The 210786-nt window shown below is 36.3% G+C and overlaps 6 protein-coding genes across 8 annotated transcripts; 5 read left to right on the top strand and 1 right to left on the bottom strand.

Moving 5' to 3' along the window:
* The first annotated feature begins 902 nt into the window (after positions 1-902).
* Positions 903-133116, top strand: fam189a1 (family with sequence similarity 189 member A1). The gene is given in 13 exon segments (XM_051115546.1): positions 903-1732; positions 57796-57852; positions 105565-105675; positions 110726-110857; positions 117851-117958; positions 122871-122990; positions 122992-123032; positions 123804-123939; positions 126493-126571; positions 128705-129382; positions 131346-131411; positions 131511-131833; positions 131948-133116. Coding segments are annotated over 13 exon segments (2292 nt in total). The 5' UTR covers positions 903-1507; the 3' UTR covers positions 132164-133116.
* A 161-nt stretch (positions 133117-133277) lies between these two features.
* On the top strand, positions 133278-148011 carry golm2 (golgi membrane protein 2). 2 transcript variants are annotated; one of them, XM_051115524.1, is made up of 10 exons: positions 133278-134639; positions 141323-141377; positions 141927-142029; positions 142157-142247; positions 142326-142467; positions 142562-142645; positions 142775-143089; positions 143661-143789; positions 145870-146037; positions 147378-148011. In XM_051115524.1, exons 1-10 carry the CDS (start codon positions 134313-134315, stop codon positions 147452-147454), a joined length of 1491 nt encoding a protein of 496 aa, XP_050971481.1. In that variant the 5' UTR covers positions 133278-134312; the 3' UTR covers positions 147455-148011. The 2 variants fall into 2 exon arrangements, with proteins under 2 accessions (XP_050971481.1, XP_050971482.1); XM_051115525.1 differs by lacking the exon at positions 145870-146037.
* A 152-nt stretch (positions 148012-148163) lies between these two features.
* On the top strand, positions 148164-164609 carry ctdspl2b (CTD (carboxy-terminal domain, RNA polymerase II, polypeptide A) small phosphatase like 2b). 2 transcript variants are annotated; one of them, XM_051115526.1, is made up of 13 exons: positions 148164-149664; positions 153897-154081; positions 155659-155788; positions 157122-157271; positions 157466-157690; positions 157990-158083; positions 159500-159611; positions 159702-159788; positions 160025-160087; positions 160242-160321; positions 160718-160844; positions 161416-161511; positions 161677-164609. In XM_051115526.1, the coding sequence occupies exons 2-13, from the start codon at positions 153920-153922 to the stop codon at positions 161740-161742; spliced, it is 1392 nt and encodes a 463-aa protein (XP_050971483.1). In that variant the 5' UTR covers positions 148164-149664; positions 153897-153919; the 3' UTR covers positions 161743-164609. The 2 variants fall into 2 exon arrangements, 1 of the variants encoding a protein (XP_050971483.1); XR_007828119.1 differs by lacking the exon at positions 161677-164609 and having other exon boundaries at positions 160242-160316.
* Positions 164610-167431: 2822 nt separating this feature from the next.
* On the top strand, positions 167432-187085 carry strc1 (stereocilin 1). Its single transcript, XM_051113681.1, has 27 exons — positions 167432-167848; positions 167962-167986; positions 169076-171143; positions 172889-172951; positions 173047-173157; positions 173252-173406; positions 174451-174637; positions 175143-175258; positions 175390-175519; positions 175653-175835; positions 177422-177460; positions 178447-178599; positions 178958-179098; positions 180873-180934; positions 181051-181186; positions 181428-181516; positions 181609-181744; positions 181934-182130; positions 182224-182314; positions 182426-182588; positions 182733-182908; positions 183102-183257; positions 183929-184071; positions 184168-184316; positions 185462-185559; positions 186114-186264; positions 186450-187085. Exons 1-27 carry the CDS (start codon positions 167563-167565, stop codon positions 186533-186535), a joined length of 5490 nt encoding a protein of 1829 aa, XP_050969638.1. The 5' UTR covers positions 167432-167562; the 3' UTR covers positions 186536-187085.
* A 161-nt stretch (positions 187086-187246) lies between these two features.
* On the top strand, positions 187247-192478 carry eif3jb (eukaryotic translation initiation factor 3, subunit Jb). Its single transcript, XM_051115120.1, has 8 exons — positions 187247-187407; positions 187496-187587; positions 190076-190142; positions 190276-190364; positions 190541-190655; positions 190747-190947; positions 191076-191149; positions 191296-192478. The coding sequence occupies exons 1-8, from the start codon at positions 187386-187388 to the stop codon at positions 191428-191430; spliced, it is 795 nt and encodes a 264-aa protein (XP_050971077.1). The 5' UTR covers positions 187247-187385; the 3' UTR covers positions 191431-192478.
* A 280-nt stretch (positions 192479-192758) lies between these two features.
* cilp (cartilage intermediate layer protein, nucleotide pyrophosphohydrolase) lies at positions 192759-200729 on the bottom strand. Its single transcript, XM_051115119.1, is given in 9 exon segments — positions 192759-195371; positions 196146-196303; positions 196598-196706; positions 197445-197664; positions 197666-197760; positions 197883-198059; positions 198294-198563; positions 199567-199730; positions 200525-200729. Coding segments are annotated over 8 exon segments (3453 nt in total). The 5' UTR covers positions 199634-199730; positions 200525-200729; the 3' UTR covers positions 192759-193014.
* Between the last annotated feature and the right edge of the window lie 10057 nt (positions 200730-210786).

Here is a 210786-nt window from a genome sequence, read left to right as displayed (position 1 = left end):
AAAATAAGGAGAACAATAACATACAGTAAAACAGTTTGCACAACAAATCTGTGTTCATAATCAGGATCATACATTAAAATTATATGGTAAGGCACACCAATTTGCAAAATCAGCTGCTGTTTGACAGCTAAAAATAGCTGGTCGCGAGAAGCAAATGAGACCGGAAACCAGACCCATAAAATGTACAAATGGCCACGCCCACTCTGACGGGAAGAAAAAAGTGGATAGCTTCGCTTCTCTGTCTTTCTGAGTATTTGAATATGTTTGTTTTTTTTTAATCTATAACGCGTTTTTTAAAAGTTAAATCGTTGGCATTTTTCTCGCTTTGTGATGGCTCTGAACGGGTTTCTCTCTCTAGCGAAAATAGAAAACCCGGAATGGAATTTTATTGGAATCTATACGGAACACCTCGATTTAGAACGTGAAATCTGAGTCGCTCCGTTCCATTCACATACTCTGTTCCAGACCTGCTTTCAGTGTGTGCGTTGCTTGGTGGCACAAGAAGCTTGAAGATTTCTGTTTTCGTAGAGAATAATTTCTTAACTAGTCAGTTTTGGTCTTAAACGTAAGTTTACGAATTCTAGTTACTAATTTAACTTGTATAAAACCATCATGACAATCAAAATGGAGCAGTAGCGCTGAAAATCTGATGAGAGCCTTGGTGATATTAAGTACAGCAGCACTCTTTCTTTCGTGACTAAATGTCATATTAACCGAACGCAAAGGCTCAGTCTTAAAGCGATTTAAATGAAAAGTAACAATATGAATAATAAGTAAGATTGAGTAGGCTCATTATATCCATTCACGGACTCTGGTTTTTATGGCTCCACGAGTTCATTGCCCGCATCAATCTATCTGAATCTACATATGGCTGCACGTCAGTCCATCTCCTCCTCAACCCAAGCACCTGCTCACACATCCAACTACACATGACAGACCTCTAACGCGCGGCTGCGGCTGCGGCTGTTCAGGATTCGAGCGAACATTGTTACACTGGAGTCGAACGTTGGAAACGCGTCGTGGAACCTCGAAGCGCGTCATACGCCGCTCGTACAAACGCGCGATAGATGTGAAGTTCGTTCCTCCGAATACGAGCTTTATTATTTAGACGTTCTCTGTTCAGAGCCGTGAGAGATTTCATTAGCGGACTGTCACGGCTGTGAACGGATTTGATGGATCACCTATCCCGTGTGTTTCCTCGAAGCGGGCGACCATACAGCGCGCGTTTACGCAAAGCTTACCTCATTGTCTTGCTGAAATGATTTTGGATAAGGCTAGTTGAAACACCTGCTTGAAAACAGCGCACTTCTACTCAGAACACTGAGAGCAGGACATCGATGAGGTTCCTCGTGTAACGGGATGATGGTCTGCGCGTCTTGCCAGCACGCTATGAATTGGTTTTTACGTTGTGTATGTCGGAGCGACTGAACCCAGAGGTGTCCTGTGAACCCGAAGGCTGCTGATTTGACTCAAGTTCTGGTTTCATTTAAACTGTTTAGTCGTGACCATGCCTGTCAGTGCAATGCCGAGGGGTCGGTCTCTGAGCCCGGTATCTCTGTCCCGCAGCCTCTCGCGGCTGAGGGAGTTTCGAACCCGGACTCGCATCATGCTTTCTCTGGGAGTTTCACAGATGGTGCTCGGGAGTCTCATTTTGGCTGTCAGTTTCGCCGCTTTGGCTCTTACTACATCTCCGAGGGTGAGACATTCGTGTCCCTTTTGGGCTGGGTTCTCGGTAAGTTGCATTTATTGTTGAACGATGATGTATTTTTGCGAGTTTCCCCTAAACAGAAGGGTGATATTACGCGCCATTTGTGACCCCCAGCAGCAACTGCGGAGTCAGCAATCACATCATCCGCGCCTCGTTCTTAGTTTATAATTCAATTCTCCAGCTCATCATCGAGAGCCAGCGGTAGAGGTATTCACCAAATGCGAAATTAAGTAGCCTATAAATAATTTCGGGGGCAGAGGGACTCTTTGAAGCTGCTTTATTGCTTGGGCTCAGGTGAGCTCACCTATAAGGCTGTGTGCTCGGTTGGTGAATTGCCTCATATAGTGCAGCAGAATGAAACCAAATGCTTAGAGAAGATTAGACACGTTCATTTGCACCTCATTTGTGCCTGTTGATGTTCTGTGTGAAAGTGTTTCAACAGGCTGTTAGTTTCTGGCTAGTATTGATTAATGCATCCTTGTTAGATTTTCAGACAGGAATGATTCTGTTCATTAATCACAATAAGAGCACGTCTTTTCCACAGCGTCCGAGTCACAGTACACACTTTAAAAATGGCTGTGCATCTTTAATTCTTTTAGTTTTATTGTTTTATGTAAATATAAATGTTGAATTTTGTATAACTGCAATGTTGCGTATATTTTATTAATGTTTGTTGTTATATCCTGCTGCTTTTTGCACTGCATTTTAAAGAGACTGACATGCTTTATTTTTAGACTTAGATCAGTCAAAAACAAAGGAACAGTGAGGTTTTTAATGTTTTTTAAAGAATTATCTTCTGCTCATCAAGCCTGCATTGATTTGATCCAACATACAGCAAAACAGTAATATTGTAAAATATTTTTACTATTTAAAATAACTGCTTTCTATTTGAATATATTTTAAAATATAATTTATTCCTGTGATCAAAGCTACATTTTCAGTATCAGTGTCACATGATCTTTCTGAAGTCATTCTAATATGGTGATTTGCTGATATTTTTTATTATGAATATTTAAAACAGTTGGGTACATTTTTTTTTTTTAGGATTCTCTGATGAATAGAAAGGACCAAAGATCAGCATTTATCTGAAATTAAAAAAAAAAAAAAAAAAGCTTTTGTAACATTATACACAATACCATTCAAAAGCTTGGAGTCAGTATAATTGTTTTGGGGGGGAAGAAATTATAGAAATTAATATTTTTATTTAGCAAGGATACTTTAAATTGATCAAAAGTAATGATAAAGACATTTGTAATGTTACAAAAGATTTCTATTTCAGATAATTGCTGTTCTTCTGAATTTTCTATTCATCAAAGAAACCTGAAAAAAAGCTGTTTTCAACATATTAATAATAACAATAAATGTTTTTGAGCAGAAAATCAGAATATTAGGATGATTTCCGAAGGCTCATGTGACTGGAGAAATGATGCTAAAATTAAGGTTTTTAATCACAGAAGTAAATTACATTTTAATATATTCAAATAGAGAGCAGTTATTTCAAACAGCAAAAAATTGTACTGTTTTTGTTGTACTTTAGATCAAATAAATGCAGGCTTGGTGAGCAGAAGAAACTTATTTAAAAGCATTAAAAATCTTACTGTTCAAAAACCTTTGACTGGTGTGTGTGTGTGTGTGTGTGTGTGTGTATATATATACACACGCCATGTAGCTCAAAAGCACAACCCTCTGATTCATCTTTACAAGACACTGTACAAGGAACTTTTGTAGGACAGTATTTTCAACACCTTAAAATTTAATGCCGTACTGTAAATATTTATGAAGGCACACACTCTTGGTTTCTTCCCGTAGATGGTGTATGTAAAAGCTCAGTGGTGTTAATTATGGTTGTGAAAATGTAATATAGATGGGACGGGGACATGTGTGGTGGCGAAGATAACCAGTCTTGGGGTCAGAGGTCAAACAACTGGGCTCACTGATCATTCTCCAGACGCTGAATGTATTGCATGTAGCAGATAAGGAAAATGTGGCTGTGAGAAAGCTCAGCTGCTTCTTGTATCAGTATGGTTTCGTGGATTTTTATGTAGATGTATTCTGTAGGTGCAGGGGATTAGCTGGTTTTAAATGTCTAATAGGGTGTTGGGATAGATTTTGCGCCTCTGGGTTGTGGTGGGGAAGATCGCCGTGTCCAGGCCTGAGGTCATAGCGGCAGAGAGCTGGTGAACATGCTGTGCTCCTCACTGGAATGGGCTGAGCGGCTGGGGCATAATGGAGCTCTGAATTACTTACCAATCAAAGTCTGGATTAATGGTGTGGTCTTGAGCGAGCGGAGCAGGGGAATGAACAGCATGTGTGCTTGTCCTTGTGCAGGGGGGAAATGTAATGATTTAAAGTGTTCAAAATGTATCTATGCCGGCATTTCTTTACATCATCTACCTACAAGAACCATTTTGGGTTGTGCAGAGAGAACCTTTTAGTAAATGGTTCCTAAAGAACCATTTTTTTCATAGTGTGAAGAACATTTAAATGATTTAAGGAATATTTTTCCACTATAAAGAAACTTTTGTGCATTGTTTGATGGATAGAACCATAGAAGACAGAAAACCTATCCAATGTTATCAGTAGTTCCTTTTTTTTCTGTTTATCTGCAATTATTAATTCACACTAACCTGTTTAGGATGCCCAGTATATTGGTATATTAGCTGTATTTTAGGATTATATTTTGTATATTTTGGATGCCCAGCATATTGACGATATTTGTTTATTTTTTACCAATATTCTTTTTCTTTCTTTTTCTTTCTTTCTTTCTTTCTTTCTTTCTTTCTTTCTTTCTTTCTTTCTTTCTTTCTTTCTTTCTTGTATTTTTATTTCAAACAAAAAATAATATAAAACAAAATATGCATAGATATTTTTAGACTTTTTTGTATATTAACGATATTTGTTTATTTTTACCAATATTCTTTTTCTTTTTCTTTCTTTCTTTCTTTCTTTTTTCTTTTATTTAAATAATATAAATTATATAAAACAATAATATAAAACAAAATATGCAAACACAATAAATGTGTTGCAAATTTCTTTGCGAGCAAATTTCAAAATACATATCCATCTTTTGTAATGTTGTTATGCCTAAACTCACTTGTTTCATACAAATTGTTTAATTTTATAATTTAGGTTTTAACAAAGTTGAATGCAATGCTTTTAAATTATTTTATCGGCAAATCAGTTTTCAAAATGACTGATACCGATAACCTTAAAAATGCCTAATATTGGCACGATAATTGGCCAAGCCGACCCCTAGTTAAAAATTATTTACTTTAAAAAAAAAAAAAAAAAAAACTTTCTTTTTTTTTTTTTCATAATTTATAATCACCTTTCTGGTTGTTTACATTTCCCCTTAAATAATTTGAGGTCTTTTAAATGAATTAAACACAATTATTCCATGTTTCTATAGGAATATAAAATCCTAAATTACATGTGTATTTATTTATATAAAACTATTAGTAATGTTCTTTCATTTTAGGTGGAGTATAGAATGTTAAACTGTAGGATATTGCTGTCACTGCTTAAAATGGCATGAAAACACGCTGCCAGAAAAAAAAAGTACAGTAGCTGTACAGCTCCCTGTTGTCACTAGGGAGTACCCTTACAGTAATTTTTTGTACCCCAAAAGGGTGCATATTAGTATCTTACAGGTACACACTAGTACCTTTATGGGTAGATAAGGTACAAAGGTGTACCTTGAGTATACTGCCCCGTTGACTAGCAAAGGTACAGCTGTACTTTTTTGAAAACTGAACAGAGCCTGGGAAACGAGGGGCAGAAAAGATAAAAAAAAAAAGAAACATCACGCTTTTTCTTTTTCTGGTAAGACTTAAGGTTAACAGTTAAGGTCATGTTAAGATCCCCTACATCTTTTCTCTCAGCTTTCTGCTCCTCATGTTCCCTACCTCCCCCCTCATCTCTCATCCCTCTTTCTTTCTGTGTAACATCAGACAGACACAGAGAGCCTGCATCAAGTCTCTGACCACAGCAGGGAAGCCTGATCAGCAGGAGAACTCTGAATTTGTGTATGTGTGCACAGAAGTATTTTGTTAATCCACCTTCATGTGAGAATTTAACTTGTGCTTCTCCTTTTTTTCTGCTATGCAACAAGCCGTTTTGTTATTCTGTTCAAACACAGATCCTTTCGTTCAAGCCTCATCACATTCTGCAGGAGAGAGTCTTCAGTGTTGGTAGGAATATGACAGAGGGGTGTTGGAACTTTGACAGCCATAAACAGACATGTCACCCGGGTATCAAAACAAGCCCTGACAGGCTCGTATGAAATGACCCTCTGTCATATCACATTCCATGCAGACCTGAACTGTTTCCTGCTGAATCTAGCAACACTGGAACTGAAAAAAAATGACCAGAACTGTTTTGTGTATGTGTGTGAGTGTGAATGATGCAATATGTCCACATGTGCTTTAGAAGTTTGATTTCAGTCATACTAAACTTTCTTCTCCCCAAACCAAAATCAAAATCTACCTATTTTCCTTAATGCACATTACTTGTCTCATTGTGAACAATTAATCCGTGCAATAATATGATTTAATATTTAGTCAAAATTAAAAACTTGCTCTTCCTGTGAAATGACTGCTGGCTTGTGCCAAAATATGCTGCAGATATGCCAGTCTCATTTGCCATTCTGGTATGAAACTGGTCTTTTTGGTATTGTTCACAATCTAATCATCAAACCATGAATAAAAACAAGCACCACCTCACTTTTTTTTTCTTGTTTGAAAGCCATTTTACTCAGAAGTATGTCACAATATGGTTGCGAAGTCTGTCGTGACTTCAACTTCATGATGACTTTACGTTCTTTAGTTCAACTGAAATGTTATCAGTCTGTTTGTTTTTTTTTTTTTGGAACACGATTAACGTACCTTGATAATGTTATTGTAGCTCAGCTGTGTGCAGCATGTACACTACTATTCAAGTTTGGGGTCAGTAAAATTCTTTTTTTTAAATACCAAATTCTGTTTTCCATTAATTTTCTAGATTCCATTTTAATGGTTTAATTAAATTTTAATAATAAAAAATCATATTTAATTAATTGATTTTTATTTTTAAAAAATATAATTATTTTATTTATTCATTTTTCAGAAATAGTTTGTGACATTTTCTGCTAAATAAACTCTGGTAAATCTTTTTTGTTTTTTCTAGTAAATGTTCCTTAATAATGTTTTAATAATAATTGTACTATCATTACCTTACGTAATATATTCCTGTCATAATTTTTTCAAGTTAAACCAAACTTTTATTTTGACAAGTTGCTGTGAAGACTTTTAAGTTTCTATTTGTATACATGACTGTAGTTTTCTCAAAAGAAACAGTAAAATGCCCATAAAGCAGTTCTAGATATTATGTTTGTGTTCATGTACTCATATATTGAGAGGGCAGAGGCTAAAAACACCATGAGCGTCATGTGTAGTAAACAAAACTGTGCATCTGCGCCATTCATTCTAACAGAGACACGCAGAACATGCAGGATTCATATTTAAATAGCATTTTTGTGGTTTAACATTCATAGACACTACATTGTAAAAAATAAAAAACACAATTTGTTAAGTCAGCTTAAAATAATTTGTTACCCTGCTGCCTTAAAATTTTAAGTTCAGTCAACTCAGATAAGTTTAGTCAACTTGAAATGTTACGTTGTACTAAGTAACAACTTAGATATTTGTTTGCTAAACTTAACAGATGGGTAAATAACCCAGCTGCCTTAAAATTTTAAGTTGATTCAGTTCAAATATCTAAATTGTCACTTAGTATAATTTATCATTTTAAGTTGAATAAACTTTTTTTGAGTTGACTGAACTTAAAATTTTAAGGCAGCCAGATTACAAATTATTTTAGGTTGACTCAACAAATTGTTTTTTACAGTGTAGTCTATCACATTTTGATTTAAGAGTACTGACCTACTCTTGATTTATTCCATGACATTCCGTGTTATACAGTAAATTCCATTTTTGTGACTTGATTCCGCGATTCCATCCGCATTTTCCACAACAGGGAAATCATAGAGCCCTATGTATGCTATATGTTTGAATGTATGTAGTTTGCAATGTTTCCAACAGCGTTTAGTGAATTTCCAGCAAAGCATCCCACAAAACCTTCCCTCACTTTCTGTATAAACCCTGAGTCAGTTAGCAGCTTAGAGGAAATCCTGTTGCAGCGCTATCCGGAAGTGCCCTTTTTCCCATTATCCCCCACAGTGAGGAGGCAATCTGAAGTAGCCCTGCTGCTCTGGATGGCCACTCTGGGATGAAATTCATTGCAGTGCTCCATTTGGAGAGGGAGTTAGCAACAAGGGCAAACCTGACTGACAGTTACACACCGCATACGGTTCAGGATGAACACTCTCAAGGGGTGCACCGTGGTGTAAACAGATGTACTATTGTTTGGCAAAGGTTGGTTGCAGTAGTCTGTTAATGTGTCCTCTGAATGCACCTACGTTGTTTTCATGTGCCCTGCATCACTGAGAGCTTTTAGATTTGAGTCCTTCACAAGGCATTACAGGAGAAGGTTGAGAAAAAGGATGACGTGTGTATTGATTCAGAATTTTGTTTTATTCAACTGCCTCCTCACAAACACCCACAGAGCTCGTGAGTGAGACGGAAGAGCAAGTGTTCAAACATCACATCAGCTGTTGATTCATGAAACGTTTGTTCGTACATTTGGTTGTTCGTTTATTTATTAATTTGTGTAATACGTTCACATACAAGTGACAGACAGGGTTTCACGAACCCCTGGGGCTTTACAAAGGAACTGCAACTTATAAATAATTAAATCATTAAAGGAGATCTATTATGCCCTTTTTTACAATACGTAACAGTGTTTCCCCTGCCATTATATTGGGGGGCAGCCCTAATATATCAGAAAAATTAAAACACACAAGAATTTTTATTGTTCAAAATAAATGTTTAAATAAATGTTAAATAAATAAATGTTTTTGTTTTACACAGAGAGTAATGTAAAAAAAAAAGTACCGTTGGTAAGGCTTACCAACGCAAAGTTACTGGGTTGTTCTTTTTCACATTTCCTGGGTTGGTAGGTGCACTTAAACATGGAAAAAGTCTGATCTTCATGATATGTCATCATTAAAAAACAAAAAAAAAAAAAAAAAGAAACGCTAAAATAAAGATTTGTTTGTGACCATGAACCAAAATCAGTGAATTAATTACTTAAATAATTACTTGGTATTGGTAAATAAGTATTGGTTTATCAACCAAAAATATGTAGTTCAGTATCTGTGCATCCCTATAAGACTATGTAGGGCTCTGTAAAGATTAGGGCTGTGACTAACGTTTATTTTGGTAATCGAGTAATCTGTCAATTATTCTGACGATTAATCGAATAATTGTATTTAAAAAAAAAAAAAAGACCTAAGTGAACAGTAGCTTTTTAACGGACTTAAAATGCATATTAATGAGGCAATAATAATTAGTTCAAATAAAGTAACAAAATCAAGTAATCACACTGTTTTATTAAACAAAAATGTTAAAATACATAATGTATTAAAAAAAAAAGAGGGCTAATGTACATTACGCATTATAAAAATTGACTGCTGATGTGATGATTGTTTTTACACTTTATTGCACGATCTAATCCTTGTTTAATATTGACTAAACAATATTTAAAACAAATGTCCACTTAAACATCAATATTTGGCCATTTCTTTATGGTAGAAAAGTTACAGCCACTGTAATTTCTTGAATATGTGGACATCAAAACATGTAAATTCAGAGTGAGGGTTTAAACTTTTCGCATATTGCGAAAGAAAATAATATTCTCCTGTGTTTATGTAGGTTTCTAAATGATTTACCTTACAAATCTGATAAAATAGTGCACGTTGGGCTATTTTATTACAATATACATTTATTATAATAAATCCAAACTCACAACAACATGCAGAGATGGAGTTTGGGATGCTCCATGTGTAAATGATAACAGTTTGTGTAGCAGCATTTACTGTGAACAGAGACGCTCTGAGATGCACGTACATAACCTACACACATGTAAATAATTAAAGCGTTTATATTTAACCTGCATCGCATATATTTATTTAATTGAAACGTAGTGTTTGTGAATTCTTAATTGCATTATGCTTTATTAGGATTTTTAAATGGGTGTAATAAGTGGAACGCGCCAGTATTTTGCCAATTACTTAACACGGGCAAAATGCAATTGAGGATTTTTTCAAATCAAATACCTGAATAGAATCAAGAAATCGTTGCAGCCCTAGTACAGATGTTCACATTTTTATTAATTGATACCACATTCAGAAATGTATGATGTCAGCTTCTCATCCGGCTGAGTTTGTGCTTCTGTAGAGACGCTCTGCAGCTGGGCTGCACATTAGTCAAGCAACCAACTGACTCGTGTAACACAACCGTAGAGACTTGGAACAGGAGGAAAACATCAAACTCCAGGCCTCCTGCTTTTAGAAAACACTGCTCATAATTTGAAGTTCTGTTTTCAAACATTTAGCTTTCCTTTACCATGTTAGTATATGTGTGACCAGTAAGTATGCAGCAGTCCTTGTGTGGCCATCATGCGGTTTCACACGCGAGGCACTAAAACAATGTGGTCTACATTAGACTGTTAATCATGATGGGTGGGAGGGCTTACTGTATGTGTTTAGTATGTCTGTTTGCGATAATGTGAGTGTTGGATAATGAGTGCGAGACTGGGTTTATTTCCAGAAGTCCCAAATGAGTGAACTCTCCCATCCCAGCTCTGAACTTCAACCCCTCCTTTCAGCTCCTCTAATCCATCCCTGTCTTTCCCCTTCCTCTTCATGCCAGCATACCCGCAAATAAAAACACTGTCAGTTCTCCCAAGCTCAGTTTAATCAGCTCATTTCATTGTGGTCACCACTGTTTTCTCTATCCCAGAATTCATCTCATACTTTGCAGAGGAGGAGCCTCTGTTGTCTCCACTCAGTATGTTGGATCCTTGCCCATGCATTGCATTCAATACATTATACTTATTGTCTTGTTTTCATCGAGACTTTGTGAAGTGTGATAGAGAAGCATCATTAGAACATTGTAATAAGAAGAGGTGGACGAAAAATGTATATTATTTTATTTAATTTTATTTCACTTAATTTTTCCCAGATAGGTCTGTAGAAGATTTTAAGCAGTTACATTACTTCAAGATGGCATTTTCTGCCTTAACTGAAAAATATTTCACTGCTCTTTTGTCTAGACAGATAAAAAAAAAACAAGGGAGGTTTTGATAATGCAAGGGCAATTCTGCTGTTTTTCCATTCACGAGGATCTACCGTTAAAAGACTATAATTCCCACAGCAGAACCTTGTGTACATATTTAAGTGTCTGTCTCTGCGTCATTAAAAGCTTTGATTAGTGATTAATGGTTCAGACATGGAGTTAAAGAGGAAAAATCGCCTTTGTGGTTTGTGTGTGGAGCTGGCAGAATTAAAATCTCTTTGCATACTAATTGGTAAATTACAAGTTTGCCTGAGAGAAAAGGCCTGGATGGGAGTTGTTCATTTCCTGGGTTGGCTAAATTGCCTTGCGTAATTGTTTCTGAATATGAAACATGATTAAAGACTGAGGAGGTGGGATGGATCTCATTTAATGAAACTTCTCAGGCGCAGGTGGCCATATTTAGACGAGATTTCCATGAGCAGTCCATGTGTAATCCATAATTCCTGCAAATGGCAGGCCATTAAAGGAAGTGCAATAACCGACACCTTGAAAGAATAATGCTTCTTAGCTCACATGTCTACCAACACATCAGTAATTCTCACTGTAGAAGGCTACATCTAACACTAAATAGATAGTTCACACAGCGACTGTATCTATGATCACTTTTGGTCTGGTTCACTTTTAGTGTAAATTCCAACTTAGACAGTAAGAGAACACTGTAAAAAAAAAAAAATCTGTTAAATTTACTGTAAAAAAAACAGCAGCTGTGGTTGCCAGAATTTTACCGTAAAAAATATAGTAGCAGCGTTTTAGGTTTAGTTTGAACTTAAATGTACATTTGAATACCGTAATTTCATTAACTGATATAATGTTAATATGCCCACCTATTGAAGTACTGAAATCTGTTTTGTAACTGTAAAATACACCGATCACCTCGAAATGCAGGTGGTGATGCAAAAGTCACATGATGAACCAAAGCCCATCACAAGCAGCTTATAAATACTAACATTTATAGAAGGTGCACAGTGTCATTCACACAAACACTAAACACCATCATGGTAACACACATGAAACTGAAACAATGCAATAAACATTCATGTAACAACATTAGATGTAACGTACAACCCTAGTGTACAAAACTGATGGAAAAAACCAAGAAACCAAGAAGAAAACTGTTATCAAATTTGAAATGTAACGCAGGGAATTTTGGAAATGCCAATTTATGGTTATTAACTGTAAATTCTACCTTCTTTTTCACTTCCGTATACTACCGTAAAATTACATGCAATGTCCAGTACTGTTTTTCACTGTAAATAGTAGGGGAACTTACAGTTAACCATTTAACAGGTTTTTACTGTAGCATTTTTAGTCTTTTACCATAAATTCATGGTCATTTTTTACAGTGAACGTATGACTGATGTGTAACATGAGTCAGCACAGTTCATTTTGTCTTTATGTGATTTTTAAGGAAAATAATGTTGTTATATCTAGAGTCCTATGAAATCTGTTGTATTTTTTCCCAAATTCCATTTTATTTTATTTTATTTTTTCAAATTCATTTTTTCCTGTTTCAGTTTTCCTGGATACTGTTTTTTTCCACTTAAATTTTTCTAGACTCTGTCTTATTGGTAATTTAATTTATTTTGTTTTAATGATAATTTATTATTAGAAGTATTACTATCTATAGATTACGTAATATATTTCTGTCACAGTTTCTTCAAGTTCCATAACAACCAAACTTTTATTTTTACGGGTTGCTGTGAAGACCTTTAAGTTTTTGTTTCAGAGCAGTTATAGAGATTAGATTTATGTGTTTATGTACTTATATACTAGTATACTATATGTTAGTATATGGGGTGGGGGGAAGGGGGTACTTTTTTTGGTACTTTACTCTCTGTATAATAACAAAAACATTTATTTCAGTGTAAAAAGAGAGCCCAAAACTCTCAATTTTAACATTTTGAACAAAGGGCCCTACAATTTTTTTTTTTTTTTTTTTTTTTTTTCAAAAGCGTTTGTGTTTTCATTTTTCTGATAATCAAATTAAGGCATTAAACCATTTATTTTTAATCTAGTGAAAATTAAACCTTTTTATTTTTGGGGAAACAAACAGAGGTTTACTGTTAAAATTAATATATGGAAGAAGATTTGTGTGAATATTCTGTTAAAATTGTAAAATTCTGTAAAATTGTAATAATAATTGTAGAATTTTTCTACAATTAAGTGGTTAGTCTGGTTGTAATATTTATTTTTATCATTTAATTGTTTTATTTAAATTAGCCAGAAATATAAATACACAAAGACGTACATTATACTGTGTAAAAGAAATACAAGAGTAATATATTTCTGTTACATATGCACGTTAAACCGTACTTTTATTTTCACAGGTTGCCTTGGAGTTTCTCTGTGTGTGCACTATGATATGATGCTAGTTTTCTCACATGAAATGGTAAAATTCACAAAAATGTCTCTCACAGCAGCTCTGGAGATGAAGTTTATGTGTTCATGTCGTCATATAATGAGACACAGAGGCTAAAAATCACCGCAAGCCTCACGTGTGCTTCAGTATTTGTGAGGTAAACAAACCCGTGTTTCCACCATTCCTAGATACAGAGCCAAGCAGAACATGCAGGATTCATATCTAAACCATCTTTTTGCGTTTTATTATTCACAGACATTAGTCAATATCGCGATTCGAATTAAGTGACAGACCCCATTTTGATTTATTCATCTAAAAATGGATATAGTGTCTGTGATGTTACCCGTAGGTTTCTAAAGAGCATTTTTGAAGCTCATAGTGGGCGGAGCCGGTAGTCGCCATCTTGGATGCATGTCACTGCGCGACACGCCCGGATAATCGAAATTGGGTAAAGAGGTGGGTGGAGCCGGTTGCTAAAACCACGCCCGCCTAGCGCAACAGTGGTGACAGCAGCAGTAATCCACCTGTCATTCAAGTGGGCATGCTCTTAATTATGCAGAACTTTAAGGCTTAATAAAATTTAAATGGATGAAAAAAAAAAAAAAAAGTAAAATAAAAATTCACTCCCCTTACATTTGCCATGAAAGGCAAAATCAGCTATATAGACCAAAACCACTTTTTGTACCAGGCTGTAAACATTTTTTCTGCTGTAAAGTTAGGCAGTTTAACATTGGGCGGGCTATGAGATTAACTTTTGGAGCCAGTCTCTAGCGGCCGGTCAGTGAATTGCAGTTTAAGTCACTTCCGTGTTGATTTCAAGAGAGAGACCGGGAGGTTGCTGCTTGTTGATGACACATTTTGATTGTCTACACTTTACACACTTCATCGTGAACAAAAATAATGTTGGAGTACTAAGATTTGTTTTGTTTGAAATTACAAAAGATTGCTTGCAAGAACTTGACTATAACTTTTGTTAATTATTCAAGAACACCACAATCTCAACAGCATAATGACTTCAGTTATGCAGTCACTATTCCGGAATTTAACTTTATTTTTGGTTTCGTAGTTCAGGCTAAATGAAACCTTAATTTTTGTTTTTATATTTTAATGCGTCATTACTAACATTTTTTGTCACCACCCCGTTGACACCTTGTTTGCATGCTGTCTGAGACTAGTTGCAGGCTCAAGTGAAATTTCAATCTCATTCTGTAAACATTGAAAAAAATGCTGTGTCAGGTAACCTAAAAATGAGCTTGAAGTAAAAAATATTGAGTAGTTAAATTTGATTCAATCAACCAGAATGCCAACAAATCTGCCGGTTAGTGCCATAAACCTGTTTTCTTTGGGTGGATGAGATGGTTTTGCTAGTTAGTTTGTGTGTGTGAAAGCATTTTTGGTTTCAGGGAAAGGATGACTTAATCGAGGAGTTCAAGGGTCTGTGCCAGTTGTTCTCATCTCTACACTCAATGGACACTCTTCGGATCAATCACTCTCCTCTGGAGACTCCATTACTAAATTTGCTCTCACGTCACTCACAGTTAAATCACCCATCTTTGACAAAGCGTGCTAGATCAGTTAATTAGATGGATTCCGATCAATGATTCGATTTGCATGTTTTTCCCGCCTGGTTATTTTGTTTGAGTGTATCGCGCAGCTTTGTAATGTCTGCCTTAGTCATTAATCTTTTGCGGTGACCTCATTTTTTGTGCACTCCCAGAAATCACTGCACGTTACGAGCTCCCCTGTGAGCCTGCAAGCTGTTCAGGTGTCGGCGGTCAGTAGTAATTCATTTTCATTGTGCAATTCTTTATTATAAGTAGGCTCATTTTTTCTATCATTTGAGCGTCTCATCTCCAGGGACTCAGACTATCCTTGCAACACTAATATTCTTCTCATTGCTCATCTGCTACTGGTACTTTTTTTTCGATCACTTAAAGTAACATAGACTGTCCATCCCATCATGACTTTTGCCCCTAACTGTCAGACACTCCTTCACAGTGTAATACTATTCAATAAGGATCAATTAGTTAACTTTAGTAACCTAAAAGTAAACCAAAATTGTTGTTACAGAATACAGAATTTATTTGGTACTTTTTTTTAATCTGTACTGTTCATTAGTAATCCATATATATATATATATATATATATATACACAATTAGTAATATTAATAATAACAACTAATGTTAGTATATACAACTTTAGATTTAAAGGATTGTTTTTCCAAAAATTAAAACATGGTCATTATTTAGTCACTCTCATGTTCCAAACTAGTATGACTCTTTTCCATGGAACATAAAGGGTTATTGAGGGTTAAAAAAATATATATTTAATGAAAGTAATTGAAATCTGATAACATGCACAATTTTGAAGAGTTAAACAGAAGGATCACCCAAAAATGAAAAGTACCCCATGAAAAATATCCATATTTGAAACGTTGTAAACTGTAATCTATAGCTTCCGCTAACTCTCGTACCGTATACGTGTTCATGAGAGAGAGGCGTTCCAGCTGATGTAAGCTCCAGTAAGACATGACGAACTAGTGATGGGAGAAACAAACCTTTTCAAAGCTTCAAATCAACTGAATCAGTTGCTTTGCAAAATGATTCACTGTTTCGAAGTGCTCTACACCCCACTCTAGTGACGCCGGCTGGTCAAAATGTAAACTCAGGCTAAAACATGGATAAAAACAGCTTTTAAAAACCCACTGCAAAAGTTTTATTGAACATATAAAACATTAAATGCAATAAAAATAACAAAATACAATTAAATATGAAGTTTCTGTATAATATGTGGTTTTTAAAGTACTTTATATTCATTTGCAGGACTAGTTTTTATGGAGAGGTTGTATATACAGGCCAGTAAGAGATTATTAACTACTTCTCATTCTTTTAATTACACAAATGCCCCATTTAACATGTCTGCAAGTTGATGAAACTGATCCGAGATCAGGTAAAAACCATAGACAGCAAACCACAGAAATTTCAAAACGTTTCAAAACAGTTATGATGTAATGAAGCCTAAACTATAGTTTACTGAAATCATATGACTTTGGCAGTTTGATACAGGCTCCGAACCACTGTTTCGAAACAACTGATTCACAAAAGTTTCGAAGCTTCAAAAAGCAGTGCTTCGGAAGTGCCTATCAGTATGACGAACACTAAGCACAGTGGAGAGAGCAAAACAAAACACCAGTCACGAATTAGAAGTACAAAACAAGGATTTGTAAAGAAAAATGTCAGAGGACTTGAGATTTTGATATGAGCCACGAGGAGACTGGTTTTCCTTTGCTGTAAACAAAACTTGGATCTCACGAGGCTAGCATATTCTTACTGGAGCTTATGTTACCCTTACGTGAACACGCATATGATTACTGTTAGATTACTGTTTAGAAAGCGTAAATATGGATATTTTTCTTACACAAACACATCGATTCGCTTCAGAAGGCCTTTATTAACTCTCTTGAGTCATTTCTAATGGATAGATATACTTTTCAAAAGAGCCATTCGCTGCCATTATAAAACTTGGAAAAGCCAGGACTTTTTTAAAAAATATAACTCAGATTGTATTCGTCTGAAAGAAGAAAGTCATGTACAACTAGGCTGGCCTGATGGTGAGTAAATCATGTGGTAATTTTCATTTTTGGGTGAACTATCTCTTTAAAATTCTTCAAAATGTTTTGCTTTATGTTCCAAAGTAGAAAGAAAGTCACACAGGTTTGGAATTACATTTGTTACTAATTTGTAGATAATATCATTTAGAACCTAGATTAATAACTGTTGTAAAAGTATTATTCATTGTTAGTTTATTGAACCTCATTGTGACGAGACTTCTAAGGAAGCAAGCCTCAATTATATATTGAACGAATTTCTAACAAACAGCAAAAGATCATTTTATGCAAAGAATCCTGCAGGCAAAAAGGGGATTAACAATTTTACAAGCTTCCCACCTTGCTCTGTAAACCATATAAGACATATTGATCCCAAATAAGAGATATATAGTACGCTGATCTACGCCGAAGGGCATGAATATAAATCTAATGAGCTTTAGCATAAAAAAAAAGCTTGAGCTCCAGCCAAGGCGTAACCGAGAAGTTGGCATAATAAGATCAACTCGTACGGTTAGCCTTACTCCGGAGGTATTAGCTTCCATTTGGTGGGCTGTCCGTCAAAAAAGCAGGCCAAGGGCTAGGATCTGCCGCTCGCCACCGTCTGCAGTGGGCGCTTTAGATGCCTGCGCCTTGGATAGTACACCTCAGATCTCTTTGCAGACGCCTACTGCCTCTCAGATCTGAGTTAAAGGATTGCATTCAGCGTCTGCTGTCAAAGTGATCTGCTCCCGGGGCTGTCGGGCATCATTAAGACGTGTTTGGATCTGGCTAGCGTACCTGCGCTGGGGTTCTGATGATCAAACGCAACATACAGCACACTCAACCTTGTACATCACCGGTGACTTTGAATATTGACCCTGAGTGACGTGATGAAAGATACTACTTGTAATTAGTGTGGAAATCTGTTCTACACACACACACTCAGACTTTTATTAGGGATAACTGAGTGTTTGAAGACAGAGAAATATTGCTTTCAGATACCAATACAGACACATTTTTCTGTTGTTGTGGAAATCTATTTCAAACTTTTGTTGCTCCCAGTGCAGTTAAAGATTGAAGCTAAGCATCTAAAGAGTTGTGTATTGTGTCTGTGTGTGAGCTCAGGGGATGAGTCAGAGCTGTTATGAGGCAGTAGTTTTAACAGCAGCCTGTGGTGCGCTGCAGCTTCGGTGTGATAAATCTCGTAGGCTATAAAAGACATTTTCCCGTCGTGGACTGCAGATGTGTTAATGAGTACACTCCCCTTTCTCCTGCTCCTTAAACCCCACAGATGCATACAACGCGGACCTCACACATACAGACTTGCAGACGTTTGTGCTTCTGAACGATTTGTGTGTTTGAAGTCTAGGATGACCTATCGTGTTCACCCTCTTGTGTGTGGTGGTCTCTTACACTTCCTGTGGCTGGTAAAAATGGAGCAGTGATTTGTGAATGCGTGTGTATGTGCTAGTCTGAGTCAGTATTGATCGTGTGTGTTTGAGATTTTTTATAACAAAGAATATTTTAAATCAACTTATTGTTGACAGTGTAATACTTAGATATGGATTACAGTCTAATACAGGCAGGATGAAATATCGTTCAAAAGTCTGGGGTTGGTAAGAATTTTTTTTTACTGTTTCTGAAAGTATGTTTCTCTTATGCTCACCAAGGCTGCATTTGAAAAAAAAATTACTACAGTTTTCAAATGACTGTTTTCTATTTTAATGTTTTAAAATGTAATTTATTCCTGTGATAGTAAAGTTGGATTTCAGTAGCCATTACTCCAGTTTTAAGTGTCACATGATCCTTCAGAAATCAGCCTAATATGCTGATTATAATATTTTATTATTATCAGTGTTCAAATCAGTTGTGATGCTTAATATTTTTGTGATATTCTTTGATTTAAAAATATATACTACCAGTCAAACGTTTTTGAACAGTAAGATTTTTAATGTTTTTTAAAGTCTCTTCTGCTCACCAAGCCTTTTTTGCATTTATTTGATCCAAAATACAGCAAAAGCAGTAATATTGTGAAATATTTTTACTATTTAAAATAATTTTTTATTTGAATATATTTTAAAATGTAATTTATTCCTGTGATCAAAGCTACATTTTCAGCATCATTACTCCAGTCTTCAGTGTCACATGATCCTACAGAAATCATTCTAATATGCTGATTTGCTGTTCAAGAAACATTTTTTTTTATTTACATTTAATTATTATTATTATTATTATTATTTAAAACAGCTGAGTACATTTTTTTTCAGGATTCTTTGATGAATGGAAAAATCCAAAGATCAGCATTTATCGGAAATACAAAGCTTTTGTAATATTATACACTATACCATTCTCAAGCTTGGAGTAAGTATACTTTTTAGAATTTATGGGGGAAAAAATGTATAGATATTATTATTTATTTATTGTATTTTTTTTTAACAAGGGTGCTTTAAATTGATCAAAAGTGCTGATAAAGACATTTGTTACAAGAACATTTTATTTCAGTTAAATGCTGTTCTTCTGAGCTTTCTATTCATAAAACCTGAAAAAAAAAATCTACTCAGCTGTTTTCAACATAATAATGTAAATAAACGTTTTTTTGAGCAGCAAATCAAAATATTAGAATGATTTCTGAAATATTGTGTGACTGGAGCAATGGTGCTAAAAATTCACCTTTGAAATCAATGGAATAAATAACGTTTTAAAATATATTAAAATAGAAAACTGTTATTTTGAATAGTATAAATATTTCTAAATTTTACAGGTTTTGCTGTGCTTTGGATCAAATAAATGTAGTCTTGGTGCACAGAAGAGACCTCTTTAAAAACATCAAAAAACTTACTGTTCAGAAACTTTTGACTGATAGTGGTATTTAAAATAAAAACATTTGATTAATGACTACATTTATATTTTTCACATTTGCATTCATTTCTTTTAAAAAATCTACCCTAATGTTTGAGCGGTAGTGTACCTACATACACATTTATTTATCTGCAGTGCAACCACTGTTGTTCTCAAAGACAACCATGTGGTGTTTTGTATTTTTCCAAATGAAAAGGAAATTTAAGTGCAGTTGAGCGTATGAGCAATAGGGAAACAAATGTTCACGAAATGTCAGAATGACTGCGTGTATGTCAGAGAATTTTTACACACCATTAGCTCTAACGCTAGAGAAAAGGTGCCATGAAGTTTTATAAAAATCTGATGGAGTGTTATGTTGTTCCTCTGTTTGTTCAAGCTTAACAGAAAAGATGAACCTCTTTCTCTCGTTTGTGTAAAGAAATAGTTCACACCAAACTAAAAAAAATATTGTCAAAATTTACTCAGCTTTATGTTGCGCAGACAACATTTGTTTTTCTGTGAAACAGAAACAGAGATACAAAAGTGGATCTAAGCTCAAAAGTAAGTAACAATATGTGTTATGCACTATATTCCAGATCTTCCTATGCCAAACCATAGTTTAGTGTGAGAGTTTAATTCATTGTGACTTCTGCAAGGAGATCTTGTCCACCAAGGCTTTCAAATCTCATTCACACTTGTGCATATTCAAAGATGGCACCATTGTTGACATCCTTCGCACAATTAAGGTCAAATTGGCCTCGTCTGCTCTTACGTAAAAAATAAGGTGGATAGATTTGTGTGGTCTTGTATAAGGTCACATCACAGCACGTTTAAATATCTAAATGAGATCTAAGACTACAGAAACAGGAAGGTAGTACTTTTCCTCACATAAAGCTGTCTTATAGTTTAGAAGACTGTAGTGCATGAGTCATACAGCTATGGAATATTTTTATGATACTTTCGTGATGCTCTTTTGTTCTTTTCGGAACTTGACAGTTCTTGTTCACTATGCTTTCAGTATATGAACACTTCACTGCACAATGCTCTTCACAATATCTGACTAAACCGGGTCAATAGGTCAGTGCTGTGTGCAGCCGTAACCTACGCCACATAAACGGACTATCCCGGGTCAGGTGGTGTTCTGCATTCATCCCAAATGAGTGAACAATCAGATTTGCTTCCACATGCTGCCACCAAACTTTCACTTCACTTCCTTCTGACACAAAGAGGCTTTATGTGCCAAGCGTGGTCCTTTACAAAGGCAGATCAATGGCACGCTGGATGTATGCCGCTCTTTTGTGCTCTGATTAGTAAAGTCGGCTTGTTGGGGAAGGGTGTGACCTGTGATCTGAATACCAGCAGTGCACTGAGGTATGGCCGTGTCAGAACAATGATGGTGAAAATGATTAAGTAAAGACACAATACAAAGCTGTTCATTTTTTGTGAGTCAACGTTTTAGGAAAGCGTCACATTTGTAAGGTGTTTGCTTGAGGTTTTATTTCTAAAAAAAAATTCAAATTCTGGCCAGCTAGTCAAGCTTAGCCATTCAAAGATTGCTGTTATAAAAGAGATGGAGAAAGATTGTCAGGTAGGGGGGAGTGATTGTAAACATTGATGCATACTAGCCCTGAAGGCCGAGAAGATACATACTGTGGGTCAAGAGGTCAAACGGTTATCCATTAGTGATACAGAGGACGGGGGGGTCAATGGCCATGATGGCTCTTCAATTATTCTAAAGAACTTGAGGTTATTGACGGTGTTTACATCACAAGACATCAAAACTGGCCAGATATTACACATATATGTTAACCAGGTCCACAAAAGCCGTCATAAGGGTACATTTTTTTGAAAGTGATACAAAGCTTTCCACTGATGTGTGATTTGTTAGGATAGGACAATATTTGACCGAGATACATTCATTTGAAAATCTGCAATCTGAGGGTGCAAAAAAATCTAAATATTGAGAAAATCACCTTTAAAGTTGTCCAAATTAAGTACTTAATAAAGCATATTACTAATCAAAAATTAAGTTTTGATATATTTACGGAAGGAAATTTACAGAATATATTCATGGAACATTATCCTTAGTTAATATCCTAGTGATTTTTGGCATAAAAGAAAAAATCGATAATTTTGACCCATACAATGTATTTTTGGCTATTGCTACAAATATACCTGTGTGACCTGTGTGGTTTTGTGGTCCAGGGACACATATATGGTCAGCACTCATGACTGCTGCCATCATGTGTACTCTGTTGATTTTTATGTTAAAGCATTAAACTGAAAGGTACTTGTGGAGAAACACTGAGCCTCAGTTTCTTATAATTATGTACAATGCATAGCAAGATTTAATTTAATTTAATTTAATTTAATTTAATTTAATTTAATTTTAATAGCTACTCAGAAAAAAATTAATGCTTCTGCTTAATATTTTTGGAAACATTTTAAGGATTACTTTTTAATGTGTTACTGAATAAAAGTATTAATTTCTGTAAAAAAACAAACAAACAAACAAAAAAAAAAACTTACTGGCCCCAAACATCTAAGCGATAGTTTTTTAGATGGATAAATGAATGAATTAAATAAACAAACACACAAACCTTTTAAATAGAAAGTTTTGTAGTGAACTCAGTTTAGGCAGCCCATGTTTCTTGAATTTCTCTAAACAGGAGATTAGCTCCAGGGTGGGAAGAGCGGAAGGAAATGATGTGACGAGCTAAGATGGATGTCCCATTAAAGGCTCCGTGTGGCATCGGCATGGGGTGGGAGGAACAGACCGGACACATTATTGCTTCCTAATAAGAAAAAGGTCCCAGGTCAGAGCTGTGGTCTAGCGCTTAGCATACGTGCTCCACATGTTAAGCATCAGGCTTCATGTCTATCCCAGTCACATCCTCCCTCTCTCTCTCTTCCATCACTTCTTTACTCTCTTTTCAATGTGGTAAAAACATTACATTTAAAAAAAAAAAGGTCACCAGGGAATCCTCAGCATACCCTCATCAGCTTTTTTTCTTTGAGATTATGCATCCGCCTCACTGCCCTTCTCACCTTTCTCTTTTTTTTCCTCATTTCGCCTGTAAATTTGGCTTGTCAGGGAGATGGGCAGCTATATTAGAGTTAGCGTGATTCAAGTGTGCTTTCTGGAATAGTGTGTAATTAATCAGACTGACATGGCAATAGGTGTTTATACATTTTTTCGAGGCCTTCCTTTTCACATCTCACGCTCGCACGAAAATCAAAGAAGCCTCGTCTTTATGCCAGCATCAAAGCTCTGGCAAAGAAAATTAAATGTTACAATGCGCAAGTGACAGAAGACGAGATGCTAAATAATGAGAAAAGTTCTCCTTAAAACGTTTTGTTGCTTTTACCATTTTTTTTTTCCAAATGTATTTATTGCTTATAGAAAACAAACAAAAAAACAAGCTTCCAGATGTAATTTTCATGAAATTGAGGCTTTTCAGCATAGTGTTATTTTAGTATCATTGATGTACTATTATATTATATTTTTGGTTAATATTCTGAATTAGATTTTGTGTTTTCATCATTTTATTAGTTTTTTTTTAAGGTTATTAGGTTTTTTTATACTTTTTTTTTTTTTTAACATCTTGTTTTTAGTTTATTTAGTTTTATTTATTTTAACACTTCAACTTAATCTAAAAAAAGAGAACTGTTGTCTTGTCAACTAGCTGAAATAAAATAAGGTTAAGGTATTTTATGTTTGATTTTTTTTTCATATTTGATTTTATTTCAAGTAGTAATTTTTTTTAATGGTTTTAGTTTTAATTAATGATAATAAATGTGCTTGATCCTGCCAATATGGAAACCTGTTTCTGCCACTGAATTAAAAAAACTTTTTTTCTCTCAAAATTCATATTTTTTTTCTCACAATTGCAATTTTTACATCTCACAATTCTGACTTTTTTTTCTCATAATTAAATGATACAAACTTGCAATTCTGACTTTTTTTCTAAGAATTATGAGATATAAACTCGCAATTCTGAAAAAAAAAAAAAAAAATAAAGAAAATATCTTGCAATTTGACTTTTTTTCTCAGAATTGCGTGATAACTTTTTGCAAGTTTATATCTTGTAGTTTGGACAGTTTTTCTCAAAATTGCATGATACAGACTTGCAATTCTGACTTTTTTTCTAAGAATTATGAGATATAAACTCGCAATTCTGAAAAAAAAAAAAAAAGAAAATATCTTGCAATTTGACTTTTTTTCTCAGAATTACGTGATAACTTTTTGCAAGTTTATATCTTGTAGTTTGGACAGTTTTTCTCAAAATTGCATGATACAAACTTGCAATTCTGACTTTTTTTATGTTTCTCACAATTCTGAGAAAAATAGTCAGAATTGCAAGATATAAACTCACAATTGCGAGTTATAAAGTCAAAATTGCGTGATACAAGTGATACAGACTTTTTCCTTCAGAATTGTGTGATACGAACTCGAAATTTTGAGTTATAAAGTAAGAATTGCGTGACAAACTCACAATTCTGAGAAATAGTCACAATTCTGTCAGAATCTCAGAAATTTGCAATTCTAAGAACATATCAGTCTTTTTTCCCCCTCCTGGACTTTGCAACTTTGTAACTTGCAATTGTAAGGTTTATATCTAAATTCTGAGAAAAAGACAGAATTGTGAGGAAAAAAAGTAAAATTAAATAAAAAAAAAATAAATTGCTTTATTTCTCAGAAATGCAAGTTTATGTCACACAATTCTGACTTTATAACTCGAGTTTGTATCACGCAATTCTGAGAATTCAGAATTGCGAGGTATAAACATAATTGTGAGAAAGATCAGAAAGTCAAAATTGTAAGATAAAAAGTTGTAAATTCATTTTTTATTCAGTGGCAGAAATGGCCTTCCATATGCCAGTACACTTTGTACCTAAAAAAAAAAAAGTCCATCACTGTAATGATGCCTTAGGATCTCCATTTCACAGTCATAATGGACATCACTCTTTAAATTCATAAAAAAAGCAGAGAGATCTTAAATAAAGAAGTTAAGTAAAAGATTAATCATGAAAGAGAAGAAAACATATGATACAGAGTAGCTGGTACCTGGCAGTAGTGTTATGAACTACAGAGAGATGCTGTTGGTCTTTGTCTCTTGGCTGAAAACACGGACGTGCAGTACTGCCAGGACCTAGAAGAGAGGGAAGCAGCTCTGCAGGAGCGACTGTCCTCACCGGCCCTGACCTTTTACAGCACCAACCACCTGGCCAAAACCTTTCCTGTCCAAACCACCAGTGGGAAACTGCTGAGGGTGTCTGATGAATGATGAGGAGGAAAGATTAAGATAGATGAGGGCGGAAGGAGACTGAGATGAGTGTGTGAGAGAGAGAGATAGAATAGGAACAGGAGCAAAAGTGGGAGAGGAAGGCGTTTAAAAGGACACATTTTCTATTACCTTATATATGACAACATCCCTCACAAGCAGGCCCACACGGCATCTGTGCCAAAAAAAAGAGAAAGCTCAGCAGATTTCTGCAGAATTGAAATTGGCCTGTCATTCGCAAGGTTCTGCACATCAGCCGCCCATCACAGATTTGTTTATGAAGTATTTTGACTAATTTGATAATGATTCCAGCTGCCAATAATTATATCGTTCCTTCAAAACCAGTACAGATGTTGCAGACACTGTCTGGGCCTCCCCATGAGTAAATTTAGCATAAAACACTTTTTTTATTCGCCTGTAACTTGCGTGACCCTTCTCCCTCCCAGTCTCTCTGGTGTCAGGTCATGTGTCTACTCTGATGTCTGCATGTCTCTCTCACCTGCTTTTCCTAACCCGAGGCTGAGCAGCATGTAGCTCACATTCTTGAGCTCTCACACTGTCTGACCTGAGAAGACGAGGCTGATGGTGCTGCTGCTTCTAATGTCAGGCAAGCAGTGCTTCAGTCGAGTCAGGAGTACGCACAACTGTGAATGTTAATGGAGGACTCACCCTGTCAGTCAGAAGATGAATATTGGGTACTTTTTGCTTGGTTAATTTATTAGTTGAATCCTACAGTTACACATGGCATCTTTTTCTAGTGATGTGCCCAAATCCAAATACCGTGTTCGAAAAGGAACTGACTTGTACTACAGAACCCCAAAAGGGAATAAATACGAGATGTGAGGGGAAAAAAATACTTCAGTGCTTTCTCTTGTAATTATATCATTGGGTAATTATACTGTATATAAATTGCGAGCATCAGGGAGCCGCTATTAATATGTAGGCCATTGAAATCGCTTTTGAATGCACGTTCGCTTTTTACTTTCACTTTCGAGATTTGTGCTCACACATAATCTGTGTATACTATGCAGAGGCAGTACTTACCACACATTTTACAAGATTAGATGTTTGTCAGTGGTGATCAGGACTTGCAAAGCATTCACCATCGTCCTATTAGTCATCTCTCCTTACTCTGTTTATGTGGAAGTGAAATTTTATGTACTGTGATGTAACAACTATTCAGCTAGCTAAACATGTTTATTTTTGCATCATATGTACAGTACAGTTTCAGATACAGTAGGATATGTTTGGGTTCAGTAAGATTCAATTTAAGATTGAAGAAGTCTCTTATTCTCACCAAGACTGCATTTTTTGAATCAAAAATACAATAAAAACAGGCATTGTAAAATATGTTTACTGTTTCAAATAACATGTTACTATGTTACTATATGTTAAAGTGTAATTTATACCTGTGATGGCAAACTGAATTTTTAGCTGCCATCACTCCATTACTCTAATAAGCTGATTTAGTGTTTAGGTAACATTTTTATTATTCATTTGGAAACAGCAGTGCTGCGTATTTTTGTGGAAACTGTGATATTTTTTATTTAGTACTGCCCTTGAATGAGATATTGTACATAAAATATGTAAAATGACCACATTCAAAAATTTACATACACTTGATTATTAATACTGTGTTGTTACCTGATTGATCCATAGTTCTGTGTTGCTTTTGTTTGTTTGTTTGTTTAGTGATTTGGGTTTGTTCATGAGTCTCTTGTTTGTCCTGAACAGTTAAACTGCTCGCTGTTTTTCAGAAAATCCTTAAGATCCCACAAATTTTTTGGTTTTTCAGCATTTTTGTGTATTTGAACCCTTTCCAACAATGACTATGATTTTGAGATCTATCTTTTCACACTGAGGACAACTGAAGGACTCATATGTAGCTATTACAGAAGGTTCAAATGTTCACTGATGCTTCAGAAGGAAACACAATGCATTAAGAGCTGGGGGGTGAACACCTTTGAGCAGAATTTTTTTTTTTTTTTTTCATTTAGTACTGCCCTTCAGAGGCTACAGAAGATACTTACATGTTTCCCAGAAAACAAAATAAGTTGCATTTGCTCTGATCTTCAAAAAAAAAAAAAAAAAAATGTTCACGCCTAGGCTCCTAATGCATTGTGTTTACTTCTGAAGCATCAGTGAGCGTTGAACCTTCTGTAATAGTTGCATATGAGTCGCTCAGTTGTCCTCAGTTTGATCTTAATCATACAGTCATTGTTGGAAAGGGTTCAAATACACAAAAATGCTGAAAAACCAATGATTTGTGGAACCTGAAGGGACTCATGAACAACTATCACTAAACAAAGAAACACAGCTGTGGATCATTCAGGTAGCAACAAAGTATTAAGAAGCGTATGAAAACTTTTGAACAGGATCATTTTTATAAATTCAACTACTATTTTCTCTTGTGGACTATATGTAAACATCTTTTATGTGAAGTATCTTATTTAGGTCTGTACTAAATAAAAAATATCATGCATTTTGTATGATCCCTCCTATTTTGGTAAAATTATTAACAATTTGCAGATTCTGCAAGGTGTATGTTAACTTTTGACTTTAACTGTACATAGTAGGCAGTCGAGTGTAAATGCAAGACTTTTACAATTACTGCTAATATTGCAGACTAATGTTTTTTTCTCATTTGAAAGATTAAGCTTTTTTTATTATTAATCATTTTTAGAATAGAAAATTAAATTATGTGAAATACAGTTTTTCTACTTCCAAAAAGAAATTAGGCCCTCAGGCCTATGGATATTTGATTATCATTTTCTACACAAAAATAACTTTGCAAACTGAGAAGGGCTATAACATGGATCCCTATCCCCCCAAAATAATCTTTTTTTTAATCTTTTTTTCCCCAAGATGTTTATGTCATTATACTCTTGTGGGTTGTGTTTTGTTCTCTCGCTGACTCACCCAGAGTCTAATTGTAATTCTTCCGAGGAGCGGCCCGCTTCAGCACTCGTGACGTGCGTCATTCAGCTGTTACTCATATGCTCCCTGACAGCTGCTGGTTTGAAAATGGGGAAATGCCTGGATCCCTGCGCTTTTAGCACAGGACTCGCTGCGGATCAGCGCAGAGGTCCGGGGGGACCCTGAGATGCCAAATAACTGTGAAAGCAGAGAGTGTAGCATTCAGATACGGTGGAGAAGAGAGGACGGCTGCACAGAAAGGAAAGGGGGGGAAAAACTGGATTACTGACACACACACACAAATGCACAGGTGCACATAAGCACACAGATTCAGCTGCATCCTAGCACTAATTATTTTTTATATTTCCAGACGCCATCATGTCCTTTTCATTAGCGGCGATGCGGCCACCGTAACGGCTTCCTGAAGACTGCTGTAATTCTGTTAGCATGGATAGCAAGATTCATTTATATCTTGATTTGAAATCCCCCAAGGAGGCCTGACTTCAAAAAAGCCATTTTTAGTCATCATCAATTACGCAGTCTAGACAATATAAAGTGTGAGCACTGTCTGCTATCGTGATGCAACACTCACCGCCGACTCTCCATCTTCTTTTTTTTTTTTTTCAATCTCGCAGTGAGATATCCCTGTTATCTCATGTGTTTTTTGGCGTTAGAGGGTGTGCAACTAAACTGTCCTCAGCAACACAGTGTTGCTGATCACATCCGCTGCTATTTCTTTTGATGTGAGGTACATAGCATCAAAACACATCAAAGCTTCCCTTGAAGCATCTTCTGAAGGGACACCAGAGGTACAGCGGTTTTATACAAGCTGGAGGGAGTGGATGAGTTGGGATGGTGCGTTTTGCCTTTGATGGGCTCCCCTAAACGTATCTATATAAAGAATGAGGGGAAAAAAACAGCGTTTGTTGTTGTAGCACAACGTACGGTAAGAGTCGCATGTCCTAAAGTAGCACCAGATATATGAGGTCCACAGGAGCCGTGTGATGATGGATACCTCAATATTGTGCCTTTGTTGGAGCCTGCATCCATCCTCCTGTCATTTATTCTGTTCTGGGGAGGAAAAAGGTTTGTCCTAGTGTTCACATTCACCCCAGTGCACACCTATTATATGTATGTCCTTCTGCCACTTTCTCTATTGTATTTTTCTCCTGAGATGTATCTCTCCTTGCTTGTCATTGGCAGGGTAAAGCTATGTGGTGAAACTGCGCAAATGATCCCTCTCATCTCAGCTTTAGAGTCCACAGATGTGGCCACTGTAGAAACTCTTCTTACATTCTCTGTATATGCACCTAGTGCTACCCATTTATGCTTTTTTGGTGAAGTACACACTGGGCTTTTGCGGTCCTTCATGGCTCAGCTGTAGCAAGCACATTTGTGTTCTCTTGTTGGAGTAAGATCATGTCTGCGTGATTAAAAAAAAGAAGTAGGGTTTGGATTTTTTGCAGATGGGCTGCCTGGCACATGCTCCAATTGATCCTGGTGAGCACCAGTAGTTTTCTTCTCTGTTTCGTAATTAATTCACTTGACATTGCATAAAATATTAAAGGGATAGTTCACCTAAAAATTAAAATTACCCCTTGCTTTAATCACCCTCAAGCCATCTTAGGTGTATATGACTTTCTTCGAATACAATCAGAGTTGTATTATAAAATATCCTGGCTCTTCCAACTTTTATAATGGCAGTGAATGGCTGTTGAGATTTTGAAGTCCAATAAAGTGCATCCATCCATCATAAAAAGCACTCCACACAGCTCTGGGGGGTTAATAAAGGCCTTCTGAATTAATTGGTGCATTTGTGCAAATAAATATCTATATTTACAACTTTATAAACCATAACCTCTAGCTTCCGCTAACTGTTGAATTAGCGGAATCTGACAAATTGGAAGTGCAAAAAAGGATTTGTAAAGAAAAATGTTGAAGGATTTTGATATAAGCCACAAGGAGACTGGTTTTTCTTTGCTGTAAGCAAAACTTGGTTCTCACAAGACTACTGTAGCATATTCTTACTGGAGCTTGTGCTATGCCTACGTCCTACAGTATGTCATCCGCTGGAAACGACACTCTCTCATGAACACGTGTACAACAGTTAGCGAAAGCTAGAGATTATGGTTTCTGAAGTTTTAAATATGGATATTTTTCTTACACAAACACATCGATTCACCTTAGAAGGCCTTTATTAATCCCCTTTTTATGAAGGATTGTTGCACTTTATTTGACTTAAAAAACATTTTTTTTTAATGTAACTCTGATTATATTCATCTGAAAGAAGAAAGTCATATACACCTAGGATGACTTGAGGGTAAGTAATTCATTGGGTAATTTAAATTATTGGGTAAACTACACATTTAGTGCTTGCTCAGAGAATATGTCCCAAATTAGGTTTATTTTCCTGATTGTGTTTTCTCGTTTTTAGCGTAACTAAAAAATAATACGGTTTAAGCAAAAAAAAAAGAAGAAGAAAAATTGCCAGTGGGATAACAAATACATTTGATACAAGATAAATTTTTTTGAAAACAAATCTTATCTTTTTTTTAAGCACAATCTGTCTTTCTTTAATGATATTTAGATATTTTTGGCAAGGCAAACTCAGTATAAAAATACTAATTAAGAAAACGTTTGTAGTTTAGTTCTCCCCACAAATGAAAAATGAAAAAAAGTCTGTAGTAGTAAACTTCAAGATATTAGCGAAAACAATCCTTACTATCTTCTAAACCACAATTTTACTTCTTAATTAAATCTATCTTGTTTTAATGATGTTTTAGCTATTTTTTCATTGTCGCAAGAAAAGATCAAGAAAAATTTACATTTTTTGCTATTTAGTGCTTCCCCACATGTGGAGCCAAGATGATAATGGTGGATGGCTGGTTCTGAGATAAATGGAGATGTTTTATACCACTGCTTGATTGCCATATTTTTGTTCTTACATGACAGTAAGGAAGGCTTCTATTCAAAGACTTTCAGGCCTTTATAGCGTTCTCTCTCTGTGCTGACAGACATGATACAGTGTATCTATTTTGAAGTGCAGTATATATAGTTCATTCTACCCTTAGTTGCAAACCTGACATATCTATATCTTCAAAATGCTTCAATAATTCTGCAGTACTGCAAAATCTCTTTGATAAATGGCCAACTAAAGTAATGCGGTGTGTGTATAATTACAGTATATTTCACCCAGAGCAGGGTGTTAAGTGAGGTGTCAGACTGCCAGGTTGAAGTACAGTCTCCTTGCGTATTATGAAAAAGAGTCTAATAACGTCGTACTCTTTGAATGTCTTTTAATCTCTTCAAATAGGCCTGTTTGTGTGAAAATGTCTCTGTACGGTGTGAAGGTCCTTGATGGATGGTTTTGGGGGTCTTCGCATCATTAACGTGCTGTTTTTGGAACTGACTGTCATAGTTTTGACGTTGCTCTTCCTCACAGAAAGTGTCTGCTCTGTGAAATCTTTAGCACCCACGGTGCAGCAGCGATGAAGACCAGCTGATATCCAGAAGTGCTCAGGGCATTAGAGAAAAGCAGAATGAGTAGAAGTTGACAGTTGATTACACATGCAGTGTTAACAAATGTAGTAATGGATTCTTAATGCTATAATAACAGTAAACATCATTTGTAAATGTAGCCATTGATTAATGGCGGTGACAATGAGGAGTTTCAACTTGACATGACTATTTTTATGCTCCCTCATCCTCCCGCTAAATGAAGGTGCTAGAGAGTGTCATTGGCATCCATCCAGGAAAGCAGTTTGGCTCAATAGCGAAATGTAATATTGCTTGTCATATATCCTACATTCACTGTGAATAAATTACAGAACGGTGAAAAATATTCAGTATGTATCATCCGAATGGCTCTTTAAGAATCCTTTGTGGAAACAAAAGCTTCCATAGTGTAGTCTAGCTCAGTTTTGTTTGCTTTTTAATTGCCTTTGTTTTACTTAAACCAGTTCAGTTGTAGACTTTTTAAAACACATATAGTTGAGGTCAAATGTTTGCAGAATCTACAAAATGTTAATTATTTTACCAAAATAAGCAGGATCATACAAAATACATGTTATTTTTCATTTAGTACTGACCTAAATAAGGTATTTCACATAAAACATGTGAAATAATCCACAAGAAAAAACTATAGTTGAATTTATAAAAATGACCCTGTTCAGAAGTTTACATATGTTTGATTCTTAATACTGTGTTGATACCTGAATGATTCATACCTGTGCTTTTTTCGTTTTGTTTTGTTTAGTGATAGTTGTTCATGAGTGCCTTGTTTGTCCTGAACAGTTAAACTGCCCACTGTTCTTCAGAAAAATCCTTCAGGTCCCACAAATTATTTTTTTTTAGCATTTTAGTGTATTTTAACCCTTTCCAACAATGACTGTATGATTTTGAAATCCATCTTTTCACACTGAGGACAACTGAGGGACTCATATGTAACTATTACAGAATGTTCAATCACTCACTGATGCTCCAGAAGGAAAAACAATGCATTAAGAGCCTTTTGAACAGAATGAAGATGTGTTCATTTTTCTTATTTTCCCTAAGCTACATAAGATACTTACATGTTTCTCAGAAGACAAAATAAGTTAAATTGACCCTGATCTTCGAATTCAAAAAAGTTTTTACCCTCCGGCTCTTAATGCATCGTTTTTCCTTCTGAAGCATCAGTGAACGTTTGAACCTTATGTAATAGTTGCATATGAGTCCCTCAGTTGTCCTCAATGTGAAAAGATGGATCTCAAAATCATACAGTCGTTGTTGGAAAGGGTTCAAATACACAAAAATGCTGATTACCAAAAGAATTTGTGGGACCTAAAAGATTTTTCTGAAGAACAGCGACAGTTTAACAGTTCAGGATAAGGTGACTCATCAACAGCAATCATTCTACAAAAGAAACACAGCTGTGGATCATTTAGGTAACAACACAGTATTAAGAATCAAGTGTATGTAAACTTTTGAACAGGATCATTTTTATAAATTAATCTTAATTTATATTAATAAATTATAAGAAATATCTTATTCAGGTCAGTACTAAATAAACAATAACATGCATTTTGAATGATCCCTTTTATTTTGCTAAAACAATTTACATTTTGCAGATTCTGCAAGGTGCATGAAAACTCTTGACCTCAACTGTATAAACAGAAACTTGTTTAATTAAAAACTGACGTCTTTTATCATACCAGTTTCACAAAGCGAATAAGCTACAAGAGGCTGTAGTAGCCTAATTGTAGTGGTTTAATTTCTTTATAGTATTTATTTATTTGACTGTAGTTAAGAGGGTTTTAGGCACTCCGCTTTGTGCCTGAAACACGTGTCAGCGTCTGTCTTGTGGCTTTTTGCATTATTATAAGATAAATCCACACTTTGTAATGACTTGGAATTACTTCAGTTGATCTTTTAGTTATCTCATCCCTTTTGACTGAGATAATATTAATGCCGTTCTGTCACTTTCTTACTCGTGAGTCAAGAAATGATTCGTAATGCAGCATTTCATGGCAAGCTGCCTCTTTAAAGGTCTTTAAAGTGGCTTAGAGAGGATTGAAAGAGTGCTCACTCACTCAGTTTGTGTGCTGACGTATGCATACTCCTCCTTTGATCTGTGAAATTAGGGGTCATGTGTCCCATTACAGGCAAGTAATTGAACTCAACTTCGCAAAACGGAACCTGCAGATTTTTTTTATGTGGTCAGCTGGGGGAAAAAGTGTGCATGGCTGACACCCCACATTTTCTTGTGGACTTTTGAACCATTGAACAAAATTTATTTATTTATTTTTCTCCAGGCCAGTGTAATCCACAGCTTGTTTCCGCCACATATAAATTAGATTTCTTTTTTTAAGTTTGTGTCACATGGTTCATTATTACTGGAAAGAAAATGTATGCTTATTTAGAATTAATGAACGCAAGTTCATTTGCTGGTGAATTTCATTTTGATGTTTCATTATAGGCAAAATGAATAATAAACTCTAAATGAATTATGTAGATAATTAACTTAAATTGAAATGCTGACCCTTAATTAAAACATTTTCTCTATGTTTTCTAGTGATGGGTCGTTCTTGAACCATTCAGTCATTTTGAACAGATCTTTAATGTGACTCGGGAAGAACGAATCGTCTCGGAGAGTGATTCGTTCAGTCATGCATGCACAACATCCTATTAGGTTCTGTACTGGAATTAGTTCACCTGTTTCGAGTCTTTGGGTTTTTCGAGTCGTTCGTTCATCTTATGGGGCTGTCATGTGATGAACGAACGACTCGAACCCGAAGACTCGAGAGATGAACTAATCAATTCTCTTTCTGGCTCAGACTGCATAGGTTTAGCTTTCGGGGCTGTCACGTGATGAACAAACGACTCGAACTTGAAAACTTGTCAGATAAGAGGTGAGGTGAGCTAATCATAGACTAAAGACCCAGAATTAATCTTTTCTGTTTCTTATAGCATTACAGTTTTATCTTGTTTGTAGTGTGATCAGTGTTTGTGTAAGCAGTAGATGTGTTAGGGAAGTAACACATAACATTTTAATTATATTTTCTAAAATGAACGAAATGACTCGAAAAAAGATTCGTTCATTTTGCTGAACGAGACTCAAAGGTCCGAGTCGGTAAAATGATCCAAACTTCCCATCACTAGTGTTTTTATGGCATGTTTTCCAATCATGATATTTCCAAACCAGTTCAGATCAAACCCCGTCGTAGTTGGGGGGTTAAAAAACACACATTCCTTTATTTATTAATAACAAATTTCTACAAATGATCATCTGGAAAATCATCTAGACATATGTTCTGTTTTTGAAAAAGAGTCAGTTGGCAGTGTTTCACTGTAAACTTGCTTCTAGATTATTTCCAATGTCTCCAGAATCCTGATTGACAGACAAAATTACAGCTGTATCCCAAAAGAGCAATCATGGCCTCTTTTTTTTTTTTTTTTAAATTAAAATCTGTCGTCTTACCAGTATTGTTTTATGGAATCTAATCTCTATTGATTTGTGGTGCACTTTTATAAATTAAGAGGGTTAGTAAGGCTTTATGTGGGAGCAGGTGTTTTATATGTGTTTTTGGGCTTGTGTAAGTCTCTGTGTACAAGATCAACGGATCTATTTGTTGTGCTCACACTCAGCTTCTGAAGTGGTGTGGCTTTCTTAATCATTATCTTCTTTTCTGCTTTCTCTTTAGGAAGTCATATTTTTATTTTTATTATATGGAAATAGAAGTAAATCACTCAAAGTTTATTAAAATGTGTTTAGTAGAATGCAGTGTATTTGACATTATCACCCAAAAATGTGCTTGATTCTTAAAGGGATAGTTCAACCAAAAATTAAAATTCTGTTATTAATTACTCATCTACATGTCGTTCCAAACCTGTAAGACCTTCGTTCATCTTTGGAATACAAATAAAGATATTTTTGATGAAATCAAAACCTGCAAAGCAACTGACACGTTCAAGGCCCAGAAAGGTAGTAAGGACTTTGTTAAAATAGTCCATGTGACATCAGTGGTTCAACCTTAATTTTATGAAGCTACGAGAATACTTTCTGTGCACAAAGAAAATAAAAATGTAAGAGATCTATACAGTTGAAGTCAAAAGTTTACATAGAGCCGGGGGGTGAAAACTTTTGAACAGAATGAAGATGTGCACATTTTTCTCATTTTGCCTAAATATTTTTTTTTTTTTTTTTCATTTCGTACTGCCCTTCAGAAGCTACAGAAGATACTTACATGTTTCCCAGAAGACAAAATAAGTTAAATTTACCCTAATGTTCAAATTCAAAAAGTATTCACCCCCTGGCTCTTAACTTTTGAATGGGGTCATTTTTATAAATTCAGCTACTATTTTCTCTTGTGGACTATATGTAAACATATTTTATGTGAAATGTCATGTTCAGGTCAGTACTGAATGAAAAATAACATGCATTTTGTATGATCCCTCTTATTTTGGTAAAATAGTTCACATTTTGCACATTCTGCATGGTGTATGTAAACTCTGACTTCAACTGTATATATCTTTCCATATCTTTCCACACACATTATGTACAAATACTGCTCCATTATTGCATTTGCACGTCTAGGCTTTATCTTGTTATACATATGCTGAAGTAATAACTGCCTGTTTGCTGTTGGTTGCTTTGGTCAGGAAGTGTCTGCCAATAAACTAAATGGAAAGCCACTTCAATGCAGACGCATTTCTTACTGATTTTTGATGTGTGTAATCATGCATTTGTGTATGTAACACATGTTGGCTGGTAGATTAACAGCAGGGAGGGAGGTGGGTTGTTATAGATCTATTAATAATCCTCTGGGGAGAGAGAGGTGAAATATGGCCCTTAGTGCTACTGCCAGATGAACACTCATAAAGCCCACACTTCTTCTCTGTGTTACTCCTGTTCTTCTTGCAGTCTCACACATATATAGCCTTTGTAAAGGGGAGCAAGTTTAAGTTAAGAAACTCATAGATTTGATGATGTGCAGTGAAAGAGCCTCATAAAATAATAACCAGATCTAGCCCAGGAGCAAAGATGAATTGACAATATCTTCTCATTATTTCCGTACTAGTTAAGAGTCAAAATTTCAAATTCAGATATCCACTATATTATACACTGACCTCCATTACTTGAAAAGAATAAATATCGCAAAATTAAAAATGAATTTTTCATCAAGTATTACACAGTTTTCATTACAGACTAAAACAATTATTTTTGTGTTTGAGTTTGATCAACCAGAAGTTTACACTGGTAGATAAACCAAGTTTGCATGAACATAATTGGACTTTTTCTACTAATTACCTGCTTATCTGCCTCTGCTATAGACTCTCTTGATTTAGCATTATAAATGATACATCATTAGCAGGATTAGATGCTCTGTGTGTATGGGTCATTACTCCTCTACATCAGTCTGTAGTTGGAGTGTCAGAGATGGATTTGCTATAGAGCCACTGATGACAGGAAGAATGCATTCGTTTCTTCATGCTGTTCTTGATTTTCTTGAGTTCTTCTGAGATTTATACACGTAAGCATATTGGATTCAAAATATTATAGTTACTGATAAAAGATGGACATGTTTGAATATATACCGTCAGACTGTAGATGTTTATCTGTTCAAAGATAAACTCCAGCAAAATTGGATTTGTTTTTCCTCCTTTTCTGTGTACCTACTTGAACATATTTTGAGGACACATTTGTACCCAGAGGCTAGACAAAACTGACAAAACCCGCACATGCACTGTTTTATGTCCTCATTAGTAAAAACAGCATAAAATAAAGCTTTTTAAATTTTTATTTTTAAAAATGCAGAACGTTTTCTATTAGGGTGTTGGTGTGGGTTAGGTTGTGGTATTTATAAGGAAAGGAAAGGATGTGACATGTGGCCAAGTATGGTGACCCATACTCAGAATCTGTGCTCTGCATTTAACCCATCCAAGTGCACACACACAATAGTGAGTAGTGAACAAACACACACACACACACCCAGAACAGTGGGCAGCCATATTGCTATCACAGTTGGGGGTTTGGTGACTCACCTCAGTCATGTATTGGGGGGTGGAGAGACCGCTGGTTATTCACTCCCCCCACCTTCAATCCCTGCCGGACCTGGGACTCAAACCCACAACCTTTTGGTTACAAGCCTGACTCCCTAACCATTAGGCCACGACTGCCCCTCTAACCTTATAACTAGCCTAGTGAAAAATTAACATACTAAAATTATATTAATAAATACAATTTTTTTACTTAATGCACTTTAATTGTTTGGAAGCAGTGCAGAAGTCCACCTAAAGATATACTTAAGTATATTTGATTGTGCTAAAGCTGAACTATTGCAAGTATACTTTAGGTACGTTTTACATATTTTGCATTTAAAGACCGATATTATTTAAAGATCATACAGTTTTCATCAATAGTGACATTAAAACATATTTTAGGCTTATTTTTACTAGGGTAGCTATATATAAAGATAAGTAAACATCTGTTAACATAAACATCATCTTGTGTTTGTGTGTCTGATATTCGCTGCACAAAGATAGGAATGCCGGTAATTTTGACCTTTAGATCACTTTTTTTGTTTTTATATTTTAATCTGCACAAGTGGCGCAAAAAACATCTCGAGTGAGTAACGTGATGCATTACAGGAGAAGTCCACTTCCAAAACAAGTGGACTTGTCCCTCAAAAGACACAAAACAAATTATGTTTTTTAAGGGAAAACATTTCTGCATTTTTCACCATATAATGGACTGGTATGGTGCCCTGATTTTGAACTTCCAAAATGCAGTTTAAATGTCGCTTCAAATGATCCCAAATGCGGTTGTAAACGATCCCAGCATAAAACATAATTTCTTTACGACTGAAGAAAGAAAGACATGAACATCTTGGATGACAAGGGGGTGAGTACATTATTTGTAAATTGTTGTGGAAATGGTTTTCCTTTAAAGGGTTAGTTCACCCAAAAATGAAAATTCTGTTATTAATTACTCACCCTCATGTCGTTCCGAACCCTTGAGACCTTCATCCACGTGACATCAGTGGTTTAACCGTAATTTGGTGAAGCTTCGGAAATACTTCAAGTTCTTATTTTTGTTTTCTTTGCGCACAAAAAATATTCTCATAGCTTCGTAAAATTACGGTTGGACCACTAATGTCACATGGACCATTTTAATGATGTCCTTACTACCTTTCTGTGCCTTGACCGTGGTAGGACCCTTGCTCAAAAATATCTTAATTTGTGTTCGGAAGATAAATGAAGGTCTTACAGGTTTGGAACGACACAAGGGTAAGTAATTAATGACAGAATTTTAATTTTTTAACTCTTTCACATTCATTTTCTAAACCCTAACCCTATGCATTCACCCCACTGCATCTAATATAGTAAAGCCATTATGAGTTAGCGAAATGTGTGTGTGTTTGTGAGCAGACATTAGTGTTCTGCTTTATCTCAGATGGGTTCTGTAGCCTGTGGGTGACTGGGGCTGTCTGTTCCTCTCCAGTCTCTGATGCAGAAGGCCCTGTTCTCTCTCACCACACTCCCAGCCATCCAACCTGAAGTGTAAGTGAGAATATAGCCCTCATATTACTGATTACTTCCCTTCACTAATGCTCTTCTCACTAGAACAATTCCCAGATTAACATTTGGATTGTTTTTTTTCTTAGAAGATACTTTGCTATTGAACAGACTGCCAAGAAAATGTGTACATTTTATTATGTGCAGCAGATAGCCAGAGTGTGCATACCAATCACGTGCCAAGACAACCACAAAATGCCAATAAAAACACAATGCCAGAACAGTCCTGGTTCAATCAGAATACTTTGGCACAGGAGCTGTTCACACACAAATTTATGTTTGGGTTTAATAACCAGTCTGTAGGACATACAGTTACTAGTCATTACACACTGAATATCACATATTTAACTGAATTGGTTTTCCAAAATGCTAGCTGTGGGGTAAGTTGAGCCAACACTTTAACTTACCCCACCATAAGGCATTGAAGTTAAATCTCTGAAGTGTAAACTGGCATTTTAATGTGATATTACACAACTGTTTATCATGTTTAACAGTTTATCATATATATACATATTATTTGTAGTTTATCTGATACGAGTGCACCAAATCCTTCTCTGAGAACCAGAAGATGCTTTTCATCACATTATAATCAAATGTATCTTTCCACCTATAGTCCCTAATGGTCTGTTCGACATTGCAGAAAAGCAACCATGCCAAGAATCTTTTGCCTAAAATGTTTATTGGTTTCAGTGACATTTACGCCTTCATTCTAATTCAGTTTTTTTATTTATTTTACTCAACAAACTTTCTGTTTAGTCCGTTTTTGGGAAGGTTTAAACTTTGGTGTTGAACATATTGTTTCAGAAATACAAACAATTAAAGACTGAAAATTAAACTACATTTGATTGATTTTTTCCCAGATGGTTCATCTTTCCCACTGACTTGGGTCAACTTACCCCTAACCTGGGGCAAATTGAGCCGCAGGAACACTTGTTTTTATAAGAAGCCATTATTTTAGAACCCTTTGTCATAGATACATTCAGATCATTTAAAATGTTAGGAAACATCCCGAAATTACTTTAGATACTTTCATTGTATACTTCTGCCTCATTTTTTTCCTTATCTTGAGAACCACATAAGTAAAAAATGGCTCGTCTTACCCCACTCTCCCCTACTGTAGCTATGTGACAGGTTTGAAAACATTAGTGTTTTTTTGTTTTATTTCACTCAAAGCAGTGTAGTCACTGTGTACTTCTTTGGTGATACATTTAGAGCTGTGTTTTTTACAGTTTCAGGTTTGTGCTTGAGAGACTTTAAAAATGAAGTATCTCAATGAATTTTTGCAGTTGTAGCTCTTTTTTCTGTATTGATTTTCAAATAGGATTTACACTTATTCAGTCTTACAACAATCAGCAATGGTATTTTATTGCCATTGATCTAACCAGCCTGCAGGGAGTCTTACTGGCTCCTGTGATTCTGCCTCTGTTGTGCGTGTGTGTGTGGATAAGCTGGGCCAATATTCTCTGAATGGCTACCAGTGTATGAATTAAAGCCTGGCGCATCAACTTCAATTGTAGCCATGCACGTTTCTGGTTGCCAGCTGTGATGGGGAAACTTGCATGTGTGTTCTGTGCCATGAAAGCATCCTGCCCTGTAAATGCTCAAACAAACACACACACTTTGATATCTTTTGCTCAGTAAGTAATCATCTTTGTAGACTGAGTCCAATAAATTGCCCTACAACACAGTGATATAGTAGAGCATCATTGTCACAGCTAAAAGGATACTGTTGTTGAACAGTGCTTAGATGTCTTTACATGTACATTATATTGTGCTGATGAAGCCTGCTGCCATTTCAAGATAATTACCTTATGGAAGCACTTAAGCCCTAATTGCAGTTGCACATTTTTTATTTTATTTATTTATTTATTTTTAAAGGGGTCATCGGATGCAAAGTTCACTTTTACATGTTGTTTGAACATTAATGTGTGTTGTATAGTGCATGTACACATCTACCCTATAATGATAAAAATCCATGCAGTGGTTTTTAATTAATCTGTAAAAATAATATTCCCTTTTTCACATCAAGCCATTCTCAGATGCCTCCATTGTTTCGATGCCGGAGGAGGGATGTAAGTTAGACAAGAATATTTCCAGTTGAGGTGTTGTGTTGCTGAGTGTAATAATGAACATAGTGGTCGTCATTTACTCCCGACATCTGAGCCGCTGAAGATGCACTAGATTACGTTTGTTTGTGAAGGGAATGCACCTCCCGATCTACATATATCCGTCTATGTTCGTGCGAATCATTCGTGATCCAGCTTCACTTACAGCAGAAGTGAGTATAGGCTGTGTTTTATGAATCTTTGTGCCTTTCCTTATAACGTGCCTGTTAGCAAGTTTAGCGGCTAAACATGGCTAAAGTAAACAGGCTCGTCACTCCACAGAGAGAAAAGAGGGGCGGGGCAAGCACAGCTCATTAACATTTAAAGCAACCTCGACCAGAACAGGGTGATTTTTGCAGAGCTCATTTTGGCAAGGTAAAAAAGGTGTTATTTACACTACCATTGAGAAATTTTAACCAAAGCATGTTATAGACTTTTCATTAAGACCCTAAAGAATCATATCAACTTGTGGAAAATGGGCACCCGATGACCCCTTTAAAGCACCCTGGAATAATGAAGTGTTGTAGGAAAGAAAAGAGTGATTTTTCACAATGATTTCACACTGATTTCCTCAGTGTGAAATCATTGTGAGATGTGGCTGTCTATGCCAATGACACGTTTTACTTTTAAGTTTTCGCTAGCTGTCATTTGAATCAAACATTGACTGCTTTTTGGGGGGAAACACTGAGGCTGTAAGGGGCTTTTGGGACTGAAAATGGCACTTCTGCGCATCAGCACTTTCAGCCTTGGCAATACAACATGAATCAAATTGTAATTTAAATTTACATAGAGATTGTTTGTCATGGCCTCCTTTCAAGAGGCTGCAATAATCCATCTTATTAGTCGAAAACGAATAAAGTGGGAAAGCCAGCTTCAGCTGTTTTAGGAGAGCGATCGGCAGGAGTGCTTACAGCACGCTCCATCTCCTATTTGATTTTGCTTTTTTAATTTCAACTAAATTCAATTTAGAAGTCATTAGTGATTAAACTGGCTAAAGTCATCTCTAAAGCACAAAATGTATGAGACAGAGAGAGGGGGGGGGGAATAGTTCCCGCAGTGAGAGTCTCTTCTTTTCACATCTGGCCTCTCTGCCCACTACAATCCATCTCAATTACTGAGGAAAAGTCCCTGCTGCACAGGATTTCTATCTCTCTCGCTCCGTCTTTCTCTCTTCCCCTTTAACTTCCCTAATTAGTCTTTGTTTGTCATCTTTCTCGTTCTCCTCCTCACGCCCTCCATCATCATCAGCATCATGATCCATATTTCTCCTAGCATGTAAAAAGGATTGGTGGCTGTGCTTTGAATGTAAGGCAGTGCGCTGATGAAAAGCTCTTTTTCTCTCTTAATGCCGCTGTAGTCCGCTGCACGTCACTGTGTAGTTTTGACTGTTTCGCTGTAATAGTTTGAGACGGGAGTAATGGGGGATGCCTCGGCTGGCTTTGTTTATCTAATGCTGTCTCAATTTCTGTTGCTCTGCAATTATTCAAAGAGCTGGAAAAGAGAGGCCTTTTAGAGGAGGGACAGTGCTGTCCACTGAGAGAACATCACCAAAAAATGTCCCACTGCTTAGCAGTTTGTATGTGTATAATGTACACACACTGTCGTGTGTTGTTGAAATATTACAATCACCTCTTTCTACTCTTTTAAAGCTTTTAAAGCACATTTCTCTACAGATTGACCATTTGGAAGATCTGTCTATTTGGATTGTTTTAAATACGTTTAGAGAAATGATCCAAAAATAATGATAAAATGTTTTATAAAACTGTAAAGCTGCTTGTAATTGTGGCTTTTGTTTTTTTAAGTTGATTGTGATGACAATTTGTCTTGATTCTCTGTAATTTGAGTCTCTGTAATTTATTTTCTTTTCTTTTTTTTTTTTTTTAAGAAAAGGTAATAAAAAATAATTCCAACCAATGTAAAAACAATATCCTTTATGAGATTTTGCTTTTAGAATTTTTTTTGTTCACAGAAATCTTCTGGTCCCTATGATTTGTGGAAAACGCAGGCATTTTTTTGAAGGAATATTTACCAGAAAAATTACTTACCAGAATTTATTTACCAGGAAAATTTAAATGCACAACACAGTATTTCTGAAAGGAAAATAAATAAATAGCATAAAATATGTTTTTTTTTTTTTATATAATATCAGTTAATTAGTTTTTTTTTTTTTTTAAGAAAAATAAGAAAAAACAAATCCAGCCAATGTACAAACAATATCCTTTATGAAATTTTGCTTTTTTACATTTTTTATTTAATTTTAATTTAATTTTTTTTTTACAGAAATCTTCTGAACATAGGGGCCCCATGATATGTGGAAAACACAGATGTTTTTTTTAAGGGAATATTTACCAGAAAAATGTTTTACCACAATTTATTTACCAGAAAAATTTAAATACAAGTATTTCTAAAAGGAAAAATAAATATAAATAAATAAATAAATATTTTTATATAAAAGAAATTAATTAGAGATGCTTTAAAATAATAAAATTTAAAGAACCCATTAAAATGGAATCCAAAAAAATAAAAGTAAATTTGAGGGGAAAAAACTATTTCATATATTTAATAATATATTTTTTGTTAAACTTTTTATAAATTGCTGTTAAATTGTGTACATTTCATGCTTTCAATTAATTAGACATGCTTTTTGATTTTTATCTATTAAAACAGAGTCTAGAAAAATGTAAATGGAAAAAACAGAATTTGGGAAAAAAAGAAGTTGTTAAACAAATGGATTTCATATCTGCAAATTTTTGCTGGTAAATTTTTATTTTTTTTTTAATTTATTTACATTTTTATGATTTTCCCTATTGTTTTCAGTTATCATTCTTTCTTTCTTTATGTAAAATATAATAGATTTTTTTCCCCTTGTGATTTTGGGGTGAAATGTGACCTGGACATGGTTTAGTGAGATTCACCTACGAATTAGTTGTTAAAGATGATTGGTGGTCAGAACAGAGACTCCAACCAGTTTCTGTGGTTATTGCGGTGTTGTAGTTATCAGAGGAGCTCTATGTGTGCATACTGGCAGGGTCTCCAGAGGGGATCTGTGTGCAGAAAGTGGATGAACGGGAATAACAGCGTGAAAGAGAGAGAGAGGGAAAGAATGATTGAGATGCCCAACCCCCAGTAACACCAGGGAACCTGCTGTTGTCCCACTGTTTCCATGGCGATGAGGATGAGCTGTTTGTTCTAAGCTCAGAACCGTGTGAGATGTTAGACAGGGAATAATGATTTGTGGAATGAGAGAACGTGAGGAAGAAGAGGTGATTGACGGAGATAGAGAGACTAGACGAGAGCGACCAAGAGTCTATGTGGATTGCATTTTCAAATTCTCAGCCGATCGCAGTGGCCTTGACCTTCTCCTGTGAGGTCCATTGTATTAGCGCTGGAATAAACTGCAGCTTTAGAGCTGTTTGAGGGTGGCAGAGTCTAATTTTGAGAGAAGCTCTCATCTGTGTCTCAAGAGCCTAAAAAGATCTGAAGCCAACGTGATGGAGAGGTCATGGTGTAAACACAAGCGCTCTCTCTCCGTCTTATGCATACAGGCGCATTCGCAACCCAGCCAACAAAAAAATCCCCTGCTCTAGTTTTCTCTTTTCACATTTTGAATCCAAAAACTGTATTTCAGCGCTGCTGACTCTTGACTCTAATTAATTCAAGCAATGTTCTGCAGTTGGCACGGGACCGTATGTACAGGTACGGCTTTATTCATTTGCGAGGTGCGCCTGCGACAGCAGAATGCAATTTCTAAATTAAACACGGCAGTCATGTGATCTGGTTGCTTTGAAACGAGCCAGAAGGATTTCTCGCCTGCCAGTTTTCCATGTGATATATCTGGAGTTACCGAATGTCACCGTCTTCAGGAGCGGATTTACACTGACACTCTTTTAATCCCCGGATTGTTCAATTTAATTAAGAAAGAGCACACGTTTCTCCCTGATGTGTCCCAAAGTTGGATGAGCATTCTCCATAAACACTCACGTTTAGATTTGTAGACTGCTGTTCTAGGGATCGATACTAAAAGAGTTTAGGGAAAAGCACTGTTGTGAAACATTACTACTGTATTTTCTCAAAAAAAAACTGCTATTCCTATGAGAAGAGTTGGTTAGAATTGCATTAGAGAGAAAAAAAAGAGCTGTGGGTACACTACGGTTCAATTTTTTTTTTTTTGCTCAGCAAAGCTGCATTTAATTGATCAAACATACAATAAAAGAGTAATATTCTGAAATATTATTACAGTTTAAAATAGCAGATTTACATTTAAAATGTAATTTATTCCTGTAATTGCAAAGCTGAATTTCCAGCGGTCGTTACTCCAGTCTGCAGTGTCACATGACCCTTCAGAAATGTTTCTAATATGCTGTTTTGATGATGCTTAGAAATGGATGTGCTGAAAAATGCCATAGTGTCTTTTTCAGGCTTTTTTTTGATGAACAACCTTTGAGTAAACAGAATTTCTTTGTAATTGTTTTGTAATATTACAAATGTCTTTGCTGTCATTTTGTGGTCAATTTAATGCATCTGTACTGATTAAAAGAATGAATTTACTTAGAATCTTTACTGACTTTAAACTTTAGAACAGTATATAAATTATAGACATCCATGGACGCCCGTTAAGGTAATTGTGACTTTTCATCTCGCAATTCTGACTTTTTTCCCTCAGATTTGTGAGATATAAGCTTCCAGTTGCATGTTGTAAAGTCAGAATTGGGAGATATAAACTTGCAATTCTGACTTTTTCCTCAATTGCAAATTTATCTCTCACAGTTCTGACTTTGTAACATGCAGTTGGGAGTTATTAAGTCAGAATTGTAATAAACTCAATTTTTTCAGACTTTTCAGACTTTTTCACAGAATTGCTATATAATTGCTATAGATATAAAATCGCAATTCTGACTTTATAACATGCAATTGGGAATTGTGAATTTAGAATTGAGAGATATAAAATTGCAATTCTGAGAACGTATCAGACTTTTTTCCCCTCAAAATTGGCCCTTTATAACTCGGAATTGCAAGTTTATATCTCACAATTCAGAACTGCGAGAAACGTCAGAATTGTGAGATAAGGAAGTACGTATTGATATACCCAGTTCTATTTCTGTACAATGTATCCTCTAAGCTGTGTGCATTTTTTGCAATGCAGTTGGTTTCATACAAATGATGTGGGCTGTAGAAATCGAATACTTTAATGATTGCGGATGAAAAGCTCAGCAAAAGAGACGCAGTGACATTTGAAATATCGTCATTATGTTTTAAAAATAAGTGGCTTGATTAAGTGGTGGAAATAACGGATGATGGGCACAGAGTGGTAACAAAACTCCAAGACATTTACAATCACACACAGGCATAACAAGTGCAAACTCGACTACATGGGGATGTTTTTAACTGTAAAATATTTACATTTACATCTATTCATTTAGCAGACGCTTTTATCCAAACTGACTTACAAGTGGGGAATACATCAAGCGATTTATCCTAAAGAGGCAAACAACTTAGGAAGTGCTCATAATACCATATAACAGGCATAATACCATATGTGACCCTGGACCACAAAACCAGTCTTAAGTCGCTGGGGTATATTTGTAGCAATAGCCAAAAATACATAGTATGGGTCAAAATTATTGATTTTTATTTTATGCCAAAAATCATTAGGAAATTAAGTAAAGATCATGTTCCATGAAAATATTTTGTAAATTTCCTACTGTAAATCTATCAAAACTTATACGTAATATGCATTGTTAAGAACTTCATTTGGACAACTTTTAACTTGTATCTCGGCCAAATATTTTCCTATCATAACAAACCATACATCAATGGAAAGCTTATTTATTTAGCTTTCAGGTCATGTATTAATCTTAATTTTAAAAAATGGACCCTTAGGACTGGTTTTGTGGTCCAGGGTCACATATAACAGGCAATATTTCACACATTCACATTTTTTTAAATTATGTATTATATTATATTATATTATATTATATTATATTATATTATATTATATTATATTATATTATATTATATTATATTAAATTATCCTACCTGGTCTCATGATGAAAACGTACCACTGGGAACTTTTTCACAAGACGCAAAATACATACCAGTAATTACATATCACTGCAGTTTCCAACAGAAATGAACACTACAGGCGGTAAAACAGCCTTTTTTGTACACATTTATGTTTACAGCTCCATATGATGAATTTAAGTTCTTAACAATGCATATTACTAATCAAAAATTAAGTTTTGGTATATTTATGGTAGGAAATGTACAAAATATTACATTACATTATATTGTTTTGTATTGTATTATATTATATAATTTTTTTTTTATGTTTATCTCTCTCAATTCTGATTTTTTTTGTGTGAGTGTATGCAAGTATATGCTACTGCCATGTATGTTTAGAACGTTTCGAAACAAACATGGCAGTAGAATTTGGCATCTTGTGAAAAAGTATCCAGAGGTACGTTTTCGACATGAGACCAGGTTGATATTTTATTGTATTATATTATATTATATTATATTATATTATATTATGTAAGAATTGAACTGTTCTGTGTAAGATTTTTTTTTTAAACGCGAGCTACATTTAGTTACACTGAGGGTCAAATCAAAAAGAAATTGCACGTTAAAAGTTACACTGTTTTTTTTTTGTGTTTGCACTATACTGGTCTGGTATAAAGAATGTTTTTCCTCAGGTGCCTGAAATGTCCACCTAATAGGGAAACGTTTTGCTCAGCAAGAAAAAAAAAATAGATGAAACATTGCTTATGTGTACCAGAAACATTCACAATATTCCTCACTCACCCACACATGCAGACACACGACCCTGAGTCGAGTTCCCTGTAACCTGCACAAAGACGCCTTTTTAGGACATGTTTTAGCTGTTCCAGAAAGATGTGTTCAATCTGATAAGAGTGCCCTCCTAACACGATTACAGCTATGACAAGGACAGTGATGGTTCTGTAATTTTATTAGACAGAAGCGAATCTGCAGCAAGGTGCAGGTCATCACTTTAAAGGGGAAACAGCACAAGCTGCCCAAGAGTTCAGCGTCTGAATACCATCTGGAGCTCAATGATACCGTCACTGGCTGACTTCAGTTTTCTGCTGCTAGAGTGAGTGTGAGCAGAATCAATTTACTACACATCCGCCACGTTCAAGAATGAATGGGGAAATTTCTCCCGTGAAAACTGCGAAGCTAGCATTTTTTTTTTTTTGACATCACATGGTTCTTATGTCGTATGATTATACGTGTGTTCGTATGAGTATCTACAGGGGTTCTCGGTGAGGCTCAGTTCAGCATAGTGTGTGTTGCATGTTGATATTGAAGGAGTCACTTCGCTCTCTTCCTCTCTGAGGGGTAAATGGGAAATCATTACAAAGCTTGGAAAGTGTCCAGAAAGGGGTTTCCACGGCAACAGAACCACCGTTCCCATCCGTCCCTCTCCGTCTCTCTCTTTCTTCCCTCCCTTTTAGGGAGTGATGTGTAAGTGTGTCGTGTCCTCATTCCAGGACCTTCGTTTAGTCACTCGCGTAGCCTTGATGATCATCATCACGTTTATGGATACATCCAAATGTTTTACGTATCAAACTCAGTTCAAGCCTTATGGTATAAAGGTGATGAGCCATAAACCTTCATTGGTGTGCATGTGAATATGAATGACGCTTTATGCTTTCATAAGTATGCACGCACCTTATAAATATGTATGTAAATCAAGATGATAGGCCACACACCTGCATTAGTATGTGTGTGAGGGAAGCTACGCTTGAGAAATATGCCTTCAAGTCATTTGCAGGCATTGCAGCGGGCAGTGGGAGTATGCATGCTATTTATATCTAATAGCATATATATGTAATCACAGTTTCCTTTTTAATTGAGGCAGTTGGACCCCATGTTCCTCATGATGATGTCAGGAGAACATTTGTGCTTATCATACAAACCAGCAGGGGAGAATGCGAAATCTTGGACTCTCTCCAAACACACAACATGGACATCAGTTGAGCCACATATGAGCCTGGTTGAAATCTTCTCACTTACTTGACCATCCCGCTGTCGTCACCAGAGGCCTGCTGATGTCCTTACTGCAGCCGGAATAATAGAAGCAAGCAGCAGCTGTCTAAACAGATGTGTGTAGTGGAGTCTGTTGAGTAGAAGTGATTTGACAGATTGTGGTGCATGTTCTTATGTTCTCTGATTTTGATTTGATCATTTTTGGCCTTCTGTCTTCTCTTGTGCTCGATGCTCAGCTTCTGAATAGTTTCGTTTTACCCTTGGGGGATCACATAAAAAAGGAAAACATCAGTCTGAGAGAATATAAAATCATGCAGATTATCGGTAAAGAGCAGAGACTAGAATATCATCCGCATATCATTGCATTAGCTAGTTTTGCTTGTTCAGTCTTTCCGGCAAGTGCATGTTGAACATTGTAGCGTTTTTATTGCTGTTTGAATTTGGGTGTATTTAATGATTCTTATGTGTGTCTGTGTATTTATTTACATATTTATTTACTCACAAGTTTTTTTTTTGTTTTTTTTAACAAAGTCTCTTCTACTCACAAAGGCTGCATTTATTTAATCAGAAATTACTGTTTTTTCTTTTCTTTTTATTTCTACATTGCACAAAAGTGTGCTGCTTAAAGGTGCTGTATGTAATTTTTTTTGACTGCGCTAAAGCATAAAAATACATAAATATGTTTGGAGGTATTTTGGAAACACGTGAAGTTCACATAATTGTTTCTCTAACAACCAAGCTACAGCCAGTTAATCTACTTTGAAATTTGCATTCTGTGTCGGAATGTCTGTTTTTGTTTTTGTGTGATTCCGCCCACTGCCGCTTTACCCAATAGTATACCCCAGGTTGCCAGTCAGTAAAAAACACAACGTATTACAGCTGAGGAAGTCAGCAAATGAACTGGGATCAGAGACATAAAACATAAAAGCTCTATATTCAAACGCCAATAAATCAACTCATTAACTTACAGCTTAATTTAGTTTTAAATTGTCATTTGCAATCGTTCCTGTTTCATGTCTCATTCTGGCAACCCATGTGAGCGTTAAAGTTTGTTGATGAATAAAGTATTTGAAATAGAAATCTTTTGTAACGTTTCAAATTTTTACTGTCACTTTTTATCAATTTTATGCATCCATGCTGAATAAAAGTATTATTTTTAGTGGTGTCAAAATTAGCGTGTTAACGCAGGCGATTAATTTTTTTGTTTTTCATTTTAACGCATTAAAAATATTTAACGCAATTAACGCAGGGCCAGGGATATGTTTGGCCACCCCATATAACGAGCACATCAAACGGGAGACTTTTCAGACACGCTCCAACGTCATGTGAAAACGGATCAGTAAACTGCGGTTAGATGAGATGTTGTCTGTTCATATGTCAGTAAAAACAAATTTTCCTGTCTTGTCAGCCGTTATTCTGTGCCGGCGCGCGCTGTATTATTCAAACCCAAATGAAACTATGAGTATGTAGTTGGTCGTAGTTATGTCATCAGTTAAGTCATGAAGTTACAAAAAAGCAAACTAAAGCTGTCTTAAAACTGTGCGTGTAAGTGTTTATTATTTAAGAGTCACATTTAAAGCAGTGTCAGATCCGCTTCAAGTTCATCAGCGGTAGCTTTTAAAGTAACAGCAGCTAAAATATCCTAATAACCAAGCTGCTGTGATGTCTGTTAATCAAAGAACAAAATTAAAAAAGAGAATGTCAGTACTTGCCTTCAGTCATAAAAAAGATAGCATTAAACAAATATCGAAAATATACTTCCTTTATGTTGTTTCTACTTTAATTTGAAGATTGAATGTGAAATTATTGCAATATAAAGTATTGCAATAATTATAGTATAAATAAAGTATAATTAAAAATTGCGTTTAATTGTGATTAATTTCAGAAAAATGTGTGATTAATTAGTTATTTTTTTTTAATTGATTGACACCACTAATTATTTATTTATTTATTTTTTAAAATCATACTGACCCCAGAATCTTGAACTGTACTGTACCTCAAGTAAATACAGTTCAGTTTGGTTAGTTCTTGCGTTTACATTTTTCTTCTACCAATGCTAAAATACTGTGATATTGTTTCCTGCCCTGCAGTGCAATGGGATTCCAACACTGCTACTAAATCTGTAGTGCAACTCCTGAACGAATGACTCTTGTGAGACAAGATTCAAGACCATACAGTACAACAAATCTAGTTTGACTCCTGAATGGAAGTCACAATGAGACTCCTTTGTGACTCCTTTGTGTATTAGAACCATACAGCATAACCTATAGTTCAACCCATTCTAAACCAATTACTCTTACTTTATGAGTCTATTCTTTTTAATGATCCAAACAATAGAGCGTGACCAGTGTTCTGTAGTCTGATTCCCAATTGATTGAGTTGTGAAATAGTTCATTTTACTAAATCAAAACCATACAGTGCAACCTGTGTAGTCCAATTAATTCCCAAACAAATGACGCTTACGAAACAGTTGTTTTCTTTTTGTTTGTTTGGCCGTGGAACTGCATTTATTTTTTCCATATATTTCTTCCTCGAAATAACAAAAAATAATTAATAGACCATTAATGATTTCATCCATTTATTCATTCTTTGTTCCCCACATTTGTTTGTTTATTTGTTTGTTTCACACAGCCATGCATATTATTATTTGTTGTTTTAGGACATTTTCCCCTCAACTACTAATTCTCTCTCACCTAAAATCAGAATCAGAAAGAGCTTTATTTAAGGAATTTGTCTTGGTGACAGAAGCTTCCAGTGCACAGACAGGATCACAAGTGACAAGACACAGATAACAAAAATAAACAAGTGATTAGAATAAATATATGAAAAGACACAAACAATAGACAAATAAACAAGTGATTAGAATAAATATGTGAAAGGCAACATACATAAAAGGGAACATTCCCATATTTTTGCCTGTTTTTTACAAGCTGTACAAATTTTAGGACAAAGTGATGTTTCTGGAACATTCTTACAACTTAATTCTTATTTTAAATGTGAGTAAAAAGTTCTGAGATCAACATTCTCAGAACATCCTTATGATGTTATTTGTACTTTATGAACATTCTAAGAAATGTTTTTGTAGGCTTTACATAATATTCTAATCACAACAAGAAATCTGGACATTTTAACATTTTTAGAATATAAAAAAAAAACATTTAAATAACATTATTCTGTGTAACAAAATAAAGCAGAATGCTGTAAGAAACATTTTTGTAACTTAAGTAATAGTATAATCACAACAAGAACACTGGATATTTCAATGTTTTAGAAACATTTCAAAACAATATTTTATGAATTGCGAGTTTATTTCATGCAATTCTGAGAAAAAAATTCGGGCTGTCATTTTTTTTGGTAATCGAGTAATCTGTCGATTATTCTGACGATTATAAATAATTCATTTTTGTAGGAATAATACATATTAATATATATATATATATATATATATAATAGCAACAACATTTCTCATTATTATCTCTTTTGAAAATGTGTGCTTCTTAAATGTGCTGTATGTAATTTTTTTTTGACTGTACTAAAGCCTAAAAATACATAAATTTATTTGCAGATATTGCGGAAACATGCGAAGTTCACATAATTGTTTCTCTACAAAAAAAAAAAAAAAAAATTACAGCCAGTTATTCTACTTTGAAATTTGTGTTCCGTGTCGGAATGTCTGTTTTTGTTTTGGTCCGTGTGACTCCGTCCGTTGCCGGTTTACCCAGTAGTATTTCGACACCCCAGGTTGCCAGTTAGCAAAAAATATATAGCGTATTACAGCCGAGGAAGTCAGCAAGCTAGATGGGGTCAGAGAACGCAGATTCTACCCAATTTAAAACTGAGCAACTGATTCTAAATCAATTACTCTTACTTTAAGAGTCTATTCTTTTTAATGATCCAAACAATAGAGCGTGACCAGTGTTCTGTAGTCTGATTCCTGACTGAATGAATTGTGAAATGGTTCATTTGAGTAAATCAAAACCATACAGTGTGACCTGTGTAGTCCAATTAATTCCCAAACAAGTGACAGTTGTTTTCTTTTTGTTTGTGTGGCCGTGGAACTGCATTTATTTTTTCCCAATATTTATTTCTCAAAATAACAAAAAAATAATTAATAGACCATTAAGTATTTCTTTCGTTTATTCTTTCTTTTTTCCCCACATTTGTTTGTTTGTTTGTATTTGTTGTTTTAGGATATTTTCCCAGCTCTCTCCCAGCTAAAAAGGAGTGTTCCCACATTTTTTCACCTGTTTTTAAAAAGTTATACAAATTTTAGGACAAAGTAAAATTCTTACAACTTAATTCCTATTTGATATGTTCTCATAACGGTGAGTAAAAAGTTCTGAGATCAACATTCTCAGAACGTCCTTATGATGTTTTTTGTACTGTATGTACATTCTAAGAAATGTTTTTGTAAGCTTTACATAATGTACTAATCACAACAAGAAATCTGGGCATTTTAACGTTCTTAGAATATTAAAAATAAACATTCAAATAACATTATTCTGTGTAAAAATAAAGCAGAATGCTGTAAGAAACATTTTCGAATCTTAAGTAATATTATAATCACAAGAAGAAAACTGGACATTTCGATGTTTTAGAAACATTTTAAATCAACATTTTATAAGCTAAATTTGTTACCTGGACCTGTTTTCAGTTTAAATGCTGTATCTTTCACTCTCTCAGCCTCTTTCTTTCTGTGTTTGGTGAGGGGGGGTTGCTGTATATCACTGCTGTGCAAACAGTTGACTGTGATTAAAGAGCGTTCCCCAGGCAGCCAGTCGTCCGCTGCACCCTCACACTCTGCAGACCACACTCACAACACACTCAATATGCAAACCGCTACAAGTTTAGTCTTGATTTTGACAGCTAAGAGCAATTTTTAAACCGCACTGTGTTTGATCCAGCACTGTTTGACAGTTTGTGTTCCCTCAGATTTCTCCTAATAGTCCAGTTTCAGCAGACTGGACTAAAGCTGACTCCGGTCCTCGTAGTCAAGTTGTCATTTGTGGTGTTTGCGATATGGGCTGTATGACATGCACATATATTAGTCGGGGCAGCTGTACCCTGGTAATTGACTGAAGGGCTCTCTCTCCTCTCATAGCGCTGCTGACTGAGCTAAAAGGCTTTAGTGGCTAATGTCAGTGAGTGGTGCGTCTTAATCCTGTTGAGAGCGCAGCCGAGGGTGAAATCCTTCTTTGATTATTGCTTGCTATCGTTGCCTCTTTCCAGAAAACAATTTCTTCAGACTCAACCGCACAGGCAGGAAATCACCAGCAAGACTTCCCACCCAGGGCATAATATGTGCTCTACTGCACCTCTGGAGAAGTAGGGAATATGGGATTGAAGGTTGGAGATGTTTTATGACTGTATTTTAACACACATATCCTCACAATAAAGCCAGTTTAAGCTGCATAACTTTTATCCTAAACTATATCCTCATGCATTATCCAACAAATATGTGGAGTATTAATAGTTTGACCCTCTGCAGTCCAACTCGCTCTACAGCATGTTATTAACCTGCTCTCCAGATGTGCTATAAATGTACTGAGAGCCAATAGGGAGCTCTAATTCAGGCACAGTTAAGAATAATAAAGGGTAGTTGTCATTGAGGGATTCATACATTGTGGAGGGTTCAAACGGTAGCAGGTGTTAATGTATGCATTGTACATGAGTGAGTGAGAGTGAGTGTGTTTCTGACAGTATCTGTGGCATGCTGTCATTTACCACAGACAAACAGTCTGACTCATCCCTCGGTACATAAATTTACATTTTTATAAACCCAGAGTCAGATAAAGGTAAACATATTTGGGTATCTGACTTTTTTTCTCACAATTGTAAGTTTACATCTCGCAATTCAGACTTTTTTTCTCAGAATTGTGAGATATTCTTGCAACTGTGAGTTATAAAGTCAGAATTGTGATATAAACTTTCAGTTCTGAGCAATCAAGTCAGAATTGTGATATGAATTGTGAGTTATAAAGTCAGAATTGAGAGACATAAACTCGCAATTCTGAGAAATAAAGTCAGAAGAGATGTCAATTGTGACTCATAATTGTGAATTATTAAGTCAGAGTTGTGAGATATAAACTCAATTTTGAGAATGTGTCAGTCTTTTTCTCTCCTCAAAATTGGAGATACAAACTCTCATTTGCAAGGAAAAAGTTTTATCTCCCAGTTCTGACTTTATTTTTCACAAAATAGTGAGTTTTATCTCTCAATTCTGACTTAACTCACAATTACGAGTACTTAACCCCCTCTGTGGGACGCCTAAGTTTGCTTCACCAATTTACAAATAAATCCTAATCTAACCATGACAAACTATATATCGTTGGGAGGGTCTAAGACTCCTAAATAAATATTTTACCACTCTTTCGTGTTACAAATTATGTAGGAAAAGTAATAGATTAATTTATGACAAGAGTGCACCTCAAAAATCTACATCATAACAGGAGTTCTGACCTCTGTCACAAAAACACTTTCTTCGTTGCCTTTTTACGTATCACGCAATATATCAACTGAAAACTTAAAATTTCAAAATTCATCCTTTGACAACCATTTTAAAATCAGACATTGCATTACCATGGAAATTGTACATCAAAATCATATTACAAAATATTTTCATTCATGAATTATAAAAAATTAACTTCGGATAGTGCATTTTTATGTCTGTTTAAGATAGGGAGTGACAGTTAAAGGGTTAATAACTAGCAATTACGAGCTTATATCATCCAAATCTGCTAAGAAAAAAAAAGTCTAGGGCTGTCACTATCGATTATTTTGATAATCGAGTAATCTGTTGATTATTCTGATGATTAATCAGAATTGGATAATTATAAAGATGATAAAGATTTATTTTTTTGCTTCCGCACTTTTCTACACTGTTATCAAAAAAGAAAATAATTGTAGGGTGGTGGCTTGGTTTTATCAGTTGGTTGTTGATTGGATGGCGGCAGGGCGAAGTTAAAGGAATATATGATTGAAAAAGTCTGGCATGCAGTCCATCATCAAGAGAAGTCTGTTATTTCGCCCGAACATCGTATTATGACGTTTTGATTAAAAACTTAAAGATTAAATAAATAAATAAATACAAGCAATATTTGTACATATGTTCATAAAAGATATGCATTTATAAAATAGATACCAAAAAAGGAAACAAATTCATTGATAAATTGTTCACAATAAGTTCATTTAAAATGCATTTGTAAAATAGACAGGGCGAATTTAAATTTACCGTGTCTTCAAGTCTATATACATCAGCAGGTAATATTGTTTAATTTCAATCTGACACTGAATAGAATACCCCCAATAGAATCCTTTAGGTGCCCAAAGGGGGATGTGATTTTGCCATGGAATAGGATTTTGCACAACGCCTGAATATTCCTTTCAGTGAGCTCTTTTGTACTGCTGATCTTTCCATACATACACCTGCCAGGTCTTTCCTCTTTTTCAATCTTATCTTGAACTGACTCTTTCTCTGCATCTTTTTTTCCACCTCACTCTTAGTTTAGTTTTCTCCCTCTCTTTCTCCCTCTCAATTGCTACTGAAAGAGGATCAATAATTCAAGAGAGCAAATACAATGTTAACCGTCTCTCACATCATCCCTCTGAACATCTGTCATACACACTGTCTCTCTCATAAAACGTAATCTCATGTCATACTTGTTACAGAAATGTATTTGTGTTGAGGAAATGTCTTGATAATGGCCCTCGAATAATTTCTGGAAATACGGTCTGTTTTATGTATGTAGTGTGTTTTGTTTTGCTATTGTTTCCGTGCGCTAATATAATGTTGTTTTTGTTGTTTTTTTGAGATCCGGCCAAACCAATTAGCAGACCAATTCATGCTTAACAAGAGTTTTTTTTATTTATTTTCTTTCTGAATTACACATTGATCAGATTTCTTTGTTTTTCTGCACTTTTCCTTTATGTTGGTGGCTGTTAATCCCATAGTTGTGTGTGATTGCACACGATGGCATAATCCTCTAATCTTCAGATCGATCGACTCCACAGTCTCACTGATCTCTTTTTCTCTTTTGCCAGCAAACACATTTCAGTGACTGAGAATAAGTCAGCATGCACACTACTCAGCATTCACCTCCTACATATGAAGCACTATATATACCTAAGCGTTTAAAATTTCATCTGTAGCATTATTCATAACCTGAATTTACATTCTAAACTGCTGACAGCATCAGCTTTAATGGTGACGCTTCGTTCCCATTGCATATTGCATTTAATGCTCTGCTCCTGTTGGTTTATGCAAAATGGCACTGTGAATGTAGCGCAGCATCGAGGTCCCGTGGGTAAAAAGTGTGAATGAGGTAGAGTGGCCTGCTGGACTTGAGAGGTTAAAGGGTGAAGGAGCATGAGAGAGAGAGACTGCCTCGGTGTGGAGTGCTGCTGGTTAATGAAGGGTGAAGGAGAAAAAGACAGAGAACAAAAAGAAAGAACAAGTACTGCGGAGGATATAAAAGTGTTCATGTTATCGCAGGATTTTTTGAACATCTCCATATCAGCAGAATTCCCCCTGCCATCCTGATGACCATATCACTCCCTGCACATGAAATATTGATAACGTCACCTTTGATGGAGCACTCTTCCATGCTCAAGATGTGATTTTTGCTTGGCAGAAACGTGCTCTTTGATACGTGCAGCTCAGTTCTTTTTTTTTAGTCTCAAAAACTGTTTTCTTCTCGTTTCAGGTGCTTTTGTCTGGACTGATTGGAGTGGTGTCATGGAAAAGGCCTCTTTCTTTGGTGGTAAGAAGTGAAGTTTAACATACTAATAAGCTAGCGGTGTTTATGTGGATGTGCGCACGTCCCTACAGTTTTTACTATTATTGCTCAACTGATAATGGGATTTTCAATGCTCATTTTACCCATGCACAATATTAAAATTCAGATTAAGCCAATAATTACACCAATAATTACACTAAAAGTCAAAAGTTTTTTTTTCTTTTTGTTTTTTTAAGTTTTAAAAGAAGACTTGCCCAACAAGGTTGCATTTATTTGATCAAAAATACAGTTAAAACGCTAGTATTCCCTAGTAAAAGAGTAATAGATTTGAAATGCATTTATTTTATACTAAGTATAGTTCAAGTCTATTAACATATATTGCTTGGGATTTACTGATATAAAAATTGTAATTAAACTTTATTTGGAGATCTTTAAATAATATCGGTCTATAAATGCTAAATATTTGAAGTGTACCTAAAGTATACTTGCAATAGTTCCAATTTAGCAGAATCAAATATACTTAAGTATATACTTAGCTGGACTTCAGCACTACGTCCGCACAAAGTGCATTAAGTACAAAATTCGTTGTTCCAATTTAGCAGACGAGTTAAATATACCAGTTTAGTATACTAAAAGTACAGTTGCAGGTTATTTTTATTAAATACATAAAATGTAAATGTATTTGTATACTTAGCATGAAATAAATGGTATTTTAAATACATTTTAGTATATTTATTTTTCACTAGGGTTGTGATGAATTTTCTCTAATTTAATATATTTTATAATGCAGTTTATTGCTGTGGTGGTAAAGCTGAATTTTCAGCAGCCATTATGCATGTTTTCAGTGTCACATGATCCTTCAGAAATCATTTTAATATTTGTTAAAAGAGATTATATCCAAGATTATATCTCACAATTCTGATAAGAACAATCAATTTGTTCTCTCTTTACTCCTCGGCTCAGAATGTTCAGAATGCTCAGAGTTTATATACCTCATTTTTGGCTTTTGTTATAAGTTCGCTATTGTTGTAAGTTCAAACTAGGAGACATGAACTTGCATTTATGAGTGGAAAACGTCAAAATTGTCAGATAAAATAAGTAAATGTTACGTAAAATATTATACTGTAGGTTTAAATAGTATTTCATGCTGTAACTGTAGGGCTAATACAATATGTCTACTATGAAATGCATATGTGAATATTATGTAGAAATATTGTTGAAATCAAATTTATACTTTAATAGTAGAGTAGTCATAGCCGGTTTCATCCATAGTCTGTCCATTTAAACACCTGCATATAGCTTCAAATGGCGTCTTCGATAACATTATTCTATAAAAATGATTTGCATTCCAATTGTGACATCCAAAGGCACAATACCTTTTTTCTCTTATTCTGTGAATTTTACCCATTTCCCTCCACTTGTTACCAGTGTTTTTTATTATTTTAACAAAATAAGAGGGATCATGAAAGTTGCATGATTTCTTTTTTTATTTAGTACTGTCCTGAATAGACTATTTTACATTATATACAGATGTTTATATATACTTCACATGACAAAATAATAACTGAATTTATAAAAGTGATCCCATTCAAAAGTTTACATACCCTTGAAGTCATTTCCTGGATGATCCATGACTGTTCTTATATTTTGTGATAGTTATTTGACGCCTTTCCAACAGTGACTGTATGATTTTGAGAGCCATCTTTTCACACCGAGGACAACTCAGGGACTCGTGCAATGTTCGATCGGTGCAATAGGTGTTTGTGCAATTAAAGGTACACAGACCTTATCAGAGTTGGGTGAAAAAACAATGAACTGGCTATCGCTTTACTGAACTAGCCAAACATAAAACTCTTAAAGGGGAAAACACCCCACCACAGCCAATGAAGAGGAAACATAAACATTGTATGTGAATTCTGTCACATCTTTAAGTGCTGCCACAAACTATTACAAAGGTGAAAACATATACTGATGCTCAAGACGGCAACACAAGCATGATCAGGATAAATTGTCCTTATCTTGACTTCTGGGAAACGTGCAAGTATTTATAGCTTCTAAGATATAGTGCTGTACTAAATAAAAACATATGATCTTTAAACAAAATAAGATAAATTTAGGCATCACCATTATGTTCAAAAGTTTATAACCTCTCGCCAAAAAATGTGCGGGACCTGGAGGATTTTTTTGAAGAACAGCAGGCAGTTGAACTGGTTGTGAATATATATCGTTACCTTTGGGGACTCATAAACCATTTCTATGTTCAGTTTTATTCTCAAAGGCACAAAGCCTTTAGCGATTTGTTTCTTCCAATCATAACATACCGTTACCAGTACGTGACATGCACGTATATGTCAGACTCACAGAGGCTAATTTTCCTCTTTGCCCTCTGCCCTGTCTGAATTTTGCAGCGGATTTGTTCGGTTGTGTGATGCTAAGACATTATCACAGCGAGCACTATCAGGAAGGAGCTGGAGGGCTTCTGATTGCCTGTCATGTAGTGCTCTGTAGACAGTGTGAACGTCTGAGCTGAGCATGCACAGATCCAGCCTGGCAGTCAGTGGAATGGGAATGGGATGTAAAGTATATGCATTGGCTTTTGCTCTGTTCAGCCAGCCGTTCTGCTCATGCATAATTGCGGCAGGGATTGGGCACGCTGGCTGAATTTTTCATGCCTCTTGTTCTGTGGGATCGGCTGGCTCCGGAGGGAGCATTAACGGAGAATGTACAAGTTTACACATTGCAAAATGGGTGGGATGTTGTTAAATCCATACCCTGACACAAAATCACACACGTAAGACAAATGCATACACGTACAGACAATTGCTCTCAGCGGTTCACGCAATGGCAGTCAAAGCTCTGTAGTTAAAGGGATAGTTCAGCCAAAAATAATCCTTCTGTCGTCATTAACTCACCCACATGTTGTTATAAATGATTTTCTGTCCTCTATAGACCACAAAAGAAGACGTTAATCAGAGTGTTTACACTGCTGTTTTCCATTCAATGAAAGTGAATGGTGACCAAGGGCTGTCAAGCCCCAAAAAAACAAAAACAAAAAAACACACATAATAACGTAATATTTTTAAGTCATCATTTTCCCTTCTATTGTAGATCTTAAATGTGACCCTGGAACACAAAACCAGTCTTCAGCAGCACAGGTATATTTGTAGCAGTAGCCAAAAATACACTGTATGGGTCAAAATTATTGATTTTTCAAAAAATTATTGATTTTTCTACAAATAATTTTTTGTAAATTTCCCACTGTAAATATATCAAAACTTAAATTTTTATTAGTAATATGCATTGCTAAGAACTTCATTTGGACAACTTTAAAGGTGATTTTTCTCAATACTGATTTTTTTTTTTTTTTTTTGGCACCCTCAGATACCAGATTTTCAAAGTTGTATCTCAGACAAATTTTGTCCTGTCCTAACAAACCATACATCAATGGAAAGCTTGTTTATTCCAGCTTTTAGAGGATGTATAAATCTCAATTTAAAAAATGTCATTGACAGGTTCTCATTGTATAGAAACGTACAGCATGAGCAATATACTATAAACATCTCATTGGCACAAGATCACTTTTTATTGTATGTAAAAAGAAAGAGTCAAACAGGTTTGAAACTACATGAGGGGATAATAATGATAGAGGTTTATTTTTTGGTAAACTATCCCTTTAACTAAACTTAGCACAATTTTTCACCATTTCAATAGTACTGCCAACACTTGTATCGCTGAAGTGTTTACAAAGGGTTGGAGCGATGTTAACTCTGCTCAGATGTGATGCATTATATTACTTTGAACCATCTGAGATTTGGCAAAAACACTTAAGCTGAAAATATACCAGTGTTGATGGTTTTGCATGTTTTGCTGTTGTGCCGACTTGTTCTTCTAAGTCTGATTTATATGTTAGCTTATTTCAGCTTATTTCCTCTGGTGCCGTTTGTATTATTTGTATAGTGGTCACATAATGTCATATTTCTATTCATGTATGGAGATCAAGATCTCATTAGATGATTATCTTTCTCTCTCGCTATCTGTCTCTCACTCTGTCAGCGTCCTTTTCTCTCTTTCTCTGTATGATCCCCTTTATATCTCTGGCTCTCTCTCTCTTAGATGTATTACACAAGTCTAGATCAAAGAATGAGATGAGTTACAGCGTGAGATGTCTCTCTGTGGGATTCAGGTAAACACTGCATTTTGTGGCCGAGATGAAGTTCTGTGGTTCAGCAGCAGACCCCAGACTCCAGCACAAGGGAATGGACACCTGAGTAGTTTGTTGTGTATCTGCACAAATGATTTCCTCTGCGTGCATGGAGTCCTCTGGAAATCATCCTCAGAATTTCTCAAATGCCTTGCCTTTTGACTAAATTGCCTCTGCTGTTAATATACCAAAACACTTTGCACACATACGCTATCTTGCAGTCCAGGAAATGTAGAAGTGCTTTGAAGGACAGGTCTTGTAAAGGGATCAAGACTGGCTGACATCCAGAGGAATCCCTCCCAGCTGTAGCCTATTACAGCATCGAAAGCAAAGAAGTGTACAGGACTGACAAGTGTGCCATCCGGAGTGTTTTCTCTTGACTTCAGGGACTGTCATTGACCTGGCTCTGCAGATCTCAGGGGATCGCCGATCGGCCGGCGAATTCCACGGCAAGCGTCCCCATTCACATGGGCCAGCGATGATGATTGAGTTATCAATAGGGCTCTGTCCGTTCAGTCCTGTAACACAGGAAAACGTGGCACAGTTGAACGCTGTCAAGGTAGAGAAAGATTGATGAGGCTCTCCTCCTGCGTTTCTAGCGGAGGGGGGAATTAATCAGCCTTTAAAGGTGTCTGACAGAGAGGGAGGGAGCAGGTGAGTAGCCACATTAATTTATTGCAGAAATGAAAATGGCAGGAGAACACCGTATTCCCATTGACTTAGGTTTAATAAACAGTATGGCTGAACGGGACAGTAGCTAGCCAGACATTTCTCACACCTATGAAAAGATGACCTTGAATGAATAACAAGATGAATGAACTTGAAAGAACATTGATTGACATTCATTCTCATGCAGCCCTGTAGATGTAGTGCTATTGACAAGCCTGTTATCTGAAAGAGTATTTAAGATATAGAGGCATTACACCAGTATTTTGTTAAGAATAAACAGAGAAAAGCCAGCTAAAAAGCCATGAAAACAGCAAAGCAGCCCTTTAATGAATCTATGCTTTTCACAGATGTGTGACAGTAATGATCGCCATAAACTGTGGTTAAAGTGAACCCGGATCCCGGTTCATGAATTATTAAAGCTTGTTTGTGTCCTGTTCGTCTGAATTGATTTAGATTCATTTTGTGTGTTTGGAGGATAAGAATGACGCACTAGTGGGACTGAAAGCATGTAGAGAGGCCCAGCTCTGCTCCTCATCAATTATTAGTTTTCATTAGGGGTGTAAATATGTGCTTTTTCCTTAAATGTCTTGATGAATAGTGAAATTTGATCACAGTTAGATTAGATTTGATTCCATTAGTACGGTTTTTCAAAATATCCTGAACACACCAAAGTAATTTCATTTCAGGGCATTCCATTTCATTTCTGGGCATTCCATTTCATTTCCGGCATTCCATTTAATTTTATTTAATTTCATTTGATTTCATTTCATTTAGGGTCATTTCATTTTATTTCGGAACATTCCGTTTCATTTTGTTTCATTTCAGGTCATTTCATTTCTAGGGATTCCATTTCATTTCATTTCATTTCATTTAGGGGCATTTCATTTCATTTCTGGGCATTCCATGTCATTTTATTTCATTCCAGGGCTTTTCATTTCATTTTATTTTGGAGCATTCCATTTCATTTTATTTCGGGGCATTCCATTTCATTTTATTTCATTTCGGGGCATTTCATTTCTTTTCATTTCATTTCTGGGCATTCCATTTCATTTTATTTCATTTCAGGGTTTTTCATTTCATTTTATTTTGGGGCATTCCATTTCATTTCGGAGCATTCCATTTTATTTTATTTCATTTCAGGGCATTTCATTTAATTTTGGGGCATTTCATTTCATTCCATTTGTTTTAATTACATTTCATGGCATTTCATTTTATTTCATTTCGGGGCATTCCATTTAATTTCAGGGCACTTCAATTAATTTCATTTCGGGGAATTCCATTTCATTTCATTTTGGGGCATCCCATTTCATTTTATTTCATTTTGGGGCATCCCATTTCATTTTATTTCATTTTGGGGCATCCCATTTCATTTTATTTCATTTCATTTCAGTGCATTCCATTTCATTTTGTTTCATTTAACATCGGGGGCATTTCATTTCATTTTATTTAATTTCACTTCCTTTCAGGGCATTTCATTTCATTTCGGGGCATCCCATTTCATTTTATTTCATTTTGGGGCATTTCATTTCATTTCAGGGCATTTCATTTAATTTCATTTAGGGGCATCCCATTTCATTTTATTTCATTTCATTTCATTCCAGCCCGGGCATTCCATTTCATTTCATTTTATTTCGGGGCATTCATGAAGTAATGCTCTTAAAAAGCTGAATCACAGGGGTTTTGTGAAGAGTCAAAACTAATGTATAAATCATCCTTGTGCTTGCTAGTAAGAGAATATAAGCAGGTACATACAAATGTGCTTTAGAGAATTCAAAGCATGAATTTCCTAACGTAGGATTACAGGAAGTAATATATCCAGTCTTCTTTTGATGCAGTGCAGTATAAACTGATGTTTTCAAGAAGCCATGAAAAATCATGTGAAGCCAGTTATGTTTTATATGAGGTCAATGATATTGAATGTATGTATGTATATAGACCTATACACTGACTGCTGGGAGGAACATGGAACTTGCATGTTGTGAAATGCCTTTTCGTTGCTGTTTTTTCCATGTTCCTCTCCACTTTTGCATTCATTAACCTTTCCACTGACAGATTCCAGACACATACGTGCGTCTCTCCGAGTACCATGTGATTAATCTGATGCCTATGGGCCGCTCTGAGACTGCAATGATATTACTTTCGGAACGGCCTCCGTCGCTGTCAACTCCTCGTGACCCTTATGATATTTACCCTGCTCCACACATATGCTATACTCCTAAACAATCCTGTAATATTTCCCACAGTCTTTCTCAAGGGCACGCGCAGAGTTTTAGCGGCCTTCCTCCTGCTGGTCCAGTTGACTAGGTTGAAAATTGTTTGCTTTTTCTAACTGTTAATCTGGGTTCCTGTCTTTTGTTTGGAGAATTTTACCTGTCAGTGTGAGACTTGGGGATTCAATAACCTCTTTTATATTTCAGTCTGATATTGTTTCAGATGTTTTGAGAACCTAACCTGAGGTCCTGGATTAATATTTTATAGTGTTTGGGGTTGTTGTAAGGATGAGTTCTATGGAGCGCTGCCAGAGAGAGTGTGTTTTGTTTGCGTATATATCCCAGGAGTGCTGTGTTTCCTGGTAGAGTGAGTTTGTTCAGTTTCTGAGCTGCACTTTCTCAGGCTTCTCCACTCTCTTTCTGTCTGTCGGAGTATTGCTGGAGTTCAGGATTACATTATCCTGAGGGAGGAGTACGAGTGCCCTAAAGAGTATGCCATTATTGACTGTGTACAACAGTAGCTTTCTAACTATTGCAACATAACCCTAGAAATGTACTTTTTTTAAAAAAAGAATGTTATTCAAATTCATAACTAATTTGCATTACCAAATAAATCTTTCATGCTAAAACAGGCTGCATTTATTTAATAAAAATACAATAAAATCTATAGTATTATTAAATATTATTACACTTTAAAAGAATCGTTTACTATTTGCATATCAGCAGCCATTACTGCAGTCTTTCAGATGATAATTCAGACCTCATTCTAATATGCTGATTTGGTCCAAATTAAAATCATGTATTATCAGTGAAAACTGTTGTCTGTTGCTTTCTTTCTTACTTTATTGATTGATTGGTTGTGGAAACCATGATACATTTTATTTCAAGATTCTATTATGAACAGAAAGTTCAAAAGAGCTTTAGAATAGGGTACACTTATTCACTATTAATTATGGCTTTTCCCTCAATAAACTCCTAATTTGCTGCTTATTAATAGTTAGTAAGGTAGTTGTTAAGTTTAGGTATTGGGTAGGATTAGGTATGTAGAATAAGGTCATGTATAATAAGGCATTAATATATGCTTAATTAGTATTAATAAATGGCTAATATTCTAGTAATATGCATGCTAATAAGCAACTAGTTAAGAGACCGTAAAATAAAGTGTTACCAAATTTTTATATAAATATTTGTAACATTTATATATTACTGTCAATTTTGATCAAGTTAATGTGTCTTTGCAAAAAAACAAAACAAAAAAACTTTATTTTATTTTTTTAATATAGTTAAATATATATATATATATATATATATATATATATATTTAAATTTTGAATATTTTATTATAAATAAATTTATGTGATGATAAATGCAAAATGATTTGTGAATTGGATTACAAAACCTCCAAATATTACTATGGTGTATGTATTGAGTTTTAGGTTTTTTTTCTCGTATCTGTAAAAGGCCTATCATGGGACTTTTGAGGCTCTTGCAGCAGCATGATTTATCTCAACTATAGGAAAATTGATATGTAATACAAAATATAGTATTATGTGTAACTCACAAGCTTGCGCTCAAAGAGATTGCTGTTTGCCCAGTGCTGAAAACATATTGAGTGAACGTTGGTAAATAGGTGGTATAGTATTTGGGTATTCTGTTAAGTTTTTTTTTTTTTTTTTTTTTTTTTTCACCCAGCAATTCAGATTCACTGCTTTACATTGTTTTACATTTTACTCTAATGTCTTTCTCAGTACTGTTCTGTAGTTTAAACAATGATGTTTTACCACAGTTCTGGGCTTAATGGAAAGCAGCAGTGCTGGAATCTGCCAACATATTTCCTGTTCTTTGTTTATTCCTCTTAACCAGGAATTAAGTGCCTCTCTTTTTCCACCCCATTCAAACAAGTGCCACACGTGATCATAAGAGTGTCAAGTGAAACAATTTAGTTGTTTCTTTTTTTCTGCTTCAGAGGGAGCATTTGAATATCTCTGTGTGCCCAGTGCAGATTTGTCCTCGTCTCCAAGGCAACCCTGCGGCAGGAAGTCAAGAGCATTCATAATGTAGAGTCCAGCTGGAGGCAAGAGCTTATTGGGCTTTAGCGTATCTTCGCCTCTCTATCGGTCAAGCTGGCAGCTGGGATTCAGAAGCAGCTGAAAAATGCCTCAAAATTGTGATTGTGAGATAAATGCTCTGAGCATCGTCTATCGCGCTAGCGTGTGAAGCTTCGTCATGGTTGGTTTAGCACAGGAGCACCTCAGGGGCCTTTTAGGACGCAGTGACCAGTGGAAGGACAGGGGATAATGTGGAGAGGTGAGGAGGGTGTGATAACCAGGCCAAGTGAAGGATCTGACCTGAGCCTCCATTAACGTTGATGTTAGAATGAGATTCTCTTATCACACTTTGAAAGCAGTGTGAATGTATGAACATTTACCATGGCCTTCTATTGTAATGGTGTTAATCCGGCACCTGGTGCTAATTTCTTTAACCCTTTCACACCTACGATCACACCATTGTGATCATTCTTTGCTGGTCCCTGAAGCGTACGATCACACCGGTGTGATTTGAACGTTCAGCGCATCACGTGATCAACTGCTGAATTCAAATCTGCTTTGGCACTTTGGCTGGCGCTGAGCCAGATCAGACTTGTCATATTATCGCAACTATTCCGTGTTTTCAACCATATAATGCTTATTTTAGGTTCCAGACATTTAAATACACATAAATCCTAGTAAAGCGATGCATTTATAGTTAGCAAAATACACGCCAATGTCTATGGAAGCGGCAATAATGACCCTTACAAAGGTTACCTGACAACGTTTTATTGATATCATATACACATTGTGTAGGTAACTATAAAGTTTACTCTGCTCTTCTCCAAGCTCAGGAGAGGATGAATTTGCATTTTGTAAATCCCACAGCTCGGATTCAGCGCGAACTAACATGGCGGCGCCCATCACTAGGCATAGATCAACTAACACGCTCATAATGAAAGTGTTTAAACCTCCAAATACATTTACTTGCACATATTTCAGAATCGGAATATCCGATATTTCATAATACAGTGAGCACGTTTGTGAATATTAATGACAAAAAGGGGAAAACGATGTAAAAGTGATACATGTGTCATACAGCGCTATTGTGTCACGTGACAAACATGACGCGTCGCCATGGAAACAATAAGGCTATACGTTCTAAATAATGGATATATTTTTTTTAGAATATTTTAAACTCACGTGTGATTATATGACAAACACTGTTTAACTGGCAGTATTCCTCCACTTTTCACTGAGATTGCAAGATGCGGGCTGAGGTGCATCTAAGCTCTAAGGTGACTAAGTTGAAACACTGCGACAGTAGGTTGTCCAGATGAAGTCCAAAGGGATTTACCCTTTCAGCCAATGCAAGAGAAGTTGGTCAATCCGTATCTGTGATTTCTTGAATATTGCAGCTTTACATTGACACTAATTTATTCAAGTCCCTCAAAAAGGCTGGTCGTCCATGTAAGACAAATGAATGAGAAGAAAGCACAATGCAGAGATCCTCAGTAGGGAATTGGTTCAACACTGCAGCTGGAATTGCTTGCCAGTTCAACGCTGAATGGGGTATATATACAGTTGAGGTCAAAAGTTTACATACACCTTGCAGAATCTGCAAAATGTTCATTATTTTACCAAAATAAGAGGGATCATAAAAAAGGCATGTTATTTTTATTTCGTACTGACCTGAATAAGATATTTCACATTAAAGACGTTTACATATAGGCCACAAGAGAAAATAATAGTTGAATTTATAAAACTGAGCCTGTACTATAGTTTACATACACTTGATTCTTTATTCTGTGTTGTTACCTGAATGATCCACAGCTGTTTTTTTAGTGATAGTTCATGAGCCCCTTGTTCTTAATAGTTTAACTTCCTGCTGTTCTTTATAAAAATCCTTCAGGTCCCACAAGTTCTTTGGTTTTCCCTTTCCAACAATGACTGTATGATTTTGAGATCCATCTTTTCACACTGAGGACAACTGAGGGACTCATATGCAACTATTACAGAAGGTTCAAACACTCACTGATGCTCCAGAAGGAAACACGATGCATTAAGAGCCAGGGGTGTAAACTTTTGAACACAATGAAGATGTGTTGTACATTTTTATTATTTTGCCTAAATAATTTTTTTTTTCATTTAGTACTGCCCTTCAGAAGCTACAGTAGTAACTTACATGTTTCTGGGAAGACAAAATAAAGTAAATTTACCCCTCAAATTCAAAAAGTCCCCCCCCGCCCTCCATTGTGTTTCCTTCTGGAGCATCAGTGAGTGTTTGAACCTTCCGCAATAGTTGCATATGAGTCCCTCAGTTGTCTTCAGTGTGAAAATATGTGTCTCAAAATCAAAAGAGTCATTGTTGAAAAAGGGTTCAAATACACAAAAATGCTGAAAAACCAAAGAATTTGAGCAACCTGAAGGATTTTTCTGAAGAAAGGCAGATTTAACTTCAGAACAAACAAGGGACTCATGAACAATTATCACTGAAAAACAACGAACAAACAAACAAACAAAAAATTGGGGTAACAACACAGTATTAAGAATCAAGCGTATATAAACTTTTGAATGGGGTAATTTTTATAAATTCAACTATTATTTTCTCTTGTGGACTATATGTAAACTTCTTTTATGTGAAATATCTTATTCAGGTCAGTACTAAATAAAAAAATAACATGCATTTTGTATGATCCCTCTTATTTTGGTAAACATTTAAACATTTAGCGGACTGCAAGGTGTATGTAAATTTTTGACCTCAACTGAATATATATATGCAAGCAATTCCAGCTGCAGTGTTGAACCAATTCCCTATGAAGATTCTCTGCATTGTGGATATTAGTATCTAAGGTGTAAATATTAATACCTAAATTTACATAGTACCTAAATAGTACAGATCTTTTGAAAGGGTAATGCCCCAGATGAGAATGTACTCAAAATGATTCTTTGTGACAATTTCCAAATTGTCAACTGTCCCAAAATTTACTTTTTTTTTTTTTTTTTATCAGTCTTGTACACTACAATGAAACTGTTTAAAAATTTTCGTATTTGGAACCGTCCTAAAACACTATTTATATTATATGTGGGGCTCCAGATACTTGTCACTGACTTAAAACTGTGATACTCAAAAACCTTAAAGCAGCTGTTTTTGTATCCATCGCTGATATGGGATATCTGTTTTATTGTAGCATTCTGAATAGCAGCATTTTTGCAGCCCCCTCTCAGTTCAGTCTTTTGCAGCATTGTTGTAATTCTCACCTCTTTATAGATACAAGACAGATGAGGAGGCGAGTATGTATTTCCTGAATTATTTAAGACATCTGACTCACAATGGGGTCCAATTTTGATCATTTAACAGTCAATTACCCCGGATCTTACCACTGTGTATGAGTAAAAAGCACATCGCTGGCATTCTGCTCTGCTTCAATCACAGTCTTCCCCCGTCTTTTACAGCCGGCAGCTGTCTTCCTGTCTCTGTAACGTGTGGTTTCCGGAAGCCCTGACACTAGTCTTAAATGCCTATTTTAATCAGCTAATTACTAGTAAAATGAGGTAATTAGCAGTTTGAGCCAGCAGTACAGATGCCAGTCACAGAGGCCTCTCTCTCCCCCAGCTGCCATGGCTGCGGGAAGAACCTCTCGGACACGTGGGGAGGAGTTCGGCTGGAAGATTGACAGGTGAATAGTGCTGGGTGTTTCCTGTTGGAATTGAAGTGTAATCTGTGTTTCACTGTTCTCATTAGATTTATTGTGTCATAACTCCAGGACTTTTGGCTAGCTGTGCCTGTGGGTAGTGTATTAGACCTGTCTCAGTGTGGCGGCACAGTAGGGTGGCCTTGTTCTGCAGTCAAGCAAAGTGTCTGTAAGCTAAGCTGCATTCATTAGCTTTTGTTTGCTTCAGCTCCCATATAAAACAGGAAACCTCAGACCTTGGACTTTAGACCGCTTGGCTATTTATTAAATCTAATATGCTTATTAAATGGCTGAAAATGGATCCCTTTTAAGAGACAGATGAAATTGCACTAGCATTGATTTAATTATTGTTCTTTGTGTTTTTCCCTGAAGGTGGAGGGTTACATCTGGTGTTTTCTTTCAGTCAAAGAACAAAGCTTGGATGTTTTGTTTTTTTTTGATTAACAAATGACATTGTCACTGAGAGGCATGTGTGTCTGATTGTCTACAGAGAACAGCAGTGATGGCTGCAGTAAATGAGTGTGTCAGCTGTATTTACAGTACAGCGGTGTAACCTCGGTCCTCCTCTCTGGTTCTGGTGTCTCAGGAGAGCCCCGGACCAGATGGGACTCACCGCAGCCGTGAATCTTCCAACCGCAGAATCTTACTTCAGATTCATTACGATCTCAATCGGTTTTATGGTCTACTACAGCAAACACACACACTTAAAGCTTTTGAACATTTTCAAACTTCTGCCATTTTGCTAACCACACCCTTGGTTTAACACAAGATGTTTATCAACTAATGTCAGCAAACTTGGATGCACAAAATGATTTAGAGCCAGAGAGTCTTTCTAAATGTCTAAAACATGTCTTCCATTATTTTATGTATTTTAAATGTATTTTTTTATTTTATTTTTTAGTTATTTTTAAAATTGCTTTGAAACAATTTGTTGAAAAATACTAAAAGCTAACAAACTAAGTCTTTCCAAATGACTAAAACGTATCCCTTTTATTTTATTTTATTTTATTTTATTTTTAATTGATTTAAAACAATTAGTTAAAAAATGTAAACTAAAAGCTAACAAACTAAAAGTCTCATCAAATGAGTAAAACATCTTGCCCAGTATTTAATTTTATTTAATTTAATTATGTATTTTAAATTTATTTTTTATTTTATTATTATTTTTTTTATTTATATAAAATGCTTTGAAAAAAAATTGTTGAAAAATAAAACTAAAAGTTAACAAATTAAGTCTTTCCAAATGACTAGAACATGTCTCCCATTTTATTTTATTTTATTTTGTTTTATTTTATTTTATATATATATATATATATATATATATATATTTTTTTTTTTTTTTTTTTTTGTTATTTTTAAAATTGCTTTTAAACAATTTGTTAAAACATGTTTCCCATTTATTTTATTTTATGTTTTATTTATTTTTTAATTGCTTATTTGCTTTTAAATTGCTTTTAAAGCAATTTAAAATGCATTTTAAAAATAAAACTAACAAACTAAGTCTTTCCAAATTACTAAAACATGTCTCCCTTTTATTATTTTATTTTATTTCTTATTTTATTTTATTTTATTGTTTTAATTTTTTTAAATTGATTTGAAACAATTTGTTAAAAAATATAAACTAAAAGCTAACAAACTAAAAGTCTTATCACATGAATAAAACATGTCTCCCATTATTTTATTTTATTTTTTTATTTATTAATTTATTATTATTAATTTGTTATAAATAAAACTGACAAACTAAAAGTCTTTCCAAATGACTAAAACATGTCTCCCATTTATTTTATTTTATTGTTTTATTTTTTACTTGATTTGAAACTATTTTATTTTATTTTATTGTTTGAATTTTTTTAATTGATATGAAACAATGTTTAAAAGTTACACCTAAAAGCTAACACACCAAAAGTCTTTTCAAATGAGTAAAAAATGTCTCCCTTTAATTTAGTTTAATTTTATTTTATTTATCATTTTATTTATAATATGAAATAAATATAATATTACCTTTTTTAATGCCTATTTTAGTGTCTCTTACACTTGCAAAGCGTCTTGCGTAGACTGATCATCAGCTTGAAGCACCTGGAAAAACACTGTCCTGAATGTGTGCGTGTTCTCCTCAGCTCACTGAAAATGAATGTTTGGATATCTAGGGCAGCTTCGAAGCCTCAATCACAGCTCGACTGTGACAAAGTTTGACACACGTGTCACAGCCTCATTCTGACTCCTTCATTTTTTTTCCCTTTTCCTTCTCTCTCTCACGCTCCACCTCAACCCGTCACTCCTTTCACTCCTTCACAAACAAACTGGCAGGAAGCCCTCTGATCCGCATCTGATTACAGTGTGCATGGCACGCCGGTAAACGTTTCTGACATGACAAAGAGAAGTTATTTGTGTCTCTGTGTGTTCATGCACACACGTGCTTGTGTGTGTATGTACATATGCCTCTATGAATTAATTCAAATGCATCTGATTGAAGTGTGAATACATCTGTGGCGTAAACAACACAAAACAATAAGAGGAAGTGTGACCGTATAGATATTTACAGACCTCAGGTGTCTCTCAGGTGGGCATGTTTGGATTTGTACTGTCGAATATCTTTGTCAAAAATCTCTCTCTTTTGCTCCATGTGACAGCAGCTAGCAGACACTCATAACTGTTAACAAAAACAGCAGACTCCTTTGGATAATTACCCAAACACCCACACACTGTGTTACAGCTCATCCTAAGCCTTCTGGGAATACTGTCTCATTTATGCTCGTTTCCTCCGCCTCCTGGAATCCCTCTTCAAATTATGACTTTTATAAATGAGAATAACAGATGATGGTTCGCGTATGCTGTTAAAAACTCTGCTTTTCTGCTTCTCTCTGCTTATGTATTCATAGTTGGTTACTGAACACTAAACTAGTCGAATAAATTGTTACCAGTTGTAATAATTTGTTTGTGAATACTGCAGTAATGAATCTTTATTTGTTAGTGATGGGAGGTTCATTCATCTTTTTGTTCTACTAAACAAGAGCAGATAACAGAGAGGTTTTTCGGCTCTCCTCTCTCACCTGTCCGCCTGGTGTGGAATGATGTGATCTTCATGCAGCAGGTGGCCCTTCCACACTGTGCTTTGACACTTGTCACGAATGGAGTAGCACGCTGACAGCAGGGTGTTTGTAAGTCGTCCACTTGCATGAAGGCTTTTCTGTCTCCATGCTGCTACCTGAGTCATATGCCCCAGAGAGGCAAAAAAGAGAAAAGGATAAAGCAAAGAGATTCAGGACAGACTGGTATTAGCATCTTATGTTTAAATTGCTTTTGCATTTTAATTTATATATATATATATATATATATATATATATATGTGTGTGTGTGTGTGTGTGTGTATGTAACTTGCTGCTTAATACTATTTTTGTTTAGGATTTTTTGATAAATACAAAACATTTGAGTGAACAGCATTTATTTGAAGTAGAAATCTTTTGTAACAATCTTAATGTTATTACATTGTCATTTTTGATTAATTTAGTGCATCCAAGTTGTATAAAATATTAATTTCTTATTTTAAAAAATCTTACTGAGCCTATATATGTATATTTATATATGTGTGCATCTACACTACCAGTCAAAAGCTTTTAAACAGTAAGATTTTTAACGTTTTTTAAAGTCTCTTCTGCTCACCAAGCTTGCAGTTATTTGATCCAAAGTACAGCAAAAACAGTACATTTTTTTAAAGTATTTTTGCTATTTAAAATAACTGTTCTCTTTTTGAATATATTTTAAAATTAATTTATTCCTTTGATCAAAGCTACATTTTCAGCATCATTACTCCAGTCTTCAGTGTCACATGATCCTTCAGAAATCATTCTAATATGCTGATCTGCTGTTCAAGAAACATTTTTATTATTATTATTATTATTATTATTATTATCAATATTTAAAACAGATGAGTACATTTTTTTCCAGGAGTCTTTGATGAAGATTGAGTTTTTTTGTAACATTATACACTATACCATTCAAAAGCTTGGAGTCAGTGTGTGTATATGTATATGTATATGTATATGTATATGTATATGTATATATGTGTGTGTGTGTGTGTGTGTATGTATGTATGTGTGTGTATATGTATATGTATATATATGTGTGTGTGTGTGTGTGTATGTATGTGTGTGTGTGTGTGTATATATATATATATATATATATATATATATATGTGTGTGTGTGTGTGTGTGTGTGTGTGTGTGTATATATATAATATATATACACTACTGTTCAAAAGTTTGGGGTCAGTACATTTTTATTGTTTCTTTTTTTTTTTTTAAGAAATTAATACTCTTATTCACCAAGGATGTATTAAGTTAATAATTAAAAGTTTATTAAAAGTTAATAATAAATAATTTACATTGTTATAAAATATTTATATTTTGAATAAACACTGTACTTTTTAAACTTGTTATTCATGAAAGAATCCTGAAAAAAAAAAAAAAAATCACAGGTTCCAAAAAATATTTGGCAGCACAACTGTTGATATTATCCAACATTGATCATTCTAATAATAAATCCGCATATTAGAATGATTTCTGAAGGATTATGTGACACTTAAGACCGGAGTAACAGCTGATAAAAAATCAGCTTTTCATCACAGGAATAAATTCTATTGTAAAGTATGTTAAAATAAAAAACATTATTTTATATTGTAAAAACATTTTGCAATATTACTGTTTTTTTTTTCTATATTTTTAATCAAATAAATGCAGCCTTGATGAGCATAAGAGACTTCTTTAAAGACTATTACAAGTCTTACTGACCCCAAACTTTTGAATGGTAGTGTATATATATACGCACACACACACACACACACACGTGTGTATATATATATATATATTGTTTTTGTTTTAAGAAATTAATATTTTTATTTAACAAGGATGCTTTAAATTGATTAAAACTGATGAACATTATACACTACACTTATCAAAAGCTTGGAGTCAGCAAATCAGAATATTAGAATGATTTTCTGAAGGATCATGTGGCTGGAGTAATGATGATAAAATTTCAGCCTTGAAATCACAGGAATAAATTACATTTTTTAAATGTACTCAAATATCAAAAATCAAAAATGTATTAAATATTTATATTTATTCCGAAATAATAACTCATGGCAATAACAATTTAAACAATATATTTTATTTATGAACTTATGCTCAACTATTTCTTTTTAAATTTAAATTTTCTCTTTAAATTTCAGCAAGCTGATTACTCACTAAAAACTACTGGCACAGGTCATGTTTTCATATCATTTTAAGTCTTATTTTGATATAACAAAGAGGTTATATCTAAGTATGTGAGTTGTTTACTCACTTTTTTAAATTAGTCTTCCCATTAATGCCATTATATTATTCATTCAGAGTGATTCGCGAACACAAGAGGTGGGATTTTTTTGCATGAACCAATCAGAGCTGATCACAACCAGTCATATTCAGTCATATCAAGATGGAGGCATTGCCTCCACTTACATGACTTTCCCCCCATTCATTCTTAATTACTCATGGCATGTTTTAGGGGGTCTGTTAAAACTCAATAAGCTCAGGGGAGGCGAGAGAGACACAGACTCTCACTGTAACATCACCTCCTGGTGTCACTATTAGACAATGTTACTTAAGAAAAACAAGTGATTTATACAGTTTTTAATGTTATATTTTGTAATATTGGCGATAGATAGATAGATAGATAGATAGATAGATAGACAGATAGATAGATAGACAGACAGATAGAAACATTGCTTGAAAAACATTTTGGAATCAGACTGAATGTACTGCGCCGTCTGAGATAGTTTTCAGTGGCTTAATGATATTCGTTATTGGATAAACAGTACATTTATGGCCTATGATCTTTTGAGATGTGCATTCTGCAAATTAAATTAGTAACATGAAACATTTCACAGACTCTGTGTCTCTCCTACTCATTTCTCCTGTATGCACACACACAGAAAGTGATGGCTCACCTATGGCACACAGCTATTTTCTGAAGTCGCTGTCTTAAGTGCCAAGAAAATTAATTAGAACACTCAGAGAGAGAAATAAAACCCTGAAGGGCTTCAGATCCTCCTCAAGTTTCCTCTCTGGAATACAGCCCTGTACTATCCGCTCACTGTCTCACATCCAGCATAACCGCTGCAATTAGTATCTGGTCCACTCTGATTACATGCAAGGTGAATAAAGCTTTATTTCCCTGCAGCTCAGTGGACCGCTTGTGTGTGAAGGCCGTGATAGCACGATGGTCCGCGTATGTCACCGTGACCGAAAGGTGTCCAGTGTGCCGGAGGGAGTGGGCGGTAGTTTTTTTTTTTTTGGGGCCACAGCAGGATGTTGATTATGATCTAGCTAATCTGGGCTGGGTCAGATTGATTAAGCGGAGGGAGGTGGAGGAGGGCAGCCTGGCGGTTCTGATTACAGCGGCTGTGTTAAAGCGTTATAATCACACAGAGTCAAAGGCAAACAGCCGAGAGGACGATCAGCATTCACAACGTGATTTCTTATAGGATTAGAACCTTGCACTGCAAGACACCCGTAGGCTAGATAATACAGCGCTGTGTTTTAAATACAACTTGCACGTAACCTCTAGATTGTCCTTCTGATAAGTTACTCATTGGAGTTTTTTTAGTTCAATTTCTTTTTCAGCTAAAGATAAAATGATAAGACAATTTTATTTAACTGTGAAAGAATTAATGGCTCTCTTGAAATCTGGCTAACATTCGTTTTCTGTGATCAGATTCAGCACAGCAGAAACATGCACTGGAGCCCATTGAAATACACAGTCTTTACTGTTATATCGATCATTATGAACACCCAGAAAAGCCTTTGGTCAATATAATCAAAGCATGTTTATGTCAAAATCAGACATAAACCTCTCTTCTTGTTCTCAGACACATGCTGGTAAGGAAAGACAGGTCGAAGGAAGTGAAGTCCTAAACAGTGCATATTGATCTCACAGGCAGTCATGAAGACATGGACCAGATTGATGTATTGATCATAGCAGGGACCCCTGAACTAAATCTGTTTTGGGGTCAAAAGGTGGGTCGTGACAGTTCACTGACTCATTACTTCAAGTGAGCACTGAGAGAATGAGTGAGGGAGCTGGAAAGTAGGTGAATGAGTAAGTGAAGTGCATTGAAATGCATGGTAAAACTGTAATAAATCTAATGAAACATTTCATGTAACTTTGAAGTAGTTTCTGGAAGTGAAAAGAACCAGACATTTTGTAATTTCCATTCAACAGCCAATTAATTGATGTTGCCAGAATTCTTTGTGTGCCACTTCACATTTCATGTTTTTTCATTAAAACAGCTGTGTCTTATGTTTTTCTCTTATGCACATAGGGTTTTATCTTTTGTTGTTAAATGAATGTTTTTGCATTGTTTTACCATGATGTTTTATTCAGTATATAGAGTATTAGTATTTATCTCAGCTTGTAGAAAAGCTACTTGTGTGAGCTTTGATTCATCATGTGACTTACCACATGTGCTTTTTGGTGGCTGTCAATCTATTATAAAGCTACAAAAGAAATTTTAGTACTTCAGTTGGTATTATATACAGCATGATGTACAACATTGCCCTCAGCCAAAACTATTTGCTCTGGAACAGTTAATGAAACCAAAGACTGCCCGATATATATATATTCAGTCAAACCAAAAATTATTCAGACACAGATATAATTTTTGATATTTTTTTACTAGTGGGTACAAGACACTATAGTTCATTTATGTAAGTGAGGATAGCAAAATAAAGTAAACTGTGACATATCATACCCACAAATTCTTCGCACAGTGGACTACCATTAAAACTGATAAAAATTTGGGACCTACAATAATTCAGACACGTTGATCTGACCATGTTTTGTTTAAGTGTTTTTTCTTTAATCGTTAATACAATCTTTTAGACAATAGACTGAACAAAATTAAGCACTGCTTGGTAAATGGTCAACAAAGTATTGATAGTAAATACTGTAATACTAACAGTTGTCTGAATTTTTAGTTGATTGTACTCCATTACATACATTTATATCAAAGTTATCTGACATTATCAAGATAAATTTGTTCTGACATAGTTTAAACTTTGACTTCTTGTGATATTTTATTACCGTTTTCTAAACTATAGAGAATAAACTGTGAAATTGTGAGAAATGTTGAAGGTGTCTGAATATATATATATATATATATATATATATAGACATACAGCATGATATACAGCATTAACTGAAACAATTAATGAAATCAAAGCCTATATATATCTCATATCTCTATAGAGACATCAGAGCCAGGGGCAAATTTTAGAAGATCTAGCTGAGGTAAGGCTGCTCTCAGCAGGTTCATGAGTGCTGAACACCCCACTGAAGCCCTGGGGCTTATATCTCCAAAAATGTCAAAGCAAATTTTCAAATAGACGATGTCTAACAAACGGCATATTTAAAGTCTAAACAAGTACATTCTCGCCTAAAAAACTTTTAAAACTACATTCCGTGACACAAAAACTGTATTATTTATAACATTATAGTGGATTTGGCCATCCGCCATGACACTCGCTGTGAGAAATACCACAAGCAGAGTGATACAAACAGTGAATCGGTTGGAGCTCTGCTATCACTAGAATATTGCACTCCTTTCAACCAATCAGATTCGAACACCAGAAAGAACTGTTGTATATAGACTCATACTTGATGGTTATATACTCATCAAATGCATCACACTTTAGTCATTTTTAATAAAACTCATTTAATTAGAGGCACATTTAAAGAGCAGGTCATGTGGTATTTTAAAGTGTCCTAATATTGTGTTGGAGTCTCCTACAACAGGTTTAAGTGCATCTAAGGTCAGAAAACATGTACTCACCCCTTGTCATCCAAGATGTTCAAGTCTTTCTTTCTTCAGCTGTAAATATTTTTTTTTTTTTTTTAAGAAAACGTTTTAGGATTTTTCTCCATATAATGGAGTGCTATGGTGCCCCGAGTTTGAACTTCCAAAATGCAGTTTAAATGCGGCCTCAAATGATCCCAAATGCGGTGATAAACGATCCCAGCCGAGGAAGAAGGGTCTTATCTAGCGAAACGATCGGTTATTTGCATAAAAAAATAATACAGCTTATATGCTTTTTAATGTCAAATGCTCATTTTGTCTCGCTCTGCCCGAACTGTTGTTTTTTTTTTTTTTCGGTTCATGACAGTCGAAAAATTCCCATCTCATGTTCTCCCTCAACTTCAAAATCGCCATATATCGCTGTTTTACCTTTTTTGTTAAGGGTGTTTGATCTTCTTTGCATGTTCTCTTTGTAAGGACTGGGTTGGTACTTCTGCAGAATGATTTTGAAATGATTTTTTAAGTTGAGGGAGAAAATACGAGTTTTTCGACATTCCCTAACTGTCTTGAGCCAGAATACACAGAGTTCAGGCAGAGCAAGACAAGATGAGCGTTTGAGATTAAAGATTGCATTTTTTAATGAAAATAACAGATCATTTCACTAGATAAGACTCTTCTTCCTTCTTCCACAACTACATTTGGGATTGTTTGAAGCCGCATTTAAACTGCATTTTGGAAGTTCAAACTCGGGGCACCATATCAGTCCATTATATGGAGAAAAATCCTAAAATGTTTCCCTCAAAAAACACAATTTCTTTACGACTGAAAACAGAAAGACATGAACATCTTGGATGACAAGGTGGTGAGTACATTATTTGTAAATTTTTGTTCTGGAAATGGACTTCTCCTTTAAGGCGGTACAGAGTTAACTTTTTTTTTTTTTTTTTTTTCCAGAGACAGTATCTTTTTTTGATTAATATCTTTACAGATTTTTTACATTGAAGAATAGCTACATTACAACTGCAAAAAATATATTTTTCGAAAACCCATATGACCTGCTCTTTAAAACAGCCCAAAACAGCATTTGTGAGGTATTTAAGGGACCTAATTTTATACATCAGAATTTGATTTGATTTTTTTCCCCCTACTTATGTTGCCTTAGATTCATTAACAGACAAGAAGTCATTTCAGAGGCTCAGAAAGTTGTTTTGTTTATTAAAAACTTTTTTCCCTGCTAACAAAGAATGTTGCATCACACACATTAAGACCAGGGATATTTGATTAAGAAAGTAAATCAAGCTAGTTCTCATTCCGTTGTTATGACTCAGACTCTGTTATGTCATTCAGTAGAGCATGTCTCTGAAATACCAGCTGTATTGTTGATTACGATTTGAAATATTAATGTTCCAACACCCTGCTGTTTATAACCCAGCTGACTTCTGTTACTCATCATTATAAGATGGACAGGGATGAGGCATAGACATGTTTCTCACATGGATTCACTGACAGTGAGCCATACATTACTTAAGTGCGTGAATCTCCTCAACATAAACATTTAGCTCTGTGTTCAAGGATCAGTATATAAATACAGTCAGAAAACAGAGAAGCACTCATTTCAGTGTGGCTATTTTCTGTCTTTTTTTCTGACTCTGACTCAAGCTGAGTGCGGTCTCATTGATGGTGTTTATTCTACCGGAGGTTCATTTCAAACAAAGCAGTGAGCCTTTAAAGGGTGTAGTTATTTGGAATCCATTTTAGTCTGTACTTAAAGCTTAATGCTGCCACCACACTGGCACACAACCCCAGGATCCTTAAAAACTGAGGCTCATGCTGAACGTCTTCATGTCATTAACTGTAGTCTCCACAGTGTTTTCATGTCATGTTGCGTGTCATTATATACTTGGCAGATGGTCCAGTGCTGCTTTCACTGCTGTTTTGCGGTACATTGTCAATCATGGATTTGCGCATGTGTGTGTAACTGTGTGAATGCCCTCTATAATGGGTTGCCCCCTTTCTTTCTCAGACAGAATCTCATGGGAGGAATCCTGGCACACTTGTAATGCTGACTGTATTATTTAGTGCAGTTACTTCTCAGTTGGTTTAGCTTCAGAACCCAGTTTTTATATTGTACATAATGAGGTAAATTAATGTTTATCCTCACATTTCTTTTACCTTGTGTGGCTTTTCTTGATAGTTTCTGAGAATGACTTCATGTCCATATTGGCATCTGCCTTACTTAGCAATTTCTACCAATTTTCAGATGAATTTGTGCTGATGTACTATATTTTAACTGGATGCATGTTTTCTCCTCCCTTGTATAACCTATATCAGGGGTAGGCAAGTTTAGTCCTAGAGAGCTGCAGTCCTGCAGAGTTCACCTTCAACCCTAAACAAACACATCTGAACAATATAATCAATGTCTTTAGGATTACTAAGGCTATAAGCAGGTGAGTTGTTTTTTTTTTCAGGGTTGGAGGTGAACTCTGCAGGACTGTGGCTCATTGGACCAAACTTGCCTACCCCTGACCTATATAGAACCATAAAGAGAACCCTGGGTATTAAGACTTGTATGGATTAATATAACGTAAATGATGTCTCTTACTGAAATATGTAGTAGAAAACCCGTGAAAAATCTAAATCGTTTTATACATACTTACACTCCAAATTTACACATAGAAGAGCCTTTTTGGTCTAAATGGTTCCATAAAGAACCTTTAACATCTGAAGAACCTTTTGTTTCACAAAAGGTTCTTTGTGGTGAAAGAAGGTTCTTCAGATTATAAAAAGGTAAGAAAGAGATGGTTCTTTAAAGAACCTTTGACTGAATGGTTTTTTGTGGAACCAAAAATGGTTCTTCTATGGCCTCGCTGTGAAGAACCTTTTAAAGCACCTTTATTTTTTAAGAGTGAATGGGGGGGCGCCATTATTTCAATGGCTTAAAATGGTTGCACTCGGCGAGCTACTGGTGCAACTTATTTTTACCGCAACACAACTAATGAAATAAAATACTGATGCCACATTGTGTGGCTTATGGTTTTTAAGTTGAAGTTCAACAACAGAAGCAATGTAAGTCTTCACTGTTTTTTTAGTGATAAGAAGAGGAGGAAAAGCGGGAAGATGCCCGTAGACAAATAAAACATTCTAAAGAACAATGCCTTTGTTCTCTCCACTTTAGTCCTGATGCCTTTGAGGCTATTAGTAGACCACAGCTACTGAAAGAGCTTACAAACGGCAGAGACAAGAAATGTCGCTGCAGCCAATGAAGGAGTTTCTCAGTGCGGATTTCACTCAGTATCTGGGGTGTTTAGACTCCTTGTGGGAAAAAATCAATGGTATGACATTTGGTTTAAAGGAGACGTTTACTTCCAGAACAAAAATTTATAGATAATTTACTCACCCCCTTGTCATCCAAGATGTTCATGTCTTTCTTTCTTCAGTCGTTCACTGTACAGGGCAGATTTTACAGCGTGTATGGCGTCGTGTGGGTGAGCGGTTTGCTGATGTCAACGTTGTGGATTGAATGGCCCATGGTGGCGGTGGGGTTATGGTATGGGCAGGCGTATGTTATGGACAATGAACACAGATGCCTTTCATTGATGGCATTTCGAATGCACAGAGATACTGTGATGAGATCCTGAGGCTCATTGCTGTGCCATTCATCCACGACCATCACCTCATGTTGCAGCATGATAATGCACGGCCCCAGGATCTGTACACATTTCCTGGAAGCTGAAAACATCCCAGTTCTTGCATGACCAGCATACTCAACGGACATGTCACCCACTGAGCATGTTTGGGATGCTCTGGAATAGCATATATATGACAGCGTGTTTCGGTACCTGCCAATATCGAGCAACTTCGCACAGCCATTGAAGAGGAGTGGACCAACATCCCACAGGCCACAATCAACAACCTGATCAACTCTATGCGAAGGAGATGTGTTGTACTGCATGAGGCAAATGGTGATCACACCAGATACTCACTGGTTTTTGGACCCCACCCCCACCCCCCGGACCCCCCCAATACAGTAAAACTGCACATTTTAGAGTGGCCTTTTATTGTGGCCAGCCTAAGGCACACCTGTGCAATAATCATGCTGTCTAATCAGCATCTTGATACCTGTGAGGTGGATGGATTATCTCTGCAAAGGAGAAGTGCTCACTAACACAGATTTAGACAGATTTATAAACAATATTTGAGAGAAATAGGCCTTTTGTGTACATAGAAAAAGTCTTAGATCTTTGAGTTCAGCTCATGAAAAATGGGGGCAAAAACAAAAGTGTTGCGTTTATAATTTTGGTCAGTGTATATATAATACAAATACTGTAATGATCTGAAACATGAAAACATGACCTCACAGTTTAATCGCAAGCTCTGCTGCTTTTTATCAGCATGTCCTTGGAAAGCCGACCACACACTTAAATTAGTCTCCATGTTCATATGTTTTGTTCTGACTCAAAGGAACCATTATGTAGGGTTACTTAACGTATTCCTACAGGCTCGCATTTGTTTCTGCTCGTGAAGTACAGTCATAGTAATGGATCTGTTCATCCATTCTGACAAAGGGGATTGTGGGAGCTCGAGTGAATGGGGAGAGCTGCTGTTTCAGAGGCATTTGGGGTATTAGAATCCTGTAAATAATGCTGCCACTCTCTGTCATTTTCATTAATGAAAGAGCTGTGAAAGGAGCTATTTATTATGCCTCAGAGCTCTTGTCTTACAGGTTTTATAATGTCATGAGTCCAACAAATGACTCTGTTCTTCACTCACGCGCTCACTTTTTCTCGTTCTCTTTCACTGCGCTCTCTCTTTTTCTCGGACTACAGCTCACCCTCTTCTCCAGCACACACATACATCTGTCTTTTTGACAGCTCTGGTGTTTTGGGGCTACACTAGTGTCCTACACTTTCCCCACCCTTTTCCTCTATTAAACAGTGTTATTGTTTGGAGCGAAGCCGTTCGGAGAGACAGAAGAGTGTCCTGCCACTCTCCTCAGACTGGAGATGAATCTCTGAGGGGTCGCTGTCAAGAGGAGAAGGAGACGGGGAAAACAGTCCACTGTGATCAGCTGAATCAGACTGAAGCACGTAGCGATCCCTGAGTGGTTTAAGAGTACAGGAGAACTAAGTGAAATATAGGACACAAGAAATCACTTGTACTGTTTCGAGCATATTACATCTGATGTTGTTTTTATCTTCCGTAATTGACTGATTTTGTCCGTTGGGCATCTTAATTTGGCCTGTGTAACCTTAATGTTTAAATAAATCTCTGCTGCATTGACATCCTGACATCTAAATAAGCCGATGTTGATGTGTCAGCCTGGCTGAGATGCTCAAATAAGAGCAATATTTTGACTGTGTTTACTCTACTTTTAGGATGAATCATACATAGATTTTGCTACAGTTCAGCTGTGAAAAGCAAAAAGTGCTGTCACCTTACAAGATGACCTTTGAATACCTATAAAAGTACTGAAAGTGACAACAAACACCAGAATTAGCATATATAAAATCAGCAATCAGTTAAACAATAAACAGTAACAGTAATCTGCATAATTTATTCATGTTGTGGTGCAATGCTGGGAAACATCTGTTGACTTGCACTTACACGAAGGCCTTATTTCATATATTTATTTCATTTATACAGTGCTTTATTTATTGGTTGCATTTTGCTATGTCTGAATTCCTTGATTTTTTTTTTTAAACTTTTGAAGCAGTTTTACTTACCTTAAACATGGCAGTTGAGCACAGTTTATTATAGCCTTCAGTGTCTGGTCAAGTTACAATATCATGTTATTGTTGGAATTATGCAAACATTATTTCTGAATGCCTAAAGTGTATGTGTGACCACAGTCAAGTCACAATGAGAGCATCGAAACTTCACTTGAAATAGAAATGAAATATAGTTAAATGTAACAATGTGATTAAAGCAGCAAATGGACCAGAAACAGATTTTGAAATGTTTATGACAGACCTTGGCTTCACAAAGATTGGCTGCCACCAGGGTTTTTTCGCCTCTCATTTGCGAATTCAGCACTTCTCAATTTTTGTGACGCTCTCACTGCTTGCTTTGTTCCGCTGTCAATCCCAGAGTCCCCGGTGCAAGCCTGCCACTCAACTCCCATAAAAAATGAACTGGAATTGTTTGCTCGAGCTCCACTCACTGCGTGCCAGTGGACATGTACGGTTTAAAAGAAACCACGTATCCTGTTGCAGCGGTTCTGTGGACATTTTTACGTTATGACACTTTTTACACTGACGGGGCCCCACAAACCCACAGGCTGGCCCTGTTTACTTTTCATTGTATGTAAATGTTTGTGTCAAAGTTTCCAGTTTGTATTCCAGGGTGTATTATCCCAACATCAGTCAGTAGAGCTCTTACTGTTCCTGTGGTTTATTTCACTGCAAAATAAGCACAGACAAAGTGATCCGTGTTTATAATCTCTGCATAAACCCAGAGGTTCCTCTGCCTTTAATCTTCAAGACACTCTAAGATCCTCTAAGTGGGCCTGGAATGAAATCACTTATACGTCAGAGCTGAACTTAGCATGTTCTGATCTCTGAGCATATGTCAAGTTAGCTTTATCTGTGTTAGAGGCAAGGCTGGGGTTGTAGAATAAGTTGTAATTATATTGAATACAGAACATTTCATATGTTTTTTTAGCTTAGCTTAACCTCATAAAACCAAAGAGGCAACATCAGTTTTATGTTGTATGTTGTGAGGAGCTTTGGTTTTGCAAATGTTGCGTTGATGAAGTCAACTCTTGAAAAAAAAATTGGTTGTTTCATGTTCAGTTTCAGTTGCACTGTAAAAAGCAAATGTGTGGTTTGAACCTTAAAGAGCTATTTCTTTTTGATTTCATTCAGTCATATGAAATCATGTTTTTGAGTTGAATAAAATCGGTTTATTTAGATGTATTAAAAAGAAGCAACAAAACCAAACATTTTTACAGTCTGTTCCTTGAGCATCAACAACAGTGTTTTCTGCCAGTTTCATCAGCCCCCACAGCAGACAGAACGCTGTCATCCGCGGTCAACCAAACGATTCCATGGCAACATTTTTGAGATGACTTTTTGGTGAGATGTAGCTATAGGACCTACAGGAGTTTGGATGTTACCAGATTACCAGTTTATTGTTTGTTTTAAAATTGAATCCATGGCCTAGTAGCACACATGAAAGAAATGCTGTAATTTGTGTGAAGTCACCTGACCTTGTAATCACTCCCTGACATAATTTAGTACAGTTCCCTGTAGTTTAGTACAGTTTACTACAGTTCGGGATCAGTAATTATTTTTAATGAATAGTTTTATTCAGAAAAATTGAGCAAAAGACTTTTACACTGTTGCAAAAGATTTCCATTTCTAATAAATGCAGATCTTTTGAACTTTCAATGAATCAAAATGTATCACAATTTTTAAAACAATATTAAGCAGCACAGTTGTTTTCAACTTTGATAATGATAAGAAATGTATGGAAGCCGTTTCCGACTTGAAAAATAGGTAATTGCGAGTTTTTATCTCACAGTTCTGACTTTTTTCTTAGTATTGTGTGACATAAGCTTGCAGTTGTGAGTTATAAAGTCAGTACTGTGTGATATAAACTCGCAATTGTGAGAAAAATATCACTTTCTCAGACCGAACTGCGTAATACAAACTCTTCAAACAATTATGATAAATTAAGTCTTGAGTTTGTAATGAACACTTGAGTTTGTATTTTGCAATTTTTACTTTTTTTTCCCTACAGTTCGGCTTTTTTCTCAGAATTGAGAGACAAAAACTGAGGGTGAAAAAAAGACTTGTGTTCTCAGAATTGTGAGTTCTGTTCTAATCTCACAATTCTGAATTAATAACTGGCAATTGCAAAATTATATCGCACAGTTTTGAGAAAAAAAGTCAGAATTGCACATTTGTATCAAGCAATTCCAGGAAAAAAAGTCAGAATTGCGAGATGAAAACTCAAACTTGCGAGAAAAAAAGTCAGAAAAAGGTTTATACCTCATAATTCTTATTTTATAACTTGCAATTGTGAGTTTATAACTCAGAATTGTGAGATATAAACTCGCAAATCTGAGTAAAAAAACGTCACAATTGTAAGATATGAGCTTGCAATTCTGAGAAAAAAGTCACAATTTTGTCTTCATATAGAGTTTAAATCACACAATTCTGACTTTATAACTCACAATTGCAAAATTATATCGCACAGTTCTGAGAAAAAAAGTCAGAATTGCACTTTTCTATCAAGCAATTCCAGGAAAAAAGTCAGAAATTGCGAGAAAAAAAATCAGAAAAAAGTTTATATTTCATAATTCTTATTTTATAACTCACAATTCTGAGGAAAAAAATCAGAATTGCGCATTTATATCAAGCAATTCCAAGAAAAAAGTCAGAATTGCGAAATGAAAACTCAAAATTGTGAGAAAAAAAGTCAGAATTGTAAGATATTAACTTGCAAATCTGAGAAAAAAAAGTCACAATTGTGAGATATAAACTAGTCACAGTTTTGTCTTAATATCGAGTTTAAATCACACAATTCTGACTTTATAACTCGCAATTGCTTATATCTCTGAGAAAAAAAGTCAGAAGTGAGCATTTGTATCAAGCAATTCCAGGAAAAAAGTCAGAATTGCGAGATGAAAACTTGACAAACATTAAAAAATCTTAACAAATCCTAAAATTTGAAACATTAGTGTACCCTTATAGGCAATAGAACCTCCAAACCAGTATGTTGGTTGTAGACCTCTAGATAATGTGTGACATTTTCCTGTCAATGATGAATTTGTTACAAAAGTGTTTGTAGAAAATAATATGAAACATATATGAAAGACAGCAGCAAATTTAGAAAAGGGAGGTCAAAAGAGCTTATGATGTGCTTTTATCCATCATTAACACTTATTGTTGGAACTTTTTCCCCAGAGTGTCTTTTTTTAGGGCTGTGCGTGTGTGTGCATGCAAGAGAAAGCAACGCAAGAAAGAACAAGTGAAAGAGAGATGGAAAGTAATATTCCATAGGGATGATGCATTGGATATTTCCCCATTTTCAGATAAGGCTGATGAGCAGTGCCCTCCCTTTAGAGACCCTCTGAGTCTCGGCTATGCTTCCATATTAATTAGAATATGAATTATACTGCTTATCTGATGCCTCACGATGATTTGTACTCAAGGTCTCTTTGCCAATTGTGAAGCTAATGTCAAACAATATTAAGCAACTATTTTCAGCCTGCTGTTTTCTCCTCATTTCCTTGAGAGAGAAAGAATGTCCTCTTTCCGCCGGCCTCTGCCCCGGGTTCAAGAGCAGAGCCATCAGACTGGCTCAGGCAGACACTTTATTCGCTCACAGTAACTGTCAGAGCAGAATGAGAGGCATCCATCATGTGCAAGTAAACTCTTTCTCTTGCTCATTTCATTCAGTAGCTGGCTTATATTATAGTGTGTGTCCTTTTAGTGTTTGACATCTTAGTGTGTTCTGAGCAATTGTAAAGAACAAGCTTAACTGAAGCCCCTATAAAAGTCATGATGTGTTAATGGCGGTGCAATATATCTTACAGCCTTGAATCACATCATCCTTTCCTGTACGGAGCCATGCAATGGCAGGCAAAGCTCAACCTAGACTATGTCGTTTGCGCTTGCTGTCTCTGATATGGGTGGATTAATTACTTGACGTGATGCAGTTGTGGGTGAGAGAAAAAAAAAGCTCTTGTAGGTGTTCTCTAGCCCTAATGGCCGTCATGAGCAGGCATCAGCGCAGTGGGTCCTCTGATGGCCATTACAGAGCCACCTGATTGAAATGCTGGAACAAAGGATGCTCTGATATCCTCTGTCATGTGATGGCTTCTACCTTGCTGTACCTTTCTCTTTCTCTCTCTCTCAAGCCTAGATGTCAGCATCATGGTGCACATCTACACATCTAGAAAAAAGGCATAATAGTGAAACCTCATTACAGGCTGCTCTGCTGGAGCTCCATCCAAGGGCCTTTTGTTTTGGTCTGTAGAGGTCAGGATCTGATTAAAAGTTGAAAAGTGTGGGTTAATCACTGACTGACCCCCTGGGAGCTGTTGTGGCCCTCAGTCTATTTTAATCAATGCGTCTTTAAGATGGTGCGGTAGACTGCTCCTCCCACAGTGCAGACACCTCCCTGCCTGATTCACAGCGTGTTTTGTTTGGTTGGTTTTTTGTATTGTTTTGTGGAGCTTTCTAGTGTTTCATGTTGTAGTGTTGTGTTGCAATCAAGACTGCAAATTACTGATAATTTAGAAAATGTAACAGTAATTTGTTATGATAAAATGCCCAATGCATGCATAGTCTTTTTTGTAGTTTTTGTAGTATTTTGATGTAATGCATACTTAAAAAAATTACAATCTACAAACAGAATAATTAATAATGATAGTTTGATAAAATATTTAATACAGTGAGCAGTAGTGTTTTGAATTGTAATGCTTTGTTGTAATGCAGTCTTGTGTTTTGTAGCTTTTGTGGTATTTGGTTGTAATGCAGCCTATTAAAAACAGTCTGTAATTTGCAAGATATATCAGTTATTATCATTTATGATAGTATATGTAATACTTAATGCATGCCTGGTCAGTAATGTTTTCTGGTGTTTTATAGTGTTGTATTTTATTTTGTAGTGCATGTTTTCAAGAGTGTTGCTGTAAAAAATTGTAATGCAGTTAGTAACCCAGGTAAAAATAAAGTATACTTGAATGCACCAAAAATATTTATATACAAGCAAGTACATTTTTTGTGCTAATTAAAATTGAGTAACACTTTACAATAAGGTTTATTAGTTAACATTAGTTAACTACATTAGTTAGCATGAACTAAGAATGAACAACAATTCTACAGCTTTCATTATTCCTAGTTAATGTTAATTTCAGCATTTATTAATACATTATTAAAATCACAAGTTGTGTTTGTTAATATTAGTTAATGCACTGTAAACTAACATTAACAAAGATTAATAAAATAGTGTAATAAATGTATTCTTCATTGCTAGTTTATGTTAGTTAATACATTTGCTAATGTTAACAAATGACACCTTATTGTAAAGTGTTACCTAAAATTGTAAATGGGATACACTATAAATACACTAATTAAAAGTATATTTCTACTTTAGTAGTGCTTCAGTCTACTTGTATAATAAGTATACTAAATACCACTGATACTCAAATTTTTATTACATTGAAGTAATACAATACTACCGTAAAAATATATACTATTAATATATACTATCTGTTAGTTTTATTAGTGTATTTCTTAAAGGAGAACTCCACTTCCAGAACAACAATTTACAAATAATTTGCTCACCCCTTTGTCATCCAAGTTGTTCATGTCATGTTCATGAAATTACGGTTTTTGAAGAAAACATTTCAGGATTTTTCTCTATATAATGGACTTCATTGATGCCCCGATTTTGAACTTCCAAAATGTAGTTTAAATGCAGCTTCAAAGGGCTCTAAACAATCCCAGCCAAGGAAGAAGGGTCTTATCTAGTGAAACGATCTGTCATTTTTTTGTAAAAATTTTTTTATACTTTTTAAGCACAAAAGCTTGTGTAGCACTAACTCTGGGATGCGTGTCCACGACACTACGTACTATTGAATCACATCGAAAGGTCATGCGGAATGTAGGTGGAACTACAGACCCAGTGTTTAGAAAGCAAACACGCAAAGACTAAGGAAGTGCAAGTAAGTCAAACGCTGTTTACAAACAAAAAGGTACAATGATGTTGGATGATTCTGAAGTTTTTCACCATACTCTACCTTCTTGAGTGCACAGACGATGAACTTAGATGTGATTCGTAGTGTCGTGGACACACAGAGCCTGTGCTACACAAGCTTTTGTGCTTAAAAAGTATACAATTTAAAAAAAAAAAAGACAGATCATTTCGCTAGATAAGACCCTTCTTCCTCGGCTGGGGTCGTTTAGAGCCCTTTGAAGCTGCGTTTAAACTACATTTTGGAAGTTCAAAATCGGGGCACCAATGAAGTCCAATATATGATGAAAAATCCTGAAAAGTTTTCTTCAAAACCCAGAATTTCTTTACGACTGAAGAAAGAAAGACATGAACGTCTTGGATGACAAGGAGGTGAGTAAATTATTTGTAAATTGTTGTTCTGGAAGTGGACTTCTCCTTTAAAAGTGTGTTTGAATGCTTTAAATATTAGTTCAATCTTAGTAGACTTTTTATATATTAATCTATTACTAATGTACTAGTTCTAAGTACATTTTTTCCAACTTTGGTACTGAAGTACTCTTAATATAAATGTACTAATTAGCACTTAAATTGATTGTAAGTGTAATCAGATAAAGTAAACCAAATATACAAAAGTGTTTTATAAGTGCATTATTAAAAGTGTGCTATGAACACTTCACACACAATTTTATATAGTATTTATAAAGAATAATTATTAATATATTAAGTACAAAATTTGTGCATGAAAATAGAGCGCTTTATGTACATTACGGAGGTGTACTAAGTGTACTAAAATAAAGTCTATTTAGTGCACTGTTTTTTCACCTGGGAATTCTATTCTACAATTTTGTGTTGAAGGCTTTTATAAATGAGTTTTTCAGAAACAAAAAGGGCTAATTATTTTGATTTTACCCAGAAACAGCTGCTGGGTTTGCTTTGTGACTTATTGGAAACTCTCTAATTGGCCTTTCTTTGTCTTGCGTCTCTGACAGGAACCTTGCCTGCCCTCAGCAGTCGAGGCCTATAGATCAGTGTGTTTATCATGACCCTCTCAGGGATTAGCAGCTAACAGTAATAAATGAACGTGTAAGTGATACCCACTCCTGGTGTTTAAGAAATTTTCCCCCTGAACAGATCCACCGGCTGTGAATAACAGAACACAGGGATTGCCGTGACTGCCTCTGCCCTTGGAGCCTCAACAATAACACCTCAAGGGTTTGTTTGGATGGTGCGAGCTAAGCGTCTGGTCGGGGTGGAGAAGTCACTTATGAGATATTTGCGCAGAGACAGGACAAATGGGCGCTGTACGGCTTTAATCAGATACGGCTGTGGCTGTGCATATTGTACTGGCTGACAGGAAAGGCTTTTCTTCTGATACGTAAATCACCCTCTGTGGTCCGTAGATCCCCCTGTTAATCTCCCGGCTGTAAAGCAACCTCTAACCTTCCTCTTTTTTGTTTATCAAAACGGCTTGGAGAAAAGAGCAGAAAGTCAAGACTCAAAATACAAAACAAACACCATGTTTTTGTTTCACTGAAGGCTTACAAACCCAGACTGAATGTTAATTCCGTTGTGCGTTTATGGGCTTTCATTGGGCAATCGTCCTGTCGTTTTCACTTTTAGTTTAACAAGCCATAAAAATGCCATGAGGCAGAATGCAAGAGAGAAAATGAGGAAGACAGTAGAGGTCCAGACCTTTTTCCTTCCGAGCGTGGAAACACTGACAGAAATGGTGATGCAAAATAGAGATAACGTTTGAGAAAGAAGAGAGAGATAGAAAGGTAAATGAATCCACCTTAGACTGCTGGTAGATTGATGTTTCTCTGCCCTTAAGGTGAGTATTCCAGGACGTGGGCAAGTGATGTGGCAGGAACCAAAGCAAAATGGATGTCCTAGAAGTAAACAAACTCTAAGGAAGACAGAGAGAAAGACCGCATCAAAACAACGCTGTCCCGATCTCATCCGGGCAGAGATAATTGAAAATAAATGATGTGTTGTCGCAGAGGTGCTGCAGACTAAATACTAATTTGTGCCGCAGAGGCGGGCAGGATGCTAAACCAGCATGTCAGCAATGTGAACAGGCTCTAACCTCTCGCCTTCTCTGAGTTGCCCGTCTAATCTTTTTTTATCCATTAATTCAGCGAGGCCAATTTAGATGTTTGCGGATTTCACAGGTTAAGCTAGCTCAGAGTCCATACGTGTTAGCTCTGCCAATAATTGCTTATTCATCTTTTTTCCTTCCTCTTATCCAAAAGTCACAAGTCAAATGGAGGTTATTTGAGTCGGTGTAGGGTCAGAACAAAATAAGAGAGATCATACAAAATGCATGTTTTTTTTTATTTAGTACTGTCCTGAGTAAGATATTTTACATAAAAGATGTTTACATATAGTCCACAAAACCAAAAAAATAGCTGAAATTATTAAAATAACCCTCTTTAAAAGTTTGGGAACCTGTGGTTTTTAATACAGTTTTTTTGTTTTGTGATGGTTGTTCATGAGTCCCTTGTTTGTTCTGAACAGTTAAACTGAGCACTGTTCTTCAGAAAAATCTTCCAGGTCCTGCAGATTCTTCAGTTTTCCAGCATATTTTGCATATTTGAACCCTTTCCAGGGTTCACTGAAAGGGATTCAACGTTCACTGATGCGCCAGAAGGAAACATGATGCATTAAGAGCCGGAGGGTGAAAACTTTTTGAATTTGAAGATCAAGGTAAATTGTACTTAATTTGTCTTCCGGGAAACATGCAAGTATCTTCTGTTGCTTCCGAAGGGCAGTACTAAATGGAAAAAAAAAAGATATTTCAACAAAATAAGAAACATTTGGACATCTTCATCCTGTTCAAAAGTTTTCACCACCTGCACCTTAATGCATCGTGTTTCCTTCTGGAGCATCAGTGAATGTTTGAACCTTTTTTAATAGTTGAGTTTGAGTCCTCAGTGTGAAAAGATGGATCTCAAAACCATACAGTCACTGCTGGAAAGGGTTCAAATATGCAAAATATGCTGGAAAACTGAAGAATCTGCAGGACCTGGAGGATTTTTCTGAAGAGCAGTGTTCAGTTTAACTGTTCAGAACAAACAAGGGACTCATAAACAACCATCACAAAGCAAAAAAACAGTCGTAGATAATCCAAGTAACAACACACAGTATTAAGAACCAAGGGTTCCCAAACTTTTGAAGGGGGTTATTTTAATAATTTCAGCTATTTTTTTGTCTCGTGGACATCTTTTATGTATCTCTCATGTAAACATCTTTTATGTAAAATATATTACTGAGGACCGTGCTAAATAAAAAAAAAAACACGCACTTTGTATGATCTCTCTTATTTTGTTACAATTATTCACATTTTCACAGATTCTGCAAGAGGTTCCAAACTTTAGCAGATTATACTTGGTCCATGCTAACTAACAGGGCTGGGTAAAAAAATATATAGATTTCTCTATTTTATTCGATTCTCATTTTTACAAAATGATATTGATTCTTAAATACCAAGAATCGATTAGTCTAGCCTGTTTCCAGTTAATGAACGAAACATTGTAGCACACTTCCCATCCAGAAATGCAATAAGCTTTGTGCTTTGTTACTTTTGATATGAAACAAAGTCTCAGATTATAAATTCTGTCCATTTTATTACAGTATTCAAACAATAAATTCTGTTTTGGCTCTGTTTAATGTGGAGTGAAAGATCATTGTAAAGAAGTGGCAACGCAAACCACACATGAACTGGTCATCTCCTCCACTTTTATACCTGTTACAGCACAATATAAACAGGAATGAACATCCAAAGGTATGCTATAAGAAAGAGTACAACTTACTGAATCCTTACTGAAACTTACTGACTTATTTAGTCTTATGTAATCGCTCAATCAGTGTTTCAACCGTGCAAAGATGTCAGTATAACAATATGTTTTGTGCTGTCACATTTACCACAGAAAAAACATATTTGGTGAGCAAAACCTTGTTAGTCGGCTAGAAAAATTAATTCTATAGAGGAGAATTTTGCTAAACATATGCACCTGTTCTTTAATGTTTAATTTTAGTTTGAATAAATTCATCAAGTTTTTATGACAGCCACCATTTAAATGTTTATATTTCAAAAAACGAATTGGAGTGGAAATATAATAATGCAGCTGTAACTTTATTGTTATAAAAAGTGTACTTTAAGCGTTTGTATAAAAATCTGTTAATTTTAACCTTCAAAATTATAGTAATAGCAACTAACTCTCATGTATATTTTACAGCATTAGTTGGAAGACTTTTTTTTTCTTAAGAAATTTGGGATGTAATGTACCTGGTATATATCCAAAAGAATCGATACTGAATTGAATCAAATCAGAATAGAATTGAATTGTGAAATTTGTGTCAAAACCGAGCCCTACAAACTAGCTAACCTTGACTGCTTGATGTTAATGACATACCTGCAATATTTAGTATAAACCTAAAAAATCAATTTCACAGATATCTTACACAGCAGATACCCATCCAATCTCCTTCACGCACCCAGCGTACACAGACTGTGACGGACACGTTCACATTTTCTTTGGTGTTCAGTGATGTACTCTTGATGCTAGACGCTCCCTCACCCACCATAGCTAATGAGTGTAATGAGGAGCCGGATGGGTAAAGACAGATGATTGGTACGATGAAAGGTAATCCTCCATCAGCAGGGCAATTAGCAGTCAACATTAGACTGAGCTGAGAGCAGTGACGGGGTCTGAGACCTGCCCGACATCCCTGTTTATCAAACAGAGAGGCAGAGATGTGCTTAGTGTGAGTCATCACCCTGTCTGCAGATTGATTAGGGTGAGATTTTTTTTTCTTTCGTAGGTATTTGACATTGATAAATTGAGTCGTGTGGCTGAGAGGTAGCTAAGAACCCAATATGTTTACAGTTTGGTGAAGCATGTGGATTTTGTTTAGGAATGTGTCTCTTGGGGCTTTGTTCAGACACCTTTGAAGTCACTGATGAAGGGTTTCTGTTTTGCTAAATGTCCCTGCTTCTAGCTGGTGATGTTAGCTTTGTAGTCATGACAGAGTAGGTTGGGTTTTAAAGGGATAGTTTGCCCAAAAATGAAAATTCTGTCATTAATTACTCACCTTCATGTCGTTCCAAACTTGTTAGACCTTCATTCATCTTCAGAACACAAATGAAGATATTTTAGATGAAATCTGAGAGCTTTCTGACTCTGCATAGACACGTTCAAGGTCCAGAAAGGTACCAAGATCATAGACATAATAGTGCATGTGACATCAGTGGTTCAATCGTAATTTTATGAATGCTTTTTGTTGCACAGAAAACTCCTCCGCATCACCCTAGCCGCATTGTTTCCACAATGCATGCATTGTTTAAGTGAATATCAAAGCAGTCACATGCGTCTCCAGAATGGTGCTAGCGTGATGCGGAGGAGAAGAATTGTTGAATAAAGTTATTTTAGTTTTTTTTGCGCAACAAAAAGTATTCTCATACCTTCAGAAAATTACAGTTGAACCACTGATGTCACATGGATTATTCTGACAGGGTCCTACGAAGTCTTATGAGTTTGTAACGGCATGAGGGTGAGTAATAAATGACAGAATACTCATTTTTAAATGGAACTATTCCTTTAAATGTAGGGACATTTTATTCAGTATTCAGGAGAACAAATACATACACTCATACAGTATTATAAATCTCTTCTTCTCCAGAACACAAAAGAAAGTATTCTTAAAATGTCTTCAACACACTAAAACTCAGTGGGGTTCAATGTTGTTTGGTTCCCACTGTCCTTCGAAATAAACTTGGGGCCAGTTTTACTAACAGATTGTGCCAGCGCAAACCGTCTTGACCTTACTGATTTGTGCATTTGTACGAATTTCCCTTTCAGACGCAAAATTTATGGGAGGAGTTTTACTAACATTTGCACTCGTCAAATTACTGGCATTTGTGCCATTATTTAACGCCTAAAAAAACATGTCTTGAACTGTTTTGCGCTTGAAATGGCTGCAATTGTTGTTGCTAGGAGGAGGCACCGCAGAGAACAGAGAGCGCGTGGTAGAAGGAAAAAGGATTTTTTCCACATGTATTAATTTATTTGGAATGCCAGAAGAACACATTATTTGAACATATCGTTTGCCAAGCCATGTTATTTTTAATTTGCTTCAGGAAATAAAAGACGGTTTGAAACCCTCAACTAGGAGTCACGCAATACCAGGTCTATCAAAACTTTTTTGGCCTCCGGTTATTTTTAACATACTGTGGCTTCTTTAGTTAAGCACACTAATTTGTGCTGCGCTTAGTATATTGCGTTGGTCGATATGTAAATGAGATGTTGCGTCTGTGTTCTTTAATTTGTGCATTGTTAGTAAATCACCTGCAGAAATTTCCCCTCTCATCTCACACTAATTTGCCCTGTTTAGTAAAACTGGCCCTTGGTTGTCACTTCACCAACCATAGAAATGTAAAATGTGTGGTAATTTTGCTGAAATTCCCACTGTAAGAAACATCTAATCATGTTCTTCTAATACTGCAGGTTATGATTTGGTTTCCTTTTTGATGTCATAATATAAAAATGATGTCATAAGAACACATTAGCAAAACACAGGCTTCTGTTCAAAATTCAAACAGCATTTTACTCATTTCCTTATTTACACATCACAAATTTGCCTAACACAATTACACAGTACCCACTCATCTATGTAAAATAACCAAACAAACATCTCTACTGCTTATCAGCTGTTCATGTCTGGAATGAGTGTTTATTTACAGTAAATATATTTGACTACTACCTTTTGTGCACAAAATAAAAATATCCAAACAAATACACTGAAGTTTGGTGAATGTATATAAAAAATAAATTACAGTATAACATTTTTAAGGCGTTTTGATTTTATCTAAGGTGTGCAGTGTTTTATGTCAGTCATGAATGAAGCTCATACAGTGTCCCTACACTTTTAACTGTTAATTTATTTTGTAGAGGGAAATACAGTATGCTAATTATGCACTTCACTGTTTAATAATTATATTACATTCAGTCACGATTTAATCTTGGTAGGAATTGTTCAGTAGTCTGTAAGCCTTCAAACCCAAATCTATACACATGGAGTAAAGTTAATAGTGTTTTGAATTTAAATTGTTGCCCTGATAAATGTTGCTTTTTAAAAGTTTAATACATTTAAAAGGTCCCATTTCCCCTGAGGAGAAATAGCGCACTGTTAAATGGGTTGAGTGTAAGTTTGTCTTATTTGCGAGATTGCATCAACCTATTGTTCAAGGGAGCTGAACTATCAGGAGCTTATTGAACGGTTGATGCTTGACTGCGCTGCTTCTGAACAGTGAGCTGGATAATCTTAAAGGAGAAGTCCACTTCCAAAGCAAAGATTCACAGATAATGTACTCACCCCATTGTCATCCAAGATGTTCATGTCTTTCTTTCTTCAGTCGTAAAGAAAATATGTTTTTTGAGGAAAACATTTCAGCATTTTTCTCCATATAAAGGACTGGTATGGTGCCCCGATTTTGAACTTTCAAAATGCAGTTGTTGATCCCAAATGCGGTTGTAAACAAGTGTCTTATCTAGCATAACGATCGGTTATTTTCATAAAAATAATACAATTTATATACTTTTTAATGTCAAACGTTCGTCTTGTCTTACTGTCACTGAACTCACTTCATGACAGTTAGTGTATGTCGAAAAACTCCCATCTCATGTTCTCCCTCAACTTCAAAATCATCCTATATTGCTGTTTTACCTTGTTTTGTCAAGGGTGTTTGGTCTTCTTTGCATGTCGGTACTTCTGCAGCGATGTCGGATGATTTTGAAATGATTTTTGAATCTGAGGAAGAAAATACGATTGGAGTTTTTTGACATACCCTAACTGTCTTGAGTCAGAATACACAGAGTTCATGGAGAAAAAGGCAAGACTTTTTTTAATTTTAAATTGTATTTTTTAATGAAAATAATCAATTGTTTCGTTAGATAAGACCCTTCTTCCTCAGCTGGGATCGTTTATAATCTTATTTGGGATCGTTTGAAGCTGCATTTAAACTGCATTTTGGAAGTTCAAAATCGGGGCACCAAAGCAGTCCATTATATGGAGAAAAATGCAGAAATGTTTTCCTCTAAAAACATCATTTCTTTACAACTGAAGAAAGAAAGACATGAACACCTTGGATGACAAGGGGGTGAGTATATTATATGTAAATCTTTGTTTTAGAAGTGGATTTCTCCTTTAACTGATCCTGAAATAGAGAACTTGTGTGCTATATTAGGATTCACACTCTTTCTACCTGTTTTCAACCTGTAAGAAATACATTTTCACACCACATATGGAGATGTCCAATGAAGATGATAGTGATACATCTCAGATTGTTTATATCACTATAGTGTATGTTCTAAGAAAAACTTAAGGTTGTAAAAGTCATCCAGGGAGTGAAGGAAGGGCATGTGCAAATGGGAAAATACTGCTTCTGTCAATTAGAAAAGGCCGTCTGATGATGTTGCTCAGTTTTTGTCCAATTTACGTAATAAAATGCGTCCCAGGATACACAATGCTGACGGTGACGACAACAAACTATAATAAGCACCGGCTATATCTCATCACAATCTGCCATGATATTCTGTTTTTATGCTCCTCCTCTTGTTCACACCATATTTCTTTGGCTCCCAGGCTGCATGTGAGCTGCTGATATGAGGGGCGGGTGGTGTTGATTGGATGGTAGGTGGTTCTTTTGTCGCTGTGGGCACAATCGTCCGTGTGTTTGTATCTCCACCAGGTGGTCAGAGAACATTGACAAATATGTCTGCAGTTACTCAGCCCACATTGTAGCTCCAGATTTATTCCCTGTAAAATCTCTAAATGAAATGTCGCTCATTTTCTTACTGTGGTCTTTCCAGTAGTTCATCTCAATGGGCAACCTGTCAACCATTAATGCCAAACCTAAATGCCAGTACACAGCAATATTGACAGGTGTGAATTGTTTCATGGCTGATGCTCGTTCGTGCCCAGCGCTGGCACCGGTGAGTGGCACGTGCCAGGCGACTCATCGTACTGCTTGGCATGCAGGTAGCAGATGGACTGTAATTAATGAAAACCTGTTAAACAGTGATATGTGATCCCACACGGTAATTAGAAAACAGCAGCATGGAGCCAGGCGGAGTAATTAGTCCGTCAGGGCCGGGGCTCTCAGGAGTCAACCATCCTAAAGGAGATTTTAGCCAAATAGAGACAACTAACATACAGCATGCTTATTTAGATTATTGAGTGACGCAACAATTTTTAATTGTAACACTTTACAATAGACCTTAGGAAGAACTTGGGGATGAAAACGAGGTTGTAAGGGATGGATTTAAAGGAGAAGTTCACTCCCAGAACAAAAATGAACAGATAATTTACTCACCCCGGCTTGTCATCCAATATGTTCACGTCTTTCTTTCTTCAGTCATAAAGAAATTGTGTTTTTTGAGGAAAACATTTTAGCATTTCTCTCCACATAGTGGACTTCAATGGTGCCCGTGATTTTGAACTTCAGTTTAAATGCAGCTTCAAAGGGCTCTAAACAATCCCAGCTGAGGAAGAAGGGTCTTATCTAGCGAAACACTGGGTTGGTTCTTCTGCAGCGATGTAGGGCGATTTTGAAGTTGGAGGAGAAAATAAGATTGGATTTTTTCAACCTACCCTAAGTAATTTGTCTTGAACCGGAATACACAGTTCACACAGAGCTAGACAAGATGAGCATTTGAGGTTAAAAAGAATATAAATTGTTTTTTTAGAGACTAATCGGTCGTTTCGCTGGATAAGATCCTTTTTCCTCGGCTAGGATCGTCCTCTCGGCAGAGCCCTTTGAAGCTGCATATAAACTGCATTTTTGAAGTTCAAACTAACGGGCACCATAAAAGTCCTCTATATCCTGAAATGTTTTCCTCAAACAACAAGATTTCTTTACGACTGGAGAAAGAAAGACACAAACATCTTGGATGACAAGGGGGTGAGTACATTATCTGTACATTTTTGGAAGTGAACTTCTCTTTGTACCTTTACAATGGCACACACTGTATAATTGAGAATGAATGAACAAAATGATTGGTGATTGGTTTGTGAGATAAATCCAGCCTCTAGTGTTCTTGTGCTTTGAAGAAAGAAAGAAAGAAAAAATAGAAAACTTTGAGGACATTGCCTCCTTATTTCGGATTTATTTATTATTATTATTATTAAACCTTTTTTAATGTTTTAAGCACTACATTCAAATGTTTGGGGTACAATGAAAACCGTAATATTGTGAAATACTTTGTTTTCTATTATAATGTATTTTAAAATGCAATTTTAGAATTCAGAATTTCAGGATACTTTAATGATTCTTATGTCACTTTTGATCAGTTTTAGGATCATAGCTGAATAAAAGTATTAATTTCTTTAAAAGAAAAATGTACTGACCCTAAACCTTTTAAGTGTAGTACTTATAATATTTATTGAAGTTAAGTATGAAGTTAATATTAACCAGGAACACAAAACCAGTCACAAGGGTCTTTTTTTAAAATTTTATTATTAAGATTTATTATTATATAATTACATATTTATAATTATTAGAATCTGAAAGCTGAATAAAGAAGCTTTCCATTGAAGTATGGTTTGTTAAGACAGGACAATTTTTGGCCGAGATACAACTATTTGAAAATCTTGAAAATTGTCATATTAAGTTCTTAGCAATGCATATTACTAACCAAAAATTAAGTTTTGATATATTTATGGTAGGTATGATGATAAATTTACAAAATATCTTCAAAAGAAAAATCAATAAAGTGCATTTTTGGCTATTGCTACAAATATATTCATGCTACTTAAGACTAGTGTTGTGGTTCGAGTCACAAGTGCTGTAAAAATTGTTCATTTTTGAAAGCAAATTGGGTGCAGATTTCATGTTTATACAGTTGTAGAAATTTACTGCTAAAACAAAAGCCCTACAGACAAGCTTTTTGAACCAATTGGAGAAGACAGCGTGCTGCAATTAAAGTTAAAGATTGAATTTGAGCAGCAGTAGTAGATTTGAAGCAGAGCAACTGAATTTGTCTTTTGATATTGCTCACTGCAAACTATAAAGCATTTGCTGAAAGGGACCATTTTCCCTCCTCTGTACTACCAGCAGAGTAAATTAGAGATAGACAGGAATCGTGTGTTTCATTGGCTACGCTCAGCTTGCATTGAAAGGACAGCTGAAGAGTGGCCCATTAAGCTTTCCCTTATCACTCGTGTTCTGAATAACATCTTTTCAATTTTTGCTTTACAAAATCAGACTCATTATTGCCTGCGTTTTAACCTGGTCCTCAGCCATCATTTGTGCTGTAATGTGTTTTCTCTCTGTAAAGTGATGGAAGTGTCATCTCTCTGCCTGAAGCTCGGGTTCGGCTTCGTATTTGTCATCCAGCACAAGAAAAACATTCTGACATGAATGTTGTTGTCAGTGATTAATTATGAAAATCGGAGAAGTGTGCTTCCCACAGCAAGCAACAACAAATGTGATGCTCTGTTCAAATCATGCCATCTTTGAGTCATAGATTCACATCATTTCCTCTCTGCGATCGTAACCTTTCGGTGTCCTTTGGTGCACAAGACAGAACACAACCTAGTTCAGTCATTCAGCTGCAATGGATCACCACTGTCATCTCTACAGTGTCCGCACTTTATTAAGTATGGAGGAAATCAAGCGTGAGGTTTTCTGTGCGCCTGAGCCAAGGACCCTCACAGCCCCAGGATGCTTGTGAACCTCCTCGTACATCAGCCTCTTAATCTTCCCGTTTGTTGGTAGCCTGAAAAACACTTATCACATTCACATCTCCCAGCGTCCCTCACAGCAGCCCTCCCGCATATCATAAGTGTCAATCTGTGTGTGTGTGTGTGTGATAGAGTTGAAATGACTGTCCAACTTTCACTTTCAGCTCCGATCACTCTCTCTTTGCTGACATGTCTGGTCTCGCAAGGTTAATATCCCGTCAGGTAGAGGGTCTCATTAGTAAATCACCGTGTTGTGGAGGTAAGGCCACTGTTGATTTACAGCTCAGCGCCCTAGCCTGTAATCTACCCGGGTTGGACCTGACAGCTTTAAACTCATTCTCTCACACACAAACTCTGATTTAAAGTGGCCAGAATGTTTAACGTATTTCATCCTTCAAGACTGAAATCCCAGAAGTGTCAGCTTAGAAATAAAGAGAATTGTTTTTAATAGCCAGTTGGGGGAGAAGAACCAGAAGTTGTGGTTCTGCCAGAGGTGCAAAAAGAGAAAAAATGAGCACGCTTGAGATCTATCAAGCTGCACGGGGCCACGTTGATAGGATGTGGGGCGGGGGAATTACGCAAAGATTGGTTTCTCTAGCTGACCATATGTCACTGGCCATGTATCAGCATGGTCTACCGAGGAATTGTGGGAGAGGTGGTATATCAACACCAGGAGAGGAATAGCCCAATGCTCTGAAGTGCACTTGTGTTATTCATTTATTCATGTGAGCTGTTAGGGGCCGTCTCTCACAGTAACGAGTCGGAGCTCAGATGGTGAGATCAACGTTAATTGTTTTGGTTGAAGTCATTGATTATTGAGTGCTTTAATTATTAGTCACATCTGTTCCTTTCGCTTTCCCTATGGATGAATGGTTCTGATCAATCACGTTCGATCTTTCACGCTCTGAAGTCAAGTCCCGTAAACCACAATTGGTTTATTTTTTGGTCTGATAAAACTAAACACACTCGGCTAATGATTATTCCATTCTGCTTAATTGCTACATTTGGGGAAAAAAAAGACTTTGTAAAATGTCTTACAAATAAACTAGATAGCAAGATTAGAAAGATAGTCTAAACACAGAAAAAAGAAGACTGCATGTAAAAGAGAGAAAGAGAGATTTTACACAGATGTCTAGTGTACATGGAAAAATATACGGGATTTTTGCAAAAAAGTAGAGAATTATTATTTTCCACACATGATATACAATATTTGTTGGGGTTAATACGGTACGTTTTTTTCCTTTTGTATTACATAACATTTATTACAACGTTTAATTAGAAAGGATGCGTTAAATTGTTCAAAAAGTTACAGCAAGGACATTTATTTTAGACAAAAGACAATTAAAACAATAAAAAGAAAAATTAAAAGAAATTTTACAAATAAAAAAGGTAATTGCAATTTTTACATCACAATTCTGACTTTTTTTTTTACATCTCGCACTTTTTTTTCTGAGAATTGCGAGGCCTAAACTGGCAATTGCGAGAAATAAAGCCAAAATTGCGAGATCGCAATTCTGACTTTTTCTCACAGTTCCGAGTTTATATTTGTTTATATCTGCCTTTTTTTCAGAATTGCATGCTATAAATGAACAATTGTGAATTGTCAGAATAGCAAGACCGCTATTCTTAATTTGTATCTCACAATTCTGACTTTTTTCTCACAATTCCGAGTTTATATTTGTTTATATCTGACTTTTTTCTCAGAATCGTGAGATATGAACTCACAATTGTGAGTTATAAAGTTCAGAATTGCGAGTTTATGCCTCGTAATTCTGACTTTATGACTCACAGTTGTTTTTTTCTCCGAATTGCGTGCTATAAATTAACAATTGTGAGTTAAGTCAGAATAGCAAGTTCGCTATTCTTACTTTTTTCTCACAATTCAAAGTTTTTTTTCTCACAATTCGGAGTTTATATTTCTTTATATCTGACTTTATTTTCTCAGAATTGTGAGATATAAACTCGCAATTGTGAGTTATAAATTCTGAGGGCGAAAAAAGATGGCTATTTTCTCAGAATTGCGAGTCTACATTTAACAATTCTCACTTAATAACTTACAACTGTCTGTAATAAAGTCAGAATTCTGAGGAAAAAAAGTCACAATTGTGAGATGTAAACTCGCAATTCTGAGAAAAAAAGTCACAATTGTGAGTTTATACAGGTATCTCGTGAGTTTATTCCAATTTTTTCTTGCAATTGAGAGTTTATATCATGCAATACTGACTTGATAACTTTCAACTGTGAGTGTGTATCACGTAATCTGAGAAAAAAGGTCAGATCTTCGAGTTTATATTTCACAATTCTGACTTTATAACTCACAGTTGCGAGTTTATATAAAAAAGTCAGAATTGAAAGTTTGTATCATACAATTCTGAGAAAAAAAAAGTCAGAACTATGAGATCAAAAAGTCACAAATACCTTTTCTATTTTTTTATTCAGTGGCTGAAACAGGCTTCCATACTATTCATCAAAGAATCCTAAAAAAAAAATCACAGTTTCCACAAAATATAAAAATGTTGTTGGCCAAAATATGTGGGACCCCGGTATGTGGACTCTTTCTGCAATGCCTGTTTAATGAGATGAGAAAGTGTATCCTACTGTTTTTTGTTTATTAGTAGTCTTAATATACCACCACAACCTCTGAAACTGACAGTCTGTTCTATTCATTTCTCCACAGATAACTTTCTTCATGCTGCTGTCTGCCGTGTGTGTGATGCTGAACCTCGCAGGAGCCATCCTTTCCTGTCAGAATGCCCAGTTGGTCAACTCTCTGGAGGACTGTCAGCTGGTGAGAGAACCATGTCCTCGAACACATGCCTGAAATCACTTCTTTGTTGTGAAGTAAACATTAAATAGATTGTTATGTCCTGAAAATAGCTCAGTCCTAAACCTGTGTCATTTTATCATCCACTCAAAACTAGCCTGTCACTAAAGAATCAATCCATTGAGCAATTATAGCTCCCCAGAGCATCATTCATTAACACAATGCCCTTGTCAAGATCTCAGTAAAATTAGCTCAGCAACCAGTCGCCAAGGCCGAGAGAATGAGAAAGTCTGCCGGGACCCATTTTTTACGTCCTGTAATATTCTGTTGGAGCAGAAATAAATATTAACATCCACCACCTTTGTCCTCATTAAAATGCCTGCCTGATCGGCTACCGAAGCTCACAGGGCTTTTTATAAAAAAAAAAAAAATCATAATCATCAATTGTCAGGGGAGAGATTCTCTCCTGCTGTGATTGAAAGTGAATGGGAGTGGGTGAGCATCACAGTGGAAGTCAGTTCACGTGCATTAGCCATGCTAGTGCTAAATGCGAGCATGAGAACGCTTTGCCTTTGCTAGAGAGGAACAAATTCTTGAGAAGTTCTTAGAATGTGAGAATACATTATAAATGCACTAAGTTTATTCTGTTCTTACTGTAGTACAGTTGTCAATAAAAGCCAGTTTCTCTTATTTTTTTATGGCAAGTCATAATACCTCTAAATTGTTGTTTTTGATACTGAAGGATATCCTCAATGAATGCCACAGTATGTTTGTGTGCTGCCCATTGTGTTCTTTGAATGAAGGCTTATAAAGGAGATTAATACAGCAGTCAGTCTTTGTTGTGCTTTCTATTGAGGTCGATTTATCAGCTCTTCAGTGGGTCCAGTGCTGGCCCGGCACAGCATAACAGCTCAGCACGGCTTCCCACATTTCTGTTATCCAGAACTGGACACCCCTCTCGGGCTCTAAAACCATTTATCCGCCTGGTGTGGAAGCAATAAATAACTAAATGATCCAATGAGTTATAGTTTTCAAAATTGGTGGCTAATGAACATACTATGTGTGTGTTCTTAGGATTTTCTTTTAAATAAAATAGCACTAGATCCACTGTATATGAAAAAAAGTGCTGGAGTTTTGGAAGATCTTACGGTTATTAATTATTCCGCATCCATATCTGTGCATACATTAATCACCAGGTAATTCTTATTTGTTTGTTTCAAACACAATTAAATGCATGACTGGTTTTCAGTTTACGGATGGAGGCTTTAAATTCATTTTAGCTTCATTCTAGTATCAGTGATGTGTTATGTTTGTGGTTTGCATTTTCAACACAAGCTTCTGTTTTAACTTTCATAAAGTAAAAATTACCATTTTTTTCTTTTGAGATATCTGTTATGTATTTGCAGAATTTAAACTGAACATAGCAGTCTGTTTATATTAAAACATGAAAGTACAGCTTAATGGCAAAGCTATTTTATACTTTTGATTCAACAGTTAAGTTAAATAATGGTCATTCAGTTCAGTGGTAATTAGAAACTGAAAGAAACTGTCTTTTGTAGTGGGCAGTCAGTTGAAACACACTTTGATGATTAAAAAAACGTGTTTTTGATGTTTTTGAGATGAGTGCGTAGTGAAAGTGTTGATGGCTCTTTGAAATGGAACCTGAAAATCCTTTAATGATTCATTTTAGAAAAAATTGAACGCACATCATTACGTGGCATGAGCTCAATAGATTGAATGTGTCATACAGATGAAATATTAAGTTGATTTAATTTTTACTACTGTGAAGAACTCACTGTAGTTGATGTAAGGTTATACATTTATATAATCAAGTATAAATGATCACACTTTTTCTTCTAGTAATTTTTCTTCTAGAAGCTTAATTTGTGACATTTTCTGGAATGTGAAATTAGGGAAATTGTCCAATTTTTATCCAATTATTATTATTATTATTTTTATTTTTTTAAAGAAGTTTCTTATGCTCATCAAGACTGCATTTATTTGATAAAAAATCCAGAAAAAAACAGTAATATTGTGAAACATTATTTCAATGTAAAATGACATTTTTTTTATGTGAATGTATTTTCATATGTAATGTATTCCTGTGATGCAATGCTGAATGTTCAGCGGTCATCACTCCAGTCTTCAGTGTCACATAATCCTTCAGAAATCATTTTAATATGCTGATTTATTATCAATGTTGAAAACAGTTGTGTTGCTTAAAATTTTTTTAGAATGTGTGATACTTTTTTCAAATAGAAATCTTTTGTAATAATATAAACTACCGTTTAAAAGTTTGTGGTCAGTACATTTTTACTCTTTATTTTTTATTTATTTATTTGAAATTAATACTTTTACTCACAGAGGATGTGTTAAATTAAATAAATGAAATAAAAAGTGATAGCAAAGACTTATATTGTTAGAAAAGATTTCTATTTTGAATAAATGCTGTTTTTTTTAATAAATGCTGCTTATGAACTTTTTATTTCTCAAAGAATCGTGAAAAAAGTATCACAGGTTTTTAAAAAAAAAAATTAAGCAGAACAACTGTTTCCAACATTGATAATAAAAGTAATAAATCAGCATATAAATCGGGATTATGTGACACTGAAGACACTGAAGAGTAGTGGCAATGAAAATTCAGCTTTGCATAACAGTATTAAATTATATTTTAAAATATATTAAATTAGAAAACCATTATTTTAAACTGTAATAATATTTCACAATATTACTGTTTTTTTTTTGTATTTTTGATCAAGTAAATGCAGCCTTGATGAGCATAAGAGCATTCATTAAAAAACATTTAAAATCCCAATTTTTGATCCCAAACATTTGAATGGCAGTGTATGTGTGTATATATATATAATATGTATATATATATATATATATTACACACATTTTTATATATTTTCTTTTCCTTTTCTTTTCTTTTTCAGCAAGCAGAAACAAATGGTTATTACATAACACCAGACATTTGAATTTTCACTCAATCTACAGTGGGGAGTTTTTTCTCATAAGATAGTCATTTAAAAAATTTATAAGTATTAATAACATGGTGATCATTCTATTGTCCTCTCCTTAAACAGGCCCTTCATAATCCTCCAGTAATTCTCCATAACTGAACAGAAACAAAACACTGTCTTAATCACCTGTCGTCATGGAAACATGACATTGAGAACCCAGTGGCAGTTCTCACCTGGTGCTGTTGTGCAAAAACAGGTCAGGTAATTATCCTTCCCTTTGTCTACAGGTTCAGACCAAACCTAAAGACAGACTTGTGTCTCCATCAGTCCCTACTCAACCTGATTTAGGGATTAGCATGTTGGATTAAGCATCTCTCCTCTCTGCCTACTGAACGCACGCCTCCTCAGAGACACGATCCTGCCATGACTGAAATATTAATGAAGTTGTTTCCCCGATTCAATTAACCCCTGCTTGCAAAGTTCACACATTGCTTTTGTGCAATATAGGTCAAATGGCGACTTTGTTTCAGTCTAACACAAAAAAAGAATTTGTAATGCTGGACCACCATGTATGGGATTTATTAAGATATTCTTAAAAAACGTGTGACTGGGCTGATGCTGTTACGTTTAAAAATACTGTATACAGGACTTATTAATGTGGAAGACTTGATTAATTTCTCTTCCTTTAAAGGAGAAGTCCACTTCCAAAACAAAGAGTCACATATAATGTACTCACCAACTTGTCATCCAAGATGTTCATGTCTTTCTTTCTTCAGTCGTAAAGAAATTATGTTTTTTGAGGAAAATATTTCAGCATTTTTCTTCATGTAATGGACTGATATGGTGCCCCAATTTTGAACTTCCAAAATGCAGTTTAAATGCGGCTTCAAACGATCCCAAATGCGGTTGTAAACAATCCCAGCTGAGAAAGAAGGGTCTTATCTAGCAAAACAATTATTTTCGTGAGAATAATACAATTTATATACTTTATAATGTCGAACACTCGTCTTGTCTCACTCTGCCTGGACTGTTTTTGTTCCGGTTCATGAAAGTTAGGGTATGTCGAAAAACTCATGTTCTCATGTTCTCCCTCAACTTCAAAATCGTCGTATATCGCTGTTTAACCTTTTTTGTTAAGGGTGTTTGATCTTCTTTGCATGTTCACTTTGCAAAGACTGTGTTGGTGCTTCTGCAGCGATGTAGGATGATTTTGAAATGATTTTTGAAGTTGAGGGAAAAAATACGATTGGATTTTTCGACATACCCTAACTTTCTTGAGCCAGAATACACAGAGTTCAGGCAGAACAAGACAAGACGAGCGTTTGAGATTAAGAGGTATTTAATGAAAATAACCAATCGTTTCGCTAGATAGAACCCTTCTTCTTCGGCTGGACTCATTTACAACCGAATTTGGGATCATTTGAAGCTGCATTTAAACTGCACTTTGGAAGTTTAAAATTGGGGCACCATATCAGCCCATTATATGGAGAAAAATGCAGAAATGTTTTCCTCAAAAAACATAATTTCTTTACGACTGAAGAAAGAAAGACATGAACATCTTGGATGACAAGGGGGCGAGTACATTATATGTGAATCTTTGTTTTGGAAGTAGATTTCTCCTTTTTAAGCTTCCAGAAATATGCAGCTACTGTTTGTGTATGGGACTGTAAAACCATTAAAAAAAAAGTTTTCACATTAAAAAAAGATTTGAATTTAATTTGTGTATTTTATAAATATGACACTGTCTGCTAGCTGCCAGCTACAGTATTAATATCAGTCATTTATGATGAAGTTTAACTATCAAGTTTAAATTCAGTGACATCAATTCTTGGACGTACTTTAAAAATGAGTTTTTGTTGACAATTTCTTAAGGGGTAATATGATCCTGGTTCTTCCAGGCAGACAGGGAACTCTATTTCACGTCTGCTGAACAACACTGTAGCGCGCTTGTGATGGAAGGAATTTAAGTGTGTTACAATTGTCAATGGCCTGCCTGGTTTACATTTTTTGTTTTCACCTTGAGCAGTCACACAATTTATTGTCCACTTTATGCAGAAATAAACATTTGACGTGCATGAAACTGAAACCAGTTTGTTTCTGTCCTTCTGCAGATCAAATTTGACAGTGACGGTGTGTGTGTCTGCTGTGAGCTCGAGCACCTGAGATCCACCTGTAATAATCTGGGAGATACGCTTAAACTCAACCCGCTGAGGGACTGCAACACCATACGTCTCCGTCTGAAGGTATCATAGTGAGTGTGTGTGTGTGTGTGTGTGTGTGTGTGGTTCAGGTGCACCCTACGTTATGGGGACAAAATGTCTTCACAAAAATGGCAATATCCAAAATCTTTGTTCTTGTTATGGAGACATTTTTTGATCCCCATGAGGAAATAAACTTCTAAATCATACATAATGACGTTTTTTGAAAATCTAAAAGTGCAGAAAGTTTTCTGTGAGGGGTAGGTTTAGGGGATAGAAAATACAGTTGGTACAATATAAAAACCATTACACCTATGGAATGTCCCCATAAAACACATGTGTGTACATGTTGGTGTTTGTAACATCCTGGTAAATTTGTACATTTTATGAGATCTGATGTTTGGAATTGATTTTCAGAACATCATCAAACTAATTTTAGCTAATTTTCTTTACATTCTTTAATAGCCTCTTCTGTTAATTGAATATTACAGTATTATGATTTTTTTTTTAAATAATTCTAATTAGAGTTTTTTTCTAATTTGCCTCAGTTAATGATAATTTGATTAGACAAGTACATGAGGACAATTAAATACATTAGACATGTAAATGATGATTATTTTATCCTTTTGATGATACACAGTGTTTAGCATTTTTATTAAATTTGAAAGCATGCATATATTGTTTAAAAATCTCTAATCTTATTTAATTAACCAGATTAAAAACTCGCATTATTAATAAAAAGTCTGTAAGAGTAAATCAAATGGTAGTGTCACTAGAGAAAACAGTGTAGTACCTTTCAGCTATATTTATGTAGTTTATGAAGTTTATGTAGACGTCTTTCCAATTAAAGGGCCTTTTTAGGGACAGCACTGTATATTACCGTTCAAAAGGTTGGGGTAAGTAATTTTTTTTAAAAGAATTTATGTGCTCAAAATATGTTAAAAACAGTAATACTGTGAAATATTGTCACAATTTTAATAACTGTTTCCTATTTTAAAATTGAATGTATTACTGTGATGGAAAAGCTGAATTTTCAGCAGCCGTTACTCCAGTCTTCAGTCTCATGTGATCCTTGTGATATTAATATGCTAATTTCGTGCTCAAGGAATTATTTCTTATTAACATCAATGATGAAAACAATTAAGCTGATTAATATTTTTGTTGAAACCAGGCTACATTTTTTTCAGAATTGCTTTATGAATAGAAAGTTCCAAAGAACAACATTTTTTGTAACATTATACAGTTGAGGTTATAAGTTTATATATATACCTTGCAGAATCTGCAAAATGTTTATTATTTTACCAAAATAAGAGGGATCATACAAAATGCATGGCATTTTTTGTTTAGTACTGTCCTGAATAAGATATTTCACATAAAAGATGTTTAAAGGATGTTTCCTCAAGAGAAAATAATTCATAAAAATGTCCCTGTTCAAAAGTTTAAATACACTTGATTCTTAATACTGTGTTGTTACCTGAATGATCCACAGCTGTGTTTTGTTTTTTGTTTTGTTTTGTTTGTTTAGTGATGGTTGTTCATGAGTCTCTTGTTTGTCCTGAACAGCGAAACTGCCTGCTGTTCTTCCTTCAGGTCCCACAAATTCTTTGGTTTTTCAATATTTTTGTGTATTTGAACCCTTTCCGACATTGTATGATTTTGAGATCCATCTTCTGGGAAACATGTCAGTATATTCTGTAGCTTTTGAAGGGCAGTTCTAAATGAAAAAAAATATATATGATGTTTAGGCAAAATAATAAGAATCTTCATTCTGATCAAAAGTTTTCACCCCCGGCTCTTAATGCAGTTATTCCTTCTGGAGCAACAGTGAGTGTTTGAACCTTCTGTAATAGTTGTATATGAGTCCCTCAGTTGTCCTCAGTGTAAAAAAGATGGATCTCAAAATCATACAGTCATTGTTGGAAAATACACAAAAATGTTGAAAAACCAAAGAATCTGTGGGACCTGAAGGATTTTTCTGAAGAACAGCAGGCATTTTAGCACAAACAAGGGACTCATGAACAACTATTACTAAAGAAAAAAAACACACACAGGTATGGATCATTCAGGTCACAACACAGTATTAAGAATCAAGTGTATGTAAACTTTTGAACAGGGCCATTTTTTATAAATTCAGCTATGATTTTCTCTTGTGGACTATATGTAAACGTCTTTTATGCAAAATATCTTATTCAGGTCAGTAACATGCATTTTGTATGATCCCTCTTATTTAGGTACAGTGATTAACATTTTGCAGATTCTGCAAAGGCGTATGTAAACTTTTGACCTCAGCTGTACGTGTCTTTATTGTCACAATTGATCAGTTTAATACAAAAAAGTATTTTCTGACTGACCCCAAGTGTTTGAACGGTAGTGCACTGTACATAATTAAGGATTGTATGCACAGTCTGAATAAGAGAGAGTAGAAATTGAATGGATTGCACTGTGGAGTAATAACAGAGATTTGAGTATGGAGTACTGGTAATCTGTGTTTATAGTAAAAATCTGCAGGTTCAGAACCAGGTAGGGATGATGTAGAACTACAAGAGGTCTTGAGATCTCAGTCTATTCTGGCACCATTATACCTGTAGGCAAGCACTTAACCCCAAGTCACTCCAAGGGTATTGTCCCTGCAGGAATGGCACTGTAAGTCACCTTGGATGAAAAGTGCCTTGTAATGTTAATTTAGTAAATTAACATGGTTCGCATTGCGATCCTGCAGTTTTTGATGTTATGTTTGGGATTCGGATATGCTTATAGTAAATACAGAGACATTTTAATGGTTTTGATTTATACTCTTCTTCTTTTTTTTCAGTTTTAAATGTTGTTTTTGGGCACCAAGAATTTTCACATTATATTTTTCAGAAATACATTTGTAAAATATCACACTTATAGCCTGGAGAAGTATTTTTGGCTGTGCTCCCATGCACATTTGCTGGGTTCCTCCAGGGATTTCTCCATTTTCAAACACTTTTTCGTTTGACTTTTAGAGAGCATTTGAACCATTTAGCAGAGCAAGAATTACACGCTATTCCCAAAAACGTCTGCCTTATTGGACACGTCTCTTCATGTTGCACCGTGGGTCTCTCCCTCTAATATGCAGATGAGACTCAGTCATCATTAGTTATGCATCTTCAATTAGCGCTCGCCGCTGGTTCCCTTTCCAGTGTCTAAGCAATTCACTCATGCTAGCCATGATCTCGGCGCATTTGGCAGCTTTTGAAACGGGTTGTGGTAATGTGAGGCTTCCACAAATTTGCTTGTACAAAGCAATTGCCACTCTTTATAAAATCAAGAAAAACACTCGCTTGTAAACACTTGGTTAGAAATGCTTCTTTACATGTTTTCATCATTTTAAACTTAGAAAAAGTCTACTTTCTCTATAGAGACTGTGTATAAGTCTTTGTGTATTTATGCCTTACTCAGATGGAGTTATGAAGCATCAATAAGATTTATACATTTTAATGCTTTTATTGATGTCTGAAAGTTTCATGTCTTTTCATGGCCAGTCGGGTCAACTGAGATGCCTATAAATACCCTCAGGTCAATTAATGTTATGACTCATTGGCATATCACACTGTGTGGGTCCCTTATTGTAAGGGCCATTATATCCCACTGGTGTGCTTTATAATGACACAGGGCTCATTTGAGGTATAATACCTTAAGGTGTTTGTCAATGACATATCAGTCCTGTAATTTCAGAAACTACTGAGATTACTGGATTAGACCTTCATCAACATTAAGTGAATTCAAGAAAAGGTTCCATGTCCCATCAGCTTTAAGAACTGAATGAGTGTATTATCAGAATGAAAGTAGTGTGGTACAGGCATGCACTTTCATCACTCTTTTTTGTTCCGCTTGTCGTCAGGGAGACAAGTGCTAGCTCTCCTGGCTCAAAATGAGAAGAGCAGGTGTTTCTCAGTGGATCTGACCAGTACCACTGTTAGATTTGCTGGAACACAACCGCACTAGTTCTGGATCCTGCTAGAGTTAGTCCAGTCATAATATTAGCTTGTTGTCTAAGTGCACAGGTATTGTCTTGATCTGTTTGATCACTTCTTTTGCCACTGCTGCTGAGTCTACAGCACAACAACAGAAATCATATTTTACCCAGTGTGTGTTTAATGTCTGAACAGAATATGATGAGATAAAAACACAGTGTATTGGAAAACAAAGGCTAGAAAGCACATCTCTTTATTGAGTAGTACTCACAGGGCTTTTGATGAACAAATGACTCTTCGTTTTGAGTCAGTACTGAATCAACATCTGTACTCACTGAACTGCAAGTTATCATTACTTTATCATCAGTGATGTCTGATTTGAAATGCAGCACGTTTTGTTTACAGATGTAGTGTGTTATTTTAAAAATGGATATAAAAAAGATTCAAATTAGACCAAAAAAAACAAAAATGCCTCATCTTTCCAGAGCTTTTTTGTGTGCATTTGTATAAACACATCCTCCACCCCCCAAAGAGGAGGTCTTGGCCTTTTCGGGGGGGTTAGATGATTGTACAGTCATGTAGAAGTGCTTAGGCCTGTCCAGTCGTCTTAGGATGGGCTCCTTTCACCGAAAGGGCTTGTGCATGTTTAGGAATTCAGCATTTTTCTTGAGGACATCACTGGGTCACATACATTCCATCTTGTCACAACGAGCGCTCAGACAGGGCTCTGATAGCAGGTGTGCGTGATGAGCTGTCGTATATACTGAATGTACTCAGTCCGGTAGAATTTCAAAACAATGCTTGTGATTTCCTTTTGTTTTTTTCTTTCAGTGATCTCTTTCTCCTGATGACTCATTATCTACACTGGCTACATGCTGAATTCTGAAATTGTAAATTCTGTTCCATTAATGGTTAATGGTATATGGTTTTCTTGCAATACTTCTTGCAATTCTGTGTGGACTCCACACAATATCAAATCACAAGCAGTGTAGTCTGATTCATGAACAAATTACTTTTTTATGTGGTATATATTATATATTGGTGGATGTATAAAAGTTATTTTTTTGTGGGAGTTGATCAGGCTTCTGGTTCATTATCCGCTATAGGGGATAATAACAATGTGCAGTAAACGGTAAAACTGTTTGCACTACAAAATAGTGTGTTTGTAAGATAAATACATTAAAATGATATGGTAAGAGACACCAATTTGCAATATCAAGCAGCAAAATTAATTGTTTTGTACAGCTAAAAATAGCTGGATGTGGATGAGACAGGAAGCCAGACCCATAAAATTTACAAATGGCCATGCCCACTCTTACAGGAAAAATAAGGTGGATAAGTAAAGTGTTTATAAGGGTTTTTTTTTTTTTCACTTGTATCTGTCTGGTTGAAATATGGACAAACCCAGCAACTGGGTTGGTTTAACCCAGCAGTTGGGTTATATGTTTAACCCAACCTTCTGGGTAGTTTTATTTAACTCAAATATTCTTTAAAAAATACTATATGGCTGTCTTAAAATGATTCAAAAATAGGATGTAAAGTAAAATCAGACACACAATTACTAGAGACATTAGCAATAATCAAAAAGTGAACATTTATTAATAAGCAGTTTTAAAAATGTTTATTAGGGGTTCAAGCACGTAGCACTGAAACCCCGTTGTAATTGTTAGAAAGGCCAAGGATCAGCAATTTCCATGTAAAACTGATTGTGCAGACCAAACCGTAAGTTGTAGAGACTTGAAACTTGGAGGAATGGTAGTTCTCACACTGTCTACAACGTCATCAAGGCTCGCCCAAATCGGCCTGACAGGGGCGCTACAGCGATTAAAAGTACGAAAACGCTCATAAACGCCTCGTCACAGGCTCAAGTGTCTTATGTCGTTGGAATCCTTGGGTCACCCCGGACAAAACACATGCATTTTGGGTTTTTTGAAAAATCTACTTTTGCAAACTAGTCCTAGGTTTTCCACCCGATTGGAACCAAACCAGTGCAGGAGGATTCTCTGGAGAGTGAATATTAATAATTATCAAAAAAACAGTTGAACTTTCTACTCTCTGCCACAAGGGGACACCAAAACATTTGAAAGGGTCATGGCTGCTTTTACTAAAATGGCTATAACTATTGAACGGATTGAGGTATCTTCACCAAACTCACTGAGGTCACATGAAAAAAAGTCGTAGAGCTCAGCCACTTGGTGGTGCTATAAGAAGGAAAAAGCCCATAAAGCCTAAACAAAAACTCAAAACTTCACAAAACCTGGTGATAGGTGATTCTAAACAAGCATGCAAAGTTTCAGGGAGATAGGACCACAGCTGCCGCTATAATAGCCATAAAGATTAAAAAATATCATATATCCATATATCAGGATATGTCAAAAATGCTATTTTAATGATTGATTAGGTGGTTATAGACTTGGTAAATAATATGTAATGTCTTTTTTCATATGTGCTTAAATGTCAAAGTGCTTGAACCTTGGCAATTGCTGCTTGCAGCTGTGTTTATTTAATTATTATTTATTAAATTTATCAATAAATGTTAATTTATTGAACATATTAATAAACATTAATTTCAACCTATTTGGGGTTCATTTTAAGCAAGAAATATAGTAATTTTTTTAAGCAAAAGTTGAGTTTATTAATAAGCAATTTAAACTCTGCAGGACACCGGGTCCAAGTTTGGGCACCCCTGGGTCAAAACAACCCAGTCGCTGGGTTTGTCCATATTTCACCAAGTGCTGGGTTGTATTTAACCCAGTATTTTTTAAAGTTTACTATTAAAATGTATATTTTTTTACTTTTGCAGAATGATAATGCCATGCAAAAGTTCCACTTTGGTGACACCATTATCCCTCTTATCCATTATGCCATAGCCACTTTCTCTCTTCCCCACATTTGTTCTTTCGTGAATGCCGTTTTTCCGTGGCTTTCTCGCTCTGACAAACAGAACATTAAATGTTCGTGCCAGGTTGAGGTTTTTGCAACAAACAATTGCCACTCTTGACTCTCCTTCTGTCCCTCTGTGTCTCTTTCTCTTTAATTCACACCTTCTTGTCCTCTCCCTTCTTATCCCTGTCTCTCCATTTCTCTCTCTGTCTCCCAGGAGCTGCTTTTCAGCGTGTGTGCACTGAATGTTATCTCCACCATTGTGTGTGCTCTGGCCACTGCCGTGTGCTGTATGCAAATGGTTTCTACTGATTTACTACAGATGGTAAGTGTGATCCATACCGCAATGTGTGTGCGTCCTTCTGAGTGTCTTAATGCACATTACGTTTTTCCATTACATCATGGAGAAAAGATCAGACGATCAAGACAAGTGAAAATGTAATAGTATAATTAGCGAAATGCCACAGAAATAGTCTATAGTATATACTCATAACCATCAAAAGAAAAGCCAATTGAATCAGATTTCATCTTCTGTTGACCTAAATAATGTTTTTCAATAAGCACAATTTAGAGCAATATGAACAAACCATTAAATATATCCTGTGACTTAGTATCCAGAAATGCATTGCAAATGGATTGTCATAGTCTTTCCCAAGAGAAATCTGATTTCCTTTTGGATCAAAGAAATAATCAGCTTAGAAATGAATGCTGATTTTTTGGATCTTCCTGTGCTTTTTGCTCTCAAACCGTGGTCATAAGAGGGTTTCCCTTTGACTTCCATTGTACTTTTTGTCCATATAATGGAAGTTGCTGTCTGTGCTGGATCAGAAAGCTCTCAGATTTCTTAAAAAATATCTTAATTTGTGTACCGAAGATGAACAAAGGTCTTACGGGTTTAGAACAACATGAATTTGAATTTTTGGGTAAACTAACCCTTTAAGTATACGTATTTTCCTATTTTTAATGGACAAAGTTTATTTACTCATCCTTACATTATGTTTTTCTTCATTAAGTAAAGTCATTTAAATTTTTCATTGGTCTGATACTTACTGTATAAACCTGGATATGACATTACACAAAATCCACCAAACTCAGCCCAGCTCTTCAGACTGATCTGACTCGGGTTGCTATATCTTTTCTAACTGATCCGACTTACAGTTTTCATAAAATTAAAGATTAAAAATCATAAAAATCCCATAGACTTACATTGATGGAATGTTCAAATGAGCAAACACTATTCAAACCTCAGCTGTCAAAATTCAAACTTAAACTCCCAGAATCCCTTGAGACTACATCAAGACTTTCCTTCTATATACTATTTCTAATCAATTCAAACGTCCATTTTATCTAATTTTTCTAATTTATTTATCTGTCTAGCCAAGCCTAGCAACTAGAATCATGCTAGTAACTTGCTAATCATGCTTGAAACATGCTAGCGACATGTTATTAACTTGCGAATCATGCTAGCAACATGCTATTAATGTGCTAATCATGCTAGAATCATGCTAGAAACCTGCTAATCATGCCAGAAACATGCTAGCAACTTGGTAATCATGCTAGAAACATGTTAACAACTTGCTAATGATGGTAGAAACATATTAGCAACCTGCTAATCATGCAAAAAACATGCTAAAATCATGAAACATGCTAATTATGCCAGAAACATGTTAGCAACCTGCTAATCATGGTAAAAACATGCTACATGCTAATCATGCAAAAAACATGCTAAAATCATGAAACATGCTAATTATGCCAGAAACATGCTAGCAACTTGGTAATCATGCTAGAAACATGTTAGCAACCTGCTAATCATGCTAAAAACATGCTAGCAGCTTGCTAATCATGCTAAACTATGCTAGCAGCTTGCTAATCATGCTAGCAACATGTTAACAACTTGCTAATCATGCTAGAAACATGCTAACAACCTGCTAATCATGCTAGAAACATGCTAACAACATGCTAACAACTTGCTAATCATGCTAGCAACATAGTAGGAACTTGCTAATCAAGCTAGAAATATGCTAGAAAACTGGTAAGCTTGCTAGAAACGTGTTAGCAAATTGCTAATCATGCAAGAAACATGCTAGCAACATGTTAACAACTTGCTAATCATGTTAGAAACATGCTAGCAACTTGTTAATCATGCTAGCAACATGTTAACAACTTGGTAATCAGGGTAGAAACATGCTAGCACCTTGCTAATCATGTTAGAAACATGCTAGCAAAGTGCTAACAACTTTCTAATCATGTTAGAAATATGCTAGCAACATGCTAACAACTTGCTAATTATGCTAAAAACATGTTAACAACTTGCTAATCATGCTAGTTACATGCTAATCATGCTAGAAACAGACTAGCAACATGCTAACAACTTGCTAATCATGCTAGAAACAGACTAGCAACATGCTAGTAACTTGCTAATCATTTTAAAACATGCTAACAACATGTTAGTAGCTTGCTAATAATGTTAGAATCATACTAACAACATGTTAATTATCTATCTATCGATCTGAAAGACTGCATTCAAACTTTAACCCTTTAAAACTACTTTAAACTTTAAACTATTTCAAACTGAAAACCATCAAACTTAAAACATTTTCAAACTTTCTGGTCCGACTTTCTCAAGCCAACTTAAAGTTTGTCTTGACAAACTTTTTTATCTAGTCACATTTATTCTCAATCTAAAGAGTTGTATTCAGCTCTTCTCTTATCCAGAATAAAACAGCTTTCTCTAAGCCATTAGTGTTATGACAAGAGTCTTCATGTCATCTGGTTGTACTTGAAGCATATAGTTTAGAAGTACTATTCGTTTCTTAAGCATAAGATTACATGAGGATGAGACCACAGACGTTACAATGCTCAGTGGGAGAGAACCGTGGATCTGTCATCGCTCCCTTTTAGTGGATCTCTCTTTTTCAGCCAGCCTGTTTTATGTGAGAGAAAATAAACTTGTGGGACATAAAGTTTTAATATTCTTTAAGAGTGGGCTTTGTGCAGTTTATGGGCGCTGCAGTAAATTGCACAGGCTCATGGTATGGCTGCAGCAGAGGCATGGGCACAGGGAGATGAATTGAGATGAGTTATATTAGCATGGCTGCGGTTCTGTGAATCGCTGGAGCAGTTGTGGGATTAGTTTCAACTCGGGGCACAGAGTGGCAAAGCGAGAAATCACCACTGTTACCAGCTGCACAGACCGTGCACAAAGACAACAGGGGCCCGAGGGCAAGGATGAGGTGAAGCGCTGCATGGAGCTTTTCCCTTTGCAACTGTATTAAGTGATTTCGCCACAGCCTGATCGTTTGTGTCTTATCTCTGTCTATATTGTTATTTTGAATCATGGCTTCGTGGTGTAATGCCTTTATATTGCTAGCTGTACTTATCTATCATTTACAGTCATTGCCTCAGGATCAGATTGATCTTTTCAAGAATGATTTCAGTGTCTTCTGATTGATGAGCCTTCACATATTCTAATATGACATCAAAAGGAAAGTGCATTGTCATCATAAAAACGCTCTAAACCTATCCTTGAACTCACAAGAATGGCACAAAATGAGTTAGTCTTCCCACCTGAACTTTTCACCGACTGATTCATGGACAGACATTTAAAGGCAATTTTAAAGAGATACTTCATCCACATATTAAAATTCAGTCATTTATTCACACTCATGTCATCCCAAATTGGATTTTTTTTTTTCTTCTGTGGAACTTAAAAGAAGATATTTGTGGTTTGGTTGCCAACATTCTTCAAAATATCCTCTTTTGTGTTCTGAAAAGAAAAAAAATGTGTACAAGTTTGGAATGATATTAGGCAAAGTAGATTATGACAGAATTTTCATTTGCAGGTAAACTGTCTCTCACACAATGATGTTCCATGCAAATCTTATGCAAATGATAACCTTTGACGCTTCCTCATCATTCTACAGTATATGACTCTTCTTAATGTCTCTTTCTATTTCTGATAGCCTAAATTCCACATGTCGGATGAAAGTGATAATGACCATTATGTAACTCTCTCAATACATCAAGAAATAGAAGGAAAAAGAAGATTTGGAATGATTATATGCTTTGCTTTGAAGTAAAATCCTTCTTTCCCTTTAATAATTCATGCATCAGAGGGTTAAATTGCATAAATGAAACTCTTTAGCCAAGGGGTCTCGGTAGGGTGAGAAAGGGCCCTAACTATCCTCACTGTACTCATATCCTTGCAAAATATTCAGACTTACTTATGTCTTTTTGTAAAAATATTATTACCCAACTGACATCCTACTTTCTTCAGTGTTTTAGACACAATATTTTGTGTGGTTTAGCTTATTTGAACACAATGAATGACTTCAAAGAACAGAATTATAGGTAAATGGTTTCATCATTAGAGGGTCATCAAATACAATACAATAGGTCAGTAGGATTTTTTTTTAATTAAAGGGTTAGTTCACCCAGAAAATGAAAATTCTATCATGAATTACTCAACCTTGTTGTTCCAAACCCACAGGACATTTGTTCGTCTTCGGAACACAAATTAAGGTATTTTTTGCTAAAATCTAAGAGCTCTCTAACCTACCATAGACAGCAAGGGTCTTACCACATTCAAGGCCTAGAAAGGTACCAATAACATTGACAAAATAGTCCGTGAGACATCAGTGTTTCAACCGTAATTTTATGAAGGTTTGGAACAACATGAGCGTGAGTAATTAATGACAGAATTTTCATTTTTGGGTAAACTAACCCTTTAATACTTAAGCAAGAACACACTGAATTGATCAAAAGGGACAGTAAATGAATTCTGTTCTTTTGAACTTATTATTCATCAAATTATTATTCATCAGTTCTTAAAAAAAAGTTATTCTATCCTGAAAATCACAGACTGCACAAAAAATAGTAAGCAGCACAACTGTTGATAATTGCTAATAATAAAAAATACTTCTTGAACACCAAATCAGCAAATTAGAATTATTTCTAAAGGATCATGTGACAATGATAACTGAAGTAATGGCTGCTGAAAATCAGCTTTGCATCACAGGAATAAATTACATTTTAAAATATATTAAGGTAGAAAACAGTTATTTTAAATTGTAATAATATTTCATAATATTACTGTATTTACTGTATTTTTGTTAAATAACAATGCATCCTGGTGAGCATACGAGCAAAAAATCCTAAATAAATTTTAAAAATTGGTTGTTTATGTTCTATTTTTTTTTTTTTTTTTAAAACTCACTTTTTAAAATCCTTTTCATCAGTTCATGCCACACAGAGCACGTGCCTTGAGCACGGACTGTATGACCCCTCACGGTACCATCTTACACCAGACGCTGGATTTCGACGAGTTCATCCCACCTATCCCCCCTCCTCCCTACTACCCCCCCAGAGTATACCTGTACACCTGTGATGGAGGGCCAGAGGTAAACTCACACATACAGACACACACAGCTCACATCCCAGCTGACATGAAATAACCTAATATTTGCACTATATCTGAAAAACATTTTGATCGCAGATTGCTTTGTTGTAAATCCTGTACTCTGAGAGAGAGGTCTGTGCATTTGTGAATACATTGATTCACAAAGATTTATGAAATTGCCCCATGGAATGATTATGCAAAACATCCATTCTTTTTCTTTTTTTATGGGAATTCAGACCTACCCACTGCCATGTTGTGTAAATGCAGGTCTTAATGCAAACTGCTCTGACAATCCATATTATAGAGCGCCAGTGTCCATGGCCTGGTGTAAATCCACCATTGATTTCTCTGTCTTGCACTGTGAGACACTCTGCCCACCATCCCATCATAAAAAACGTGCTGATGAGGCTGTTTAGCCCGCGGCCACACTAATGTGTCAACAAAGCAGTAAATACATAGAGAGCAAGAGCAGCCCAACATACACACTGGCTGCTTCAGAGCATAGTCAATGTCAGGATGTGGTAATACACAAAGAAATGTATGAAAAAACACAGATTCCTCCTCTCCTGTGTGACAGAGGGTGTCTGGATAATTAAAAGAATGGGATATATAACTCGCTGCGATAAAGAGAAAATGGTTCCATTTCCCACAGTTCCTAAATGGCCTCACATATTTTTCGCAGCTATCATCCCCACCAACATAATACAGCCGAATTTGTTGAAGCATTGATCTTGTGTTGTAATCATGTTTTACTATCATCTCTGTCCATTAGAGGGTTGCATCTGGACTTTCCACACTCTCCCTTCAGCGCTATTTATGGGGTGCCTATTAACAGCCCTGGCGCTCTATATCCATCTGAGCTGCCACCACCCTATGAATCTGTCGTGGGACAAACACCTGCCAGCCAGGTAGGACCTGACACCTTTTCTACATACTACTGCAATGTTGCGTGATGATTTGGCTATGTAGTGTCCAGTAGACTGAGTTAGATGACGATTTAATTGTTTTAATTTAAAACAATATCAGTTTTTAAATGCCTAAAATGAGCATGTTTAAAGAATAGGGCTGAATAAAAAAATATAGATTTCTCGATTTTAATCGATTCTTATTTTTGCGAAACGATGGTGTAGCCTGTTTTCAGTTAAAGAACGGAAGATTGTAGCACATCTCAAAGTCTCTGATTTTAAATTCTGTTTTATTACAATATTCAAACAATAAACCCCACTGCATATGAGTCCCTCAGAAACGATGGACCTCAAAATCATACATTGTTGGAAAGGATTCAGATATACAAAAATGCTGAAAAACCCAAAGAATTTGTGGGACCTGAAGGATTTTTTCTGAAGAATAGCGGGAAATTTAACTGTTCAGGACAAACAGGGGACTCATGAACAACTATTATAAACAACAACAACAAAAAAAACGCAGCTGTGGATCATTCAGGTAACAACACAGTATTAAGAATCAAGTGTGTGTAAACTTTTGAACAGAGTCATTTTTATAAATTCAGCTGTTGTTTTCTCTAGTAGACTATATGTAAACGTCTTTTATGTGAAATATATTCAGGTCAGTACAAAATAAAAAACATAACATGCATTTTGTATGATCCCTCTTATTTTGATAAAATAATTTACATTTGGTGTATGTAAACTTTTGACCTCAACTGTATAAAAAAATTGAGTAAAATTTAAAGGAGAAGTCCACTTCCAGAACAACAATTTACATATAATGTACTCACCCCCTTGTCATCCAAGATGTTCATGTCTTTCTTTCTTCAGTCGTAAAGTAATTATGTTTTTTGAGGAAAACATTTCTGCGTTTTTCTCCATATAATGGACTGGTATGGTGCCCCGAGTTTGAACTTCCAAAATGCAGTTTAAATGTGGCCCAAATGCAGTTGTAAACGAGGGGTCTTATCTAGCAAAACGATTGGTTATTTTCATTAAAGAAATGCCATTTAATTTAATGCCATTTTTAAGCTCAAAACGCTCGTCTTGTCTTGCTCTCCCTGAACTCAAGACAGTTAGGGTATCGTATTTTCCCCCTCAACTTCAAAAATCATTTCAAAATCATCCTACATCACTGCAAAAGTGATCAATAGTAAATTAAAATCAAATCTTATTGCAAGCTTGTGAATCACACCACATGACATTTTACAGTCTAAATGAACCAAAAATAAACAAAATTAGAATCAGAAATTTAAACATGCTCATCATAAATTAAGTGTATTTAAGTAAATGAATGTGTATGCGGTTTAGGTATTTTTGAATAAATGAATAGATGAGCACCACATCATTGATCCTTTTACTGTTTTATTACAGTTCTTAGATTCTTGTAGATTGCAGGTATTTCAGTCTTAAAGTAATGCAGAATCTATGTGTTAGCATACCACCAATTCAGCAGTGTTCCTCCTCTTCAGTTACACTCATTTGTCTGTGTAAATCTCGTCAGTCAAAAGGTCCTTCGGTGCACTTGGGGGCCTGAAAGAAATTAATACAAGTGCCTTTGTATAATGGATTCTAATTTTCTCTGGAACACATCAGGAATATAGGCGGGAATTTCATTCCATTTAAAAGAAATGGGCTTTCGTACAGTAAGAGCAGGGCCTGTTTTTGAACAATGATTTTCCATCAAATTTCTCTTCTTCACCTGATGAAAAGGAACAAGAGCTCTCCTCTTAGCAAAGAGATGCACAAAGATCCACCCAAACCTTTCAAATCCTGCGACCGAGCCCGTGATTATGTGTTATTTTGAAGATTTGTTTGCTACCTAAAGGAGTCTGTGATTAAAAAACGATAAAATCCCAAGAGGTTTCCTTGATTTTAGACCTTTCTCATGTGAAGCTATTGATAACCATCTACAAACAAAGCAGCTAGGGCATTTCAATCAGTAGAGCCATTTTCTACCTGAAGCAGAGGCCTGGGAAGCTTTGAAAAAGGCAATACTAGAAAGAAACAGGAAGAAATATTTTTAAATTGATATAGTCAGCTGTATTTATAGCTACTGACCATAGCCTGCAGCTTATCTTCCACATTTTTATAAAGTCGATCTGAGCTGTGAAATAAGATTTCTGTATACAGGATAAATTCTCTGTATAGACATGTATGTGTTTTGAATCAATCATGTTATGTGGATTTTTTTTATGGAAACCGCACAATGTGCAGTCATAATAATGCAGAAGTTTGAAGGGCAAATGTGATCTTAGAGAGCCCCCTGCAGGTCACAAGATGGTATAGTTGTTTTAAAGTACTACTGTGGTGCCAGATGTCAGGCTGCAGCAGACTTGTCAGTGCCAGATGTTCTGATGTCTGATTCTCCGCCTTTTGCAGTTGTCTGTTATCATCCTCAGGTGTAAAACCGTTTTCAGTCAGCATCCTCTGCAGAAAGTTACACTCAGAGTGTTTTGATTAATCCACTTGTTGGAAATATAATTCAAATGTGTTTTTTTCTCTCTCATCTAGCTCACCACCAGTCTTGAGCAACAGGTCACAGAGTCCAGTCTGTGTGAAAGGAACACCACAGCTGGCCTTAGCACTCAGGGTGAGGAGGATGCAAATCATATTTGTTAACAAATACAAAGTCAGAGGTTTTTCCTTTCTGTAGTGTATATACAGTATGTGGGCTGTTTAATTTGAAAGACTTCCATCCGTTCCACATTAGCATAATGTATCTGAAATGTTTTATGGAATAATAGTTGTCAGGTTGTTTTGCTTCAAGACCTAAATTTTGTGACAGAGATAGATTTTACCCAATGACCCATAGTGTTCTTCAAAAGTTTGCGGTCAGTAGGATGTTTTAATGTCTTTGAAAGAAGCCTCTTATGCTCACCAAGACTGTTTATTTGTGACCCTGAACCAGTCCACAAAACCAGTCATAAATAGCACTGGTATATTTGTCGCAATAGCCAACAGTGCATTGTAAGGGTCAAAATGATCATTTTTTCTTTTATGACAAAAATCATTAGGATATTAAGTAAAGATTTTTTGCAAATTATCGTAATTTTTAGTAACATGCATTGCTAAGAACTTAATTTGGAAAAATTTAAAGGCAATTTTCTAAATATTTTTTGCACCCTCAGATTCCAGATTTTCAAATAGTTGTATCTCAGCCAAATATTGTCCTGTTCTAACAAACCATACATCAGTTATGGAAAGCTTATTTATTCAGATGTATAAATCTCAATTTCAACAATATTTGGCCATTTTCAAGGTTTTCGGCATCTTTTTCGAATCCAGTTAACCAATGGATAATGTACTGTTCCTCATACATTTCTGTGAATTGAATGAATATTGCAAAAAAAACATGTTCATTTAGCAAATGCATAAAGTGCCAATGTCATTATGTTGAACTGACCATCGACCACTGTTATATAATGTTTATATAATAATGCATTTGCTAAATGAACTAAACGAATAAGTTATATAATTTATTCGGCTTTTAGTTGATGTATACAACTCAATTTTCAAAAAATGGATTGGTTTTGTGGTCCAAGGTCACATTTGATTAAAAAACCAACAACAACATAAAAACATCATAATTTGAAAAATATTTTCTATTACTTGCTATTGTAATGTATTTTAAATTGCAATTTATTCCTGTGATGGCAAAGCCGAATTTTCAGCAGCCATTACTCCAATCTTCAGTTTCACATGATCCTTCAGAAATCATTACTGACCCCAAATGTTTTGAACAGTTTATTTTACTAAAGTGGTGACCCAACATAGTACCCAAATGATTCCGCCAAACAAAAAATAAACCAAAATGCCCCTAAAATCAAACATCGCAGTGCATTAATGATATCATGAACTGCACCCAAAAATGAAAATTACCTCATGATTTACCATCATGGGTGTATATCATTCTTTCAGATGAATACAATCGGAGTTATATTAAAAATGTCCTGGCTCTTCCAAGCTTTATAATGGCAATGAATGGCTGTTGACTTTATAAACCGTAATCTCTAGCTTCCACTAACTGTCGTACACGCGCTTACGAGAGAGTGGCATTCCAGTGGATGACGTAGGATGTAAATATAGAGTAAGCTCTGGTGAGAATATGCTAGTCCCCCGAGAACCAAGTTTTGTTTACAGCAAAGGAAAACCAGTCTCCTCTTTGCTTATACCAAAATCCTCCAACATTTTTCTTCACAAATCCTCGTTTTGTACTTCTAATTCATGACTGGTGTTTTAATTTGCTCTCTCCTCTGCGCTTCCATGTTCTTCACTGCTTTCGCCCACATTCTACGTCATCTGCCTGAACGCCACTCTCTCGTGAACCCAAGTACAACAGCTAATGGACGCTTACAGTTTATAAAGTTATAAATATGGATATTTTTCTTACAAAAATGCTTCATTTAATTCAAGAGGCTTTTATTAACCCCTGGAGCTGTGTGGACCACTTTTTATGATGGATGGACTCACTTTATTTTGCTTTAAAATTGTAAGAATATTTCACAACATTACTGTATTTATGATCAAATAAAAGCATATTTGGTGAGCAAAGGAAGCTTCTTTAAAAAACATTAAAATCTGACAGACTGCAAACTTTTGAACAGTACTGTCGTTGTATACATATTCTATACATTACATTTACAGACAAAACGCTCATTTTAAACATTCAACAGCCTTCAGTCACTGACTGTATATAACGATAATACGGTCTCTGTTCCCACAGCCTCTGTTGATAGCGCTTCCCTTATGGTGTCCGAGACTGCAGACATCCCTGATCACAGCTGTTCCTCTGAAGACCTGTGTTCTCTAGAAGTACAAGGCTCTGATTCCTCTCCGTATGGCACTTTGCGCATCGTACCAACTGATGGTAGCTGCACAAGTCTGGATCACAGCGCGCACTCTTCCCTGAGGCGGCAGACCTCTGCTCGATTGGACCACAGCGAGTCCCCTGTCGCGCAGGATTCGAAGCCCCACTCTCCCCAGTTGTCACCCGATGCTGTTAACGTGCCTGAGAAGGAGGAGATTACAGCCGTTAAACCTATGTCTCGCACACAGCACAGAGAACGAACCAATAAGAAGCTTACCCTTCTTTTCCCTCCAAGCACACCATCTCAATGTGCTTCCAACTCAGCAGTGACCTCCACTGCCGCCGCAGCTTCTGCTCTGACCCCCTCAGCTTGCACCTCCCCGTCACCCACTGCTCAGCTGCGGGGAACCCGGCTATGCTTTAGCATCTGGTCCCCATCCTCCTCTTCTTCACAGCCCCATGCTACCTCTGCCCTCAGCAACCCCAGTCAACGTGAACGGCCCCGCACGCTCCGTGCCACCAAAGGGTATCGGAAGCTGGCGAGGATCGTGCGTTCCACTAGTGAACCCATATCCTGTACTTCCATATCTAGAAGTACGTGAATCGTTTTTCTCTCTGTGGGTGTACAGTTTTTTTCAAAGTGTTAAAGGGATAGTTTACCCAAAAAGACCTATGTTCATCTTTGGAACACAAATTAAGATATTTTTGATGAAATCTAAAAGCTTTCTGACCCTGCATAGACAGCAGTGCAGCGATCACATTCAAGGCTCAGAAAGGTAGTAAGGACATCGATAAAATAGTCCATGTGACACCAGTGGTTCAACCGTAATTTCATGAAGCTACAAGAATACTTTTTGTGTGCAAATTAAAAAAAAAAAAAAAAGAATTTATTCAACAATTTCTTCTCTTCTGTAATAGTCTTCCACACGTGTTCACGTGCTGTCTTGTAGGTTTTTTTCTCAGATTTTGTTAAAAATATCTTAATTTGTTTTCGTATAAGGTCGTATTGGCTTGGAACAAACAATGACAGAATTATAGAATTCTGAATTATAGAAATTAATACTTTTATTCAGCAAGGATGTTTTAAATTGATCAAAAGTGATGATAAACACATTTATAATGTTACAGAACATTTCTATATCAGATAAATGCTGTTCTTCTGAACTTTCTATTCATCAAAGAAACCTAAAAAAATCCTACTCAGCTGTGTTCAACATAATAATAAATGTTTTTTCTTTATAAAAAAACAAAAACTTTTATGACTGGATTTAATAAACTGGTCAAAAGTGACAATAAAGACATTTATATTACAAAAGATTTCTATTTCAAATAAATGCTGTTATTTTGAACTTTTCTGAAGTATTTATCAAAGAATCCTGAAAGAAATGTATCACACTTTCCACAAAAATATTAAGCAGCACAACTATTTTCAACATTAATAATAATACGAAATGTTTTTTGAGCACCAAATCTCTATATTTTAAAATTATTTCTGAAAGATCATGCGACACTGAAGAGTTGAGTAATGGCTGCTCAAAAAACGTTGCCAACACAGGAATAAGAGTACTTATTTTAAATGATAATATTTTATAATATTACTGTTTTTGCTGTATTTTTGATCAAAATTTTGAATATCAGTGTATTCCTGACTATATTTGTCCTATATAGACTTTTTGGACCACTTATCCTTTTTACCTCAATTGATTTGTTCTGTCACTGTTTGACATTTTGATTTTTTCCTCAAATGCTGAAACAAAATGCAATACCTAAAACTGGCTGTGACTAAACAAGTACATAAATATTTAATAAGGCAAGTGCTATTCAGTTTATTATCGATTATACTGGCCATTACATTCTTACACTGTATCGTTTCACACTGTACACCTTTTGCAGACTTGACTCCACAAATGTAGGACAGAAGCTTTTTCAGTGGAGGGTACAAGTAATGTTGTTTTATCTGGGATTTTAAAAGACAGTAAATTGCGTTAAGCTCGTTATAAAAACCACATGACCCTGGACCACAAAACCAGTCATATGTAGCACAGGTATATTTGTAGCAATAGCCAACAATACATTGTATGGGTCAAAATTATTGAAAGAAATTATTGATTTTTCTTTTCATTAGGACCAAAAATCATTAGGATATTAAGTAAAGATCATGTTCCATGAAGATGTTTTGTAAATTTTCCTACCATAAATATATAAAAACTTAATTTTTGATTAGTAGTATGTATCGCTAAGAACCACAAATTTAAAGGTGATTTTCTCAGTATTTAGATTTTTTTGCACCCTCAGATCCCAGATTTTCAAATAGTTGTATCTCTGCAAAATATTGTCCTATACTGACAAACCATACTTACATGATGTATAAATCTCAATTCCAACAAAATTGACCCTTATGACTGGTTTTGTGGTCCTGGGTCACATATGTGTAACTTGTTGAGTTTATGCAATCACTGCTTTGTTGTAGGTAGAGGAAAATATATGATAGCAACATATTAAGACATTAATAACCCATGAGCAATCTGGAGAACTGAGCATGTGACTTGACTTGCAGGTGACCGTTGTGCTCCTGCTTCTAACCAACCACCTGAGGACTCCCCACAGACTCCCTGTGATCAAGGTTGCACTGTTTTCTGTTTTCAATGTAACACCGTATTCAAAAGATACAGTTATTCATCTCAAGTAAACTATACACATACTAATGCACTGCTTTTAACAGCATGTATGGAGCTCTCTGACAGCACCCGACACCCCTCTGCTAAACAAGGCAGCCAAGTGGGGAAGAAGCAGAAGGATGGCGGAAAGGTGGACATCCAACTCAAACCTCACATCCCTCACTCAATGTCTACAGAACGGCCGCAGTCTCTCGCAGACCTCAAAACGTACAAAGACACCAAAGTGCTGGTGGCCAAGTTCCTGGAGCACTCAAGCTGCAGTCTACCTCCGGAGGTCCAGCAGGTGGTCAACAGCATTAAATGTGTTATTAAATCTGATGAGAAACACATGGAGGAGGCCATTTTCAGCGCCAGCATTATTGATCAGGTGACTGTGGCATATTTTTGTGTAGAATATCGAGTATGACTACATTTACACAGTTTTGAAATATCTCACCTGAATTACATTGGGGATGTTTGTTTTTCTCATATCCTTCTGCAGTTGATGACACAGTCACAGAAGATCATGGGCAGCCCAAGGAAGCATGCTCACGGAGACCTGCATTTACAGAGCTGCGGAGCTTTGAGTTCCCCGTCTTCATCCTTGCGCCGTCCAGCCAGAGGATCCAGCGAGACAGATGCCCCTGCTGCCCTGGATCACCAGCCTCCACGCCAGCCTCAAAGCCTCATCAGTGTATGCAGAGAAACTACACTTTGACGCTCTGGACTACAAACACCCTTTTCCTCATAACCCTCTAAATATGTGCCAAGGCCAGATCCCAACTCTCATCAGCAGAAAACTGTAGCTCTCGAAAAACAAACAAACAAAAAACAGCAAGTTAACATGAAATTGACGCTCTCTCATGTGTTAAAAAAAAAGATACTAAAAAAAAAAAAAGAGAAAACAATAAAGTAACACCAGAGTGTTTACCTGCAGGGGTATATATTTTTATTTTACTGTCAGAAAAAAGGTCATATTTGTTAAAGTGCTGAATTTGCTACTGTGCTAAATAGGAGAGTGGGTCTATAATGGACCATAGAAGATGACAACATGGATTTACCTCTTCATTAAACTTTTTTTTTTTTTTTAATACACAGCTTCTGCAAACATTATGTGAAATGTTGGACATACTTGGTCATTGTGTGCCACTGCAGGACAGAGACCTTCATGAAGCTGGATTATTCAACTTACCTCAGTGTGTAATTATTTTCTGTGTTGCAAAATAAAAAATGTGTCTGTTTGTATTTTTCGTTATGATTACTATTTTAAGACCCTCAAGTCATCGTTTGGTTGATTGAGTTACATAGGGTTTTGAGTGTTTGTGTGTGCTTAAAATTTTTGCAGTAGGACATAAACAAAGAGCAGGCTTATTTCAGGTTTATCTTGCGGTGCATTGAAAATCCTTGTTTTTGGACTAGGCTCAGTCTGTGTATTTGCTCTGTTCATATTCCTAATGCATTCTAGGGGCCCATGGTAAACCAGACAGGGAGGCTGATTATTTGTTAAGCGAGGTGCCAAATAGAGGTGGCTCTTGTACTTTACAGCCTCAACTAGCTGATATATTCAAACCCCAGGTATTAAATGAATGTATTTATTTTAAATATAAAAAAGACATAATGAGCAACATTCCGAAATAGGTAGGGCTCCCATAAATGCGACGTTTTGGCTAATGGGAATGTTCATTCTAGTGCCACATACCCCACCTTCTCTTATTATTTGGGCGTCCAATTAAAATTGAGCGACAGAGGCAGTTACGCCCACAGCCAATCAGATACGTCGAAAGTGTACGGTTGTATTCACGGATTGGCTGTTGTAGCTGTCAATCACGTTTCTCTGTACACCTTACACGCTGGACGACATTTTTGTTTTTTACCGAGACGTCCAACCTGGCAGTTAGATATACAACAAGATAAGGACACGATTACGAAATATGATCTTTTGCTGACGCGTTTCTTATCTTTGTATATACAAGCACACGGTGTTTGCGCATGCTTTCTGCAGGACCGAGAACAGAGGAGGAAGGCTGGAGTTGAGTTACAGTATAAGCGAACTCTAAAGCTAGCGGTGTGTCTAGTCTATCTTGCATGGAATTGCATTCAGAGGCGCGTTAAACGCATAATTTCCGTTTGTTTATACGGTCTTGTTTTATATCAGGTGCATATTGCTGTGCATGTGCAGAATACTGTAAATCTGGCCTTGGTGGCGGTCTCAGATGTAACGCTAACGGTCTAATAGTCTATTATTGCATTGTTGCTAATGGTAATACATTTGTTTACATGCCTAATTTCGGGTTAGCTTTGTGTGTTGTCATTGTGTGTTTAGAAGACATCGGTATCCTGTTGTTGAACCGAAGCTAACGAACGGCTGTTGCTCCACGCATGCTACTTTAGCGAGGTTATAGCTAACATACAGCCAAACGGTGCATTCAGAAGTGTATTTATCGCAGGAGCATGACGGCAGATCTGCAGAGATGACCGTAACCGAATAAAAATGCGTTATCAAGTGCTGTAGGATCAGGCGGAGAACGGAAACTCATGGCTGTGCGCCGTTAGCTCGCTACAGCTCTCATAGGCCACGTCGCCTGTGTGTGTTGATGTGTTTGATCTACTGACAGTGGCGTTGCATGAATGCAAACAAGGAAAAGCTTGAAGTCGCCAACTGTGCGGAAGGGATACGGGAGGAATCGTCAAAGTAGTTGTGTCACCAACTTCAGGACACTTCAAGGTTGCTGTAAGCCGAATGGGGAAGAACATAAATCTTTCAAGATAGACAACTTTGTACAGCAGTGGCCACATCACTAGTATTTTAACGTACGGCGCTCACACAAAGCCAGAGATCGTAATCTGTGAGCCTCTTCGATTACGCGATGATAGGATTCGGCGCGAATCGACGCGGAGGTCGCCTCCCGTCCTTCATCTTGATCGTGTTATTGGTGATTATCGTCATTCTGTCGTTTAACTACTGGAGCGTGTCCACTAAGCACGGCCGGGTGCTGGACGAGCTGGCCGAGATGCAGACGCAGGTGAAGCGCACGGACGCGGCGCGTTCCCGCCTGGAGAAAAGAAACTCCGAGCTGATGATGCAGGTGGACACGCACCGGAAACAGATCGATCAGAAGGACGGAGACTACAGCGTGCTGGAGAGCAAACTGCAGGCCAGGGATGCGCTGGTCAAAGCCTGCGCCGATGAAAAGGTGGGTGAGAGAAAAGGAACACGAAGGTTTACACATAAAAGACACGTCACTGATGTGCTGTATGATATGAACATGCATAACAGATTTAACTTTTGGCTGTACTTCCACTGTCATGCTTTATATATCCTTGCAAATTGATTGTTTTGCTTAGGTACTTCTGACAGAACTTATTAGGGGGTTTCAAACTTTACAGACTTGAAACCTCCTACCCAGACTCTCAGCCAACACAGAAAAGTATAGAGGCTAGATTTTATAATCACTTAAACTGACAACTTTCACTATCATTATTTAAGAATTTCATTGTCGTATGTACTAGTACAATGAAGTTCTTACTGTTTACTCTTCTCAAGAATGACAGCTAGAAGGGGACCAAACATAACTTACTAGGACAATACAATTTACATAAATATAGAATATACAGTAAAGTATAAAAATATAAATAATAATGGCTTAAAAAAGAAAGTAATGAAAGAAAAATAGAACCTACTGACTAAAACAATTGACAATAAAAATTCTTCACGGTATCATATCACATTATCACATTGTATCATAATGAAATACCCATTTGTGACCTTGGACCACAAAACCAGTCTTAAGTAGCAATAGGAATATTTGTAGCAGTAGCCAAAAATACTTTGTATAGTTCAAAATTTTTCTTTTATGCCAAAAATCATTAGGATATTAAGTAAAGATCATGTTCCATGGAGATAATTTGTAAATTTCCTACTGCAAATATATCAAAACTTAATTTTTGATTAGTAATATGCGTTGCTAAGAACTTCATATGGACAACATTATAGGCGATCTTCTTAATATTTAGATTTTGTACACCCTCAGGTTCTGTATATTCAAATATCAGCCAAATATTGTCCTATCCTAACAAATCATATATCAATGGAAAGCTTATTTATTCAGTTGTATAAATCTCAATTTCAAAAAAATTGATCCCTGTGACTGGTTTCGTGGTCCAGGGTCACGTTTATCGTCCAGGTTAGTAAACTGAACAATATTTGGCCATTTTCAAGGTTTTCGGCATCTTAAAGTGTTGAAAATTCGTTGAGCCAGTGTCATTATGTTGAGCTGACCATCGATCACCGTTATATAATGTTTGCAGAGTTGCACTTTATGCAAATATAAGGGCATTCTATATGTTTATCTTCTCCATGGAAGCTGATTACATACTTTTTTGAAAGAAGTAGGTGGTTTGCTGATATTAACTGTTCTCTTTGTGCCTGTTCTGCTAGTTGTGCCTGCAGATAAGGCAGTTTTTCTATTGTGTGACGTGTTCAGTCAGCAGGTTACGTGACACATGGCAGCACTGACTTTTGCTGAAAGTGAAGCAGGAGTATATACAGGCCTCCCATGTAAATTCTGCCCACAGATTTTTTAAATTGTACAGGGAAATGAATAAAATCTTATATTAATGTAATAATAAGGGTGTTTTTCACCTTTAAGATGTTTTGTTTGTGTAAAGTTGCTTTTTTTGAGTAAAAAATTAGATCCCCCACACCATTAACATCAGTACACTAAAAATGTGAGCTGACAGGATTGCATCCTGTCATGCTGCTCTTTATAGATTCACGCCATGGGCTTCCCTGTGGTTGTGTGACACAGCTGAGAGCTCATGGTCAGGGCCCATCTGTGTGCCCAGGGCTGTGTGAGCCCCCCACGCTCTTTCACGTCTCCAGGTCTTCCTACACTGGCCTCCGTCTCTCTCTTTGTTCTTGATATTATATCAACATAAATGTTGGGATATTGTCATTACTAGGGCTAGAAGGCAATAACAATTCATGCTTGCATATTTTCTTAATAATATTTAAATTGTTTTTTAAAATACATATTCTTCCAAAAAGATATTCATTCCATCTGTAGCACTCCTGTTTCTTCTCCATTATCATTTTCACCCTGTGATTTAGAGTAAATGGATCAATTGTCTTGATTATTGTGTGAAGAAGGTGATGTGGAAGAAGTCAGTGTTGCAGAAGTTCGATTTTGAGACCCATTTCTGCCTAGGTTTTGTCTACCTGAAAAGGAACGGGATGTATGAGCATTGATATTCCATGTGCATTTGGATGTCCTGTACCTTTATAGATTGATGCTGTGCTGCAGCAAATGTTTGGTCATATTGCTCGCTCAGGGCCTTTTACAGATTATTACCCTTTCACATTCATTGCCTATAGCAGTGCTTGTAAAATGTGTTCATGTTTTAGGAGGCACCCTGAAGCTTTGCAACCTTGTACAGTCTGAATTAACTGAAAATGTTGATTTATATCATGTGTCCTGGTGTATTTTGCTATATTTTACCTTTCTTATCCACCTTATTCTTCAATGTGTAAGTAAGCCTATAGCGAGACTCGCGGTTAATTAGCCACTGTAGGGAAATGACGAGAAGAATAACAACATACAGTAAACAGTAAAACTTTGCACCAGTGTGCTCATAAAACCTTTAATTTGCTGCTTATTAACAGTTAGTAAGGTAGTTGCCAAGTTTAGGTATGAGGTCGGATTAAGGGATCTAAAATATGGTCTCGCAGAATAAAGCAAAATATGTTAGTATTGTAAGTACTAATAAACAGCCAATATTCTAGTAATATGCATGCAAATAAGCAAGTAGTTAAAGGATTAGTTCACTTCCAGAACAATAATTTACAGATAATTTACTCACCCCCTTTGTCATCAAGATGTTCAAGTCTTTCTTCAGTTGTAAAGAAATTGTTTTTTGAAGAAAACATTCCAGAAATGTTCTCCATATAGTGGACTTTATACTCACCTCCACTATAGTGGGGACGAGTACATTGTCTATAAATTTTGGTTCTGCAAGTGAACTAATCTTTTAATGTTGAGAATTAGTCCCTAAGTTAAAGTATTACCAATTTTGCGTTCGACAAAAAAGGGGCTGGAAAACACCATCATATCATTAGAAACATACAAAATGTACAAGTGCTTAAATTCAGTAAGTGGATTGTCTTGATAAAGCTACTTAATCTTCAATACATTCAATAACTGTTCATGACAGCGCTTATTTTATACCTTTTCAAGGGGTAATTTATACCTTGTCCGTGTGTCATGGGTTTAGGATCTATTGCTGGGAATGTCACTATTGTCATCCTGTTTCCTGTTCTGTATACCAAAGGTTGAGACCTTATGCACACACAGACACACCTATTCACTTGTATTTTCTCTTCACTTTTACTTTGTAGTCTCTCCAAGCAGAAAGTCAACTATTAGCATTTTTATTCTTCTCAGTGGCAGCGGGTCAGATGACATGTGCAAACTTTGAAATAGCTAGGCCATTGTTGTCGAAGGCAGCAAGTCAAGGGCTCTCCAAATTAATTGAGCACCGGTAAAATGTAATATATTAATTCATAAATTGGTCAATGAAGGAACATGTCTTTTCTCTCTGAACAGTGCCAACCTTATTATAATGATCATCACCTTTGGTTCTTCAGGTTGTTTATGGGGAAACAAAGATCAGCCATATTCTTTTTGAATTATTAATCATTCTAGTAAATGATTTATCATATAGGAATAGAATGAAGCTGTGAAGCATAGGACTCTTTACAAATAATTTATATCTCAGTAATGAAGTTGGTTGTGAAGCTTGTGGGCTACTGGAGCTGACATGCAAATGGTAGCAAAGTTGAACAAACCTATTTTTGAGGTTACAGATATTTCTGTTCTCATACATTTTGTTGTTAGTATGCAAATAGTGTAATTAACTATTGTGGAACCATTTATTTCTAAAATAGTTTTGTTGAATTATTTATTTATGCTCTGTTTATTACCAATACTGCCACAGTGCAATATTTTTCACCTGTGGAGAAAAATAGGATGGTTACAGAAAATGCATAGCCTGATGGATCAAGGCGATATGATGATAAATATTTGTATTGCAATCTGCCATTAGTGGTGTTTGGATGGTATGCTGATCAGTTTGTCAGCATGGTCAAATGTTGACTTTCAAAAGAAGAGTAAATGCAAAGTAAACATTAAATCAGTATTGACCCTGTTTACTTTAATATATGTTCCTGGTGTAATTGTGCACTACCCATCTATGAATGTTAAATGAAATCTCTCCCTCCCAAGTACTTGGCTCCATCAGGTATGTAACAGCCACTTCATATTGACTTGAGTTTTATTTAAGGTCCTATTTGTTATGGATGAAGATCAGTTCTCCAAGTCTACAGATCTGAGTGGTTGTTGCCCTGAGCCAAACATTGTAAAAGTGGAAGTGGTTTGAAGTGATGCAGTGAGCTTCTGTTGCTCTCTCACCTGCTTGATGAGAAGGGTGCTGAGTTCGGCTGTTTTCTCTACAGGGTGACATTGATGCTTTAATTACTGACCCCTCTCCAGTGTGTGATTCCTCCATTAATTTCTACATTAAATCAGGTGACTGATCAGACTAATAGTGGAATCAGCAGAAGGGGTGTGGTACTAGTTAGTGTATGGTTAGGGGTCATTGTAAGGTCTGGCTGTGTTAGCTTCCAGTTAGTAGATACCAGTCCTGCGACTTCCTCTGAGATGAATGGGAATGCAAACAGTTTTCTCCAAATATTATAAACCTCTTTGGCTCCATTGTGTCTGAGAGTAACTGTAAGCCTCTGCTTCCTCTTAGGTGTCGAAAGAGTAATAGATGGAGGCGTAGATTTGGAAAACAAACACAGTGGAAGCTCAATTTAAGTTGGCTCCCTCGCTTTTTTTTTTACAAATTGATATTGATTAGATGAAGCACCCATGTAAAATCTATAGGATGAGCACGCATTGAGCTGACCCTTCAGCAGCGTTAGTGAGTTCTGTATATACATGTACACAGTGCAGTTGACTGCTATTTTGCTGTATTTCCTTCTGCTGTTCTGCCGGTAGCAGTAGCTCAAGGCTTATCGGGCCTTTATAATAGCACATTGCTCAGTCCTTGTGTCCGCTGCCCTTGCAGCTTAATTTGCCTTGCTGACTATCATCTTGTCTTGTGCTTCAAGCCAGGGTTGTGCTCTCAGCAAATTCAAGCTCTGACTATGTCCATGTCCCCCTCAGTGAATTTGTCGTCTTGATCACAGTTCCCTCCGAGCTTCCCCCTCTCAATCCTATTGCAAAATCACAGCCGCCTCTCTTGCAGCAGTAAAGCTCTGAAGATTGAATTCTCTTACTGTGGATCAGTGAAAAGGAATTGGACAACAATACTGTTTGAGTCATAAAAGAGGCAATGCTGTGTGGTGCTGTAGGCAGCTTTACCCAGTTTCTCATGGGCTCAAAATGTCCAGAGGATCAAAAAAAAAAAGTTTATTAGTAAAGAAGGGCCAGACACACAATTGTTCAAAAGTTGTTCAAAAAATCAGTAAGATTTTTAATAATTTTTAAAGAAGTCTCTTATGCTCATCAAAGGTCTTTTCGTTTATATGATCAAAAATACAGAAAATATATTTTAAAATATTATTGCTATTTAAAATATAATAAAATATTGAATAAAATGTATTTCTGTGATGTAAATTACTCCAGTCTTCAGTGTCACACAATCCTTCAAAAATTATTCTAATGTGCTAATTTATTATCATTGTTGAAAGCAGTTGTGCTGCTTAATATTTTTTTGGAAACTGTGATACTTTTTCTTCTTTTTTTCTTTATTCGTTGATAAGAAATTAAAAAGAACAGCATTTATTCAAAACAGAAAACTTTTGTAACAATATAAGTCTTTACTATCACTTTTTTTTTTATCAATCTTTGCTAAATAAATGTATTCATTTCTTTCAAAAAAGAAAGAAAAAATTTACTGACCCCCAACTTTGAACAGTAGTGTATATTGTTACAAAAACATTTTTTTTTTTAAATAAAAGCTGTTCTTGTTAATGTTTTATTCATCAAAATATCCTGAAAAAAGTATCACATGATCCAAAAAAATATATATTAAGCAGCACTGTTTCCAACACTGATAATTAATCAGCATATTAGAATGATTTCTGAAGGATCATGTGACACTTAAGACTAGAGTCTTTGCATCACAGGAATAAATTTTATATATATATATATATATATATATATATCACAATATTACTGGCTTTTTTTCTGTATTTTTAATTAAATAAACACAACCTTGATGAGCAGAAAAGACATTCCAAGCTTTTGAACGGCAGTAACTGTTTTCAGCATTGATAATATTAAAATATAATAACACAATGTAAGACTGGAGTATTGGATGTTAACCATTAAGCTTTGCCATTACAGTATTCAGTTACATTTTAAATATATTAAAATAGAAAATTTTCCTATAAGAAACAGTTAATATTTCACAATTTTACTCATTCTTCTACTCATTCTTCTCTGTAAATATCTTGGTGAGCTTAAGACCTCTTCAAAAAATCTGAAAAAAGTTTTACTGGCCCCAAAAATTTGAAGATAGAAAATTTGTATGTAGTTTAGATTTACAGATTATTCTAGATAAAATCTAAGGGAATAAAATGGTTGTATAAATTGTATAAAACAAATATTATATCAACAATTATTATATATGTGTACCGTTACATTATTTACTGTTTTATGCTATAAAGTAAAATGCTCACAGTTATTGAATTTTTTTGTGGTTTCAGACTAAACCTCATCTGGCATGATTCATCATATATTTTAAAAATATAATGTTTGTATACAATTGCATTCTTGTTTTCACTCTATTTTTTTTTTTTTTTTTCCCCCAGAGTAAGCTGCAAAATGATGTCAGCGCCCAGATGTCAGAGATTCACAGACTAAAAGGTAAGAAGTGCTCACTAGAGGGTGCTATTTCCTTCTATCGCCTCTGTGTCAGTGGAATAGGGTTGTGGTGGTGTATGCAAGTGACGTACACCACTATTTTTGTACGTTTTCTCATACAGTTATGTTGTTTCTTTTTACTCCACACTTGTATAAACAAATCAAGTGTGGCTGATATTTTTGGACTGCTGATCTAATGGGGCATGTAGTGATGTTTATGTAAATGTGTGTGTGTGTGTGTGTACTTGTTTTTGCTACATTGTGGGGACCAAATGTCCCCACAAGGATAGTAAAACCTGAAATTTTTGACATTGTGCGGACCAGCCTGCGGTCCCCATGGGTACAAAATCTTATAAATCATACAGAATGAGATTTTTTGAGAAAGTAAAAATGCAGAAAGTTTTCTGTAAGGGTTAGGTTTAGGGGTAGGGTTAGGGTAAGGGGATAGAAAATACAGTGTGGAGAGTATAAAAAACATTGCGCCTATGGAGAGTCCCCACAAAGATAATAAACCAGACGTGTGTGTGTGTGTGTGTGTGTACACATTTACAGAGCAGGTAAAGGAGCTGAAACAGGAGGTCATCCGACAGGAAGACCAACTGAGGGAAGTGCGGAAAAACAGCACCAATTTGGAAAAGAAGCTAGAATATGAGAGGTGAATGCAAACACTGGTGGACCCACACCCAGAAAAAGGGGTCTTGTTTTCTATGCAGTTCCATTAAGGATTGGTTAAAATTTTGATCAGGTAAATATAAAACTGTGATGTAAAATGTTCATTGTAGCTTACAGTGTGGCCGACAAATAACTGAGCTGAAGGCAGAATATGAAGAGAGCAAGAAAAGAATAGAAGAAGAGGCAGCGAAACTCAGACAGGTTGGATATATATATAACAGTTTAAACTGTCTCCAATAACACTGTATTTGATAAAAACAAAAAACTTCCTCACTGCAGAGTTTATTGGAAAATCGTAAAGTGGACCCAGTGGGTCGACAGGTGGAGGCGGATCTTGATCAATCCATCAAAAGAAAAGAGGGGGATGCTGCAGAGCGCCACACAGTGGCTGCACGGCGAAATGACGGCGCAGTTCTTAAAGGTAATGGAAAAAACCTCACTGAGCACATGCATCAACATTGTGGTTGAAAACAAAATTCATTCTCTTGCTTTTTTTCCTATCACATACACTAAAGATGATCTGGGTAAACCTGGTAGCGATGCTGGCATGCCTGGCATTGAGGACAGTGAAGTAGGCAAGATAGAAGATGCACAGTTCGGTGAGTATCACAAAGTAAATAACTAGAAGATTTAAATGAACTACTGAGTAGTCAGTGGACAGAATAAACTTTGAAGCATGCTGAAAATACAAATTACTTCATTCAGATTCACATTTCTTGTTTCTCCAGCCCTAAAGAAGCCAGCCATCACGCCGCAGAAGCACATGGAGCCCGCGGAAGCTGCGGCATTGCTGAAGGAGGAGAGGGCAGGGTTCGGAGCTGGAGCTGGAGCTGGTGCCAGACCAGGGGATGATTTGGCCCGCGGGCAACCGTTGGACCGACCAGACATGCCCCGTGATGAAAACCTGCATTTGGAGAACAACAACATACCTTTGCAGCAGCAGGTCCCAAATCCGGTGGCAGACAAACCCATGCTGTTTGACAAAGATAGTAAGGCAGGCATAAAGGCAGATGAGTTTGGGGAGCAGCGCAGACAGCTGGGAGGTAAGAGGTCATGTTTTATCTTTGCTTATATTGCATATACTAACACTTTTCAATTGTTGGTTGTCTTAGAAATGTAACGCAAGGTCCAAATAAACACTGACACGCATAGTTACTATGCAGGCAGTAAAGAATACTATTATTGCATGGCACACAAGGCAAATCTGTATTAAAATGACTTCATCTTTTGGTAAATGTATTTTTATTAATACTTTATTACTATAGGTGCACATTTTTTTACTTAATTTTTTTTACATTTCTGGATGATATTACCAAAAGCTTTAAAAAAAAAAAAACTTTTTTTGTATGGCTTCTGATTACATGTCGTAGAGCTTAGTTGTTTTAATATATGTCTCTTTTTTCGTTGCTGGGAAGATGATGTCCTGTTTTCATGTCTCTTGTGGTCTACATGACCCTGTCATTAATTGAAGTTTACATTTTTACTTTTACTGTTGTTTTTACATTGGAATAATGGACATTGGAATAATGGAGACATTACATAAAGTACACATCACTTTACTTACAGAAATGTACATTTTTAATATCCAGTATTGTTCTGTGCTTGTTTCATTAGCTGAGGATTTAAAGGCAGAGGGAGTTGGACTTCCTCTTCCTCCTAACCCGGCTCATGTCCTTCCCAAACCCGTTGACCCGCACAACAACAGAGATCCTGCAGTTGCTGACCTTCCACGTCACCGTCAGAGTGAGTATTACATTGTTCAAGGGTGGGGATAGGTGCAGTTTCTGAAAATGGCAAGACAAAGCTTCAGCTATCTACTTGCTAAGATGTGACATGTCAAGTACTGTTTCTGGGTCCAAGCATCTCAAGAGCCATTTTTGAGCACCATTCATTTATAGCACAACAATTTTCCTCTTGTGTTTTTTTTTTTTTTTTTTTTTTTGTTCCCCTCATTACAATGTACACTATAGTCTCTGGGCTCACTGTGTCCCAGACTCACTGTCTGGCCAATTGAGATTTTGGTATGGAGATAAAGATTAAAATCAGGATTTTTGGTTGTACTATAGAACATTGTGAGTATATATTAGCACTGTTTGTCTGATCGAGTGTTTGGACCCTGAAACTGTGACACTTGACTTCAGACTTACTGATAATTTACTCAGCCCCATGTCTATCTTTCTTCAGTTGAAAAGAAATTAAGGTTTTTGAGGAAAACATTCCAGGATTTTTCTCCATATAGTGGGCTTCAGTGGGAACCTACAGGTTGATGGTCCAAATTGCAGTTTCAAAGGGCTCTACATGATCCCAGTTGAGGAATAAGAGTCTTACCTAGCAGAACTATCGGTTCATTTCCTAAAAAAATTAAAAACGTATATACTTCTTAACCACAAATGCTCATCTTGCATTAGCTCTTCAATGCGTGTCCACAACTTCACGCATTACGTAATCATGTTGGAAAGGTCACGCAGGTCTCCTTCAACTTCAAAATCATCTAACATCGTTGTTTTACCTTTTTTTGTAAAGGCTGTTTGACTTTCTTTGCACGTTCGCTTTAACACTGGGTCAGTACTTCCAGCTATGTCACGTGTGATCTTTCCAATGCGTGAAGTCGAGCCAGTGCACGACGAGCATTTGTGGTTTAAAAAAAGTATATAAAGCTTCATATTTTTAAAAAAAAATGACAGATCATTTTGTTAGACAAGACCCTTATTTCTTGCCTGGGATCGTGTAGAGTCCTTTGAAGCTGCATTGAAACTGCAATTTGAACCTTCAACCTGTTAGCCACCATTGAAGTCCACTGTATGCAGAAAAAAAAAACTGGAATTTTTCCTCAGAATCCTTCATTTCTTTTTGACTAAAGAAAAAAAGACATTAATATCTTTATATATATTATAACATATTATTAACATCACATTAACATGTGGGTGAGTAAATTATCAGGATTTTTTTATTCTGGAAATGAACTAATCCTTTTAACAACTGGATACTGATATTTCCAGGTCCTCTTCTGTATCGGTGGTCGGCAGTTTCTGATGGTTACCTTAATGTATTTAGGCTCTCCCATTTTAAAAGAATAGTTCATGCTGTACATAAATTGTCATTCAAAACCTGATTTTATGCTAAAATGTTTAGCAAAATGTCGGAGCTGCTGTAAGAAGTGGATGGTCATTCACATTGTCAAGTTTTAATGTTCTACTTCAAAAAATAACTGTGGTTTAAAAAAGACCAAGGCTGAGTAAATGATTTGCATTTTTGGGTGAACTATTCCTTTAAGACTCTCTGTGGGGTTTGATGCAACAGAAGCTGGCACCATTCAAGCCAGTTCACAGCCTTTAAATCAGTTCCTTTGAGGTAGCAGATGAGTGTGTGTATGTTAAGCTCAGGCAGAGCATATGTGTGTGAAATACAGATTGTAAAGCTGTATGTTCGATTGGGTTCTCTGCTGATTACTGCGCTGCCTGACTTTGCTCCATCTGCTAAACTCCTCCACACCACCATGTATCCCGTCCCACCCAGCCCTCCTTTCTTCTGTGTGAGCTCCTCTACCACCAGCTCCATTCCTCAGTTGTCCTCAGTTGATTTTATTTTCTTCGGGCCTAAAATGATGGCATATACCGTTACCTTCCATGTAGTCTCATTGTCTTTTCTTGGCTCTTTATTCTTTTGAATATGCTTCTGATCTGTTTGCCTTTCTGTGCTTTCTTTTACTATTCCCTTAATGTCCTTCTTTCCCTGCCTTTTACCACTTTCAAATTTTGCTCGTTCTTTTCTTTCTCTCTTCTTTCTGTCTCTTTCCTGATGGGGCCCTTCTCTGCCTCTGCAGGCCGTTTCTTTGATGAAAACGAGTCCCCTGTAGATCCGCAACACGGCAATAAGCTGGCGGACTATAACGGGGATGATGGCAACGTGGGTGAGTATGAGGCGGACAAGCAGGCCGAGCTGGCCTACAATGAGGAAGAGGATGGTGATGGTGGGGAGGAAGACGTCCAAGGTGAGCCAGGGGGAGTGCAACCGCTTTGCTGTTCTGTCTCTTCTCCCCCTCCCTTGTGCTGTTGCTGTGCTGCTAAATTAAGCTGCTGGTTCAGTCATCATGGGCTCACAGCATACTGAAGTACCGTCAGCTCATTTGGCCTAATGCTTGAAAGGCTTGTGGAAGGGGTCAATCGAGAAGGAAGCCCTCACCTCAGTGTGCTGAGAGCATGTGTGAATGAGAGAGAAAGTCATGAGTGTGAGATCCTTAACCTGTCTGGACCATGTGGTTATGAGACTGAACCTTCTCTCCCAGCATGCCTCATTCCACTCATTGTCTTTACTAATCAGCGTGGCTTGTGTGTAGAGTTATTGTGTTTTCAGTGCATGTGAAAGCTGTAACACTTGTGTTGAATACTTTTTACTAGGGTTTTGATGTTTTAAATGAGTTATTTTGAAGTCACTGTTGTTTAGCTGTGTAGATTGGGCCATCTTATTGCACCTTGACAGTTTTTCACTGTTATCACTTAACATTTGTGACAATTGCAAATGTCTCTTAGGCCATGTGCATAATGCAAAATCTAGGGAGTAACAAACACATGTAAGTGCAAGAATGAATCCTGTAGATTTTTTTCCCCTTGTGTTTACACCATGGTTGATATTAGGACTGCACGATATTTCCAGATATCCAGTATATTTGCAAACAATTTAGTAATGTAAAGTTCAGTGGCGGTATCTAATTTTTTTTATTAATATTAAGATGACATTCCAAGATTATACATTATATTATGTAATACAGTAAAACACTGCTTTTCACTTTCAGAAGTTGTTGTGTAACGTAATATTTTCATTTTTAAAATGTATTTAAATGTTACATTGATTTTACACAGATTTTAGAGCAGAATTGCGCTTTTGCATGAAGTTAGCACATATTTTTCTTCAATATCATGCAGCCCTATGATAACCATAGAAACATTTTGGCAGCTGTAAACAAAACAGTGTAGAAGGTGACAGTTTTGCTTAAAACTGAAACCAAATAGAGATGCATTACCATTAGAAATTTGTCAGTAAACTAAAAGTTCAAGCAGTGACAACCACATTTATATAAAATACACATAATGTGTATGAAACTACTCTCTCTTCTGGACGAGTAGCTCTTGTGTTCTGTATACACACAGAATTATAATTCACAGGATTCATACTCACACACTTAAATGTGGTTGTCACTCCCAAAACTTTGCAGTGTGTATGTGGCCTTAGTAGCTTTTACTATTATTAGTTTGAATGTTTCTTTACCCATGAAAGCCATTGTTGTGATTCTAATCGCTGAATTGTAATTATCCCTGCTCTTGTATCTTTCAGACGACGAAGACCGGGAGGCTCCAGGTGAAAGGGCTGTGGATTACGGAAAGCGACATCAAGCCATTGACGTCCTGTAGTTCAATCTTCTTAAAATCCTTTACATTGAACTTTGGATGTTTCTGACAATGAAGTAGCCAAGCCAGGAAAAGGGACTTTGGATTTCAGCTGCGATTTTTGGTATCATGATAGGAGACATTCAGACTATTCAAACGATTTCAGTGTCTTCAGAGAGGAATGAATTTCAACAGTTACGGCTGTGAAATCAGTGACTGCGGATGAGAGTTTTATTCAACTTAAATACGACAGTGATTTCATGATCTGCTGCAAATGTTTGCTTGCACATGCCCTGATTTGAGAGTATTGTTTTCATGTTTTTTTGTTGTTGTTGTTTTTTTTGCCCCCATCTGTAGCACAGGTCTATCAGAATCGGGATTGGGAACTATTATATTGTACAAACGTTTAGTTTTTTTTGCAGGGGGGGGGGATAAGAAAATACCTTCTCCAGGGACTGGAGGACACTACTGTGAATAGATAATACGGAAGTAATATTTCTCTGTTAGATTCACAAAGTGGAACATATTGATACTACTGGTGAAAAGGACCTCTTACAACACCCACACCAGTTTTTTTTTTTCTTTTCTTTTTTTTTTAAAGAACTGCTGAAAAGCATAAACTCCCTTTATCTTTTTTTGAAAACTGTTCAACTGAATTGAAGTGTAAACTATGGGAAGATGCAATTAAGTTGCTGTTCAACTTTTTAACCTCTCTCTGGTACATAATGACACCAATTGGCCAGTCATTTGTTTTTTTTTGTTTTTTTAACTACTCTGTTTCTAATTCTGAAGGAGCACTCAGAAGTGCACATGGAGTCTTGTAAGGACATTGTTGCATGCGAAAGGCAGCCTTTGTAAATCAGCCTGTAGATCATCAAGAAAATGGAAAAAAGCAATACTCGGTGCCACAGACTAAACTCATCACAGCTGTTGGCCTGCTTCCTTTCTTACTGGTAGCTCTAGATGTACAGTACATACAAGGAGGAATCTGTGTGACAAGGAATGCTGTAAAATTGCTAAACTCTCAAATGGAAATAATGATCATAGACCTAACTGTTTGTGTTTGTTTCATAATCAAGCAAAATTTGGTAGGGTTGGCATACTGAATGTACTCTAATAGCTTGTGATTGTTTTTGAGATCTGTCACATGGGTGTTTGGGCTCTCTTAAACAGCTGTGCAGTGCAATCCAAGAATAACAATTAACAAAATGCTCTATATTTCAAATAAACTGGTCCTGTTTTGGGAAAAAGTACAAATCCTATCACTGTGACTGAAGTATAGGAAGTAGTAGCATCAAGAAGAACACCCAGAAATCGTCATTAATTTGTCCCAGGCTGCTTTACAAACATAAATGATTACATTACGGTAACAATAAAAGATTTTTCTGTATACAGTTTTACTGTCTGTTTACATTAAGGACGTGTAACTTGTACCTACATTCACCACATTTCAAAATATTTGTTCTAAGAAGAAATAGTTCTATGTATCTAGATGGAACGCTTTCGTATCATGTGATGGCATCTGAAATAGAATGGAACTGGAATTCGTTTCATTCAGGAATATACAGACATTCTGCCGAAGTGCTTCGTAACGGTATTGCCATGACAACCAGAACGTGCCTTTCCTTCTAGTCTCATACACCCCGCGCTCTCATTCTATTTTTACTGGCTGCTTGTTGATGTGCTATGCATAAGTACATTTGATGCTTATGCTAGCACACATTTAGTAGTTAGTCTGCTATCCTAATACGCTAATTAATCACAGCCACATACCTTTCAGAAAAATAAAAAGGCATTACAATGCTACTGACATCTTTGTTAGTTTACCTGACGGGCCACCTGGTAAATGCCGACACTAGCTTCGTTTTGACACGGAATTACTCTCCGCTCTGCGTTTTGGCTAAAGCACATTGTATGTGTGATTCTCGCTGCTGTGGTGTGTTTTAAATAGATACTGTAAGCTAAACTTGTCGCACTGCGAAGCTTCAATATTGTTTTGATACTCGGAACAACAGAAAGGGGGTGTGGGACGCGCGCCGCAGGACGCATGCTCGCTCTTCTCTTCATCCGGGTACCTGCCGTTGACTGTGTGGGTACGGAGGCGGGAAATGGCGTCCAGAGGTGCGGGGAGGACAGAGGTGAACCTCGTCTGAAGAGGCACGAGAATAACAGCAAGTGTCAGCAGCCCTGAAATCGACCGTTATCCTGCGACTCGATCCCCGGAGATTCGTCCAGTAAGTTACTACCCAGTCTGTATTGCTTCTGGCGATAGGGTCCCCCTAAAACAGCCCCGTCCGTTCGCTCCGGTCGGAAATGTTTCGCTGTGGTTCGGCTTGCTCTTGTAGCACCTATATGCTCAGACAGGCAGCTGCCGTCTTCGCGAGTCGTTCCCGCGCTTTCTCTGTCATTAGAATGCAGCCGGTTGTTTTGAGTGGCACAGGAGGCTTCTTCTAGTAATAGCGGGTCACCAGAGACAGGTTTCCTACGGAGAGAATGCTTGTATGTGTCCTACATTGAAGATAGACATGCACAGATGTGTCAAGAGCGTTTGCTGCATGTAAAAATACATCTTACGTTTTAGGCTCTGGAGTCATGCAATCGTTGTGTAAACAGTTATTCTTAATGTGTGGCTAAACAGGGAAATCGTGAGAAAGTTGCTCGTCTTCCGTACAGAATCTCTTTAGCGTGTGTTTCCCGCCCACCACGACACTGTTCAGGTTTCCAGCGGCTGAACTTAATAATTTCTGAAGTGTTTGATGAGGTTGATCAGTTATGGCGTGCGGTGTGGCAGCACCTAATGTCTTTTCTTTCTTTTCTTCCTTTTCTGTAAGGACTGACTGTGGTTATTTGACTGTAAGGCTTTGGTCTCAACCATTGTCATTCCATTGTCATGTCAATATTTGAAGGGGCCCTACAGAGGCAGGGATTTTTTTTTTTTTTTTTTTGGGGGTCATGTTGTAATAATGCTAAAATTACAACAAATTGCCTGTTTACAAACTTTTTAATTTTGGGAAACTACCACTGTCAAGATAATAAAATAACTAGACATTAGAAATCGCAATATTTTAATGTGTTCTTCCTTTTTTGTGGGGGGTTAAAAACAAAATATAATTAATAATAAAACGATAGTTAAAATATAAAATAACTTGCAGTTTGTATTCTTAAATTAAATAAAAAGTATATATTAGACTAATAGTACACCAAATATGTGACCCTGGACCACACAACCAGTCATAAGTAGCATGGGTATGTTTGTAGCGATAGCCAACAATACATTGTATGGGTCACAATTACGATATTAAATAAAAATCAAGTTCCATGTAGATGTTTTGTAAATGTTTTTTTGTAAATATATCACATCCTAATTTTTTAAATTGTAATATTCATTGCTAAGAACTTCATTTGGGCAACTTTAAATGCGATTTTTCTCAGTATTTAGGTTTTGTTTTGTTTTGTTTTGTTTTTTGCACCCTCAGATTCCAGATTTTCAAATGTTTATATTTAAGCTTATTTATTCAGCTTTCAGATGATGTATAAATATCAATTTCAAAAAACCTTGACCCTTATGACTGGTTTTGTGGTCCAGGGTCACATATTAGATAATAAACTCAAGCTGAAAACTAGAAATGTTGTCTTGGCAAATAAACAATAAATATATATTTCAATTATATTTTAAAACAAACTAAGGAAATGACAAAAATACATAAATAACTTTTCTTTTATATTTACTATATTAGTGCATAAATAAACTAATATAGAACAAAACTTTAAACATTCTTTTAATTTAACATACTTTTTTAAAAATAAATAGATAAATAATAGTTTGCCAAGGTTGCACCCTGCCATGAAAGAATTGTGAGCGCTTGGTATGTGTTACATTCGTGGTTGCAGCTTTTAATTTTTTGTTCTTAAAATGTAACTATGAAGTTTAGAAACTCTATAAATCAAACCTTTTGCTCTTCAGATTCACTGGTCAGAAAGAGTTCACTCTTTATAAAGTTCACAGTGTAGTGTTATTGTAAACTAAAACTGTGTAAGTTATTTTAATTAATTAAAATATGCTTACGAAATATGAATATGAGAAAATTAGTACTAAGTACTAAAATTGAAACTGAAAGCAATAAGCATTTCAAGTATATTTTAAAACAAACCAATGAAATGACAAATTACATAAAGCTAATAAAATGAAACTGAAAATGATATTTTGAAAGAAGTCATTTCATAAGTACTATCTGTAATAGTGCATAAATGAAAACAAAATCTATTCAAACATTCTTTTAATTTCACATACATTTTGTTGGCCCGTTGAAAGTTTACTGATGCCTGCTAGTGGACCCAAGTTCCCCAGTCAAGAAGAGAACCACTGTTCATTTGTCTTAGCTGTCAGGCTATAATGGGAGAGGTTACCAACATTGTCTGTGAGGACGTTTTGTGGTGTTCTTTGACATGTCATGCTAATTCATTACATAACATATTCATGTTCAGCAGATACACTTTTAGGTTTATAATGTAGTGTAAAGTGTAAAGGTCTAGATTTCGCAGAGCGATAATAGTCATTTTAATATATGTAAGAGCCAAACTGAGCAGACAAAAAGAACCCCTCAGGGATCGGTTCTTGGAAACGTGTCAGCAGCCTTGGATTTGCTGCTGGTCTGTCAGGGCATGTCTTTGTTTCAAACCAACTTTGTGTTTATTTTCTTCATTAATTAATTAATTTATGTATTTTTTTGCTGTCAGAACATGTTGACTTTCAGAAACCTGCTGTGATTGAAGAGGTCAGAGGGGTCACATGGTTGTAATGGTTGCGGTTATCAATTTTGATGTATTAAAAATATGCATTTTATTTCCTGTCATTTAGGGTGTTTAATGTCTGCTGATGTTAGTTAAACCAGAAATGTATTGAGCTTTATTGAATCTTACTGTGTTGTTGAAGACTGTTGAATGTCACCGTGCCTCTGTTCTTCTAGAAGAAAGGCTTCGGCTGCTCAGTGTTTTGAGGTAGCTGTCTTGGCATGATGTCTGTTCGAGGCAGTGGATGAGTCACCATTTGTGGTGGTTAAGGAAAAAGCTGAGATGGATTACCATCTGTATCGTTTCTCTCTCTACTTTTCACCATTCCTCTCCTCTCCTGTCTCTTACACGCTTCCATGCTTGCAGTACGTCTCATCATCCTTGCTGCGTCTCTGTGCAGCCGTCACAGGAGGAGCTTTGCTTTCCTCTCCTTAAATGTATAACACTCATTTTCTGTAGGCAGTTAGTTCTTATCATGTTCAGTGCAATTTGGATTCTCTGTATATTTGTGTGTCAGTGTATCCTGCATGTAATTACAAAGGCATCTGGGAAGATGTAGGAAATCAACTCCAATGTACTTCATGTTGTTACATCTACACAGCTTTCCAGGCTCCTTGGAAATCCATTGATAGCTTGGAAAAAGTTTTTCTTTTGCTTAATATGCATCTTTTCTCTAAATCATTGTAGATTTGTTCATAGCTAGTATTGGGACGGTACAGTCAGAGATGGCGTAACTCCTGACGGGTCACAAATGCTGGAGCACATTTGTGGTCAGTTGTTACATAAGCGCACCGTGAGGAGGTGGGACACACGACCAAGCGCTATAGTTAATTTGAGGATTATTTTTCCCCCCCTTGATGTACAGGTTGCCTTAAAAGAAGAGAGGGACACTTCCTCCACATCAGGAAAGCATTAGCTGTTTTTTCCCCCGTCCTTTTTTTTTCATTTCTTTCTTCTTTTTTTGTGTCTTGCAAGAAACTGCTGCTTGCTATTGATCTGTGATATCCTCACCTTTCTTTCTCTTTGTTAGTGCATTGTTTAACAACACAAAAATAACACAGAAAAGGACAATTACATTTTACCCAAGTTTTGCCAAAGCAGGTCTTAAAGAAATATTTCACCCAAAAATGAAAATTCATGATACCCACCCTTGTGTTGTTTCACACCTGTTCCTGAGACTTTCTTTTTCTGTTTCTTTTTTAATGTCCATGCAATGAACGTCAACAGGGTCCAGTGTTGTTTTGGACCCCACTGACTTTCATTGTATGCACAAAATCGGAAGAAAGGAGGTCCATCCAAAAGCGAGTCCATTCAGAATTCTTCTGTATTTGGGAAATAATAGTGCACTTGTAGTTGAGAGTGCTTTGCTGTGGAGGTGCTTCAACTGAATGATGAACCGAGTTGAAGGATACGTTGTCTTGAATACATCCAGATGTCTGTGGCTAGAGCTCTTGGCTGAAGTGTTGCGCTTTTAGAAACCGAGCTAAGCACCATAACTCATTCAAAACCATTAAAAGTGTGATTCATTTACCTGCGTGTGAGAACCAGTGAGCGTAGTTGAACTTTTCAAGGTTGTTGCTAAATGGAGTGATTTCCTCTTTTCTCTGTGCAGCTTTGTGGTCTTTTCTGTATTTTGTGTATGAGCTTCTCAATCTTGTCTTCTTTCTCTCCTCAGTCTTACATGTGACTCTTAACAAAATGAGGCTGAGAATGCGCAAGGCTTCTCAGCAGCCGAACCTCGCCCGCAGGCCCTGCCCGGCCCGAACCAAGCGGAAGCACTCAGAGATGGAGGAGTGTTCGGGTGATAGCAAGGGCCTTCTGTCCAGCATCAAGAAGTTCATCCATGGAAGTTCCATAAAGGTGAGCCTCTAGCAGCCTGTGTCTGTATTTTATCACAAGCTCATTGAGCGTGACAGATCCGGACCATTGCACCTCTTTTCTTGGTTTTGATTATCGCAGCCCAGAATGTTCTAGAATAGAATGCAAGCAAGACCTGGTGTCATATTCCCCCAGAAATGCATGGTGGAATGCCGCTGCTTGTCTGAGGAGCTCAGTCCTGTTCTAATTTTAGCTGTGGTTCCACAGCGCTCACATAATGACAGTAGGTAGGGTAGGCTTTAACAGGCATGCAGTCTGCAGCGAGAGAATCAGGGCTTCACATATTGTGTCCAGTTAAGGTATTTGGTTCTCTTGTTTGGGTTCTAGATCACCTCAGTTTGACTTAGGGCAGTGGATATCAACCTTTTTGACACTAAACGCAGAAATACACTCTTGGCCAAATTTTTGCCTCAGATTGATAGTTGATGTTAGTTGCCAAAAGTCAGAGCCAGTCTGCAGATTTGAGTTGACAGGTTTCATTGAAAATGTGGTATGTGATGGTCAAAGAACATTTTTAAGCTTCAGACTATGATTTTGAGTTCATTTTAGAACACATTGTTTTCATTTGTCACAAATCTCCTAGGATGATTGCTGATCTTCAGTTGTTTAGTGTATTATGACCATTTTTTTTTCTTCTCTGTAACTGTTTACAAAGTTGGCAAGTATGTGATGCCTAATGTTTTAAAATTTGTTCAGATTTTAAAAGTCATGTAGCATATTCCAGCCCTAAGGCCCCCAGTTGTTCACAAAAATAGAACATAAACATTTATTTACTTTTTATTAGAGTGATTACATGACTTTTCATGGTCTAGAAATCACTTTTTCTAAATGTTTTGTTTTGTAGTTGTTTTGGTTTATTTTAACCGTTCTTTTGTCTTATTTTAAAATATTACGTTTCAACCTGGTTCTCAACCTTTTTGACTCAAAGGCCCCCCCTACGGTCCCACACAGTATTCTAATGCTTCTGTATATTTCTGTGATAATTATTAAAACATTGCTTGTTTTTTTTATGCACAGAAATTGGGAATGTTGAGGGGTGTAATGATAAATCAATTCATGGATCAAATTAGGGATTTTTTTTTTTCACCTCGAATGCATTGTTATTCTCTCTGGAATCAATTCTGAGCTTAGTTTTTACCCTCTAGGTTAGTGTTTAACCGGACACTCAAATGCTCGCCAAGAAGAACGCTTGTGCGTTCAACTGAGAAACTTAAGTGGTTAATTAAATGTACTTGCACCTTGGCTTTTATGATAATGATAATGATAATTTTAAGTTCAAGTGATGTGTGTATAAGGAACTGAAAGCAAGCAGAGTACGGCTGTTTAAAACTAAGCTCAGAATTGATTCAAGAGAGAATTGCGATGTATTCGAAAAATCGCAGAATTGATCCACAAAATTATTTTATTGTTACATCCCTGGTGCTAATGCGTTATATTACATTATTTAAACTAGTCATGATTCCAGAAGTTTCAAAAACTGTATATTCTTCAATACAAACAAAAGTTATTAAGGGGGGATTTTGTGTTTGTTTCTTTGTTTTAATATACGTGTAATTTAGGTGGAGCAGGACAACCCAGCAAAGAGGAATCGTCTGAGCTGCGAGCTGATCACCTCCACCCCACAGAGGAAAAATGACCTGCAGAGGAAAAGCATCTATAGGGCTCGCAGAAGAAGCTTTGTCAATGGAGGTGAGTCCCTTGTGTGCTCTAGTATAACAATGAAAACTGATACTGTAGTCGGCACTGGAGCTGTTGTTATACCAAAATATCATTAGTATTATTACCAGTGAAATGTCATGATTTGACATTACCATTACAACAGCAAAAACTAATATGCCAATGAACACACAGTTCTTTATTAATATAAATAAATACTAACAAATGAAATCAAAACAGTGGCATGTAGACTTTAAGTAACAAAGATTTTCAAATGATTAAAATATTCAGGCATTAAAGAAACAAATTGCTACAGTAGTAATCAAATAAAAAAATAACTAGAAGATCAAAAGTACAAATGAAGTCTATGGTTTCAGTATCAAGCATTCAGTTGAAGGAGGGTGATAACTATAGAGTAAAAAACCCATATGGAGTTGGGGACTTAAAGGAGTTCACTTACAGAACAAAAATTTACAAATAATGTACTCGCCCCTTTGTCATCCAAGATGTTCATGTCTTTCTTTCTTCAGTTGTAAAGAAATTGTTTTTTGAGGCAAACATTTGAGGATTTTTCTCCGTATGGTGGACTTCAATAGTGCCTGTGAGTTTGAACTTCCAAAATGCAGTTTAAATGGAGCTCAGAAGGGCTCTAAAGAAGATAAGAAGGGTCTTATCTAGCAATCGGTTATTTTCTAAAAAACAAAAAAACAAACAAAAAAAAAAAAACCCACACAATTTTGTCTTCTCTAGCTCTGTGCGAACTCCGTTCGTTCCGGTTCAATACAGTTAGGGTATGTCGAAAAACTCCCATCACATTTTCTCCTCCAACTTCAAAATCATCCTGCATCGCTGCAGAAGTACCGACCCAGTGTTTACAAAGTGAACGTGCAAGGAGGGTCAAACACCCTTTACAAAAAAAGGTAAAATGGCGATGTAGGCGATTTTTAAGTTGGAGGAGAAAATGCGATGGGAGTTTTCTGACATTCCCTAACTGTCATGAACCAGAATGCACAGAGTATACGCAGAGCTAGACAAGACCAGCATTTGAGATTAAAAAGTATATAAATTGTCAATTCAAGAAAATAACTGATCATTTCAGTAGATAAGACCCTTCTTCCTCGGCTGGAATCTTTCAGAGCCCTTTGAAGCTGCATTTTAACTACATTTTGGAAGTGCAAACTCATGGGCACCATTGAAGTTCACTATATGGAGATTTGGATTTTTTTCCTCAAAAAACATAGTTTCTTTACGACTGAAGAAAGAAAGACATGAACAGCTTGGATGACAAGGTGGTGAGTAAATTATCTGTACATTTTTGTTCTGAAAGTAAACTTCTTTTTTAAATGGTCTCTTCTTTGTCCTATAGAAACCACAAACCATGACACGAGTAAGCCTGTCAAGCCTAACGGGAAGTTGGAGGACTCTGAGGAGGTTGTGAGCAGTCCACCCCGCACCACTCTGCTGGGAACCATCTTCTCTCCTGTCTTCAATTTTTTCTCACCAGCAAATAAAAATGGTGAGATGAAAAACATTGCTCAATAGTGTTATCGCTTGGAAATAGGGCATAGCAAAGTTGGATTCCTGATAACAGTTTATTTGGATGAGTGTAAAAAAACTTCACGGTTGAACCTTTATTCAGATTAATGCATCACCTAAGCTGACATGTTTTTTCTTTCCTTCTTTCACTATCATCTCATCTTGTCACGTCAGCCTCGGATTCCCCAGGCCAGGCAGTGGAGGCAGAAGAGATTGTGAAGCAGCTAGAAATGGAGCAAGTAGAAGAGATGCCCACCAGTACTGCCACATCTAAAGAGCCCCTAAGTGTCCCTCTCTATACCAGTGCCATGCCCTCGGCCTTCAGACCTCCAGCCTCCACTCACACACCTGCAGAGGAGAGTGAAACCCCACCCCACTCTGACCTGCCTCCTCTTACAGGTGTGAAAGACATGACATTGCTTCACATAAGCCCAAAATTGAAACAGAAATAACCGTTTTTAACATTTATTTATAAGAAATGTTTCTGGAGCACCAAATCAGCATATTAGAATGATTTTTAGACTTTTTTTTATTTTAGACTAGAATAATTGTAATCACAGGAATACATTTAAATTGTATCTAAATAGTAAGCATGGTGAGCAGAAGAGGCTTGTTTCAAATATTTATAACAATCATACGACCCCAAACTTTTGGACGGTAAGGTGAATATACTGACGCAGTTTCCTTTTTTGTTTCAGCTCCTGGCTCTCCTGCAACGGGGGGGTATGTGGATGCCTCCATCACTGTCCCAGCTGAAGGATCATATGAAGAGGAGTGGGAAGTGTTTGACCCGTGAGTTCACCTTTGGTGAAAGTCTGTGCTCATGGCTTAACAATACATTTTTTTTTTTTTTCCTGCAAGTTTTTTTTCTACAGTTGTTCAAATTATTGCTTGCCCTGGTTGTTAAGCCCATTCTGTATAGTTATGTTTTTGACACACAAATCGGCACAATTTGCTACAGCAATATTCAAAAAAAAAAACTGCTGTGGTGCTGACACTGCACACATACTTTTCTAAACCTGTGTTACTAAAATGAGGGGAAGTTAAGCAGGTGGGATCTTTTAAATATCTTGGTACAGAGATTGACTGTAACATTGTATCTTAATTAAATTATGTTTCTGCTAAATACAATAACGGACTTTCAGGGATTATAAATCAGGTGGGCAAAATTATTGGTAGGCCACTCACAACTCTTTTTGACCTCTATACTGTGGCAAGAAAAAAGGAAAGCCTTAAAGGAACACTCCACTTTTTTTGAAAATTGGCTCATTTTCCAACTCCCCTAGAGTTAAACAGTTGAGTTTTACCATTTTTGAATCCATTCAGCCAACCTCCGTGTCTGGCGGTAGCACTTTTAGCATAGCTTAGCATAGATCATTGAATCTGATTAGACCGTTAGCATCTCGCTCAAAAATGACCAAAGATTTTCTGTATTTTTTCTATTTAAAACTTGACTCTTCTGTAGTTACATTGTGTACAAAGACGGACGAAAAATTAAAACTTGTGATTTTCTAGGTCGATATGGCTAGGAACTATACTCTTATTTCGGTGTAATAATCAAGAAACTTTGCTGCCGTACCATGGGTGCAGGAGGAGCAATGATATTACGCCGGCTACAACTCTGCATCTACATAAACTTAGTGCCGGTCACTTTCAGGCGCTGTGTAATATCATTGCGCCTTCTTCACCCATGGTACGGCAGCTAAGTTCCTTGATTATTACGCCAGAATGAGAGTATAGTTCCTAGTCTTATCAGCCTGGAAAATCTTAACTTTTCATTTTCTGTCAGTCCTAGTCCATGATGTAACTACAGAAGAGTCAAGTTTTAAATGGGAAAAATATCATTATTGTATATGGTCATTTTTGAGCAAGATGCTATCGGTCTAATCAGATTCAATGACCTATGCTAAAAGTGCTCTAGGGGAGTTGAAAAATGAGTATTTTCAAAAAAAAGTGGAGTGTTCTTTTAAGTATTGTGACCGATCCTTCCCACCCTCTTTGTAGTTCATTTCAGGTACTTCTATCTGGTAGACGGTATAAAGTACCTTTGGTAGGGAAAAAAAGCCAAATATAAGAAGACTTTAAACGCTTTCCCCCATTAACATTTTAAGAACTAGAACTTTTAGGTAAATTTGAATTGTTGTAGTGTTGTTTTGTATTTGATTAAGCATTTTGTCTAAAAGCAGGCATTTATATTCATGTTTGCAGGTATTTTTTCATCAAACATGTACCTCCACTAACAGAAGAGCAGCTAACTCGCAAACCTGCGCTCCCTCTGAAGACTCGCAGCACTCCCGAGTTTTCCCTGGTGCTTGACCTGGTCAGTGTTAAACGCCACAGAAGACTCATTCTTGCTACTAGGGATTCATTTTGGCATAGATTCTCATTATTATTTTTTTCCCTTTCACAGGATGAAACTCTTGTCCATTGTAGCTTGAATGAGCTGGATGATGCAGCACTAACCTTTCCTGTACTCTTCCAAGATGTCATATACCAGGTATAAGTCCCAGCTGTCTTTGTTTTAATACATTGTTTGTCAATAGCATAACACTAGAGGGGGCTATAGAGCCATTTTAAGAAACTAAGTGTCCAGGAGCCTATTATCTTAAGCAAGTCTCTAATGTTGAGTCATTTGAAATTTGTGAATTTTTTTTTTTTTTTTTTCTCCTGTTGTTTGGGGGTCCAAAATCCTGTATTCTTAGCAGCTGAATTCTAATTTACAATTTCTGTTAGGTTTATGTGCGGTTGAGGCCATTTTTCAGAGAGTTCCTTGAACGCATGTCACAGATTTATGAGGTAAGCCTTATTCCAGTTTAACTCCACATAACCTCTCATACTTTTTCTCTAAATAAGCGATGATATTACATGGAAATGTTTTACTCTAGCTTAAGTAACATCTGTTCTTCATAGTGGACTAAAGTTGTTCCACTGTTGACTTTTTCCCTTCTAGATCATTCTCTTCACTGCCTCTAAGAAAGTTTATGCAGACAAGTTGCTGAACATTCTCGATCCGAGGAAACAGCTGGTGCGGTCTGTGGACTTTTTATTTTTCTTTTGTTTTAATCAGTTTAAAAACTCTTATGACACTGCTCTTTAAAGTAAAACAAATCTCTCTTTTTTTTTTTTTTGTTTGCTTCTGTTCCTTTCTTTAAAAAAAAAAAAAAACTCCTAAGAGTAAAATTAGGCTGGGTGTCAACTGTTGGGTAACTCTGCCTTAGCTTTGTCATTGGTGTGCAGAGTTTCTTTGTAGGGTTTGGTTACAATGAGGGGTTGAGAGATTGGAGTAGATGTGGAGCTTTGGACTCTGGCACATGTAAACTCCACACCATCCTCAGGTGTCAACCCTTTGCTTTGAATGCATTATTGATTCTGGGCCTGGAGATTTATTTCGTTCTTCTCTCTCTGTGTGTTTCCAACATGTTCTAGGCACCGATTATTTCGCGAGCACTGTGTATGTGTGCAAGGAAACTACATTAAGGATCTGAATATCCTTGGACGGGATCTGTCCAAGACGATAATTATTGATAACTCACCACAAGCCTTTGCTTATCAGGTGAGCGGATCTAGGTTGCCTTTTAGTGAAATTAATTACAATTTAAGAGTGTTTTTATGTTATTTTTATATTGTAATATATTAGATCAATCATACTTTTAATAGAAAGTGACAATCACCCTTTTTTTAAAATACTATGTATATTAAGCAGCAAAAACTGTTTCCAACATAAATCAGCATATTTTTAATAAACCAGAATGATTTCCGAAGGATCATGTGACTCTGAAGACTGGTGTAAAGGATAATGAAAATTCAGCTTTGCATCAATAAATTATCTTTAGTGTATAAATATAATCAATTATATTTTACAGTACATTAAAATAGAGAACTGCTATGTTAAATTGTAGTAATATTTTACAATTTTACTGTTTTTTCCCCTGTTCTTTTGATCAAATAAATGCATTATTGATAAGCAGAAGAGACAACTTTTATAAAAAAAAAAAAATAAAAAAAATAAAAATAACTTATTGATCCCAAACTTTTGAACAGCAGTGTGTACTTAAGAAATACCTTAGAGAGATGAAGGAAAATCTACATAACTAAAATTGCCAACCCATGTGTTGTACTCACAGCTTTCCAATGGGATCCCAATTGAGAGCTGGTTTATGGACAAGAATGACAGCGAACTTCTGAAGCTGGTACCTTTCTTGGAGAAACTGGTGGAATTGGTATGTTGTAATGTGTTCTTCACATGTTAGTTCTCCTTGATTTTCCTTTCAAGATGTCCCTGTGAGCATTATACAAGTGTAATATTTATTCATTTATTTTTAAAATAAGAATTTATGAATGAGCCTAAATGCAAATCATACTTTTCCATTGTTATCCGTCCACAGAATGAGGATGTGCGGCCACATGTTCGCGAACGGTTTCGGCTTCATGACCTCCTTCCTCCTGACTGAGCGCACATAGTGGGACGGGACAGTAACAAAGACAACTAATGCAGATATACGTTTTGCATTACACCGTCATTGCCATTTAATTTTGAAATTAACTTTTTTTTTTTTTTTTTTTTTAATTCCCCTAAATTTTCATTGCATACAAAAATGACACCCTTTTCGGCACTTTTTTTTTGCCATTTGTGCAGTCAGAGGGGTTTGAAGTTTCTTGTGTGGTCTCTTCAGTTGTTTCATCCAGTACAAATTGAATGTGTAGCAGTCAGAAGAGAAGAGGATCATGTTGTCTTTTGGTGCTTCAGTGGGATTGGTTGACACTGTTGGGCTTTGACCAATTTCACCAGGAATGGCCAGTAAGAAAATCATACTGTTTGACAGAAGTTAGATGCTTGTGAGTGAATGTTTTTTTTTGTTTTTGTTTTTTGTTTTTTTTCTATGCTAAGTTTCATTTTTCATTTATGTTTTCAGTATGCATTCCTCCCCATCTGTACACTTTGCTTGGTGTTTACTTCAAATCAGTGTTCTCTCAACTACTGGCTTGTTTTGTTTGCCAAATTGTGTTCATTTCTCAAAGAGCATGTTCTGGGTAGATTATTGTTCTGTTCATGAATGATGTGTTTTTTCAACCCAGTGGAATCACTTTTTTTTTTTTATATATGGTGTGATTGAGAATGGTTTAACCCAGTGATGTCTGTTTTATAGAGAATGGTTTGCAGTGACTAAATTCTTAAATAGTTCAAATAAGAAGTTTCCTACCAATGCATCAGAACTCTGCAGCTTTTAGCTGTTGTCCCTCCACAGATATTTATTCGCCTTTTAGGAGCCAACAACATTTAGTAGCACCTCAAAAAGGTATTTTATCCGCTACTGTTTTATTACTTTTTGTTTTGTTTTTTTTTTTTAAAGTGCCGTTTTGCTTCTTATTGTTTCATATTTAGCCTGTGTATTTTTTTAATATTTTAGTTTTTTGAATTAGTGTTCTTTAAAGAGATGTCACCTTTATGTTTTCATTACATGGAAGTATTTTCATGTTAACTTTTGGAGTTAAATGTAGCATGTGCCCAGAGCTAATCTATTCTAACTGAATTGCAAAGGAAAATATGAAGGGCTGAAGCCTGGTAGAGCCCTGTTTATAGCACCAGCATAAGAACAGTCTCATCGCTGTGGTTTAAACCTGACCGCCTGATGTTGTGGTTTTTCTTTCATTCTGGGGAGGGGGGGGGTTTAGCTCTGTCAAGGGGTATTGTGTGACATAAGCTAGATGAATGAGTATGCACCATAGCCTGAGAGTAAGGGATGATAATACTGCAAAAAAAAGACGTTTTTCTTCATCTCCATTCTTCTCATATTGCCTTTTCAATTCCAGTTATACGCGATACTTCAAATACAGAGTATGAGTTGAAACTACAGTAGTGCCATTCAGGGTGAGTAAAGCAGGGCCAGGCTAGTTGTATTCCCTTCTCTCTTGTTCCGCTCTGTGTCCTGTTTGTAAATGGTTTTGTTTTGGAAATGAACATGTTCATTTTCTACTCATGTCGCTGGTGCCATTTATGCTGTTTGTGTTTACAGTTTTCTGAAAAATGGGTCATTCTTAGTAATAGACAATCACTGATTTCGTCATTTGTCTGCGTTGTATTGTGACCCTGTCGTAGGTTTTTTGCTTGTTTTTGCTGGAAATATAATTTTTCAACTTTTTTTTTTTATAAGGCCTTTTTTTAAAAAAAGAAAACATCTGGTATGCAGTAAAGAAAAATGTTCTCATGTAGTGTTTTTTAAATGGTTTTTAAAATTGTAATTATAAAAATGAATTGCAAGGTGTTCATAGTGTAATTCTAAATATCCTGTGGTACTTCCCAATTGAAAGAGAAGAGGAAGGACAAATTGTGATCCCAAGGATCCTGCTCTACTGACAATTTGTTTTTTCTGTTTGACAGAGTCCACAAGCACAGTATTTCTCTCATAGAATAGACCGATTCAGCAATGGCTGCATGTACATTTTGAACATGGTTAAACATAGTAAGTAGCATTTTATTAGTGTCAAGTATTCCTTCTTACATTGATGCAAAAAAATGAAAGGCATCCTTAGTCCAGAATGATAGCTCAGATGTTGGGAGGTGGGTTGCAACTACCGTTAGGCCCTGGCACTTTCTTACAAAGAAAAATATTTTGTATGATTGTCAAAGAGCAGTAGTGTATTAAGTGTAAAACATAATGCAGAGGTTTCATATGTACAAGCAGTTCATTGTAATGTGGATTACTTTTGTACAAAGCATATTGTACTAAAAACATGCAGCTTCATGAAAAAAAAAAAAAGTTAAAGGAAAATCTTTTTTGTATTTTTGATTATTTGTATTCCAAAAGGCATGTCATATCTATTTTTCAAAATGTATTCATTTTCAAATGTATTAATGCAGATCTAACTTGTCATCAGTTTTTAGTTTTTCATCTTACTGTACCTTTGTATGTAGTTGGCACAATCACTGAACATTCTCCGCATGTAAAAAGCCTGCAATGTGAGAGTTGGGATTTTAATCGAGGCACTTTTTTGCAGATGAATGTTTCAGGTTTGTTTTCTTTTCTACTCTTCATCTTGGAAAGCCATATGGCTTGCGATTGTCCTTGAGCTGCATTGGCGAAACACTCTAGGTCTAAATGTCATTTCCTGAAACATGTTATTTAAGATTGTTCATATAATGGAAATTAAGTCTTTGGAAAATTGCATGCTCTTTTATTTTAATGTTAGCTTATGTCAGAACAACATGTTAGATACTTAAGAATGGATGGTTGTATTTCATGTCTTTTCTGCTTCTTCATTTTACCATCAAATGGTGTGTAACATCAAGGAGATTTTATGAAAATGATTATGACTTGTATCAATTTTGTGTGACTCTGTCAGCATAAATGACATCTTATTGATGCAATCTGATGCAACTTCACAAAAGTGAACTGAAAGCCTTAATGTCACTTGAGTTCGAGCAGTTTAAGGTTAATGCATTTAAAAGGAGTTAAGATAAAACTTTACCTACACATTTTGTATATAAAGGGGTTTCAGGGTTCCCACAATCAAGGAACCAGAAAATTGCTATTTCCAGGGCTGTAACGGTCATGGAAACAAATAAAATTTTCAAGTCATGAAATAGAAATGTCTTTAGTGACTTTTATTTTATTTTTATTTTTTGATCTATTCTGCTTTCCAGTACATCATCAGCTTGTGTACAAAAGGCCAAGGGGTGTGGGAACCCTGAAGTTTAAAAACAATGTTGTCTTACAACAGATTTCTCAATTGATCATTTACATGCTTTCCTGTAGTTTAAGTGAGAATGTTACTCTGGGGGGAAAAAAGCATCTGCCAAATGTATTATGGTAACAATAGTTACCATGGATTGTCACTACAGTGTTTTCAGCTAAAGCTGGTCAAATAAGTTTTCTAATATCAGGTACCAACCAAATTAATATTAATAATTGTAATTTTCAAATTAACTTAAATTATTGTCAATTTTTAAATGTAAATTTTCAAAACGAATTTACAATGTAAGTCACCCACAAATGGCGTTTTTAAATGATTGAACAGTCAGGTACAAAAAATTATGTATTGATACTAAATAAGTTTTGAGGATCTGTTTTAAAGTTATACTTTATATACTACCAGTCGAAAGTTTTTAAACAGTAAGATTTTTAATGTTTTTTTTTTGTTGTTGTTGTTTTTTAAAGAACTCTCTTCTGCTCACCAAGCCTGCATTTATTTCATCCAAAGTACAGCAAAAACTGTACACTTTTGAAATATTTTTTACGATTTAAAATAACTTTTATATTTAAATATATTGCAAAATTTAATTAATTTATTCCTGTGAACAAAGCTAAATTTTCAGCATCATTACTTAAATCTTCAGTGTCACATGATCCTTCAGAAATCTTTCTAATATGCTGTTTTGTTGTTCAAGAAAACAGTTTATAACAGTTTTTTCAGGATTCTTTAATGAATAAAAGGATCCAAAGATCTGTATTTATCTGAAATAAAAAGTAACAGGATACACTATTTATAATGTTACAAAATATTTCTATTTCAGATAAATGCTGTTCTTCTGAATTTTCTATTCATCAAAGAAACCTGAAAAAATTCTACTCAGCTGAGAATATCAATGATTTCTGAAGGATCATGTGACTGGAGTAATGATGTTAAAAATTCAGCTTTGAAATCACAGGAATGAATTACATTTTAAAATATATTCAGATAGAAAACAGCTATTTTAAATAGCAAAAACATTTAAAATGTTGCAGTACTTTGGATCAATTAAATGCAGGCTTGGTGAGCAGAAGACACTTATTTAAAAAAACATTAAAAGTCTTACTGTTCAAAAACTTTTGACTGGTAGTATACGTTTTCTTTATTTATTAACATGAAACGGCTGTTATTACCATACCATTTTGAAAGGGTTGCTATTGCACACAAAACACTTAATCTATCTTCGTTATCAGTTTTATTAATATTCACATTTAAGTTTGTATTTCGGTTTATTATAGCCGTGTTGTAAACTCACGCATGCAGAAGTGACACTGAGGGGCCAATTATCTTACACCCACCCACCTGTGCTTACGTTTGTTTCTACCTGTGTCGCTGCTCCGGTGTACATTACTGTGACCGAGATGCTGACAGTCAACACGACCTGTTAATATTTCAGCACTTTCTGCGATGTCTCCACTCCCAAATCCGTTCCGTGTGTTCCTTGGCCTCGGTTTCGCAACTATTTTCTGCTCCTGTTTAATTAGGCGACTGATGTAGGATTGAGTTGCAGTGACACGGCAGCCGTGATAGAACAGACGAAATCCAGGAATCACTACACAGAGAGACTACGTTACAGGACAAGTACTGCACCTTATGTTATGTTAAGTATCTTATGGAATCAAAGGACATGAAGTCTAACCGGACAGCGGTAATGCTAGTCTTAAATTAACAACCCGCTGCAACGACATTAGGATTTTACTCAGTAAAAATGCACCACGGAGGAAGTTGGATGTTGCTCATGCTCAGCATCATGTTAGGTAAGACTTTTCTTTCTTTCTTTCTTTCTTTCTTTCTTTCTTTCTTTCTTTCTCTTACTTTCTTTTTTTCTTTCGTTCAGTTCATTTTTCTTTCTTTTCTTATATGCACTTGTATGAACTTTTTTTTTATATATAAATTCTGTAAAGGTGAAGATAATATATTGAATCAATTTTTTTTTTCTACATTACAGTTGACGTGTTACCCATATTATATATCATTTAAATAATAAAAGTGATGTATAGTTTCAGCATGCTCCTCAAAAAAATCATTTACGAATTACCTGGTGTCCGTTTGTATCACCCACTGTTTTAGCATTAACCATTTTGTACCTTTTCTTTGAAGGGATTGCATGCGGTGACTCCAGAAAACCCTCATCACCCAAGACCGTCGTCAGACAGAGTGAAAAGAGCTCCAGGAGACAGGATGAATTTGAGAGGAACATGAAAGTGTTGATAGAGAACTTCAGATCCTTGTCAAAATACGAACAGGGAAACGAGGCCCCACTAAATCTTCAACAGAGTATGAGCCGGATGTCAGCACCCCTTGAGAGAATTGCAATCGACAGCACTAACCTAGATACTTACTTGACAATATTCAACAGTTTATTCTCTATATACCAGCCCGCGCTGATTGACAGTTTCATTGAAACTCTTCCTCAGGCTTTAGTTTGCGTTTTGGCGGACAGACAGCACTGTGGATGGCAAGCAGATGTAACCAGTATAGTTTCATCTGCATTGAATGAACAAGTACTTTCAGTGATCTCTTCACTTAAAGCTGAAGCCTGCATGTCAACATCTAGTCTGCGAATGGCAGACTCCACCATGGCTCAATTAAGCTCTCTTCAGGAGATGTTTTTGAATGTTTTGTCCTCAGACCTCCCACTTTATCTGCTCTCAGACAACTTTTTAGCCTTGTGGAATAATTTTATGGACGTGGCAATTCCACCTATAATGTCATTCATGTCTGATTTCACGTTGAATGCGCTTCAAACTCCAGTGGATTTTCTAAAACTGGGATTACAGTTTGGCATTGAGATCCCTACCCTAGACCAGAGTGAGACGTGTCAACAAGGTGTGTTATAGCTTTAGGTTCTTCAGTATTGTTTGTTTGTTTTGCATTAATTAGAATAGTTTTTTCATTGCAGTAAGTGATTCTTCTTGTCTTTTTCTGTCTTTTGTACACAGGTGATCTCAAACAGCTTATCATGTGGTATGTCACTGGAAGCCCATATTCCTGCTATACATTTGGAGAATATTATTTTATATTACAGTTAAAGTCAAACGTTTACATACACCTTGCAGAATCTGCAAAATGTAAAGTAGTTTGCCAAAAATGAGAGGGATCATACAAAATGCATGTTAATTTTTATTTAGTACCTTGTTTGTTGTGAACAGTTAAACTGAAAAATCCTTCAGGTCCCACAATTTTTTTTTTTTCAGCATTTTTGCGTATTCAAACCCTTTCAAACAATGACTGTATGATTTTGAGATCCATCTTTTCACACTGAGGACAACTGAGGGACTCATATGCAACTATTACAGAAAAGTTCAAACGCTCACTGATGCTTCAGAAGGAAAAACAATGTATTAAGAGCTGGGGGGTGAAAACTTTTGAATGGAATAAGGATGTGTACATTTTACTTATTTTGCCTAAATGTCATATTTTTTTTCATTTACTACAGAAGATACTTACATGTTTTCCAGAAGACAAAATAAGTTAAATTGACCCTGATCTTCAAATTCAAAAAGTTTTCACCCCCCGGCTCTTAATGCATGTTTTTTCTTCTGGAGCATCAGTGAGCGTTTGAACCTTCTGTAATAGTTGTATATGAGTTGCCAGTTGTGCTCAGTGTGAAAAGATGGATTTTAAAATCATACAGTCATTGTTGAAAAGGGTTCAAATACACAAAAATGCTAAAAAAAGAATTTGTGGGACCTGAAGGACTTTTCTGAAGAACAGTGGCCAGTTTAACTGTTCAGGACAAACAAGGGGACTCATGAACAACCATCACTAAAAAAAAGAAAAGAAAACACAGCTGTGGATCATTCAGGTAACAACACAGTATTAAGAATTAAATGTAAGTGAACTTTTGAACAAGGTCATTTTTATAAATTAAACTATCATTTTCTCTTTTGGACTGTATGTCTAAATAAAAAAAAACATGCATTTTGTATGATCCCTCTTTATTAACATTTTGCAGATTCTGCAAGGTCTATTTAAACTTTTGACTTCAACTGTATATTCCATTTGTATTTTACTTAAAAATGAGTGATTCTATGTCTTGTTTTCTCTTTTTAGGGGCTTGAATAATAATGTAAGCTGGTCTTTTGGAAAATCCCTTCTGGATATGTTTTTGGCACCTGAAACTCCTTCTTGCAGTTTCACAGATCCAGAATGCCAGGCCACAAGCGACATCCAGTTTGGTCGTACTGGCGTGGACCTTCCCACCTTTAGTCTCACCTGCGAACAACAAAACTTGAACCAACTCAACGAAACTCTTTGCACAGCAGTTTTAGGAGCAACATCTCAGGAGTCTTATGTCCTTTATCAGATGTGTAGAGCTCTTAGCACACTATCTCAAACCGAAGTGACAAAGGTCTGGAGAAACACATGTCACATGATCCAGAACGCCATCTTACCGCTCATTGAGCCCTGCAGTGTTCCTGGCATGGCACAATCAAGTCATATTGCACGGTCCACTCTCAGCCTTAGCGAACTTCTCTGCGACTACCAGAACTGGACTATCAAAGGTGCCGTGGACCCAGCTCTGGTCACAATGTGCAGTGAAAATGATCGTGCGACGTTCATCCTTGCTGTGTGTAACAATGCAGAAGCTATACAAGTGCTGGTCAGAAATCCTAGCAATGCCTGGGTGTGGGAATTCTGTGCAAACACTTCAGACACGTACATAGTGAATCTATATTGTTCATATAACATATGGACTGCTGAAACCATCGACCCATCAATAGTGACGTTTTGCTGGTATAATGACATGGAGAGATTTCAGTTTTTTTTGTGTGACAGTATGGCCTTTTTCATGGTTGTGTTCTCCAGTGAAGAAAACAACTGGCTGAAACCCAATTGCTCTGAACCTCCTCCAGAAATTGACATCAGCACCCTTGTGGCTGAGTCTTGCAAGTACTCCGAATGGAAGAATGCACGAGCAATCACCCCTGACCAGATCTCTCTATGTATCCAAAATGATGAGGTTCGATTCATTAATGAGGTGTGCGTTAACCACACCTTTGTCGCTCAAATTGTGCAGAACAGTGTAAATTCTTGGGTGGAGCAATATTGCACATACTCTATCAGGAATCCCCCTACGAGCCAGCTGCCGCTGAGCATTGAAGTTTGGTGTAACTATAGCAAATGGACTAACATGTCAGTGGATCCATCTGTGGTCGCTCTATGCTGGCAGTACGACCAGATTGGCTTCCATCAGAACGTCTGCTGCAACATACCCTTGTATGACAAGTTGTCTCTTCATACTGACAACCAATGGCTGATCAGAGAGTGCACTAATAATGACACCACAAACATGTTGGAGCATGTTTGCATCTATTCAGATTGGATCCAGCCTACTATAGTAGACATGACTGACCTTGCTCTCTGTGCGGATCTTGACACTGAGAACTTCACTCGGAATGTATGTGCCAACGTTACAGTTCTCCAGAATTTGCTGGCTAATTTAGACAACACCTGGTTGTTGGAGCAATGTGCAAACCTGACTGCTTCTGGCCAAGGTGGTGGGGTTGGGAACGGGGGGAGCCTGATGGGTTTCCGACCGGCTGAGCAGTGTCAGTACTCCAGTTGGTCTTTGGTGCTTCCGGACGCTGCTCTCCTCGCTCTTTGCTGGGACTACGACCAGGCCAACTTTATCTCCTTCATCTGTGCTGACTCTTCCATGCTCGCCCACATCACTCAAGAAGCCTCCAGCCTCTGGGTTGGCACTCTCTGTGCCACATACACAGCTCCCCAAACCACCGGCAGTGGGAGCAACAACACAACTCCTGAGCCGTGTCTAACTAGGGAGTTAGCTAAGAGGCTAAACTGGACTTGCAGCACAGACTTCAGCTCTGTCTGCCAACCAGGTGTCAGTCAAGTCCAGGGTCTTCGGGTGCTGTTGCGCTGTGGGATAAGGATCTTCCAACCTCGCTTGGAGAATCTCATGACTACACAGGTGACATCAGTGGTCAACCAGGCCACCAGCCTGTGGGTTGTCCTGCTGTTGGCTCTAGAAGAAAATCAGATGACCACTCTGAGGGTGACAGAGAATATTTGGCTTAGTGTGTTGGACTCAATTGTTGTCTACATGGAGAATGGGACCAACTTTGACAACAAGCGTGTGCTTTTGCAGTGCTATGGGGTTGGTATTATTATTAAATCACTACTATCCCAATATTAAGAACAAGGCATATCATTGTTTTCATTAGACCAGTGTAGGGGTGTGTGATACATATATATCATCTACGATAATATTCTAACTGTTGTTTAAAGGATATATATTGCAAAAAACACAACCAGAGAGTGCACGCATACACTACCTGATGTAGGTTAGACTACTGCGCAAGCACATTTAGGCCTGGTTTCACAGACAGAGCTTAGACTAAGCCAGGATTAGGCCACAGTTCAATTAGGATATTTAAGTCATTTTTATAAACGTGCCTTTGAAAAAACATTACTGGTGTGCATCTTAAGACAAAACAAAGGCACTGGCATGTTTTAAGATCAATAAAAGCACGTTTCTTTCAGTTGAAACAGCTCAGACTTACATTTTAGTCTGGGATTAGGCTTAAGACTTATCCGTGAAACCAAGTGTTACAGTTCACGCTTTGACTGCGTGATGTAGTCGATTAAGATAACCTAAAAATAATAAACTATTGTTATTTTTAAGTTTCATCATAAAAATCATCTGATATAGGTAATATCAAACAAAGAGTGACTTTTTTTCCCAAATGTCAGTCTGTTTGCAAACATGATATTGATTTGATGAACCTCTCATTAAACAAGAAGTTATTATTAACTGACATACATTTTAGACACAACAGTTCTTGTTTTTGCTGTATTTCGACAACTAAAGTAAACAAAGCCACAGCAGAATTGTTTTGCGTCTCTGAACACACACAATGGTGTTTCGCATCTAAATCAGTCAGCCGTTTGAAGGAATCGGTTGAATAAATGACTAAATGACTCACTACTGGCGATTTTAGGTTTTTATATATAAAATACATGTTGCCTTTTTCCCCCCAAATATTTTTAAATATCAGTATTCAGTATCTGTATTTTTTTTTTTTTTACATGAAAACATTATTTATGCATATGTAACTGCAGGTTAAATGCATTCATGTTCTGCATTAAACATCTGTGCATCTAAATGTTGCTGCAGATGTGCCACCTCTGCATTGCGAACACAAATTTAGTTAATACTGTTTTTTATTTGATTGATAACAGCCTTATAGTGTCTTACTATTTGAATTTATTGATTAAATTTAAGAATTTGAAACAGAAGATGATGCATACATTTAAAAATGGCCTTATAAAGGTAAAAATCATTTTAAACTTATTGGAAAAGTTCATTTCTGTTACTCCTGCAAACGAACCACACAGAAAATCAAAAGAAGAATATCAAAAGCTTTGGGAGACAGCTGTCCATAGCAGTCACTCAGCAAAATATCATCTAATTATTGTTATTGACAAAATTCTAGAAAATATCGAAATTTAATTTTTGGTCATTTTCGCACACCTCTGGACCAGTGTTTCCCAAAAAAAGACACTGTGAGCTAGTTCTGGAAGTTCTTCTAGTTTTTCCTGATTATTAATTAAGCATATCCCTTACCAGGTTCACCACTATTTTGTAATTGACCCATGATCTAGCTCATCAACATGAGGTATAAGGTGTTAAGACGTGACACCGGATAATCTAAATCTCTTCCTTAGCATGTAATATTAACTCTTGAGTCATTTGATTTGTCTCTACATTAGTACTGTGATACAAATACCTAATGTTGTTGTTGTTGTTGTTCCTATAAATGTTGAGATGTCATTCATCTATAGGACAGTATTTTCATTGTACTGTATTTCCAGTTGAAACTTTGCATGTGTGTATTTCAGAAAGTTCTGACCAATCTGATGCAAACAGGAAGAGATATGCCCTCTAACTTTTTCCTGATCAAGGTTGGATAGCCAATCTTATTTATTTGCATGCTTTTGTTTGCTGAAATCAGTGTGGGTAACAGCTTGAATTACACCTCTCATTATTGCTTTTACAGGAGTATTTCCGTATTCCTTTACCTCACCTGAGATCAGTGTTCAGTGCGGCAGACACTGTAATCGTGAGGGAGATTTTGCTGTACTATAACAGGAACTATGCCACTTTGCAGGTAGATCATCCCACCACTGCATCACAAAATGTTTAAAAAACAAGCAGTCAAGATAAATGCATTGATATAATTTCTAATCGATTCTTTTTTGAAGCTAACAGATGATTACCTGCACACCATGCTGTCTGTGCTTTTCCAAGTACACCTGCCCAGAGATTTTAGCCTGTTTCCTGACATGGGTCTGTTGTTGGCTCTAACTACACCTTCAGAAATCTTGTCAATGCCTCCGCTATCAAATAATATCAATGCGTGAGTGACACACATAGATACCTGTTTAAAGAGCTTAAAAAGAACGTTGTTTTAATCACACCATTCACTTCTTGTTTATTATCTATTTATATTATTATTTGTGACCCAGAATCAAAAACCAGTCATAAGGGTCAATTTTTTAAACCGAGATTTATACATTATCCAAAAGCTGAATAAATAAGCTTTCTGTTGAGGACAATATTTGGTCGAGATACAACTATTTAAAAATCTGAGGGTGCAAAAAAATCAAAATATTGAGAAAATCGCCTTTAAAGTTGTCCAACTGAAGTTCTTAGCAATGCATATTACTAATCAAAAATAACGTTTTGATATTTAGGTAGGAAATCTGCAAAATATCTTCATGGAACATGAGCTTTACTTAATATCCTAATGATTTTTGGCATTAAAAAAAAAAACGATAATTTTGACCCATACAATGTATTGTTGGCTATTGCTACAAATATACCCGTGCTACTTAAGACTGGTTTTGTGGTCCAGGGTCACATTTTATTTTTGTTTTTGTTTTTGTTTATGACGATTATAGCTGATTTGAATTGCAAGCTTCATAAAAAGTAAATCCTAAGTGGGATAATTAATATACTAATTTATATAAATTATAGATACATTTATATGTAAATATATTTAATATTTTTTTTTATTTATATTCATATTTTTATCAATGCTATTTAAACTCTTCTAGTATTTATTTTTCAAAATTTTAATTAGCTTTTATATTTTCAGTTTTCATTTGAATTTGTCTATATTTAGTTTTGTCATTTTTAACATTTAGCTTTATTTATTTTTTGTTTAATTTATTTAATTTATTTATTCAGGTTATTTAGTTCACTTAGTTCCCAAGGCAGCAGTTCTTGTTTGGCAACATTTCTCATTTGGCGAGTTTTTTATCCAATATTTATATTTTATTTCAGCTTTATTTCCATTCAGATTTATTTGTAATACTCTAAGTTAACAATAACATATAAGGTATAAGTTACACATAGTTCAAATAGTTTAAAACATCTCCATTTCCCTACTTTTCTCCAGGTTAAGCATCATTAACTTCAGCATCAAAAACCTTTCCCTGGAGCAGCAGCAAGCATTTGGTCGATGGTTCAGTCAGTCCATGAGCTTGTCTAACATGACAGCCGGCAGCTTATCCTTTATCAGAGACGCTGGAAACCTGATCGCCTATCTGCCCTTCCAGAGCTTCCAGTACCTCTCACCTGCTCAGGTAACAGCCCCAACACCTCGCAAAGATACCTGAACCCATCTGGCTCCGGTTAACCCTCAGGCACCTCAGCTGGGGAAAATGCCAGCGCTTGCCACTGGTTCATTGTAACAGACATGCCCTCGTAGTCTGTTTTCAATAAATAAACACAGAAACACATGAATTAAGAATGGTTGTGTAGTGGACTGTGGTGCTAACATCATAATGAAAGGTTCTTCACTGCTGTCCATATCGACGGGACATTTCAGAATTCACAAATAGATTTAATATGAATATGTAGTGTGGTATATACATTTATTCAACAGAAAAAATAATAATGTAGGATTTACCTTCAAACATGAAATTTTGAAGTAGACAGACTGAAATAGTAGTTTCTTGTCAAATGCGCTCTAATAATCTTTGTTTTATTTACATTTGATGGTTTAATATGACTAATAAATAGTCTTAAATGATCACTTATGACATACTCTTGTTCTCATTGTCCATTCATTGTGTTGTGTTTTCTTAGCTGCTGGATGGTTTTGATGTCCTGATGAGTAACGCGTTGGGTCCCCTCAAACAGCAGTTCATTGCTCAGAGTCTCATTGGAACCTTCGGGAATCTCACTGTTGACCAGTTCAGGAGGTTAGCTAGTAAATACAATATTATTTTATTCAGTTAATATGAAAACAGTACAATTCTTTGTATTTTTCAGATTTGGGACATGGAAATGTAAAAAGCAACAACAATTTTTGTTTCCGCTCACACCCCTCCAGGTTAGGGAATCTGTCCTGTCTGGCTCACCCCAGCCAGCTGATAGCATATGCAGGAACGGAAGCCTTCTCAGTGATACAGGACAACATCAGGACTTGTGCAGTCCACGGTTTTAGTGTTCCTAGCAATATGGTCAGTAAACATGGTCCAGATTAGTCTCATTTGTATTCACCCTCTTCATTAAAAAACAACCCCTGTTTGAAAAATAGCAGTAGTACATATAAAATAGCTTCTGGTCTGTGGTTACTTTTCTTTTTGTTTCCAGATATCCAGCTTGGTCTTGAAATCGTCTGACCTGCAGTCTCCCTCCAGTCTCACTCCTCAGAGAATCTCTGAGCTTGGCCCTTTTCTGCCCCTGCTGGGATCCAGTGTCCTTCAGCAGCTGACCTCAGCCCAGCTCATGCCTGCCCTCAAAACACTCGCCTCTGTACCTTTCACCCCTGCACAGGTACACACCGTTTTTGCCATACCTGCACACATTTGCCAGACATGATGAATAATTTAGCAAAATTTACAGGCTATAAATATTTCTTACCAGTCGTGATACTATTTTGCATTATTTGTTTTAAAAACGTATATATGCTACCAGTCAAAAGTTTTTGAACAGTCTCTTCTGCTCACCAAGCCTGCATTTATTTGATTTAAAGTACAGAAAATGTTGACATTTTAACTGTTTTCTATTTAAATATATTTTAAAATGTAATTTATTCCTGTGATTTCAAAGCTGATTTTTTGCCTCATTACTCCAGTCACATGATCCTTCAGAAATCATTCTAATATTCTGATTTTCAAGTTTCTTTGATTAATAGAAAGTTCAGAAGAACAGAATTTATCTTAAATTTTGTAACATTATAAATGTCTTTATCTTTATCGACACTGATCAATTTAAAGCATCTTTGCTTAATAAAAGTTTTAATTTCTGACTCCGAGCTTTTTAATGGTACAGTGTATAATGTTACAAAAGCTGTTTATTTCAGATAAATGCTGATCTTTGGATATTTCTGTTCATCAAAAAAAAGTATTCAACTGTTTAAAATATTGATAATAATAATAATTGACAATAATAATGATAATATTAAATGTTTCTTGCAAATCAGCATATTTGAATGATTTCTGAAGGATCATGTGACACTGAAGACTGAAGTAATGATGCTGAAAATTTAGCTTTGATCACAGGAATAAATTAAATTTTAAAATATATTCAAATAGAAAACAGTTATTTCAAATAGTAAAAATATTTCACAATTTTGCTGTACTTTGGATCAAATGAATACAGGTCTGGTGAGCAGAAAAGACTTCATTACAAAAGAAAAACATTAAAAATTTTACTGTTCAAAAACTTTTGACTGGTAGTCTATATTCCTATGACAATGAGTATTTTCCCCTAGCGTATTTACAGACAGATCATTGTGTGAGTCATAGGCAAGGCAGTTTATTTCATACACAGTGTTTCAAAGTGTATTTGATAAAAAATAAAAAATGAAAAAAAAAATTGCATGATGTAATGTTACAGCATTGTTTTACTTGCTTGCCTAAGACAATTTTTACTTGCATTTTGCATGTGGCATGTTAATTTTGGACACTGAGTAGACCCAAGTGGGTATGAAATTGAGTAGAGGTCAAAGGTTACAAGCAGGCAGTGTGGGTTTAGTCTCGAGGGCTCTGCAGCAGATGGAAGACTGCTGTCAGAGGAGCCATGGTATCTGATATAGGTAGAGGATTGTGTCACTGCTCAACCCTTTAATCATTTCTGCATGACCAAACATGAATTCTCAATGTGCACCCAAAACATAAGGAAGGCAGGGATGGGAGCACAATGGAACAACAGAGAGCTTCAGATGGCAATAAAAAGTCTTTACTATAGGTAGAAAGGGGGAATGTCCTTGTAAAAGTCAAGGTGTTTTAATTAAATAAAATACCTACTTAATACTCATATAAATTAACATTATCATTCAGAATATTTGTTTATCATCTTGTTGTTTCATTGCTTTATGATGCACTGTCTATTAACCAATACAGTTTTTTTTCATAAAGGCAGGTGTTATCATCGACAAGATCTCAGCCAATTTTAGTGTAAGTATGTATTTTCTGTTAGAATTGAAAAACGCTGTGCTTGCACTGATCTTTTTCCTTCTTAAGTGTTGAACATGGCCAGTGCCTCTGTGTGAGCCTACATATGTGTTTATTTGTGTCTCCGTTTGAGATGTCAGCACTTTTGCACAGCCAGCTGGCCTACAACTCAGCGTAATCAACTCCGGGGTATTTCAAGGACAATTGCATTGGCCTTACACACACTCACCCATCAGTTTCTCTTTATAAATTTACTTAGCATGTTTGAAAGTGCGTGTAACGTTTACTCATATGATCCATGTGATTTGGCAGTTCCTTAAGGTATAAGATTTCACCAGGCATAAGGAAGTTGTCAAGCGGCCCTTTGTATTTTGTGTCTAAGGTTTAAGGGAACATTGTGATGTAGGTCAGATAGGGTGTCACTAGTGAGCCGACGCACGCCTCAGACATCCTCTTTCACGTGTGTGGCATCAATGAGATATCTAATGGAAATATCTGCATATGGCACATGTTAATCATGTTGAAGGGTTAGTTTACTCAAAAATGAAAATTCTGTCATTAATTACTCACCCTCATGTCGTTCCAAACCCGCAAGACCTTCTTTCATCTTCGGAACACAAATTAAGATATTTTTGATGAAATCTGAGAGCTTTTTGACCCTGAATAGACAGAAACGCAACTGACACAGACACAGTTAAAATGGTCCACATTCAACCGTAATTTTATGAAGCTACGAGAATACTTTTTGTGTGCAAAGAAAACAAAAACATCGACTTTATTCAATAATTTCTTCTCTTGCGTGTCAGTCTCTGCTGCATATTCACGAGAGTACCATGACTCTCATGAGTGCACTGTTATGGTAAATTCTTGATACTGAATGTTTTTTGAATGACACTGAATATCGTATTTTGGGAATATTATATTATAAATATTTATATTATAAATATAAATATAATATTATTAAGTGTGATGTTTGTGCTCTCTCTCAGCTGTCTACACTGGGATCTCTTGTGAGTGGAGTAAAGGTGGAGACTCTGTGGACTTTACCAACTGATGTTCTACTGGAAGCATTACCTGCTATGAGCCTTCAGACAGCTGGGCTCACCCCGCCACAGGTCAACACTATCATCTCCAAACTCTGGGTAAGTCTTAAAATATTAGTTTAACAGCTGTAAATAAATCCACAATTAAAAGAGCTCGAGTATTAACACCAGACTGGATGTTCATATACAGTATAGACACAAGATGTAATCAAATGTAAATCAAATGTGCTCCACTGTTGTACCAAATGAGAAGCAACAACAAAAATTGCTTGTATTCCTTCACGGTAATGGATTAATTTCTGGTTTTGAAAATCTCTTTAAGTATCAAATAAGATGTATAATACTATCCTTTATATACCATATACTGATTTTGAAGATGTAACATCTCTGGCAACAGGAATGTTAGGACTAAGCATATTAGCACAAATATTGTGAATTTCTTTCTTCATGCTTTCAGGGTTCTAGTTCTGTGCCCAAGTGGATGGATGAAGTCGAACCTTTGCTCTCTAGCACTCCACTCCTCAGTGTGATTCACCAAGCCTCTCTGCTACTGATCGAAGACGCTGCTGTACACACTCGCCTCTGGAACACACAGCAGGTATGTTCTAGTCCAGTTATACACACTTTATTTATCAACCACAGTTACAGCAAAATGACAGTTTTTGTCAATTTTATACTTTTTAAATGCATTTAAGATTGTTTAAAATTAGTATTTTATTAACTTTGACAGTGTCCCCAGTGTCATTTTAGTACTTGCTTACTGAATTATTATAGGTCTTTTTTATTTGCATCCTGAAATGTGATTGGTCTTTTCTTTCTTGTACATGATTACAGGTCAATATGATCTTTTAATGTTTTAAAAAGGCTTTTATGTTCACCAAGGCTGCAAAATACAGTAAAATTAGTTTACAATTTTTTTAATAATGGTTTCGTTTAAATTGTTGCTATTTTAAATAACTGTTTTCTATTGTAAGAAATTTTAAAATATAATTTAGTCCTGTGATGGCAGTTTTCAGCAGCCATTACAGCAGCTTTAAGCAGCACATGATCTTTCAGAAATCATTTTAATATGCTGATTTGGTGCCCAAGAAACATTTCTCTTTATTATCAATGTTGAAAACAGTTTGTTGCTCAAAATTGTGACAAATTATTTCAGAATTGTTTAATGAACAGAAAGTTCCAAAGAACAGCATTTATTTGAATACAAATTTATTCTTGATCAATTTATTTCATCCTTGCTTAATAAAAGTAATTATTTCTTTCAAAAAAAAAAAAAAATCTTTGAACGATGGGTGTATATCTGTTCTTACGCTGCAAAGACCATGTAGCATTTCTTAGGAACTGTACATCTGGTCAAAGGAGAACTCCACTTCCAGAACAACAATTTACGAATAATGTACTCACCCCTTGTCATCCAAGATGTTCATGTCTTTCTGTCTTCAGTCGTAAAGAAATTATGGTTTTTGAGGAAAGCATTTCAGGATTGTTCTCCATATAATGGACTTCATTGGTGAATTTTGAACTTCCAAAATGTAGTTTAAATGCAGCTTCAAAGGGCTCTAAACGATTCCAGCCGAGGAAGAAGGGTCTTATCTAGGGAAACGATTGGTAATTTTTTTCGAAAAATAACAATTTCGTGTTGCACAGGCTCTGGGATGACAAGGGGGTGAGTAAATTATTTGTGAATTGTTGTTCTGGAATTGGAGTTCTCCTTTAAGAACATAGTTAGTCTGACTAGAGGTGTGTGTTTGAGCAAGAGGTCATAACAAGTGTGTTTTCCATCATGACACTCCCTATTACCGCAGAGATCTATATAATACTACAGTGTCTAATTACTGCTTTAATTATTTATAATGGAGCACAACAAAGCTTCTTTGTTGTGTAACCTCTGATTTAGCACACTAGACACTGTATCTCATGTTAACTAGAAGAAAATAAGATGAAAACCAACCTGAGTTTGTTCTGGTACTGTCAGTCCCTTTTTCCGGGACATTAAGCATGAAAGTGTTTTGTAATCCCCCTTTGCTGTTATAGATAAGCTTACAGCGCCAAGAAGTCACTGATTTCACTGTTAATGTATGCATAAATATTTAACAGGTTACAGTAATTGTGCCTCCTGACTTACAGGTGAATTCCTTAAAGGCATAGCTCACCCAGAAATGAACATTTTTGTCATCATTGTCTCACCCTCATGTTGTTTCTAACCTGTATGAATTTCTTTCTTCTGTTGAACACAAAAGAAGATATTTTGAACAATGTTGGTAAACACTAGCGATTTAGTTCCACAGTATTTTTTACATACTATCGATTGTCCACATTTGAGGCGATACTAAAAACAATAGCATCTATATATTGTTTTTTTAATTCCACAGGCTAAAGTTCTCTTTAAAGAGGCTGTCTTCTCTCACCCAAGCCTCTCACTACAAGAATTTCTGTAAGTTTGGCCTTCCAGTTCATTTTGTGATTATAAACAAGGTCTACAAATGAATCATGACCTTGCTTAGTGAAATACTTAAGTAATGTCATGTTTTTGTTTCTCTGACATGGCAGATCTCTGGGGACGCTGGCTACGGGAGTGAATTGCACAGACCTTAGAAAATTGTTCCAGAACCTGGCAACTCTATCACCTATACGTGACATCATGATATTTCTGAGAAAGCAGCCTGTGCCACTCCACCCGTCACTGGTACCTAGTAATCATACATTTAGTTTCAGCCCCTAAATGTTACAGATTACCAGTTTAGTTTCTTAATTATTTAGTCAAATCATCACTAAGGTCAATCCTATTCATAGTTCACTCAGTTAATCTAAATTTTGTGTAGGCCTACTTGTAAATTGAGTACAGATGTTTTGAATCTTGAATAATGGATCAAGTATTGCACAAACACTCTCTTTACAGAAATTTCTTTTTCTTTTCTGTACTACAGAAAAAATGTGTAATTGAAGAACTGTATGAGTTTGACTTTTTCTCAGAGTTAATTGGAGATTTGGGATCTCAGATTGCTCTGTCACTTCCGTGAGTCAAAATTCAACTCAGTCAAAATTCAACTCAGTTAATGTGTGTATAATTATGTCTTCACATGTTCAATGTAATGTTGTTGTCTAAAGGCTGAGCACCATTAAGAAATTTCCACCGGATAAGATGGACTCCCTGAGGAAAATTATTATACAGGACCCATATAACTTCCTACTACTTCCCAGCACCAAACAAGCTGTCCTGGTGGATAAAATGGTTCAAAGACTGGTAAAGAATATAATTTTACTGTCTAGAGGTCATGCACATACTTTTGTTGTGGATCATTCCAGTTAATGATATTGACAGGTTTAATAACCCTGATTCTGTGTGCATTTTGTTTAACCTGCACCTTGTCAAATTGTCCAGTTGGTATTCTCTGTGAATCTCCAACCACAATTTCTTTGATTTTCTCATCAGGATATGTACACTGGCTTGTACACTGAAGAGGAGTTTCGTTTGCTAGGTGTCATGGCCACATTTGTGACGGATGAAATGTTTTTTAAAATGGATAGGAGCTTTTTTGTTGATAGTCTGGAGTTCCTACGAGGATTCTGCTACAATGCCAATAAAAGAGATCTGGTGGCAAAAATGCTACAGGAACCGAGGACATTTGGGTAAGCACAGCTAAAACGTCTTAAACGTAACGTATTAAATCAGTGGAAAATAAAGCTTGCATCAACTAAACTTTAACTGTTTTCTCTGCATAGAACTGTAAAAAACTGGACATCAGAAACTCTGAACCAAGTGGACCGCTTCTTGTTTTTTCTTCCGAACAACATTATTCAACTCATCCCCTTAGTGAGTGACCAGATATTTCTTTGTGTCTGTATTTTACCTAATGACCATCAGACTGAGTTTTTTCCATCACTGTCTGCCTGTGTTTTGACCTGTCTACATGTGTATCTTCAGGGTTTGATGAACTTGGAGTGCATTGAGAGGCTGTTCCTGAGTCAGCAGGAGTGGGAGAGAGGAGAGATTGGCTCTCTGTGTCAAAAACCCTCAGAGCTGTTTGACAAGCAGCAGTTTGTGCTTCAGTTCTTCCTCGGCTTCCTTAGAATGGGACGTGTCCCATGTAAGTACAGTTCTCTGCCTTGACAGAATGTCATCTGTTAAATCATTCTGTTCACTTGAAATAAATAACACATTGTGAAGGGATATAATACAGCAGTATGGCTGTCACTTTACACTTTTGACCACCCATTTTATTGCGTCTTAGATACTGGACTGATCCCCACTTGTGAGAGCCTGCATGTGACACAACCTTCTGCCTGGACTATTGACAGCCTCAGAAACATGCCACAAGTTGCATATCGGAGGTGCTTGGAGCTTATTGGCCAGGATCCGTTTTTTAGTGCATTCCAGCTGTCAGTGCTCATTGCAAAGACAAAAGAGGTGCCTGAATTATTAAAATAACATTCTCACAAGTGTTTTACATTTTTGAGACATTTTGTTGGTTCACATAATTAGACATATCCTTGTTTTCAATGGCACCTTTCCACTTGGTGTAAATTTCACAAATATGTTGGTGATATTCGGTGAATATCTGTGGCATAATAATAGTGGTGACTTTTTTGTCTGTGTATAGGTGTATGGGATGCCTTCCTCTTTTAACACTTCGGTGATCTCTCAGTTGGGTCGCACTGCCACTCAGCTCTCACTTGACGAATTGGCCTCTCTTAAACTCTCTGAAATTCAGTCAATTTCAGCTATGGGGGCTCTCAACACGTGGACCAGCAGACAGGTAAAATGTTGATGAACACATTGCAAAAATGAGCTGGAATGGCTGGTAAAGTTTCAATTTATATACCACTAATTAATGAAAATATACTGATTGATTTTAAGAAGACTGTTTTTATTAATTTCTTCATTTATTATACATTTTAATGCACACTAACATTCAATCACTGGGATCGGTACAGTTTTTTAATGTTTTGAACTAAGTCTGCTCACCAAAGCTGCATATATTTGATCAGTAAAAACAATAATATTTTGAAATATGATAACAATTTAAAATAATTGTTTTCTATATTTAAAAATTGTATATATTCCTGTGATGGCTGAATTTTTAGCAGCCATTACTCCCATGATCCTTCATTCTAATATGCTGACTTAGGTTCTCAAGAAACGTTTCTTATTATTAGTGTTGAAAACAGTTGGTGCTTAAAATTTTTGTGGAAACCATGACAGGATTTTATCGGGAAAAGAAAGTTGAAAAGAACAGTATTTATTTGAATGAAATAGAAGTTCTTGTAACAATGTAAAAGACTTTACTTTAATCTTTTGATCAATTAAATGTATCCTTGTTGAAGAATAGTATTAAATTCTTTCAAAAAAAAAACACAAAAAACTCTTACTAACCCTGTTTTGAATGGTTATGTACATATTGTAAATGACCTCTGTTTTCAATGACAGTTGAAATCTCTATTCTCCACGGTTCTGAACTCAACCAGAAAGACTCCCAGCCAATTAGACTCCAGCACTTTTGTGGCTTTGGGGTACATTGTTTGTGGGATTGATGCACCAATCATGCGCAACCTTAATCCAGTGGAGTTCAGGTTGAATTATCTAAAAAACTATCTAATCAAAAAATTGATTGAATGTATATTAATTAAGTTTGCTGAATGTGAAATGTGTTGTTTTTCTCATTCCAGTAAGGCAGTTTTGTGGATTGGCCGTTTGAATTTGTCTTGCTCTGAGGAGCAGCTGTCAGCACTGATAGGGCTGCTCAGTCACAGCTTGGCATTTGGACCGGTCAGCTCCTGGGGATCAGAGGTCTTCATTGAGATCGGAGCGATTGCAGGTACAGCTGAACAAAGCACTTTACGCAAAGTTGCGCCAGGGGAATTGTTCACTTCCAGAACAAAACTTTACAGATAATTTACTCACGCCCTTGTCATCCAAGATGTTCATGTCTTTCTTTCTTCAGGCATAAAGAAATTGTTTTTTGAGGAAAACATTTCAGGATTTCTCTCCATATAGTGGACTTCTATGGTGCCTGCGAGTTTTAACTTCCAAAATGCAGTTTAAATGCAGCTTCAAAAGGCTCTAAATGATCCCAGCCAAGGAAGAAGGGTCTTATCTAGCTACATCATGTTTTTTTGTTTTTTTTAATTGACAATTTGTACACTTTTTAAACACAAATGCTTGTCTTGTCCAGCTCTGCGATGCGCATGCATACTCTGTGTATTCCGGTTCATGACAGTTAGGGTATGTCATAAAACTCCCATCTGATTTTTTACTCCAACTTCAAAATCATCCTACATCGCTGTTTTACCCTTTTTTTTTGTAGAGGACGTTTTAACTTCTTTGCACGTTCACTTTGTAAACATTAGGTCAGTCCTTCTGCAGCAATGTAGGATAAAGTTGGAGTTTTAAAAATAGGAGTTTTTCGACATACCCTAACTGTATTGAACCAGATTGCACAAAGTATGCATGTGCATTGCAGAAGTAGACAAGACGAGCATTTGAGGTTTAAAAAAGTATATAAATTGTCAATTTTTTTAGTAAATAATCGATCGTTTTGCTAGGTAAGACCCTTCTTCCTTGGCTGGGATCGTTTAGAGCCCTTTGAAGCTGTATTTAAACTACATTTTGGAAGTTCAAATTTACGGGCACCATAGAAGTCCACTATATGGGGAGAAATCCTGAAATGTTTTCCTTAAAAAACATAATTTCTTAATGACTGAAGAAAGAAAGACATGATCATCTTGGCTGACAAGGGGGTAAGTAAATTATCTGTAAATTTTTGTTCTGGAAGTGAACTAACCATTTAAGTCACTTTGGATGAAAATCAGTCTATTAACAGATACAGTTTATTCTAGAGAATTGTTTGTTAGCATCAGTAGCTAAAAGAACTGTGTCTAATTTGCTAATTTTGGTTCATAGTTGAGATAAATTATGTGTTTTGCCTATACATGTTGTTTTTGTGCATTTTTACTTCTGTAGCGGGCCTGCCTGACATGGCAATGTCTGCTTTGGTGAGGGAACAAATAGAAGGAATCACCCCACTTGCCATCTCTCTCATCCCAGCGGGCAAATTTGCAGTTAGTATCCTATTTTCTCTAGCGTCTTTAGTGCCTTGCACTGAAATGTATGAAGTTTGTATTAGTGTTGCCAGGGTTGTGGTTTTAGGGGGCAGCCGTGGCCTAATGGTTAGTGAGTCTGGCTTGTAATTGAAAGGTTGCGGGTTTGAGTCCGAGGTCCAGCAGGGATTGAAGGTGGGGTCACTGCAGTCGCAGCAAAAATGATGGAGCCACGGGTTGCGTTTTTTTGGGCTACTCTTATAATGTACCGTGGCTGCCCAAAGTGTATCTGTAGACAAATAAAAATGAAATAGATCCTTTTACTAATGTGTATTATACTTGGAATATATACCTGCCAACTTAGGTTTGTATGTATGTGGCTTTTTGATTGTGTTCATAACTATTACTGCCACAGCAATTGCCTTAGTTTTTTCTGTCACGATTTGACAATAAACAATACAAATCAAACACTTAATTTCTTACAGTTAATTTCTTCTATTTTTTTAAGATTAAAAGTATTTCAAAGTCATTTTAGGATCTTTATTACGTGGTGTTTCTACTTTCTCTCTTCACAGGTAGTGTTTAACCAGGCCCAGATTCGTATGTTCACCTATGATCAGGCCGTTGCTGTAACTGAGGCCCAGCGCTCCGCTCTGTCTTCAGTACAGCAGACGGCCCTGTCCATGGTGCTCAATCCCTGGGAGGACAAACCTATCGATTTCAGAGGTACTCTTACTCCTGTTGTAAAAAAACAGAGGGAGAAGGAAAAGCTTTTATTATACATCAGTTAAAAAATATATTGGTTATAGTAAAATGTGTGTGCATCTCAAACCTGAATGAATGATTGATATTTGGATATTTAGGGTTAGTATGTTCTTTATTCTCTCACAGTTATATTTGTGTCTTTTCAGGAATGTCACTGGGATTTGCAATGCACCCTAGTCCTTTTCTCTACCTCTCCAGCGTCCTGATAATGCTGCTGTTTTCTCTGGGATGAGTTAGATCTGTCGCTGCTGAATTGCTGCTATACTGAATTGAACTTTTCTTTCCAAATATGTGCAATATGATGTAACTTTAATACCTTATATGTATATAAGACTTATGAGAAATACAAGAACAAGAACTCATGGAAATATTTCTTTCAGCACTTTATAATAGATGTTCAGTGAAAATGTGATTTTGTTTGATTGTTTTGAATAACTGCTTGCTTGGAGAATAATGTATCAACCTAGGTCTGTGATTGCCTTAACTGATTTGGTTTGACTTGTGCTTTATATTCAACTTCTTGTCCTGTTTTTTATTAGTATTATTTACATGCTTTTTTAATCTGCTTTCATAGATTGAAATTCTGGAAAAATATCAAAAGGGGTTGCATTAACTTAAAGTAAAAACTTAATTGTAAAGTTTCATTTTTCTTTCATGTAAACTTACTCATGTATTTATTCTACCCATTTGTCATAATATTTTATGCCCTCTGATGTCAGACTGTATTTTAATTTTGTATTGTCGTGCATAAACCAGGAAATAAAGTAATACAAGAGACATAATTTACAAGTGGACTTACAATTATAAAACAACAACTCATAATAACATACTATAAACGTATTATTATCCTAATTAATAAAATTATAATTATTATTATTAGTTTATGACCTGACATAGCAGACTTGTACAACAGTAATGGCTCGTCCTCTTGTGCGCCACACGGGGGCGTTGTAGCGCAGTGGCGCGCCGACTCCTGTCCTCCGGTATCCCGTCAGCATGAAGACAGAAGCGCGTAGATCAGAGCAGCATTGTGCACATGCTTTCTCTCAGCTACTACTTTAACTAACTCACACTTAGCCAAGATGGCGGATTCCGACGACTGGGGTAAGGATTTCTTTCATATTTTAGAAATAAGTGTATGACCGGGTGACGGGCGCTGTATTAACCACGACATTATTTTGTTTTTCGAAAGACGCTGATAACTTCGAGCCAACTGAGCCGATCGTAAGTGGCGCCGGGCGGCTGGATCGATGGGAAGGCGAGGACGAGGAGGAAGACGTGAAGGTAACGTGCTGCTAATGGTCATGTAACCAAAACTTTATGACTAAACAACGGTTTGGTCCTTTTAATCCTGTCATATCGTATGCTATGTGGCTAATGGTAACAAAACTAACATGGATGATCATGGTGTATTTTTAGCCGTTTAGCTAGCCTAGAATAGGCCCGTTTTATTTAGAGATTCACCAGCTGGATCCAGTTGCGTGTTCATGATTTTCTAGTACTACGGTTACACTGACAGTTTCTGTGTTTACGTCAGCAAACGTGTCATCTTCCAGCTTGACGGATCTGTTACCTGACAGTTTCTCTTTTAGCAACAATAAACTGCCAACCCTGTAGAGATTCATCAAACTAATACAGGAGTTTTGACAAATCATGTGAGTGTCCTTGGTTGAAATGTATTGAACCAGTTACGACAGTGAGCCTGTGACAGGCCATGTGGAGCTTCATCAGCAACTTTTTCGTTTAACTGGTTCATTGGACTGACTTTAAAAACGGGTTGTTCGTCTTAGTTATTACAACTGCTGTAGCTACTTTAGCTATTAATGTACTAGTTAGCAGAGAACGTGGTACGCCGCATTCGACACTTTGCTAATATGGTCTAGCGTCAATAGTTTTAAAACTCTTCTCTTTTTTTAAACTAATTGATTTTACTTTATTTTTGGACCTAATTAGTGTTCCACATCGTAACAGTCACTGTCATATGGATGCTGTAATTTTTGCGCCATACAGCAGCAGCTGGTTGAGTTCCTGTTGACGTCATGACGCGATTGAGTCATGTTGCGTGTGCTGTTGACGCGCAGATCTAGAATTCTCTCACGCGCCCTCCTCTTTTCGAAGTGAGAGTGTATGTGTGTGCGCGCGCGCGCGCGGGTGTTATTGTTGTTATTTACTGCGAGTTGTTTTGTTTGAAAGGCAGCTCTGGAAAAGACTCCCCAAATGAACCCGCTAACCGAGACCCGAAGAGTTCACATGAACTTTTCTGGAATGACAGTGGTGGAAATGGCCAGGATTCACTGGAGGAGGGAGTTAGCTGGTGAAATATATTCATAATACCATTACTAACAAATGAGAATGATTAGTAATTGTCTCTCATTGGCCTGATTAGCTAAGCCCTCAAAACACTTCTTATTTGGTGCACAGTATTGCATGATTTGTATATTATATTAAATAGTTTAGACTTTGCGAAAACGTTTGCAATAGTTTTTAAAAAGTTAAAAACTTTAAACTTACATTTCTTTTCAGGAGCGCTAGTGCTCCTACTTAAAAACAAAACAAAAAAATAAAACACGATCCATCTGATCAATGACAGAAAATATTGTACCTTGTCATTATAAGGTGATATTTGACTCCTTAAAGAGTTTTTTTAACCTTTGTAATGCAATTTTTTAACTTTATCAAATGTATGTTATTTTTTGTGCCAAAAAAGTTAGCTTTATAAACTTTTGTCAATTTTAATTAAATAATAAAGTAAAAGTAATAAGATACAATCAGGAAGAATAAGTCACCAGTCAAATGAAATCAGCATTAACAATTCAGCTTTGCACGGCACAGAAGAGCACAAATGTGACATTATGGAATATTTACAGAATTTTTGACAAGACTCAGAGGTGGTATCAATGCATTTCATAATAACAATGTTATGAGATTAATGTTTTAAATATAAAGTTTTGAATTTATACATTTTAATTATTTAACTGACTCAGTTTATACTTAAAAATGAAACTGCAGTCACTGTCTTTGTCAGTCAATCATTAAAACAGCTAATTAATTTAGGAATAAAGCAAGTGACTTTCTTTTTGAGTGGTTCATTGCGAACCATGGACACAAATATCCCGCTGCGTTTTTAGCGCATTGCGCTATGTTTATGTCCCGAACTGGGATAGGTTTTGTAGCCTTTGAATGGATAAAATATAGAAATCGCTTTAATTTCCCACAGTACAATCAGGAAGAATAACCAGTTGAAAGTGAAACGCTCATACCCAGCCCTGGGATTGACAGTGTTCTGCAGGGTGTCATTGGCCTTAGAAAACCTGGAAATGATTTTTGGGCCTTAAAATCTTTAAAAAGTCACACAAATTTCTGTACTGTACTCGCTTCTTCTTGGTCAGCTCAAATATAAAAGTGAGCTATCGTCAGTTTTGTTTTAAATTGCTTCATAACCATTTCTGCCAGTTCAGTCTTCACTGTTTAATGAACAGAAGGGAATTTGTTATACTTTTGTGAATTTGTAAAAACTGTTGTTTAATCATTTTTGGGACTCTGTAATTATAATGGCTAAACTAATACTTTTTAAAAATACTTTTCTTGCTCTTATTAATTTAGTGAGAGAAATGGTGATTTATCAATCTCATGTATGTAAGGAATCATTACATTATCCTGCTTATTATGTGACTGTTTGAAAAGCAAGTAAATAGGGCGTGAAAACATTCTAATTGAGTTAAAATAATTTTATTGGTTTACATATGGTTACCATACATTTTTCTTTTTGCAGGACAACTGGGATGATGAGGAGGAGGAGGAAAAGGAAGAAGAAAAGAAAGTTGAACAGACAAAAGCAGGTATCTGTTGAGTGGTTGGATTTTACAATGTAATCATTCATACTGTTGGCAGAGACATTGCTTATTTTTGTTTTTATTACTTTTTTAACCCAAATGGAAAGTACTCTTATGGTTTGATTTATATTTCTTATAGACAAACCCCCTGAGAAGAAAAAATTAAGTGATAAAATAAAAGAGAAAGAAATTTTGCAAAAGAAAAAACAAGAGGAGTTGAAAAAGAAGGTAAGATAAAATATTACTTGTATAATTACTAATCCCTTTCTTTCCTGATACTCATTGTTTTGCATATTTTAACCTGTTGGTGTGTTCCACTATACTTCCCACAGTAAACTTCGTAATTTTACGGGAATGCTAAGGGACTAAACCGTTTAACCTTTGTTTTTGAAACCTTTGAATAGATGCATGAAACAGAGCAAAGTGAGACCCTATCACCAGAGGAGGAGCTTGCCGAAAAGCTTCGACTGAAGAAACTGCAGGAGGAGGCAGACATGGAATTGGCCCGTGAGGCATTTGGTAAGAAACAAGTTGTGTGCACTGCACTATATGTGAAGTCTTCCAAGTCCATATTTAACAGTTAATCACTAAACAATCATTCTGATTTCAGGTGTTGATCCTGCTGCTGCAAATGCCTCTACTACTGTTATCACAACCAACAATGCCTCTGGAATTGAAGCCATGTGCCCTTCATCCAAAGATGACTTTGTTGCATTTGAAAAAGTACTGAAAGATAAGATAACACAGTTTGAAAAATCAGTGCATTATTCCAGCTTTTTGGAGTCACTGTTTCGAGAGCTTTGTATTTCGTGTAAGTGCGGAAATATGTCTTGTTTGTTGTATGTGGATAGTTGTAATTTTTTTTAGAATATTTGGTGGACGTCATAAATATAAAACCTTGCATATGTTTAAAGACATGTTTTTTTTCCATCTGTGCAGTGGAAGTAGATGACCTGAAGAAAATAAGTAATTCTTTGTCTGTTCTGCTCAGTGAAAGACAAAGGCAAGAAAAGGTGAGCTGAATGATTTTACTCCTTGTAACTGAGTAAAAGCTCAGTTCTTGGCTAGCTGAGGATCTTATTTACAGACACTAATTTTCTGAATTAATTATAATCAAATTATCAACAGCAGAATATTAATTTGTTGCTGTTATTCACAGGAAAAGAAAGCAAATAAGAAAAAGAAGAAAGGTGTAGTCCCTGGCGGTGGATTAAAAGCAAACATGAGAGATGACTTTGCTGATTATGGCGGTTTTGATGATGGCTATGGCAATGACTATGATGACTTCATGTGACGAAGGTTCATCGCCCCCCTTCCCATTCCCTCTGTGCCCAGATGCCCTTTCAGACATGCAACATTACTCTTTCATGCTTTTCAGTGCCATCTTGGACACTGAACAATGTGTCAACCCTTTACTTGGTTCCAGTGGTGACAGACTCCTCATAAAGCTGCTATCAGCCCATTGCACCCCAGCGGCAAATGGGGAAAAAATTAAATTTATTCAGATGGCCTTGAAATCTCATTTTTCTTTCTAAAACAGACTGTGTGATGTGGGACATTTTTGATGGAGGCGTTACCTCTGATTGGCTTAAATAAGCATTTCAATGCCTTATAGAGAACTTTGCAGACAATGTCTCTTTTGTTTTCATTGAAAGTGACTTATGTTTTTAAAGCTGTGCAGTTTCAGTTACACAGAAGTAAATGTGATGCTCTATGCAAATTAATTTCTTCCAAGAATGTCCTTATTGAAAGTATGGTTGTATGTTTCTTGCATATTTACGCACAATTGGAAACATTATCGGTTTTCCCAGTGTGAACCATCCAGCATTTGAAATCAAAATCGGATGTTTGTCAGTGCTTTGAGTCAACACTACATGATGAACAAGAGGTGGCCCACTGACTAAACGAAAGGAAGGAAAAAATGAAAGTAAAACAAAACTGAAACCAAGCATCATCTTGAAACTGTTGACATTGCCTTCATATGAATTCAGAATAGATTACCTGTTGTGCAGTTGTTTTCTCCGCCAAAGTATATTTTAAATGAACTCAGTATTGCTGCACATGAATGATATTCAATATTGCTGCTCATATGACAGTATATGATCAGTTTTAATCACTAATTGAAGTCTGTGGGTCTCTATTTTGTTTGACTCATTGTCATATACAGTGAGCTTCTGCAGGCATGTCTGGAGTGAAATGAAATGCAAACTTGTTATCAGCAAAAATATAAAAAAACAGCTTAAAAGATCTCACAAACTGTTAAAATTGGACAAAAACAATACAGAGACGCAAAGGCATTGTTTTTAAAGATCTACTTTAATAAAATCATTGGACTAAAGGTATCACTTGGTATTTTTGTAAAGGGTTTGGATGACTTCAGAGTTTTTCTAATTAATGAGTAATAAATGGCATACATGTTTGTTTGGGTGGAAATGTGATGTTCTACTGCTTTGTTTTTGATACTCTGAAGTATGCAATAAATATTTGAGTATTTACAGTTTCAAGTAGTAAAATATTTACCACAGTACAAGTCAATAGAAAATACATAAATGAAAAATTACAAGACGCACACGTTCCTCTGGAGTTGCTGTTTAACAAAATAATGTTTTTTTAGATTTTGGCAGGCTTTTAATAAGGTAAACTGGTTGTTTTCTTCTTCGCTCTAATATTTGATTTGCAATTCATGAAATCTGTACTTTTTTTTTGCCAGTTGATGTTATCACCAATTGCTGTGGGACTCGTTCAAATACAACTGTCAAGTTTTTAAATGGCTTAAAACCAGTAACTCTGAGTTAAACATAACAAACTCTCATAAGAGCAGTCCCCATAGGATATGGGTCTGCCTTGTCCCATGTAGAGTTTTTAAGTTCTTGGAATATCAACCAATGGTTTGGGCACGTGTGTAAGAATTACGAGTACTCCTCCTTTTACTATTGCGAGGTGCTGTTGAGCCCCCTCTCTGCCTCCGGTTTCCTCTTCCCGGCCTTGCGCTTCCAGCTGTGGCCTGACCCAGTGAGTTCTGCATCTGCTGGAACATGCTCTGCCTGGTGACCTCTTTATCACCGCAGGTGAATGTTAATGCCACTCCTGCGTTGCTCTTCATGACTCGAGAGGTGCCATCTGATGTACCATCAAAGCAACGGCCAAGTGCAATTTCTTTGGCTGTCCGAGGATCTTGGTCAGTCACTGTATATATACCGTAGTTGTGGCCCAGTGGGTCTAGAGGTGCAAGCATGGTGAACTCATTTGTGTCGTTGTTGACAGCCAGTGGAAGGTGGTTCACCAAGTATTCCTGTAGCATGCTGTTCACACTGTCTCGCTTGCAGCTGCCCTGAGGCATTACTTTCACGAGAGTCCGATCCACTCGGTCTTGATCATACAGCATCCCGCTGCACTTAAACTCCAGGCACACTGCTGAAACAGTTGATTGGTCCATATCTCGGATGCTCCTGGTGTCTCGAATGCCATACAGTTGGCCAACGGTTTTTGGATGGGTACCTCCCATATTACGAGACCGAATGTTGAGCTCATGGGCGCTGTTAAGTTTTACCTTAATGTAGCAGGCCCTGTATTCCATGGGCTTTGGCCACCAACTCAAATAGTCTTCAGTCCAGCTCATGGGATCGTCCTCGTTAAAAGGCACTGTGTTGTAATCATACCGATCTCCTTCAACTCTTGAGAAACGGAAATGAGCTGCACTGAATGGAGCTTCCTCACACTCTTTAAGTTTATCAAATGGATAAACCGGACCATTGGCCTCCTCAGCGGTGTTCGACCGAGGTTTGGCCACATTGATGCTGAACGCTGTCTTTTTTATTCTGGGATCGTCATGGTCTGTACGTCTGTAGTTAAGTTTATTCAAGTAGGGTTGCGGGACGCCAATGATGTTAGGATTCAACTTTGGAGAAGATGCTACTGCCTCTAGCTCTTCTCCCCCGAGGTTTGCCATGACGTAGGCTGAATATGCATCTGGTTTCTGTTCATCACAGAAGGCTGGAAGACATGCACCATTTGGGCCAGTGATGACACTATCAAATCTACCCCAAGCCCGAGGGTTGGTTGAAAACCCTGGCGTGGGCTCCATATTTATTAAAGTCATCACGACTCCTTCAGTTTGCTCACTAGGCATGTACCGTTCGCTGCGGAAAGCTCGCACTTTCACGTAACATCTCCTGTTCTCAGGAACATCCAAGTTAAACAGCCGTCTCTCACGGATTTCCATGTTACCTATGAGGAAGGTTCTTTCCTCTCTTTTTCCCCGTTGCTTCTTCTCAGCATGGAACTGGCCTTCCTCCTCCCACAAACCTGTATCAGGATTAAGGGACCATAATTTCATTGTCTTCAAGTGCTCGGGCATCTTAACTTGTGCTGCATCGAGACGCACTTTCACCTCTCCGGCGTTGAGCGGCTCACCTCCTTCTTCATCCCTAAAGTCCACAGAGAACATTCCATAGGTCCTCAAGGGCAGAGTGTCACCTTCATCACCAATGAAGTTAAGATCACTTTGGGCTGCCGCTGCTGTTGATACGTCCCTAGGGTCGAGGAAAGTCACACTAGCCTTGACGTTTCCCATGAACACCTCTCCGTTTTCTTTATAGAATGCATTTGGTGGGATCTCAATCTCAGCAATGGGATCCTGGCCTTTTGCCTCACCAAGATCTAGCTTATTAGTCTCTCTTGAGCTAATGATCACAGCTGGCTTTTTCCTCAACAGCTTGATCTCGTGGAACACAGCTCCACCTTTAGGATTGAATGGTAGCACTTTGGTGGTATTCACAAACTTCTGCATGTTGTCCACGAAGGTGAGGACCAGACGCTCTGTGTTTGTTGGTACCTGGATAGAGAATGTGCCTTTGTATCCAGTTCGACTTACTCTTGTGCCATCCATGTAGACGTGTCCAAACCTCATGGGCTCACCGGTGTCTGCTGCGATAGCACGTCCACGAACGATAGCCTTTGTGTCCACACATGTTTTACAACCACACTGAGTCACTACCATGATGGGCAACTGATATCCCTGACATGTAATTTCCTTCTTCTCCATGTTTGAAATTCCACAGCAGTAGGAAACTGAGTCTTTGCATCTGATGCCGTTATCCAGCTTCCCTGTGCACGTAGATGTTGGGCATTTTCCCACATCGTAGTAGAAAGAGTTAGTCTCGTTTTGAAAGCAGTCGTGTGGTAGTCGGATCGGATGGGAATCAGGCTTAGGGTTGCATGATGGTGCCGTTTGACCTTAACATAGAAAGGGATAGAAAACAGATAAATACCAAACTGAGACCAGACTATTTGTAAAGTATTTTGATAATTTTTAGGTTAATATGAATGATGTGTAGTTAAAGGATTAGCTCATTTCCAGAATAAAAATTTCCTGATAAATTACTTAACCCTATGTCATCCAAGATGTTTATGTCTTTCTTTCTTCAGTCGAAAAGAAATTAAGGTTTTTGAAGAAAATATTCCACAAATGCTCATCTCGCACTAGCTCTGCGATGCGCATGCGTGACTTCACGTTGAAAAGGTCACACGTGGTTAGTTCTTCGTCTGTGTACTCCAGTTCAAAAAGGCAGGGTAGGGCGAAAAACTCTAATTTTCACCTCCAACTTCAAAATCGCCTGACGTTATTTTACCTTTTTTTGTAAAGGGCTTTTGACTTTCTTTGCACGTTCTGAAACACTGGATCGGTACTTTTGCTTGCATCACATGTGACCTTTCCAACATGACTATGTGACGTGTAATAATGTAGCTGCAGAGCTAGTGCAAGATGAGCATTTGTGGCTAAAAACTTTATCAATTTTAATTTTTTTTAAGAAAATGACATCGTTTCACTAGATAAGCCTCTTTTTCCTTGGCTGGGATTGTGTAGAGCCCTTTGAAGCTGCATTTAAACTCCAGTTTGGACCTTCAGCCTGTTGGCTCCCATTGAAGTCGACTATATGGAGAAAAATGCTGGAATTTTTATTCTGGAAGTGACCTAATCCTTTAAAAAAGTAGGATGACAGGGCACACCAATAACTGTAAGGGTGGCTGGCTTAGATTTGATGGCTCCGTTCTCATTGCTGGCTCTGCAGTAGTATTCTCCTGTATGGTCCAAAGTGAGATTCCTCAGAACCAATGTCTCGTCATACTGATATTGACTCCTGTCCAGCAGAGTATCGTTGTGGAACCTAAAGATTGATAACAGCAATTATCATAGTTTTTCTCACATGTAGGATAATTGTTGCCATACTGTGGAGATTTCTTGATAACCTGTTTTGTCTGAACTGTCCTTATATAACCCTGCTTTTATTATTTATTTATTGGAGGAACGTAAAACATGAGGTTTTTGACTTTGGAAAGAGTGTCTATTTGTCATTCTCTATTTTCTCATTTAATTCCATCAGATAGGAAACATGGTTTAACTTGTAATCTGCTGAAATTTCATAGTGAACATCAATTTACATCAGAAAGCTTAAACTTACCATTCATACTGGTTGGGTTCAGGTGTGCCATCAATCTTACAACAGAAGGCAGCTGTCTGACCTTCCCTCCTGGCCTTGTTCTCAGGGTTTTTCAACACATACAGTTTTTCTGAGGAACATATTGATATCGCATTAGATTCACAGATTTTGAACATCTATTTTTATGTCTTTCAGACTTCAATGTTTGGTCTCCTGTGATGTATTCCACTGCTTGCAATAGTCATTTTTCATCAGTACAAATGTGTTAAACAAAACAAACAGTAATGTATACTTGTTAAGTATTATTAAGTTTTGTTAAAACTGTATCATTCTTTTGCAGTGGAAAAGGGAAAGAACTACAGGCCAAACTGGACCACCGGAAAAAAAAACTCATTATTGGACCTTGAAATGATTTAAACATTTATGGCTCATTTCCACCAAGAAGTATGGTTCAGTTCAGTACAGTACGGTAAGCAAATTTTCCCATTTTCATTGTCAGTTGTGAATGGTACCAAAATATCAAACCATACTGTACCACTTTTTTTGGGACACATCCCAAAAGTATACATACAGTTTAACACTGTATTTTAGAATTTATATTTATGTACATACGCACAGACAATCTCACGCTTTCTTCTTTCTCTACTTTCTGGTATACAACATGCCAATCAAGTAAGGGTACTGTTGGAGGTGAAAATACAATTCAGGACAGTACACCCTGATCCGGCTTGCATCATAATATACTGTAGTGAATCATACCACTCAGTGGAAATGAGCCATTAAACTGATCTTCTTAAGATTGGTATTCTAATGCTAATACAGATGGTTCATAGGTCAAATGGATTCAAGGTCATTAAAGATGCATTACTTGCTCTCTCCAGCTTCAAATGGACAACAGAGGTGCGTTCAGTGCTTGGGGGCACAGCAACTTGGTGTGGAGCGTGGTTTTTCAGCTTGATCATTAGTGTCGTGTTGCCATCTGGGCAGATTCCAGGGACTTGAAAATGGCCATTGTGATCAGTTACAGTAAGGAGTTTGGGGCTGGACCCAGCACGGAGGATGGCAGCTCCAGGTGCAGGGAGACCCCCCGGCACTACGGACTGATCCTAAAACGGTATGATCCAGGCACATGCAGCCATTGCACTCATCGTTTACCTTGCCCATCACACACTGCAGATCACAGCCTATAAATGAAAGAAGTTTTTTTTTTTTCAACAAATATAAGGTCAACTGAAAAAATTATTGCTTATAGTTTTGACTGTCTATATGGATGACAATAAAGACAATAGATTCTAACTGCATTTACGTGGACAAGGTGGCCCTTTGCATGACCTAGCCTCGACAGTTTGGCCATTGCATTGTTTGGAAGTGGATCTGCAGCTTCTAGAGCGATGCTGTATTGCAACGTGATCGCACTGAGCTGGGCACAGACTCCAGTCTGACCATGGACCCCATACCACTTCTTCAACTTCTGGAACAATTTCTGAATGGCCAGAGAAAGAGATTCTGCTAAATTTCTCGTGTAACATCAGAAATCAAAAACTGTGATTTTAACTCATGGTAAATACAAAATAATACATTTTTTGTGAATAATTATTTCTGCAGTTACATTAACAAATCCACCTTTTCCATATTTAATTTACATATTAAAATGTGCACAATAACAGAGTTTTGAACATAGAAACATCATTTGACTTGTCCAGCCTCATTTACTTACCTTTAGGGCACAGGAAACGTACAGCATAGTTTGAGCAGTTCCTCCCAACAGGCTGTTCATCATTGACACACCAGAAGCCCACAGTTGGGTCAGCATGTACTCTTTCCCCGGTGCTGCGAGCTGGGATCCACTCGGTAGTGCGTGCCTCTAGAGCTCGAGGAACCTCACAGACACGGGCTCGATAATAAAAACGAATGGCGTTCAGCTTTTCGTAGTCTCCCTTCCCTCCAGGGTGATCTACATTGAACCATGTAGTCCACTCATAATCATCTGAGGAAAGAGTTTTTGATGGATTTAAGTACCAGTTTAGTCATAAAGGTCAATTTTTTGAAATTGAGATTTATATATCATCTGAAAGCTGAATAAATAAGTTGTTCAGATAGGACAATATTTGGTCGAGATACAACTATTTGAAAATCTGGAATATGAGGGTGCAAAAACATCAAAATACAGAGAAAATGTTGTCCAAATTAAGTTCTTAGCGATGCATATTACTAATCAAAAATTACGTTTTGATATATTTATGGTAGGAAGTTTACAAAAAAATCTTCTTGGAACATGATCTTTACTTGATAGCCTAATGATTTTTGGCATAAAAGAAAAATTGATAATTTTGACCCATGCAATGTATTTCCGGTTATTGTTACAAATGTACCCGTGCTACTTATGATTGGTTCTGTGGTCCAGGGTCACATATTGGTTATGTACTTTTAGAATCATACAAATCTACATTATGGTACACAGCTGGGTTTGGTCTCCCTGATGTCCCCATGATGCTTCTCCATGACCCTAATAAGAAAACTCTATTAGTTTTTTCTTACAGGCCTAATCAGTTTTTAAAAGATGCAGCCCAATGATAAGTTTTTGATGTGGCAGTAAAAAATAGGTTATGCAAGACTTATTGTCATGGGTCTTACTAATAAAATATTACTACTTTTGTTTTCCAGTGATTTTTCAGATTACTTCATAGAGAGATTTCCGCTAGCGGTTCACACACAGTAGAACCAATTGCTAGCAGGTGGCTTTCTGCTGCTGGCTTGCAAAACACCTCAGCTTATGGATATACTGAGGAAACTAGAACAATGTTGCTTTCAGTAATGGGTTTGCTGAAGAGAGTTTTGGGGGTTGGGGTATTGGAAGAGTCATGTTTCTAAAAGCCAGCTGTCAATATCCTGTTGAAATCAGCTTCTGCCATGAGCAGTGACATGCCAGATAACTTCCATTAGCAATTCAGTGTGAAATGTGGTAATTAAAAATCATTGGGCAAACAAACCTTGAGAAAAGGTGCCTGTAATTCCCGACAGAAACAGAAGAAAGATCCATGTTGAGAGGCAGCCCATCCTGGCTCCCTGTTAATGACCCCCGACCTCCAGTTAAAAGGGGCTCCGACTTCTCACACACGACTCCCTCCAAACTAAGAATAGCCCAGTCACAAATCTTGTGCCGATCAGATATGAATATGAAGACGATTAGTAGACTGCACAGAAGGAAATGGACCATAGTTTTTTCATTTCAGTAAATCAAACTCCCAACTAGTTATGAACTCATTTCAACCTTTTAAAATTCAAACTGACCTGAGAAGAATTCTAAAATTAGTTTACATAAAACATTCCATTTTATAGAAACAGCTTCAGAATTCTGAAAAAATCATACTGAAACAAAGACAAGCTGGTGAGAAAGAGCTTAAGTACTTAGATTTTTAGCAGTTCTCAAATATCACATCTGTGAGAGCCATCACTACGTGTCAAGGGAATGCACAACTGTTTTTACATCCTGCCAAAAAAACTCAACTATACCTAACTACACATTCCATATGCACAAACAATTTGTGTATGGCATAACAAAATCCTTTTCAATGCAGTCAGTGCAATTTCTGTCTGTATTAGCATTTAAAACTTTAAAAGATCAAACATAATATGACTACTTCAATACAGAAGTGACTATAAATGCAACAGCTCTACAACTGAACTTTAAAGTGTTGTTTTAATGTCTCAATCAAATTATGCATTACAAACTGATATGTAAATTAAAATAATTTGTACATACAAAAAACACCCAAATTCAGGACTGAACAGATAATTTTGCTCAAAAATCCATATGATCAACACAAAATCTACAACAGTAAGAACATTTCTTTCTAGAGATAGCATTAATGTGAATCCAAATCCACAAAATATGGTTACAGTTAAAAGAAAAAAAAAAGATGAAAAGCTGATAATATGATACCTTACCAAAGGGTTCTCGGTGAGAATAAAAGTTTTTTTTATTCCTGATAGTTTCTTTGGTACACAGAGCAGTTGCTAAATAGTTGGAATGAGGAGGAGAGAGAGTGAATGTGAGGTCCAGGTCTGTGTCCGGTACTTATATAGCTCAGCCCTGAGCCATAGGGTCGGCTCTCTGCCATGAAACAACAACATGGGTTCAGCACCATCTACTGCTCCTGTACAGTAGACTAATTTCATGGCTTTCCAGTCAGGGGTGTTCTGAAACAAAAACCTCAAAGAAAAAAGGAGTCTCTACTGACAGATGTCAGAGATTTTTTTCCTGAGTCCTAGTAGCAAAAAATGGATCCTGTGAGAAGGTATTCAGATAAGGGTGTACAAAAGTAGACAGAGACAAAAACAGTTTTTTTTTTTCTTTCTTTTTCTTTCTTTTTCCATAATGATTCACAGTTGTGTCAGCGCTGTGGTGAGATATTCGTTGCTGGGAGTATGTTTAGTTATGCAACATGCAGAGGAAAGCCATTCAAGAATGACATCCATGTATTTCAAACACATGAATGCCATTACGTGACTCTTTTTAAACACATTAGCATGCTCTTTCCCATCTGTCCCCCTGAATGTGTTGATAAACAATATGAATGATTTGTAACGCTAAGGAGCCAACAGTAATACACTGTGGCTTTTCAGCCATGATGTCAGAATCTGGAGAACAAATACACTGTATCAGCAGAACGCAAACCTGTGCGACTGGAATAGATCTATAGAATAACAGATCGTAGGGTCAATGGGAAGTCAGATCAAAACTGGTCTAAAATATTGAAATATGGAAGATGAGGTCTTGTTTTAGTGTTCCAAGTGTTACTTGGATTAAAGCCCTTTAAGATGTCATATAACTGACCTACTCTATGAAATCAGCAAAGCAGCTGCAAACTTTAAACAGAGCAATGGACCAAAAAAAAACAGCTGCTATTAGTTTCAGTCTAGTTGCCCTGTTGAAATTCAGTATTTATTAAGTGCTTCCTGTGAACGAGCTTTACATGCTTTAATGCAGTTTTCTAGCGCTGTAATAGATTTAAGATATGTAACAGAATGGCGTTGGATAGCAGTCATTTTAAGTCTGACGGTTGGCCAAAATATGTTATTGGAATCATTTTTTTGTGGAACTTTGCTCTCATGACAAGAAAGCTGTTTTAACTCACTGTCCTAAAATCTAAAATCTCTGTCTACGCAGAGCATAATGGGACACATGGAGGTTTTTAATACCGTTAACATGCTGACTTAGTTGTTTGTAAGCAGGAGAATAAGAAACAACAGATGTTTCCTAATGATATTCTAAAAATATGTTCATCTGTATCGCTGGAATTCAAATGACCTTTATTTACTTGTCTCATAATATTAATAAGAAAAAGCAAGATGCATGGAAGAGCCATAACCAGAAAGAGCTGTACCAGTGTTCTAACTTTAAAAAAAGACAGTGACCATGACTCTTTAGTTAATGCTCTTCTATTTTTCTGTCTGTAGAATTATTCCATTATCAGTATTTAAGACATTTCACATTTCAGTTGTTCTGCTAAATTCGTCTACAAACAATCAGAAGCATTCTAATATGCAGTTCTACAGTACGATTGTGAGACTGACGGAACATAAAAAATGACTTCCTTCCTGATACATAATGGCTAAATTGAAGCATGCGGAGGGCAATTTCTTTTTTTGCAGGCAATGTTTAAGCCCAGCATGCATGAATGGAAAAGTAGACAGCACCAATAAAATCTTACCTTAGGTTTTTTGGACGCCGACTGTCGCATGAGCGTCCTGTTTTAGGGCAATTTGTAGTGTGAGGTCATTAGAACAGTATAAAAACAGGAAGTAGTTAGTGTTCCAGCTGACATGCCAGGTTTCACAACCATAAATTCCATTAGAATGTAGACAATATTATTAATTTCCAAGACAGAGAATAAAGAGTCTTGGTTAGAGGTTCTTCTTGTACCCCAGAAGAGCACAGTGATTCTCAACACTCAAACTCACACCATTTATAAACCCTCTTTTTGTTCATTCATTGCTTACTAATATAACTCCGGCACTAATCTGTGATGCCAGATGTTAAAGGGATAGTTTGCCCAAAAATTTCACCCATTATTTCTAACTCTCCCTCATGTAGTTTCAAACCCGTAAAACCATATAAATTAAGATATATTTGATGAAATCGGAGAGATTTAAGACTCTGTATAGACAGCAATGTAACTGACATTGTCAAGGCCCAGAAAGTTAGTAAGAACATCGTTAAAATAGTCCACGTGACAACAGTGGTTCAACTGGAATGTTATGAAGCTACAAGAATACTTTTTGTGCACAAGGAAAACAAAAATAACAACTTTATTCAAAAATGTATTCTCTTCCGTGTCAGTCTTCGATGCGCATCCACGAGAGTAACATGACGCATGTGTTTGGTGCTGCTTACGCAGGAGCCGCGTTCTGACGCAGAATGTCCATCTCTCTTCTGTATATTCTGTTTCAAATAAATAAGACTGGGCAAAAAAATTGCAAGTCATCCTCTTTGTTTACAAAGACTGTTTTGTGTACAGCTTGTGTCTTCCTCTGCTTGTGAACAAGGCGCAGCACATCTGGGTTTTACGTCAGAACGCCGGCTCTTGCATCAGCAGAACCACACGCATGCGTCGTGATACTCTCACGAGTGAACATGCAGCAAAGACGGACACGGAAGAGAAGAAATCGTTCAAAAATTTTTTTGTTGTTTTGTTTTCTTTGGACACAAAACGTATTCTTGTTGCTTCATAACATTGCGGTTGAAGCATTGATGTCACACAGACTATTTTAACGATGTCCTTACTAACTTTCTGGGTCTTGAATGTGGTAGTTGCATTGCTGTCTATGCAGGGTCAGAAACCTCTTGGATGTTATGAAAAATATCTTAATTTGTCTTCCGCAAATGAAGGTCTTATGGGTTTGAAACGACATGAGAGTAATTAATGACAGAATTTTCATTTTGGGGTTAAGCATCCTTTTAACACCTTGGCTCTGAATGATTTCATGTACTATAGTACTCCAAAATATAAAAAAAAATCCATGGTACCACCAAGTTCATGTCCCCCGCTTGAGACTACACATACTATTCAGTATAACTCATCTCATCCGAAGCTGTTAAATAACTGTCTTTTCTTTATGAGGCTATTTAAAGAGAACTGCTGCTCTTCAAAGCAACTTTTTTCTGTCTAATTGAGCATGGCAGGACCTGTAGGATGGGCGCTCAGAGACAAACTGGAAATACAAACAAAAACAGACAAACACACAAGGTTTGGCAGTTGCCTAGCAACGGGCGAAGACTCCAGCTCAAGTAATGGTCACATCAAGACCTCAGTAAGGAACACGTGGGTTGCAGGTGTCTAGAGCTTTAACTACTCATACTGGAGAAAAATAAATATCCAAATCAAACCAAGTTTCTTTAATCTAGTTTTCTTCATCATTTCGTTCAAGATAAAATCCCCTCTCTTTAGTCTGGATATTAAGTTGCACTCTTCTGGTAAAGCAGTTTTTGTTGTGCAAGGTCTCTCTGGCCATCCAGGCAAGACTAATCTTGACCGGCAGATACAAGTAATGGCTAAACTCAGTGGGTCTGGATCCAAACTGAATCATACAGGGATAGTGTGCTGGGGTTCTTGAGGAAGCTTGACATAATGACTACACCAGTGAAAGTATGCAGAACAGCTTCTGGTAGGGTCATTAAGGGGCCTGGACCCCAGGAAGAGCACGTTAACCTCTTTCCTCTTGCCATTCTGAGTGATGCACACATTCCCTGAAGTGGCTAAAAGCATTACACATAATTCACTCTGAGTGGTAAATCAGAAGTAGTTGAGACTGTGGATCAAGAACATATGAAACAGATTTGAATGGACATTGTCTTGTGTCTTTTTAGTGTGTGTTTTAAGATAAGTAGGGCTGGTATTGAAGTAAAAGTTTTGTTTTGGGAGTGCCTGCTTGGGAGTGTTTGAAATATTCCCAAGATCAGATACCTATAAACATTTAAAGGACATGTTCTACATTTACACACAAGCATATGACCTGAGGCACAGCAATGAGCGCTTTCAGCATGAAGCTGCCCTGCAGCTATAAAACACAAAGACATGCAGAATGGTCCGTGAGATTAAAAACATGTGGCAGACCAGCAAGAAGGATGAGATCTGCTTAGACCATGCTCAGTAGATTAAATCTTCCAACTTTCTAACATCCATTTGTTCATTCTGACTCAGTCTCTCTTTCCTTCAAGTCGAAGAAGGTTACTTCAAGGAAAATATGCTTCAAATCTTCCTGTCTTCACATAAGGGGATCAAAATTACACAATTGAATTGCTATGAGGAGTCAAAGGGTGCCTTCTGAACTACTTTTTTATTTGTGTTCCAAGAATATGCCATCATCTCCTGAACATCCTTTCCATTATTTGTTATTGCTGGACAAAAAAAATCAAAATGATGTTTATATTTCGGCCAGTTCACTAATGAATGGTTAAGACTGTTTTGCAAATGATTTACTGGAAAAAAAAAAAATCCATAACATATATTAACGCAGCTTGCAAGAACGCTGTACTCCATGCATAACCAACACAATTTTATAATTCCATTATATTTGCATGAGTGTGGAAACCCTGAAGAATGAGGTTTTGGGAAATTGTAATACACCCTGTCAAGTTTAATACACTCACACAAGTTCACTCTGTGGAGAACAATTAAAACATAGAGAAAATAAAACTAAATGAGCAACTGAATTTTGCTGTTTGTCACACTTATGCTTATGTTTAATACTATAAGAATGTAGGCAGTGTTCAGAAACAGAACAAAATCAATAAATGTTTTGAAAAGAAATACCAATGTTAGAAACGTAAAACCACTGTTGATAAACAGTCTGCATGAAACATTTCAAGATGTGCGAATGAAAAATGTAGAGCTGTTGATAGCTGTCTGGTCATTTTTCAGGATTATGAAAATATTTTTCCTTTGTTGATCTATTTTATTGGTTTACGAAATGCTCTTTGTGATGTGATTTAAAAGATGTGTTGTAAGCTGTGATTTGACTTTGTCTTTTTGCACATTATTAATGAGTCTGAAGTGAAATTCAAGCACGGTTGATGGCTGTTTTCGGGCCGTGAAAGGCAACCTTGGAAGATGTGTTTATGCTGCCTGTCTGTTTAGTCACAGCACCGTTCTCACACACTGCTAACAGTGCCCACAAATCTGCTCGCCTCCTGTGGATTTCTCCATGAGGATCTGGACATTCTGCACTTTCAAATTTATCATGGGAAATAACAGTAGGAAAAGCCAAACTTTCTGGAGTCCAAGCTTTTTGATTAATAAAGCAATGTGTGTGTAAGTGAAAGTGAGAGATATAGCAGGACAGAGAAGAGGAGATGAGAGCAACACCCAACAGTGTGAAGGGGCTGGTGAATCAGTCTCTTCCCCTGCCAAACTTAAAGTGACCCTCTTCAGATGTAGCTGTTACAATCACAAGTGTTTTTGACAAACAGATTACATCACTGTCTGGGAGCTCCAGGCCAGCCTCCTTCCTTCTTTTCCTGTGTTCACCTTATCAGAAAACAAAAATCTGGAAAAAAAAACAGAGCGAGACACATAAAAGAAAAAAGAAGGAGAAGAAAAAAAGAAAGCCTCTAGGTAAACATCTGTTTCTCATTCTCGATTAATGTTTGGGCTTCTGAACTCACATTCAGATGAGTGGCTAAACTAAAACAACTTCAGGCTGCTTCTAAAACCTTTTTCACCAGCCTTACTACAACACATTCTTGTTAGTAAAATTGATAATTGATAACCAGATGAAAAGTATCAACAAACTAATTTTAAAATGGGTCATTTATTAGCATTCACCATTAATCATCCTGGTTAATTTCTCTGCGGTTTGCAAAACAAATTTTCAGAAGCAAGCATAGAACAATAAAAAATCATTCATCAAAAATCAAGAAAAAAAAGTTATTTTTGCCAGTGTGCAGTTAGTCCTAAAACATTATGTTCTTATGAGTTACTGTTCTTGGCTAACTCCAAGCGCATCTCTTACATTAAAAAAGTAGACATGAAGGCTACTGCATGCTCCTTAGATTTTGTTCTCCACAGCCTCTTAAAAAGATATTGGAACCTTGTGCTCTGACCGTAAAATCTATCAGTCTAATAAACACTGTTTCTGCATTGTTCCCCATTCTGGTGATGCTATTATCTCAGTTCTGATGACATTATATGATTATACACTGGAAAAACTGAAACGACTGTGCCATTTACTGAAAGTGTGTTTTTATATTAATCTAATTGATAGTCATGGTTTTACAATCAATGGTTTTACAAAGTGTTTTACAATTTTGGTTTAAATAGTATTTTTGTTTGACACCAAAGTGTTGTGATGTACAGAACACATACTTCCAGAATAAAATTTCCTGATAATTTACTCACCCCCCCATGTCATCCATGATGTGCATGTCTTTCTTTCTTCAGTCGAAAAGAAATTAAAGGGGTCATTGGACGCCCATTTTCCACAAGGTGATATGATTCTTTAGGGTCTTATCTTGAAAAGTCTATAATATACTTTGGTTAAAAATTCTAAATGGTTGTGTAAAACAACACCCTTTTTACCTTGCCAAAATCAGCTCTGCAAAAATCGTCCTGTTCTGGTTGAGGTTGCTTTAAATGTTAATGAGCTCTGCTCGCCCCGCCCCTCTCTTCTCGCTGGAGAGTGATGAGCCTGTTTACTTTAGCTGCTAAACTTGCTAACTAGCACGTTATTAGAAAAGGTGATTTAAGAGATTCATAAAAAAAACCCCTTATACTCACTTCTGCTGTAGGTGAAGCTGGATCACAAATCTACTGCATCTTCAGTGGCTCAGATGTCGGGAGTAAATAACGACCACTATGTTCATTATTACTCCAGCAACACAACACCTCAATCGCTCAATCAGAGATATTCTTGTCTAACTTACATCCCTGCTCCAGCATCGAAACAATGGAGGTTGGACTGTGACAGCTAATCTGAGGTAAGACGCTCATGTCAATCAACTATCGTAGGAGCGGCACACCGACAGGCATCTGCGAATGGCTCGATTTGAAAAAGGGGATATTATTTTTACAGATTAATTAAAAACCAATTACAAAGCAAACGTACAAAGAAAGTCAAATGCCCTTTAAAAAAAATGTAAAACAATGATGTCGGATGATTTTGAAGTTGGAAGAGAAAACAAATTTTTTTCTACCTTTTTGAACCAAAGTACACAGACGAAAAAACTGTGAAGAGCCCTTTGAACTGCACTGAAACTGCAATTTGGACCTTCAACCCACTGGCTCCTATTTAAGTCCACTAAATGGATAAGAATCCTTGAATGTTTTCCTCAAAAACCTTAATTTCTTTTTGACTGAAGAAAGAAAGACATGAACATCCTGGATGACATTAGGGTAAATTATCAGGAAATTTTTGGCCTGCAAGTGAAAAAATTCTTTAAGTATTGTTTTTTTGAGCAAGATGAGAAGAGACAAGACTTGATTTGCATTTAATGTTCAGTTATGTTGGGATTTAGAACCGTTTCAATTACACACACACAAAAAGTCACTGTGACAAATTAGTGTAAATGAAATTTTTCCCCTGATCCCCACTGTCAAAACAAGTCATGTCTTTTTCAAAAAGACACAAACAAACTCTGATATGTTTGAAATTGGTCAAAAGACACGTGAGGGCCGATTCCTTCATCGCCTAACTGCCAGCACAATGAGGTCTGTGCACAGTTCACTATCATTCGTCTCTGTCAAGCCTGTGGTCTGTCCAATAGCCACAACACGTGGCTGTAACAACAGCCTACTCAAACCAGGTCACAAAAAGCAACACTAGATAACCATGAGGACAATACACATAAAATAATCAGGAAACATAACACAAAATATAACATCAAAATTGAAATCCACACAAACTTGTCCAGAGCGGGTACTGAAAGGATTCATTCTATGGCAGAGGATTTTAATAGCACACAATTTACCGCTTATAATGGTCTGTGTAATTGGGGTGAAAGGTAGGATTAGAGTGCTTTGTAAAGTCCAACTCTATGTCAGTTAAAATTGAAGGCCCCCCTATCATTTGTACCTATATATAAATGGACACACACATGCAAACAGACATGTACTCTCAGACAGATCCCTGTAAAATCCATCAGAGCCAGTGAAATCCCCAAGATTTCCTCCTCCACAGAACAGAGACACACATATGCATGAACACATACCTCCTTCCTCTAGAGAGGACATCCAAGAACAAAGAAAACCACAAGCGTCAGCACAGAGCCAAGCGTGTAGCATGACTGCTCCAAACATTTCCCATGTTTACTTGACTGTTTTGTTCTTGACGTAGTGCATTTTATGCGTGAACAGAGGATATCTGGAAAGCATTTGTTCCCGTATCATGTGGCACTAGGAGGTAGAAAGTGTGCTGTCCAGCTGCATTACTGCCTGGTATCGGAACTACGGTCGTTGCAGATGATGGTTAAACCAGCTGAGAACATCACTGGGGCTGTTCTACCTTCCATCTAAGATGCATCTGCAAGACTGTCATCAAAGTCCAAAACTTCTCTCATCATCACATAGACTTTTCGCCCATTTGCCATCTGGAGAAGGATACTGAGACATTAAGGCTACATGTGCCAGACTCTGTAACAGCTGTAAGACAGGCTGAAATGACTCGTGAACACCCAATACTCAAAAACAAAAAACAATATGATGTCACAATTCCTTTATATGCATAATGGAATTATTATGTCAGCTAGGATAAGCGAATTATGCAAATTATAAATAGTTAATAGTGAACACTTCTGATGGAAATTCTTTCAGCCAAAAGAAAAGTGTTAAGGGATTATTTCACTTCCAGAATGAGAAATTCCTGATAATTTACTCACCCGCATGTCATCCAAGATGTTCATGTCTTTCTTTTTTTCAGTCAGAAATTAAGCTTTATTGAAGAAAACATTCCAGGATTTTTCTCCATCTAGTGGACTTCAATGGGAACCAACGACCTGAAGGTCCAAATTACAGTTTCAGTGCAGCTTCAAAGGGCCCTACATGATCCCAGCCAAGGAATAAGGGTTCTATCTAGCTAAACAACCAGTCATTTTCTAAAAAAAAACGAAAAAATCTTAATAATTTATATACTTTTTAACCACAAACGCTTGTTGTCACGCATTGCCGTAATCACATTGGAAAGGTGACACGCGGTTAGTTTTTCGTAGGGCAAAAAAACTCCATCTCATTTTCTCCGCCAACTTCAAAACCATCCGACATCATTGCTTTACCTGCCTTTCTTTTAGATCTGTCTTTGCATGTTCCCTTTGTAAACACTGAGTCGGTACTTCCGCTTTCATCACATGTGACCTTTCCAACATGACTACGTATGCATGAGGTGGAGTTGGTGCAAGACAAGCATTTGTGGTTAAAATGTATATGTATTTTTTAGAAAATGGCAGATTGTTTCGCTAGATAAGACCCTTATTCCTCAGCAGGGATCGTTTGTAGCTGCATTAAAACTGCAGTTTGGACCTTCAACATGTTGGCCACCATTGAAGTCCACTATATAGACAAAAATCCTGGAATGTTTTTCTCAAAAACCTTTTCGTCTGAAGAAAGAAAGACATGAACATCTTAGGGGTGAGTAAATTATTAGGTATTTTTAATTCTGGAAGATAACTAATCTTCAAACTTGCACTTCTTAAGAATCACCACTAGGTGACACTGTAATGAAGTGTTGAGCAGATACTGTTTAGGATGAAAAATGTCAAACTCTTAAATCAGGAAAAAACATCAGGGAAAAAAAAACATAAATGATACCATAGCGCTCTATACAAACAGAAAAATGAGAGACAGGTAATCAAAAATACTGTTTCAAGAACCTGAATTCACTTTATCAGGTTTGGAGTCTCCTTTAAATCAGAACAATAGCTCTTTATCGTTGGCATTACAGCATACAGTTTATTACTGCCAAAGGCTGTTATTAAAATATCTATGTAAAGTGAGCTCACGGTTGTATAACTTTATTTTGTGAAAAACAAATGTTCTCTGTTATTTTTCTCTTTCTGATTCCACTCTGTCATTAATCTTAAATTAAGTCATCTCTTCATTACAGCATGGGTTCAACGGGAATTTGTTAATGTGATATAGACGTAATGTCAGCCATCTGGAATTTCACATGGAGGACTGTATAAACAAAAACACAACATCATATGGAGACTGTCTGACATT

Source organism: Labeo rohita, chromosome 7, assembly GCF_022985175.1.
Source record: "Labeo rohita strain BAU-BD-2019 chromosome 7, IGBB_LRoh.1.0, whole genome shotgun sequence".
NCBI lineage: Eukaryota > Metazoa > Chordata > Actinopteri > Cypriniformes > Cyprinidae > Labeo > Labeo rohita.
The sequence above is the reverse complement of the archived record's forward strand: the minus strand, read 5'-3'. Positions and strand labels throughout refer to the sequence as shown.

What these genes read in the sequence shown, in the direction of transcription:
- eif3jb (XM_051115120.1), top strand. Translation starts at nt 187,386, where the DNA reads ATGGCGGATTCCGACGACTGGG. An exon ending in ACGAGGAGGAAGACGTGAAG is followed by an intron (nt 187,588 to 190,075) that starts GTAACGTGCTGC and finishes TTCTTTTTGCAG; the next exon opens with GACAACTGGGATGATGAGGA. An exon ending in AAAGACAAAGGCAAGAAAAG is followed by an intron (nt 191,150 to 191,295) that starts GTGAGCTGAATG and finishes TGTTATTCACAG; the next exon opens with GAAAAGAAAGCAAATAAGAA.
- ctdspl2b (XM_051115526.1), top strand. Translation starts at nt 153,920, where the DNA reads ATGAGGCTGAGAATGCGCAAGGCTTCTCAGCAGCCGAACCTCGCCCGC. An exon ending in CTCACCAGCAAATAAAAATG is followed by an intron (nt 157,272 to 157,465) that starts GTGAGATGAAAA and finishes TTGTCACGTCAG; the next exon opens with CCTCGGATTCCCCAGGCCAG. An exon ending in GCATGTCACAGATTTATGAG is followed by an intron (nt 160,088 to 160,241) that starts GTAAGCCTTATT and finishes TTTCCCTTCTAG; the next exon opens with ATCATTCTCTTCACTGCCTC.
- golm2 (XM_051115524.1), top strand. Translation starts at nt 134,313, where the DNA reads ATGATAGGATTCGGCGCGAATCGACGCGGAGGTCGCCTCCCGTCCTTC. An exon ending in TGACGGCGCAGTTCTTAAAG is followed by an intron (nt 142,468 to 142,561) that starts GTAATGGAAAAA and finishes CATACACTAAAG; the next exon opens with ATGATCTGGGTAAACCTGGT. An exon ending in CCTTCCACGTCACCGTCAGA is followed by an intron (nt 143,790 to 145,869) that starts GTGAGTATTACA and finishes CTGCCTCTGCAG; the next exon opens with GCCGTTTCTTTGATGAAAAC.
- strc1 (XM_051113681.1), top strand. Translation starts at nt 167,563, where the DNA reads ATGTCAACATCTAGTCTGCGAATGGCAGACTCCACCATGGCTCAATTA. An exon ending in AGATCTCAGCCAATTTTAGT is followed by an intron (nt 177,461 to 178,446) that starts GTAAGTATGTAT and finishes GCTCTCTCTCAG; the next exon opens with CTGTCTACACTGGGATCTCT. An exon ending in TCATTGCAAAGACAAAAGAG is followed by an intron (nt 182,909 to 183,101) that starts GTGCCTGAATTA and finishes GTCTGTGTATAG; the next exon opens with GTGTATGGGATGCCTTCCTC.